Source organism: Pipistrellus kuhlii, unplaced genomic scaffold (genome assembly GCF_014108245.1).
Source record: "Pipistrellus kuhlii isolate mPipKuh1 unplaced genomic scaffold, mPipKuh1.p scaffold_m20_p_1, whole genome shotgun sequence".
Taxonomy (NCBI): Eukaryota; Metazoa; Chordata; class Mammalia; order Chiroptera; family Vespertilionidae; genus Pipistrellus; species Pipistrellus kuhlii.
Genome location: NW_023425404.1, coordinates 26,393,108 through 26,657,829, shown reverse-complemented (window position 1 = coordinate 26,657,829; position 264,722 = coordinate 26,393,108). Strand labels below are relative to the sequence as shown.

The window sequence follows — 264,722 nt, the reverse complement described above, 5'->3', positions numbered from 1 at the left end:
CTTCCAAGGAGAAACATAACTGTGATGCTTGGAATGCAAAAGAAAAACAACTTTTGACTACCAAAATAAGACTTTTGAGTGCCAAGAAACAGTAGTCTTGAAAAAAAAAACAAAACACAAAAAACAGACATTACTAAGAAAGAACGGTTTTAAAAAATTTAAAGCTCCATTCACTTCAAAATCCAAACCTTGGCAAAATTAAAAGTGCCATTTAGTATAATGCCACATGGTAGAGAAAATGGAGGCTACGACATAAGGAAAGCACCTGCTGAGTGGGAAGAAGGGAGAGTCTTTCCACTCTGGTCTGGTGGAGGGTGGATGGAGACAGAGCTTGAATAAGCGCAGCAGGCAGGAATTCCTAACCTGTTCTGGCTGAAGTCTCAGAAGGTGGGGGTTGGGGGTGCAGACCAGGGTGAGATAGTAGTAAAGCATCCAAATATATGTGGTATTAGAGAACCTGTAGAGAATTGGTTGTCTACTCCACTAAGGAAGAAGGAGGGGCCTTGCATTTGGCTCTGTGCCCCTGAACATGACTCAGGAACAATGGCAGGGCTGGTCTTGTTTGGTAGCCTGAAATAATTGCTGGTTTTCAGTGGCCTGCAGGTGCTACATGGGAGAATCTGCATATTCATACATCCCCTCAGGAAGTAAAATTGGAGATGCTGAACAGTCTGGTGAACAGTAGAGCTAAGATGTCACAATGCAGTAAGGCTTTACAACCAGAGGTAAATGGCTGGAACTTTTGGTCTCAGGTGTGGTCCCAGCTGGAGCTACAAAAGGCCAGATGAAACCTGCTTTACCTTAGTGAGGACTCACAAGTGTTGTGCAGAGCTCAGACCTCTTTTTTCCAACCCTATCATGAGGTCATGTGAATACTCATGAAGCAAGAGGGAGAAGTGAGAGGAGAGACTAAGAATTTTTCTGAAAGAGACCATCTACCTAAAGGGGCAGTTAAACCTGAGGATACTAGGATACCTGTAATTGATAAATTTAAGCTCATTGTCCTCTCCCTTTTTTTCTTCTACTACTCAGTGGGGTGAGGATTCACAAGCAAAACTAAATCAGTTATAGATAGTAAAGAAGAGCCATTCTGTCTGTTCATCTGAGAGTTATACATCTTATAGGCTAATACAGATACTTTGGGCTGCCAAATGATCTCATGGAGGAGAATGGCCCTTCCTCCCTCATTCCCTTTCTTTCCTTCCTTCCTTCCTTCCTTCCTTCCTTCCTTCCTTCCTTCCTTCCTTCCTTCCTCCCTTCCTTCCATAAACACCTGTTGAGCCTCTACAATACATATGTTCAGCACTGTTGGCACACACATCAATTAGGTGTAATTCCTACACTCAGGGAGCTGGGGACCCAGTAGGCTATATAGACTAAGTGAGCATATGCTTTCACAGGGTCATGGGGCTCTATGTAGATCCACACTGGGTGCTATTGGAGAGGGCGTTCCCCAGTGGTTGGGAAGTGTTCAGGAAGCTTCCCGAAAAAGGGAGACTCAGAGTTGAGTCTTAAGGATAAAAAAAAAAAAAAAAAAAAAAAAAAAAATGATTTAGCTTTAAGAACGTTTATTGAAGTGTTATTTATAATTAAAAAAAAAAGTCTGACAATTGGGGGCTAATTAAATCAGTTATATACTTTCAGAAATCACATATGTAGTCATTAAAAATTATGTTGTTGAACCAAGCTTCTCACCCAGCGCTATTCCAGAGAATATCCAATTCATGGTCATTTGCTAAGGGATATGTGAAACCAAAGAACAAATTTACCTTATTTTTTCCCAGCACTAATTTTATTGGTGATTTGGGAGTGTGGAGTGATCACTAAGTTTCATTCTAAGGTCCTTTGTTCTTTTCTTCCTTGGTAACCCTACCCCAAACCCCCATCTGGAATGGTATCAGGGATGTTGCTGCTCAGAATAAAAGACCACATTTCCCCATCTCTGTGGTAGCTAGGTGTGGCTTTAGGACTAAAAGCAAGTTTAATAAAATGTCAGTGGAAGTGTTGTGAGAGGTTTCCAGGGAGGCTTACCTGATGGAGTTGACTGAGCCAGAATGAAGAAAAAGGATATATTTAAAAACTTTTGCTCAGATTAAAAAAAAATAAAAAAATAGCCGAAACCGGTTTGGCTCAATGGATAGAGCATCGGTCTGCGGACTGAAAGGTCCTAGGTTCGATTCCGGTCCATGGCATGTACCTTGGTTCCAGGCACATCCCCAGTAGGGGGTGTGCAAGAGGCAGCTGATCGATGATTCTCTCATCGATGTTTCTAACTATCCCTCTCTCTTCCTCTCTGTAAAAAATCAATAAAATATATTTAAAAAAAAAAAAAATATATATATATATATATACTCACAACACACATATACACATGGTACACATTTAAAATTCTTATTATTAATTAGAAAATTAATTTTAAAAGTTCAAATATCTAATTCTAATTTGAAGGTTGTAAGGGGAAGCAGTTGATTTATTTCTATGAGCATCTTGATATGCAATGCTCATTTCCCTCTACCATTAAATCCAACTCGTAAAGGCTGACAAGGCTCGTATAAACTGTTTGTGAGACTCCTGCTGGCGTTTTGTACCGGACCTACGTTTTCCAGATAAAACAAGAGCAGGTTTTGGGGTTGTTTCACTTGGAAGAACCCAAGATGCCGGCCTTCCCCCTCCCAAACTTGCCTCGGACCTAATATGTAGGGTTTCAGAATTCAGGCTCTGTTACGTCGGTTTCGGAGTGCGCCTTCTCTCTACGGCATCAGAACACCTTACCTGACTGAACCTAGGACGGATTTGGCCCCAACAACACCAATTCTGAATTTGCCGCACAAAAGCGGGGCTGGGACAGACGGGCGGGGCAAACGCTCGCTGGGCACCAATCCCAGGAGCCGGGGCGGTGCGAGTCATGGCCCTTCCCCCCCGCGGAGCCAATAGCTCGGGACCGGAGCGGGAGGGGCGGGGAGATCCCTGCAGGCGACGTCGTGATTGGCACACCGGCTTCCGCAGCCTGCGAGGCAGCCCCTACGTCCAGTCCATCAGATCCCTGGGCGGGTGCGGAAGTAGGAAGTTTGTCCGCTCCGGGGCACCGTAGCGGCTTTAACCGGGGGAGAAGCGGGCTGAGAGGCTGGGCTGGGCGCTGGATCCCAGTTGAGCTTTGGAGACTCCGATGGCTGCGGTGTTTCTAGTGACGCTGTATGAGTACTCGCCGCTCTTCTACATCGCGGTGGTCTTTACCTGCTTCATCGTGACCACCGGCCTGGTATTGGGATGGTAAGTGCCCCAGAGCTAAGGGCAAGGGAAGGAGGGGCGGGCGGCCAGGGAGCCGGGTCGCGGCGAGCTGCTGGGGGCGTGGAAGCAGGGGGGCGGCGGCGCCGGAGCGTCTGGGGCTGTCGAGGAGCCGGTGTCCAGAGCTCCAAATGGCTGCGAGAGGACGGCTAGGTAGACACTGCACCTGCGTTACTGCCCCGCATTACCGCCCGGTCCCCGCCGCTGCGGGCGTACGGGGCTGGTGCGGGATTGAAGTATTTCACCCAGCTTTGTTTCTGGGAAATAAGGCGTCCGGTAGGGGCCTGGTCTTGGGCAGAATACTTGTCCGCCAGGTTCTGTCCCAGATTGGGGCCTACTGTGTGCCCAGGGTCCAGTCCCCAGCGGTGCAGTGCACAGACGCGGCCGGTAAACAAGGTTGATTGTTGTACTTGTGAATTGAGCGCTTGGCCTTGGCGGGACTTGTAACAGAACTCCATTGTATCATGTTTAGAGAAGCCTCGTAGGTAACAGCTCGTTGAAACCCTTTGTATCCATTGATGAGAGAGAGAGATGAGCTAGGGTTTGAAGAATGGGTGTTTTGAAAAATAAGTGGAGTAAAATATGTGTGGTAGAGAATAGAAGGCATTCCAGAGAATACAACACGGGCAGAGGGCCAGAGGAGGCGTGTGTAAAATGAGTGAGGATTAATAAAAAAATAAAATACCTTTTGATCACAATATATGTGCTCACTTTATTTTTTTAAATATATTTTATTGATTTTGTACAGAGAGGAAGGGAGAGAGATAGAAAGTTAGAAACATCGATGAGAGAGAGTCATTGATCAGCTGCCTCTTGCACACCCCCTGTTGGGGATATGCCCGCAACCAAGGTACATGCCCTTGTCCGGAATCGAACCCGGGACCCTTCGGTCCCCAAGCTGACGCTCTTTCCATTGAGCCAAACCGGTCTTGGCTATGTGCTCACTTTAAATAAAGGATGGGAGCCCTTGTCATTTTCTGACCTTATGTGCTATCTTTAGGATCTAAGAAGTTTTAATGCTTTCACACTGCTCCCCACATTGAAGGCAGTAGAGCATAAAAGTCCTCGTCTGTGGTGGGGGAAGATAAAGACCAATTTTACATAATTTGTTATTCTTGGCCCGTCAGATTTTCTTGCTATTGTTCTTCAAGAAAGTCTGTGATTGGAATTAGGAAGCTGTTGCCCAGTTGAGAAAGGCAGTGTTAACACAGGATTTTAAAACAACTACAATGTGTTATTCTCTTAAAGAAATGTAATTTTTCTCCACTAAAGAAAATGGGTGACTAGTGGATAATTGCAGTATATCCTTGCATTTTAATTTTCAATGGCCTAATGAGATACTTTACTTTTTTATTATTATTTTTTTAAAATATATTTTATTGATTTTGTACAGAGAGGAAACGAGAGAGATAGAGTTAGAAGCATCAATGAGAGAGAGTCATCGATCAGCTGCCTCCTGCACACCCCCTACTGGGATATGCCCGCAACCAAGGTACATGCCCTTGACCGGAATCGAACCCGGGACCTTTCAGTCCCCAAGCCAACGCTCTATCCATTGAGCCAAACCGGTTTCAGCAAATGAGATACTTTAGATATCTGTCTTTAATAGTATTGGAAAGAGGAAAATGAGTGAAGATCCTATTGGTAATGATGACAACATCTGTGTGTGAAGGGTAGTTAGGAATTACATGTTTGTAGACTTTGATATTAGATTTAGTTCAAATCCTAGTTCAGCCAAGTTTAAGACTTGGTTTGAAAACTTAATGATACTCTAGATATGATTTTTGCAAAGGGTAGGAGTCAAGATAATTGTAGAAATTTTGGAATTCTGGGTGCAGAACTGCCAAGGCTGGAGACAATGTTTGTGCTAGTCATTTTCATCCCGATTTGGGTCAAACCAGTCACTGATTTTGAGGCTAACCCAACTATTCTCTCCATCTGGGTTAGCTTTGTTCATCTAGATAAATTTCTTACTAGCATTTGTTTGTTAATCTAAGCCAAGGTCACAGGTGCATTAAGTAGAAACAATGAAAACCATCTAGATCTCATGCAACAACTTTCTAATAGTACCCCAGGCAGAAGGTAAACCCGTTAATCCACTATGTTCTTCACGCTTGTCATTTTTTTTAACTTCTCATAATATAGTCTCTAGCGGTCATCTGTCATCTCATGGTTTCTACTTCAGTACAGCTCTCTTGAATTTCTTTCTTTCTTTCTTTTTTAAACATTACTTTTTAAAAAATATATTTTATTCAGTTTTTACAGAGAGGAAAGGAGAGGGATAGAAAGCCAGAAACATCAATGAGAGAAACACCAATCAGCTGCCTCTTGCACACCCCTTACTGGGGATGTGCCCGCAACCAATGTACATGCCTTGACCAGAATCGAACCTGGGACCCTTCAGTTTGCAGGCCGATGCTCTATCCACTGAGCCAAACCGGTTTCGGCTTGAGTTTCTTTCTTATTGCTTCTTTCCACCGTTCTTGTCTAGCTGCACTGTGTGGGAGTGGAAAAGAATAGGAACTTCTGATTATTAGAATGTCAGTAGCAATAGTAAAGAATCATGCAACTAGAAGTATGGTGTTTCTATTTAACTATGTGGTGGTTTCTGTGAACCCTAGTAGCTCACATTTATTAAACTCCTGCTATTTGCCATGTACTGTGCAGAAAAACAAAACAGTTTTAATAGTTTTGAGCAGTTTCAAATAATCAGAGAGCCTAACTGTTATTGCTTTCTGCTTCTTCTTGACTGTGGGTTATTAAGCTTCTAGAGACCCAGTGCACGAAATTCATGCCCTGTAGAGTCCCTCGGCCTAGCTGGTGATCAGGGCCAATCCGGGACTTCCTTCCCTTGGCTGCCGGCTGCAAGCTGCTGGCCGGGGCCTTCCTTTCCCCAGCTGCCAGCTGCTGGGGCCTTCCTTCTTTCCATGCCACCCTCTGGTGGTCAGCACACATCATAGCTAGGGATGAACTCTTGGTCAGTCAAACTCCCAAGGGGACAATTTGCATACAAGTCTTTTATTATATAGGATTGTCTCTGGTTTGATATCTCCATTATTGTACTCCGCTTTGTGAATCTGAGGCAGAACCTCTAAACCTCATTTCTTCTTTGCTAGCTGGATGCCCATGAGGCTTTGCCAATAGGGGTGGGAGAGTGGAAGGCTAGAGGACAAGAGGACTTGCCGCTTCCTGTTTGATTCTTTTTCTTGTTTGTCTCACCACAGCAATAGTGCCTCACTCTGGCACTAACAGTCATTCCCAGTTTTTCCAGTTCATTGTTTTCCACTTTCTTAGAACCAGCCTCATTGCAACCTGTCAAAAGATCTCAATACCCTTTCCTCAGATCTAAGCCCAGCTCTTTGGGGATTTTTCCTCTAAATTTCTAGGCTCTAGTAACTCTTTTTCCTCTATTCCTTATCCTAAGAGTGATTGTTGCTTCCTATTGTTAGTACTTTTTTGATACTCAGTGCCCCTCTTTTGCCTTTTCAGTTCTTTAAAATCTGGTTAACATTTTTTTTATATTAAACTAGAGGCTTGGTGCATGGGTTTGTGCATCAGTGGGGTCCCTCTGCCTGGCCTGCAGGGATTGGGCTAAACCAGCTTTCTGACATCCCCTAAACGATCCCAGATTGTGAGAGGGCAGTTCTCGGGTGACACACCCTGGGATCGGGCTCCCTCCTCTCTGGTTCCAGTGAGTTACCGGAGAACCGCATCTGCCAAGTCACTGCCGCTTGGCAGCTCCTGATTAACTGTCTGCCATCTGGTGGTCATTGCGCATCATAGGTACCAGTCAGCTGGTTGCTTAGGCTTCTATATATATATATATATATTATCTCTGTTAAAATTATTGGTGTGATTTTGGTCTCCTGACTGGACTGATAAAACTGCCGATAAATTATTACTTAGAATGGGATCCTGGGGAGAGGGGAGCCTCAGAGATGGGGTTGGAGATTGGTATGGTCATTTCTTCAGCTCCTTGCCAATTCTGGCATACATTGGCATCACAGTTAATAAAATCACTCACTACTTTTAGGTGATTGTGATACAATGATTTCTGAAGCAAGTGCTTTAGGGCAGTGGTCGCCAACTTGTGGGTTGTAAGGTCCGAAAGGTTAGCGACCGCCGCCTTGGGGTACCAAGTGTCTAACGCACTTGACCATTATGGCAGTAATGATGACTATAAGGACTGAAGGAGGGATGGGATGGTTATTTCTGAGATCACTGGAGCACTTATGGGGGGGGAGGGGAAACACAGACAAACTCAGATCTTTGAACTCTCAGATAAAGTCTTAGAGAATGAGAGAGTTTCTGTGATTCTAAAGCACTTTATCAGGTAGCCCCTGAGCCAAAAATTGAACACAGCTTTAATTGTGCTGGTAATAGCATTGCACAGCCCTGTAGATATCTCACTGAGGACACCGATTAGAAAGAAGTGGAGCCCTGAAACTTGGAATGGGAACATTGAAATAGACTTGAACATCTGGAAACCCCAAGTCACTCTGAGCCTTCCTTGTTGGTGGAAGCAGCTTGCTTTCCTTGTCTGAGAAAACTAGCCTTCCTGTGTTTAAAGAATTTATAATCTCGCCTAGGGCAGTTGCTTTGCATGAAGCACTGAGAAGTATATTACTGAGAGGAGACTTATCTTGGAAATCTCTGGCACCTGCCTTCTCTAGGCTATTTATGATTGTGAGAAATGCTGCCCTCAGGGCAGACTTCCTGACTTAAAAGTCTAGTGGCAACACATAACCACAGAAGTCAAGGTGGACATGTTCCATAATGGGTAAGGGAAGACAAAGCAGAAAATGTGTGGGCCTGCAGGGATCTTTGGCAGTGTGTAATGGACTACAATGTCCCTGGGAATGAAATAGGTGGTGGCTTACTAAATGCTACATGAACTGCATAAAAGGAAAAACTCCGGGTCTGGAGCCACAGATCTGACTTGGGTCACAACAATGGAGAGTATGACCTTTCACCCAGTTTCCAGGTCTAAGCCAATCCTTAGACTCAAGGCTTCTGATTGAGGGGAGGTCAGATACCCTTGGGGAAGGACCCTGTGACCTGTAATGCTGCCACAAAAATAAACTGTATGCCGACCTTTCTCAAAGGCTAATGTCTCTCAGCAAATATGCTCTTCTCTACTCTGCTTTATGATACTGGGACTGGGATTTTGCAAACTGCATTTCTCTTGTGCTAGTTCCATATCTTCTTTCTTCTTCCTCCTCAAGTTCCTCTTCCTCCTCCAGCCTTCTGGTCTCTTTCTTAAAAATTTGCTCCCCTTTCCTGGTCTTCATTTTTGCAACATTGGCCTTCACACTAGCAGTGACAATTGGCCCAAGTTGCAGCAAGGTGTGTTTTTTTTAGCTTATTTTTTTCTCATATCTAGAACCAGTCTATGGCACTCCTTTAGAGATATCAGCACCAGCTGGCCAGAACTGCTACCAAAAAGGTCTAGGTCCTAGCTTTGGGGGGATTCGTTCTCTAAGCTTCTAACTTGTAATAACTCACACTCTTACCTTTATTTCTCCAACCCTAGGACAGTAATACAAAAACATTTGAGATAGTAATTGAGAAATGTAGCAGTGTTAGGACGTAATTCAGATAAGGCTGGAATGAAAAGCCAAAGAGCAAAACTATTAACCTTAAAGGCAAATGTTAATTACTTGTGTTAAAATTAGGACCCTGTTCATCAAAAGATACCATTATGAACTTGAAAAGGTAAGATGTAGAAGGGGTGAAGATAAATTCAACAAAGGGCTCATGTTCATCTTTCAGTGCACACAACACCCAACCAACTGAGCCACTCTGGTGAGGGCTGATGTAGATGTTTATATTCATATAAATATTCTTAAAAAAAAAATATATATATATATATATTATTGATTTTTTACAGAGAGGAAAGAAGAGGGATAGAGAGTTAGAAATATTGAACAGCTGCTTCCTGCAAACCCTTTACTGGGGATGTGCCCGCAACCAAGGTACGTGCCCTTGACCAGAATCAAACCTTGGGGACCCTTCAATCCGAAGGCCGATGCTCTATCCACTGAGCCAAACCTGTTAGGGCCATATAAATATTCTTGAGCTTTGTTTTGGGATGCAGTTAACTTACTTGGAAATAGTTTGATCTGTTTCAAAAAGATTTTCAGCTTTTTTTAAAAAAATGTTTTTTATTGATTTTAGAGAAAGGGAAAAAGAGAGAAACATGGATGTGGGAGAGTAACATCAATTGGCTGCCTCTTGCACGCCCCCTACCAGGAATTGAGCCCACACAGGCATGTATCCTGACCTAGGATGGAACTGGGGACCTCTTTTAACCATTTTGCTATTGCCTACACCCCGATTTATAGACAGTCCCCTCCTTTAATAAAGGACCAGGTCTTAAAATGACCTAACCCAACGCCTGGATTCAAGTTGTGAGCCTGGTTCTGGCCCTTGTCTTGACTGGACAACTTGTATGTGAAGGCTTAGTTTCCACTGCCTACTGTCGGACTCAGAGAGCACCAAACCATGGCATATGCCTTACTCATCACTTTATATTTTTTGCCCTTTTCATATTTATTAAGATACAAAGATGTCTTTGAATCCATCTATGTCTACTTTCCAATATTTTATTATTAAAATTTTCAAACATGCATACAATGAAAGAATTATCCAGTAAACATGCATATGCCCATCACTTCAGTTCCAAATCAACCTTTTGCTATAATGACTTTATTACATGTCTGTTCTGATCCATCCATTCTTCCATCCACCCATCAGTCTATCTAATTTGTTGATCACTTCAGAGTAACTTGAACTCTTCACCCACTTGTACTTTACCTTTGAAGTAATATTTATATACAATGAAATTAAAAAATGAAATAGAGAGGGCCGGAGACCAGGATGCCAGGACACAGGCTTTATTGAAGAGGAGAGTACCACTGCCGGCTGCTTCCAGAGAGAGAGAGGAAGAGCCCGAGGGCCGGGGTACAAGCACCTTTTAAGGGGAGGAAAGAGAGGGGACGGGGCTTAGGGCACTCAGCACAGGCTGATTGGTGGTTTCATGTAAGGCACATGATTAGGAACCTAGGGACTTAGGAGTATGTGGCAGGTGCTGATTGGTAGTTCAGTGCTCAGGAATGTCTGGCTGCAGGTGGAGTTTATGTCCGTCCATCAATTGGAGAAAGGGAGGATTTATTAGAAATGTTTATATCTTAAGTATTATCAAACACATCATCTTTACAACTCAACCCTCTGTCAAGATAATAAAATGTTACCATCACCAGAAAAAATTTTCTTATGCACTTTCCCAGTCAGCCTGTTCTCCTATACCCCAGAAGCAACCATTGTTTTGTTTTTTATTTCTACTCAATTACTTTTACAGACTAGAATTTCACTTTATGGAATCATAGCATGATTTCTTTTGAGCAGTATGTTGTTTTTGAGATTTATGCATATGGTCGTAGCAATAATTTATTCCTTTTCATTGCTGAGTTCTTCTGTTCCTTAGTTTAAACACAATTTGCTCATTTCAGCAGGGTCTTTTTTATTTTTATTTTTATTTTTACCTATCACTAGTAAGTGTTTGGAGAGAAGAGAGTGCATCCACGTCTGAACCTAACTGCGTGCTTAATCTAAAATCTCTTTGTTAAACTAATTTGTATTCATTTTCAGTTATTTTATTTAAATTGAGTAAACTTAGCTGCTTTCTAGTTTTATAAAGAATTGAATTTAGTCCTTTTCATTTTCCTTCTAAGCCTATTCAATATGCATTATCACATTTTTGCATTAACTTTAAAATGAGAAAATATGCTAATAAATGAAGGGCTATATTTGGTGTTTAAAAGTTCTCTGATCCCATAAATAATATCAAATAGTCTGCATATTAAGTATGTATTTGTCACCCTCACCAGTTTGGCTCAGTGGATAGAGCATCACCCTGCAGATTCAATTCTGGTCAAGGGCACATGCCCAGGTTGCAGGCTCGATTCCCAATAGGTCGTGTGCAGGAGGTAGCCAATCAATGATTCTCTTTCATCACTGATGTTTATATATATCTCTCTCCTCCCTTCCTCTTTGAAATAAATAAAAAAATATTTTAAAAATATATGTATTTGTCTATAATATCATTTAAGAATTTAATAATTCTATCATGCTTTTCCTCTCACATTAGGTACAATTTATAATCAGTATACTTCTTCATTATTAACAATAGAATTCTGTTTTCAAGAGTATGTCGGTTCAGCCAGTTTAACAATATATTGCAATTCTAGGGGACTGATGATTTCTGTTATTTCTAGATTAATTCTCAAATATAACATAAATTAATTAACTTATTTCTTTTTCCTGATATGTTAAGAGGATTAACTAATGAAGCATAACATAGTCTACATCCTATATAATAAGAGAGTAATATGCTAATTATCAGTTATGTCATGAGGCCTAATGACCGGATAAAGGATCTGCAGGAGAGTGGGGCAGTGAACTATTATACAAGCAGCAGAGAGCTACAGGAGGGGGCAGGGCAGCAAGCTATGGGGCCCCCCCCCCCGGGGGAATCTACAGGAGGCGTAAGAGACCTACTGGCGCATGGATTTGTGTGCAGGGCTATTAATATAACAAAGTTTCAACATTAGTTAAAATAATGTATTATTTTATTTTCACTTTCAGGTTTGGTTGGGATGTTCCAGTAATCCTGAGAAATTCTGAAGAGACCCAGTTCAAAACAAGAGTTTTCAAAAAGCAAATGAGACAAGTCAAGAATCCTTTTGGCTTAGAAATCGCTAATCCATCTTCAGCTTCGATTTCAAGTTGGTAGCTATTTTACAAAGATTCTTCTCGTTTTCTCTGCCCCTGTTTTAGCCCTTTAAATGTATTGTATTAGTATTTATTAATTGTATTTTTTTCCATATGAACAACTGTAAACCCATTTTTGCCCCACCTTGATATAATATGCTACTGTTTATCTCAACAGTAGAGGATATCCAAATACATGTGTTTATTTACACTAAAATGAAGTATCACAGATGTTAATAAGAGAAGTCTGTTAGGACAGGTGCCATTTTCATTGGTCTTCAGTGCAGTGAGAAAAGTAAGAATGATATAGCGTAAGTTCAGTTAATATAAGGTTGCTTACCTTTTGAAGAACAGTTATCTGTTAGTCTGCAATTACGATATTTTGGTCTAAAATTATTTTGGTAGCTGGTAGTAATAGATGGTAGTTGTTTGTTTCTGTTCTTGAAAAACAAATTGTCTGCGAGCCTATCTAGGAACCAGTGGAGTGAAAGAGAGGGGATGCTGGGCACAGACAAGACAGAAGAGTCAGGGAAGACTCAAATTCTTTGCTTGGGCCCTCCATGGATGGGTCTTTGTACAGAGATGAGACATAAAGGCGGAAGCAGGTTTGGGAAGAAAGGAAATGGATTAGTTTTGTACTACTGGACCTGTAAATGCTTTTGTGACAGTTAAGCAGAGATACAGAGCATGCAGTTCTAGGTACAGTTCTGTAGCTCTACCGGGTCTCTGGGCTGAGACCCTATCACCTTTTAGGCTTGCTCACATTTCTGGTATCTTAAAAACAACTCTTGCCAAAACTGATTTGGTTCAGTGGATAAAGCATTGGCCTGCGGACTGAAAGGTCCCGGGTTCGATTCCCGTCAAGGGCATGTTCCTTGGTTGTGGGCACATTCCCAGTAGCAGGTGTGCAGGAAGCAGCTGAACGATGTTTCTCTGTCATCGATATTTCTAACTCTCTATCCTTCTCCCTTCCTCTCTGTAAAAAATCAATAAAATATATTAAAACAAACAAACAAAAGACAACCCTAAACTTTCTTGGCTCTTCATCTTATTCTAGCTATTGTCCTATTTCTCTTTTTCCCTTCATACCCAGGCTTTTATATATATATGATTCTCTCTCATCATTGATGTTTCTGAGAGAGAATCATTGATCAGCTGCCTCCTGCATAAACCATACGGGGGATCAAGCCCAAAACGTGGACATATGCCCTGACCAGGAATTGAACTGTGAACTCCTGGTTCATAGGTCAATGCTCAACCACTGAACCACACCAGCTAGGTCACAGCCTGGCATCTTAAAAGTGATATTCATTTGCCTTCTCCCCTGCTTCCCTTTTACTCCTTAGAGCAGTGTAATCTGATTTTTACCTGTATCCCTCTATTGATATGGCTTTCCCCAAGATCACTAATTAGCACTGTTGCCCTCTACCCCTTACCCCTGGCAGTCATAAATGTATAAGCTTATTTAGGAAACATGCCTGAATAAAATGTACAGAATAGTGGTAGCTTGGTGATCTCTGACCTTTGAGACCATGCAGTTGGACCTGCTATAATGTCACATCTGGCTCTTGAGCAGGACTGCTGTAAAAAATTCTAGTACAAAGTGGTTCTTCCTGAAACATAGGTCCAAAGCCTGGAGACACTGATAAAGTAAGAATGGATACATCGTGAGCAAACAAACACAGGACACTTGTGAACTAGAAAGTGTTAGGAAATCCATCAGTCTGCCATTATTAAAGTAGAAATAGTCCTAAGTAGCACCTGCCCTGTAAATGTTAGAAGCTGGAAATCTCTAAGCTGTGCCTAACATACTATATGCTAACCAATAGTAGCATTATTGAAGTACACAAAGATTTTAAATCTGTGTACTTACAGTGTGCTTATTGAAGTATTTTAATTTTTAAATACCAATGCATATTACTCATTATCTGTCTTCTATGGGAAAATAAGGAAAATAATTTTGGTGGGAATTCTTTATTCTGCAGAATAAAATTCATTTGCTTAAACAGTGGACCGATGGGTGTCATTTAAGTTGTCTAACCAGGATATTACCTAATAAAAGACAAACACGTAAATTGACAATGCCTCTGCTATGCCACCTGCCAATCAGGAGTGATATGCAAATTAACCCAACAAAGATGGAAGTTAATTTGCATACTCAGCCACTGAGTGACAGGGGGTTGGACACATGTTCTGCCCAACCCCTGGTCTCTCAGGGCCTCTGGCAGGGTGGGAAGGAGGGGCCAGAACAGATAGAGGCAGCTCCGGGGCCTGAGCGGAAAGGGGCTGGGCTGGAGTGGAAAGATGGGGTGGCACCCAGGGAAAGGAGAGCCCATTCTAGCACAAATCTTTGTTCACTGGGCTTCTAGTAATGACATAATATTCTGAGCAATAATTGTGATGTCTTAAAAAGTTATTTCTTTTGGTATGTAAATAGTTTAAAAATCCAGGGCTTTGTTTGTTTTCTTTGTTAAATCACTATACCCAAGGTGCTTGGCACATAGGGGAGGGACAGAGAACATATAGGGAACTGATTTACTTGAAAATGAACCAGAAAATCAGTTTTGTTTTTAAATATATTTTTATTGATTTCAGAGAGAAAGGGAGAGGGAGAGAGAGACATAGAAACATCAATGATGAGAGAGAATCATTAATAGGCTGCCTCCTGCACGCCCCCTACTGGGGATTGAGCCTGCAACCCAGGCACGTTCCCCTTGACCGGAATCTAACCCTTCATCCTGCAGGCCTACACTCTATCCACTGAGCCAAACCAGCTAGGACTGGAGAATCAGTTTTAATCTTAGTCATTTAGTTCTTTTTACCAGAGGTGGGTTTTGGGGATTTGTTGTTGTTGTTCTGTAATGATACTGTATTTGGATTTATGATGTTTCCATGTCCTCACTGTAGAGATTTTAATGAAATTGAAAATAGGTACTCAGGACATACTAGTTGTGTTGTATTAATTCAGTTTAGCAGTTCTGTTCTTTTGAAAACAGTTTTCTGGTGTTTTGACTTATTTACCCTGGGAAGAGCCAATATAAGCAAAAGGCTTAAGCAAAATGACACACAGCATTTTTGGAGGAACTTATGAGCTTCTGTTCCTTACCACCAAACTTTTCATCTCCCAATACTTTGGTTTCATCGTCCTCGTGCAGGGGCTCCTTGAATATTAGTTCTTCTCTCACAGAGACTTTACTGTAAGAAGGTGTGTGGCTTTACTGTCCCCTCGTTTCTCCTTTTATTTTATTTTATTTATTTATTTATTTTTAAAATATATTTTATTGATTTTTCATAGAGAGGAAGAGAGAGAGATAGAGAGGTAGAAACGTCGATGACAGAGAAACACCGACCAGCTGCCTCTTGCACACCCCCTACTGGGGATGTGCCCGCAACCCAGATACATGCCCTTGACCGGAATCGAACCTGGGACCTTCCAGTCCGCAGACCGATGCTCTACCACTGAGCCAAACCGGTTTCGGCTGTTTCTCCTTTTATTAATGTCTCAACTCATTTGACTATAGCCCCACTTTTTTCTTTTTTTTTTCTTTTTTTTTTTTTCAGTTTCTTGCAAGACCATCTTCTACACTGTCTCTTTATTTGGTTGTTACGGTTTGGCAGGTTGAGAGAAATCCTACCTAGGTTGCTTCACTTCATTTGAGTTCTGAATTTTCTGGGTTATGTCTATTCCAATTCTTTTAATCCTATTGATCTAAGATATTATTGTGTGCACACTGAATTTTAGAAGATTAAAAAAATATAAGGATGGGAATTGGATATAAGGATCTTTGCAGGAGAAGTGATAAAAACTAAAGGGAGAATAGTTTTGTCTAAGGGTATTTGAACCCTTAGTGTAAATCAATATATTCTCAGTCTGTGTAAAAGACAAGTTTATGGAAGATTGTGGAGGGCAGAGTTTTATAGAGTCTGTAATTCTTTTTCATTTGCTTGTAATATTAATATCAGAGACATTAAAATCTGATTAATATTGTTATCTGTAGTCTGTGATGTGCCCCATTTTAGTCAAGTAATCAAAGTCTTTAAACAAGTTTTATTTATCTCGGAATCTCTGGAACTCTGATTCTTTTTACAAAGCAGTTAGATTGATATTATGTATGTTCTGTAAAGTGGCATTTGTTTTTTAAGGCTTGTCCTTCCATTGTTCTTTAGTGTAAACAAACACATGTATTTGGATATCCTCTCCTGTGAGATAAACAGTAGCATACAATATACAGAGTGGGGAAAATGGGTTTACAGTTGTTCATTTGGAAAATAATACAATAAATAATAAATAATAATATAAGAATAATCTCTATTTCGTGTACTCACAACTGTAAACCAACTTTTGCCCCACCCTGTAATCTTTTCTATACCTCGCTTCTTTCATTTAATGGTATATTCTGAAGCTCATTCCACAGTAGTACTATACACAGATATTTTGGTATGCTTCAATTTTTTTCAAAGAGCTTCATGGTACTTCATTGGAGAGTGTTCCATATTTTATTAATTTAATCCCCTATTGATGAACATTTAGGTGGAGTATAGCATTTTGACATAACTTGTGCTATAATGAATAGCCTATTTATACATATTTTTACATTTTTGCCAGTAATACTTTTCTGGGTCCTTGCCCCCCCTTACTTTTTTTGTAGGCTTTAAATTTTTTCCCCTTTCCCATCTACTTTCAATTTTTTTCTTGCCTCACTTTGTGTCATTCTAGAGTGACAGAGAAAATTATATATGATTTTTAATAAATACATCTTAAATTTGTATTAATGGAGTGATTTTCTTCAGCTATTTAACAGTTAATTGAAAAATAAAGGTAATTGAATTGAAAACTGATAGAATCATAAAATATGAAATCAAATCTGGTATCAATTATGTATGTAAAGCTTCTGTCAATTAAAATTTTTGCTTAATTGTGATTAGAAATTGTTCTATGTTGTTGCTACTCTACATACTCAGAATCTGACACTTTGTACTCGGTACAATATTTGGCATCCTGTGAATGATCTGGTTGTATTTGTGTAGCTCCTTCCAACACATTCTCTTAATCACCTTTAAAAGTAGGTAATATATTAATCAGAATTCCTATTAGCAAGCAACAGAAACGACTATAATAAAAGGATATTAAGGGCAGAAGAATGGGGGATATCTGTAATACTGTCAACAATAAATAAATAAAATGGGACGGGGAAGGATTTTGAATTACATACAGACTTGCCAGTAGGTTTTGAGAGCCAGAATCAGAGACCGAGGTTGTTCACTCAGGAGCAGTTGTCACCGAAAGTGACCGAGACCAAAGCAGATCTGCCCTGGCACGATCTGAAATGTGTTAGTTCTTGACTTTGTGTAGGAAAAAGTTCACAACATGCGCCCAGATGATTTTGAGAGTGCCTTTCTTAAAGTTGGGAGCAGTGAAACAAAAGATAGGCTTAAGATAGAAGAGCCAAGATCACAACAACAGGAGTGGGTCTACACTGAGCTGCCTAGACTCAGGAAAGGAAGTCACAGAACAAAATTGAATCCTCATGGATTTAGGAAACAAATTATAGTAACAAGTGAGCCATGCTGGGCTTTGGACTCAGGAAAGAAAGTCATAGAGGCAAAAAGAGGGCCCTTAGAGAGTTGACAGGGTTAGCCCAGGACGAATTGCTGCTGCCCATTGCTCACCTGATTGCAAGTCTCCTGGAACCCTTTGGAGCTCGGGAGAGAAAAATACCTGTCTGAAGAAATGGTATGGAGTGCTCAAGCCAGTACGGGGTCTTTTGTCTTAAGGGGTTTTATTTGTTTTCTAAAGGGAATTTTAGGGGAGGTTTCAGGGGAGGATCTCAATAGAATATTCAGCAGCTTTCCAGGTGTGTCCTTTAATATGCTAATGTGTCAAAATGAGCCTGTTGGGGAATTTGGGATCATTCTATGGTCAGTTTCACTGCTTTACTTTTATCTTAGATTTGTCTGACTCTAATTGTTTTTTCTTGTTATTTATTTCCCTTCCTTCATCCATTCTGGAATTTGGGTGATTTAAGCTATTCAGTCTGGTTGGGGAGGAGAGATACAAACCATCTGCTCCTATGTGTCCTTGGTTAGGGAAGATAAGATCTGGTGATTTACTAGCAGGTTTTTAATTGCTCAACCTTGTTTAACTATCTTGTCTCAGTTTCCCTCATTCCACTTGCCAAGGAATTTTCCCAGCTTTTTACTGTCCTGCCTCACAATGAATAAACTTTTCCTTTTGGCTTAGCAAGTACACCTCCGCCACTCATCACTAGATGTTGCAGCTTGCGCTGCCCGCAATGTGAGGCACTGGCTGTGGCTGCCTTTGAACTTAGTGCTACAAGGGAAGGGGGAAATCACATAGGTGGCATATAGTAAATCCATAAGCAAGCAGATAAAACTACAGTTATAATTTGTCCATTTATAATTTATATGCCCCCTTAATCGGCTTTACTCAAATCATAATATCTTTTATTACGCTGAAAGCAAACAAATGAAAGAGGACATCACTGTTAAACTTTCATGTTTTAGAATCTCCACTCTTTCCTCGGGATGTTTTGCATATTACATGGGACATTACCTTTGTGACAAGAATGTATATTAATGTTGTCAGTGTGTATATTGATATTAGTAAAGCTCAATTTCTTTTTAATATTTGTCCTACTCCAGTGATCGTCTTGTGGAGCCGTGGGTGGTGTGTATCCACTGTCAGAGATAGCTCTGCTCTTGTAGTTACAAGGTTGTGCGGATCTACTTTAGGGTTGTAGACACTATTAGGTAGGCTAACAATTAGTGTACTGTATTTCAGTTTGTAAAATCTTTGTGGGAAAAGTCTTGAAGTCACCAAAAAACATTGAATTGATCACTTCCAAGCATAAATGTATAAATAATCAGGTTTACTGGTAGTGCTTCAAAATTGTGTAGACATGGGGTTTTTTATAGCTCCTGTTTTAGAGACCTGTTCCTTCGTTTATAGGCACATGCCCTCTAATGAGTTCCTTGAACTACCAGCAGCCTGGCCAGCATCCAAAAAGGAGCTTTTATTACTCGCTGTGTATAATTGTACTAGGAATTACGTCAGGTAATTTTTTTCTGTCTTATTTGTCTTCTACAGCTGGCATCACTTTGACAACAGATTGCCTTGAAGATAGCCTCCTCACATGCTACTGGGGGTGCAGTGTCCAGAAATTGTACGAGGCTCTGCAGAAGCACGTTTATTGCTTCCGAATAAGCACTCCCCAAACACTGGAAGATGCTTTGTATAGCGAATACCTCCATCGAGAACAGTATTTGTATCCTTTATCTTACATCTATTAGGACATGAGAATTTTAGACATTAGACTTTTTATGGATAAATCGCTAAGTTACGATTCCCTTTGGTATTTTGTTGTATTTTTGCTTATAGTGACAATTTACCTTTACATTTTCAAAAAGTATTAAAAAGGACAGCAAAGAAGAAATATATTGCCAGTTACCAAAAGATACTAACATTGAAGACTTTGGGACAGTGCCCAGATCTCGCTACCCATTGGTAGCACTGTTGACCCTAGCTGATGAGGATGACCGAGAAATTTATGATATTGTAAGTAATTTTAAAGTTTTGGAGCATTACTTTTAAGTGATTTGGATAATGGGTCTTAATTATTTAGTGATGTAGAAAAAAGTATTATTTTAATTTCTGAGAATATACATTTGGACTGGTCACATTTCCCCCCCCCAAAAAAATGAATACATGGGAAATATGTATGACTTTTATACATATAACTTTTTTTAGAATATGACTTTTTCCCCCCTATATGATTATGATTATATAGAGAAAATAAAAGCTATTTTATATTTGAATTAAGTTAATTTCATCATTCTGTCATGTTTGCTGCATAGAAAAGTCTGTTGGGAGACATATTTATTTTTAACATTTTTAGCACTGAGTAAATAAGCATTGTAGTAGTGAAACAAAATGTTCAATTTTAAGACAATATCCACTCTTTTCTTTGCTTGTTTGCAGTCATCTTGTTTTCATCATAGTGTCTGCCGCATCTACATCTTATATATGTTTTGTCCCTATATTTTCAGTAATTATAGTGATAATTACCTTTCTCATTATATACTAATTATTTCTTTAGTCTGGTAGTTTATCCCTATTGGGAAGATAAAAGCATTTTAGGGAGCTAAGAAGACCTGAGCCCTGACAATCCTCTAAGTATGGTAGAAGTTTATACATGAAATAAACTTGGTGAAATAGTATCATGATGAGAATGCCCTTATACACAATTTACTGTTTTCTGAAGTGCATGATATAGATATGTTCTTTAATAAAGAAACGGTAGCATCTTTATGGCATTTTGTAACATACAAAGTGCATTCATTAACTTATTTATTCCTTCTAACAACATTGTGTTAGGCAAATAGCCTTCTTAAAAGGACTGAAACAGAGTTGTTAGAAAAATCCCAATCATTCAGGAAATAAGAGATGGGCTTGACCCTGAGCCTGTGTAGTTCTTTGCCAGGAACCCCTTCTCATTTTCGTTTTTACAGGAATATCTTCTTCTTTTAAAAAAAATATATTTTATTGATTTTAGAGATGAAGGGAGAGGGAGAGAGAGAGAGAGAGAGAAACATCAATGATGAGAGAGAATCATTGATTGGCTGCCTCCTGCACATCCCCTACTGGAGATTGAGCCTGCAACCCAGGCATGTGCCTCTGGCCAGAATTGAGCGGGGGACCCTTCAGTCTGCAGGCTGACACACTCTCCATTGAGCCAAACCAGCTAGGGCAGGAATATCTTCTTGGAACAAGAATACATTGAGCTTTGGAAGGTGTTAGACCTTCCAAAGGTGTTATTGGGAAATCCAAACCTATTCACATGCAGTTAAGCCAATCTAGGTTTTGGGGTTTTAATCTTATCAAATTGAAGTTTCATTGAGCTGAAATCAGCTTGTTTTTTTCCAATTGAAAGACATACCAACAGCAGTGTATTTTCAGAATCTGGCACCATGCCTTAAACACAGTAGGTACTCAATACATTTAATCGGTGTGGAAAAAAGTCATACCAAGCATTGTTAGTGAGCTTCAAAGAACAGAACTCTTTAGTTGCACATGTATAAGGAAGTGTATATGAGAGATCTTCTGGTTTCCCCACCTCCTTTTCAATTGAAGATAAATAAGACCTTTTAGATTGGTGTTTCATACCCCTGCCTTCCCTATCTTTTCTAAGCTCCCCTAGTTCTTTCCTTTTATTGCAAAAAAGGGTCAGTTCTCAATCACCTTCCTCCCAGCTTCCTCTTTGGTACCTTTCCTTCTCACTGGCTTAGTGCTTTCTATCTACGTGAGCTATTGATAGTATTTCTTTCTAACTTTTCTTCCTCCATCTAAATAGAGAAGGACTTGGTGTGTGCATGCTAAAACAATATAACTTCAATGCTGTTTTAGCCACTTCCAGTGTACAATTCAATGGCATCATAAATAGGGAAAGATTTGCTTATCTGATCCTTGACCCAATCGGAATGAAGACTCCAGGGCCCTGCTGTAGCTGTGGGTAGCTTATTCCCACAGGGGAGCTGGGCCCAGGCCCTGAAGCGTTAACAGTTACTTTCTTTGCCTATGTCTCCCTGCCTTCGTCCTTTTCTGTGTCTTTTATGAGCAGGCCCTCCTCTTTTTTTCATGTTAAATCTTTCTCCATCTCCTACCTCTCAGATTGGGCCTAATGGTAGAACTGTTAGTATATTTTATAGTAATGTTCTCTGTTCTTTTTTGTTTGTTTGTTTTCTTGTTACTCCTCACCTGAGGATATTTTTTCTATTGTTTTTCGAGAGAGTAGAAGGGAGTGAAGGAATATGACATAGAGAGAGAGAAAAAGAGGGAGAGCGAGAGAGGGGGAGAGGGAGAGAAACATCGATGTGAGAGAAACAAATCGACTGGTAGCCTCCCTCATTGCCCTGACTGGGGCGGGGAGCAAACCTACAACCCAGGTACGCGCCCTTGACCTGGAATCAAACTCCCTACCCTTTGGTTGCAGACTGACACTCTGAGCAACACCAGCCAGGGCATGTTCTCTGTTCTTAATTTTAAAAGCAAACTGAGCATTTCATAATTCTTTTCATAGATGGTTTTTCAGTATTTTATCTGGGGATCAGAGATTCTAAATCTAAAAAAAAAAAAAAAAGAAAGAAAATTATATTGTCCTATTCCTATTGTAACAGTAAAAATTACATTTAGATAATATAGCTAGCCACCAGTTTGTTATTATAAGTAGATAAAGGGAAGCAGGGATTGTTGTTGCAAGATTTTGGCTTTAAAACTTTTTCATTTTTACATAATTATATCAGTTTGTTTTTTGTATTACTCATATAATATATGCTTATGGCAGGAAATAACCTTAGAAAATCTAGATAAGCCAAAAGAAAAAAAGTATAATCACTTTTATCCTATCATCCAAATATAACTACTGTGAATATTTGTGTCTTTTCAGATCTTTATATATGTAATTTTTTGTTGTTATTAATCTTCATCCGAGGATATTTTTTCCATTGATTTTTAGAGAGAGTGGAAGGGAGAAAGATAGAGAGAAACATTAATGTAAGAGAGACACATCGATTGGTTGCCTCTTGCACATGCCCATCCAGGTCTGGGGATCAAGCCTGCAACCAAGGTACGTGCCCCTGACCTGAATAAAACCCTCGACTTTTCAGTCTGTGGGCCAACGCTCTAACTACTGAGCACCCGACCAGGACCATATATATAGTTAAAAAAAAAAAGGGGGGTCCACTTGTACACACTATTTTGTGACCCCCTTTCATTTAGCATTATATTATTAATATCTTTTTCATATGAAATATAGATCTACAACTACATACACATTTATAACTAGCATTATAGTAGTTTCAGAGTTTTTTAATATTAAATCAAATGACAAAATTGTTAGTAGAAATTTGATTTAGTATTAAAAGCCTTTGAAGTCATTGCCAAATTATTAAATCCTTACAAAACTGTAAAGAATATTGTATGTTAATGATGATAGTAGGATGTTTATTTTAAACTTATTTGGATGTAATTTAAAAAACTTGCAAAAATAAAAAAGTAAAAGAACACCCATATATCCTTTTCCCAAATCTGCTGTTAACATTGCACATTTGCAATATTATTTGCTTTATATGTAGGTATATACATATTTTAAAATCAATCACTTGAGAGTACTTTGTATGCCTGATGATTTTTACTCCTAAGTACTAGAGTGTATATTTTTTAAAAATAGAGATGTTCTCTTATATAATCACAATGTAGTTATTACCTTTATGTCTTATATAGATCTAATATTTTATCTAGTCTATTACATTCCAATTTGTTAGTTGATGTAACAGTATTCTGTTTAAAAAATATATATAATATTTTATTGATTTTTACAGAGAGGAAGGGAGAGGGATAGAAAGTTAGAAACATAGATGAGAAGGAAACATTGATAACCTGCCTCCTGCAAACCCCCTACTGGGGATGTGCCCGTAACCAAGGTGCATGCCCTTGACTGGAATCGAACCTGGGACCTTTCAGTCCTCTGGCCGACGCTCTATCCACTGAACCAAACCAGTCAGGGCTAACAGTATTCTTTACAACACATTTCCCCTCCGGTACAGATTCTAGTCTAGAGTTAGATATTGTATTTGTCATGTATTATTAGCCTCCTTTCATCTGGAATATTTCCATAGCTTGTCTTTGTCTTTTATAACATTAGCATTTTATTTTTATTTTTTTTGAAGAATAGAATCACACACACGTAAAACAGAGTAATTATTACTTTGTTTTTCTGATATTTCACCATGATTACATTGGAGTTACGCATTTTTAGCCAGTATACTGCACAGGTGATAGATAATACAATATATGTGTCCAGGGCATCACCTTCATAGGCATCTGAAGTTCTTTTCTGTCATTGGTGATGTTAATTTTGACCTATCTGTCAAGGTGTTACCTGATTTCTCCACTGTTCCTTTTTTCCCTTCCTTTGCAGATTATAAGTAGTCTGTAGGGAGACATGTTAGGACCGTGCAAATATTCACTCTTTATCAACATTTCCCTCTGGATTGAATATTCATAGAGATTCTTACCAGATTTTTTTTTTAAATATATATTTTATTGATTTTTTACAGAGAGGAAGGGAGAGGGATAGTTAGAAACATCGATGAGAGAGAAACATCAATCAGCTGCCTCCTACACACACACACACACACACACACACACACCTACTGGGGATGTGCCTGCAACCAAGGTACATGCCCTTGACCAGAATCCAACCTGGGACCTTTCAGTCCACAGGCCGATGCTCTATCCACTGAGCCAAACCGGTTCCGGCCAGATTTTATCTTTACCATGCTAATTACAGAATGATTATTTTCAAGCTTGCGCCCTCCGGTCAGCCCTCAGTATTCTGTAAGTGAGAGACCTACCATATATTTTTGTTCATCTATTTCCCAGTGGCCTAATTGCTGAATTTAATTTTGTTTTGTACTCAAACTGTCATCTTCATACTTCCGGCCAAAGATTGAAGGTTTATAGTCAAACATTGTGTTCATAAATTACTTGGGTTCTCTCAAAAGGGAAAAAACTATATTAAGTGGTATACTCAGGTATTGCTGTTTTCCACATATCCTCTTCCCGTTCTCAACCCTCCCCAATCCTGTAGATACCCAAGTCCATTGTTTTCATGTTTATCTTTCCTATGTTTCATATTGTAACAATGATATATGTGTATAGATTTCTTTTCCCTTCTTTCCTACACTGAAGGTAGCAAACTATATATACTATACTAGAGGCCTATACTAGAGCCTAGTGCACAAAAAAATCATGCAATGGGGTGGGGGGTCCTCAGCCCAGATGCACCCTCTTGCAGTCCGGGACCCTTCAGAGGATGTCCATGGGGGAGCGGCCTAAGCTGAAGTTGGACATCCTTAGCCCTGCCGAGGAGGGGGGAGAGGCTTCTGCCACTGCTGCTGCGCTCACAGCCGTCAGTCCGGCTTGTGGCTGAGCAGAGCTCCCCCTGTGGGAACGCACTGACCAGTAAGGGGCAGCTCCTGTGTTGAGCATCTGCCCCCGGTGGTCAGTATACATCATAACAACTGGTAGTTCTGTCGTTAGGGTCAATTTGCTGATTACCCTTTTATTATATAGGATTATTATATAGGATATTTCTTACTTTGTTCACGTCACAGTATCTTCTGGAAATCAGTGTAGATCAATTCATAGAGATCTTCTTCACACTGGTTTAGTTTTTTTTTTACAGCTTCATAGCACTCCATTGTATGTAGGGTGTACAGGTACCATTTATTTAACTTCCTGTGGTTGGATATCCAGGTAGTTTTCAGTATTCTGCACTAACAAGTCATCTTGCACTGAATAAATGTTGTGTGTGTGTGTTTTAATATAGTTGAGGTTGAATGATTCAAGGGTAAATGCATGTTATTTGTTACATTTTGCCAAATTCCCTCTATTGGGGCTGTGCCTTTGGAGCTGAACCATTTTTTTTTTTTTAAAGATGTTGTTGCTACTGATTTTTAAAGAGAGAGGAAGGGAGGAGAAGGAGAGAGAAAGAAAGAGGAAAAAAAATCAGTGTGAGAGCATAATATTGATTAGCTGCCTCCTGCCCACCCCTGACCCAGGTATGTGCCCTCACCAGGAATCGAACTGGCAACCCTTAGGTCACAGATGACAACCAACTGAGCCACACCAGCCAGGTCTGAACCTTTTTTTTTTTTTTTTTTTTTTTTAACATTTCCACCATATATGAGTATGACTATTACTCCATAGAGTGTATTGACAAGCTTTTCAGTTTTTGTTAATCTGATGTATGAGAAATATCTCAGTAAATTTTTGATTTTCATTTATCATGTTGTGAGTAAATTGAACATCTTTTAATATAGCCAAGGACCATGTTTATATCTTTTGTGAATTGTCTATTCATGTCTTTTGCCCATTTTTCTATGGGATATTTGGTAACTTTCTCTTCAGTTTTTAAAGTTGTTTATAAGTTAGGTATATTAGCCCTTAGTCTGTGATACACATTGTGAATATTTTATTCCAGCTTGCTATATGTCTTTTAATTTTGCTTATGGTGTTTTATCATTAGGTGGGTTTTTAATTTTTACATAGTCAAATGTGTCAAATTGATCTGCCTCTAGGTTTGAGTTATATCTAGTTAGAAAGTCTTTCCTTACATTGAAACTAGAAAGAAATGCACGTGGTTTTCTACTAGTATTTGTATAGTTTTATTTTTTACAATTAGATTTCTTATGCTTTTGGAGTTTATTCTTGTGTATGGTATGAGAAAAAAAATCTAATTTTTGTTTTTCTAAGTAGCTATACAGTTGTCCTAATACTTTTTATTAAAAAGACTCGCTTTGCTAGTGATTTGAAATGCCACCTTTATCATATTTGTATATGTAATTGGGTCTGTTTCTGGATAGTTCATTCTGTTTCAGACATCTGTCTATCCATTTGCTAGTACCACACTGTTTTAACTCTATAGGCTTGGTAGTATGTTTTAATATCTGATTGTGCTTAATATCTCCTCCCCCATACCTTTCTTTTCACTCTTTTCCTAGCTGTTCTTATGTGTTATTTTCCCATTATGAATTTTAGAGTCAACTCAGCTATTTTGTTGGGATCACATTAAATTTGCAAACTACTATAGTTTTTGAAACGCTGGTAAAAAATATGTCAATAACTGCTTTTTCTGTAGTGACTGATTTGAATAAATTATTGTAAGTTTTATAATTTATCAACTTATTTTTGTTTGATACATATTTTCACATATCTGTGAAATAATATAGAGGTTAAGTACTGACCGGTTTTCAATTTTTATTTTAGATTTCCATGGTATCAGCAATTCATATTCCTGATAAAACTTATAAACTGTCCTGTAGAATATTATGTCAATATTTACTTCCGACTCAAGGTCAATTTCATGATCTTAAGGTAAGTTGTACTTTGTAGTCTTATCTTTGTCTCTGGTTTGCAGTTTCAAAGAATGACCATTTATCAAGGGATAATATTTTTCAGTTAGTTCCCATCAAAGTTAGCCATTATTTGCTAGCTCATACATTTTGAGCATCTCTTATGACCCCCCGAAGAGTCATTGACATTTGTAATTATCTCTAAACTTGTTTCTCTGATTTTTCAGCAACTTTACATGTCTGCAAATAATAATGCCACTCCTTCGAGCAATTCCTCTCCAGAAGGTGAAAGCACAGACCGAAGCTTGTTGGAAAAGGCTGGACTCTCTGAGAGTGAAGTAGAGCCTCCGGAGGAGAGTAGCAAGGACTGTGTGGTTTGCCAGAATGGGACCGTGAACTGGGTGCTCCTGCCCTGCAGACACACGTGCTTGTGTGACGGCTGTGTGAGGCATTTCCAGCGGTGCCCAATGTGCAGGCAGTTTGTTCAGGAATCGTTTGCACTTCGCAGTCAAAAGGAGCAAGAGAAAGACAAACAGAAAACCCTCTGAGGATGTTGTTACAACTGAAAAGTACAATTACCACTCAAGATGCAGAAATGTGTGTTCTTGGAATCAATCGTAACATGGAATGCGGTGTTGACTGTCAATGACAATTCAATTTTAACTTCATGTTTGTGCGGTACCTGGATGATGAAACTTAATTATTCCTTCCTGTTCCATATGGTAAATGCTGGAATACTATCTGTGTTAAACATAAAAATGCATTCAGCTACTGAGAAGAAAATAAATGCCTGGCCTTTTATCAGCTAGGGGATTTCATGTAATATTAATTAGAACATTTCTAAAAAGCAGTCCATCTAAAATTTGAGGAAGTAAAAGTCTTAAGTTTTCTGAATGTTTTTCCTTGGCCATGATTTAGAGTGCAATTGGGAAAAAATTGAATTCTTCTTAGAGTAATTGTATGTTCCCCAGTTTACAGAGGAATTGACCATGGCTTCTAACTTTAAGTCCTTTCCTAAAATAGCAGTTTTTATAAATATCCATCTGTTTGGTTTCCAATTTTTCTTATAGCCACATAAACACAGTCTTAATTTTTAAACATAGCTTCTTAAATTAGAAATGCAAGATACAATTCTTGACTGTTCTCATTGTGTCATAGATTGAAATGATGCTCATTTATAGGAAGCAGATATATAAAACAAGAATAATAACATTTCTCGGATAATTAAATTTGCTGCCAAATAAGATTAGATTAGCAGGCTGTGGCCTACCGGGGAAGATCTGTGAGAATCACAGTGCCTTACCTTAGTCTCCTCCTGTACAGCAAATCCATCCAAAACGAGGGATTTAGAGCCAGAAAAACCACTAATAGAAACACATGACTTACTTTTTTCTAGTGTGTTTTTATTACAAACTGGGGGCCCAGTGCACCTTGAAAGGAACTATGGGCCACAAGGCTGCTGTGGACACAGGGTTGGGTCTCGGCCCATCCTCCTTGCCCCCACTTGGCCCCTCCCACTGCAGTCCCCAGTCCCCTGTCTGCTGCTGCTGCCACTCCTGCTGCTGCTGCTGCCACTCCTGCTGCTGCCGCCACTCCTGCTGCTGCTGCTCCCCTGTTCGCACCTGCTGATGGCATGGAGCAATTGGGGCTATCCCCAGCAGTGGGTTCGAGCTGCGGCTGCTGCCCCAATCGCCTCTCAGGAGCAGGAAGAGGTGCAGAAACGCTCAGGGACAATCAGGGCTGCCACTCACACTTACTGACAGCGCCAAGTAATCAGGATCGGCCGCTGGGTGCTGGCAGTGGGTGTGAGTGGTGGCTCTGGCTGAAGATTCGAGTGGGGCTGGCGCTAGCAGCGGGTGTGAGCAGGGCCGTTGCCAGCAATGGGTGCAAGAGGTGGCTGCTGGCCCCGATTGCCCCTCAGGAGCAGGGGGAGATGGAGAAGCCCTGAAGGGCGATTTGGGCTGGCAGTCACTGCTCACACCCATTGACGGGCGCCAGCAGCGGGTGCGAGAAGTGGCTCTGGTGCCGGCAGCAGGTGGGAGCAGGGCCGACTCTGGCAGCAGGTGTGAGTGTCAGGCGGGACTGTGGTGCACAGGAGCAAAGAATTTTCAGTAACCACCAGAGGCTCAACCCCATGACAGCAACCAGTGCCCCCCTTGGTCTGGCATTCTCCCCTCCCCCCACCTGCTCCACCATCCCACCTCGACTTATGCTTACTGTGTTCCATGCTCAGCCGCCTGCTATAGCGGCCCACCATATTCCACACATGCCCCCCTGCTGGTCAGCACACATTGTAGCAACCAGATCTGTTGTTCTGCCGTTCTGTTTATTGGCATATTAGGGTTTTATATATATTGATATATAGATAAACCCCACACCCTTCTGAATGGTGACTTTGTTATTCTTTGTTATATTCTTGGAAGAGTTAGGAACCAGATGGGCAAAAAGGCCCATCCCCCACTCTTTCTAAGATGACTAAGAAGACAAAGGTAAATCAGAGTTTCCTGTGTCTTCAGCAGAAATTGCCTTCAACTCACCAAGAAATCAGATCATAGCAAATAAACTGTGACATTCAGGGAGAATTTTAAGCCTTTTTCATCTTGCTTGTATTAAGAATAATGCCTTATCATTGTGTTAACATTTTTACATATCATTTCATTCTAATCAAATATAGCACTCTCAAAGAGACATTACCTAAGCTCTGTTCTATAAACCAAATCAAACTTTTATCTGCATTCAACAGCTGTGTAATAAATACCTTCTTGGGGCCAGATATCTTTGAGGAGTCCGGGCTACACAGAATCAGGAAAGCTCCTGGCCTTAAAGTATTTGTGTCTAAAAAGGAGTATTGGTAGCTTATTAGAAGCACATCCCACCTCAGAAATTCCCAAGGCCTGTTCTAACCCTGCCACTGGAAGCAGGGCGGTCAGAAGCCTCTGTGGTTAGTGGCCAGTATAATTGTTCATCTGAGAAACCCACTTTCTGGTGTAAAATGGGGACTTCAGAGATCACTTCTCCATCCCAGCCATCCTGCTTTCCTTTACAGATCTGTGTGTACCTAAGCTGTCCACCTGTACTCTTACTCCATTTTTCATAACTTTTTATTGTAGTAAAGTATAGCATAAAATTTACCATTTTAACCATTCTGAAGTATATAATTCAGGGGTATTAAGTGCATTCATATTGGTATACAACCATCACCATTATCCATCTTCAGAATTTTTTCATCAACCCAAACTGAAACTCTGGGTCCATCAAATACCGTATTTTTCGGACCATAGACGCTCCGGACCATAAGACGCACCAGTTTTTAGAGAAGGGAAATGAAGAAAAAAAGATTCTGAAACAAATAGTGTCCTAAAATATTTTATGTGCATTAAAACCCAACATCACAGTCATAAACACATGTAATCAACCCTGTAAAGTAAACAGCAGCATTTAGAACCATTTTAGAGCTGGGCAAGCACACAGAGACCACACAGAGCCGGGCAAGTAAGAAAACTTCTTTTTAAAAGTATATGTGTAGGCTATATTTGGACCATAAGACGCAGGGACTTTTTCCCCCCCACTTCTGGGGGGGAAAAAGTGTGTCTTATGGTCCGAAAAATACGGTAATAACTCCCCATAACCCTTTTTCCACTGGTAACCACCAGTATTCTGTATTTATGAACTTGATTGTTCTAGGTACCTCATTTCCATGGATCATATGCCCTTTTCTCTCTGGTTTATTTCACTGAGTAATATTTTCAAGGTTTGTGCTATAATTTGTATCAGGATTTCCTTTCTTTTTAAGGCTGAATATTAACCTATTGTGTAAATATAGTACATTTTGTTTATCTATTCACCCATCATTTTTTATAATTCTATCATATAACTCTTAAAGATGACTTGCCCTTAGCCTCTCTTGTTGCATTTGAAAGAATTATCTTTGCTGCCCTCAGAAATCTGAGGGATTTGGTAGGTAGTGAAGTGAAAACAAGCAAACTGACTCTTAGAGGCTTATGCCAGAATTTTCCAGTAACAATGAATAGTGACATTGTGCAAGAATGTCAACAAAAGCATTGCAGTTGAATGTATTTTGAGATAAAATAGTTGGTTTATATCGATTAGTTGTTACTTTCTGAAAATACAAGTAGGAATGCCAAATAAACAGGTGAATATAGTAATCTGAAGTTCAGGGGAAAGGTCTGGCTGAAGTTAGACATTTGGGGGTCTGCAGTGTGGTATTTAAACCCATAAATCTGCATGAGAACGCCAAGGGAGTGAGCACAGACTGGGGGAAGACCCAACTGTCTGGGAGACTGGGAGGAACCAGCAGATTGAGAAGACTGAGGTAGGAAGAAAACCAGAAGAGTGGTGTTTACAAACTATCCCCAAAAGGAGTGGTATAAAACAACCACTTTTATTATGCTCACCGAATCTGTGCTCAGATATTGGGATCGGATGTAGCGGGGTTGGGCCTACCTGGGATTCAAATGACAGATTGACTTGGGGGCTAAAGTCTTGTTCACTCATGTATTTGGTGTGTGGAGCTGGGCTGAGCTGGGACTGAGCTGGGCTGAGCTAGGACAACATGTGGCCTCTCCATGTGGCTTGATCTGCATCACAGCCTGATGGTCTCATGTTAGTCAATTTCTTACTTGTAAGTGGGAGCTCAGGATCCCAAGAGCAAGTGTTCTAGGAACAGGGCAAAAGCTTCATGGCCTTTTCTCTCTCCTTTTTTCCAGCCTAATGGAGATGCAGTTTACAAGCATACAATTTCCCATTCAAAATGTACCACTCAATAGTTTTAATTACTCAGGATCTTCCAATCACCACTATAGTCAACTTCAGAATGTTTTAATTACTCTTAAAAAGAACTTGTGCACATTAGCAGTTACCCCTGTCCCTCACCATGTTCCCCAACCCCAGGCAACTTCCAATCTACTTTCTGTCTCCATAGATTTGCCTGCTCTGGACATCCCATGGAATGAAATCGTATAGAATCACAAATGGGATCACACAATGTGGCCTTTTGTAACATCACTTAGCACGATATTTTTAAGGTTCATCCATGTTATAGCATGAATTAGTTTTTTTCCCCTTTTTATTGCCCCCAAAGTATTCCATTGTATAAGATATACTAATACTGCATTGTGTCTACTATTGATGGACATTTGGATTTGTCTGCTTTTTAGTTATTAGGAATAAGGCTGCTGTGAACATTGGTTGCAAGAGTTCAGTTTTAGACATTTCAAGTTTGAGATGTGATGTGAAGCCTGCCTTGTTTGTTCTATTTAATTATATAGTTGACCTTCCAGGCATTTAATCCCTTCTGTGTTTTTCATAGCCATGTCTTACAGAAATTCTGCAAACATATACCAAGCACAGGACTGAGTCAGTCAGGTTAGGAGGAGGACTAGCTGCCATACACTTTTTGCACTCTATAAACTGTATTTGTGCCAGCGATTAAGCTATTGTCTCCCAGTTCCAAGCCCACTCCCTATGGGGCTTTGCAAATCAGAGCCATAGGAGGGGGAGATAGGAGATAGAAGAGATCCGCTCCTTCCTGTATCCTGTGGCTTTTCTGTTCCTGGGAACATCACTCCAACCAGGCTTCTTTATCTTGGCAGTAGCGATTGATTCCAGGAGCAAAGATTGAATCCAGAGTGGAACCTGCTTCCTCACCCCCATCCACCTCAGGACACCAGCAACACCCCATCCTCAGAGGTCCAAGTAGTCCAGCTCTGCAGGGCCCCTCCTCCAGACTCCTAAATTTTTATAACTGCAACTTCTTCACTTTGTCTCCCAGCCCTGTGGATGGTAATTGCTTCCTGCATTGCTGCCTCAGAGATATCCTCATGTTCCTCTTTCCACTTTTCAGTAAACAACTCTATATTAATATCTTGGATAAAATAATCATCGCCTTTTCAGTCTCCTGACTCCCCTAAATTGATCCAATTGGATGTTATCTCCTGTAATCCTGGCTCACTTTGCTAAGGTAGACAGAAAACTGAGACCAATTTTGGTTAAATAGCCCATATTGTACAGCTATGAGGTGGTTGAGTTGGGATTTGAATCCAATTTTGCTTTGCTTTGTTTTGCCTGAAGCTTGCGTTCTTCATCACTAGTCACCTTCCTACAGAAAAACACATAGTTTTCAACATTGAACTGTAGGTACAATTTTAAAATTCTTTCATCATTCGTATTGCTTCTCTCCGGCCTGTTATCAGACCCAGCATTTCTCAACACATCCCAAGCAGCAGCATATACTCCAAGACCTGACTGGAGCCTGCCCTATACTGTATTCACCAGAAAAGCCATAGTGAACATTAGCATAAGAAAGGCTCTGAAAGATTTTGCAGCTTCTCGTGAATTTTTTGACTAGGAACATTCCAAGGACTGAGAGTGCAAAATGTGGGATTAATCAATATCTAACCTAATGTATCCTGTGCAACAGTCATCGTGCCTGCTTAGGATACAGATGTCAGTGCCAGCAATTGTGGGCACATACTGATGTGGCTTTAAACAATCTTGGGGCCGAAACCGGTTTGGCTCAGTGGATAGAGTGTCGGCCTGCGAACTGAAAGGTCCCAGGTTTGATTCAGGTCAAGGGCATGTACCTTGGTTGTGGGCACATCCCCAGTAGGGGGTGTGCAAAAGGCAGCTGATCGATGATTCTCTCTCATTGATGTTTCTAGCTCTCTATCCCTCTCCCTTCCGCTCTGTAAAAAATCAATAAAACATATTTTTAAAAAAACAATATTGGGGAAAGCAGTTCTGATCTTTTTTTAATTTATTAAATACTAAAATATGGTCTTACACTTGTAAACCTGTGGACACATTTCAATTGCACTTTCAGTTGAAAAAGATAATTGGTAGTTCTTGAATCATTAACCAAGATCAGAATAAAGATTTGATGATTTTTAGAACAAAGAAGTTTTACTTTTTTTCTCTCATGCCAACCTGGGTCAAATTATCTCTCCAAAGGCTTAAGGTAACCCACAAAAGTCCTGTAATGGAGTAGTTTTGCAATGCATACATTTAGCCTTCATTGAATTTATTTGAAATCTTATCTATGACACTTTATAAGATGTTCTACTGTAAAAAACTATAATTAATACTTAACATATTTGTTTCTTTTTAAGAAGTGTGAACCCATCTGCACTTGTGCTTGAAATTGTGAATCATTAGTTTGAGTTTGGAGTATATTTAAATAACTGTACCAATTAATTGGTTTGGGTTATACTGTTTAGAAATCAGATAAAAATACAGTGTACCCGACAGGGTGTTCTAAAAACTAGAGTTAACCCTTCTTATCTACCTCCATTCTGGCGAAAGCTGTCCCAGAAGTTTTCTTCATGGAATATTCATACTCAAAAAGGAAGGAAATTTCAGCACATGCCACAACATGAACTTTGAAAACATTATGCTAATTGAAAGAACCCAGACAGAAATTGAAAGTATTATATGATTCATGTATGTAAGGTACTGAGAATTCAGGCAAATTCCAGGAGACTGAGAGTAGAATAGGGGGTAGAAGAGACTGAGGGGATGGGGAAATGGGGAGTTATTGTGAATGGACACAGAATTTCAGATCGGGATGATGAAAAAGTTCTGGATATGGTTAGTGTTCATGGTTGCACAAACAATGTGATACTTAATGCTACTGAGGCTCAGACTTAAAAATGGTTAAAGGGTAAATTTCATGTTAATTATGTATATCTTACCCTAATTAAAAAACAAAACATTTTCTTCAGGGATTCAGCACCTTTGTCCAATTGGCATTCCAGTTTGACTGGACAAATAATCCTAACTGCTCATGGCATTTGGGTAGTTATTCTGTGTGCCTAAAACAGGTTCAGAAGTCTTTTTTTTTTTCTTTCTTTCTTTTTTTTTCTTTTTCTGGAAGAATTCTCTGAACTGAGGAACTGAAGAAAATGTGAACACTATCCTGAGTGTGGCCAGAGCTTTGGTGCAGAGTGAGAGCAGAGTCCTCAGGAGTCCTCCGGTTCCACCTGACACTCGCATGGCAGGTTCACCAGGCACCAGCTCCTGGCTCAGCCTCAGCCGCGATTCCATCCGTGAAAAAATGTGCTGGGGGTGGAGGGAATTGGCCCGGTAGTCACCACACTGCCCTGGCGAGCAGACGCCAGCTTGCTATCTGAATGTGTGCCCCTGCCAACACAGATATTTCTGAGCTGCTTCTAATGAGATCTGAACTCAAGTTTAGTCTCCGTAAGCTGCCACTCTGGGGCCTTACCCAGCTTGCCTTTCATGGTTGCTATCTTAACAGACCTGACTCCTGATTTAGCCTTCCCACATTCCATCTGTCATCAGTTCTTCAGTTCCTTCCTCCACATCGCTCTCTTCATCCCCTCGAATCCTGACTCAAGCCCTGGCAATCTTGTCCTAGACCGTATTACAAAGCTTTTGAGAAAGCATGTCTTTGAAGAGTGAGTAAAGCATGTTTCTATGTGAGATGTGCCCAAGATGTAAGTTAGCCAAGTTGGCACACTCTAACCTGTGCATAAAAAGAAGGAAAATTAATTTTTACCAAGTTTCTACTATGTGTCAAGTAAGTGCCTGACAAGCATATGAGAGCCAGCACTGCAATTATTTTTAAATAATATTTTTAATCCAGAGGCTACTGTGCCATTGCTGTGCCTACTCTTCAGGAAGCACAGTAGATCCTAGTGGCAAATATAGAGTTCTCTTGGATTCACATGCCAACTTGGCCCACTTGAAGTCAGTCTTCACATTCCCTCCATCCTGGGCACCTCTGTTCAGCCACTCAAGTCTCATCTTTCAATAGTCAGGTCCTTCTCTACAACTTGACCTAAAAGCCTGCCCTCGCCTGGATGCACACACATGGATCTGCATCTTTCCTGAGGACAGGACAGAACCATCCAGGGGTTCAGCCAGGAAGGGTTCCCCGCCTGCCTGCCATATTGGTGGCTCACCTCAATCATTTCTCCCAGCTTACTGCCTAATCATCTGCTCTTTGGAAGTCAAAATTTACACTCAAACTATTTTACATTAGCTTGTCTGATATTACACATGGATCACCCTAGGAGGCCTTCAGGCCCTTTAAGTTATGCAACTTTCAAAAAATCTATGCTTTTGTTCACTTTTCCCTTGAACCTATTAAATATTTTTTTTTTAAATAAATGAGAACAGCTTTTGTGTTATTTTCTTTAAAAAAATATATTTGTATTGATTTCAGAGAGGAAGGGAGAGAAAGAGAGAAACATCAATGATGAGAGAGAATCCTTGATGGGCTGCCTCCTGCATACCCCACACTGGGGAGCCTGCCATCCTGGCATGGGAATTGAACCATGCCCTCCTGCTTCATAGGTCCACGCTCAACCACTGAGCCACTGCGAACGGACAGAACAGATTGTAAACAGACACTTCAGCTTTCTCACTGTGGTGATGGGTGGGAGATAGGTTATTACCATTTATTGAATGTCAGGTGCTGTAAGGCACGTCATAAGTTATTCCCTCAAGTCTCACACAACCCGTAGGAGTATCTCCAACATATAGATGGTGGAATAGATTATGTAACCTATCCATGGTGGATTAGCTGCTTCGACCACATTTGGAATGCCTTGTCCAATTCCCAGTCATTTCCGCTCAAGAAGGTACTTCAAGAATGGATACCAAGACAAGAGTAGATGTGCAAGCCATTTAATGGGAAAATACCTATGAAGGTTAAATGGGGAGGGAGCAGAACTAGGCAGGGAGAGCCTTCAGACTAGGACCTGAGAGGAGAGAGGAGGGAATTGGGTAGGAAGAACCTAGGACCACAACACAGTTTGGAGCACAGAGGCAGTAGCTAGAGCTGGCACCACCACATTGGAGCAGAATCTTGAAGGAGAGCTGCTTGATATACTTCCACGGCTGCCATGGGCGGAAGCGACAGAGAGACAGACCAGAGGTTTTTTGAAGAAAGCATGTTTTAATCATCAGTGCCAACCAGGGATGTAAAGGCCACTCCAGCACCACCTATACAGCCTCTTAGAGAGAAGGCTGTGTGTGACCTGTGACCTCCAGACTCCTGAATTTAACAGGCTGGAAAAAATAGGAAACCAACTAAATTGCCAAGTTTTAATTTTTATTGTTCCAAATTAGGACATTAATCGCCAAATGCCACTTATATCGCCGTAATTTAATGTAGATACTTTACTATTCCCAAACAGGAAAAACATAGTCTTTGAGTGAAGTTGAATAAATTCAGAACAATGATTTGTTATGATGACATATGTAATACCTTAATCAATAAAGAAATTTTAAAAAATTCAAAAACAATGAAAAAACATTGTTCATGCTAGTCTTGTTTTGCTGCACTTTATTTAAATATATATATATATATATATGTATGTGTGTATATATATATATATATATATATATATATATATATATATATATATATATATTATTGCTGATAGTGTTACACATATCTCCCATTTGCTGCGCTTTAGGTGAAAAACACGCAGTCCATGGATTGGGTCTAAACATTGTACGAGGGTATTCAAGGACAGGATGGGATGTTGGATCTGGGGTCTCCTGAGGTACCTTCCAATCTTGAAATTCATTCATTCGCCTCACAGATAGTTACTGTGCATGCCTGTGTGGGAAGTCCTAGCAAGATACTGAGGCTCTTAAGAGTGAATGACAAAGGTCCAATCCCTGCACTTGCGGAGCTTAAAATCTGGGGAAGGGAGAGAGATAACAAGGAGACAAATGGATGCACAAGCAACACAATTTCTGTTTGTGGCAAGCGCTACCATATAGAAAGGGCCCCTGTAGGTAGCGTGGTCAAAATAGGCATTTCTAAGAAGGTGACATTTGAGCTAAGACCTGGGGGAGGAGTCAGCCTTTTGGAGCACTGGGAAGAAGTAATTTTCCTCAGCTGGGAAGACGTAATTTTCCCGGAATAGTAAGTGTAAAGGCTGCGAGAGGGGAATGAATTTGGCACATTTGAGAAACCGAACGCAGGCCAGGGGGCAGCAGCTTGCTTAACGAGGCAGGGAGGCACCGCGGGCGAGGTCAGGCGAGGCATGTTTCCAGTGTCTGGCTGAGAGGCCACTGTTCCGCTGCAACACCCTTACCTCAGTGGCAGATAATTCTCTTTGTCTGAAGAGGATGTCTGGGTACTTCCTCCAAAACATACGAAGGGACAGACTCTCCTTAGCAAATTCACCAGGACTCTCCTTTCTGCAGACAAAAAAGAAAAGAAAAATGATAAAAGAATTGGTCCATCTTTCAGGGGTTGACACATTTTCAGCAAACTTGTGAGATGTTTGCAGACATCCAGGATGACAGAATGTTAATTGATGGTGAGAACTCTAACCCTCAGGGCACCAGGACCCAGCACACCACGCCGGCACATTTCCCTCTGTGGGTACTCCATGTGGGAAGACAGCTTCTGATCAGATCCTCCGGACTAGGGCGCTCAGCAATGGATGCGAGTGCCACCAAGAGGAGAGAGGTGCTGTCTCTCATCTAGAGAGAGCTTGCCTGGGCATTGCCTGGGCACCCTCCTTCTGTTAGTTATGTGCTATCTAACATTGCCTAATGTCAGCTCATTCTCAGGCTATTTTCAAAATGTCCCCAAATGTCCTTTATAGCTATTTTTTCAAACCTGGATGCAATCAAGGATAACACATTGCATATGGTTGTTACGTGCCTTTTTGCCTCTTTTCATCTAGAAGTCTTTCCATCATTTTTTCCAGGCCAGTTGTCTTGGAGAATCTCCCTCTTTCTCAAGTTGTCTGATTGTTTCCTGATGGGGTTATACTAAATATTCAAACAAATAAACATTTTCATATATATATGTATGTGTGTATATATATATATATTTACATATATATATATATATATACACACACATACACATATATATATTTTAAAAATATGTTTTATTGATTCTTTACAGAGAGGAATAGAGAGAGATAGAGAGTTAGAAACATCGATGAGAGAAAATCATTGATCAGCCACCTCCTGCACACCCCCCATTGGTACATGCCCTTGACTGGAATCAAACCCGGGACCCTTTAGTCTGCAGGCCGACGCTCTATCCACTGAGCCAAACCACTGTCAGCTATATATAATATTTTTATTGATTTCATAGAGAAAGGGAGCGAGAGAGAGAGATAGAAACATCAATGATGAGAGGGTATCACTGATTGGCTGCCTCCTGCACACTCCCCACTGGGGATCAAGCCCGCAACCCAGGCATGTACCCTGACCAGGAATTGAACCCTAACCTCCTGGTTCTAGGTTGATGCTCAACCACTTAGCCACACTGGCCACGCTAAATGTATATATTTATAGAGAGAGACACAGGCTTGTTCGCTCTTTCCCATCCACATAACCCTTTCCCCTCTCAGTCATAGTTAATCACAGCATTTATTGAACACATTATATGCCTGGCATTGTTTTAAGAAATGTAAATGTATTAACTTATTTATTCTTCATAACAACAGTGAGGTATGTTTGTTACCAATGAAACTGAGGCACGGAGTGAGAAGTACTTGTTCTTCTGGGTTCCAAGATTCAGGAGCTGGCTTTCTTATCCATAACAATGGACTCATAGCATAGACCAGTGTTTTTCAACCTTTTTTGGGCAAAGGCACACTTGTTTCATGAAAAAAATCACGAGGCACACCACCATTAGAAAATGTTAAAAAATTTAACTCTGTGCCTATATTGACTATATATAAAGTAATTCTCTTGAATAGGAATCAAATAAACACAAAGAAAGTATTTTATAATTACTTTATTATGAAATATTAAGTAAACAAAATAGTGAAAAATTATAAAATTCTTGTCTTGTCTGCACCTACTGCACACCAGGCAACATCTCGCGGGGAATAGCGGTTGAAAAACGCTGGCATAGACATTATTCCACATCTTAAAAAAAACCCTATTTCTAGGCCACTATGTATATATAAATTTGACTCATCCCTTTTATTGCCAACAACTTATTATAAACATTAGCATACAGAAGTTGGTAGAACTGAATGGTGAATTTCTACTCATCATGTAGATCCGTTAAAATTTTGTTGTACTTATGTTATTATATGTTAATCTATGTATCCACCCACCAGTCTATCATATTCTGATGCATTTTTCCAAGTACAACTTATTTTTAAAAATAGGTGTATAGGGTTTATAGAAAGGAGGCTTAATAATTTATTCATGCATTCCTCTACAGATAAGTATTCTTGTGTTTTGCTATTACAGGCAATGCTGAAATTAACATTCTCATATTTATTCTCAGACTTTAGTAACCTTTACTTTATAGTAATGTTGCTTCTATTTCAGTAGGATAGATTCCTAAAAATGAAACTGCCAGCTTAAAAGATAGGCCCAATTTAGTGGATACTGCTGGATCTCTTTCCATTAGTATATAGCCACCAGAAAAATCTGGGAAGGCCTGTGTTTCTTCTCCTGTTTACTGCGGGAAGAAATATGAACTGAAAAATGTAAACATGGAGTTCTCAGGTTGCTTGATTGAGATAAACATGTATACATGTGTACAGCCTGGCCTCCTGGATGCTATCTGTATTTAAAATTTTGCGCATCTGTTGAAACTTTTCATCCAGTGAGTGCCCATTCTTTCTGGATTTTCTGGCAGAATTTTTGTTTTCTCTGGTTTTTCTTGACATTGTGTGTGGCCTCCCCCTAAACCCATTGCTTATTGTACCTTTTAGTGAAGTGTATGTGTGTGTGTGTGTGTGTGTGTGTGTGTGTGTGTGTGAGAGAGAGAGAGAGAGAGAGAGAGAGAGAGAGAGAGAGAGAGAGAGAGGAAGCATATTTTGCACTCTCCAATAGAGGTTGCAGAGACCATGCCTCTTCTGCTACTTTTGTATCCCCTATTTGCCTAACACAGTGATTTATACTGAATAAATACTTCTTATTGAATGCATTAGTAAATAAAAATGTGTGACAGGGAAGCTGAGAGCAGCAGACAGTGGCCAAATGATGGACTGCTTGTATTTAATGTTGAGTCAGAAACCACAGAAAAGTCTGAGCTGGGGAGTGAGTGGTTAAACTAGAGCTGAGGCAGAGAGACACAGTAGGAGGTGAGAACAAGACCCAGGTAGAGAGCAAAACAGACTAAAAAGCAATTATTGGGAGTCAAAGACCTAAGGTGTTTTTTAAAAAAATATATTTTTACTGATTTTTTTTTTTTTTTACAGAGAGGAGGGGAGAGGGATAGACAGAAACATCGATGAGAGAAAAACATCTATTAGTTGCCTCCTGCACACCCCCTACTCAGGATATGCCCACAACCAAGGTACATGCCCTTGACTGGAATCCAACCTGGGACCCTAAGTCCACAGGCTGATGCTCTATCCATTGAGCCAAACCGGTTAGGACAAAGACCTAAGTTTTTTAGAGCAGTTTCTTTATGATACTTTCTAAATTTAATCAGTGGCCCTGAGCACATGCAGTGTTTTGTTTTGTTTTAACTTTTTTATTTTTGGCAGAAATATTAGAAAATATAAAGAAAAAAGGTAATAATCCTCAATAATTCTACCATACAGGGAAAAGCACCAGGAGTTACCATTTTGGTATAAATCTTTACATACCTTTGCCTGTGCATAAACATAAAATATATTTTTAACATATAATGCTTATATGAAATTTTATTTATAATTTTATTTTATATGGTATTAAATTTCATGAAAATAAATACTAAATTTAACATTGAAATTTTCTTATAAGTTAAATATATTAAATCAAAAGTATATACATATACTAGTTAATGTTAAATAAAAACACCTACCTTCAACATAATAAAATATATAGACAGGGACTCCTTGAGGTGCCCCCTTTTTTTTTTTTTTAATATATTTTATTGATTTTATACAGAGAGGAAGGAAGAGAGATAGTCAGAAACATCGATGAGAGAGAGAGTCATCGATCAGCTGCCTCTTGCACACCCCCTACTGGTGATATGCCCGCAACCAAGGTACATGCCCTTGACCAGAATCGAACCCGGGACCCTTCAGTCCCCAAGCAGACGCTCTATCCATTGAGCCAAACCGGTTTTGGCGAGGTGCCTTTTTGATGCAAGCAACACTTAGACATCTTCTGAGGCAGTGGTTATAAACAAAATACTGATTTATCTGAAATGATTCATCTTTGAAATATTTGAACATTTAAGTTATTTTACCAAAAGTATTATTTACTGAGCAAACACCAATTTCTCTCCTTCCCAGATTCTAGAAAGGAGAAATGCACAAAAATATTAAGAATGTTAATTTGTTTGATAATCTGATCTATTGGTTGGTAGGCCACTGTGGACTCAATACTGTACCCAGTGTGCTACTCACTGTCTAACTCAGTGCCTGGCACAAAATGAGTAATTAGGAATATAGTGAACATAGACTACTAATAATCTCCTTTATCCCTTTTTTCCATTCCTTTTCCAAGTGGTGTGGATATTTAGCACTTGTTAGCTACTTCTTAATTATCCACAAAAATGGGGTACAAGTTCACATAGGAAAAATCCACATTTAATACAAAAACATATATTTAGCTGATAGTATTCCTTTCCTTCCTTCAGAGTCCTGACTTCACTTTCTGTGAGAAACAGAGAAGCAGCGTCACTGGATTTTACCTCCACTCCCTCTCCCATCGGGGACAAAGTCAAGAGGCAAGAGACCTTACCAGCATTAGGAACCCACAAACAAAGAGGACTGGTAACTCATGTCAGCCTCATAACTGTATTTCTCAAAAATAGCTAAAAGCTTGGCTGGTGTGGTTCAGTGGTTGAGCATCAACACATGAGCCAGGATGTCACAGTTCTATTCTTCGTCAGGGCAAGTGTCTGGATTTCCGGCTCCATCCCAGTGGGGGGCAACACAGGAGGCAGCCAATCAATGATTCTCTCTCATCGTTGATGTTTCTATCTCTCTCTTCTTCTCCCTTCCTCTCTGAAATCAATAACATATATATATATATATATATATATATATATATATATATATATATATATAGCTAAACATTTAGCTAAAGATCTTTTCCTGGGTCAAAGGCTTCTGTAAAGATTACATTTTCCCAATAGGTGGCAGTATTTTCTTTCTTCAGCATAAGTAGAATGCTTGAAGATTTGCCTCAAGGTTTGTTGAATTTGATTTTGTTTTACTATTTGTTTAGTAAACTGCAGGTGACAATAAATTAATTAATAAAACTTACGTTTCATTCACTTTCTTTAAAAAATCACTCTCGGAGGTTTCCAAACGCCCCATGTGGGGGAATTTATATGTTGGCTACATTCAATAGCAAGGTGTATGAGGAGGTAGACAGTGTTGTAACCCTCCTCCCCATTTCCTGATAGAAGTGACTTCTAAAAACTGGCTAATTGGTGTAATGTCTTGAAAGCATGTCAAGCTTTTCGGCCTCTATACTGATAAAATAACGTATTGACTCTAGAATTCTTGTTTGGGGTGCAAAAGATTCATTGAACTATAAAGATGTCTTTCCTGGGTGGTTAATAATGACCCTTAAAAAATTATTCTCACACCCTATTTTAGTGGTAACGCCTACATTTTTGCAACTGTACATGACCTCTCAATACCTCAACAGATGGTTAGGTGCTGTCACATGTCTGCCATGAATTAAATGTCAAAACTAGGTTTGAAGAACAAAGGAAGAAAGGATTGCAAGTCCACGGACAGTATGTTGGAGTTGAAAGACGGATGTGTTCATTAGTGGATTAATATCTCAGACACTTTATCTTCAAAAATTACTGTGTTTGAAAGAATAGGGCAAGCTACGTCTGAAGCATGCGTGCCACTGGTTTCTCCGAAGTACCTTCCCATCAACAACGTTGCTATGTCCAAGAGCTCGGTGTTTTCCCTGGAAATCAGGAGATGGTCTGAATTTTCTCATGCACCCCACCTGTGAATATTCAACTAATATGAGGTGGGTATTAGGGTATGTTTAAACAATTCTCTACTTCCCAGAGGAGCCATCGAGTGCTGCTCCGCCCCGACACGCACTCTCCTACCCTCTTCCCCGCCACCAGGGACCTCTGGAGCCCCTGCCTGGCCTGGGCCCCGCACCATCGCCGGGTCCAGGTAAGGCTGCCCGGCCCGGCCGCTCGGACGCACTGGCCTCCGCTCCAGGCCCGCGCCCCAGGCCCAAGGGAAGAGTGAGGCCCGAGGGGCTGCCGACAGGAGCAAAGGTCATTCCAAGCCCGACCCGGCGAGGGCGGGGAATCGGACCGGGCATTCCCCGCGCTCCTCCAACGAGGGGCGCACGGAGCCCAGCGCCCCGGCGCGTCCAGCCCTGCGCACCGCCCCTTGGCCTCCTCCGCCCTTCGCGCCTGGGACCCCCCCCCAACCCGTCCGCGCTCCCAGCGGTCGTGGCCTCCCGTCTCCACCGCCTGCGGACCCAGCCGCTCTGCACCCCCCGCCCGGGGGCCCCAGGTCGGCCGAGGGCTCCGAGGGTAGGCGATCCGCATTCCCCAGGACGAGCAACCGGTGGCAGCACCACCCCTACCCGCGCTCAGCCGACTCCAAGCGCCCCAGTTCCCCTCTCCCCCTTCCCCCGAACTCAGAGCCCGCAGGCAGCCGCAGGGAGGAATGCACCGACCCCCTCCCCTTCCCCAAACTTCTTCCGTCCGCGCCGCGCTTCTGCTTCTTCCAACTCGACCCCTCTGCGCCCTCTGGCTCCTCCCACTGCGCTCCCCTCCCCTTTCCCGGTCCCCACTTAGGAATCCGCTCCCCCCTCTGTCCCCCCCCCCCCCCCCCCCGCCTCTGGCCGGGTCCGGGATCCTCCCCCCACCCGGCTCCCCCCGCCCGCCGCCGCCGCCGCCGGGTTCCTCTCCCCCCGCGCGGCGCTCCCTGCCAAGCCCATGATGTAATGGTGTATGTTAATCAGGAGCATGTGGAGCGCTCCGGCTGGGGCGGCTCAGTCCTCCCAGCGCCGACCCGGGAGACGGCGGTGGCGGCGGCGGCGGCCGGGACTCGCAGCGCCGCTCTCTCCCAGCGCCGCCCGCCCCGACGGCATGGCCCGCAGCCCGGGCTCCGGGCGCCCCCAGCCCCGCTGACCGCCGCCGCGGGCCCGGACCGCGGGGGCCCCAGCCGCCGGCATGAGCCGCGCCGAGGTGAGCGCCCCTGTCCTTCCGTCCCCCCACGCCGGCCGCCGGGTCCCCTTCCCGGGGGCTGCCCTCTCCGCTAGGGAAGTTCTGGGGCCCGGGAGGCGGATGCTGGGCGGGCGAGAGGCGCCTCTTGGAGGGCTGAGCCGCTGGGCTCTCCTCTGTGCCCACCCAGACAGCGAGAGGACGGGGAGCCCCAGAAGCCGAACTTTCTTTGAGGTCCGTGGGGGGAGGAGGGGGAGGAACGGGGGGCGCGAGCCGGGGCGCGGAGCCGCCCTGCCCGCCGGGTGAGGAGCGCGCGGGGTCGGGGCTCGGGGTGCGCTCGGGGCCGGGACGCCGGGGACGCCGGGCTGGGCGCTGGGCCGGACAGACCCACCCGGGAAGGAGGCGGCGGAGGCAGGATGCCGAGAGCTCACACACACGCGCGTACACACACTTACACACGCACACACACACACAGGCACGCACACATCTGATCGCTGTGGGCACCGCAGGCCCTTGGAGACCGCTCTGTGGGCTGGAGCGGCGGCGAGGCGCGGGGGAGCCGGGCTCGGGCTGCGCCTCCGCCCGCCGGGCGCGGAGCTTTGGGTGGGGAGAGTTTATTTTTGTCTCGAGCTGCTGCTGCTGCCTTGGCTGCTCGCGGCCTAAATCCAGAGGGGCGCCTGGCGGTGGAGATGCTGGCTGTTGCTGTAGATGGAGCTGCAGCCGCTCGGCTGCTGCTCTGGGAAGAGGAGGAGGAGGAGGGAGGAGGAGGAGGGAGGAGGAGGAGGAGGAGGAGGAGGAGGAGGAGGAGGAGGAGGAGGAGGAGGAGGAGGAGGAGGGAACTCGGGCTGCTGCTGCCGCTGCCTCCGCCTCTGCTTTGCATGAGCCCCCACCCCCGCGCCCCTCGCAGCCGCATTGCAAGTTTTCTGCGCGAGGAGAATCTGTTGCTGGCGTCGGCGTCCGCGGGCACAGCCCCGAGGCCACCCCGGGTGGGGTGTGCGGGGAGCACCAGCCGTTCGCGGCGGCAGCAACAGGAAGCCGTGGGGTCTCCTCCCGCATCGGGGAAGGAGGTGTCTTGCCTTTCCCAGAACGGGAATAGCTCGTCCCCCGCATCCCGGTGCGGAGGGGGCGGCCGGATTTGGGGGGGGGGGACCCGAACCCCTCGCGGGGCGCCCCCCGTCCCCACCCCCTGATGCACTCGTTTCCCAGGCGCGCTCCCTCGCCGGCCGAGGTCTCACTGCAGCCCTTTCTCTCCTTCCAGTGGTGATCGCCGCTCGGGAATGCGGGTGTAAAGGGTCCGAGCTGCCGCCCAGCGGGAAAGAGACCCCGGGACGGACGCCGGAAACCACCATCCCGAAGCCGTGAGAAGGGGAGGGGAAGAGCGCATTCTTCATTCAGTTGGTGTGCCTTGTGGGGATTTTTTATTTTTTAAAATCGTTATCTTTTTTTAAAAAAAGAAACATTTCCGCGCTCCTGTCTGTCATCATCTCTGGGGAAACCAGCCAGAACCACCACCGGGACGTAACTGAAAGCAGACGAGAGAGGCGGCCGCCGAGGCAGTACCTGCAGCGCCCGAGCGCCCAGCCACCTTGGACCCGGGACGCGCTTCGGGCGGGCGGCCGCGGGGCTGCGGCGCCGCCAAACTTTGGGGCGGGCGGGCCGGGCCGGGGCTGCCAGGGGCTTCGTAGACGGAAGGCCGCCCCCTCACCATGATGTTTCGCGACCAGGTCGGGGTGCTGGCGGGTTGGTTCAAGGGCTGGAACGAGTGCGAGCAGACTGTTGCGCTGCTGTCGCTGCTCAAGCGCGTGAGCCAGACCCAGGCCCGCTTCCTGCAGCTCTGCCTGGAGCACTCGCTGGCCGACTGCGCCGAGCTGCACGTCCTGGAGGGCGAGGCCAACAGCCCGGGTAAGTGCCCCTGTCCCGCCCGTGCCCCCCACCCCACCCCTCTCCCTGCCACCCTAGCCCCAGCCCCGGGCCCAGGCCCCGCCCCCGGCCGCGCCGTCCCCCGGGCCCGCGGCCTCCCCACCTCCCCGCGTCCCCGCCCCTGCCGCCCGCTCACCGCTGCCGGCCGCTTTGGGTTAGCGGCCACGGTCAGCTCAGCCCGTCAGTCCATTCCGGGTGGTAGCTACGGGAGCATGAATGATTGATTTTTCTCTCATGCAGTTTCCTGGGAAATAAGTAAGTCAGGTCACGTAGAGTCTGGATTTTCTGGGCTTTTTTTTTTTTTTTTTTTTTTTTTTTTTTCCCCTTCCTTCTTCTTCTTGGACAACGTGGCTCTTTGGGTTTCAGCAACCCACGATGCAGCCTGGGACTGCCCTTCGGAAGCCAAGCTTTGATTAGGCTGTATGAGCAATACGTGAAAACCTAATGTTATTATTAATCTTCCCTCCTCCCCCTCCCCCCCCTCCCACGGATAGTACGGTTTTAGAGCTCCGTCTTCTGAATGATATGTAGGTGATGCTATGACTGTTAAAATAACACTTGCAGTTCATACACTATTCGGGTCTGGTCCTCTATGCTGATAGTATGCATAGGGATATGCATCTTGTGGATGCCTGGCAGCAGGCATGAATCAGAGTTCTTGCTGCTTTTTTCTTAAGAAACTTTATTGAATAGAACAGAATTGCTTCCGATTACCCTGCTGGTATTTTACAGACGCCTCAACTAGTACAGAAAGTGAATATCCACGGAGGGTCCCGCCGTGTGCTGTTTGCTAGCACGGGTGGTGACAGAATGAAATTATATCCTGGGGTGTGGGGGGGAGGGCGGGGAGGGAGATGGTGGTGACGGTGGTGAGGATGGGGGATGGGAGAAAGGTTTGTTGCTTATAATTTTGGATAGGGGAAATTCTTCAGTTCCTGCTGCAGCAGGAGGGTGAACAGAGCCCCCAGTGTTTATGCAGAGAAAAGAATGCAGGGTCCTCTTCCAGCTGTTCCATGTTAGGGCCGCTCGCCTGCCCGCCTCAGCAGAGGTCTGGGCTGCCATTTGATGACAAGGTCCAGCCCAGGACAGCAGGGCCTGGGCGACACGAACATGAGTGTGTCAGGGCAGCAAGAGGGGGGCTGGCCCCCACCTTACTTCTCCTCCCTGGTGTGGTGCTCATGATGCTGCAAACACCAGGATGGGATGTTTCCATATATAGAATCCCAGGCTGGAAGTGACCACTGGAAACCCTCACAGTCTCTTTCCTGAACGGACAGGACTGCATCCCGAGGATCTCCTGTTGCCAAGGACGAGGGGGGGGGGCACACTGAGAGGGATCCCACAGGCCTCCTGGGATTCGCCCAACAGCCCACCCTGTTCGGCACAGGGTGGTGGTGGCCGTGGGGTCCCTTTGCTCAGCTTATAAACAGCCAGCAGGCCAGCCTCCTTCCTAAGGGTGTGAGAGCATAACTAGGTTAAGTGATGTCCTCTCTCTTTCTCCCCATCCTTACTGTGACAGGGTTGCCCGGTTCTCCTGCTTGAGTTTGCTTTCTCAGGTTGGCAAACAAGGTTACATAAACTCCAGTGTCTTGTGGAATGCACAGGATTGATGGACAGTCATTGATGTTGGATGCTCGACTCTGGTGCTTGTAGGGACTGGTTAAAAGTGATAATGAATCTTTAGGTTACTCAAATGTTAGAGCAACATGTTTGTCCTGAGTAGAGAAGACTTTTCCCAATAGAGCAGCGGTTTAGAAAGGCAGGTATTTAAAACATATGGTATTAAAAAGTAGTTGCTTACTTTAACAATCTTGTCATTGAATAAGCCAAGAAAGTGTTGACCTGTGAATTAGTCTGTCATTTAGTGATTTTTTCCCCCCTCTCAAAAAAAATTTCCCCATGCTTGCTTGTGTAAGATACCTACCTGTTCATGCTGCTATAGACCCACAGCCTCTGGAACTGTTATGTAAGATAGGGACCGTTTTCCAATTTCTGGATTCACCTTTCAACCTGGACAGTTTGCTTCCTTGGAAACCTCTGTACTCCATACATTGTGCGTCCAGGACATACATCATGAGGGGTGTCCTGGGATGGCTTGCTTTATATCTGCAGAGTGGGGACCACAAAGAGCATCGGGATGTGTCATACACACCTGAGTGTGGAGTGCTGTTCTCTGACCGACATTGGAACCTAGCCAAGAACGAGGAAAAGGGCAAAAATGCCCAGTCAGCAACCAGAATAGACGGCATCATGTCCGGGAGAATAGTTCAGACCCTCTCTGGGAACAGAATTACTCTTATTTTAGACAACAATCCTAACATTAAAAAAAAAATTTTTTTTTTTTTTTTGGAATAATCATTGCATAGTATGGTTAGCACTTGTAGGACGAGCTGAGCAGCTGCTGTAACCAGGAGTGAAAAGTGATCACTGACAGCTTGACAACCAGGGAAGAGACAAAAATGTTCAGGGCAAAAGCCCTGAAAGTTTTGGGAATGCTAGAGTAGGACCCTGCGGGCATTCCTCTATAATAACATAGATCAGTAATTGCTGTTTACCATTAATGAGAGTGAACTACCAAAGGGATACATTTTTAAATGCACTCTTTGAGAAGGGAGGGAAATAGGTCATAAACTTTGGGAATATTGACACTCAAGATAATTGACCTCCCAAGCAGTTTCATTCTGAAAAGCTCTTACCCATTCAGAAAAGTAGGCTTGTGTGTAAATGACTCATTCATTGGCTGGCTGAGGTGTCCTATACCAAAATCATCGTGTATTACTTTATTTAGCAACCATCAATTCAACAAGCACGCATATTTCTTCTGGTAATGAGGGATTTTAAAATTCGACGAATGGGGATCAAATTCATATCTGGGGCTTGATCTCAGTATAATTAAGAAAATTAGCAATAGGGAAGTAATAGTGTGAACTTGGCTCTGTTTTCTCCAGGACTGACTTTAAATAGAGTCTTGCACATTAATCCTGGTTTATTTGAAATCTGTGGGATGTATTTTGATATTAACTTTTCATTTTCTTAAATTTATCATTTATTGAGAATCTAGTGCTTCACTGGCTCAGTCTTTGCCTCAGATTCATGGCCATCTGAGATTAAAAAAAAAAAAAAGGTTGAGTCTGTTCTATGGATGTATGAGTGTCACGATCAGCTCTATAAGTAGAGGTTTGTTTTCAGAAGCCTCATACGCTTAGATAAGTGCCCTTCAGCCACCAGCCCAGGTTCCCATTGAGACCTCTAGCCAGTCTCAGTTTGTAGATGACTGCTTCTGGAGCTGATGTTTCCTTCAGTATCTGAAAATGGCAAAGACGGAACCCACAGACTTTACCTGCAGTTTCCCTAAGAAAAAATAGGTTGTGTGGTATTGTTTATTTCTGACTTTTATCATTTAGACTTGAAATATATTTTCCAATGGAAATAGTGTAATACATGGAGATTCAATAGTGAATCCACAGCGAGCTACTAACTCACAAAACAGTGTATGTTTTGTGGAGATATTGCATATGGTTTGCAGTAAGTAAGTGGCAAAAAGATGGTCGCTTTACTTACAAGTAAATACAGGAGAAAGTATTATCTGAAGTGGTGGTGCTTGAAAATTACAAAGAACTTGTGCGCGTATTTATTCTCATTAGACGAGGGTGAAGATGTTGGCTCTATAATTTTTTATGGTTTTTAATTTTCATAGTGTAAGTATGCCATATCCTGAGTTGCATTTTTAAATCACAAATGGAATAAAAGGAAGAATAGAGATTTTCCTAATGATGCTGGGTAAGATCTTGTATGTAGTGCTTCCTTTGACTTATTATTCCACATGCATTTTATAACTATTGGAATGGCTCTGTGCTATGAAGTGGGAATAGGTAACTTACTATATAGTCCAGTGTCTGGTACTCAGCGTGATGGGAGCTCAAGCATAGATATGGGCGGGGCAGTGGTTCTACGCCCACGGTGAACCTATTATAGAAGCCAATTGCTTGGTAGAGTTAAGGAAGACTTCACTGAAGCAGAGAGATGTTTGAGTTGCGTTTTGAAGGGTAAATAGGAGTTGGTTCAATATGTAAAAAGGATTGTAGAGAACAATCGTGAAGGTGTATTATAAGCAGAAAAGATCATACTTATGAAACGCTGCTTTATGAAAAGGCCCAGCTGTGTGCAGGAAATGGTGAGTTTAGGGTACCTAGAAGAGTGGAGACTGAGCTCACAGAGGCAGACGTTAAAACAGAAGCTATGGCTATGCAGGACTTTGTCAGCTAAGGCATTTGGACTTAACCCTGCAGAGTTGATAGAAAACCCAAGAAGATTTTTTTTGGAAAGGAGTTAAAAGATGAAGAGTGTGTGAGAATTCTCCTGGGAAAGAGAATTCCTGTTGTGCATGATCTCCTCAGAGGCAAAAATGGAAGAAGTACGGCAGTTTGGTTCGGCCAGATTCCATTGGCCACCTGGTGGCATCATGAGCTCAGGGTAGCTTTGTTACTGTCAGCGTTGATGTGTGGGGGTGAAGAAGAATGGATTAAGATGGAGAGGAAGAGAAAGAATTGTTCAGGGGCCATTTATTTATATCTGCAGGAGTTAACTTCTGAGCCTCCATTTTACCATCTGTAAAATGGAGCTAATCAAGCCGTGTCATTGTCCAGAAGTTAGTTATTAATCATCAAATGATGATCTATTCTCTTCCCTAGGTTTAACATTGCCTCTGATGAATCTAGAATTTATATGAAAATGTTTGCTTAAATGGTAGGAAATCTTTTTCTTTAAAGGATTATTAAAGAGAGATGGGGTGTGGGCGTGGGGAGGGGGGACTTGGAACCCTGGAAAGGTATGAACCTATTTTGTTCCACCTTCTGCTTGCGGCTTTGTTGTTCTCTATCATGTCAGGTTCTAAAAAAATGTAGCACGGACCCAGTTTTCCCAAATGACCTGTCAACATTTTTCCCCCCTTTAGTTGGTGAAAGTGAAAAGAGGAAACCATTTTGTTGGATGAAATATACTGGGACTTTGTACCTGAAACACTTTTTACTTAGGGCAAGGTAACTTTCTTTGGGCTGGTCGAACACATCCATACTTTTTGTTGTGAATAACTTGGATTTGATGGTTTAGCTTGGGTGTTCAAGGGCTTCAGCAGCTGAGCGTGTTATAAACACATCCCATCAAAGCACGTAAAAGGCAGACAAACTTAACAGCGGATTAGTTTATTTATGTTTAAACAAACAAATGAGGGTAAAACGAGAGTCGGAAGGACTGAGAAACAACCAAAAACTCCCCAGCACATCCTGTAGAAGTGCGATTCTAAAGGGAATTGGCAACCCAAGAGAAGAGCAACTATTTCTCCTTCTTGACCTGGAGAATTCGGGAGGTTTTCATCCAGGAGCAAAGTGCCTGTATCACTCATTTTCTAGGAAAGGTGTGGTGCTCATATAAATCTTTTTTTCTCTTAAAAAATATAATTACTACTTGAAGTTTTTCACCCATTCCTTTCTTTCCATCCCTTGTAATCATTCCAAGGCCTTCCTGAGTTCATCCAATTTTGAAGATTAAGATGCTGAATTAGATGTCTCCTCTGAGCTATTTTTTGCTTCCAAGGAAGCTGCCCGAGGCAGGAATCTCCCAAACAAAGCAGAATTTTCAGAACGGGAGTCAAGTTTTCCTTCTCAGTCAGACTGAAGGGTGTAGCCCAAAAGCCAGCTTGGAGCTCTGAGGAACTAGCCTGGCGCAGAGCATGTCACCCCGTGGGACTCATAAGCTACTTCTAGAGTTCTGCTCCCACTCTGTGTATCGATATTTTAATATACTGCTCCTGGTCTTGGTTGACTAGGGAAAAATCAGTCAAATGATTCAGTGGTTTCTTGTACACAGTAGATAATTCATAGCATTAAATTGTACCTGGCAAAGAGTATGTAGTAAGAAATTGTGGGACCAAGTTCGTATTCACCAAGTACACCAGCAGAGAGCTGGGTGCAGTGTCAAAAGGTGAAACTGTTGCAATGATTCTTCTCAAGGAGCTTGCACTCAAGCTGTGGAGGTAAAACAAACCGCCCCTACTCCTGCCTCATGTGTGTGTGTGTGTGTGTGTGTGTGTGTGTGTGTGTGTGAGAGAGAGAGAGAGAGAGAGAGAGAGAGAGAGAGAGAGAGAGAGAGAGAGAGAGAGAGATTTTGACCATAAGTAGTTGCTAAATGCTATGGTTCTGGTGAGAGAACAATACTGGAGTGAGGGGAAGGGAGAGAACAGGATGGGTTGGGTAGACCAAGAAGTAATGAATGGGAGAAGGAAACTTGAGTGTGTCATTTGAAATGGTGCTTTATGACTTGCAAGTTCCTGCCTTTTTAGTACTTTTAAACTGAGTTTTGCTAAGGAAACCACCCATATAGGGGGATTGGTGCATGGACTGTGTTAGGGGCAGGTTTCCTGGACCTCTGAAGGATGAGGATGAGGATGTAAGAGTGGGGGGAGCATGATGCATATTGTCCATAAAGAATCATTTCTTAAACGGAAGAAGGAAACATTTAAAACACTCCTCTGATTGCCAATATTTAAAAGTAGGAACGCAAAAATTTTTGCTTACCCAATATTTTGAGTCCTCTTAAGTATCCATAAAATTAGGAGACTTAGCAATAGTTCTCTTGATTCCTCACAGTCAAATGCTTTCGTATTAGAACTGGTGTTAACAGGAGCATCTAAAACACAGGGGAAGAGAAGAGGGTTTTAGACCAGCTCTCAACATTTCCTGCGTATGGAATCACTTGGGGATCTTGCTTCACCTAGAACTGGTATGGAGGAGGTGTGGGTGGGAGAGGCCCAGGCCCCTGCATTGGTAATGAACTCCCAGAAGGCGTTGTGCCAACTGTGGAGCACACTTTGAGCAGAAAGATCATAGGCTACTAGGAAGGAAGGTAACTTGGAGGTCATTGGTGCACCACCTTTCCAGTTTTATGATGCCTATCAGGAGATTTTTGTTTGCAAATGAAAACTTAAACATGAAAGCTTATAGGAAGTGGATAGTAGCCGCCCCGCACCCCCACCCCATTTCCACCTCCCAACTCCAGGGAGAGCAGTTTGGAAATCTCTGGCCTACGTCTGCGGTTTCCTCAGGCTCAGAGACATTCAAACCCTCTCTCCCAGCTTCTCAGGGCCTGAATGGAGGCTGGGTTTGAAGAAGGCAGAGCTGGCTCCTGTTGCAGCATTTCCCCAAGCTGTCTGGACGTGTCCCCGCTGGAATTTCCAGGCATTCTAACGGTCAGCATCCCACGGAAAATCAGGCTCCAGGAAAATTTATTTTTATTTCATTTTACTTAATTTTTTTTTTTTGCTGATGCTATGGACTGTACAGTTGAGCTGGAAAGAGCAGGAATGTTCATTCCAGAGGCCGGATGGGAGAGATCTCTTCCTACTTCCCCAGGACACTCCCCTCAGCACAATCATCGGAATTTCTGAAGCGGTGTATCCATCTTCCAGTGGAATGCCAGCGCCTGGGTGTGCGGCTTAGACGCACACAGAGCATTGGCTTTCCCTGGACACGCTGATCCGTGTGAGGGCAGGCACCAATGATGTGACTGAAATGTGTGACTGGCAGGGCAGTGCTGAGCCACTTTGGAGTTTCTGGAGAGCCATGAAGGGGTAGGGGCGCCCCCTGAGGCCTCCAGAGGGAACATTGTCTGGGTCTGAAAACGAGAAAAGGAGGGTGAAGTATGCAGGTTCTGTACCGAGTAGGGACCCAGGAGGTTAACACTGTCCTGGGTAAGATACCAGAAGAGTCTTTAAAACGGGGTTTGCTAGGAGGATTTGGGTGAGGAAGTAGGAAGAAGGCTGGTTTTCTTAAGAATAGGAAGGATGGGTCATGGAGAACTGATGTCATTTCTGTGTTGATGGGGCCATGGGAAGGAAGGGAGACAGCGTGCACAGAGCTTCTGTCTCGTGGGCAGACCCCGGGCATCCAGAGAGGCATCCCCTCATTTCCTGAGGAGTAAAACGGAGACGTGGGGGCTGGAGGAGAGCCTCGTTCCATGGCGTTAGGGTGGTTTTGGTGACTGAAGGGCCCGGCTTTGGCCCCGAGGAAGGTCTTTGGTGCTGTGCTCAGGGATCACGTGTTCGACATCATCATTCATATTGATGTGTGACTTAGCCTGGAGTCTCCAAGAAGTCAGAACCGGAGGCCAGGCCTGACATGCAGGTGGTTTACCATGGGCACTGACCCCAGGGAATGGGAAGGGGGCAGGGAGGAGAGAAACGGGAGGGAGGAGCCTGTGGACTGTGGCGAGGGACAGACGAGGTGGGCATTTATCCACGGGCTCCTTGGTTTGCGAGGCCGAGCCTTTCCACGGTGCCCCGCGCTGTGGGAGGCGGAAAGCTAGAGAGATGTGGGCCAACCGAGGCAGGATGCTGTCAGGTTATACCTCCCGGAAGCCGCGGCCACAGCCAGGGCTGCAGTGTGAGCTGGGCTGAGAAGGTGTAGCTGAGGGCTGATGACAGAGTTATGATCCAAAATAGTATTTTTAAAATGCAAGATGACTATTAAACCACTACAGCATCCCTAGGCCTCACTTAGAGGAGACGTGGTTCAGTAGGAGCAGGCATGAACAGGACGTCTGGCTTTTGGTAGGCTCAGAGCCTAGTAGGAATCATGTCACAATGTGGTTGCCCCCAAAGCCTTTAATCTTACATTAGGTAGATGATACACTATATGATAATATTATATTCAGAACAGGTCTTCTGTTCCAAATAATAACACAATACAGGGTCCGGCCTTTGAGCTGGGTACCCGCTTTGAGGAAGATGGACAAGCCAGGATGTGGCCAGAGGAAAGAGCACGGTGTTCCACTTGAGGACCAGGGGACCATTTCGGCGGGAGAAAAAGATGAATGGAGAACAGGACAACTATCATTGGTCCTTTGGGAGGTTGGCTTGGAGCTGAGGGGTTCCGTTCTGTGTCTGGGTAGAGGGCAGCGTGTGGAAGCTGCAGTACTAGCTGAAAGTAAAGAAGAACTTTCGTGATTAGAGTTGCCAAACAGCGGCATAGGCTGTTTTGAAGGCAGTGGCTTGGCGTTCACCAGAGGCAGACAAGCATCTAGCCCTGTGCAGGGCACAAACTTACTTCTAAACGCGTCTGGCTCCTATTCGCTGAGCACCTGCTCTGTGCCAGGCAGCTCCGTGAATTCTTTGCATACATTGTCCCATTTAGTCACCCCAACCACCCTGTGGTGAGGCGGTCAGGGAGGAAACAAGCCGACTCACCTCACAGCCACTCTGCGTGCCTCTCCACGGGAGGAATTCAGTGTGAGCTCCTTTAGGAAAGAAGCTGTGATCTCTTGGATGACCTCCAAAGTACCTCCTAACCTTCAGATTCTATGACTTCTCTGAAACAGGAATAAAGATAATAAAACAGAACTTTTGGGAGCAGAGAAGAAGAAGAGAGACAGTGTGAGTGAATGAATAAGGGTGGCCTTAAAAGTGTTTTTCAAATTATTTCCAGTGTATTCCTCCTGTACTTCCTGGCCTGTTTGGGCACAGGTTTTGAGAAATACACTTTAAAGTGATTTTATGTAACTTTTTTGAAGTAGGTAGTGAGGTGAGGTGACGTATCACTATGATGAGTAGGGCTAACACGTTTAAGAAAAGATGTATCCCTGTTTTGGTTTGGGCTTAATGGATATAGCGTCAGCCTGCGAACTGAAGGGTCCTGGGTTCAATTCCATTCAAGGGCACAGGTCTAGGTTGTGGGCTGGATCCCCAGTAGGGGGCATGCAGGAGGTATCTGATCATTGATTCTCTCTGAAATAAAACAAACAAAAACAAACAACACACACACATATACATTAAAGAAAGTATGTAAATTGAATCTTGCTTCTTTTGGTCATTCAACAGCAGTGATAAGCCCTGAGCATCAGTCATTTATTAGCAAAGGTAGCTCAAAATTGCAGTCTATATCTCTGAATCCTTTTTTTCCTTTCATGTAGTTCTAAATGTGACCATAGGATATTCTTTGTATGGTAGTGTTATGCCCAGACTTCGTGATCCCCAAGGACCACCAGGGAGCCAAGTCCGATGCAATAAGCAAGAGAGCCTTCACCATGCTAGCATGTGCTCCCCCACTCATGCCGGCTGCATGGCGGAAGAGAGCGAATTTCTCCCGGTCCAGGCGTTTTGAGGGCTAGGGATAACTCCGCCCTACGGGGCGGAGTTGGGAGCTCATCCTCGCCCCGCCCTGCCCTTTCAGTAGTAGCTGCCTTTTCTTTCTTTAGCACCTTATGAGTGCCAATCACTGTACTGATACACACAACCATTATCTCCAGTTATTAAATAGGTGAATGATACAGAGAAGCAGAACTAATGGTTGTGAACATTAAATACAATCCTATATAATAAAAGGCTAATATGCAAATCGACCAAACAGCAGAACAACTGGTCGCTATGGCACACAATGACCTCCAGGGGGCAATCCCTCAATGCAGGGGCAGCCCCGTGGTGGTCACTGCGCTCCCACAGGTGGAGTGCCACTCAGCTAGAAGCCAGGCTCAAGGCTGGCAAGCACAGCAGCGGTGGCAGGAGCCTCTCGCACCTCCTCTGTAGCGCTAAGGATGTCCAACTGACGGCTTAGGCCTGCTCTCTGGGGACCAGGCTTAAGACGTCAGTTGAACATCCCCTGAGGGCTCCTGGACTGTGAGAGGGCGCAGGCCAGGCTGAGGCACCTCTCCCACCCTTGAGTGCATGAATTTTGTGCACGGGGCCTCTAGTAATTAGATAATGTGCTTATTACTACTCAGACTTTTGCACATAGTAAATGCTTCATGACTGTTTTCTAAATTATATAAATACCACACAGTAGATATTATCTCCATTTTACAGATGAGCAGACTTAGGTTGAGAGTGGTTGGAAATGCTGCAGATCGCTTCCAGCTCTTAGATAAATGAAAATGTTGTCATTTAAAGGAAAAGTCTTTAAGGATATTTAATGGCAGTTTTAGTATGTTTCACTCTAACGTTTTATAAATTTCGTCTTGGAAGAACTCTTTGCAGCTTGTCCATTTTAATGTGCATCTTATTTATCAGATTTTAATTCTGTGTAGTTCAATATGGCTTGGTTTCTTTTTTATACTGGCTTCTTCTTTTCCTTTTTTTTTTTTTTTTTTAATTAAGTGAAGGCATTGATTCAAACATTTCCCTTCCTGTGAGGGAGACTCAAGGAACTGAGGCTTCTGCCGCCTCTGCATGACTGGGCAGGACTTGGGGAAGGAAACAGGCTTTCCAACATATAGAGAGGAAAGAATGAAGAATGTGTTACCCTATTGGTCCATGATCATCCCTCATGGTATCCTTGACGTGGACACACTAGCAGTTGATGTCAGGGTCAGGATCTAGAATTAGGCAAAGCCCCCACTTGAGGGCTGGAGATGAAAACAAGCTTCCCCATTGTTTGTAAATGGAGGGGGCGTGATTTATGAAGATTGGTTGTAGCTGGTGTAAGAGAGAACTCTAATTTCATTTTCTAGCAGCATGAAATTAAGGAGGTGGAGGAGACCTTACCTACTCCAGCCCCTCTGTTGAAGATGTGAGAAGACGGGGGTCAGCTAGGGTACCTGCTAGTAGGGAAAGGGCTGGTGTTATTCCCTCAGTTGCTTCCCAACCACCTGTGACATAGATGTGTTAACGCTTTCATGGTTGACTTGGCCAACGCGGTCGCCATATTGAATGCCTATTTGCGCTGGGCGGGAGTGAAGCTCTACTTTCCTGAATGTCAAAGGCAGGATTCACCAGGATGATCTCCTCAAAGGGTTTTCCAGACCACCCCCTCCTTTCTGTGTGATTCTTTCACTCACACTAAAGTGCAGATTTGTTTTTATTGGAAGATGATTACCACTTATATTTTGAAATGGTCGTTTAGTGTAGGGAGGCTTGGCTTTGTTTTGGCAGGTTTTAATCACAGTTCCAGTAACGGGCTCTTGATTTATGCAGAATCTGACTCAGCCACTCTGGAGTTACCCTGAATCCCTGCGGAGAACTAGGAGTCATTCATGATTGCCCCGGGCTGGTGGGAGGGACTGCACTCTCAGGCTGTTGAAGCCATTCCTTCCTGGGTGTTCATATGCCTGGTGTGGTGGGCCCGCTGCAACTCCTCCAGAGGGTGCCCTGACCTCTCAGGCTCGGTGGCGCCCTGCAGGCAGGGTCACAGAGTGAGGCATCGTCATCTTTTGCCTTCCAGACCAGTCTATGTCTTCATCACTTTGGTCCTCCAGAGCTTCCTACAATTCCTGGCTCACAGGTGACCTCAGTATGCTTTCTTTGAAAGAATGGATGAATGAGTACAGAGAAATTTAACTCATCTCCCTAACCCACCTTGGTTGTGAAAAGATCCTCCGTGCAGAAAGATTTCATCGTAGAACAGGACAAGATGATCATCCTAGTGCTGTTCCCAAGAGGTCTGTGATAAAGGCCAGATGTGAGAAACAGATTCTGTTACTTTTCAGTGCCGTGTATGGAAGAGCGGGGTTGGGGTTTTGCCACCCTCACTTAGACGTGTGTCACCTTGTACAAATCATTTAAAAACTCTCGGTTTCCTCATCTGCGAAATAGAGTCACTCCTGCAAGTCCCAGAGCTGTTGCCAGGACAAAGTGGGATCCTCTATGCATAAAGTACTCTGTAAGCTGCATCGTGTTGCGTAAACGCAGGGTGACATGATTCTCGAATGAACAACTGACACAGTGGCGGGGAAAACATCCAGGGATGTGGGTGTGTAAAAGGTCCAGGGAAAGATAACCAGGGCTCTTTCTCAGAGCTTTTGCTCATTCACACAGCTCTCCGGGCCTGGACCGAGGCCTGGATCTGATGAGTCAGCCGGGACTTGCAGCTGTGGATGGTGAGTCCCCATAGGCAGGCCTCGCTGTCATTTGTCAAAGTTCATTATGTGTCCACTTTCGTCCTTTTAATTGATTAGATTGCTGGGTGCACTTTCTTTGAGTATGAAGGACGCCGATGTCCGTGCTAGAGAATTCCTTCGGGGAAAGTGACACAAAATTCTGGGTTGTGACCACGGTACCCCCCTGCGTGCAAATACTCCAGTGGGAGTGTTTACGGAGCCAGTGAAAGCATGCCATAGGGGTTCCCTACAGAAACAGGTGGGCCCGGATTCTTTAAAAAACATGTGATAATTAAGTTTTTAAACTGTTTTTAAAAAAATATATATTTTATTGATTTTGTACAGAGAGGAAGGGAGAGAGATAGAGAGTTAGAAACATCGATCAGCGCCTCTTGCACACCCCCCACTGGGGATATGCCCGCAACCAAGGTATTATACATGCCCTTGACCGGAATCAAACCCGGGACCTTTCAGTTCCCAAGCTGACGCTCTATCCATTGAGCCAAACCGGTCTCGGCTAAGTTTTTAAACTTTTTATTACTATTAAAGAGGTAACTTCATAAACATTGTTATCCAGCTTAAGACCATTCAGTGGGAAACCTTTGAGTATTTTTGCATGCCTCAGCTAAACAAGAAAATAATTATGCTTTGCTTTTTTATTCTTTAATATTATTTCCACCTTTTCCTCTCATTGAACAGGTTGGAAAAGGAGAATGGTTTTTCGTCATTGTTCTTGCTTGCTTGTTTGTTTTTGACAAAACCTCCCTATTTTCACATTTTCTTTTCTGTGGGAGAATGAGCAGATTTTCCAGATTATTGCGGCATTTGCAGATGATCTGAGCACAGTTGAAATATTGAAAGTGTGAGCTGTAAGGTCAAACTTGAACCTTGTGTGTGATTCTGATATTAAGCTGCGGGTGGGTGACATGGAAGTAATTGCGGTGTGTATCTGTTTAGTTTGCAGTATTTTAGAGAGGAATAATTAGGACAGAACCGCTGTGGCTGGTTTTCTTTAAGACTTTCCCCACTTCTCACTGAGAGAGGGAAAAACTCCCAGAGTTAAGACAGGAATGCTTGCCTCGCCAGTTTGCTTCAGTGGTTACTCAGAGCGTTGGGTGGACTGAAGGGTCGCAGGTTAGATTGTGGTCAAAGACATGGCAGGTACCTCAGTTGCAGGCTCAGTCCCAGGCCCAGTCCAGCACGTGCATGAGGCATCCGATTGGTTTGTCTCTCTCACATAGAAGTTTTTCTCTTTCTGTCTCCCTTCCTTTCACTTTCTCAAAAATAGAAAAAGTCAGCCTGGCTGGTGTGGCTCAGTGGTTGAGCATCGACCTATGAACAGGAGGTCACGGTTTGTTTCCCGGTCAGGGCGCATGCCTGGGTTGCAGGCTAGGGACATGCAGGAGGCAGCCAATCAATGATTCTTTCTCATCATGGATGTTTCTATCTCTCTCTCTCTCTTCCTCTCTGAAATAAATGCAAATATGTTAAAAGAAAAATAAAAGAAGGGAAGTCAATGGGTGAGGATTAACAAACAAAAACCTACACCAGGAAGTACTTGGGTATTTTGATGATCACCTCAATGGTTTTAAGATGGTGAGTGGTGTTCACCAGCTGGTGTTCAGGCCTCGGGCAGAAGACGCAGAAGGAGGTGCCTCGCCCACATCCCTCTGCACTCCACCAGCACAGCATTTAGCACACTGGATTGTAATCGCCCTGTTAGTAGAGAAAAGGCAGTTACAGAGGTGACAGCCTAATGGAGCATGGTGTTTCGGACTGGATCTTGGATTGGGAAAAATCATTGCCGGTATTGAGACAGCTGGTGAAATATAAATTGGACTATATCCATTATAGGGGATAATATTATAGCATCTTAAATTTCCTTAATGTTATCATTATACACTGAGTGGCCAGATTATTATGATCTCTGAACACATAATAATCTGGATACTCAGTGTATATTCTATATAATAAAAGGCTAATATGCAAATTGTCCCCTTGACCAGGAGTTCGACCAGCAGGCAGGCCAGCCAATAACCCATGTCCCCTGCCTTTGGCCAGGCTGGCTAAACCCCACCCATGCACAAATACACAAACATACACACACACACACACAGTGAGTGGCCAGATTATTAGGAGTTCAGAGACCATAATAATCTGGCTACTCAGTGTATATTGGTAACATCAGAAAATTTCCTTATTATTAAGAGATGCATTCTGAAGTCTTTTTGGGGTGAAGGGACATGATGTCTGCAACTTATTAAATGTAAGGTGGGAAAGATTAAGAATTGGTAAATCTTGGTGAAATGTATATGAGAGTACATTGTTTAAAATAAAAAAGTTCAAAATGTTTATTTTTTTAACATCAATAGCCTGTATTGGAACGTTAGCTCCAAGAGGGAAGGGCCTTGAGTAGGAAGGTTGCCAAACAAAATACAGGATGCACTGTTAACTGCAAATTGCAGATGCACTATGAGTACTGGAGCATACTCGTATCACTAGTATCAATAAAAGAACTATTTGTGTGTCTCCACAATCAGAGTTAATGGGGGGGGGGGGCGGGGTTCTGTACTTTTATTCTCTGATCTGGCAACCCTGCCCCGAACCACGGACTGTCCCTGTCCCAGCAGAGCGAGTGACACCTAGGAGGTGTCCCGCTGCAATGGGAATGAATGACGTGGCTTTCCAGAGGTTTGTTCTGTAGCTCCTATCAGACAAAACCCATTGTGTCTGAGCTCGGAGCTGGGACTTAACCTGTTCTTGGACTTGATCTCCTCCTTGTCTATCTCCCTTTGGTTATCTTTTCTCTTTGAGCCGATTCCAGCTTTCTTCATTTCTCTGTAGTTGGTGGAGTCAGCTGGGTTACATTTTATACTAAGCTACCTGCATCCTGACAGTTTTAAGATCTCCTTCTAGCACAGTTGGGTAAAGTGGATACTGGAATCTATTTTGACAGCTGTTGAAAATCTCCACTGTTGCAACAGCAGGTTAAAGAGGTTATTTGTAACTCTGGTATTATTCAGTGAACCTTTTGAAAAGATGTGCACGCTGTTCCGTCAAAGAGTATTTTTATAGAATTTAAATGATTATGGTGTTCACTGCGAAATTATCAAATAAAATGCTCTTGGGGATTAAGTGTATACACTTAGGAATATTTCCCCACCAATATAGTAATAATAGTACATTACAATGCTCTCAATTGCCAGTGCCTTGTAAAATGCAGGTGTAGAGTCTAAATTCAGCTAGTCTATGCCAGCAGTCCCACTGGTAACCTTCCCTTCAAAAGTGACCTTGGAGAAATTTCATAAAGAATGAATATTTATACTATTTAACTGCTTAAAGAGGGGTCTGTGCAAGGGACAGGTGGCTTTGGCTGGCCTGCTTTCCCGGAAATGGATGCAAAGAAAGCATTGCATTATTTTATCATTGGAATTATGATTGTGTGCTAGACTGACTTCGTTTTTGGAATTGCATTTCCGTGGTGAGGTTGAGGTTTAAGGAGGAGTCTATTGCATGTACATGAGTTGGAGAGTTTACAGAGAAGACATAGCAGCTGAAGGATGAAACATCTAGGGTCATCTCTATGCAGCACAGGAATTTTTACCAGGGGATCTGTTGTTCTCCTGGGCTTGAGATTTAGGGGCGCAACTGTTCAGATGAACTCTTCAGACTTGAATTTTTCCTTTTATCCCAGGTCCAAAGCATGAAAGAGGACCTTGGCAAATTAACGATCAGTACAGTGCTTAGCACAGCATAGGCATGCAGAGTAAAGTTTGGTCAGTAGAATGAACTTGATAATGATGTTTGGATTATCATCTCACTTTTAATAAGATTTAATTACTTGAAATAGAAGATCTTTTAGTCATCGTCCTTTATCCAATTGCTTGGCAACAAGACTATTGACATGTTTTCTGATTAAAATAAATGTTCCCATCTTAAGTTTACACTCGATAAGATTAAAATATAAAGATTCGGGAGCATTAAATGGCTGAAATGGAATTTGACACAAAAGCTATTTCTGAGAAGTCTATTTTATTAAACATATTTTCTCCTGTGTCTTAAAGGATTTATCAAATTGTGTAAATTAGGTCCTGGCAAATTGGGTAAAAGAGTTTTTTTGAAAGACAGCATTTTTATAAGAAGAAATAGATTTCCATTGTAGAAAAATTGAAAAACAAAGAAAAATCACATAAGTGATTCCTATAATCCTATTTCTCATTTTTTACTGAATATATTTAGAGTTTTCTTTCCTAACACAAATACACAAACATTATTTTACACAAATATACAAAATTAAGACCATATGAACATGTTGTACACTGGTACATATGTATATGTTGTTTTGTGAAAAATACATTTAAACTGCCTTAGTAAACTTAATTTAGTCATTCATATTTTAGTGCATCACCACTAATTATTTTTATAACAGTATTTTTCGAAACATTTTTATTGATTTTAGAGTGAGGAAGGGAGAGGGATAGAGAGATAGAAACATTCATGAGAGAGAAACATCTATTGGCCGTCTCTTGCAAGCCCCTCACTGGGGATGGAGCCCACAACGCAGGCATGTGCCCTGTCCGGGAATTGAACCATGACCTCCTGGCTCTTAGGTCGATGCTTAATCACTGAGCCTCACTGGCTGGGCTACAGCAGTGTGTTTAATGGCTGTGTTACATTTTTATTATGCTATAATTGCTTAAATCAAACCCTTACACTTGGCCATGTAGATTATTTCCAGTTTCTTACAATGCTGCAGTAAACAGCCTTTAAAGCACGGTTATTGCTTTGGGATCTGTGCCTGCAAGTGCAATTTCTGGGTCACACATTTTTAAAGTTTTGTGGAAAATATGTTAACCATATTGTCCCGAAAGGTCGGGCCAACGAATGCTCCTGTGCACATAAATGTTACTTTTTGTACACTCTTCTCTACATTGGATATTAATAACAAACCAAAGAGCCCAGCTGGCATGGCTCAGTGGTTGAGCATCAACCTATAAACCAGGAGGTCATGGTTTGATACCCCGTCAGGGCACATGCTCAGGTTGTGAGCTCGATCCCCCGTGTGGGGCATGCAGGAGGCAGCCGATCAATGATTCTCTCTCGTCATTGATGTTCCTCTCTCTCTCTCCCTCTTCTTTCCTCTCTGAAATCAATAAAAATATATTTCAAAACAAACACAAAAACAAAAGAAATCTTCATTTGACAGGTTCTTATTATTTTCAGGTGCACTTCTTTGATAGTACTCTTTCCTATATTTATGGTCCTGCTGTAGTTTTTATCCTTTCTTTCTGTTTCCTTTTCCATTAGGGGATTTGTTTTCCATTTACTAATTCATGAGCACACATTTTTCATACATATGTATGTGTGTGTGTGTGTCTATTTTTTTTTTAATTTCCATTTTTGTATAATGTGATTTGATGTCTAGAAGTTTTAAATTTTAATTCTATTGGCAGGAAAAGGGTTTTTGAGAGCAAGTGAATTTCTGTCAAAAGCTTACTTTCTCCCTCTATGTGGGACATTTAGTGTTCAGCAGGAAGAAAGAGGTTGCTGCTCAGTTTTATTTAATCATCTCAGAAGAGTTTTAAGTTATTAAAGTTTATACAACATATTAAGAATCAAGACATTTCCATATTTGCATTAGCTGCTTGAATAGTATGTCAAAGAGCTCAAATTGGTACTTTATCCTAGAAAGTTTTCATTTTGGAGCTTGGTCTATTTTACACACTAACTAAAACACATTAGAGGTGAGACAAGAGTTAAAATGGAGAAATGATTCATTATGTGTGAAATTTTTTGAAGACGGAGTAATTTGCATCCTCATCTATGAGGAATGCCCAGAGGTGGGGATGGAAACAATGACTGCTATAGGTCTAGGAAGGCTGATGGTTTTCTGATTCACAGACACCTACTGGGTCAAAAAGCCTCGTCTTTTCACTCCAGTGTGTTGAAATATTTTAGCCATATGTGGTATGGAGACTTTGTTTGGATTTTCCATGTTGATATTTTTCTGGCATTAAATTTATGTTACCAATATAAGTAACAAGATTCAAGTTAAATAGCAAAGCTATCTAAGAAGCCAAGCAATGTTAACATCAGTTAGAGCCAGTGATTCTCAATATGAAGGAGGATGTATATCTTTCCCAGAAGCAATAAGATGGCTCTCATCATTCATTCATTCACAAATTTTTATTTTGTGCTTATCCAGAACTGTGTTTTTTCAAGGGCTTGGGTTGCGGAAGGTGGGAAGACACTGATTAGTCAGCCTATCCCCCTTTTCTCTCTCCCCTTTTCTCTCTCCGGAGTGTCTTGGAGTCCTTCCCTGTCCTCCCTATGCATAGCTGTTGGCTTCGTAGTGACTGTAGAAGAGGGGCAAGGATCTGGCCACTTCATTATGTCTTCTACAGACCTGGTGCCTGAAAATGTACATATTGTAATGTATATTATGCCATTGTAAATGATTTCCCTTTTACTTCTCCTGTATCCCGAAGCTTTCTCACAACTTTGATTTAGAACAATTATATATAGATTAGGTTATATTATCTGTGATTTTCATGACAGGATTCTATAGGAGCATGGAATCTGACGAGGTTGAAAGCCTTCACTCTAACCTAACTTGACAGACATATTTCTCACCAATTTTCCTACATGAACTCTGTTTCAGCCAAAATGTTTGTTCTGTGTCTCACATTTCCTTTTCATCCAGGTGTGCCTTCAGCTCAAGCCGCCCCTGGTCCCTCAAGTCCCTTCCATCTCCAAATCTCCAAATCCCACCTTTGGCCCCCATTTCCCTGGCAGCTCTGTGTGTGAGGTCATCATTCCTCCACTACTGCAGTTCTGTCTCTCCCTTCTCTCCTTCCCTCCCTCACTCCCTCCTTTCCTTTCTTTCTTTTTGAACTACTATAGCACTTGTAAGAACTCCTTCAATTCTTGTTTACAGCCTGGTAGCATTAGGTATCTTTTTTTGGTCAAAGGTATCTATCTCCTCGAATAGCTTGTAAGCTCCTTTCAGATGATTAATTTGATTTAGCTGTGCCCCCAGCAATGTCTAGGAACGTATATATAGCCCACTCTTTCTCCTGGGCTAGATGTTCTTGTCTTCTTCCTTTCTCAAACAGGAATCCTTTCCTGTCTGTCATGTTGCTAATTACGAAAGTAAAACAGTCATTGTTAAGACATTTTTAAGTATGGAAAAGTAAAAGAAGAAAAGACTCATCATCATTGATCTGTCATCCATAGCCACGCATGGCTTATCCTTTTATTTATTTTTAACTTTTTCAAAGTACATTTTTATTGATTTCAAAGATGAAAGGAGAGGGAGAGATAGAAACATCAATGATGAGAGAGAAACATTGACTGGCTGCCTCCCGCATGTCACACACTGGGGATGGAGCCCGCAACCTGGGCATGTGCCCTGACCGGGAATTGAACCGTGACCTTCTGGTTCATAGGTCAACCCTCAACCACTGAGCCACACTGGTGGGGCTATTGCTTATCATTTTAGAGCATTTCCTCCCAGGCTGTTTTCTCTGTGTGTGGTTAACAAAATCAGAATCATGTCCTTATTACCGTATTTTTCGGACCATAAGACGCGCTTTTTTTCCCCCAGAAGTGGGGGGAAAAAGTCCCTGCGTCTTATGGTCCAAATATAGCCTACACATATACTTAAAAAAAAAAGTTTTTTTACTTGCCCGGCTCTGTGTGGTCTCTGTGTGCTTGCCCGGCTCTAAAATGGTTCTAAATGCTGCTGTTTACTTTACAGGGTTGATTACATGTGTTTATGACTGTGATGTTGGGTTTCAATGCACATAGAATATTTTAGGACACTATTTGTTTCAGAATCTTTTTTTCTTCATTTCCCTTCTCTAAAAACTGGTGCGTCTTATGGTCCGGAGCGTCTTATGGTCCGAAAAATACGGTATATAGTTTGTACTTTGTCCTCCACCCCCATTTCACTTAATGTTTTATGATGAGTATTTCCTGTGTTACTAATTTTAGAAAACATATTTATGTAAAACATGTTTTATGGAAAATTTTAGACATACAAAAATTAGAATAATATAATAAACTTCTAGATACCCAACATTTCTTTAGCTTCAGTAATCATCAGTATTCTGCCATTCTGAATATGTGGTTTATAATGGATGCATATTATTCTGTCCTTTGTATATATAACTTGCTTTAACCATTTTTATGTTATTGAAAATTTAGATGATGTCTAGTTTTCTATAATGAAATAAGCTTATGTTTTTATCCTTCTGGTCATAATTACTATTCTTGCTTCCTGGAGAACCCAATTAATTTCTTCATGATTAAGTAATTCTGATTATTACTTTTATATTCTAGGAGTTTTACTGTAGTTCATATCTGTGGCTGGCTTCATTGTCATTTTTGTTTTCTTCATCCATTAGCCAGAATTGGTCTCAAATGAATTACAGTAGCAAGTCATGCTTTTCTGTTCATTTTTTTTTTTTAGAGGAAATAATCAACCCCTGAAAAACTGGCAATACAAGAGGATGATGCTTGCTCTCTAGATAACTAAAGAGGCAATCACAAGAAGGGAAGAGAAAATGGTTTCAGGAGAAACAATATCTGGTAAATTATAATCTTTGCCCAATGGAAACTGTTTCACAAATGCTTAATTTTGATTGAAAATGGCCTCTTCTTAAAGGCTGAAAGAGACCATCTAACGTAAGGGGCACTTGAACCATCCACATGCACATGTTTTTCTCCAGCTGAATAAAGTTTACATTTTAATAAACACATTTGCTATTTAAAAACAAAACCTAACCGAAACCGGTTTGGCTCAGTGGATAGAGCATCAGCCTGCAGACTGAGGGTCCCCGGATTCGATTTTGGTCAGGGGCGTGTACCTTGGTTGCGGACACATCCCCAGTGGGGTGTGTTCAGGAGGCAGCTGATGAATGTTTCTCTCTCATTGATGTTTCTAACTTTCTATCCTTCTCCCTTGCTCTCTGTAAAAAATCAGTAAAATATATTTAAAAAACAAACAAAACAAAACCCACCATCTTTAAGGGAAGAGGTCCTGTTTGCAGCTTCCCTTTGAAAGAGGCATCTCGGGCAATAGAGAGAGATGGTTTGCTTCCACCTGGCCCTGTGAGCCATGAGAGGAGGAACGAGGGGGAGACTCAGATGGGCAGTGGCATCATGTGTTCTCTGTGAAAATGAATGAGGATTACTGTGCCCTCGTACTGCTGGGATTCCTTCTGCAGGATCTGCTGGGATTTCTAGACCCGGCCCTGCACAGGAAGATGACTCATGTGCTACCTACTCTAAGAATATGTCTTTGTTTCTTCTCTTACAAAGTGAAATATGGTTGCCATAGATTTTCAGAGATTTATAATAGAAATGCATAACATAGAAAGCAAAAGTCTCCCATACGCACACCCGTCCCCATCAGGCGACTGCTGTTGCTGGGCTGTGTAGATGTCCATCTTGGTTTTCTGTGCCCACATTAGCATATGTTATCTGCATAACATACAGAACAAAAAGGCTGCCTCTCCACGTGCCAGTGTAATCAGTTGCCACTTACAGTTTCTCCTGGTTAAATGTAAAACGATAAGTACAGGCAATGGGATAGAACTGGCCTGTACGGGGAATGGCAGCAGGAGGAAAAGCTGAAGAAAAGGGGGGAGTGAGAGCCCCAATTTTTATTATTCAGACGTTAGATTTTTGTCACTGAATCAGATTTAATTGGTGGTTGTACTTTTTCCCCTGGGGAACACATTAAAATAGTCATTATGACAAGATGACTAAGTCATGAATGAATTTAAAATATTTAACTAGTCTCAGCCCTCCTCTAACATACCAGCAGCTTGTTGGAGCCTAATTTTTGCTTTGGAATTTAAGTGACAGGAGTATGCATTGCTAATGTTAGGACGTTTTTCTTTTTATTTTGGGGACACTATAAATGCATTTTATAAGGTCTACGATTTCCAGTAATCATGAGTGATTACTTGTATTGCTTACAGTAACAGGTACTTAAATAATGAAGACAATAGGATTTTTCCATGTGAAATCCCACTTTGTTCATTAAAACACCTACTCTAGGGCATGAGCTATATATATTCAGTATCAGAGGCACAAACTTGTAAAATTGCTGCTGTCACTCTCTGGTGTTTGGCATATGCTTTCCCATCCATCTGGAATACCTCCTTCTCTTCCCACATCTCGCATCCTCTGTAGACTGACTTAGCAGATCCCTCATTGATGTGCTTCTGGCATTTGAACTATCTTCACTAAGGAGTCATCTCATTGTCTTACAAGTACACAATAGCATTGATGTTGAGTTGCTTGAGGTCAGGGTCCTCATAGTGTCATAGCCACAGAGTAAAAATGGGTACCTGGTTGGTGCTAAATATCTAGAGAGGTATAGATATGTAGATATACATTTGTTGAATAAGTGATTACATGAACTAGTCCTTTAGTAATGATGATTAATTAAAATCTTTACATTTCTAAGTATAACACAAGGAGTCAGGAACAGCCTTAAAAGGCGTACAGGGGTAGTGTAATGTCCATCTTAATGTTGACTGTTAGTGTCTGATAATTGGATATTTAGGTATTTGGATTAAGCAGGACATCTAAAAGTGTTTAATGGAGTTAAAAGGGAGGGAAAGTTTTAATATAACATCTTAATGGCCCATCTCATTCAAAATTATTAAAAATTTGTTAACTGTCTTATGAGGGCATTTCAGGAAAATATAAGATAAAGGTCTTTGCCTCATGGAGCACACATGTTTTCTAAATTGTATTTTTATTGGGAGGATACTGGTATTTTGCCTTACATGTTAACCTTTCCAGTGTAGGACTGCTAAGCTAAGGATTTTAGTTCTTCAGAACTGTGATTTAGAAATTAGAGTTCATGTAAGGTTCGAGAAATAGTATCTTTTCAACCTAGAAAAAATTAGGGTCATGGTAGCCTCACCTAGCAGATCTCTTTCCTAATGGATTTAGGCTCCCAGGTCTAGAAGGGAGGGATCATGATCTTGCCTATTTAGTATCAGGATTAGATCATGGTATGTGATGTGGGAAGATGTATCAGTTCGGTCCTGGCAAGAGAGAGGGGTAATGGGGGAAGGGAAAGGACTGCCTATAGCTGAGGTCAGGGGTCAGAGAAATCAACAAGACTTGGCAGAGTTAACAACAGAAAGTCATTGCCGCTCCTTAGCCCTAAGGGGACAAGGAAAGGGAAAGTCTTTTGGAACCTTGTAAGGGGGTTAGCTGCAGGAAAGGGCCACCTGATGGGAGCTGAGGCCTTTAGGGGAAGAGTGCAGTCACCTGGCAGGGCAGGAGCCAAGGGGCTAAACACCCCAACCTTCCTCTCCTCCTTCTCCTTCGTTTCCTGTAGGTCATCCCATTGAATGACTCCAATGAACCCCAGAGAGCAGGATACCAAGAGATATAGTCAGAGGAGGCTGGCCTTCTGGGGCCCAGAGCAGGGTGAGGAAGGGAGAGAGTGGATCTGAATGGGAAATACCTAGCCAGAAAGAACACTCTTCAAGTTATGAAAAGGTGCCTTCCTGTTCATAGTGTCCTGTGTCCATTGAGGGGTTAAGTGGTTACCTCATTCGTTAGGATCGACTTGTAAACCAGATATCCTGAAAGGGAGCCCATGCAGAAGTGTTTTGTTCGGCCCACACAGTATTTTTGTAAACAAACCAACTAAACAACAACAAGAACAGAAATACTCCTGTATTGTCTTTGGGGAGATTCATTTTAAAAATCTGAGTTTCATACTTATTTTAACAAATGGAAATTGACAGCACTGAACATGTATTACTGTGTTAGAACAATCTACTAAACTCAGTAGGGGTTGCCTCATTTGAACAGATAGGAACTCTTCATTTTGCCTCAATCCCCACCACTCCCTGTTAACCCCATACTGCTTCTGCCAATCCCTTTAGATATTCGAGTTTGTGGCCTTAACAAAGCACTTTAGAGGAGGAAGGACAGATGAGTCACACTTAATCTAGAAAGAGAATGAGTTCTTTCTTGGAAGGTGTACTTCTCTACAAAGGGAATAGAGTTTAATCTGGGCCCTGGGGCCACAGTCTGAGTGTTGCTTAGACTAGCTAGGAGAAAGCTTTGCATAGATAAATGAAGTTCAGTTTGAATCTTGAGGTCAGTCTCTATGCTTACCTTTAAACTTTTTGTTCTTGTCCACAGAACAAAGGTTGTTGAATGGAATATGTTTCCAGCTTGTTCCTTTTTCAGTGCAAGGGAAGACTAGGGAGAGAGGAAGGCTGAAGTGGGTCAGAGAGGACTTTGAGCAAGAAGAGAGTTGAGGATGTGCAAATGGGGAGAGCAGCCTTTTCACTCTTTGGTCCCCTTTCTCTAATGAGAGAGAGGACATCCTCTAACTTGTTGCCTTGTCCCTTCACAAGAGCTGGGTCTCAGAATTCTCCTGTCCTTAAGTCTAGAGGTTATCCAACTATGTTATTTTTTAAGAATTGTATAACTAGCCGAAACCGGTTTGGCTCAGTGGTAGAGCGTCGGTCTGCGGACTGAGGGGTCCCAGGTTCGATTCCGGTCAGGGGCATGTATGTTGGTTGCGGGCACATCCCCGGTGGGGGGTGTGCAAGAGGCAGCTGATCGGTGTTCCTCTCTCATCGACGTTTCTAGCTCTCTATCTCTCTCCCTTCCTCTCGGTAAAAAATCAATAAAAATATATTAAAAAAAAGAATTGTATAACTATACATAATATAAAATTTATAACTATACATAATATAAATTGTATAACTATACATAATATAAAATTTACCATTTTCTCCATTTTTCAATGTATAGTTCAGTGACATTAAGTGCATTCACAGTGTTGTGCAGTCATCATCACCTTCCATCCATCTCCAGAATTCTTCATCTTCCCAAACAGAAACTGGATGTGATGAACACATCCTTCCTTCCCATTCTCCTCCACCCAAGCCCTGGGCAATCAGCATTCTACCGCATGTCTCTGTGTACTTGACCACTCTAGGCACATCATATAACTGGAATCATGCAATATGTGTTCTTTTGTGTCTGGCTTATTTCACTTGGCACAGTGTCTTCAAGGTGTATCCATGTCGTAGCAGATACCTGGATTGCCTCCTTTTTAAGACTGAACAATATCCCTTTGTTTGTAGTAGATCCCAGTTTGCTCATTCTTCATTCATTTATCAGAATTGGGGTTGTTTCCACCTTTTGGCAATTGTGAGTCATGCTGCTGTGAACATAGGTACACAAATACTCGTTCAAGTCTCTGCTGTCAGTTACTTTTAAATAGTACATAATTAGTCCCACACAGACTGTAGAAAACTTGGAAGACAGGTTAAAACAAGCAAGCAAGCAAAACAAACAAACAAACAAGCAAGCCATGGATGACCCTAGCATCAAGGACGATGGTAGTGACAATAGCATGTATGTGGCCCTCAGTATGTGTCAGTCACTCTGCTAAATAAGTGCTTTACGTGTTTATTCGTAATAATTGCCTCAATCCCCACCACTCCCTGTTAACCCCACACTGCTGCTGCCAATCCCTTTAGATATTCGAGTTTGTGGCCTTAACAAAGCACGTTAGAGGAGGCGGGCACTCTCCTCATTACAGGTGAGAAAAGGGAAGCATATACAGGTTAAAATGCTTAAGATTATACAGCTGGAGAGTTCCGCAGTCAGGGTTTGAACCCAGGCAGTCTAGTTTCAGAGTCCTTGCCTAGCATGACTGTTATCTTGTCCTGTTCACCAAGGCTAATACCAGTATTAGCCATAGCCTTCTAACGCTTGTTCCTCTGCAAATACAGATATAACTATATGTATATATACAGTGAGGCAATACTACATACATCGTATTAGATAATTTGCTTCCTTTATTCAGTAATAGAAGCAAGTATCAACTGTAGTGGTCAATTTTATGATGATATAAATGTTAATATTGTGATGATAGAAAAAAATTTAGTTTTGCCCAATTTTTCGCTATTATAAAATACTGTGCTATATTTCTTTTATACACATTTCTGAAAACACTCATCTGAATCTTTTCTTTAGGAAAATAAATCAATTTGCTGAGTCAAAATTTATTTTTCCTCTCATTCTCTTTATTAAAAACTGCTTTGTTTTTCTGATTTTTAAAAGACATACTGGCTTATAGCAAACCAAAGACAAAGTAGAGCAGAAAGTAGATGACCTGTAATTTATTAATATAAACAGCACTGTCAGGAACATCCTGTTACTTACATTTTTGGGCAGTAGTCCTGATTCCTTTAACATAAACTACTAGAAGAGGAATTGCTGGGGTCATGCACATTTACATCTTTGATAGACATTCCCGAATAGTATGCCTGCTTTTAAAACCTTTAATTCCTGTTATCAATTTGCTCTGCATATCTGGAGTAATAGCCATTGTTTGAAGGAGTGAGGACTGAAATCAGGACATTTTTTAACTTAACATAAAGACAACCAGTTAGATGTTTATGACAGAAAGAGACTACATTTTTATCTGCCAGTGCCATCCATTGAATATCATCTAAGTACCTTAACTTTGTTTTATCTTATATAATAAAAGGCTAATATGCACATCAACAGAACTATGGAATGACCAGTTGCTATGATGCACATTGACCACCAGGGGGCAGGCACTCAATGCAGGAGCTGCCCCCTGGTGGTCAGTTGCTCCCACAGGGGGAGCATTGCTTAGCCAGAAGCTGGGCTCACAGCTGGCGAGCTCAGCGGTGGTGGTGGGAGAATCCCTCACCCCTGCAGCAGCTCTAACTAAGGATATCTGACTGCTGTCAGTTGGACATGCCCTGAGGGCTCCCGGACTGTGAGAGGATTCAGGCCAGGCTGAGGGGATTGCCCCTGCCCCAGTGCAGGAATTTCATGCACTGGGCTTCTAGTTAAACTATAAGTAAGATAGGTAGAGCCCACAAGTTTTGCATGAAAAAAAATTTTCTATGAGAAAATTAAAAACAAACAAACTGGACTTCTTGGATTGTGTCAAGACAAATGGGCTCTAATTTCTATGAAAGAAAGATTTAAGTGTTAGAAGCGCTGAATTCTAATTCTGTCCCCAGTGTTTCTTTGTCTATATGATCTTGGACAGGTTGCTTGTCTCGTTTTAATAATCTCATCTATTCAGTGGGGGGAGGGGAGGATAGCATTCACAGAAATTTTGTAAAAAAAAAAAAAGGACTCGGTATTATAGTAAGAATTAAATGAGATAACCTCACACCTATGAGAATGGCTATTATATAAAACACAGGAAGAAATAATAAGTATTGGAGAGGATGTAGGGAAAAGAACTCTTGTGCACTGTTGGTGGGATTATAAATTGGTACAACCACGATGGAAAAACAGTATGGAGGTACCTTATAAAATTAAGAATAGACCCACCATATGATCCAGCAATTCTTTCCATGGGTCTTTATTCAAAGAATACAAAAACACTAATTCAAAAAGATACATGTATCCCTGTGTTCATTGCAGCATTGTGTACAGTAATTGAGATATAGAAACAACCTAAGTGTCCATCAGTGGATAAATGGATTGAAAAGAATGTGAAGACACAGTGGAATACTACTTAGCAATAAAAAGGATGAAATACTGCCATTGTGACAACATGGTTGAATCTTAAGGGTATTATACCAAGTGAAAAAAAGTCTGATGGAAAAGGACAAAAAAAAACCATATGATTCCATTCATATGGGGATATGTAAAACAAAAATCAACAAACAGACTTATGGATACAAACAGTGGAATGGTGATTACCACAGGGAATGGGAGATGGGAAAAGGGTGAATTGGGTAAAGGGGTCAAATACATGGTAATGGAAAGAAATTCAACTTCAGGTGGTGAGTACCCAATACAGATGTTGAATACCTGAAATTTATATGTTATTAACCAATGTTATCTCAATTAATGAATAAAAAGAAATTAAATGTGATAGCATAGGTGAACATATAGAGTGCTTATTAAAGACAAAGCAATATACAAATGTGTTGTCATTAGAGACAGTAGTAATCCTTTTCCTACAATTTTCAGGCATAGCTCCCTCTGATCACTCCCCAGATTCCAGATCAGTTATCAGGTGGGCATCTCCTTAAAACTCTGGGCCTCTTTTTTTTTTTTTTTTAGCAAAGGTGGAGATGTATTGAAGAATAAGTACAAACTCCCCCGTAGGGAGGGGAAAGAGTCCCACAGAACTGGCTCCCAGGTAGGGAGGGGGAACACCAGTTCTCCATTGACACTCAGGAGGATGTATGGACTTGTAGTCTTGGGTCTTGGCGAGAAGAGCCATATTTCTGCAGACTCCCAGAGTATTCATCCGACTTTTAATTCTGCTCCAAACCTCGGACCACATTATTCCTAATGCCAGATGGGGGTGACTAATAACCCTTCGGCAGATCAAATTTCAGTGTTAAAATCCAGGAAGCAGAGCTCTGTCCTGGCCGTTTCTTCTTTTAAAATTATAGCTAGAGTCGAAACCGGTTTGGCTCAGTGGTGGATCGTTGGTCTGCGGACTGAAAGGTCCCAGGTTCGATTCCGGTCAAGGGCATGTACATTGGTTGCGGGCACATCCCTGGTGGGGGGTGTGCAGGAGGCAGCTGGTCGATGTTTCTCTCTCATTGACGTTTCTAGCTCTCTATCTCTTTCCCTTCCTCCTCTCTGTAAAATATCAATAAAATATATTTTAAAAAAATTATAGCTAGAAATCTCTCTTCTGTTTTTAGGAAAGTTAAATGCCTGCTGTCCGCCAGGGCATAGGAAGCCAGGTCCGTCATTTGTGCACATCACTGTCATAAACCCGGGCAGTCTGGTGAGGCAGCTCCTCAGGAAACGATATTTCAGCATTAAATGTCCCACACCTGAAAACAGGATCTTGGGAAGGCATTTCCCAGGGTTATATGGTTACTGGTTTTGTTTTTCTTTTATGTTTTGTTCCTAAAAGACCTTTATTAATGTTTATCCAGTACTTCCATTGACCCAGCTGCTTCCATTGACCCAATCAGGCGAACTGTCAACAGGATATAGTTTCTCTCAGAATTTGTTATTCTGCTGAAACCATGAAGCAGTGTTTTTGTGATAGAGTCAACCACCAGATAACCTCTGCCCTTAACTTTCTAGACTAAAATGGTTTGTCTCTGTTGTCCAGAACTTTTTGGGTTGGTATCTCTCGAGTAACAGTTTAGCATGTAAAGCTTATTGAAAGCTGTGACTGGTCCAGCCGGCGTGCTCAGTGGTTGAGCATCGACCAGGAGGTCACAGTCTGATTTCTAATCAGGGCATGTGCCTGGGTTGTAGGCTGGATCCCCAGTGAGGGGTATGCAGGAGGCAGCCAATCAATGATTCTTTCTCATCATTGTTTCTATCTCTCCTCCTTCCTTCCTCTCTGAAATCAATAAAAAATATTAAAAACTTTTTCTTTAAAAGAGCTTGCTACTTAACAGCATGGATGGACCTGGAGAACATTATGCTAAGTGAAATAAGCCAGTCGAAGGAAGATAAATATCACATGATTTCACTCATTTTGTGGAATACCGTAATGAACAAAAATAGATCCAGAGACACAGAAGCATGGAACAGACTGTCAACCTCAGAGGGAAGGCAGGAGAGGGTAGTGGTGGTGGTGGAGTTGGGGGGAGGGGGACAGTAAGAGATCAACCAAAGGACTTGTATACATGCATATGAGCAAAACCAATGGACATAGTCAGTAGGGGGATGAAGGCATGTGTTGGGGGGTGGGAGTGGCTGGGGAGAGATCAATTGGAGGAGGAGGGGAAGGGAGACATATGTAATACTTTAAACAATAAGGAATTTAAATTTATTTTTTTAAAAAGCTTGCTACTGAAAAATTATAGGGGTTTTGCCCTAAGGAGTCATCATAGAGCCCCTTTCGTGGTAGGAGTTCAAGGCAGGGTCCTTTGTTTTGCTAACAGAACATCAGCCAACAGTATCCACAGGCAGTGCTGCAGATGCCCACCAGCAACCTTAATTCTTCCTCGAGGAAGATAGTTTGCAGGGCAGGTGAGTCACAAGTTCCTCCAGGTTCTCTAAAAGCCATCTTTTTAACACAGCAGCGCCAGGGAACGGCTTGCTCAGAATACATTCACTCAGCTATGCACAGATCGCCTTTTCCGAGCTGCGTTTCAGCATCTGGGCTTTGCCCGCTCCCAACAGTTGAAGGAAGAAATGGCCACCTGGCTTCCACTGAGATCTCCATTTCTTATTTTCTCGGCTTATTTTGTGGAGGGACGGTGCCATAAATTCCTCTTGGAGCTCAGCAGTAGAAAATGGATGGTCTCTTCTGACAAATCCTTCTGCTACCGCATTTATGAGATTGAGAATTTGTAACCTATCATGTTTCCTTTTTAGCTTTGGTTTCCTAAGCTCAGAGCCAAAATTAGTGCTTCGTTACAATAACTTTCATCTCTATTTCCTGGTCGTTATCTCCCCCTTTCTTCCCTGTGGATTAGCTCTCCTCTTTATGTCAAGGATCCTGCACACGTGTTTATTTTAAGCATTTTTAAATCCCTTATGGAAGTAGGTAGGGTTCAGGTTATAAATAAAATGGCGTAGCTTGTATTATTGTCACAGTCACATTATTGATTTGTCTTTGGTGTTAGTCTCCTGCTTCCCTCTGAACTTCTCCTTTGCCCTTTTGGATTCATTCATATTTGGCTGGGAATGAAAAGCAGGAATATGAGCAAAAGAGGAATATGATCCTAACAGAAACCTAGCAACATTTTTGTAGTTTAAAGTATAAAGTTATAGAGCCTTCTGTACAAATATTTTCATTTTCTTATAAATCAAAAAGATTAAGATACTGCGTGTCTTAAACACAGTATACTTGGTTGAGGTTAAACATTGGAATGTCTGTGTTAGAATTTATAAAGTACATTTTAGTTGACTCTCGTGTCTGGGTGAGGCATTGCTGTTAGAGGCAGAAAGTAGAAAACACGCTCATTTCTCAGACACTCCTGTGTCAGTGTCCATAAGAACTGTTAAGGATACTGGGGCTGTAAAGTCTGGCTAAAGTGACTCCAAGACTTTAGGATAAGGTGATGATTCTGTGTCATTGGAGTAGAAAGAAAACTCTGAGGGCATTTGGAAATAATGGTGGAGAGACCATCAAGGAAAACGATATGGAAACAAAGAGAGACAACAGGATGCTGGGAAGCAGGTGGTACCAGAGACAGCAGGATGCTGGGAAGCAGGTGGTACCAGAGACTTCATCTCTTCTTCTCTCACTGAGTCTCTGCTGGACCAGGATAGGGCTAGTGGATAAAGTGGAAAATTACTGTTCAAAGGGGAAGCATATCTATTTGCTGCTGCTTTATTTTAGACCTAGAATAATGCATTTGCTTACTGCTAGGAGACTGACCCACACCCCTTTAAAAAATGAATGAAGCCATTGACTTTCCTTCCCATTATGCCATCTTAAAAAAACTTTTTTTTTTAAACATTTCTTATTTATAGTTGGCATTCAATATGGTATTAGCTTCAGGTGTACAGCATAGTGGTTAGACATTTATATAACTTACAGAGTGATTCACTCTGTAAGTCTAGTCCTACCTGGCACTGTTAGTTGTAGTTATTGGAATATTATTGACTATATTCCCTATGCTGTACTTTACGTCCCTGCGACTATTTTGTAACTGTCAATTTGTACTTCTTAATCTCTTCACCTTTTTCACCCAGCCTCCCAAGCCCTTCCATCTGGCAACCATCAGTTTGTTCTCTGTACCTATGAGTCTGTTTCTGTTTTGCCTGTTTATTTTGTGTGTGTGTGGCTTTTTTTTTTAGATTCCACATATAAGTGAAATCATATGATCTTTGTCTTTATCTGCCTGACTTATTTCACTTAGCATAATACCCTCCAGCTTCATCCACGTTGTTGAAAATGGTAAGATTCCATTCTTTTTTTTTTTTATGACTGGGTTATATTCCATTGTATATATGTACCACATCTATTTTATCCACTCTTCTATCAATGAACACACGTTTAATATCTTGGTTAATGTAAATAATGCAGTGAATATAGGAATGGGCATATATTTTCAAAAAGTTTTTGCACAGTGAAGAAAACCAACAAAATGAAAAGACAATCTACTGAATGGGAGAAAATATTCACCACTGATACATCTGAATGGGGTTAATATCCAGACTTTATAAAGAAGTCATACAACTTAGCACCAAAAAAACACAAGTAATCCAATAATAATAATAAAAAAAAGGGGGGCAGAGGACCTAAATAGACATTTCTCCAAAGAGGAATTACAGATGGCCAATAGACATGAAAAGATGTTCAATGTCGCTAATCAGAGAGATGCAAATTAAAACCACAATGAGATGATACGTCACACCTGTCAGAGTAGCTATCTTCAATAAGTCGACAAGTGTTAGGGAGGAGGCGGAGAAAGGGAGCCCTTGTGAACTGTTGGTAAGGCTGCAAATGGTGCAGCCACTGTGGAAAACAGTATGAGGCTCCTCAAAAAATTAAAAATAGAACTATCAGATGACCCACCAAGCCCACTTCTGGGCGTTTACCCGAACAAGTGCCATTGCTATTTTAAATGCCATTGTTGTATTTGTATCTTACTTTTCATTAGCCCAGAGTTAATTAAACCTGAAAATACTGCGGAATATGTACAGTTCAGGCGATTGTATGAATATGAGTTTGTAACTCTGAGATAAATGAGCTCTCTGGTGATTTAACAATAGTGGTATACTAGTGCTCGAAGTAGAAACTGATCAGCGCTAGCCTTTACAAAGCTTCGCGGTGCCCAACTCTGTCTGCATCTAGTGTGCATAGCTCTGGCTCCCATCATGCCCATTAGCCGGTGAAATTGATTTGTTTTTAATGGTTGTACAGGCATTTGGCTTGTAGCCAACTGCAAGGTTGCGTAAGGGAGCCCTGTTTTCCGCACTGCTCTGTGAGTAAGCAGTGAGACCATTCAAGGACCGGTGTGCCTGGACCAGTCATTCCGGGGACACTTACAGTTCTTTTACAACTTGTTCCATTCCACATCCTAGAAGGCATTCTACTTTAATTATTTTATTTTACAAAGTTCCTTGTTCTATTGATACTTATAAAAACTTCATTTTTATTTTCTATTTTGACCTTAAGATTCACAGAAAGATTGAGGGGAAGGTACAAAGATTTCCCATATATTTCTACTCCCTCCCCCTCCTCCCCCACACTATTATTTTACTTGAATATTTCATTCCTGAGCTGGCCCTTGGTAAGCATAGTTGTTTAAAGTATGTTTAGCTGTTTGCTCGTTTGCTCTTTGCTTGGCGTTCTAGTTTTGGGTATTGCAGGTGCTGATTTCTTCCTGCTTAGTAACTGATCCAGCAAGAATGGTGGATTTCCACAATGCTTTTTATTTATTTAATTTTTAACAAGTGTAATATATTTTTATTTGTATCGATATCAGTGAGGAAGAGAGAGGGAACGAGAGATAGAAGCACCAATGGTGAGAATCATTGGTTGGCTGCCTCCTACAGGTCCTTCCTTAGGGATTGAGCCAGCACCCCGGGGAATGTGCCCTGACCAGGAATGGAATTGTGACCTTCTGGTTCATAGGTCGATGCTCAACCACTGAGCCACACTGTCCAGGTATATTGGATTTATTAATTAGAGTTGGCATACAATAGTATATTAGTTTCAGGTGTACAACATGGCAATTTGGTATTTATATAATTACAAGGTGATCACCACACTGAGTCTAATAACCATCTGTTATGCCAAGCTATTGCCTCATTATTGACTTTATTCCCTGTGCTATACACTACACCTCCATGGCTTTCTATTTTATAAGTAGAAGTTATACCTCTTATTTCCCTTCTCCTTTTTGCCCATCCACCCACTCCTTCCTTTCTGACAGTCATCAGTTTGTTCTCTGTTTCTGAATCTGTTTTTGTTTGGTTTGGTTTGGTTTGATTATTATTATTATTATTATTATTATTATTTTTATATGCCATGTGTAAGTGAACTCACAGGGTATTGTTTATCTTTCTCTGACTTATTTCATTTAGCATAATATTCTCTAGGTCTTTGTCACAAATGGCAAGGCTTCTTTCTTTTTTATTGATGAGTAATATTCCATTGTGGGTGTGTGCTTATGTATATGCCATATCTTTTTAACCCACACATCTGTTGATGGACACCAAGGTTGTTTCCATAACTTGGCTAGCCTATCTAATAAAGAGGGACAATGCTAATTGACTTACACACCCTCACAAAGATGGCGGCACCCATAGCCAATAAGGAAGGAATATGCTAATTGACCGCCACACCCTCAAAAATGGTGGCATCCATAGCCACAAGATGGCGGTGCCCAGTACCTTCAGCCCCCAGTTGCCCAGAGCAGGCCTGAGGTGCAAGCAAGCCTCAGATGGAGGCTGCCCAGCTGCCCAGGGCTGCCCAAGGCTCAGATAACCAGGGCTGACTGAGGCCTGTGCTGCTGGCAGTGGCAGCAGCAGAGGTGTGATGGGGCATCACCTTCCCCTAATTGCCGGGTGGCTTCCCACCCCTGAGGGCTCCCAGGCTGTGAGAAGGGCCAGGCTGGGCTGAGGGACACCTCTCCGGTGCATGAATTTTCATGTACTGGGCCTCTAGTTGTAAATAATGCTGCAATGAACATAGGGGCATATATATCTTTTCAAATTGGTGTTTTTGATTTCTTCAGCTAACTCATGCCTTTTAAACAGAATTTTTCTCTTTAAGATACATTGTATATTTCTCTCTGAATTTATTGAAGACACACGATTAAATCTGTATCTTTATTGAAGCAATTCAGGTGTGGAAACGAGACTCTCAAATCAAGAAGGAAAGGAAGCACCCGGGGTGACGTCAAATGCAGAGAGACGTAGGGCCACTCTTATGGCATTCAAAGTGAGCTTCCAGTGTAAGAAAACTCCCTGTTCTGAATAAGAAGTAAGTGGCCTCTGTGCAAGATGGAATTTTATTTCAGGGGCTTCATTGGAAACCCATTAGATTAGATGGTCTTCAGTCTTTTGTAGTCTGAAGTTTTATGAACTCTCATAAATGTTGTTTATAAACCCTAAATGAAGGGGAAAAGGGCTACCTGGTTTAAGCTTAGTTTCTAGCTAATATGCACCTTTAAAGGCTGAGTTCCCATTGCACTTCTGATCTTATTTTTAAGCAATGAAATCTATTGCACATACAAAAGAGTATATCCCGTTTTATGCACCGTTAAAGATTAAGATGATGTTGAACACTCCTCTTCCTGCCACCCAGCCTAAGATCAAGAACATTCCAAGTGGCTTGAAAGCTGTCTATTAGTGTGCATCTCTGGGCTGCTTTAAAGTATTAGATTGGTGCACCAGTGTTCTATTTGTAAGACCTAATATCAGTGAGTATCAAGTGAGAGTGGCTCAGCCATTTTTATCTCCAAACCCTTTAGATTTCCAATCTCTCTGATATTGGGCTGAAGAACAGTTAAATTTTCCACGGAGAAAACTCATCCTTAACAAGCTAATTATCCTGCTTAAAAATAATAGCATTGTGCATGACTTCAGTTTTCCTGTTCACATGACGATGACAGCACTGGGAGCCTCCCTGAGCACAGGATGAGTGTATGTCAGTGTGAGCTTCCGCTGTGGAGAAGGCCAGGTGTCTGCACATTTAGAATTTACCTAGGCCCCAGAGGCCGTGGAAGACCAGGGAGCATAGCCATGGGAAACTGTCTTTAAGTCATCAACATTAAATCCAGACAAGGCGGCATTATTCCCTCGGTGCCTGAGAGAGGCATTTCTGATGTGGAGTTTTTTTTTTTTGGTTGCCATCTTCAATTCCCAAGAGCCAAGATTGGAGGCATACATTTAAAAAATCAGTGCTTTGGTGAAAATCGGAGTTTTGGAGACGTAAGAGTGAAGGACATAGAGTAGCCACCAAATTGCATCCTTTAAAAATGGGCGGGAACCTCACAGTGATGCAGAAACCTGGCATGACAATTCTCAGGAGGCCCCGTGGAATGCCCGTCCTGCTGAGAGGTTGGGCTCTCGGCCAGAAATGGCCCGATCTGACACCGCGGGCTTACCCTGTGTCAGGCACTGTGTTCAGCATTTTGTCCACATGTATCACCACACAGTAACTCCACCAAGTGGGTAGTGCCATAGGAACCTGAGGCCCACAGACGCTGGCACCTGCCAGCACTGCATTACTTCAGTCAGCGTTTCTGCAGAGAGTCCTGTAGGGAGAGCGTGGCGCAGTGGTTAAGAGGATGAGCTGTGGGGCGGACCACTTGGGTTCACGTTACACTCAGCTATAATACTTAATGAGCTCTATGATCTTGGGCAAGTTGACTTGACCTCTGTGTGCCTGTTTCCTCATCCGTGAAACAGGGATAATAGTCTTGCCCTGCATTTAGGAAGGTGCTTGGGATTAAGAAGTAATGACTGTAAAATACTTGGTCCCGTGCCTGGCACATAGTAAATGCTTAGGGAAGTCTAGCTGATTGGCAGAGAAAGGAGAGCCAGGGTTAAGCATTTCTCTAAGTCTGGGACTACTTACACATTTTAATATTTTAGAAATAATTCACTTTTTATACAAGCAATGATTTTTGTTAGAAAGCAGTTGCAAAGTGAATAAGAATAATACAGGTAAAAACTGTTATCCCATTCTCCAAAAAGAATTTTTATTAATTTATGTTCTATTTTCTTCTGTGCTATTTTTAATATCATTGTAATCATAATAATCTATACTAATAAGAGGGTAACATGCTAATTAGATCTGGTTGACTGGAAGATGTACGGTTCTCCTTCTGGACAAAGCCACAGTGGTGGGGGCCCGGGTAGAGGCGGTTGGGGCGATCAGGAAGGCAGGCAGGTCAGCAGTTAGGAGCCAGGAGTCCCGGATTGCGAGAGAAAAGTCCAACTACCGGCTTTTGAACAGCCCTTGAGGGGGCCCGAATTGAAGAGGGTGCAGGCCGAGCTGAGGGACCCCTTCGATGCATGAATTTTGTGCACCAGGGCTTTTAGTACAAACAACTTTCCATCCTTTTACACTTAAAATGATAATATAATGATTATCTGAGTCTTATTATTGTACTGTCTTAATAAATATCATCTTAATGGCTCTAATAATTTCTGTATCACTCCATTGCTTGATATTTGACTATTAAAATTAATGTTTTCATAAATATCTTCGAGAAGTAACTGTATTTTCTTAAAATAGATTGGGGCATTGAGCACACACATATATGTATATATAACTTAAAAAAAACCTATTTTACAGAATCATCACTTTCCTCAGTGACTAACTTTTAAAGGAATCCATGTCTACAACAATTCTGTTAAGCAGGTAAAAGCAAATCATTCCTCTGGTGGAGAAAGACTAGAGAATAACTTAGAATAAGACGGAATTGAGCTCATTTCAATAGGTATTTATTAGGTGCCTATGTTTACCTTAGGGCTGTTCTAAGTACTAGGAGGGTGAGGAAATTGTAAACAGAAGCTTAAGGACCAGCCCCACCTTTTTAGGAAATACGAAGCGTGTCCTTTCTGCTGCAAGGAAAAGAGCCAGACCTCCCTGTGCTGGTGCGTGTGCGTGCATGTGCATGTGTGTTTATGAATGCTTTTGTTGTTTTCATGCCACGGGCTCACCGCATGGGGTTTCCAATAGTGAGAGCTCAAGATTGGAGAGCACCCTGCCATCCTGGTTGGCCGTCACAGATTCATTCGTATGTCATTCATGTTTACAAGCTGTTTGCAAAATGTTGCTTGGTGCTGCTTAATCTGTGGCATGTGCCTGCTGCTAATTCATCCCTTCGTGGGAGGCAGAGCTGAGCCAGGGGAGGGCGTGTGCTCTGCACAGTCAGGCCGGGCGCGAGGCTGCTTCTCTGAGCGGGCACAGTCACCTCAAGAGATGAAGGGCACAGGCCCTGTTTGGTCTCCATGTTCCAGAAATCACTAATCTGTTAGCATTCACTCAGCACATTTTTTTTTTTTTGGGGGGGGGGGGGGGGTTCCTGCGAAATGTCTTGTCCGAATGTCTGTGTCCAAGGTTTAGTTTCTAAAGTCTAGGGAGATTTAGTCACTCAGAGAGACCTTCATTCAGGAAGCTGCATGGATCTTGGCACCGTGTTGTTTTTTGTTGTTGTTTTTGGCACTGTGGTTTTGATGCTCACCGCCTGCCTCATTTAGTCTTTGCGTTTGGTGGCTGCAGGGAGTCTGTGGCTTGGCTATTTTCTTCCCTGTGGAAATGCTGTGGCTGGTGTACGGGTGGTCAGGCCACCTTCACTTATTTGCCAACACTGTCTTTGGTGCCATCCAAGACAACAGAGGACCCGAGTCTATGTCAGAAGGAAATTCTTCTCAGGGCTGTGCAATTCTTCCTGCCTGGGGAGGAGGCAGAGGTGGTTGCGAGGACTGGGTGTCCCTGCCCAGATGTGATTCCACAAGGAATGTTGGGCAGCCTCTGCCAGTTGGAAAAGGCATGCAATGCGACTTTCCCCTATAGACTCCGGAAGGAATGCGGCCCTGCCAACACCTTGATTGCATGTTGGACTGATCTCCAGGGCTATACAATCATACATGTGTGTTGTCCAAACACTAAGTTCATGGTAATTTGTTACAGCAGTCTACAGGAAACTAATATAGTCCCAATAGGGTCACCAAAAGCAAGCTCTGTCTGCTCCTTGGAGAACCTCCAAGAGCTGATAGTCAGTGATATAATAGTTTGACTTCGACACAATCTTACAATCCATCGGATCCTGTGCTCTCTGGGATGCCAATGCTTTTGAGGGGGGCTAATTCTTCACCTGGAGAGGGGGGTGCATTGAGAAGGACACGGGTTTGAAAGAAGTACTGTAGCTGTAATTGACTAGCAAATTATTACAAAAGGTTCCTTTTGCCATACTGTACTTTTAGTACATGCCACGTGATGATTTTAAGTGAAAATTGTCAAAGAAAGCGAAGTTAGTTAAGTCCTTCCTGAGTCAGAGTGACAGCAGACATTAATAGAATCACTCAGAATATCTTGTCGGAGCGTTTAAACTTGCTTGCAGGACCTAAGGCATTATTTAGTCTTTGAAATAAAAGTAAAATCGCCATCTCTTTGTGGTTTTCTTTTCCCAGGAAGGAATTTATTTGCTCTCTTGAAAATAGGGGCCCCGGAGGACCTTTGCAAGGTTCTCCCTTTGCTGGGACTGCTGATGTTAAGTTGTAGTATCTCCAATGGTGACTCCACGGGGGTGTGTGTGTGTGTGTGTGTGTGTGTGTGTGTGTGTTTGTGTCTAACTTTCAACTCATTAGTGAATTCCTCTTGTCTTTCTACAACTGGTTTCTGTTTTTAACTGTAAGCATGACCCGTGCCTTCCAGAACTAGATTGCTTTCATTTCGTTCTGAATATGAAGTAAGAAATTCAAAAGGAAACCAGAGCCCTTGGTAGCATTTTCTCTTCCAAACAAGCTGGGAGCACGAGATGGAAATGGGGCTGAATCCACATCTTCATAGGGAATGACAACAATGTATTTCAAAGAAATATAAACTGAACTTCACAATGTAAAGAAGGAACAAAGTCATCTATAGAAAAGCAAGGCCTGGCCCCAGAGCACACAGAGTACCATTATAGTCGGCCCAGAAAAGCATTTTCTTTACCGGAGAACTTACCAGCCAGCCCGGCCTGGCACTGCGGCTGGCTGACACCAGTCCTTACTATTCTCTCTCCTCGGAGTCTGAAAAGTATTTCTTATTGAGCACATTTTCCTGATTTTGGGTTCTGTGCTTCTACAGCTGGATAGTGCTCACAGCTAAATGTTTTCTGTGATAAGGTTAATTTCCGAAGCTTTCGGTTTTATTTTGAGCCAAGTTGTAGGGAACGCTCAGTCACTGTTGATAACGCCTTACAACTATAAAAGTCCATTCTGATTTTTTTTTTTTTTAAAAAGTCAATTCAATTCTTCTGTGAAATAACAGATAGTCAGTGATTCAGTAGTTTGACTCTAACACAATCTTACAATAGCTCAGCTCGAGTGCATTTTTTAGGGATGAGTGTGGAAAAAATAAGCTATGAAAGGCACTTATGGCAAGATGGGGAAAAAGACAGTCTCATGCTCCCCTCCTCTCTCGTTCCCCCTTCCATCTCCATTTCTCTTTTTCTCATCCTCTTAACAGCAGATGCGCCCCAAACTGTAGAATTAAAATAAGAATCTGCCCTGACCGGATTGACTCAGTGGATAGAGCGTTGGCCTGCCTAGTGAGGGGTCCCAGGTTCGATTCCAATCAAAGGCATGTACCTTGGTTGTGGGCACATCCTCAGTGGGGAGTGTGCAGGAGGCAGCTGATCAATAAAAAAATATTTTAAAAAATAAGAATCTGTTTGGGTCCCTGATAGGTTTAATTAAAATTTTATTTATTTATTTTTATTTTTTATTGATTTCAGAGAGGAAGGGAAGGAGAGAGAGATAGAAACAGTAATGAGTAGAGAGAATCATTCATTGGCTGTCTCCTGCACGCCCCCTACTGGTGATCGAGCCTGCAGCCTGGGCATGTGCCCTTCACCGGAATCCCTGCAAGACCCTTCAGTCCTCAGGCCGATGCTCTATCCACTGAGCAAAACCAGCCAGGGCGGTTTCATTTTTTCTAATGTCTCACCTAATAATAAAATAAAAGTCAGCATGGTGATAGCTAGAATTTATAGCGCATTTCATTTGTGCAGTTAGAATAATATAAAAAAGAATCTTATAATTGTGATTACTCAAAGCTATATATAATAATGTCATAGGAAAGCAGTGTACTTTAGTTTATAAAAGGAAGCCTTTGAATCTAGGTGATGGGCATATGGGTCTTAAAGAAAAAGAAACTAAAAAATTCGAAGAGGAATTATGAATGAGCTAATAGTCACAGCTCACTTCCTTTTTTATCCATAAAGCCCCATTTATTAATAGTAACAGCATCAACAACAATGAGCACACATTCCTTCTTTACCCTACCAGCGGCTCTCCATGCTGGGTGGTGCGCAGAATACCAGTTGCCTAGCAGACTGGCAAAAATTCCCTGGGGAGCTCCCGCCCCAGGAAACCACTTGGCCAACCTTTCCATGGAAGTTATCTCTTTAGAGGAGGCATTTGAAGATCCTTTCTTATGCCAACCTTTTAAAAATATATATATATATTTTATTTTTTTACAGAGAGTGATAGAGAGTTAGAAACATTGATGAGAGAGAAACATCAATCAGCTGTCTCCTGCACACCCCCTAGTGGGGATGTGCCTGAAACCAAGGTACATGCCCTTGACCGGAATTGAACCTGGAACCTTTCAGTCCGCAGGCCAACACCCTATCTACTGAACCAAACCAGTTTCAGCTATGCTAACCTTTTCCCTCTGGTTTTGACCTGTGGGTTCCTTTGTGGTCAAGAAGAGACAGGTTGATGGGAAATAAGCCAGCAATAACTGTTGTCATAGGTGACATAGACAGATCTGTTCCATCTGTGGATAGGAGCCCTGGAGCAGCACCCGCCCTGGTTGACCCTAAAGTGTAGACCTCTCTGCTGAGGTGAGCTGGGTGGGTGGTAGCAGGCACCTTGGCCACTGGAGCAGCGTTTTGATTGGCTTCCAAATTACATTTCTGAGTAACACAGGATTTAAATTAAATCATTACCTTAAAAGTTGGTTCTTTATGTTTGGAAAATTTACCTGGAAAAAAACTCTTTTATGGGCTTCACTTTCACATAGCTAGCCAGTGCTAATGTTTCCACTTCCTTGAGCCTATCACTTATTGTCCATAATTTTCATGATTGGATGCCACTGTTGTATTCACTTCAATATGGTGGACGACTCTGCATGTCTCCAAGTCTTCTTTGAGCCACCAGAAGCTCTTTCCTGCTCAGTAGAGTTTGGGCTGCTATTAATTTTTTTACCTCTTACTTAAAATTGGTATCTTTCTCTGAATGTGAATGTCTTTATTTCCGCTAATGCTTATTCAGTAGTCAACTCTAATTGCTGTTTCTTCAGTCTAGGGGCATCTTCATTAGTTTAATTACTGTGGGAGCCTGTTTCCTCAACGTGCTAATAGCCTGAAAATGACTTATTTCCATGTTCTCGGTCGTGCTATGCTACAAAACAGACAAAAAAGAAAAATTTGTACAAGAAAAATAAAATGCACCCATTTTCTCTAGCTGCCTCATCTACCTGGATGTCAGGGGCTCAAACTGGCATAGAGGGTGGAGTGTGTGTGTGTGGGGGTGTCTCTGAGGCAGGCAGGAACGGAAAGAGCAACAATCCTCATAAAGAGTGAAAGCCAAGGGAGGCAAATATACTTGCCAACTTTAACAACAAGAGCAGGAATGCATATGGGAGCAGAAGGCCTGGGTCAGGTGCTGGGTGGAGATCCAAGGAGATGGGAGCAGATTGGGATGGGGTGAAGCAGGCAGCAGGCATTGCCAGGACCCAGACTGGGTGATCCTGATTGCCTCTGCTGGTGGGTAGGTGTGATGTGTGTGCATGCTCGGCTGGTTTAAAGAGCGAGGGCTGGTTGTTACCAGTCACGATGCAATAAAAAATGTCTTTACAATGTACCCTGGGGTTTGCACATATTGCTGAAAAAGTCACCCGGTCTGAAATATTTGGCTCGTTATGGTGCAGCTACTATTGCAAGGGTCCAGCTGGGGCCATTTCTCTGTGCTCCTGCCTCACAGTGCCTGGCTTCCGGCTCCCACGTCCAGATGAAGATGGACCATGGAGGGAACGGTGTGTTTGCAATTGATCGTTCTTCCACTCCTTTGTGAGGTTACTTTGCCTTGTGTCTTAATTTCACATAGTATCTCCCTTTTGCCACCAATTGTACATCAGAGGATGATTTGTATCTTTCAAGCAGAGGTTGGCAAAGAGTGATCTGGGCAACCCAAAGGTTCCAAGAAGCTTTCAGAGGATATGCAAGGTGAAATGTATGGTCACAGTAACGCTAAGAGGTTGTTTGCCTTTTCTGTTCACATTAGTAGCCCTGCGCACGAATCCATGCACCAGTAACTGTCTGTGGGGCCTGGCCACTCGGTGCCCACTGCCCAGAGACTCTCTGCAGCCCAGAGGCCCATCCATGCCCCGGCCTGGCCAGAGGCCCATCTGCAGCTGGGTGTAGAGTGCTTGCCTTATCGCTAGGATGACGATGCAACTGTTCCACCTACCCTCCACCCCACTGGCCACTCCGTGCCCACTGCCCAGAGGCCCTCTGTGGCAGGGGTGGATCGCTTGCCCCATCACCCCGGCAATGAAGCAAGCATTCCGCTAGGCTGCTCACCCTGCCCGCTCTCAGCAGCCGCCCCCCTGGGACTGGGGGACTCCAGTGGGGCTGAGACGACTGGGCGCCGCCATCTTGTGGCTGTGGGTGCTGCCATCTTTGTGACAGAGTGATGGTTAATTTGCATATCACCCTTTTATTAGATAGGATTATCTCACCAATTTACAGAGTACTAGTTTGTCAACAAGGATTCAGATTCCATGTTGCAAGTAACCTTTAAAGAAACAAGTAGTTGTCGAGTTTTTGTGTATATGGAAGAATATAGCAATTTTCTGCAAAGGCTATTAAAATACTCCTTTCTTTTCCAATTTCATTTCTGTGAGGTTAGGTTTTCTTCATATACTTTAACTGAAAGAGCATATCACATAGACTGAGGTCTGAGAATTTGGCTGGCCTCCATGAAGACAGACACGAAAGAGATTTGTGAAAATATAAAACCTGTGGCTCTTCTCACTAAAGTTTTTATTTTTTTTTATTTTCTGGAAAAGTTACTTTTCATAAAAATATATTATTTCTGTTAACATAGAATTGGTTAGTTATTTAAAACTAAGTTAATGAATAAATACTTTCAAAGTTTCTTTAATTTGTAATACGGTTAATCTGGATAAATATGCTCTGTATAAAAGTTCTTTAGGGTTCTCAGTAATTTTTAAGAGTGGACTGGACCTTCAGACTAAGGAGTTGAGAGCCACAGCTTTAAAGTAAGCATTCATCTGGATAATGCAGAAATTCAGGTGTTTAATGACATGAATGTATACCATATTGTCAGGTACCGGTGACAACAGGGACTTCTAGAGAGCCCTTGGTCAGGGTCTGTCCTGTCTCCAGTGTCATTTCTCCTCTTTCCTCCCCTAACATACCAGTCAAAAGCCCATAAACGCAAAACCTAATGAAAACCTCATATAAATGTATGGGAAACATTTAGTTACTATTTATTCTCTTTTCATAAAATACTTTAAGTTGCCAATAATACTTTAATAAAAGCAAGCAGTTTTGCCCTTTTTGCCTAAGGGACATGGAGCTTTACAGCAATTTTCATTGATTTTCCGTTATTTATTCGATAACACAAAACCGGAAGAACAGAAGAGGACTGGAGAAGCCACAGTATTTCTCCCAATTCAAAGAGAGAGAGAGAGCCTGTGAAATGGAAAGTGACTCTGTGATTGTCTAATAAAAGCTCTAGAGTCAGAGGTGAGGTCAGGGCTGGGACCTTGTTCTCCTGAGTTCAGCTTTGTCATCTAAAATTGTACCATTGTTACTGCCACCTTTTTTTTTTTTGGTACTCTGCCCAGTGTGTGTTCGATACAAATTAACTACCTAAAAGTGTGTTAGATGCCACATCTGGTGCAGAGGGAGGTAGATCAGAAGTCCAATGTCCTGGCTTCTCGAGCTGCATTGCCACCTTGGACAAATCATCACACTTCCCAATTGCTTCTGGGTCATCTGTCAAATGAAGACTTACCCACCTAGAAAGGAGCGAGGCACCTATATTTGTAGTTTATAATGTAATTTATTTGCACTCTATCTGTGTACTGTGTTTAATGCTCAGAGCAAAAACATCTGAAGTAACTAGGGCAGGTGTCCTGCTTCTCTTTTGCAGTTGAGGAAATATACTACCTGAGATTATGTGATTAGTGAGTGATGATAATTCTATTCCTAACAATACACAATCTCTGCCAAGGTTGTTCGGGCCTGAATACTGTAAGTACCATGTCTTAGGAACATTGTGAGCTAAATGGATATCTGTGGGTTGACAGATACTCCTAATCACCTCTGATAATATTGTTTCTTGAAAAAGGTGTTCCAAGGTCCATACAACTCATTTATATAAGTGAGCTTTTAGAACACCAAGCATTCTACAGCTGGGTATTGTCTGTACTCTATTTTAATGTTTATCATTTTTTATTTTGTGACTTATTTGAAATCATTATTTATATTGCTCATAAGTGAGACTATTTTATCCTAAGGTAGTTTTAAAAGTACGATATTTTAAAAAGCTTTACTTCATTATTTTATTACTTAGAAGCAGCCTCCTCTGCCCCATAAAAGGCAGATTTAATTATATAAGAGAGGGCAAAATTTCTCTTATCAGAAATTTCGTATGTAAAGGTAGAATTTTGTTGTAATCCATCTCTGTATTTATTTATTTATTTATTTATTTATTTATTTATTTATTTATTATTTTTTAATCCTCACCCAAGGATATTTTTCACTGATTTTTATAGAGAGTGGAAGGGAGAGGGAGAGACAGAGAGAAACATCTATGTGAAGGAGACACATCGATTGGTTGCCTCCTGATGTACCCCAACCAGGGTCAGGGAACCTGCACCCAGGTACGTGCCCTTGACTGGAATCGAACCCAGGACTCTTCAATTCGAAGGCTGATGCTCTATCCACTGAGCCTAACCAGTTAAGGCTGAAGTTTACTTGTAGTTATAAGTGGCTATGTAATTTGTGGTATATATATACAACCACACACAAGTTCTAGAGAAGATAACTACAGTCAAATAGCTGCCTCTGTTTAAATGTATCCTAAATAGAGAATGAAAATATAAACCTTTCCATAGGAAATATTATAAACTGCCTTGATCCCTCTGCTCATGCACATTTCATATATGTCTTTATTATTCTCTTGAAAACTCTTCAGTTACTCCATGCTTTCTTATATTCTGGGAAAATATTTTTCATAACTCTCTTTTGAATTATGGGACAGTGCCTGGGTTTTGTTTTTGATTCTTTAGAGCTTCATAAAGCTTCATCAACAGGCACATCCACACAAAAAGAGCACATACCAGTGTATCATTTTTATTTGCTTTTCTTATTACATTAGAAGCTTTTACTGCTCATTGTTGCTTTGTGTCATTGTGTGACGTTGCGTGCGTCTTAGTGGTTGTGTCAATACTCTTTAAAAAGCATGAGATCTGAGCCTGGGAAGGCTCCCTCTGGGGTGAGGCCCCAAGCTCCTGGCAAGGTGATACCCTCAGTCATCCAAAACAAATCACTCTGTCTTTAGATAACCAGATATAGTCAACATAATCTCTCTTATTAGCTCGTTCCAGATTTTAAAATATGCAACTTGACTGTTGTTAATTCCTTTGGTTAAGCTTTTACAGAATTAAACTTACCATCAATGTATCGGGTCTAGTAATAATTAATGTCGTTTTTAAACATTCGTTTAAAATCTTGCTTGGCGTTGACTTGTATTGACATAACCTTCAAACACGTGGTATCTACAGAACGTGTGAAGTGCAATTAACAAGTTTTGCTTGAAAAAGTTTGTGTTTGGTTTGGTTTTTGTTGCAAAACTAGGGCTAAGAAGATGGCGGATGAAGAGCATATTCGGCACTGCATGCTTTATGAGTTCCAATTACCGTATTTTTCGGACCATAAGACGCTCCAGACCATAAGACACACCAGTTTTTAGAGAAGGGAAATGAAGAAAAAAAGATTCTGAAACAAATAGTGTCCTAAAATATTTTATGTGCATTAAAACCCAACATCACAGTCCATAAACACATGTAATCAACCCTATAAAGTAAACAGCAGCATTTAGAACCATTTTAGAGCCGGGCAAGCACACAGAGACCACACAGAGCCGGGCAAGTAAAAAAACTTTTTTTTAAAAGTATATGTGTAGGCTATATTTGGACCATAAGACGTAGGGACTTTTTCCTCCCCACTTCTGGGGGGGAAAAAGTGCGTCTTATGGTCCGAAAAATACGGTAGGAAGAAAAGCAAGTGAGGCTGCAAAAAACATCTGTAGTGCTCTTGGTCAAGATGCAGTTAGGGCCAGAAAATGCCAGCGTTGGTTTGAGAAATTTTGCGAGGGAAATTTTTCGTTAGATGACAAGAGTGGTCGAGGCCGTGTGTCCAATTTTGATCAAGAAGCTCTTCAAGCTCTTTTGGTGCAAAATCCTCAAATTACCCAACAAGAGCTTGCGACAACTTTAAATTGTTCACAAAAAACAATTTCCAATCAATTGCGTGCACTTGGCAAAGTCCAAAAGTTTGGAAAATGGGTTCCTCATGAGTTGACCGACAACAACCGTAATCAAAGAGTCACAATTTGCAGTTCGCTCCTCTCTCGTCAAAACCGTTTGCCGTTTTTAGAGCAAATTGTTACCGGAGATGAAGAATGGGTGCTGTATATTATTTTGAAAAGGCGGCCTCAATGGTTGGACAAAAATGAGGCTCCGCAGCCCACGCCAAAACCTGACTTGCATGCGAAAAAAGTGATGTTGTGTGTTTGGTGGAATTTTAAAGGAATTCTTCATTATGAACTGTTACCATCTAACCAAACCATTACAAGTGCAGTGTATAGTGCCCAATTGGAAAGGTTAGCCCAAGCTTTAAGAGAAAAAGAACCCGCGCTGATTAATTGGAAGGGCGTAATTCTTCACCACGATAACGCACGACCGCATACTGCAAGAATCACTGCTGAAAAACTGCGCCAGTTGGAATGGGAAGTTCTCCCTCAACCCGCATATTCTCCTGATATTGCCCCTTCCAATTACCATTTGTTTCGTTCTTTGCAAAACTTTCTTCTTGGAAAAAAATTTAATAATGAAGAATGCCTCAAAAATGCATTGACCGAATTTTTTGCATCAAAATCACAAGAATTTTACAACAGAGGGATTACAATGCTTCCTGAGCATTGGCACAAGTAGTAGAAAACAACGGCAACTATATTGTTGATTTAAATTTTGTTGTATTGTTTAAATAAATTCGATTTAAAAAAAGTATTAGAAAACGACATTAATTATTACTAGACCTAATAGTACTGCTAAATTGATGTAATTATTTTGTTTTGACAAATTCAGAGCCTTTCAATGCCTATCTTGAACCCAACCTTGCCATTGTTTGTTTTCTGAAGTAACAATACATATTCCAAGAATTATGAATTTTTAAAAAATGTAGAATTTTATTTTATAAGGTAACAACAGAGAAATGATGTTCTTTAATTGCAAAAAATAAAAAATAAAAATAGTTTTGAATGTGAGCGAATGAAAGCTGAAGCCAGAACTAGTATTTGTTTTCAGCCAATTCACCTTTGCATAAAAATTTTCCTTGCTTTATTTAGGTGTCAAACAATTTATTAAAAACCCTGAAGAATAGCATATATACATTTACAAACCAAAGGATTTTTAAAAGATATTGATATTAAATACTTGACAAATGTGGAGATGTTTAGATATGTTACTCTTCTTTGCAATTCTATGAGAATAAGGGAGGGGAGATGAAAGGGTCATTCATTTTTTTGAGATAATATGTTCCCTAGTATGTATAGAGTAGTGGTTGGCAAACTAATTAGTCCACAGAGCCAAATATCAACAGTACAACGATTAAAATTTCTTTTGAGAGCCAAATTTTTTAAACTTAAACTGCTAATGCCACTTCTTCAAAATAGACTCGCCCAGGCCATGGTATTTTGTGGAAGAGCCACACTCAAAGGGCCAAAGAGCCGCATTTGGCTCACGAGCCGCAGTTTGCTGACCACGGGTATAGGGTATTTCTTTCTCAAGTGTACATGAAAAGATTGTGGCCCCCGCCCCAACACAATGGACTCTTTCAACAAAAAATAATTGCACTGTTGTACATAAGCAACCGATAAGGTGTAGTATGAGAACATGCAAACATGAATTTGCATGTCAGTCATTTCCTTGAAAGCACTAAACCATAATCTTCACGCAAGTGGTTTGCTAAAATTATGTGAGGGAGAACCTGACAATTCAGAGGAAAGTGGTATGGGAAGATATTTTAGGTTTGGCTGGTTCCCTGGTGGCTTCACATTTTGCCTTCTTTAAAGCTGAGAAAATGAACAAGCGTCTGGTATTCCGTGTACTGTAACTGCAGGCAGTCATTCTAATGAGTCATTAGATTCCATGATTAACTTTAAGAAGTCATCCAACCTTTTTTTCTGTCGGAGCTCTGACTACCACGGCTCCCGCATTATCTACAGAATTAATGGTCAGGCCCTACTGATGATAGCATTCAACGAGCAGGATCACCACTCAGCCAGTGTACTGAGGACAGCTCTTTTCTGCGGCTCATAACGATCCCTGCCTAGCTCATACATTTCTTGAAAATTGGGTACCTTGTTTTAATCACCAGGTACACTATGTTTTTCACAAGTTTATTAATGACCACACTGTGTGGGAAAGACCCAAAGCCTTTCTGACATCACGATGGATGATGATACCTTCAAGGCCTGGCCCTGAGTTTTGGGAGATTAGTACGATAGGATTTGTTCTGTAAGGAGCCATTCCGTTCCTTACCTTGTTTTTTCTTCAAGGGGTATGCAATTGATTGTGCCCAAACGTTATCAGTCTTTTGCTGACAGACATTATAAGAATAAGAAATTAAAATGTTTCAAGTTGGATCAGGTAGTTTCCAGTGTAACTCAAATTAAAACTGGCCTAGAGCTGTGTATGGTATTGCTGATACAGTAATTATTTCCAGTGGTCTGCTGATGCCAGCTTATACCAGCTCCAATAGGGCACAGCTCTTTCGAGCTACACTTTCAATGATGTCACCTAGGTAGCCTGAAATCAGCCATGTTGGATGTATTTACACCAAGGAAATTGGCACATGCTATTAACCTTCCCCTCCACACATCATCTGCTCACTGAATTGTTAATACATGTACCAACACATTGCTGCTTCAAAATTAAGAAATACAAAACTTACAGCTTGATATCTTATTTTTAATTAAAAAATTTTCAATTACAGTTAACATTAAATATTATATAGTTTCAGCAAATTGTATTTTTATAACTTACACGGTGATCCCCTCATAAGTCTAGTACACACCTGGCACCATACATAGGTACTGCAATATTGTTGACTGTATTTCCATACTGTACTTACAGTCTTATGACTCTCTTATAAATGCTGCATTTTTTGAAGTCTTTTTGTTGTTGTTAATCCTCACCCAAAGATATTTTCCCATTGATTTTTAGGGAGAGACGGGAGAGAGAAACATCGATGTGAGAGAGACACATTGATTGGTTGCCTCCTACACAGTGCTGGATGGCGCCTGCAACCGCAGTACGTGCCATTGACCAGAATCAAACCTGGGACCCTTCAGTCATCCTCTGAGCCAAACAGGCTAAAGCTGAAGTCTTCTTCTTCTTCTCCTCCTCCTCCTCCTCCTCCTCCTCCTCCTCCTCCTCCTCCTCCTTCTCCTTCTCCTCCTCCTTCTCCTCCTCCTTCTCCTCCTCCTCTTCCTCCTCCTCCTCCTCCTTCTCCTCCTTCTCCTCCTCCTCCTTCTCCTTCTCCTCCTCCTTCTCCTCCTCCTTCTCCTCCTCCTCCTCCTCCTCCTCCTCTTTCTCCTCCTCCTCTTTTTCCTCCTCCTCCTCTTCCTCCTCCTCCTCCTCCTCCTCCTCCTCTTCTTCTTCTTCTTCAAAAAGAACTTGATTGACTTTAGAGAGAGGAAGTGGGGGAGAGAGAGAGACATGGATCGGTTGCCTCCTGAATGCCTCCCCACACTGGGGATCAGACCCACACCCCGGTATGTGCCCTGACAGAATGGAACTTTCCATTATTTGGTATATGGAAGGGCAATCCAACCAACTGAGCCATACCCGCCAGGGTTGTAACTGCTGCATTTTTTTTTTAGACCGGAAACAAAATCTACCAAGGTTCCATCGCAAAAGAAATATCAAATAAGGCTTTTGCCATAGAAATCACAGAGTTAGCCAAACTATCTCCACTCAAGCACTTACCAAGCTTACCTCTCTTCACACCTGAAAATGAGTCAGAGAATTTAAGCTTAGGTTAGAATAGATAAATATGTCTTCCAATATGTCTTTAAAAGTCTCTTTGATGTAATAAAGCCTTCTTGGGGCAGGTCTTTTTCCAGTTTGGAGAGAGCCAGCTACAGTTACTAAAGTATATTTCCTCAGGGAGGCTAGTCTTGCCTGGTATTCAGGACGTTGGCCAATCACTGATAAGATGCCTTTCTTTCCTTCCTCCACCCTTCTGTTTGTTTTGTTTTTAAGTTAACACTTGTCCTTTGGAAAATTACTAGAAGATATATTGGGCAGGAAAGGAAAATGTGTTACTTCACTATTTATGGTGTTGGATCTCTATAAAGCAAGGTACTTTTCCTCAAGGCTAACTATACCATCGGGCTAGAATCCTATAAAAAGGTCATGTCTTAGAAAAAAATATGTAGTTTTTATATAGAAAGATAAGAAAGACTCCCCCTCTATGGATCAATATATCTCTTTAAATACGTTTGGAAAGTAGATTTGTAGAATCATTTACATGAATAAGCGATCAAATAAGTGCCTAACAAGATTTAAAATAGAATGAATTATAGATGGAAAAAATTGCTAAGAATGATAATCCACTTATTGGTGTAATTAATAGGTAATTATTTCTAGTCAAAATGTTAATTAGCCAAGATCAGTTTCTGGTATTCAGATAAAGTTGTAATCAAGATTTTTGAAAATGATAACTTTCTTCTCACAATATCCTGAACTGCATTAAAAATGATTTTCTCTCTTAGGGGGCAGGAGGGGGAATCTTGAGCCCTTACTTTCTCATTTCTATTTTTCTTTTCTGGCTGTGATTCTCCATCTTAGCACTTGGTGTATTACATAGCAGGTGTTCTTCCCCTACCTATATAAGATGCACCTTAGCACTCACTGCATTTTACACAACAGGTGTGCTTCCCCAACGTAACATATACTTGGAGAAATGACGAGTACAGGTTTAATATAGAACATGGTAAGAAAAGGGGGGAGGGAAGATCATGTTTGTGACTAGGGATAACCTTTTTGTTCTAGCTGGAAGACAAAAACAAAGCAAGCAAGTCAGTTAATTTTTACAAATATTGCTCTCCTTTGGACTTGGGAGATGTTTTGATTTCTTTTCATTCATCTGCAGAAAGTTTCTATCACTTGAATGATCTTAATTTTAGCCTCACTAATCACCTCCAGCATCTCCCTAATTCAGCCTCAGCTGTGATGTGAGGTGATACTTAGCTGTTGAGAGAGGAGTGTGAGCACCCCTTTGCACCGGGCAGTCAACTAATACTGCTGGCTTCCCTTTGGTGGGCACTACACATGTGCCAGGCAGTGTGGAGAGCCTTGCTATATCATCTCATGAGGTTGGCATCATCATAATCCTTATGTTTCAGGTGTCAAAATGAAAGGTTTGGAAGGTTGATTGACTTGCCCTCAGTCTCCCAGTTAGCAGCTGCAGAGCCTGAATTCATTTGCAAAGGGGTCCTAACCCATTCCAGAGCATTCTTCTGAGGATTATAAAATAATTAGCAAATGGAAACTGACTAGAATAGTGACTAAAACAGAAAAGGTACTGAGTAAGGGTTAGCTCCCACCACATCGTCATCAAAACTAATCCGATCCCCAAATCAGTGCAAACAGCCTGTCTACAATGCCAGGTGAATAGAAGACACGTTCCCTCCTCTTCAAGAGACTATGGTCTGCCCCAATGAGGCAATGGACGATAAGTGGTGCAGATGTACGTGGCACTGACCCTACCTTCCCAGTTCAAAACAGTTTCTCTTAGGCGGAGTGATTTTGGTTGTTTTTAGGTCTGGACTCTTTTTCTTGAAACGAATTCAACCAGTTAGGAAAGATGTCTTGAGGCATATGTATGAGTATGTGCCAAAGCTATGGTGTTTGCTGAGCAAACTTAGGTGTAATTTTAAAACGGAACCTAGGAAAAAAATCTTTGTTCCACTTCTTTTTCCTTATGTGCCACTGAAGTTTCCTATCAGGTCAGGTGACAAAAGAAGAAAGAAAGCTGACATCTGAGAGCTCATTGGAAGGCCTGACCTCTTGCCTAAGGTTTGGTGCATTTCAACTCCCAGGTTTCCTGTTTGAAAGTTTAAAATAGCGGCTCTTGAACTCAAGCGGCACAGTCACAGAATAGCCTGCCCTCACCACAGCCAGCCCAAGAAGGCCATGGTGAATGAAGCAAACCCGTGCGGTCAAAAACCTGTCCAGTCAGTGTTTATTTTCAGAATGCCTTTCTGAAGTACATAGCATTCTTAGGCTCTACCCCAGATTCTTTCTAGTCTCCTTTCCCCAAAGAAAACACATCTATTTCCTAAAACTCACAGACATCCAGGCTGCCTAATGCATTGTCTAAAAGAAGAAAAGGGCAATCTCCTGATTTTGAAAGTGCCCAACAAGTACAGCTAGACGCACTTCTGATAGGCCAGTTGAGCAGAGGAGAACAGTTTTTTGGGAAGAAGCAATTAATCTTTAAAAAATGATTTTTATTCACTTGTGTGTTTTTTTGTGTGTGTGTGTGTGTGTGTTACTCATAACATATGAAATTCAGGAATAGAATAATGATTATTTCTAAGAATTTTTCTCTGGAGGAAGGAAAATATTTCATTGATTTAAAAAAATATAAAAATGTGCCACCTATGCACAATCTTTTTATTTTTTTAATTAAAAAACTAATTTTCTGGAATGGGAATAGTTTTGTGATAGTAACATGATATGTATGACTTGTTAATGGGGAAGAAAAGCATTTTTCTTTATTTTTTTAAAATATATTTTTATTGATTTCAGAGAGGAAGGGAGAGGGATAGAAAGAGACAGAAACATCAATGATGAGAATCATTGATGAGATGCCTCCTGCACGCCCCCCCCCCCCCCCCAACTGGGGAGAGAGCCCACAACCCAGGCATGTGCCCTTGACTGAAATCGAATCTGGGACCCTTCAGTCCGCAGGCCAACGCTCTATCCACTGAGCCAAATTGGCTAGGGCTTTCTTTATTGTTTTTGTTTTAACTAGAAATTAATTGTTTAGGGTTTAGTTTGTTACATCAACTTTGATGTTTACTGAGAAAGCAAGTTATAATGTCTCTCTTCCATCTTGCATTCTCGTTATCTAGTTCTCAGAGGAAAACTTTTTCAAAGAACCAGGCACCCAGTGGAGACTCTGTTCAGGGCCTTTCAAGGGAGGTGGGATGTGGGATCCTGATGGGCTCACATGTGCACTTGTGATATTTTCTTCACACGTAAAGCTGTTAAAGGCACTGTCTTCATAAACACCAACACTTACAGTCTGCCACAGGGTGGGTAGTTCTGTCTTGGCACTGAAGAGCAGGGAAGTAGCCCGGCCTCTGCAGACAACATTTGAGAGCAAAGAGCAGTGATCCAGGCTGAAGGAAGGCTCTTGGGCCTGGAAAACATTGAGCGGGTCTCAGCCGTGGCTGCCCATGGGATCAGACTGGAGCTAGAAGTATTATTGTACGTTTCTGATCTCAGTCCTCGAGTCTCGAATTTCATTGGTCTGCCACGTCGTCTTCAAATGAGCTCTCAGGTATTAGCATTCTTGCTCCTCAAAGTGTGTTCTGTGGGTCAGCGGCACCTGCTTCACCTGGGAGCTTGTTACTAATCATAATCTCAGGCCATCCCAACACCACTGAGCCAGAGTGCTGATCCCAACAAGTGCTCCAAGTGTGGGTACAGCCACGTGGAACTTACAGTGAGGGGCTCAGCTGCCACCGGGCAGTGCTTCTCTCCCTGCAGGCAGACGTAGGCGCAAGGGGAGTCATAACCAGACACAGTCCCCGATGGGTATGGGGTCAGAACAAGGGGAGCTGGGCAAATGGAAAGGGTTATATTCTAGTTTGGGGTGCGGGCAGAAACCTCTTCACTGCTCTTCTTCCACTTGCACTTCTCCTCCAGTTCTTCCCCAGGGACTTCTCTCGCTCTAGTCCCCCAGGCGGACCAACCTCTTTTCTTTTGAAGTCCTGATGGCCGTTGCTCTTTAGTCACAGTCTGTGTCGCGCTGCTCTGCGCATCTGTTCCAGGTATTGCTCCTGTGTTTTCTCTCTCAGGAAACCTCTGACTTCCCCTGTTCCCAGATTCTTGGCAGAACTTCCCTGTAGTCCTTATATAGTTTGCAAATTTTTTTTAGTATTGTAAAGACCACTTCCACTTTTTAATTTTGGAGCATGGGTAGGGGCCCAATCCGTTGACATAACTGCTAACTAGGATAATAACTGCTAACTAGGACGACAGCTCTGTTAAGAAATAGTCTGATCATTGGTGAAAAGGAGGATATGTGTAAATGATGATTCCTAAGTATTAATCCTTGACCACTAGCAAAATGATGGATAATTCCGTTGGAGAAATAGAGAAACCAAGGTGGTGCTCTATTTGGGGGGAAAGGAGGGAGGTTGGAGATGGATTTAGACTTGCTGAATTTAAGGTGAGGTGTGGGTATCAATGTAGAAATGCAATGAGCACAGTTGGGGGTAACAGCACGAGAAGTCCTTGTTATTGCAGCTAAACCTCCTTTAGCATCTCTTGACTTGGAATGTTCTTGTTTTTTTCCACTATCCCTGAAACGTTGGAAGGGATTGTCCATGGCTGCCCAGGGGGCCTTCTTCTCTAGCTTCACAACCAGGAAGAAAAAGAGAAGGCTATTTCATAATCACCAGGTTTTCTTAAGAACTTGGTGTGAGGAGACCATCCACTGGGTGGTACTGAGAGGAACTGGTTTGATTTCATCCACTCCTCTTTCATTCCGTGGTGTCCTCCCCAAGGACATGCTGGCTTACACGCCGGAGTGCGATGTGCGAAGGGAAAGGACATCAGACATTGCTGAATGTACTGTACTTCTCTTCTGGAACCACTTCCATGGACTCATTACACAGACTCTCACTGGGCTGGGGAGCCAAGCATTACCGATCTCGGAGCTTTTGGATACCACCTGCCTTGACATCGATTTCAGTGCTAGCGGGATGTTTCAGAAACAATCAATTTAACCGAGTGCAAATGATGTGATCGCCAAGGTTTGGTGTAAAAAGCCTATAGTTGAGACCTAGAAAATAAATGCCCCCTTCCTCAGAGTCACTGGAATTTTTCAGTCGACTGAGAACTGACAGAATTCCCCAAGAATAGTTTTATTCATATGACAGTACAGTTATTAATAAGATCAACCGATGGGCATCACAAGAACTTTCTAATATAAAGAGCAACCTGTGAAAAGAGATTGGAAAATGGTCATAAATGACTAAAACATTAAGGACACAGATGGGCAGTAATTTTTTTAAAAAAAGTATCAGAAAAATAAATATAACCTTCCCGGGTGCCTTCCAATGTAAGGATTTTGATGACCAATGGAAGTTCTTGTGTCAGGTGTCTGAAGTTGACAGCAGAAGGCAGCCTGCTTCTTCTTTAAGATGAATTATGACATGGTTTTGGTTTCCCATGCTTTCTCTAAGCATTGCACTACTACAGCAAAAAGCCCAATCATTTCTCTTTTGCTCTTAGCATTTTTTTTTTCTTTTTTTGGTGGCTGGCTTCCCTTGTTCCTCCTTCCTACCTCCTCCCGTCCCCCCTCTCCCCCCCCAACAAAGGCTTAAAAGGCTTTCAGGAAATTGGGCAACCCAAAGAAACTGCCAGTGATAGTGTTTTGTTAATTCTATAAATATCTCGGTAAACTTGACTCCACTGAGACATAATTTCAGCAATTGGAGTAATGGGCTTTCCTGCTGTTGCATACATACAGACTGCCGGTGCCCCCCCACTGGCTCAGCAGCTACTCCCACGATCTGTTCGCCACACTGTCATTAGTCTCCCTGCCCTAGGTGTGAGGTTGGAGGGGATGCGAGGTAAATTTCTGAAATTGGCTGCCCCAAAGTTCAGCAGCGAAACTAGCAAGAAAATGTTCCCTTCCAGACCTGGCAACGCCTGTTTTGATTTGTTTGTGAACCCAGACGGGGCTTGTTTATTGACAAACTGTTCTTCTGATCAGCAGGTGATGTTTACCCAAGGAGATGTTAAATCCCTTCACACCTCTTCAAAAATCTGTTCTCATCATTGCAAGTCTTCTTGGAGAAAGGGTTCCATAGTTAAGTGGTTGCAAGAAGTACCTAAGGAATAAAATTATGAATTCTGTACACAATAATTAAATTTTTTTATTTATTGACTGATTTTAGAGAGAGAGAGAGAGGAAGGGAGAGAGACACATTGACTTGTCTCTCTTCATCGTTTATGCACAACATTATGCACATATGTTGATTCTTACATGTGCCCTAACTAGGGATTGAACTCGCAACCTTGGAGTATCGGGGACCAAGTTCTAACCAACTGAGCAACCTGGCTAAGGCTCACAATTGAAAAACAAATTCTCTAAATCACCCAGTTCAGCTTTGTTTATTGGGCATGTTCAGCTCATGATTAATGATCTCCTTTGCCTTACTTTTTCTATTTTCTTCCCTCTTCAATGTTCCATACAATGCACCTTTAAATGATCCCACTAAAATTTGATGTATCTTTGACTTCATGCTAAGCAAAGTCTGTGTTTCATGCCTGACCAAAATTTGATAGTGACAGTGTGTTCTATTGGATAGCAGCTCTACTGCTAGGTGTGTGTGTGTGTGTGTGTGTGTGACTTATATCTTTTAAATCTTAGACTCCTGGAGGTCAGGAAAGGTAGTTAGCAGCTGATAGAGGATCACTAGTGCACTCAATGTTAGATGTCAGAGTTGATCTTCCCATCAGAATTTCACTTCCCAAGGATACCGTATTTCTTTCATGCTAATGTATATTTTAACAGCTTGTAATTGTCGATTGAGAGGGTAATTAGCTCTAATTTAGTGCTAATGCTCTGAACATAGAGTAAGAAGCTAATTGACATGGCATGCTACCAACTTAAATTTTATGAACTAAAACCTTTTATCTCTTGGGCAACAGTGAGTGATTGCAGTGTGGCGGTGCCATTCAGGGAGAAGAGCTGCTTTGCCCAGGGCTGTTCCGTACCTTGTGGGTGCATCGCAGATTGTTGGCGATGGCCGCTTTCCTTGATTTTCCAAGTTGGAGAGCTTTTCCTTATACCTGCTTTTGGGAAGTTGGACTAAAAACCTATATGCATATTTGGTTAGCACATTTTTTATTTCAGTTGCATTTCCTCCCTACTGGATATAAGGAACTCCTATGGAGGCCGAAGCATATACAGAGTAGGAGAACATCCATTCCCTACATCCAACAAATCTAGATTTTAGTGGAATTAGCAACACATTCACAGAGCAGTGCTTAACAGTCTATAAAAGGCTTTCATGCATGTGATTTCATATATGTACACAGTCATGGAGGGCAGGGCAGGTATGGTGATGCCCATTTTGTAGTGGAAACAAACACAGTCAAAGGAGTTTCAACAAGTTGTCTGCGATCATGCGGCAGGTGAAGTGATGGAGCTAAGCCAAGGACTCGAACTTCTGACTCTTGTGCTGGAGTTATTTTTCCCTTGTCACATCCCACATCTCCGACCTGTTTACCTAGATTCAGTTTATATTCTTACTGTGTAATTCTGAGCAATTGCTATTTCCTTAAAAATACAGAAAAATTACACAATCGTAACCCAATGAACTCATCACCTTTTTACCGCCCAACCCTACTCTGTCCTCACTCAAGCTCAGGAAAACTGCCTTGGAAAAAGAGGTTGAAATGCCAGCAAGTAAAGAGGATCAGGCAGAGGGTACTTCTTTGTTTTTCCTTAAAAAAAAAAAAAAAAAAAAAAAAAAAATTCAATTCTTGCCCTAAGATGTCAGTTCTCAGTGTCAGTAGTTTTTCGAAGATAAAGCCAGTTGGTGACACTTGATGCCTCCTGGATGGTCCTATCCTGGGGTAGCAAACCTATCAGAATTTTCTTTGGTTCCCTTGAGATTATTTAATGCCTGCACACCAGGTGCACAATCTTAATCCGTGGTTTGTGTGCCTGTGTTGCTTTGACTGTGATTTGCCTTTTAGATAATTTACTGTCCCTTAGAATGCCCTCCAGAACGTGGACAGGAAGACAAAGACGTGGAGACTGCTGTGCTGTGTGTGAGCAGCTCCATGGCGGTGTGGGCGGCAGCCACTGGCCAAGATGAGGTCTCTGGGTGAGCAAGGCCCCTCTTTCATCTTCTCTCCCCTCCTCCGCCTCCTCTAAGCCCCTGGGAGATGAGAGGGCCCACATTCTGTTTGTGTCCCTCTGTTAGTTTATTTGTAAACTGCAGGTCAAAAAAGTAATATTATGTATAAAAATCCAGACTGGACAATTGCTTGTTTCATGCAGGGAGAGAGAGCGAGCGCTTTAAAGGAAATCAGCTGACTTCCTGACTTGCTGAATGAAGTGTGAGTTTTAGTTTCTATTCTGTTAGGAAATGACATGTGAATAGAATACTTGTATAAGCAGGCCTTTATTTTTGCCAGTGGCTGGAAACTTGTAAAAAAAAAAAAAGAGAGAGAGAGAGAAGAGGGGGTTCTGTTTATTGTAGCGTCGCAAGATTCGTTTCTGTGAAACAAGGCAGAAATGGGTGTTTCTAAATCCTCTGGTGGTCTCTGTCCTGACATTCCATTTCTTCTGTCCTCCGGCCCAGAGTTGTTAGGTTGCCATAGCAGCATGACTCCTCCACCACAACCCTGAAAGATTAACTGGATACAGATATAGCAGCAAGGGAGGCCAAGACTGAAATCCAAATTTAGGGCGCGGATCACAGAAAGCGGGAGGTCTGGGCGGAGGACTGCTCTGCGTCCCTCTCGGGGCTGCATGTGAAGCAATGGGCGTTCTGCCCTGATGGTTCTGGTGGCCCCACGGCCCCACTCTGAGACTCCGGCAGCCTGAAGAGGTTGATGCCACACTGCAGATGGGACTGCCCCCAGGAGGTGGGAGGATCACTGCACTGATGAAGACTATTTAGTGCAGCAGGGTAACCCTTACTGGATGAAATTGCTGGTATTCTGAGAGTCAAGCATGAGGCTGTTGGGCAAGGACTGTAGAGAAAGGCATGGAGTAGGCGCTGCAAAAATAAAGGCTCTTTGTCCCCAAGAATGCTCTTTCTAGGGGAGCCTTTGGGATCCTGCAAAGAGTGATGTCAGAACACAATTGCTCATGTTAATTGAGCACGTAGTACAGTCTAAGCACTTTGTAACTCATAATAACAATGCAATTCTCCTCCTTTGAGCTAGGTGCGGTTATTTTAAAGATAAGGAAACTGAGGCAAGGAATTAGCTGACTGGGATTTGAACCTTTGCAGTGTGGCTCTTAAGTCCAGTCTCCTAATTCTCACAGATTGCCTCTAAAGCTTATTTATTTTCTTCTCTTAAGGGTGCATAAGTGGGGTGTTCAAGGAACCTTAATTGTAATTAAAAAATACAAATATCACTCTAGGTTGAATTGTGTCCCCTCAAACATGTTGAAGTCCTAACTACTAGAGGCTATTCGGTGTGATTTTATTTGCAAATAGGATCTTTGTAGATGGAACCAAGTTATGATGGGGTCATTAAGGTGGGCCCTAATCTTATAAAAGGAAGAAAATGCCAAGTGAAGAGAGACACACAAGGAGGAAACACCTGATGACAGAGGCAGAGGCTGGAGTAATGCAGCTGTGAGCCGAGCCAGGATTGCTGGCCACCACCGGGAGAGAGGAGTCTACTCAGAGCCTCAGGGGTGTGTGGCCCTGCCGTCCACTTGATTTCAGACCTCTATTCTCCAGAACTGGGAGAGAATAAATTCCTATTTTTTAAGCCACTTAGTCATTGGTGGCTTAAAGACTTTTAGACTTCCTCTTGATCTGTCCTCAAGCAATTGTCTGCAGGTGTGGCAAGAGTTCTGTTTTGTTTTTTTGTTTTTTCCCCCCAATAGGGTGGGGTAATTGTTTCTGCCTGCAGGCCAGTTGTTACTCTCAGTCTCCATAAGAGTTAAGTTTTCCAATAGGGTGGGTCAACTGTCTTCCCTCCAGGCAGAGCTGCCTCTATAGCAGCGTTTTTTCAACTGCTGTTCCGTGGCACACTAGTGTGCCGCGAGATGTTGCCTGGTGTGCCGTAGGTGCAGACAAGACAAGAATTTTATAATTTTTCACTATTTTGCTTACTTAATATTTCATAATAAAGTAATTATAAAATACTTTCTTTGTGTTTATTTGATTCCTATTCAAGAGAATTACTTTATATATAGTCAATATAGGCACAGAGTTAAATTTTTTAACATTTTCTAATGGTGGTGTGCCTCGTGATTTTTTTCATGAAACAAGTGTGCCTTTGCCCAAAAAAGGTTGAAAAACACTGCTCTATAGCACCTGTCCACATGAGAAAGATAATCTCTGCAGTGTGAGGGAATGGCTCAACACCAGAAACCCAGGTGTCTGCCTACTGAGCTCTCACCCCAGAGCCTTTGATCCTGGCTTCTGCTCACCCAAGTCCAGTCCACTCTGCTGTTCCTCTGCCGGAGCACAAATGGGTGGCTCCACAGGGAATTTTATGCCTTGGCCCTTTAAGAGGGTGTTTGAATTTCCAGCCAACTTTCCCTCCCACCCCCCACAGAAAGCACCCTGATGCTTTTCACAGCCAGATGTTTTGTGAGTGCACTCCTCAGTTTTGGTGCTCTCTGTGGAGGGCCCAGCTTGGGGATTAGACCCCAGAGTTCTCAGTGGCAACCCCTCCAGGACTTCGGTTGTAGTCTGTGGATGCCGGGCCAGCTCTTGCACCTCCTCCCTTCCTAACCAGTCTCTATGGGGTCTTCACTTTGGTCCTCAGTTATCAGGGTTCTCTCTAGCGAACCTTCCATTGATTGTTCAGTAAGTTTTTCTGTATTTTAGTTGGTAATTCCAGTTTGGACCTGGGAGCATGTCTGTGCAGCATCCACTTACTCCGCTGCCATTTTTGTTACAGCGCCTTTAAAAGCAAATACAAATATGTTCTTCTTGCCGAAATTGGTTTGGCTCAGTGGATAGAGCGTAGGCCTGTGGACTGAAGGATCCTGGATTTGATTCCGATCAAGGGCATGTACCTTGGTTGTGGGCACATCCCCAGTGAGGGGTGTGCAGGAGGCAGCTGATCAATGTTTCTAACTTTCTATCCCTCTCCCTTCCTTTCTGTAAAAAAAATCAATAAAATATATATTTTAAAGAATGTTCTTCTTGTACCAGGTTCACTCAATACAGAGGCACAAAGCATGATATGTGAATGTGCCTATTCTGCTTTATCTCCCCTTCCCATCGTATTGGTAACTGCTAGTGACAATTTGACTCTTTTCTACGCATCTATATTTACATCACTTTTTACATGATGAGCCTATACTATTTGCATTTTGTTGCAACTTAAAAAAAATGTACTCATGTATCTTGGAGATCTCTAAGCCTTTAACTTTGTTTTTAAATAGTGAAATACAGCCCTAACTGGTTTGGTTCGGTGGATAGAGCATTGGCCTGCGAACTGAAAGGTCCCGGGTTCGATTCTGGTGAAGGGCATGTACCTTGATTGCCGGCACATCTCCAGTAGGAGGTATGCAGGAAGCAGCTGATCGATGTTTCTAACTCTCTATCCCTTTCTCTTCCCCTCTGTTAAAAAAAAATCAATAAGATATATATATATATATTAAAATACATGTAGCATGAAATTAACCATCTTAACCATTTTTAAGTTTACAGTTCAGTGGTATTAAGTACATTCATATTGTGGTGCAACCATAACCACTATCTATCTGCAGAACTCTTTTTATCTTATAAAACTGAAATTTTATATTTATTAAACAAAAATCCCCTAACTCCCCATCCTCCCCTCCATCCTCTGGATAACTACCATTTTTATTTTTGTCACTATCTACTACTCTAACTTCACATACGTGGAGTCATACAGCATTGGTCATTTTGTGTTTGACTTAGTTCACTTAACATGTCCTCAAGGTTTGTCTGTGTTGTAGCATGTATCAGAATTTCCTTCCTTTTAAAGGCCAAATAATATTCCATTGCATGTATATAGTACATTTTGTTTATTCATCTGTTGAATACTTGAGTTGCTTCCAACTTTTGGCTATTGTAAATAATGCTGCTATAAACATGGGTGTACAAATATCTCCTCAAGTTTCTGCTTTCAGTTCTTTTGGATAGATACCCAGAAGTGGAATTGTTAGATCATATGGTAATTCTATTTTTAATTTTTTGGGAACTTGCCATACTGTTTTCATAGCAGCTGCATCATTTTACATTTCCCACCAGCCACCTACAAGGATTTCAATATCTCCACATCCTTGCCATCTTAATGGATATGAGATGATATCTCATAGTGGTTTTGATTTGTGTTTTCCTAGTGATTAGTGATGATTATGAATATATTTTCATGTGCTTATTAGCCATTTGGAGAAATGTCTGTTCAAATCCTTTGCCCATTTTTGTAATTGAGTTGTTTGTTCTTTTGTTGTTGAATTGTAGTTGTTCTTTATATATTCTCATGAATGGGGTGTTTGGGGGGAAACATTTGCATTCCCTTCTCAGGCTTCTAGTGATGGTGATACTAAGCAAAGTTATTTCACTCTGCAAGTTTTCAAACATAGGAAGCAATATGTATTACTTGAGTTTATCCAGAAACAGAACACACACACACACACACACACACACACACCATATTATAATATCTTTATTGCAAAGAATTGGTTCACATGATTATGGAGGTTGACAAGTCCCAAGACCTGCAGGTGAATAGACAGCTTGAGATCCAAGAAAGCCCTTATGATATACACTGAGTGGCCAGATTATTATGATCTTCTCTGAATGCATAATAATCTGGCCACTTAGTGTATATCCTATATAATGAAAGGCTAATATGAAAATTGTCCCCTTAACCAGGAGTTCGACCAGCAGGCAGGCTGGGCAACCACCCATGTCCCATCCCCCTGGCCAGGCTGGCTGGACCCCACCCATGCACGAATTTATGCACCAGGCCTCATATATATATGTGTGTGTGTGTGTGTGTGTGTGTGTGTGTGTGTGTGTGTGTATTTATGCGTTCAGAGATCATAATAATCTGGCCACTCAGTGTAGTTCCAAGGCCAAAGGCCTGAGAACCAGAAGAGCTTATGTTTTAGCTTGAGCCCAGAAGCAGAAAAAAGCTGATGACCTGGCTCCAAAGCAGTCAAGCAGGAGGAATGCTCCCTAGGTTAGGGATGGGTCAGCCTTTTGATTGAGTCAGTTCTTCAACTGATTGGAAGAGCCCCCCTCAAACCCCCCCAATCAAGGAGAGCAATCTGCTTTCGTCAGTCTACTGACTTAAATGTTAATCACATCCGGGAACACCCTCACAGATCATTCAGAATAACATTTGACCAAATATCTGGGTACCATATGGTCCAGTCAAATTGACACATAAAATTCAACATATCACAGCATTAATAAACGATCCTCTTCTCCTTTGTCTTGTTAATTAGTTTGACAATGAGGAAGAGCCTCGGGATCATAATTTTCCTGTAGGGTTTGTGGTTTGGGTCTGTTAGTGAGCTTGTTCCTTCACATATGAAGCCATAACCAGACAGGCCATCTCTGAAGGGTTCCTAGAGGCTGGCTGTTTGTAGGACAGATGTTCTCCTCAGCATTGCGCAGCTTCTAACACTCTTAGAGGGAGTTTTCCCTTTACTGAGTCAACAGATTTTATGACCTAAAATTGCTTAATAATGACTGAAGCTTTGTAGTTGTATGACTTTTCTAAATTATTCCTGATTTTTAAGGTTTGAGCTGTTTTCTTTTTCTTTTATAACCTCATCACTTGCTCATTATCAGCATTTTCTCACCCTATAGTAGCACCAGTGAAATCCCATGAGAACTAGGGCTTATCTTTATGAGTGTTGCTTATTTAGGACCTCTCTGATGAGTGTTAATAGTATAGTGGATTCTTTGAAGACAGACGTTAATATTTCATACTAAGAGACTTACTTGTTGATCTAGGCAGGGTGGGGAACCTTTTTTTCTGCCATGGTCTATTGGATATTTATAACATCATTCCTGGGCCATAAAAAATTATCAACTTGAAAATTAGCCTGCCATATGTAGTCAGAGATTGAATTAACTCACCCCTAATGCTATGGAAGGGCCAGACCAAATGATCTTGAAGGTCTTATATAGCTTGTGAGCTGGACATTCCCTACCCAAAACTTCTGTGCAATCCAGGCCAGTGTGGCTCAGTTGGCTGGACATTGTCTTGGGCACCAAAAGGTTGCTGGTTCAATTCCCGATTAGGGTACATGCCCGGGGTTGTGGCCTCGATCCCCAGTAAGGGGCAAGCAAGAGGTAGCTGATTGATTTTTTCTTATCGCATTGATCTCTCTCTCTCTCTCTCCCTCTCTCAAAATAAAAAAGAAATATTTCACACACACACACAACACTTCTGTGCATTTTTGGTAAAGGAGGATCTTACTATTTGACTCTAATTACTTAAGCCCGAGTCTCTTGGGCACCAATTGTAATTCACTTGTTCATTCATTTATTTAGAGTATATATATATATATATATATATATATATATTATATGAGATAGTATGCTAAACGTTGGGGCTCTGGCACGGAACTGTACACACATAGTTCCTGCCTTCATGGAGCTTACATTCTAATGAGGTCTAGTGAGCTTTTATACCTAGTACAATACACATGCACTGTTCCCCCTGCTGCACTGCAAAAAAGAACCACATAATCTTAGATTATAAGATAATCTTGCATTAATAAATAAACCATTTAATAGTAGATACATTAAAAATATATAATAGGTGATACTATAAAGAGTGACTTACGTGTACTATATTTTTTATTTGGAAACATATCAACCTAACAAACAGTCTGTTTTTAATTATTTAGTTCTTTGAATGGGCAATGTGCATATGTTTGTGCATATCCAAAAAAAAAAGGCAAGAAAGAGAATGCAGTGAAATATAATCCACCTAGTTCCTCTCTCCAGAGTAGCTGTTATTTCTTACATATTTTTTCCATGGCTTCTTATTAGTCTTTGTATAGATACATGCAAACAGATATAATTGCATTCTTTAAAAAGTCTTGTTCCTTTAGATGGCTGCATAGTATTTCACCACAGGAATGTGTGTGGGGAAGCATTATAGTATAGAGATGAAGAATCCCTACTTTACCACTTACTAGCTATGCATCTTGGATTAGTTAACTAAACTCTCTACACCTTAGATTTCTCCCTAAATATAGGGCTTATATAGGTGTACCTCATTTTATTGTGCTTTGCTTAATTGTCCATTGTAGATATTTTTCATCAACATCAAGACAGGAAACTCTACCAGTAAAAAGATGATGATTTACTAAAGGCTCTGATGATGGTCAACATTTTTAAGCATCAGAGTATTTTAAAATTAAGCTATGTATATGCTTTTTAAGGTTATTGAACACTTAACAAACTGTAGTATAATGTAAATGTACCTTTTATATGCACTGGGAAACCAAAACATTCACATGACCCACTTTACTGCGATATTTGCTTTATTGTGGTGGTCTGGAGCAAAATCTATAGTCTCTCTGAGGTATGCCTGTAACAGTATATAGCTCTTAAGATTGTAGTTAGGTACCAATGCGTTTTATCTATTTCTTTGTATGATAATTTATTTAAGGAGTTCCTCCTGGTGATATTTAGGTTGTTGTCAGCATTTTGACATCAGAAGCAACATAGCAATAATAATCCTGTAATATGTATCATTTCACATTTGTGCAAGTTTATATTTGGAATGAATTCTTAGAAGTAGAATTGCTGGGTCAAATGGCTACATATGTTGATGGGTGTTGCCAGCTGGCGGTCCGAAGAAGTTGTACTAATCTACAGTCCTAGCTAGAGTGTGTAAGGTTGGGTATGTGGGGTCGAGACAGTGGCTACTTCAGATTGGGTAGTCTAGGAAGGTCACTCTGTGGACTTGAAATTGAAATTTAACCACAGATGATGAGACAGAGCCACCCAGAAAGATCTGGGGTCACAACAGCTGGGGCTAAGCTACAAGGCGGAATTGTCCCTGGTATGTTCCAGGCCCTGAGAGCAAACCAGGCGAGTGAGAAGGAGGGTGCCTGGCTCTGAGTTGGACAGAAAGGCAGACCTATAGACTGTACTTAGGAGTGTGTTCTAAGCAATGGAAATGATTAGAGGGTTCTAAAGGCTGGTTTTATAAGATCACTTTGGTGGTAGGGTAGAGAGTTGAGAATCAGGGGCAAGTATAATAAAAGGAAGAAGAGAGATTAGTTAGGAGCTATTGCACTGACCCTTGGCGGGGTATGTGTGTGGGGGAATACTTGGGTGCCTGGAGTAGAAATCGAGGAGGTGTAACCTGATGGCTGGGTGGGAGGAGGAGGGAAGACATGGGGAGAGAGGACTCAAGGATAATGGATATATTGAATAAGCAGTTGGACATACAAGTTTTGAATTCAAGAGAGTGATCAAAGGTATTATACATTTGGGAGTTTGCTTTAAATATCATCTATAGAGCATGAGATCATGGAGAGAGTGAGGGCAGATAGAGAGGAGACAGGGACTAAGAACTGAGAGCCATTTCAGCAGCCAGAGTTCATGAGAAGTATAGGAACTAGCAAACGCAGATGAGTAGGAGCCACCAACGAGGTTGGCTGGAAGCCAGGAGAGTGTGGAGCCTTTGAAGCCAAGTGAAGAGGACTCGGGAGTCAAGGAGAAGAAAATGATGAAGGGTGTCCAAAGCTGTTGAAAGGCCAAGTAAGAGTCTTCCCTCTTTCTTTCTTTCAAATATTTTATTGATTTTGTACAGAGAAGAAGGGAGAGAGTTAGAAATATCGATGAGAGAGAGTCATCAATCAGCTGCCTCTTGCACACCCCCTACTGGGGATATGCCCGCAACCAAGGTACATGCCCTTGACTGGAAATCGAACCTGGGACCTTTCAGTCCCCACGCCGACACTCTAGCCATTGAGCCAAACTGGTTTCGGCGAGTCTTCCTCCTTTCACATGGAGAAGAGAGGTAGCACTCCGCCCTGGGTGTCCGCACAGAGGAGCAGTGGAAAAGAGGTCTAGTGGACGCAGAGCTGCCAGCAGCATCCTCAGAGGAAAAGCATCTTCCTCCATCAGTTCTGGCTTCTCCAGAAGGAGAGAAAGGAGGAGGGGCATAAGGTAGTTTTGAATGTGACACAGTGATGCACTTCTTCACTCTTTTGGACGCTGGTTATGTTTAATTGGTTCAGGTGACCTGTTAGGATCCCCAGCAAATGAAATGTCTTTCCCTTTTATTTGACATATTAGGTGCCTGGTGCACGAAATTTGTGTAGGGGGTGTGTGTAGATTTCTCAGTCCGATCTGCACCCTCTCCAATCCAGGAGTTTGTGTCTGTCTTTGCAATCATATGAGTGAATTGTCTGAGATCCCAACCCAAGTTTGGTTTGGTGCTCACAGAATAATAGAGGTCTTTTTTTTTCCCTTTGCTCCATTGGTGGAGATTTCCTAGAAGTTGCAGGATATCTTCCTTTTAATTTTTCCTTGACACTCTGGCTTTACTTATGTCTCTCACCTCTGCTTTCCCTCCATCCCCACCCACATCAGTAACTTGCTCCAGGCTCACTCTGCTCTAGTGTCTAGGACCGTGGTTGGCAAACTGTGGCTTGCAAGCCACATGCAGTTCTTTGGCCCCTTGAGTGTGGATCTTCCACAAAATACCACAGCCTGGGTGAGTCTATTTTGAAGAAATGGTGTTAGAAGTTTAAGTTTTAAAAATTTGGCTTTCAAAAGAAATGTTAATCGTTGTACTGTTGATATTTGGCTCTGTTGACTAATGAGTTTGCTGACCACTGGTCTAGGAGATCCCACAACGCATCTGCCACCAGAACTATGATTCCTGGTGCTCCTTGAGCTCTTGGTTTCCACCTCTGGTCCAGGGGCTGCAGAAACCAAAAGGACTTGGAACTCCAGCCACCCCCAGGCCAGGCTGACAGGATTGGACAGTCCAGTGGCGTCCCCAGGACCCCTGCTGCTTGGCGCTGGCATGCACACGCACTGGCCACAGGCTCGGAGCAGGTGGGGTCCCGGGGATGCCCACCATGTCGCCCTGGCAACATGGCAGACGGGTGGGCAGCCCACCCTGCCCCCAGCCGCTTGGCACCTGCACATGCACACTGCCCACAGGTCTGCCATCGTTGTCGGGTTAATTTGCATACTTACTCCTGTTGGCTGTGGGCATCACGGAGGGACAGTCAATTTATATATTTGTCTATATTAGTATAGCTCACTCAGGATCTCCTGAATTCTTGAAAATTTTTTATTACGAATTCCTCATACACCTACAGATAGTGCCCAGACTCCATAACCTCTCTGGTAACACATGACTCATGACTTTTATGTTTAAGGAAAGTCTCAGGCATCAAAACTGGTCAGTTACAATAGTTCACCAAGACCCAACCTTGGTAGCTTTTTGCCAAATGGTCACCATGTGTACATCTTTCCTTCCGGGAAGTGATATAAACCCCCAAGGCTATTTTTGCTACGAGGAGATTATGGCATAACATATGGAATTTTTATGCCTAGGAGCAGAAGAAAAGCCCTGTCTTTGCTTGAGCAAGCCACTTAGTGAATGTCTCAGGCTTAGGGCAACTGTGAACGGTTGTGATTCATGGGGATTGTACCAGGAGCTGCAGCTGGTCCCAGGAGCCTACTAACCTGATGTTTCCCAGGACGTTGTGTGTGGAATTTGCTCCATTTGTCAAGCTGAGCTGGTACTGATAATCCTCTACAAATCTCTGTGCACATTAATATTTTACCTTGAACCAAAGGAAATAGAATTCTAAAATATTGGCATTTTGAGGGTGAATATTTAGTGATGGGTATGATAAACTTTTAGTATTTTAGATGTTCTCTGTCTTGACCAGAATAAACATGAAAGAGAAAGGGGAGTTATAAGAAGTTACCAGCGAATTGTTAAATTCCCTGACGTAAAAGCCTATTCATCTTTAAGCCCCTGTTAAAAGCAGATTCATCTCTAAGGAAAACCACTGAGCAACAAGAGAGGTTCCTCTAGGAGGTTAAGCCAGTCAGTTATTGTATTGTTTCAGGACAGATTATACTCTGAGTTCCAACAGGATCCTGAAATTCATTTCTGTTATCATGGAAAGTATTTACAATAATTTCTAGCCAGGCTAGACATTGAAAAGTTAGTGTTATTATCTGGACCTTGTGTCCCTCTGGTGTTCCAGGAGAATGGGCATATGGCAGGTCTAATTTAAATGCTGTTGTTGAAAAAACATCCTTCCCTAAATTAAGCAGGGTTGACTTTGCCTTTTGGCATTCATTATTATTATTTTTTTTAATCAGACTAAGTTTAGGCTTATTAACCTTAGGGCACAAAATCCCATTTGTCTTCCTGGATGCTTGAGCTTGGTTGGCGAGCTAGAGGGGGGGGGGGGGCATGGCTTAGCAGGTCTGTGGATCACGCCACTTGGTACTGACTGACCTCAGTGAATTAATCTTTCCAAGGCTCTGTCTCTTCATTGCTGTTTTCGGGGAAATAAGTTGCATCACGGAGTTACTGTGACAATCGCATAAACTATTGTATGTAAGGTTCTGAGCACAAGGATGCGTGGGGGCGCAGAATAAATCTCAGCTCTTGTTTCTGTTGTTCTTGCTGCTGTGGTCTCCTCCGGCTGGCAGTCTTAAAGACGGAAGAAAGAAACATGGTGGCCGCGCCTTGGTGAGCTATCACTGGTGTGCTGCACCCCTGTCTGAAACATCTTGCCCTCACCTCACCGTGCCTTCTGTTTCAGCTGAGGCACCAGGGTTGGGGTGAGAGAGTGGAGGAGGGACACCCCTCACAGCCACCACCGGTTAGGCCACAGGAAGCAGGGCTGCCGAGGGGGGCCTGTTAGGAGGGATCCGTGGTCCCCTCTCCTTCAGGCCTCTTGTCTTGCTCAGTCTCTTGGCACTTCTGTGCAGACCTGCTTCCACTCCCATCCAAGGGTATATGAGGTGGTTCCTCCTTTGTGTTGGGGTTTCACACGGCCACTCACATCCCACTGCTCCCATTTGCCCTGGGTGCCACTTGATTAGATGTTTTGATTGTCAAGTGGGTGGTGAATAACACACACACACACACACACACACACACACATGCACACACACCCTTCCATGCTGCCAGTTACCAAGTCTAACACACATGGCTCACAGATGAGGGTATCAAGAGGTCTAACGTTCTGCTAATGACAAACTACTGTCTTTCAAAATGCCAAATCCTTGCGATTCTGTTTATTTTCAATAGGACCTGTTTGGCCAAAAAAGTCAAGAATTGGCTAATTAAAGTAAAATAATTGTGTTCATTAAAAACAAACAAACAAACAACTTAGGGATTTTGTTTTACATGTGCCTTCAAATTACCATATGCAAACCTGTCACCCTAAGCAAGGCAAGGAAGAGAGAGTGACTGTTGTTGGCTTTTCCCCGATTAAACAAAACAAACATAATATAACCATGGCCTTTCCCTATTCTTTGGACATGCATTCTCTTCCCCTCTCCCTTTTTCTCCCTTCCTCTCTCTCTACCTCTCTTGGCCCCTCTGTGTGTCTTTCTCTCTTTCTTACAACAGTACCTGGCAGGTTTTGTGCCGTGAGATTTCTGTGTTTTCCTTTGCTTTTGCACATTTGTTTTATGATCATAAAGACCTGTAGCTAATCTCTGAAATCTTCTAGCAAGAGGTTTCCCACTGGCACAGAATCAATTACTTATTGATTTAGAAGAAGAAAAATACAGAACGGCAAAGACATTGTCAGGCTTTCCGCCTCTCATTTTGGCTGATCGTCTCTAAAACAAACCTCTGTAGGGACTCACTGCTGAGGAAGCCTGTCCTAGGGGAACAGTGTACATTTTCGAATTTATTCTCTCCCGGGTGGTCATTGGATGGTGAAGACGCGGGCAGTTTTTGCTTGCAGATGCCCTGGTTTCCTTTAGCAGTCTGGTGGTGACAGCTTGCTTTAGCTGCTTCCTCCTGTCGTTGCTCACAGGGATGGTGCTGAATGCTCCGAGGTGGCACGGCCTTCGGGGATGGCAGCGGCTCCCTAGCACGCCCTCACCCCTGCCCTCAATTGTCACAGCGGCAGGTCGTGCCTCTGAGAAGGGGAGAACATCGCTGATGAGTGCGCCTGGCGCCTTGGGCAGGCTGTGAGGAAAAGGCCACAGTGTGATCTCTGTTGATTTCCCAACAATGACATCCTCCTGGCTCCCTGCTGGCCTTCCCCTTCCACACAGACCTGGCTTTTGTCTTCCGTGATAGAGATTGTCCTTTTGCTCTTTCCCGCCAGGACTCTTGCAGGTTTCTTCTCAGGGTCTATGACTTCATTCCACCCCTGCTCTCGGCGTCACCCTTTCAGTCCTGCTGCAGAAAAGGTTGGCTTTTACTTCCTGGTGCTTTGATCCTCTCAATCAACAGTCTATTGAAAAGAAAGGTACGCGTCTAATGATGAATTAAACTCTCTGGGCCTTACTCTGTTTTCTGATCTGTGAAATGAGGGTAAGAGTGTTCCTTACCCAGAGGGTTATTGTCAGGTTGAAGAAGAAAAGCATGCCACGTGCTCAGAATAGTGCCAGGGGTATGGCCATCACTCAGTGCAGGCGGCATCACCGTCTCCTGCATCACTGACGCCCTAGGAACGCGCTGGGTGTACCAGCAGGAACCACTTGTACTCTTGATACCATGATTGCATGTTAGGTCCTGCAGATCACATTCTAAACTCATTTCATGTGGTTCCAGTTGCCTTTTCTATCCTCCATTCTGCATCTTCAAGGAATAGTCTTCTTGTCCCTTCTTTTCTGCTTGTTTCACTACACTCCTTCACTTACTAGTCTGCATGAGCATCGGCAAAGCGGTATTATAAATGGCATTGCATTTAGTCCCTGTGACAGCACTGTGCTCTCTGTTTTACAGAGGATATCATTTCAGATCAGAGAAGTATGTACTTGTTTGGCTTATGATAACCAGCCAACAGGAGGCAGACCCAAGACTCACACTTGAGTCTTCTGACTCCAAGTCCAGTGTAGTTTCCCTGTGGCACCATTTTTTGTGTGTGTGGAGGAGCAGTGACTTTTAATTTTCTATCTGGAGTTTATCAAGAAGTCAGTACATTTTAACGTGGATGGTAGCTAAGTCTCTCGCTACGAGGCATCCATCTCATCTTCTCCCAGCACCAGGGCTTGATCTTCTTTTCCAGCGTTCACTGAGGGAAGAGGACTAAGGACAAGATCATGGACACGGCTTTGTTGAGGCTGGAAGAGTGATCTCAGAGGAGTACAACACAAGGGCACTCTGTTCAACGAGGAGGGCACAAGTATCCCTGGGCAAGTAGAGGCAGAGGCATTGGATGTCTGTAGAAGAATCCTGTTTGAATCCATCTGGCCCTGTCTTTAGTCTCAGCCCAGGCAAATCTTTGCTCTACTACTTGGGTCTATCCATCCATCCATCCATTCATCCATTCATCCATCCATCCATCCATCCATCCACCCATCCATCCATCCATCTGACACTCAGTAGCAGCTGTAGTGGATGAAATACCCTGTGCTGTGGATAATCCAGCTCCCTGGTTCCTAGGAGGTAGGGGAGGAGGGAAAGAAATGGGGAACAGTTAGAAAGTCATATGAAGAGAAAAAGCATTCTTTTTTTTTTTTTAAGCTAAAGGAGAAATTCTTTTTAAAAAAAATATTTTTATTGCTTTCAGAGATGAAGGAAGAGGGAGATATAGAAACATCAATGATGAGAGAGAATCATTGATTGGCTGCCTCCTTAATGCCCCCCATTGGGGATTGAGCCCGCCACCCAGGCATGTGCCCCTGACTGGAATTGAACCCAGGACCCTTCAGTCCATAAGCTGACCCTCTATCCAAACCAGCTGGGGCCAAGAAAAGCATTCTTAATCAAAGGGAAGCAAGTCTACTTTAGCCAAACCTATCACTCTTGCATTTTTTAACATGATGTCATAAGCCTGTGAGCATTAGTGAACATTAGGGGATGCATTACGCAGTGTCACTGGCCCACAGAGCCCCTGGATGATGGAGAACCCCGCAGTGAGCCCCACATGTGGTTGGAAAGCCCTGGACTATGAAGGAAAATAGCTCCCTTTCTCCCACGGTCTCAAGGAGATTAACTGGTTGAACTGCATCTTTAGTTCCTGTAACATCTGGACGGGAAAGCAAGCATTTAGTAAGAATAAAGCATTGAATCAGCAAAGAACTTGGTAAAAATTATTAAGACAACAGGCAAGGGAGGTAGGATCCTGCTCCAAGAACTCCATCCCTTAAAGAAGATGTGGTAGATATAAACGTGTTTCAGCCCTAAGTCGGGAAATCCTGCCATTTGCTACAATATGGATGGAACTGGAGGTCATTATGCTAAGTGAAATAAGTCAGACAGAGAGAAACTAATACTGAGTGATCTCACTTATATGTGGAACCTAAAAAAAACACACAAACCCACAAAAAACAACAACTGAACACATAGCTACACAGGACAGATTGGCGGTGGCCAGATTGAGGGTTGGGAGGAATGGGTGAAATAGGTGAAGGTGATCAAAAGGTATAAACTTCATTGTAAGATAAATAAGTTTTTATTATAGATTTAGTGTAATGTACAGCACAGTGACTTAATTAATAATATTGTATATTAAAAAGATGTTAAGAGGATAGATCTTAAAAGTTCTCTAAACAAGAAAACAAATTCTAAGTATTTGGTGGTGATGGATGTTGATTAAATTTATCGTGGTGATCACTTCACAGAATATATTTACATCAAATCATTATGTTGCACACCTAAAACTAATTGAATTTATATCCCTTGTTCTACTCATATTTCTTCTGCTCCCTCTCAGCAGATCTGATTTTGAATAAGAAGGACCAGAGGAAAGGGCAAAAAAAGGAATACACCCTTTAGAATTGTTTGCCCTAATTGTGAAACTCACTGAGTAAGCTCATTGTTGGTCTGACTCCACGCAAATGAATGGACTGTGAACCTTCTCAATCCCGTTGTTGGTAACAGCAAGTGCAGGCCTCACACTCTTAATTGTTTGGTTTAAAAATCCAAAGCTGTTCTTTTGACTTTGTCACTAAACCAAGACATTGGCAAATGTCTGCCCTTTTATAGAAATACCAGCCTCCAGCTAGGAAGTCTCCTAGGTCCCAAGATTTACAGGGTGTGCTTTCTTTCTTTCTTTCTTTTTTTTTTAAATAAATCTTTATTGTTCAGATTATTACAAATGTGATCCTCTTCCCCCCCTCAATTGCTCCCCTCCACCAGGTTCCCACCCCTCCCTCTGTCCTTTCCCCATCCCCCATTGTCCTCATCCATAGGTGCACAGTTTTTGTTCAGTCTCTTCCCGCACCCTCACTCCCCTTTTCCCCAAGAATCGTCAGTCCACTCCCCTTCCATACCTCTGATTCTATTATATTCACCAGTTAATATTGTTCATCAGATTTTTTTAATTCCCTTGGTTTTTAGATTCACTTGTTGATAGTTACGTATTTGTTGATCATAATTTTTATCTTTATCTTCTTCCCCTTCCTAAATAACCCCCTTCAGTAATTCATATAATTCTGGTTCGGCAGTGATGAACTCTTTTAGCTTTTTTTTATTTGTGAAGCTCTTTAACTGTCCTTTGATTCTGAGTGATAGCTTTGCTGGGTAGATTATTTTTGGCTGTAGGTTCTTGCTATTCATCACCTTGAATATTTCTTGCCATTCCCGTCTGGCCTGCATGGTTTCTGTTGAGAAATCAGCTGACAATCGTATGGGTGTTCCTTTATAGGTAACTACCTGCTTTTCTCTTGCTGCTTTTAATATTCTCTCTTTGTCTTTTGCTCTTGGAATTTTAATTATGTTGTGTCTTGGTGTGTTCCTCCTTGGATTCCTTTTGTTTGGGGTTCTGCAGGCTTCCTGGACTTGTAAGTCTATTTCTTTCCCCAGGTGGGGGAAGTTTTCTGTCACTATTTCTTTCAATATTCTTTCGGTATCTTGCTCTCTCTCTTCTGGAATCCCCATAATTCTGATGTTGGTTCGCTTGAAATTGTCCCAGAGGTTTCTTACACTATCTTCAACTTTCTGGATTCTCTTATCTTCTCCCTTCTGCAGAGGAGTGTCCTCTGGCTCTTCGTGTTCTAAATCTTTGTCTTGATTCTTGTGATCTTCCAGTCTGTTTTTAGGACTTTGTATAATATTTTTTATTTCAGACAATGTTTTCTTCATTTCTTGTTGATCCCTTATTATTTCTAGTTGCTCCCTTTTCATATCCTCATAGGTCTCATTTATTTTATCGGCCTTTTTTAGGATATTGTTGAATAACCTTATAACTGTAGTTTTGAACTCAATGTCCAATCTTTTCTTTTCCTCCATCTCCTTCCTTTGTCTTCTTCCTCTTGTCTGCATTTTAGTTGTTTCCCTGATTTGATGGAATAGCTTTGTGTTCTAGGTGTTCTGGTAGAGCCCAGTAGCACAGCTTTCCCAGTTACCTGCGGTGGACAGTCTTGGTGTAGCCCTTTGTGGGCTGTGTGTGCAGTCTTGTTGTTAAGCCTTGCTTATTGTTGGTATCACTGGGAAGCTTTGATCTCCAAACCAATTGGCTGTGAGGATCAGCAGAGTCTCAGCTAGAAGGGCTTCTGTACTCTGCCTTGATAGGGCGGGGTCTCGGGGTGGCGCAGACAAGCTTTGGTTCCCTGTCAGTCTCGCCTTAGAAAAGACCTGTTCTCAGAGAGTTTTGGAAGATTGGTTGCAGGCGCTCGCACCTCTTTGGTAAAGGCACAAACAAGCTTTGGTTCCTGCCAGTCCCTCCTTAGAGAAAGCCAGCCTCTGGGAGAGCTTCTGTGCTCAGCCAGAGATTGGGCAGAGTCTCAGGTTGGTGCAGACAAACTGTTTTCCCTTGGGCTCCTCCCCAAGTTCCGCAATAATGGCCTCTGGCTTCACACACCTCTGAGAGATCTCTGCCCACTGCCTGACAGTCTGGCCTCTCCCTGTCTGGGGCCGTCTATCAGAGCAATAGGGTGATTCTGTTTTCCTCTCGAACAAGAAAGCCAGTTGCGCGTTAGCTGTCTGCCCTCTCCGCACACCGGGAGTAAGCCAGTAGCGAACTCAGCCCGGCCCGCCCTCTCCGTGCTCCGGGAGTCCGCCAGCAGCAATCTCTGTCCGGCCCTTCCTCTCCGTGCGCCAGGAGTAAGCCAGTGCCTTTTCGCGCACACAGTTCTCTGTTCCTTCACAGTTCCTGAGGTTCAGCGTGCCTTTTCTCTCCTTCCCAGATGGCAGAGCCTCCTCTCAGCTAGCCATCCGGTGCTTCAGGGCAATGCCTCGCCTGTTTTTCAGTTCTAAATTCAAATTTGTTGTGGTAGGCTGCATTCGGGTGTCTACCCTATGCCGCCATCTTGGTGTCCACCCAGGGTGTGCTTTCAATAGACGGTTGTTATCATTCCCAGTAAGCGTTTGAAAATATCCTCGAAATGCCTCGACAATGGGCTAAGATCACTTACTTTCCATTTAAGCCGGTAGGCAGGGGTTGGTATGCTGCTTGAAGTTTTGTGGTGTTATAAGGCACTCCAGAAATATGTGTTGGGAAGTATCCCAGGTATGTTTAAATTGTCAGTTATTGCTTATTCTGTCGTGCCTTCAAAGAATGTTTTTGTTAAGGAGGTCACGGGGATTTGACTTCTTTCCTCTTTACTGAAGAGAATAGTGGAAAACTACCTTCTCCAGATTTGAAAATACATTAGCACAGGGTGTGTTTTGTGTGTGTGTATCCTACAATCTCTCCCCCCTCCCTTTTTTTTTTTTTGGCTTACAGAAGAGAGGCCTCTCCACCAGTGGAAAGGAGAAAAGAGGGGGCTTATTGGAGGGGCAGGCCTAGGGGAGGGGCCCAGAAAGGTCCCATTAGAACAAGTCCTCATTGCGGGCAGCTGGCTGGGCAAAGAGTCAAAGGTCATTTGGGTGATGGGAAAGTCGAGAACAAATGACTTCAGCTATAATTCAGGGTAAGCTACAAGCAAAGCATATCATTTGTTTAGGAAACTTGGCCATTCCACAGTGTTTTCACATACGTGTATGTAATCAGCATTCTGGCCCTTCCTGCTGGGAAGAATGAGGCGAGGTGTCTGTTTCCTAAGGTTATTAACGTGTGGTAAATGCAGATCTTCTCAAAGATGAACACTTATAATCCAATTTGGGGGAGGACACTATGATTGTCATAGGTTAAAATCAACAACAAGGAATTAGGGAAGATCGGAATTGTATCTAGTTTTTTTTTAAATTTTATTTAAATTTGATTGGTACTAGCTAACTTTTATTAACCACTTACTATGTACCAGTCACTTGGCTATGTACTTGGCGCATATTACTTCTTTTAGCCCTCACAGTTCTAGTAAGTATCGCTTTTCATTGCAGTATTACAGATGAGAAAAAGAAGGTAGAAAGAGGTTACATGCAATTAGTCACACAGTGAGTAAGTGGAGGACTCAGATTCAGGAGGAAAACTGCCGAGTTCTGATGGCAAGCCCTCCCTCCACTCTGCCTTCCTACAGGTAGGTCCTCGGCAAGGACTGGCGTTAAGTGCAGGGTTTCATTAGTTATGACGGAGTTACTTTTTTGCAATGCTGTCGTAACGTCATGATTGTGATTAGGATCTCAGGTTAACACATGAGTGGTGTTGTAGAACGTGTGATGGGTAACATGAGATGATTGTTGTTCAAAAAAATAAAAACAAAACACACACACACAGCATAAACCAAGCAGCCCAGGAGCCGAGGTGAGCCTTGCCTGCAGGTCAGTGAGTCTGGGGACACGGGCAGGTTCTTTAGCCCCTCTGGGCCCTTTAAGACTCAGTGCAAACTGCTGCCTTTCCCCACTCCTCCTTTGCAGTTTGCCCCACTGTCATGTGGGAAAGCTGCTGAAACATGGGGAAAGGCAGCAGAAATTGTATCCACGTTAGTAAGTGACATGCAGTGCAGTGGATACCAAAGGTTCACGGTCCAATAATATGGCTTTATTATTGTTAACTATTTTATCTCTAGTACAGTTAAGAGAATTATACAAAATGTATACAAAAACAAATAGGACTCAAGGCTTTACAGTGAAAAAGTAGGAGTCTCGTTTTCCTGTCTCTCCTCCAGCCCCACTGCCCTCACATAACTACTGTTAGGTGTTCCCTTTTCAGCAATTGGCTGTACATATACAACTATGCAATATATCTTTAGAAAAGACTGCTAGTTTCTTTAAGTTATCTGAATGGCAAAAACAATATGTGACTCTGTACATCTTGTTTCAAAAAATCTTCAAATGAAATCTGTTTTTAAAAAAGCACGAGATGCCCCTGGCCAATGTTGCTTATGTTGGCCCAAGCAATGAAGGATCTTGGGTTTGATCCCCAACCCCAGCCAGGGCATGTGCAGGAGGCAACCCACTGATGTGTCTCTCTCACATCAGTGTTTTCTCTCTCTCTCTCTCTCTCTCTCTCTCTCTCTCTCTCTCTCTCTCTCTCTCTCCCCCCCCCCCCTCCACTTTTAAAAAAGGAATGGAAAAATGATCCTCAGGTGAGGATAAGCAAAAAAACAAAAGAAGCACGAGACTTTAAGTTTATGCATATTTTCTTTATTTCCACTGGAAACTGAACGAGGTGCTCTGCTGGAGAATGTATTTGAATTGTGAAAATATAACTGTCAACATTATGAAAGCATCAAAGCATTAAAACAAGCTTTCATTTTTTGTTTTTAGATCTTAAAAAAAAATGGCAACCAAAGTCATTTAAGGCATTCTTGCTTCTAAGTTCTTTCACATGATGATTCAAGCTTCGAGATCCAGAATACTTCTCCATTTTCCTCCAAATGCGTTTTGACTCTTAAGAAGTGCTATGTTTTTAAAACCTCTGGGGAGGGTTTCCGGTATCTTTCCTTTGATTTGTTTTTCATATATTACATAATTCTGTGATTCTTTTGTTTTCCAAAATGAATTTAAACAAGAAGTGCTAGGGGATTTCCTAGATTAGCTGCAACCCTCCATCCTCTGTATTGATAGGCTGGGTCTCATCGCAGAACAGTGACTCTTCCTACAGAGGCCAACTAAAGGACGCGGTGTGATTTTGATTCCGTTCTATGGGGAAAGACAAAATGTGTGGCTCCAGGTTTAGTTTGCTTCACCTGACACAGCCTCTTGGTCTCTTGGTGCTACAGGAACACACCCCCCCCCCCCCCCCCCAGCTCTGCTTCGCAAATTATTAATGATTCATTACTTTTCCTATCAGGGAGCCAAGTCTTAGTGAGGGAGGTGGAATCCACATCATATTTCCATACAGGTGGGAGCCAGTTAAAGATGTTTTTGATACTACCTATCTAAGAGGAGGCGTCAAGGCTTCTTGGCTGGAGCTGCCCCAAATAGAGGGCCCAGGTGCAGCCCAGATGTACTGCCTGGGCTCTGCACTTACAGACATCTGGAGAGTTTGTTCAGACACACCTGGGTGGGCCCAAAACCTAGAGTTTCTGATGCACTAGGTCCAGGGTGGGGTGCAAGAATTTGCATGTTCCCAGGTAATGCTATGGCTATTGGTCCAGGAGGCACATTTTGATAATCCTTGGCCTAACAACTTCAGAAGCCATAGCAAGACAAGTCTGGATGACTGGTTTGGCAAAATGAATGTACTGGCTTTGGTTATTGAGTACACACAGCTACTTCTGAATTTCAGCCACTGAAGGCCGAGAAAGAGATCTCATGCTGTGCAAGTGTGGATGTGTGTGCCCATCTTAACTTGTTCACTCGGATGGACCTTTAAGACTCAATGCAAACTAATGTCCACGTGTGCTTTGAATTATGTCTTCCTTCCCTCTCTTATTGTTTTGTTCTTCAGATTTTTAAAAAGACTAGTATGATTAGTTATATCCTACCCATTTAACCATTTTCCACATTGCACTTTTAAATGAAATCATCCTTCTTGCATTTAATGGAAAGTTGATCAACTTGCCAAGCAAGGTTCCACTGTTCCTGAAATAAAGTTTCCAAAGAACTGGAAACTCTACGCAGCTTTGATACAAGAAGCAGAATGGAAATGTTCACATTTATGTTATTCTGATACATATTTTCCACGGTTTGATATTTGAGTAACACCCGTCACATATCTGAAGACATTCATTTGACTCTATTAAGACAAGCAGTTGCATTCCGGATTTCTTTTTCACCCTGCTTTTAACCTCCTCAAGTATTATTTGAATTTATTTTGTTTACAACTATTTAAATAATCTATATGGTCATCAGCGGACATTAATGAGTGGCCATTATGTATCCATCATTGCTAACAGCTTTACAGGTCTGATCTCATTTAATTATCACAATGATCCTATGAGGAAGACAGTTATCATTTTCTCTGTCTTACATATGCTTAAACGGAGACTGATGAGGGATTAAATAATGCGCTTAAAGTCCCTGGCTAGAAAGTGGCAGAATAGCAACTCAGATGCAGGGTGATTTCAAAGCCTAATGCTTTCCCACTATGCTGTAACCCTTATTAAAACATACTTATTAAAGAGCTATCTATGCTTGGCGTCATTTAATATTGGCCCCACACCCAAGAGCATTCAGTCTAAAATAGCTTACCTTATTGAGCAAGATAGCAAAGGCCTAACGGCTGAGCAAGCATTGAAAAAGACATAAATCGAATATTAATATGTAAATATCTACTCTGCACAGAAAACAAATTTTATGAAAGGAAAGACATGTTTATGTGTGTGAGGGCCAGAGTATGTAATTTGTTTTTCCCTTAAGCCTAGCATGGATCTCAGGGAAAAATGTCTCAGGAGTTCCCTCACATTGAAATGTGAGGTCTTGGTACAAACTGGGTTGAGAGGGCTTGTTGGGGATGGGATTTATTCTCACAGGAGATCTGGTTGTGGGAGTCAAGTCGTTTTCCGGGGAGGATGGGTCCCGGCACTGCCCAGGAGGATGGGTCCCGGCACTGCCCAGGAGAACTCTGCGATGGTGGATGGTCCACAGCTGTGCGGCTCGGTGGGGTGCCCCCAATCACGTGCCTATTGAGCACTTGAGATGTGGCTCCTGCCTCTGAGGAACTGAATTTTTAGTTTTATTGATTTTTGATGAATTGACATCGAAATAGCCGCATCTGACCAGGGGCTATTGTATGGAACGGTGGAAGGCTGTGGAAGGATTCAGTCGCAGGAGGCAGGAATGGAGGCTGACATGCATGGACCTGAACGTGGGTATAGAAAGAAGTGCTTGTCCGGCCTCTGGAAGGACACTTGCTACAGCAATGTAAGGAAGAGAGGGGACAACTGCAACAGGTGTGGGGTTTCAGACATGCAGTGAGCAGGACAGGCACAAGACTCTGAAGAGAGGGGAGAAGAGGAAAGGGCAAACTGAGACTTCTGCGCTGGGGGACGAGGCCGGAGCAGGCAGCAAACTGGCTGTGGGGTGAAGTATCTTAAGGGTACAGAGGAGGTTGGCAGCTACTTCAAGGCATCCAGCCTGGTGATGGGAAAAGAGCTCCTTTTTGCAGTCTGACTAGTGTTGGCACAGGGACATCTAGCTGGAGATGCTTTGAAGATAGAATGTGTGTCCTGAGGCCGTGCCAGAGGTGCAGATTTAACATTGGCATAGACATAAATAGTCAGTCCATGTACACAGATAATATTCAGAGTTGTTGTGTGTTTAAAAAATAGCAGGAATGTCTGTGGCTAGAGGGGCTGAACAACGCACCGTGTGATAGGAGATGACATTGGAGAGTAGCCTTGCGGGCTGCCAGGCCCCCAGGAGCTGAGCAGTCCCTGGAACACTCTGGGTTATAGGCTAAGTGTCTCGGGAGGCCTTTGGGAAGTCTGAAGAGATTGGAGTTTCATTGTGAACAACCACGCTGAGTGCGGTACAGAGAATAGACGAGAGGGAGGGAGGGAGGGAGGGAGGGAGGGAGGGAGGGGGAGAGAGAGAGAGAGAGAGAGAGAGAGAGAGAGAGAGAGAGAGAGAGAGAGAGAGGAAGCTGGTAGGTTATTTATATTCCAGGTGGGAGGTGATGGCTTGGGCCAGCAATAGCGATAGCAGTGGTGCACCTGGAGACAAGTGGTGGGGTCCCGGAGGCATCTTTTCAAGGAGAGCCCACGGAATTTGATGTTGGCTGAGATATGTGATATGAGAGCGAGAGATAGATAGAGATAGAGATAGAGATAGAGAAATGATAGAGATAGAGATGATAGAGATAGAGGGGGGCGGGGAGAGTTGGGGGTGATTCCAACCTTTTGCCCTAAACTAGGGGTGTCGAACTCAATCAGAGAAGGGGACAAAATCTAAAATCCAGCCTAAATTGCAGGCCGAATGGTTTACTGAACAGTCATAAACTGTCATTGTGATGGAAATGCAGCGGAGTGCAATGATGACAGCGAGGTGCGGGCCACATTGCAAGGCCTGGCGGGACGGATTTGGCCCGCGGGCCTTGTGTTTGACACATGTGCCCTAAATAGTTGAGTGTGCTTTGACACGGGGAACCCTGAAGGAGAACCAGGTGGACAGCCGGAATCAATTCTGTTTGGGCAGATTAAGCTAGAGGTCCCTCCCAGGCATCCTACGGGGCTGTCAAGCGGCAGCTGAACTTGTGATCCTGGCCTTGTCTCCTGCTTCGGTGAGTTGTGGTTTCTTACGGTTTTTAGGGAAAGGTGGTGGCAGAAGAGAAAGAAAAGCTGAGGGAGAAGCGTATTCGAGTGGGACAGAGGTCTGTGGAGGTGGGTCCTGTGTTAGAATGGAGGCATCGGCCCAGGGAGGAGCGTGCCATTCTGGTTATGGTGTTGCTGAGACAGAAAAGGTGGTTTTTGAAAAGACTAACATGATGTGATGGTGATCCCTGTGGAAAGCCGCTGGTGTAGTTCTCAGAGAGAGGAGGGGGTTGGGGGGAGATGTGGAGGGGTAGTGGGGAGCCCTACACAGCCGCTGGGTAGAAGTCAAACTACAGCATGATGTCGTCACGGCTTGTCAGTTGTTGCCCAAGCTTTGTGCATAAAAGTACTTTTAGGCAAGTTCATCAAACATTTATGCCCCAGGGCTGGATAACAGAGTGGGAAGTGTTGACTAAAATTGTTTTTTTAAGCAAGCATGCATCTCAGAATTTAGGAGAATTGTGTGCTGAGAAAAAAATTAATTTTAGAAGGGGGAACCTTTTTTCCTTTTTCTCATTTGCCTATGAGTATCTGTCACACATAATCCTCTTGCTTGCTTCTACAAATGTAGGATTGCCATTTACATGAAAATAATGTGTTTTATATATTTTTTTCTCATTAAAATGGCCAGTCTTGATATAGTCAGTATTTGTTTCTCATCTTTTTAAGCTTCCAGCCATTAGAATGTTTACTGTTTAAAACACACACACACACACACACACACACACACACACACACACAAGATTTTCTATTATAGTTACCTACTTATAATGTACCAATGCGACAATGGAAGAGGTTATTGAGAATTCTTACTTGGGGAATGATTATTCCAGAGAGAAGTCTCTCATCTTTCCACTTACCCTCAGCTGACAAATTGGCAGAAGAGAAGGGAATTGAGAGTGAATTACATCAATCAGACTCAGAACTTCTATCAGAGAGAAGACTTGGAATTGAGGGTCTACCTAATGTTTATACGTAGCCTTTACATCATTTACTGAGTCAGCACTCCATCCTGTTCCTGAACTTGTATAAGTAATTAACCGTTGCTTAAGCAGATAAAATTAGAATTCCTTCCATGAGTCCTGTTTATGGACCAGGATCCCCATGTTATTGGCTCGTGCTTTTTTCCTTCTTGCATTTGCTGGAATAATCCCATGTCGAAAGACCTCGGGGCATTTGTTGGCAGGGACTCAGTCTTGTCCCCCTTTGTCTCCTTATAGCAGCTCCTAGGACTGGGTTACAGTTATGCCTTGTGGGCTGGCAGAGGGGAAGAGGACTTCCTTCCGACAGTCATGCTCACACAGCTGTTTCTCTTTCTCCACAAACACCAGCTTCCCCAGCCCCCAGCTGGTTCCTCCTGCTGAGATGCCAACATATGCCCAAGTCACTGCTAGACCAAGTGCGTCCTGTAACAATGCACAGGACCGCGTTGCCTTTTCCTCCCCCCCCCCCCCCCCCCCCCCGCTTTTCCCAACACGAGCTTTTATCCTCTTTGTCAAGAGCTTATTTTGTCATCTTGCTTCCCTTCTCCTATAAATAATCAGTTTCCCCCACCAGACTCGCAGAACAGAGGCGTGCCCATGTCATGTGCCTGCCCCGAGCATTCTTTCAGTGTTTTCCCTTTGCTTCACCCTTCAGTTCTTTTCCTTTATCTCTATCCCGATCCCCCAACGGAGGTCACGGAAGATCAGCATTTAAAGTGATATTGGCTGAGTGCTTTTCGGCAGAAAACCGAACCCCACGCTTTCTGGATATTCCCAGTTTTCCCCTGGTGGCATTGACCCTTGCCACACTTTTGCTTCTCTGTTTTCATTTCAAGGTTCGGAGGCCCTGGTGATAGGAAGGAACTATAAATAAGAACAACCCCGAGAGTGAGAGGATGAGCTCAGATGATCCTTAACTTTTGGCCTTTCTCTGGGGTTTAGAATTCCCCCAGACCTGTGACAGCGACTTATTTCCCTTGACTCAGAATACCAGGGGTTTGGAGCTCCTGGAATCCCTTCTGGGAAGGACTCGTGGGCACGGTGTCTGATACTGAAATTCCTTTTATTCCTGTGCTCAGGGTAAAGAGGAGTGAAGTGGGTACTAATTTAATGGCATTTTACAAACACGACTGCCACTTGGGGAATTCAGCGTTATGTGAGTGGCAGCATAACGTGGCTAAGTTGTCCACTGCTCTTTCGTTTGACAGGTTCAGTTGTCATTTAACAGATTTTCTTCATGGGAGGTGAGCTTCTGTTTTTTTTTGTGTTTGTTTGTTTGTTTATATTTTATTGATTTTTTACAGACAGGAAGAGAGAGAGATAGTTAGAAATATCGAGAGAGAAACATAGATCAGCTGCCTCCTGCACACCCCCTATTGGGAATGTGCCCGCAACCAAGGTACATGCCCTTGATCGGAATCAAACCCGGGACCTCTCAGTCTGCAGGCCAACGCTCTATCCACTGAGCCAAACCGGTTTTGGCAGAGCTTCTGGTTTTTAAGGATGAATGAATGCCTTGCAACTAGTGGTTGGTATGTTGGAATTTAGGCATATTAAAGAGTTAATTGTTCTTAAGGAAACTTACTGTAAATATGCACTGCCCACAATAAGATCTTGAGAATAAATCTCTTCTGTAGCATTATTATGTATATGTAGTCATGCTGATATCTTATTCTGACATTTCCATGATATAAATATGGATGCAAGCTCCTTTTATATGGAATACTAGGTTGAGTGTGTGTGTGTGTGTGTGTGTGTGTGTGTGTTCTAACGTGCAAAATATATTTACCCTAGCATAGTTCTGCTTAATCTTTATTTGACCCCTGAAGGCATCTCAAGTTTGGAAGGGCCGTTGCTCTTTCCTCATAAATAGACTGCTAAGCCTGGCTTTTCACAGACAGCCAAGGAGAGGCCGCCGTAACCTTGGTGTGCTCACGAGGACCATTGTATTCACCATCCCGAACCTTCTTTCCTTTCGTCTGGCTCATCTCCTTCCTCTTCGCCTCTCTTTTCCCTGGGAGGGCTTCGAGGATAAATAACGCTCAGGGGTCAGAGGTCCTCCCCAAGGTCACGCCACAAGTGGTAAGAAAGAGAGCCAGAAAGTGGCCCTCTGCCCGCTGTCTTCATTCATAGCCTGTGCCGAACCTCTTCCGATCTGTCTCCACCTCGTCTGATGGCCCACACGCTCCCTGTTCCCGTGGCCCCGAGGCAGCCCGGTGGCAGTTGTACCTCCGTGTGCACGTTGCCCGGGCCGTGGAGTAAAAAAATGGTCAAAGAATGAAAGGTTCCGCTCCCAACCTTTCCATCGCTTTGCTTTCTAAATGAACAACAGTGATCTACCAGTGAAAGAATGCAGCTAACCAGTGTCATTTGGGATCTTCTAAAGTCGTACGGAAACTCTGCATTCTTCAGGCCGGCCTGCGGTCCGCCAGCGCATTCCTCTGCAGTGAGGTGGAGGAATGCTGGTGGCCCGGCTGGGATTTGGAGGGCTGGGGTGGGGAGCCGCTGTTTAAAAATACATTTAATTATATTCCTTCTCCGCAGGAATATTGATACCATTTTTAGCCCATTACAAGTACTGTGATTTTCATTTAAATCACGTCCATTATCTTATTGACCCAGTTTTTATTTTGTAATCAAAATGTTCTATTTCTGGAGAGCTCAGACCGGAATACTTTTTTTTTCTTTCTTCCCCTTAAAGGTTACGCACTCTTTGAGGAGTGTTTCTTTCCTGCCGTATCTGCGTGCAGATGGGCTGCCTCCGTGTTCGCTCTTCTAGAAAACGATACCGTATTGTTCTCTTTAAGAGTGCGGCTTTTCTCTGTTTAATTTGGCAGGATGCCATGGAGCCTCACATCTGGGGCTTTTTTTGGTGAATGGATGGTGGGAGGATGAAGAAATTCTACTTCTATTTAAAATATGTTTTAGAGATCTTGATTCTCTTTTTTTTTCCTCTCCCTTCTCTGTTCTTCTGCCTGATCCCTCATCTCAGCTTTCTCTTGTGTCCTCCTCACCCCTGTGCCATACGCTGTGAATCTTACGCTCATTCGTGTGGATACTCTTTACAGTCCCACTTCTTGGAGGCCTTTGCCTTTTCTGTGCTTTTTGCCTCCTGGCTTCTTCCTGTTCTCTTCCTTACTTTCTCTTTCTCGCTCTCAGCAAGATGGCCCCCTTCTTCATTTCTCCACTCAGGCTGGAAGCTCCTGCTGGGAAGGAGCCCCCTGGAGATGTTGGGGTGGGGGGTCTCCATCAGCTCCCCCTTCGTCAAGTTTGAATCAGGGCATGGAACACCCCCCCACCCACCCCCTCTAGGAGCTGGCCACTCTTCCCTCATGGTTTCCTTTCAGTATTGCTTCTCACTGTTCTTGACATAAAGACACTCACCCTTTTCTTCAGACAATGAGCAGAATCAGAGAATGTTAGGATTTAGAGGGATCAGCCGTCTTATTTTGCAGGCAATATTGCCTCAGAACCAAGTCAGCTACCTCAGTTCCTGAGGGTCCTCTTCTCATCACCCTCCATCTTAGCCAGGATGTCAGAGAGATGTGCCTGGTCCCTCTCAGTGCTCATTTCTCTCAGTCGCCATTAGCCTTCTGAAATATTTATTGTTCCGTTCAAATGTACACTGAGTGGCCAGATTATTATGATCTCTGAACGCGTAATAATCTTGCCACTCAGTGTGTGTGTGTCTTTGTGTGTGTGTGTGTGTTCATTTATATTAGAGGCCCAATACATAAATTTGTGCATGGGAGGGGTCTAGACAGCCTAGTCAGTGGGAGAGGACATGGGCAGTTGGCCGGACTGCCTGCTGGTCAGACTCCTAGTTGAGGGGACAATTTGCATATCAGCCATTAATTAGATAAGATATACACTGAGTGGCCAGATTATTATGCGTTCAGAGATCAACATAATCTGGCCACTCAGTGTATAGTAGAGTAACCGAGTATTCAGAGCGTCCCTTTCTTGTCAACAGGAAGCACAAAAGATGTCATGCAGAGGTAAGAGTCTCTCGCTGGGTTGTTGGGGATTTTCTCAGGAATGGTAGTTTGCCCGAGGTCATTTCTGTTGATGTATTCATTCCTAACAACCGGGAGATGACTATGACATATAGTATGCAAGCTTAAACTCCTTCCTGCCTAACTGGAGTCTCTCTGCTAATCAGGAAATCACATTTAAAGCTGTGTGCTGAACTCTGCCCAGCATGTCAGCTTCGCCAGGAAGGAGAGGGAATTCCTACTGGTAGCAGCCGCTGGGGATTGAGGGAGTAACTGGAGGTCAGATAGGAGCTCAGCCAGGAAGACATCAGCAGGGTATATTTCAGCCAATAGGGTTGTCTCTTTGTTTTCTACATTCTTTTTGTGGTTGATGTCAGTGACTCTACCCTTTGGGATTTTATGACTTAACAATTTTTTTTTTTTTTTTTTAATTGAGGAAGCCCAACATAAGTTTTGTCTCAGACTTTCCTTATTTAGCCACAGGCCAACATAAGTTTTGTCCCAGATGCAGTGTTGACCTGTAATACTCCGAAACCACCAGCCATCACTCCGTGGCTGGTGTGCCCGCCCCTCTCTCCCGGGAGAGCTGAGAGGATGCATGGGGAAGATAGGGCTCAAGAGCAGCTCACCAGTGTCTGGTGCATGTGTAGTAACTGTTCAGTAAATAATCTTCATTTTTACTCTCTTGGAAAAGTCAATAGGCTGGAAGACTGTTCCAGGTTGCACTTCAAGGGACACTGTCCTACTTTGGCTTTTTTTTTTTTTTCATTGTAGACTAGGATCTGACCTTCAGCTTTGCAGATCTGAAGCTTGATCTGGAAAGATTTATACTTATAAGCTTGCAGGAGGCTAATCCATACGCAGAAATATAGCTCATGGCCGAAATCGGTTTGGCTCAGTGGTTAGAGCGTCGGCCTGTGGACTGAAAGGTCCCGGGTTTGATTCTGGTCAAGGGCATATACCTTGGTTATGGGCACATCCCCGGTGGGGGGGAGGGGGGGTGCAAGACGCAGCTGATGGATGGTTCTCTCTCATCAATGTTTCTAACTCTCTATCCCTCTCTCTTCCTCTCTGTAAAAAATCAATAAAATATATATTTTTTAAAAAGAAATATTTCTCATTTTTTTTGGTGGTTTTTTATTTATTTATTTTTTTTTTAAAGAATTTTGTGAGTTTATTTGAGCCAAACTGTCGACAATTGCCGGGAAGCAGTATTTCAATGGATTGGGATAATGCTCCTGCAGCTCATGATTTTGCAGAGAAAAGATACACTTTTTCAGAGACTATATCAATGAGTCCGTCTGCCCAAATCCCATGTTCTCTCTGCAGTGGGGGAGAGGTGGGAGGGAGGCAGGGGTGGCAATCACGATGCTCACTTTCCTGGGGGAACACAGAATGGAAGCACTAGGAAATGCTTGGCAGAACCTATTCCAGCAAGCTGAAGGTAGAGCCCATTTATGTCCCTGGCATTGTTTTCTCTCTCTTTCCTTTGGATGTTCCTCCTTATTGACGACAGACAGTAAAGCACAGTGGTTAAGAGCAGAGGCTCCGGAGCCACGTGTCCAGGTGTGAAGGCAGGCTTTACCTTTTATTAGGTGTGACACTGCGTGATTTATTTGTCCTCTGCTTCACTGTTGTCATTTGCAAAATGAAGGGAATAGCGGAATTTGCCACAGAGGTTTGTTTTGATAAGGAAAGAAGTTGATACATGTGAAGTGCTTATGGGAGTTTGGCATATAATAAATGACCAACACATATTTATTATTAACATCATGGAGATATATCTGAAACTAATATAAAATGACATTGGTGACAGACAATTCAGATATATCTGAAACTAATATAAAATGACATTTTATGTGTCAACTGTGATTGACACATAAAATTAAAAACGTTATATAGTTTTGTGATGGACATGGAAAAATGAATAAAAATCAGATGGGAAGAACTGGTTAGACTTTTAAACTTTCTGTAGAATTCCGCTTTTCAATAAACGTTGGTTTCTGATTTTACTCTTCACCGTTGTGCTATTATTTTCTTACTAGTAGCCCTGCCCACGAATCCATGCACCAGTAGCTCGCCAGTAGCTCGCTGCTGCCCTCCTGTAGCTCTCCCTGCCCCCTTCCCTCCCATTCTCACCTCATAGTGTGCTGCCCTGCTCCCTCCTGTAGCTCTCACTTGTAGCCAGTAGCTCACTGCTGCCCTGTAGCTCTCCGCCTGCTGTCCCTACCTCCTGTAGCCCCCTCCCCCATAGCTTGCTGCCCTGCCCCCTCCTGTAGCTCTCCGCTGCCCGCTTGTAGCTCGCTGCCCACCCTCCTGCTGATCCATGATCTGGTACGCTTAAAGGTGTAACGACCATTTGCATATTACATCTTTATTATAATATATAGGCTCATGCCTCTCTATCTAGATTGGTTTTCACAGATTACTTTTTTGGTTGTCTGTTCTGCTGATGTGTGAATAGATACCTGGCTCTGATGCTGAAGTCTGCCTCCCCTGAGTGCATCTTTGGAGGGGCTTCTGTTCTTCCTGTGGTGGATGCTTTCAGGGTCTCTTCGTTGGGTCCACCTCTTCCTGGACTTTCCCCTTTGACCTTGGACTTGACTTATTTGGAAATACCAAGCATGATCCTGCCTATTAAGATGCTGAGATACTTACACAGGTGTCCTTCAAAATAACAATGGAGCTGGGTCTTCGACTAGCTTTTTATGTGCTTTCTCCTATTTTGCCAAGTCTGGAGGGCAAGGTGGCAAATTACCTGATTTCCCCCATTCCTCTATTCCCTAGAGAAGCTTAACAGCTATTTTCCAGAAGAAGCCAGTGCCAAATTGCTGTCCAAGATGCCTTTTCTAGGAATGCATTTCATCTAATCTATAGACATGTCTAACGCCCGTAGTGTGATCATTTTTCATTACTCACTAAATTTACAGTGATAAATTGCAGTTACTATTGGCCATTATACTATTTTACTATAAAACATTCCAGGTACATTGGCTACCAAAGCAAATTAATCCATCCACCGTCTATCTGTAGTGTAATGAGAAACTGAAGCTGATCATCAGCTAATACAGTACTTTGCTCTGGAAGTAACACTATCAATTCATACGTGAAAGACTTTTCCTTGTTGCTCTGTTGCATTCCTGTTCCTTTAAGTGCGGGGTTTTCACTCTCCACGGCAGCTAGACTCAACACGGTGATTGGGCTGTTGGTCTCGCTTGTTCATTGCCATTTGGGAAATCAGAGAGGAGCTAGGTTTTCGGAGGAGAAGAGGAGAGCTTGGGTGGAAGTCCTATTTCCAGCGTTGTACTCAAGTTTTCTGCTGAGCGTGTTGCAACCTGCTGTCCTAGTTGTGTTGTATTCTCTGCTCAGTCTGCTTACCTGTCTGTTGGGAATGCCTCACGCACAGGGTGCCTGGGAAGCTGATGTCATACATGAGGAATCAGGCAAGGAAAGAAATGACACTTGGCATCCAAAATCCATTTTACGTCTGGCTCTCTGGAATAGGGAGAGGAGAGGTTTGGGATCACAGTTCCACTTGTCTGCAGCTCTTTCTCTGTCCCTTACATCCTGGGCCCGTGGAGGAAGTGCTAGCATCTGTTTAGCACACTGGGGTCACCCAGCTACCGTGGCTCATGCACAGCTACTCAAGGGCTGAGGGGATCAATCTCTCCACAGGCCTGTGACGCTTTCGAGATGTGTCGTGGTTGGGGACTCAGTCTTACAGTTCACAGGAGACCTGTCATCTTCTCTGGTGGTGGCCATTCTTTTCAGGACTATTTATTTATTTATTTATTTAAAAAATATATTTCATTGATTTTTTACAGAGAGGAAGGGAGAGAGATAGAGAGCCAGAAACGTTGATGAGAGAGAAACATCGACCAGCCGCCTTCTGCACCCCCCCCACCGGGGATGTGCCTGCAACCAATGTACATGTCCTTGACCGGAATCAAACCTGGGACCTTTCAGTCCGCAGACCGACGCTCTGCCACTGAGCCAAACCGGTTTTGGTTCTTCAGGGCTATTTAAAATAATTTTTGTGTGCTGGGTTTTTTTTTTGTTTTTTTTTTTGCGGGGTGAGGTCTTGACTCTTTTGTAGCCCTCCCTTTATCTTAACCATGAATAATTACTGTTCTCATTCTTCTGCAAACATCTCTTGGAAATGCTCTGCTTGGTGCTCTGGGGAAACAAAGATGGGGATGGACATCCCCGCCCCCTTACCCTCAGGATCCAGTGGTCATGAGGTAGAACATGACACCTAACGACAAACCATCAAGGAGCCGGCTGTTAGAGTGCTGGCCGACTCCGGACTCTGGAAATTTCCTTTGGGAACTACCTGTGCCACATCATTGCCTGGGACTTCACTTTGTTAACAGAACACACTGGGACAGTGTAGGCGGTCAAGGGTCCTCACGGGGCACGCTTGGGGCTGAGAGGAAGGAGAGAGAAGGGAGCCAGGCCCACTCAAGAGGTCCCGTGTCAGTTTCACTCCCCTTGTTCCAGGGTCTTGGCGAATCTGATTTCCCAGAATTCACTGATAGCTAAACTCTTCTTTGCACGGTGCTGTGCTATTCTCAAACCACCTTATTTCCTTTCATCCTCCCGGGAAATAGGAAGTGGACATTATTTTTGTCTAACCCCACCCGCCACCCCCCTATTTTAATGGACAGGAAGGAATCTTCTGAGAAGCTGGTAACTTGTTCCAAGAAGTGATGGGCCAGGGACATGGGCCCTGCAGTTGTCACTTGATCATTCACTTCTCTCTCACCACGTTTCCCCCAGCGTAAGTTTTGCCCTAAGTGCCTTCTGTTTGCAAAGAAGAAGGAAAAGTTCTTTCTAATTCTCTAAGGCCTGGGTACAGGCATTCAGCATTCCCGCCAGGAAGAGCCAGGGGTAAGGGGCTGGGGACACAGGAAGGTGGTCAGATGAGGAGCGACTCTCAGGCACGAGGTCCTCAGGGACTTTACTGCCACCACATGTGGCGGGCCTCACCTCGAGGTTCTTCACACACCTCTGACCAGTGTTCTCATTGCTGTGGTATAGATCGGCGATTTTCAACTGGTACGCACAAGAATTTAAAACATACAATACTTGACTATTTGGTCAGGGGCACTCTTTTCCCTTTGATTGTAAAATAAATAAATAAATAAATAAATAAATAAATAAATAAATAAATAAAAATAACATCAGCCAACACAACAATAGCCGCCCAGTATGAATGAATCAAAATTATAACTTTTCCCACTGTCAGATTGGCAATATATATATATATATATATATATATATATATATATATATATAATATGCTGCAGAATTTTAGTAATTAGTTTATGGATGCCACAAGATGAAAAGGATTGAAAATGGTTGGTACTGTTGCTTAGTAAGTTTGGTAAGGTTCAGTGACCACCTGTTCAGCCCAGAGAGATCAGAGCAGGTTGAAATCACCCCTGTGGTTACTTTGCCCCATGTAGTTGGAGACTTGTCAGGTGTAGAGAGCTATAGGCGCTGAGGTCACCACTTTGCCCTTTTTTATTTTTATTTTTATCGATTAAGGTATCACAAATGTGTGATTATTCCCCCATTGCCCTCCACCCTCCAATCCTGCCCTCACTGTCACCCTCTGTTGCCTGTGTCCATTGGTTAGGCTTATATGCATGCATACAAGTCTCTTGGTTGATCTCTCTCCCTTACCCCCACTCTCCCCTACCTTCCCTTTGAGGTTTGAACATCTGATGATGTTTCTCTGTCTCTGGATCTGTTTTTGTTCATCGGTTTATGTTGTTCATTATCATCCACAAATGACTGAGATCATGTGATATTCATCTTTCTATGACGGACTTATTTCACTTAGCATAATGCTCTCCAGCTCCATCAGCTTTGCCCTCTTTCTTGTCTCATTCATAAGAGGGAGCATGTGGTGATTGAACATATTGGTGGAGACCCCTACTGGATAGGACACTTATTGATGCTCCACATCCTCACTAGGGAGGGACCTCCAGACCGCTCCTGGTTCAGCTCCCTCCGCACAGGGTGTGGAGCCGCTGCTGACCTGGTGGGCCCCACACCCGCGCCATCCCCTGGAGAGGACTTGGACACCAAAGGGGATGCCCTGGGAAGCTCTGCCAGGATTTCCTGCGCTGCCGGGCAGCGAACCAAAGGTCATGGTCTCTGCAAACGCACCGCCTCTGCGGCTCAGGAATGCCGGGACCACAGGAGTCCCAGTTAATTGATCGCACTGGGAAAACGACCTCATTGAAGTCCGATGTAGCAGGAAGAGGGGGAAGTGACGGAAAATGATTTAAAATGGGCTTAACTGAAGAGCTAAGCTGCCTCAATCCTTCACGGAAGTCGGCAGAATGTAAATAATAAATCATAAATAAATAAAACTCAAGAGCTAAATATAAAGGCCTTTTAAATATACCATCCCTCACAGCTGCGAGTGTTGCCAAGTGGAATCAGCCAGTGTGTACGCTTATGGGTGCTCCCTCCTTGACACTAAGACTGGATTCTGCTTCAGATACTTTTTACCCAAAATATTTTAATCCAAATCCTATATATGAGCAATGATACGTAAAATGATGGACTGAGGTCTAAAGTGCTGAAGCAAGGCAACTAAGCAGATTTTTCAATCCCACTGGAATTTTAGGGATTAAAACTTTTAGTCAAACTACAATGTGAACCTCCCTACCTCATGAAGCACCATCAGATAAGTATACATACACACACATATATACCATAGGCATATGTACATACAGTTATATATATATGTGTGTGTGTATGTATATATATACATAGTACACACATATATAACTAAAAGGAAGAATGCATATTATGTATACAAATATATATATATACTTATATACTTTTATAATATACTTATATACTTTTACTAGGGGTCCAGTGCACAAATTCATGCACCTTGAAAGGAACTCTGGCCCGGGAGGCTGAGGTGGACACAGGGGCGGGTCTCAGCCCATCCTCTGTGCCTCCACCCGGCCCCTCCTGCCATGCCCCCCCCCCCAATCCCATGTCTGCTGGCAGCCCCACTCCCCCGCCACTGCTCCCATGCCTGATAGCGCTGACCCTGCTCGCACCTACTGGCAGTGCTGAGTGATTGGGGCCAGTGTCAACTGCGGGTATAGCCGTGGCTGTTGCCCCAATTGCCCCTCAGGAGCAGGGGGAGGTGAAGAAGCCCTGAGGGGCAATTGGGGCCAGCAGCCGCTGCTCACACCCACTGATGGCGCTGAGCAGTCGGGACCCTTGGCACTGGCAGCAGGTGTGAGTGACGGGTGGGACCACGAGCTTGGGAGCAAAGAATTTTCAATAACCACCATAGGCTCACCCCAATGACAGCAGCCAATGCCCCACCTTGGTCTGGTTCCTCTGCTTACCTGCTCTACGATCTACTACAGCTGACACAGCCATGTTCGGCACTCTGCCATCTGCTGCCGATGTCCGCCATGTTCTGTGTGTGCCCCTGGTGGTCGGCGCACATCATAGTGAACAGTTGTTCGGTTTGGTTGTTCCACAATTCGGTCTATTTGCATATTAGCCTTTTATTATATAGGTCTATGTACTATGTATTATCCTATATTATAGGATAATACATAGTACATATTTATATACTTTTATCATCTATACTTATATTCTGCCTTTTTGTTTTTCATTCTGTTTAGCACAGTTACTTTTTTTTTCTATCCTGTTTACAGCAGTGATACAACCTCTAGGAGGTTTATCCAATAGTCCATACGATAAAAATTGAGCAAACAAAATCATCCTTCAAAGCTTTAGAAAGGCACCAGCTTAGAGACCAATTACAGTCCCCTCTCTAGGTCCAACCTGGTCATTTTCCCCCTCCAGTGTTGGAATAAGGTTTCTTTGGTTGAGCCTCAGGTGAGGTGCAGCGACGCTCACTGGATCCACTCAGCACTCACGCTGTGCCCGGCTCCCCCTGCAAGGGTACCAGATGGTATATGGATGGCATACTGCTCTCCAGTGGGCCCTCCCGCTTCTGCAGTCAGTTCATTTGGGAGCCAGTTGTGAGCTGTTCATGCCCAAACCTATTTATGCCTCTTGTACTTTTTCCATTGAAGACATGTAACCGAATATTATGTAAACAGTTGGTATGAATGTGAAAAGGAGAGGTGTTTCTATGAAAACTACACTGTTGTCTTATGTAGTTTGGCAATGATGAATTTGCTTAAAAAGCAAAAATTATGGCTAAATTAAATATAAACAAGATAACTCTGTAAGATTGGGGAAAGTCATAAAAATATAGGCAGATTCCATGTTCCAATGGATTTTCAGCTGTCTTTAGTTTCCCCCCTCTTCTTTAAAGAAACTGAACCTGCCCTGCCGGGATTGCTCAGTGGTTGAGCATTGACCTATGCACCAGGAGGTCGCTGGTTCGATTCCCAGGCAGGGCATGCCCAGGTTGCCTGGTCAATCCCCAGCAGGGGCTGTGCAGGAGGCAGCTGCTCAATGTTGATATTTCTCTCTCATCAGTGTTTCTATGTCTTCCTCTCTTTTCCTGTCTCTCTAAAAATCAATAAAAATTTTTTAAAAAAATATCTAAAGTAACTGAACCTGAAAAATCATAGGTTTCTGATTTATATAAGAAAGACAATTAGGAATCCCAGACAATGGGACCATCTTTAAAGACAAGGTGTGGCTCCTACACAAAGTTTGTGAATAAGTGTACATGCATATATTTAACTATATCAAATATCAACTAATATGTACATATATACCAGAGGTCCAGTGCACTACATTTGTGCACAGGGGGCAGGTGGTCCTTCAGCCCAGCTTGCGCCCTCTCACAGTCTGGGACCCCTTGGAGGATGTCCACCGAGGGGTCCTTAGCGCTGCCGTGGAGGCAGGAGAGGCTGCCGCCACTGTTGCTGTGCTCGCCAGCTGTGAGCTCTGCTTGTGGCTGAGAAACGCTCCCCCTGCATTGAGCGTCTACCCCCTGGTGGTCATTGCGCATCATAACCACTAGTCATTCTGCAGTTTGGTTGATTTGCACATTAGCTTTTTATTATATAGAATATACTTAATGAGAGTATTATTTTTATGATTTCATGCTTTAACCACTTTTTTTCTTAGATTAACTCACTGTCAGTCCAATTGTCTTAGATTAGAGAAGTTTGTTTGTTTGTTTTTGTAGGGACGGCATGTTGCGTAAAATAAACATGTCTGTTGAGCACGTCCTGATGCTTATACTATGTAAGTTACAAGAGAACTGAGCCAGGCTGAGGAGTGAGCAGACACACATCTCCCTTATCCTGCCCATCAAGGAAGGACACCTGCTAGTTGAGAGAACTTGTGGGCAGAACCAAGTGCGCCAGCTTGTCTCTCCCACCGCTCTCTTCCTCTTCCTCTTCCCCTTCCCTTCTTCCCTTCTTCCTCTCCCCCACCTCTCTTGTTCTGTCTCCCCTTCCTCCTTCCCGCTCCCTAAGCAATGTAGTTTAGTTCAAAGAATTCTGAAATCAATAAGGGAGAAACCATTTGGAATTGAACAACAGTATATTTCAAATTACTTGTTCCAAGAAAGATAGGATCTTTGGCTTTAAAAGGTTTGAAATATATTTATGCAAACCCAAGAGAGAGAGATAATTCCCTTAAATAATGAGCTTTGATTTATTAAAATGTGACTTACATTAGGTAATATAGGAACATACCTATTTCTCATGACGTGAGAGCAGGATATAGTGAAAGGAAACTTACTACTTGAAGTGGCTTAAAATCCAGTGTGTGTCAGGCCATCTTTCTGTTCTCTTTGGTCTAAAAACACTTTGGGAAGGCCTTCCCTTCTCTCCCTGCTGTGTCTAGACACTGGTATGTGTTCACAGACACATTTGAGAACCCTCAGGAAGACTAGTATTTTACTACACAGTGAGGTGGCGGTTGTCTTTAGTAATGAAAGCCATAGGAATGTGCTTTAATTTGTGATAATGTGGAGTGTTTGAAATCATAAAACAGGATCTGACTATTGAGTTCCAATTCACCCAGAGAATGCAGACCCCAAAGATAAGAAGGCCAGAACACGAACTTCATGGGAAAGCATGAATCCACCACCTCCAACAAATAAGAAACAGTTCTTTGTTTCAGTAACAGTTCTTAGGGGTTTTATTTTGATAGATTGTGAGGTATTTTATTCTAGAGCATAAAACCAGATGCTTCTCTCAGGTTAATAAGGAATAACTGATGGCTGCCAGATTAACTAGAAAAAAAATGTTTCTCTCTGCAGTTCTGGACAGTAACACGATTTAGTGGCATTTCACCTGAGTGGACATGTAAGATGGATGGATTTGTCTATTGCCTCTCAGGGCATAGTTCCAAATTTGGAGTTGGTGGCAGAAAAGATGGATGACCACGGAGATCTCCTGGTGAAATTGGTTAGATTTCCTCATTCCTCATTAATTCCTGGTTGACCATCATCCATCTCCATCTCTCTGACCCTACCCTGATGAACTATGATTTCTGAGGATTTTCTGGGTCTAGAATAACCAAAATGTTCTGACTGACCTCTGAATAGATTGAAAGAGCTACTCGGGTGACATCCCAGACTTAGGGGAGAAAGAAGGCGTCTCAACCATAAATCTTTCCGTTACGTTGAGTAACAATGGATTTTGTTTCTTAGCAATAAGGAGACACAACCCGGCAGGGGTGTGAAGTCTAAAGCTCAAGGGGTGAGTTTAAGAGACAAATTGCTTCCACTGTTGTTCAGGTAAAACCTAGCAAAAGAGAGGCTTTGGTTTTTAGATTAAGTCTGATGGTGGAACTTGAAACCTCCCGTGACTAAGTAAGACTTACATTTGGAGCATAAGAAGAAGCAGAGGATTGTGGGAAATGCAGAGGCATCTTTCGGGCCACTGAGGTGAAGAGGAGACCCCTAACATCAATGGAAGGAGGAACAGCAATGCTTTGTGCATTTCTTTAAAAACAATACCCGTGTGCTTGCTGATCGCTGGTCTGCCAGTCTCATCTACTTCCATGTAGAGTAGGCATATTGCCTTAATATTTCTTGCCCATGGTCTCAGACACACCTGTGCCACATGTTGGAGAAATGGAGCATTCCAGTGAAGATGAAAACTGGTACATCACAGGTGAGAACGTGCCCAGGAGGTGCCCATTGGTTTAAAGAAAAGCTAAATGAGTGTGACATTTTGGATAGCCCTTTCCTGCACTTGACAATTTTTTACTAAGACAACCAAGAGATACATCAAGATTTAAGCCAAATTCTCAGCGTTCATGCAAAGCCTAACCTCTTTTAAATAAATGGGATTAAAATAGGTGTAGAAGCACCAAGTTTCTTTCCAATTTCACGCTCTTGTATTTTGTAGTGCAGTTTTAGATCCATTTGTGAAAACAGTCCCGAGAGACAGCTGGGAGAGGAACAGGTTTGCTCGGGGTTCAGCTGTTTCCAGCTCGCCAAGTGACCTCAGCCCAGTTTCCTCACCTTAAAAATGGAAACGATCATGCTGACTGTCTTTTTTGTGGGGTGCAGTGGTGTCTGTGACCAGCACCATTGGCATCTTTGGGCTGGGAGGCTGAGGAAATAATTGCTCCTCTCCTTCCCGGGAACGTGTGTGTAGGGATGGCACTGGCTTTACTTTCTCCCTGGTCTATATATACCTTTGTTGAAGCCAGCCACTGCACTGTCCGGCTACCCCAGGTCACTGTGATTGAGTAGCTGAGGAGGGGCAGGCCATTCCTCCATGTTCAGGAAGTTTCATAGATGGATGATGGTCAACCAGGAATTAATGAGGATTGAGGAAATCTAACCAGTTTCACCGGGAAATCTTTGTGATCATCCATCTCTTCTGCCACCTGCTCCAAATTTGGACCCATGCCCTGAGAGGCAGTTCTCCCGGACTCCCTCTCTTTATCATCTTCCAAACAGTCCTAGCGGCCAGTGCCTCGAGGGAAGTCTCCACGGCCCCCTCTCTTACTGCCACCTGCTATTTGTTTCACCAATAACGGACCCCAGGTGAATAGTAATTCTTCCTTCACAGCTTTGCTCACATCCATGACTTTATTTTCCAGATAATGCCTACTGAATCCTACCCTGTGTCAGGCACTGCTCACCCTTTGCTGAAAGCACTGAGGGTAAGAGAAGTTGAGAGCTCCCCGACTGACCACAGCTGTTCCAGCGAGGGCCCGCCTCCCCTCCCCCCTCCCGCTCTGTGTCTTCATGCCTTCCTTGTGCAGTTGTCTCCCAACTGTTCTCCCCCGACCCGTCCCTCCTGCAGGCCGCCACCAGATGTCCCTCTCTATGCCGCCATCTGATGCTCTTTTCTCTTCAAAAACATTTTTTAATTGAGGAATAACTGATGTAACATTATATTCATTTCAGGTGCACAATGTAACGATTCCATATTGAATATTGCTTTTTGTACCTGTGCTTCTTTGGAAAGCAAGGACTATATCCTGTCTGTATATATTTTTAAAATATATATTATATATATATTTATTATATATTTATTATATATATATATATAATATATATATATATATATATATATATATATATATATATATTTTTTTTTTATACAGAGAGGAAGGGAGAGAGAGGGAGAGAGAATTTGAAACATCGATGAGAGAGAAACATTGATCAGCTGCCTCTTGCACACCCCCTACTTGGGATGTGCCTGCAACCAAGGTACATGCCCTTGACTGGAATCGAACTGGGACCTCTCAGTCTGCAGGCAGACGCTCTATCCATTGAGCCAAATCGGTTTCGGCATGTCTGTATATTTTTAATTGCTTTTTTGTTCTCACCCAAAGATATGTTTATTGATTTGAGAGAGAGAGGTTTAGACACACACACACACACACACACACACATACACACACACACACACACAGATTGGTTATCACCTGTATATGACCTGATCAGGAATCGAACCCACAACCTTTTTGTGTAGGGGATGACACTCCAACCAGCTAAGCCACCCAGCCAGGGTTATCCTGTCTATATTTGAGGTTCACATAGCATCTGCTGTAGAGTTTTGGGTCTAGCAGGTATTCAGTATATATTTGCTGAAAGAAAGCAAAGAACAAAAAAGATAGAAAGGAATCAGTAATATTAATAATCACTTAACACCCTTGCTAGCTTGCTTCCTCTGACATCCCTGTGCGATAGGCACTATTATTTTTCAGTCCCATTTTACAGGCGAGGAAGCTGAGGCAAGAGCAGTTAAGTAACTTGCCCAGGGTCACAGAGCCGGCAAGCGCCAGGCAGGACCCAAACCCAGAGCGTCTGGCTCCTGAGTCTGCTCTTCCTCTCTCCCCTTGTGCTGCAGGGTCAGGAAGGATTGACATATAGGGAAAGACACAGAAAGAGGACGAACCTCACATCAGTGCCCAAGTTGAGGGAGCAGAGAAAATTGGCTTAGGCTGCCATGCTCGGTCTTCCTTTCATTTAAACTGAGAAGAAGGTACCACTGGTCAGCCAGAGCCGTGGCCAGGTGGCCGAGTGTGGCCACTGCCTGGACTGCTGTTAGAAACAGGACTTGTGAACTTCCCTGCATACCGTGCCCACGTTTCCTTTCTTCATTCCGTTCATCACCGGAGCCAGCTATGAAATCCCCATGCCCCCCACTCGGAGTCGCTCAGGGAAGGGAGGGTTGCCACTTTCTCCCGGAAACTCCCTCCCGAGCACGTGCTGCCCACGGATTGCTCCCTCACAGGAGGGAGTCACAGACGTGGCCTCCCCGTGGCCAGCATGCAGAAGCAGATGTGTCAGGTGTGGCTGAAACAAGCTGATAAGGAATCTTTAATGGCATTTCTCTTCAGAAGCAAAACTCTACTTAGCCCATTGTTCACGTGATTGGTTTTTAACCAAGGGGGCCCCGGTAGCCACTGGCATTTCTGCTTATGTCAGCACCACGTTTCTCTCCCACACAGGGACGTCTATCCTGAGCGTATTGTGAGGCCGAGAGCGTGTAAGAGGAAGTGGTCTCTCCTCTAAGAGCAGGGAAAGACGGCTGTGCCAGCATGAGTTGCAGGGAATGCTTTGCACCAAAAATCCGCGAATACTAAATAGAATCCGACTCCAGACTCGGTGAATCAGAGCTGAATCATATGTGAGCGTGTGCTGCATTCTGAGGGATTCCCTCTGCCCCCAGCCCCTGTGGGGGGAGAAGCACCGCTTATCCTGTGCGAGGAAAAGCCGTGGAGGACATCCAGACCCCGGGCATGTCTTTGCGGTGATGTCATGGATGCATTGAGTCTTTATTGTGGCTCAACTAGCACAACTTAGCAGACTAATGAAAAGTGATTTATTCTTCCTGATACACAGAACATTTAGTTCTGTCTCTGCTGCTTTGAGTCCAAGCAGATCTGCCTGGCCCCAGCCCTGCCCCCCGCCTCAACCCACGTGCACTACCCTCATGTAGAGCTCATGGTACAGTTTTAAGGACTGTCTGAGCAGCGTGAACGTGGGTTACTCTTCATCTGGTTTCTTGGAAGAACTGTGCATGAGGGTAGCTTTTCACCTGAAAGACTAAACCACAGAGAGAGTGTCCAGGAAGCAGAGAATGAATGGCCCAGGTGACTTGCTTGTCTTAATAGCTCCGCGGGACTGTAGGCCCTGCTGTGCAGGGGCCGGAGCCCAGCCGTACCCCGAGCAAAGCCCCGCTGGGATCTCATCTCCGTGCCACGTTTTACCAGCTCGTGACTTTGGCCAAATGGACTCGCCTTCTGAATCTCAGTTCCCATCTGTGAAATAGGATGATAAGGCCACCATAAGGGCTGCAAACACGGTATAAAGTGCCTGACACTGGTGTGCAGTGTGTGAGTGGTTTTTGTTTTGCTGCTGTCGCTGTCATCACCGCTACCGCTTTGAGACGCTCTTGGGTACGGGAAGAACCAAGGGGAACTTGACTGCTGTCGGCCTCCCATGCCCATTGGGCAGAGCTTTAGTCTCTAAAGCTCCCTGCCTTTCTCACTGTAGCGGCTGAAATTGCTCCTAAAACAGGAGAAGTAAGCATGCACACTGCAGCCGCACGGGGATGAAAACAAAGGGTGAAGTCCCCTCACTTCAGCAGCGGGTTCCCTCTTCCTTTTTTGTTTGCTTCCTTCCGCCTGTAAATATTGCCAGGCACCCAGGGTTCAGGGGTGAGCCACAGGGGCCAAAGCTGAATCAGACATGGGTTCTGTCCTCAAGGACTTACCACCTACCAGGAAAGAGGAAATGCCTGCAAACATCTTGAAAGGTAGGTAGGAAATGGTAGGACCCTAGAGAGATACCACTGAAGGGCCATGCACTTGAGGAGGGATTTTAGCTGGAATGCAGCACACAGGTCTTAGGGAGCAGGCAGCCTTGCATCGTCAAGAACAAGATTTTGGGGTCGGAGCACCAGGTGTGAGCCGGGACCTTGCTATCTACATGCCGAGGCTGAGCAGGCTAGGCCCCATCTCTGTGTTTCCGCTTTCTTGTCTTTTAAACGGGGATCATGCCCAGCTGGTGTGGCTCAGTGGTTGAATGTAGACCTATGAACCAGGAGGTCATGCATGGCTCGATTCCTGGTCAGGGCGCATGTCCGGTTGCAGACCTGATCCACAGTAGGGGTTGTGCAGGAGGCAGCCGATCAATAATTCTCTCGCATCATTGATGTTTCTATTTCTCTGTCCCTCTCCCTTCCTCTATGAAATCACTAAAAAAAATTTTAAAAAATAAACACATAAAACGGGGATAATAATGGGATGTTACCTCTCAGGATTGCTGTCAAGATTAAGTGAGGTATGTAATGGCTTTGAGCAGCGCCTGGCACGCAGTGAGTGCCTTGTTGGTGTGAGTTAAATGAATTTGCCGAAGTGCAGGCATGGGCTTACCCGTTGAACAGGTGGGCAATGTCCTCTCCACAAATGGTAGAGATGGAGGGTCGATAAGTCAAGGTGGAGGTGCAGGGCTGGGGCAGGTGAGAGGGAGGGAAAGGCAGCGAGGGACAGGAGTGTGGTGTCAGGCCAGGAAGCTCAGACTTCCCTGAAAAGGCGAATGGAACTCAGTCTTGCAGAATTCCGCAGCCCGTGTGTGAAGCCGGAACCTGAACCTATCTCAGACAGGTCTCTACATCTTGGTCCCAGTGATCATGGCCGTGAACCCGACGCCAGCAGGCACGGGATCGAAGCTTGGATTATCAGGGCTCAACACGTAGCCTGCGGGGCGACGCCTCTGGGGAGACTTGCATCGTGGCCCTCGCAGGGAGCTGAACTGGGGGAGCCATGCTTGGGGACGGGGGGAGGAAGCATCACACCATCACCCCCTCCCTCTGCTTCCTTTGCAGGTTACAGACGTTTCTCCTTAGGGCATAGCCAGCTGTTGGGTATGGATTTATGTCCCCTGGGCCTGGTGGTGCCTGCAGTCACTGTCACTCTCTGTGCCCGGGAGGCGGGGGGAGGATGATAAAGCCCATCGCCGGAGCCTGTGCTTTCAGTCCCGGGCAGAGGCGCTGGGTCGGGATGGGGACCCTGGCTCGCCGCCCTCGTCTGCACACGTCTGGCCGGACTCGGCGGGCCCTAAGGACGGGCTGCCCACGGCGCCGAGGGCCTAGAGAGGATGTCATCTGGGGTTTGTTTCTAGATGAGGACCTGGAGGGTTGGAATGCCAGAGGTTTAGGGTCGGGCCTGGTTAGTATTTGGATGGGAGGTAGAATGCCTGAGGTTTGACATGCTTGTAACTTTGGCTGTGTGAAAGGCTACCTTCAATTTAAACAAGATCATCCAAGTTATCTCTGGGAGCATGATACTGTTTTTTAAGTGTTATGGGGATGTGGGGGCAGTTCTTAAGATCTCATGTCAGTCATTGCAAATTCTTTTTGGAACAGGTAGTATAGAACTCATCTGGATCTGAACCCAATCTAGACGGATTACCATAAAATGTAATGTGGGAACAGAGAAAGGATAAAGTGCAGCTATGGAGTCATTTGTTGCTCTGGAGCTCTCTCTCTCTGCACCTTCCCTTTGGAGGGTCTGGGAGGGAAATAGCACTTTATTGGCAGCTGGAAGAGCCACCTTCTGGCCCGGCCGCATCTGCCAGCAGTCGATGGTGCCCGAAGGATCTCCATTCAGGTGCCTGGGCTCTTTCTCACAGGTCACCTTGCCTTCTCTGAAGGTAGACAGCACCTTTGTGAAGAATGGGAAGTTTTCGCCCTAGCCAGTTTGGCTCAATGTGTAGAGCGTTGGCCTGCAAATCAAAGGGTCCTGGGTTCGATTCCAATCAAGGGCATGCACCTTGGTTGTAGGCTCCTCCCCCCTGGCCTGGGCTCAGGTTGGTGTGTGTGGAGGAGGCAACCAATCAATGTGTTTCTCTAACATGGATGTTTCTCTCGGTCTTTCCCCCTCTCCTCCACTCTCCTTAAAAATCAATGGGAAAATATCCCCGGGTGAGGATGAACAACAACAAAAACAATGGCCAGTTTTTGCTGATTTCAGCTTGAAAGGCACTTCCCCCCACTCCTCCAGGGGCTTTGCACCAGGGCATCCTATGCCGGACTTGGAATCCATCCTGACTCATCACATCCTCACCGAGGAGGGAAGCTGTCCCCATTCAGCCCCACCAGCTTCCATGGGAGCAGCACATGTTTGTCCGGAGGCAGGATTTGGCTCCTTCAAACGTAGGCCTAAAGGGCCTGCTTAATATATTATGTAAGAGAGAGTGAGGTCATCTAAACAGTCATGCCTCCTACCTTGAACCCAAAGTCGTCCTTATTTGGTGCTTCCAAAGTTAGAAAACAATGCCGGCAGCAGACGCTCTCCCGGGACCCGTGAAGCAGTAATGGCTCCCTTGTTCCCATGGGGGGTTCTGTGACGGTGGTGTCAGCGGAGCAGGCTGCTGCTGCTGTGGCCCTTGGAGTGGGGACTGGCGTCTTTCACCCTCTCAGCCTGCTTAGAAGGATCAGTTTGGAGCCCACTGATGGCGTCCCCGCCCTGCTATCAGGATGCCCGGGCATCCTTGGGGGGAAGCCTACACCGGGCCCTGGGGTGGGAGTGGGGATAGGGGGTGGGGAGCGGGGAGAGGGGAAAGTGATGGGGGAGGGGAGGGAGAGTGGGGAGGAGGGAAGAAGGAGGGGTGTGAGAGGGAGGGCAGCCCCAGCACTGTGCAGGGCCCTTTGGCAGTGGAGTCCCAGAAGAAATAGCATAACACTCCTCTCGGATCATCATTTTGGCCGAGCAAAAGGTAGATCGAATTTCACCCTTAAATAACTGTCTTCTGTGTGTAAACAGTCACAGCCATGAGTCTAAAACTTCAGACCTCAGCTTTGGATGGGTTTTTTTCCCGGACCTTAGCTCTGGGGGCTACTCCTCTCCGCTTTTGGAAGCCTCTGGTGAGTCCATCAGAGCCGGCAGCCCCTGCTCTCCAAGTCTTAAAAAGCCACGCGTGGGGCACAGGCAGTGAAGGGAGAAGGGAGTGAAGAAAATCCATTGACTTCTCCTCTTGGGACCTAAATCCATGTTAGTCTCCCACTGGCATCGAACAAGAAGTGCCAGCTCAGCCAGGGTTGCCCAGGGGGTTGCAGTTCGATTCCTGGTCAAGGGCACATGCCCTAGTTGTGGGCTCGATCCACAGTGTGGGGTGTGCAGGAGGCAGCCTACCAGCGATTCTCTCTCCTCATTGATGTTTCTATGTCTATCCTTCTCCCTTCTTCTCTGACATCAATAAAAATACATATTTTTTTTAAAAAATGCCAAAATATTGAAGCATGGCATGCTCATGCTCATGCTTCTCGATGGGAAGAGGAGGTTGTGTGAAGGAGGCCTGGGTCCCTGCAGAGTAGTCGAGAATTCCGTCCAAAGGCTCGTCTCCCTTAAGAAGTAAACATATTCCGTGGCAGCAACGCTGTTGCCAAGTATATTTACTCCAGTTTTAGGGACAGAAGGGCAGGCGTGTGGCTGCTCCTTGACGTTGCTTTTTGGATATAAATTTCTGCGTGAGCTTCCCCCCAAAAGAGAAGAAAACAGCAGCTTGATTCTTCGGCATGCCCGCGAATCGGAGAAGCCACAGAGAAGGCAATGGGTAATTGGTTCTGTTTTCCAAAGACCCATCCTGACTCTGAACGGACCCGGGCTTGTGTTCAGACACCGATGGAGGCTGCCTTTCTGCAGATGCCTCTAAATGTCAAACACATGAAGAGAAAATCCACTGACACCGTGGTCACTGTGGCAATGTGGCCATGCCCCGGATGACACTCACCTCGGTGAGATGTGAGAGATTAGGAAAGGCAGCAGAGAATCCCCTACCATGGAGAGCAGCTCATTTTATAGTGGGCGAAGCCACAGAGTCTTTCTGAAATGTTGGCTTGAGGGCTAAAACGCTGAACTTATTCTTTAGCCACGGTTAGGTCTGATTAAGCAACAGCGTAAGGACATGAGAATCTTACGTTTCGGCAAGCAGTGACGTTTGTTGCTAAGTGTACGTTTTAGGAGCTCTGTGAGTTTAACGAAGCGGTTGCTTCTGGTGGCAATCCATTGGACTTGTCGTATCACATTAAGTTTTATCAGATTGTGTCTGATAGGGACGTTCACCAGCCTGGTTCCCAACATAGTGTGTGCTCCCTGCCTTTATGCAAGTGAGACTGGAGCCGCCCGGTAATATAAATGAGGTCACCTTCATTGGCCTAGTTGACGCGCTCTGCCACTACAGGGACGTCAGGGCCCCAGCGAGCGAGCGAGTGAGCGAGTAGCCTGCTAGGAGGGAGATCTCATGGCAGAAATTCCTCACTTGCAAGGTTTAAAAAAACTCAGCTCTTCAGTCTGTGTTTTGCACGAGCGCAAACCTTACCCTGAATATAGAGAGCTAAAAAAGAACCTTTCCATGGTATGGCTCCCTTAAATGAGCTCATTTAATCTATTCATCTGTGTGAGCTGACTCGTGCCTCGATAGTGGAGGCCAAATCCAAAAAAAGAAAAAAGCAAGGCTGTGGCTCAATCCGAGGGAAGATGTGGAACAACTGAGTAGCATCCTGGGCTGGGGAGCCACTGACTCCGCCGCAGGCCCAGAAAGCAGAGTTGCTGGCGCCTCCTCGTCGGGCTCGTTAATTAGCATCATACTTTGGCTTCACAAGTGTCTTTGGCACATTCACATTTCTCCATTCATTGCGATTCTTCATCAGCTTCCAATCTTACGGTCTAGGTCTCAAACTTCCGATGAGGTCAGACGCTCCAGAAAGATGTCACTGTTGATGTTTTTTAGTATTTTTCAATATTTCCACCTTGCCAGCGTTCCCCAAAGCATGCTCCAGTAAAAAAATCTTTACCTGCCGAAACCGGTTTGGCTCAGCGGATAGAGCGTTGGCCTGCAGACTGAAAGGTCAAGGGCATGTACCTTGGTTGCGGGCACATCCCCAGTAGGGGATGTGCAGGAGGCAGCTGATCAATGTTTCTCTCACATCGATGTTTCTACTCTCTATCCCTCTCTCTTCCTCTTTGTAAAAAAATCAATGAAATGTATTAAGAAAAAAAATCTTTACCTGATGGCCAGGATGTTTACCTAGGCCAGTGGTCGGCAAACTTACTAGTCAACAAGAGCCAAATATCAACAGTACAATGATTGAAATTTCTTTCATGGGCCACGAAGTTTCAATCGCACTGTACGTTCATGCCTGCATGTGGTATTTTGTGGAAGAGCCACACTCAATGGCCTAAAGAGCCGCATGTGGCTCGTGAGCCACAGTTTGCCGACCGCTGTTCTAGGCCTTCATCTCTTAACACAGGAGGAAATTCTTGAGAAAGAAGGTGGCTTAGGAGGTTTGGACTCCAATTTCCATAACATGAATGGCAAGGGGCCATGACAGGATTCACAGCCCAGTGTCTCTGCCCAGTGTCTTCAGCCTGTGAAGCCAGAGGCCCATCGGTGCAGAGTTGGTTGTGCTGCTGAAATTCCGCTGGTGCTCTGCCTGGATTCTGGCCGTGCATTTGTGTACCTCATTTTGTTAGCTTCTGGTGGCTTCCCCTTTCTCCGAGAAAGCCAGCTGGTGGAGGACACCTGAAGCAAAGTCAGGACAAGGAAAAGTGTTCGGAAGTGGTGCAGAGGCTGAAGGGCCTGTGGAATTACCCCTGAAAAGCCAGCGTTGACCCCAGCGGTTTTACAACTCCACGTAGTGTTTGGGTAACATTTGGTCACGGTGCTAGAATCCTCATAACTGGACGGTTTTATGCTTTTTGCTGTCTTTGGAGAAATGAATTTTATGAATGTTTCTATTTAAAGAGAACAGAACAATCACAGGAGAAACCCCAGTCCCGGTTACCCTGCCTCCTCCACACACATAGTATTCTAATGTGGTTTATTCCTGAAACTGACTCATTCAGCTTTTCTCCTGGAAGTTGTCAGTATGGGCGCCTAGTTAATGGAGAAAACCAGCGCGGTGCCCAGGCACAATGCCATGACTCATTCCTGGCATTTCAGGGGCTTTGTGATGGAAATCATCGTTCCAAGCGACAGTTCTCACCAAGTGGATCTGTGAATGTTAATGAAACCAAGTGCAGTCTCCACAGCTCCCGCGTAACTCTCGCCATAGATCCCGTGTCTGCTTATGAAGTCATAACCCACGCATGCCTGAATACCACAATACTGTTCTAATTAGTCTTTTAAAGCACAGTGAGATATTTGGCTTTGGTGAAAGGAGAAAATTCTCACATATGTTGGAACTGTTTGATTAAAAGGCATTTTTGACTACTGAATTTGTCTCCTGGGTTTATGCTAGTATCTACTGGCTTTTTAAATAGTTTCTGATGAGATGCAGCCAATTCATTCATTCATTCATTCATTCTCTCTATCTCCCTACCTGCTTACCTACCTACCTACCTACCTGTCTGTAATTCTGAGCATGTGCATACAATGTGTGTGTATATACTAGATAATCCCAACCTGTTATTTTACCTTCTGCTTGACCCAACTTTGTCCCCAAACTTCTTTCAAGTGTCATTCCCCTTTCTTTGTACTATGTAAGATTTAAAAGTAGTAAAACAACCAGGGAATAGATAGAAGGAAGAAGTGGGGGAAACAAAGATGTATTTCAAACGCTTATTTTTCATTGACTTGGGTCTGAATTTTGTGACTGACAGACGGGTAGGATTTTGCCCCAACTCAGATGAGCCAGTTTCCTGTCGTTCTTAGAGATTGGGATGAAAGGTCAAGTATTGGAAGTTGGTTTTTGGTGATCCTTATTCTATAGAACATCGAACCAGGGATATTTTGGAACTGCTCATTGGAAAGTAGACAATTTAGAAGATTATTTTTAGCAAAAGAAGAGAATGAGCAATATATCCTATCACTCAGCCACTTTATTCTGATCCAGTCTTCTCTAACAATAGCTCCCTGCTATGCGCTCTTGAAACACAAGTGCTAATATCATGAGAAATGAGTTACATGGAAAACAGTCTAATTTGTTCTAAAAATACCAATCTTCACCAAGAATGTTTAAACTTTCTTCCCTTTCCAGATGATGCAAGATTCCAGGCAAAGACTGGGTTTCAGAAGACACCCTGAGGCCTGAGTAGGGTTTGAGCTATGGGAGTAGAGATCTTTAGACAAGGGCTTTCACAGTGCGTCTGTGGGTGCACAAACCATTGCTTTCCATAACCTTCTTTGGGGATGAAAAGGCATTGTCTTTATTTTTTCCTCACGAAGAGACTGCAGCACAGGAGATGACATTCCCAGACTTAGAGCCTAGTGTTTCTGAGGTCCCATCTGTCGTGGGGAGACAACTCTGACCCACACCACTGTTGCGTGGCTGTATTCTGCATGGTAACTGTTCCCCGTGCTTGTCCTTCCCCGTTCGCCTCTCAGAATGCGTGGACGGAAATACCTCTGTTTGAGAGCCTTCAAGATTTGACTCGACGATTTTGCCTGGGACAGAGAGCACAGGAGGAGATAGTGATCTGGAGGATATGGAAGCAAAGTGATGGTGGGACAGGTGTGTGTGTGTGTGTGTGTGTGTGTGTGCATCTCCAAAGATGGAGTCTGTGTTCCCAGTCCCACTGAGGCCACACTCCTTTATCTTCTGCCATCATTCCTTCCCCTCTGTGTCTGCTAGGAAATCTCGCAAGCATGTCTGAGGTCACCATGTATTTCTTTACACAGAAATCCTTTTTTAGGCTTCATGTAGTTGTAGAATAAGAACTATGCTGGTGAAATTCAAGTATTGGTCTTAATACAACTGCCAGATTTTTTGTTTGAAAAAAATTTCTTTGCCCTGACAAGCATTGCTCAGTAGTTAGAGTGTCAGTCCATGTTCTGAAGGGTCTCAGGGTTTGATTCCCAGTCAAGGGTATGTGCCTGGGTTGCAGGTTCTGTCTCTGGCCTCTGTCAGGACATGTGTGGGAGGTAACCAATCAATATGTGTCTCTCACATCTCTCTCTCTCTCTCTCTCTCTCTCTCTCTCTCTCTCTCTCTCTCTCCCCCCCCCCCCCCCGCCTTCTTCCTCCCTTCCACTCTCTCTAAACATCAATGGAAAAAAATATCCTCGGGTGAGGATTAACAGCATAACTTTTCTCTATAAAGTACTTCTCAGGAAATAAAAATAAGGCAATGCATGGTGAATTGGGTGTTAAATAATAGCCGCTCATTTTTTGAACGAGTCCTGTTGAGGGGTGTAATTTTCAGGTCTCAGAGAGGCTAGGATTGCGAATGTCTCTGGACTGGGAGCAGAGATGATGTATAGGATTATAATGTGAGTATTGAGGCTCTTTTTATGTACGATTCCTTTTTGATATGGTTATTTGAAAAGAAGGTTAACTAAACTTAAGTTACCCAAACTTAGCCACATTTGTTAAATCTTCATCTCTGGGAAACTGAAAGATGACTGAGTTAAAACAAGATCCAGAAACCTCCGCTTCAGCACATTCTCCAGTTTATAATGTTAAGTCTTACAGAAAACTTAATCCAAAAAACCAGCATCCCTGAGACCTAATGAAGCAGTTTATATTCTTTAAAAAAAAAAAAAAAAAAAAAAAAAAAAAACTTTTTAGAAGCTTGTTGCCATGAAGACTAAAACAAACCTCCTGCTTTTAATCTTGTCCGTTGACATTGCCAGTAAGAGTGTTGTTGTTGTTAGATAATCATAATGGTATGTTCTGGAGGCCCTTCTCCCCTCACCCGACACACCCAGTTCCCTCACGCCCGGCCAGCGGAGCCAGAGAAAGAAGAAGAAAGCAGTGTCTTATTTGCTTTCAGAGTCTGATTCTCTGTTGCTTTAGAGACATGCTGGGATTTGCTCCTCAACTATTATTCAATTCCCAATGTCCACCCAGGTTTAGATTCTCTCGTAGGAAGAGCCATGTAAATGAGTGGACCGGTCTGGCTGTGCTGTGCAGAACTTTCCTGCAGGAGCCTAAGCTCAGCCTGAGCGGGAGGAGGACCTCGGACCCTGGGCCGGTCTGTGAGCGGGAGTCAGGGGTGCCCCAGGACCCCGCATGCCCCTCACCTACACCAGCCCAGTCAATGCTTGTTTCGGAATTAGATGTGGTAATGTTTAGAAAGATTTTTGAAAACGTTTTTTAAAAATTGATTTCAGAGTGAAAGGGAGAGAGAGAAAGAGACAGAAAGGTCAATGGTGAGAGAATCATTGATCGGTTGCCTCCTACACGCCCCACACTGAGGATGGAGCCCACAACCTGAGAAAGTGCCCCGACCTGAAATCAAACAGTGACCTTATGGTTCATAGTGACCTCCTGGTTCAACCACTGAGCCACGCCGGTTGGACTGCAAACTTTTTATAAAAGTACCTCACAGATGTGTAAAATATGAGTTAGAAACTAAACCAGAGCTTCGTAGGTAAATGTAATTATGTGTGTGTCTGTCACTGTGTATGGGGGACACAGGTAATTCTGGGAAAGCTTTTAGTCACTTCTGGATAGAGTCCCCAAAATATGCAGGAGACCGGTTCAGCAGTTTCACAAAGTTTAAACAAAGTGAGAATTGGAAATCTCCCAAGACAGGCAGGGAAGGTAACTGGGTCAGACCCCTGCTCTGGATGGTCGTGAGATTAGTGACTGATGCTACGTCCCAGGTCAAGAAGAAACGCAGAGCGAGTGGCGACAGCTGTCCTGACATTCATGCCCTGTGTGGTTACAGGCTGGCCTCCCGCGGGCGGTAGGGACGAAGAGATGAACGTACCTGAGGTGGGTCCATTGAAAGACTGTGTGAGTGAGGAGTCCCTGGGCAAAGAGGGACCCTGCCCTGATCCCCCAATATAGCTTATAATGTCCGGGGTCGTGGGGAGTCTGCCGCATGCATGACAGACTCGAGGTATGAGTTTGTAGGAGAAATGTCTGTAAGTTGTACTTATTTCTCAGGACTCAGAAAGCAGTAGAAGTCATCGGGGCTTGCTCAGGGCTATATATCCTCCGTTTCATTCCATTTGCTCTCCGCTGTGGCCTCTCCACCTCCCAGGCCCGGACAGGTGGAGTCACAGGCAAGTACAGGAAGGTGGTTTCCCAGGGGCAATGCCAGTGGTGGCCAAGTGACTAAGACACGATATCTAGGTCCCTACCTCTCAGCCCTGCCCCTCCCAGCACACATCCCACTGAAGACTCATTGTGTGCATCTTTCTGACATTTCCCAATTCCTGATATTAATGCTCACTGATCATTGGTTATGTTTGAAGCCAGGGGTGGGGGACCTTTTTCCTGCCAAGGGCCATTTGGATATGTATAACATCATTTGCAGGCCATAAAGTATTATCAACTTAAAAAGTAGCCTCCTATATTTGGTCAAACATTTAATTAACTCCCCCCTAATGCCTTGGCAGGGCCAGAGCACATGATTTCAAGGGCCTTCTTTGACCCTCGGGCCGGACATTCCCCACCCATTTTAAGCAATTACTCTTATTTCAAAAAATATTTAAGGTAAGAGTTTCTCAGCACATAATTGGCTTCCCAAGGTGTTTTGCTCTAGGTTTATACTCTGTGGCTGAACTCTTCAAAGGATAAATAGAAAAGATAATGCGACAGGGAATAAGCACATGCCAATTAAAGCACAAAAAGGAAACATGCTAAGACCAAACTTCCACTCTACTAACCATGTAGGCCAGCCCTGTTTTTCAGGCATTCAGTGGCTTTTGTTTAAGTAATGCTGCCTTGTAGCTAGGCCTGCTAGAAAGGAAGGAAATGAGTGAAGAAAGAAAAATACTGCGTTCAAGGTTGCTGGATACCTGGATGAGCAACGCTGTGCTCTCGGCAGCCAGCATATCGTTTTCCTCCGTTGTTAGCCGATGCTCAGGGCTGTTCAAGGCGGGCTCTCCCCAGAAACGCTGAGGACCCAGTGAGCACCTGCCCGATTCCCCAGGGACAGAAGTGTGTGCCAGTATTCCGGCCTTTATAGCTTGGCTTCTAGGACCGTGCGAGAGGGCTGTCATCTCTCAGTCACAGAGTCAGCTTCCTCTTGAGACAGCCCTGGGAAGCATGGACTAGATCAGTGGTCGGCAAACTCATTCGTCAACAGAGCCAAATATCAACAGTAGAGCCATTTGAAATTTCTTTTGAGAGCGAAATTTTTTAAACTTAAACTTCTTCTAACACCACTTCTTCAAAATAGACTCGCCCAGGCCGTGGTATTTTGTGGAAGAGCCACACTTAAGGGGCCAAAGAGCCGCATGTGGCTCGAGAGCTACAGTTTGCCGACCATGGGACTAGATCCCCAGTGGCCGTGAGGAGGGACAGAGTGGTGCCAGGGCTCAGGAAAGTCAGGGAAACGCTCCTTTCTGCCCGGGAAGACCCACGTGGGTGTCGGTGACTCTGGAGTCCAGCGCACTCACTTGGTTCTAAGTGAACTTCACCTGAGTCCTCCTCGTTCCTAGAAAGGCCGAGAGGTGCCAGGGGGAGGCTGAGCTGGAGATGGGGGATCCAGAAGGGCCCTTTCTCTACCAGACTCATCAACTGATAGGGTTCTCCCACAGACCGTCACTTCTCAGCTTGATTTATTCCTGCATCAGGGCCTGCGACACACACCCTTCCCCTCCTCCCAGCACAGCTCCGAAAACGCTCCCCGCCTGCACATTTTTAATCAGAAACTTTAGATGACTTCCTGCAGATTGCCTGTTTCACGAAGGAGGAGGAGATGGTTTGAGCTGAAAACAGTCTCTTTGAAAGGACTGTTTAAGCGATGGTTTGAGCTGAAAAGAAATCACCTTTTTCTTTTTCAAGCCGGCTGATTGGAGACTAAATTGTTCCACACGGAGATGGAGGTGGGGGGAGCATGTCTCCAGGTGTATCCAGGTGGGCCAGACTCTTAGTGAGTGGCGGGTGGGTGAGATCTTCTGTATGGACTCCTTGGGGCTCCCAGAAAAGGGGTTTTTCAAATCCCGTCACTTCCAAGTCCAGGTAAAATATTGGCATAAACATTGGAGTTTTCCAAAGTCAACTCTCCATTGGCTCAGATGTTAATAGAAAATCAGGAATCAAGAAAAGTGAGCAGGTGGAGATTTTACAGTCATTCTTGGTTTTAATGTATATGTGCTTACTGTAATTAGAGAAGCACTCCCACCCCCAAAACCCATCCTAGGCAGTAAGCGCTCACCCCTTGGAGGCGAATTGTTTTTTAAGGGTACCCCCCAAAGGGCCACTGCTTGTGCAAATTAACGGACATTCCTAGAAAAGCTCCATGGTGTGCCAGTAAATATTTACTCCGTTCCCGACACTTCAAAGGACACCCCGAAAAGTGCTGGTCCGCTTCCAGCGGTTTACTCTCAGGAAATGGATTACACACTTGTGGAATCAGACCAACACCCAGACTGCTCAGTTTCAACATACTTTAAAATGCAAAACTCTCAAACCTTTTCCAGATGGGCCGAGACTGGGGAGGGAGCGGGTGGGGCCGTGATGGTGGACACGGGCTGGTGGTGGGTGGCCATGAGGGGGCACCCCCCAGTACCTGCAGAGAGAGGCCTCCCATGCCTGCTCTGTTTGCATTTGCCAAACCCCCACGAGAAACCAGGGGAATCTGTGCAAAGGCCAATGTGCTCAGCTGAGATGCTACTCCCTTACGTCCTCCTTCTCCCCCAGTTGCCTCTGCTGGTTTCACTTCTCTGCTGCAGCTGCCTACAGCTGTCTGGGAAATGGATCTGGGCCCGGGGAAGCAGCAGTGGGGGGTGGGAGTAGAGCAGGGCATGTTTTTTGAATCTGGACCTCTTTTGCCCTAGCAGCCAGAACAGGCTCAGTAGGCCAGCTCTGTGCAGCCTCGGATGGGGGCTCAGCGGGGGGCCTCGGAGGGAGACTGTTGGGTGGAGGTGGCTGAGCACAGCCTGCCGTCCAGGTCTGGGCGCCAGGTTTTCAAAGAGGCATTGAGTGGGGCCAGAGGAGGGTGGCGAGGAAGCCGTGGGGGTCTAGAAACCATCCTATCTAAATATTAGTAGAAGGAACTGGAGATTTTTCAGCCTTAAAACGTTAGGGGGGATGGCTGTCTTATGAAAGGGAGGGGTGGATGTTTTGGTAATTTTTAACTAGTAAAATGTACACGGAATTTGCCGTTTTAATCATGTTCAAGTGTACAGTTCATTCACATGAATTGTATTCACCATGTTGCGCTACCACCGCTTGTATCCATTACCAGAACTTTTCATCACCCCAAACAGAAACTCTTTACACATTAAACAACTTACACCATCCACCTTTCCCTCCCCCAGCCCCTGGTAACGTCTGATCTACTTTCTGTCACTGAATTTGCCTCTTATATACAGGTTCCTTATATACGTGTGATCATGCAGTATTTGCCCTTCTGTGTCTGGCTTCCTCTACTCAACATTGTGTTTTCAAGGCTCCTCCATGCCGTGGCATGTCTCAGAATGCCAGTCCTTTTAAAGGCTGGAAGGTATCCCATTGTATGCATTTAGCACATGTTGTTACTCCATTCGTCTGCTGCTGGACATTTGGGTTGCTTTTGGTTACTGTGGATGATGTTGCTGTGCACATGGGTGTGCAAGTATCTGTAGGTTTATTCTCTGTGGTTTCGAAAGAGCTGACCTCAGTTGAGTGGGAAGACGTTTCAGAGAGGCCAGTTGTGGCTTCAGGGATCGTAATTCTCTCTGACGGTGGAAATGGGCTCCCTGTGGCCAGGGAGTAGCTCAGCCCAGTGCCCATCAAGGAGGAATCGTGTGGTGGGATCCCCACCACTATGAGGAAGGGCCAGAGAATCTCTGAGGGCCCTTCCAAAAGCAGAATTCAGTGAGCCCCAGGCAGGTGGGCTGTGCCTCCCACAGGAACCATCTGGAGAAGGAGAAAGTGGTGTCCGATCAACTCTCCCCTGAGAAGGAAAGGGGAAAGTGGTAGATTGATTATTTATGAGTCAGGAGAGATGACTTGTTAAACTCTCTCCGGCCTGGACTGTGATCAGAGGTCGATGATGCCGTTAAACTCAAACAAAGGCTCTGTCCAGTCTTCCCAGAGTTCCTTAGGACACGTTCTTGTGTGCTGGCATCCTGGGATGGAGTGCGGTCCAGGGTCCTCAGCACGATCCCCTGTTGTCTGCCCAGAAAGGAGGGCTGTCCCCTGGAGACTGTCTGAACCCCCATCTCAGGGTAGGTTATGCTGAGTCCAGGTTGGGGGTGAGGGAAAAAGGGGAAGGCTGGATGGGAGTGTGTGCAGGAGTGAACACCAGTTGAGAAGGGAGGGAAGGGAGGGGAGGATGCCCTGGGATCCAACACAATTAGCTTCGTTCTGTTACAGTTGGGGGTTTTCTTATCATTAGCTGGGGAGGCCTCACCAGAGAATTCCAGTATTCCAGAGTGAGTTTAATTGTGGGTGATTTCATTCTGCCCTTTTTATGTGGAAGCCAGGGCCTTGCGTCATGTAACAGCAAATTCAGGGAGATTTTTATTTGCATGTGAATCATAGCTTTTCCAGCTGAATGTCACTTACTTGGAATTTTCGCCTGATTTTGTTTTTGTTTTTGTCTCTTGGTGTTTTTCCATCGGGCTCTTTGGCTAACCAGGAAAAAAAATAAAATAAAAAATAGAGGAAGGGCTCCATCTGACTGGAGCAGGGTTTGAGTTGGCAACTCCAAAAGGAGAGTATTATGAATGTGAAAGAAAAAAAAAGAAAGAAAAAGAAAACGGATGCTTTATTTTGCTTTGAGGGAGGGACTGAGGCCAAGTCAAATTGAGAGCTCTAATTTGGGAATGGTGTTATTACAGGTCATTGGGAGTTGGTTACGCTCTAAATTGGGAGGCCAGTCACATGGGGAAGCAGCAAAAGCGGATCACATGGGGGGACGGTCTGGGCACTTTTACAATGAAGTTTTATCTTATTTACTACACGGTAGATATGCGCATCGGTCATGTTGGGAAACCAAGTCACCTTGTTGGCTGGTGAGCGCTCCCGGCCTTCTCCCGTCGATTGTTTTTATAAATCAGCCAATTCCTGGGCTACGTGTGCTTCCCGGGGCTTTATTTAGGTCCTGGAATCTGTTCCGTGATTAGTGCTAATGGTTATATATCTGCTCTTTCACCTTCACCTTCAAATCTTATTCTGAGGAGCTGCTCTCCCCCCCTCCTCCCTTTTTTTTAAAGGGTCTACCCATTTTAGATCGCAAGGTCAAGGCATTCGGATTACTTTTCAGAATAGAGATATATTACACAGTGAAGTACGTATTAAAAAGTGATGATCATTTACTCGGTAATGTTTCATGTCCTCAGCCCTGTTACTGTCAGCTTGCAAAATGAAAAGTTAAAAAAAAAAAAAAAATGGGTCCTGCCCACCATGGGCATTGGAATGTCTTCTTCTTACCCCACAACTGCAGGCTGGACATGCTTGGTGCCTTGGGGAGGACCAGGAAGGGTTGTGTGTGGCAAGCTGCTGATCTTTCCCTGGAGATCAAAGTCGGCTTATTGATGTTTACAGCCCTGGATTTGAAATAAAAGCAAAACGGGCCAAGAAGACTATCTAGAATTCAGCGTTCAGTACAAACAAGTTGTGCTCATGGCCTAAATGGGGCAGGTTACTAAGCCTGTGACACAGGGATCCTGCTGGTGCCCGAAGCATGTGGATGGGCGATGCTTGTGATCGAGGTTAGGAATAGAAGGCGTGTGGAAACTTTCTATAAAAGGCAGCCGGGTCCCCGGGACTGGGGTGGACAAGGGGTCAGGATGCCCTGGCACTGTTCACGGCCCTTACAAGGTATTGCTGTATGGCCTCAGGTGAGTGTCTCTGGGCCTCCGTTTCCCGAAAGCATCCTCTAGCTTTGGGGAGGGGAGGATAAGGGCTTCCAGGGAGGGATGACATGTGAGATGGTATCAGGTACATGGACGGAGGGTGGTACCACAGGAACTCACTTCAGGGCCCCTTGTCTCCACGCAGGGATGGGCTGCCAGCATCTCTCTCTGACATCACAATGCCCACCTGGACACTCAATAATGACCAGCTGTGCCCAGTGGACACCAGAGCAGGGAAGAAAAGGAGGACAAAGTGGAGAGGGAGGAGATGGCGCAATCCCCTATGTGATAATTCCATCAACTCACATCTTTTTCACCTAAACATCTGGTTCAACTGTAATGTGTTCAGCTCCATACAACCTGCACAGCCTCTGTGACCTCCCCCCAAAACGCAGCGAAATATTATGGTCCTCTAATCGAGAGAATTTTGCGCCTGTTGCTGCGTGTCTCGTGGTTCGTCGTCGGACCCGTGAGTTGATACGTCACCCAGCGGCTCTCCGGAGCAACCGTTTAGAGGTAACGCTCTGGCTCGGTGGTCCGGCTCTTCCTCAAGCAGCACAGCACCCCAAAAGAGGGGTGGTGTGCGAGAGTGTGATTCTGGGGTGAAGATGCTTTACGACAGACACTCTCCCCTTCATTTTATTCCCCAGCTACCTCAGGCTTGGTCAGACTTGATTGCAGGCCAAATCGTGGTTCCCCGATCTAGCCTTAGTAGATGTTATCACTCCTTTGACATTGCTGGCATTGGGAAGCTTGAAAGACCAGCCCTGCCCTAGATAGTATGATATTTTGCTTGCTTATTCTTTCTTTTTAATCCAACAGTTTCCTCTTAAAAATAAGTTCTTGCCACTCTTTGAATTGATTTCTCTTTACCATTCTCCTGGTAGAAAATTATTTTTCCTACCTGCTTTTCACATCAGCCTCAACCTGCTGAGCTTCCCAGAGCTGGAAATTGGAGGCCATGGTTTTCTCTTTGTTCCTTGGATCAGTGGTTCTCACATTTACATCTTGATCCGAATCGCCAGAGGGTTTTTTTGTTTTGTTTTGTTTTGTTTTGTTTTGCTTTTTAAAATATATTTTATTGATTATTTATTTATTTATTTATTTATTAACAGGGAGGAAGGGAGAGGGATAGAGAGTTAGAAACATCGATGAGAGAGAAACGTCGATCAGCTGCCTCCTGCACACTCTCCAGTGGGGATGTGCCCACAACCAAGGTACATGCCCTTGACTGGAATCGAACCTGGGGCCTTTCAGTCCACAGGCCAATGCTCTATCCACTGAGCCAAACTGGTCAGGGCGCACCTGAGGGGTTTTGAACCCAGTTTCTGATTCAGAAAATCTAGGGTGGGGACCCAGAATTTGCTTTTCTAACAGATTCCAAGATGTGTACCTCCTGGGGTTACTTTGAGAACCAACGCTTTAGGCCTTTCTGGCTCCCCGGCTCTTCCCTTCCCCTCCTTAGCATATCATCCTGATCACTAGATGATAGTAACTGTCAGGACCAATCACATAGTATTCACCATGGCCAGGCAATGACCCCCATGCTTCATATAGATCAAATAATCCAAATAGCACAACAGTCCTATGATGCGTCCCACTTTCCAGAGAGGAAACTGAAGGTGCGGAGTGGATAAGTGAATTGCCCGAGGACACAATGCTAACTAAATGGCAGATGGGGTTCAAACCCAGATGATACAGCCAGAATCTGTGCTCTCAATCTCTAGAGGCTGTATTATCTTTCTTTTCCTTCCCCTCGAGCCACTTAAAGCACCTGATACCCCTACAGTTCTTGGAAGTGAGTACCTCAGAAAGGAGCCCAAGACAATTGAGGTACTGGTCACCTGCATTTTGGGGTTCAAATCTCCAGGTGTGAGTGCAGATGATGGGGGCTTTTAGAGGGCCACGGCCTTGGGAGGGTCGAGAAAGGGGCTGATGTAAAGACCCTGGGGAGCACCCACCTGTGAAGAGAGGCCAGGGCTCACTTTCCGTCCGGGTCCCTCCCCGTTCTGCCTTGGACCAGAGCCACGGCTCTGCTGCTCACACTAGCACCCTAACCAGAGGCAGAAGCTGTGTCCTCAGCCATGATGGAAAAGTGCGTGTAACCTTTGTCCATCTGGTCCCTTAAGCCTGCATGATCGGGCAAGTGAGTAGGGGACACGAGTGCAGACACTGTCCCTGCCCTTAAAGTGGGGTCTGATTGGGGAGACAGTGTTGCCCAGGCATGTATGTCATCCAGCTAGATTGTGGTGGAGAGAAGGCAGTGAGAGCCAGACCAGATCAATAGGATCTACGGAGGGAAGAAGATTCTTAGACCATGTCATGGGTGATGGTGTGGGCAGGAGGGGGAGGGTTCGGACGTCTAAGGGTGTAGCTACAGAAGAGAATGTTGAATGATAAGTAATGATCTCTTTTAAGATTTAAACAGCTAAAGGTTAAGATTCCATTTGTATGGTGATCGTCAGTGAAGCTCTTCATGTTTTTCTAGCACCTCATGTGTTGGCTGCTGGCTGGAGGGCTGCTGTAGGCTCTGGGGTTACTTTAGAGAATGCATTTACTCCTTACAGAGCTGCCTGTTAGTTCTATAAATAGAGACCTTCTTAAATTATTTCTCTACCCCTCTGGTTTGATTCGCTCCAAATCCTTTGTATTGCAGACATTTCTGTGGGGTACAAAACTGTTTCCATGGCCATTTCTGACCCTGCACACCCCATCTAAAAGGCTTATGGTAGCCATAGACATTGATAAGGCCTCAATGATAAGTATGTAATTGATGAATAAATATATCCACCTCCAAAGGTGGTGGTGTAAAACCAAGTTAAAGCTAAACAGGTCACTGTTATCACTCCCAGCTCTGGACCAGTGTGGCCTGAGTTCTCTTGCTATTTTTGCGTCTTCCTTTGGTTGGGAATTCTAGCTAGTATGTTTGAGACTCAGGAAGGAGGAGTGAGAGGCATCATAGCTCTGAGCTCTGGTCTCCCCTGCAACATTCCCACAAAGTCTGCTAAAGCTACGGGTCCTCATCTGGTTAGTCCTGATTGTGATCCAGCCACTGACCTCAGGGGCTATTGACTTTCACCGTGGGATGCCTAGACGGAGGGAAATGAGCTCGGCCATTCTCATTTCAGATTATAGAACTTTATTCTTTACCGTCATCCTTTCTAACTTTTCTTCTTCTTACCCCACTTCCTCAGAGGACTTCAGATACTAAAAAAGTAGCTCCCCATGGAGGGACCCGGAGAGTATTATGCTAAGCGAAATAAGCCAGTCAGAGAAAGATTAACTATCACATGATCTCTTTCATAGGTGGAATTTAATTAACAAAATAAATGGATGAACAAAATAGATCCAGAGACATAGAAACATAGAACAGACTGCAGGATCTCAGAGGGAAGGCGGGGGAGGGTGGATGGGTGGGTGGTAATCAACCAAAGACCTTATTATGCATAACCCATGAACACGGACAGTAGAGTGATAAAGGCCTGGGTGTGGGGGGGGGGAGCGGGCTTGAAGGGGTTAATGAGGGGAAAGAGGGGAAGTATGTAATACTTTCAATAAAATAAAATAAAAAGTAGCTCCCCTTCTCAAAAAATCAGAGCAATCATATTCTGATTGCGTCCACAGGCCTACTACCCTGAAAATGAGTTGGGTGCACAAGTAACAGGTGATACATAATAAGCTGCTTTTCTGCTTACCTTTGCATGAGTTCCTGGAATTGGCTGATGGCTCAAGAGAACCAGATGGGAGGTGTACCTCTAACTCCCTCTGCAGGACTGTCCTAACGAGGTCAAGAGAGAAGGACTGGCTATATCCTGGGGCAGATCACCCAACTCTGTCCTTGTGCGGTTGACTAGGCCCTTTTTTCAAATACAGTAACAGTTAATTTGTGACCATGGATTCGAATATCCTGCCTCCATAACACTGTTCGTTCTCTCCTCTGTAGAATAATTTGTACATGTATTTCAGACTTCATACCTAAGTGAGTGACACATTAATTTTACTATGAACTATTCTAACATATGTAACTATGACATATGTAATATGTAACTATGACAATACTTACATAGTTACATATTACACTTATTCACCCTTATTCACACTTATACTGTAGATTCTTTTTCCCCCCCTTATATTTTATTGATTTTTTTTTACAGAGAGGAAGGGAGAGGGATAGAGAGCTAGAAACATTGATGAGAGAGAAACATCGATTAGCTGCCTGCTGCACACCTCCGACTGGGGATGTACCCGCAACCAAGATACATGCCCTTGACCGGAATCAAACCTGGGACCTTTCAGTCCACAGGCTGATGCTCTATCCACTGAGCCAAACCGGATAGGGCTATACTGTAGATTCTTATCCCTCAAGATGGGAAATCTTTTCTATAAGTTGTTGAGCAGCATCCTCGTTATTTTAGAAAGTGTGGGACCTGGTGACTTAATAGTCCCGACTCATATAAAGACATAGACTGGCTCCCTGCTGTCAGAGGTGAACCTTGCTCACGCTGACCCTTTCCCAGCTTGGTGAGGTTTATAAAACTGTTGTGTGAAGTGGCTGTGTTCCCTTTGGCCTGTTAGATTGAGCACAAATCCTTTGTGATTTGACCTGTTTATATTCTTCCCAAGACACTCCTTTGTTGACTCTGTCTGGACATTGCCAAGGACCTTGGTCTTGGAGTTCTTTAACAAATATTATTGCAATTAGGCTACATGGACCATGGTGTGCCCCTTTCAGGCCTCTCCTTTCCAGTGCTTCTCATGGAACAAGGCCCAAATCTAAGTACACAGCAGGCCCTCCAATAACATCATTTTGCTCAACATTCTTTTGTTATAATGTTAATGAGGGGGAAAAATCAATTCCTGGCCGGGGCCACCATCTGTGTGGAATTTGCACATTCTCCCCATGTCTGTGTGGATTATGGATTCCCCCATATCCCAAAGATGTACAGGTGAGGTGAACTGGTGTGAGAGTTGTCCCAACATGAGTGAGGGTGGGTGGGTGTAAGCGGGAGTGACCCTATAGTGGAAGGACATCCTGTCCAGCGTCAGTACCTGCCTTACCCCCTGAGCTCCTGGGATAGGCTCCAGACACCCATGACCCTGAACTTTAACAAGCATTTGGGGGGTGGGGTGGGGGGAGGAAGATTTTGCTTATTTTTATTAATGTTTCTTAAGGGTATGGATAGCTCACATTTATTTCAGTATTTAAGATGACAAGCATTTGGGGTCTTAATTTAGAAGTTAGTGATATATTTGGGAACAGAAATTTGCCATCGGAACTTAGCTCTTGTTTATATCAATTAGCTTATGGTACAGTTGGTTTCATTATATGTCATTTTGATTAAGGTTGCAGTTTCCAAAAACCTATCATGGGTGTTAAACGAGGACTGACTGTAGTGCTTTTCTCCTTTGAGAGGGCGGCAAGAGTATTGCGAATTCATCACTTTGAAATGCTGTTGGAGAGTCATTTTGTGGTCTGTGGGGTTTTGTTGGCGTTGGCCTGGGCATGAGAGCGGCACTGAAGATTAGGAAGTGGGAAAGCGTCCTGCTTTTACAACATTTATAGCCTCTCCTCTGAGGGGTTTTGGTATAAAAAACTAGCCGAATGTGGTTTGCAAGGATTTATCTTGCATTTGTCAAGCATAGGGTATCCTGCTCTTCATCTCTAATTTATCTGACCCTTAGGAGACCCGTTCCTATGAGGTTTTATCTTATATAATAAAAAGCTAATATGCAAATTGTCCAAATGGCAGAATGACCAGTTGCTATGATGCACACTGACCACCAGGGGGCAGACACTCAATGCAGAAACTGCCTCCTAGTGGTCAGTGCACTCCCATAAGGTGAGCACTGCTCATCCAGAAACCAGGCTCATGGCTGGCAAGTGCAGTGGTGGGAGCCTCTCCTGCCTCAGTAGCAAAACTAAGGATGTCTGACTGCTGGCTTAGACCCGCTCCCCAGGAGCAGACCTAAGCAAGCAGTTGGACATCCCCCAAGGGCTTCTGGACTGCAAGAGGGTGCAGGCCAGACTGAGAAACCACCCCCCTAAAGTGCACGAATCTCATGCACCAGGCCTCTAGTTAGAACACAATCACTTATGGCTAGAAACACTAAGGCACTCAACTGTCTTAACACAATCTGTTGGCATTGGCCTTCTTTCTTCAACAGATGTTTGCAAAAGAGGGTATTAAATACATTTAATTCTGCTGTCTCAGCCTCTCAAATCTTTGTCATGTAGATTACTTTAATTGGTGTCAGTTACAATCAGGAAAAGTACCCATTATGCTTTTGTTTTCTAGGCCATGGGGAAATTTTCCATCCTAAACAGAATATTGAGAAGGGGGTGTAGTAAAGATTTTGAAAACTGAGCTAATCATTTTATCTTCCTCCTTTGTATATTCTTTGTATATTCTTTAATATACTGTATATTAAAACAGTAATCAGTTCTCCAGAGTTAAATGAGAAAGGTGACTGAACAGTTTTAAGCGACAGTTGGTACCTTTTATTTACTGGTCACCCAGTCCATTGGTCTTCATCTAAAGGAAATTTCTAGAAAGTGCCTAAGATTTGGAATAAGAAATCCTAAAGCCTAACAAACCACTATTATACAAAATGCCCGACATGATTTTATAGGGCCACTAAAAATGAGATTAATAAGGAAATGTTAATACATGGAAAAATAGAGACAAATTTACTACATTCATAGAGCTTATGGTCTAGTAGAGAAAAACAGAAAATAAATGATCCATAGCAGGTCACATGATCAGTACTATAGAGAAGAATAAAGCAGGGCTGGGGGGATGGAGGAGTGTAGGGTGAGAAGGTGATGTGTGTACAGAGGAGGTCTCACCAAGAAGACAGACTGGGGAGAACTAAAAGAGCAGTCCAGCCAGAGGAAACACGAAAGGCAAAGATTGGGAGATAGGCATGTGTCTAGAATGTTAAATGAACCTCAGGGAAGCCAGGATGGACTGAGATGAATGAGGAACATAGCCGGGATGGAGTCTAGATCATAGAGGGGCTGATAGGCCATTGTATGGCTCTTACTCTGTATAGGATGGGAAACCACTGGAATGTTTGATCAGAGAAATGGCATGGCTTATATTTTAGCATAAAAAGATCATCTGGTTCTTACATTGACAATAGACTGTTGGAGTGGGTGGAAGGCAGAAGTTTGGTGAGAGATAGACAGATTCTGGATCTGTTTTGGAGATTGGGCAGACAGGATTTACTGACAGATTAAATATGGGTGTAACAGAAACGATGGATGCTGGTCAAGGATACTCCAAGATTTCAACCTGAGCTACTAAAGAGATGGAAAAATCATGTGCTGAGCTAGGGAAGAAGAACAAAGGAGCATATCTAGTGAATTAGAGCCTGAGTTCAGTTTTGGACATGTTAATTTTGAGATTATCTGAGCTGAGATATGGAGGATGCAGTCAGGATATATGAGTCTGAAGCTCAGAATGAGACCTGGGCTGCAGGTACAAATGTAGGAGGCAAGGCCAGAGGTCAGAACTGAGGCAAGTGGGTTAGGGCACTGGCCCATTTTATGTGCCTGCTGGAAGTGGGCAGCCTCAGACCTACAAGTGTTGGTCATAGCCAGAAGGTTAGAAGCCTGAAGGTGAATTCCAACCCTAATTTGAGCCTTTAGATGAGACCTCAGGACTAGTTCACTGTTGGCCTAGGGTCCTTCAGGAGCAAAAGAGCCCCCTTGATCACTCAGCCATGCCAGTAATACCCAGGAGAAAGGTGACCAAGATGGAAAATCCTCGTTAAAGAGATGACCAGATCCCTCTGGAGCAGTAAATAGGTCACTGTAGGTGTCTGGAGGATAGTCAGGTGTCTATGAATGACCAGAACCTAACAACCTTCATGTTCTCAGAGAAAGCTCCAATGATTATTTGGGCCATGGAATCCACTACCTAGATCCCTGCCTTTTCTAATGAATTCAAAGGGAGTAGCATTTTGAGTGTTTTGTTTGTTTGTTTGTTTACCAAATTAACTTTTTTTGTGTGTGTAACAAATTATCCAAAACTTAATGGCTTCACATAATAACATTTATCTTAGTTTTCTGAGGGCCAGAAATTTGGGACAGTCTAGTTGGTAGTTCTGCCTCAAGGTCTTTCACAAAGTTATAGTCAAGAGAATGACTAAAAGCTGGAGACTCTCCTTCTGGGTGGCTCACTCACATGGCTGGAGTTGGTATTGGCTCTATTAGCTAGCCTGAGTTCCTCCCCCGTGGGCCTCTTCCGTGGCTCCTGGTGTGGCCAGCTTTCCCCTGAACAAGTGAGCCAAGAGTGTGAGATAGAATCTGCAGGGCCTTTTATGACCTATTTCAGAACACCACCCCCACTCTACTGTGGGGGTGGTGTTCTGAAATCACATGGGCCTGCTCAGAATACCTAGGGGAAGAGAGTACATAGAGTGTGAAAACCAGGGGGCCATCTCAGAAGCTAACAATCACTCTCCTTGAAAAGAGGGGGAAGGTTCCCATCTTAATCCTTTGTACCTGTCTAAGCACCATGTGCAAGTTCAGGAGTTCTGTCACTCCACAGCATCTGGGTCCCCTGTCACCAATGGTCTAATCCATATCTCTTGCAGGGATCCACCACATTATGGGGCTGTTTCTTTAGTCATCTCTAGCTCAAGAAGAGTATCTTGGGAGACAATAGGCAAGTAAAGGTGCCAACTCAAGAATCCCAGTTTGCCATGGGCATTTGCCATGTTCCCCCTGATTTTTTTTTTTTTTTTTTTTTTTTAGGTGTCCTGTCAACTCCAAATACATGGAGTGAGGGGTTACCACTGGCTGTCTGTCCTTGAATTGTGTGGAGTTGCACTGTTTAGAAGCCTTTTTTACATGATATGTCTAGGATTATAATACACATTCTTCCAAGGACCATTTGACCACTTAAGACCCCTGAGTATTCCCTCCTTTAGCACATTTATTTAATATAGATATACTTGATGTGTGTACTTAATTTCCAGACATTTCTCGCACGAGCAAATTGCCTAAACACACTTGTGAGATGCCAAATGTTATTAAACCAAAAACAAGGGTATAATAAAATAGCAATTTAATGATAATTTACTAACAACTGGAGCCCTTAAACACTGACATAGTGTCGTGTAGTGCCATTGTATAGTAATAATACCACACTTAGTATTTAAACACATGCTTTGTCACTCCAAGAATCATTGGGACAGTTTCCTAATCCTAATGGCCTTTAATTATAGCTCTTCTAAGATTTTTTTATTTTATTTTTTTTTAGTATTCCTGTGTCACTGGTTTATAAATTATAAATCATTAACTTTTACTTTCATAAAACAGCCTGCAAGCTCTTACATCTCTGGTCTTTATCCAGAGAAATAATAAAGTATTCAGAGAAAGTAATAGAGGTGAGTTGGCAGCACTAAACCTTGCGGTTCTTGGACTTCAATTTTTCTGGAATGTCTGCTGAACAGAACGATGTTGGGGGGGGGGGATAATAATAGACACTGCCTTGCAGAAGTGATCAATTAATTGAAAATTTTGAGGATTCCTGGATCTTCTCCAGTAAGGAGAATCCATTGAATGTACATCTCAGTAAAAGCTCTTTTCTCTCTGGAAGATGGTGTGGATGCCACAGAGAAGGCCAGTGGGCAGCTGGCAGGACTGAGCCATTATATACCAAGTCCCCACATGTAGGACCTGGCTTCTGTTTGCAGGTGGAGATGCTGCATCTCATCAGTGCCCAGGGGATGCTCTGAGAGACTGATGCTGTACTAACTAGAAAGCAAGGAAGTAAAGCCTGCAATGCTGGCTTATTAATTTTCCAGGAGGAGCCATTATCAGAGGGACCAGATGTACTCAAAGTCCATATAATCAGCACAGCAGGGCCACCACAGGAAGCCAAATCATAATCAGAAACCATTTATTAAGTTGCCCTAAAAAATCATCATCACAGAATCTAGAAATACATCAAGTCTGTGTGATCAGTTCATTCTCTCCCTGAAGGTACCTGGGAAGCTAAATCATGGACCAAAGGTTGTTTGGTGAATAGATAATCAGGATGAGGGAGGCTAAGTGAGGCTAAGTGAAGCTAAGGCAACAAGTTAGCTTCATGAGTCCATCTCGTGGTGGAAATGACTTTGCCCGAAGGACTGAACTACTTAAAGTCAAATGCCTAAACTTCCTTTTTCCTAGAGGGGCACTTGGAGGGTGTATTATCTGACCACATAACAAAGCACCCAAAACATAGCAGCTTAAAACAATGATAGACATGTTATCACACCCAGTCCATGGATTAGGAATACGCATGTGCTGGCTCAGGGTTCCTGGAGTGCAGTACCTGGAGGCTGAACCAGAGCTGGGCATTCTTCTTCCAAGATGGTCCTTTCCCATGGCTGCAGGCTGGTGCTGGAGGGTGGCAGGAGGTCCCAGCTCCTCACCAGCAAGAGCTCCCTCCCTATTAGGCTGCTTGAGTGTCCACGCAGCATGGCAGCTGGCCTCCCCCAAAGTGTGTGACCCAAAAGAGCAAGGCCAAAGCTGCAGTGCCTTTGGTTACCTAACTCATGATGTCACATGCTGTCATGCTACTTTCTAGTTGCTGGAAGTGCTCACTAGATCCCGCCTCCATTCAAAGGGAAGGGAATTAAGTAGACTCTATCTTTTGGAGAAGATTGTCAAGGAAATTGTGCATATGATTTAAAACCACAATAGGTATCACCTACATTCTCTCTGTAACTCCTTTTTTCCTCTATTTCCATAGCTGACCTACTCTTCTGACCCATCTACTCTATAAATATATTTGTATTTTATTTACAAATATACACATACACTGATTGTATATGTAATCATATGTTATATGTGTATAATTATACACTGATTGGCAGATTATTATGATCTCTGAACGCATAATAATCTGGCCACTCGTGTGTGTGTGTGTGTGTGTGTGTGTGTGTGTGTTTATCTGGCCACACACACTGAGTGGCCAGATTATTTATATATATTTTAGAGGCCTGATGCATGAATTTGTGCATGGATGGGGTCTGGCCAGCCTGCCAGGGGGAGGAGACATTGGTGGTTGGCCGACCTGCCTGCTGGTCAAACTCCTGGCCAAGGAGACAATTTGCATATTAGACTTTTATTATATAGGATATACACTGAGTGGCCACATTATTATGTGTTCAGAGATCATAATAATGTGGCCATTCAGTGTATATTTTATGTATCACGTAATTATATAGAATATAAATATTAATGCATTTAGCGTGTCAAGCTCTTCTAACATGATAACTCTTATGCATCTTTATGCTACTTTGCATGCTCCCATTCTGCCATCTCACCAGCAAGGGGGCCTGGGACAAGTTCCTTGACCTCTCGGTGCCTCTGTGTGTCCTCGTCTGTAAGAGAAGGCTGTAGGACCGACCTCCCAAGGTTCTGGTGAGGATTCAGTGAGTAATTACATGACAGCACTTGAAGAGTGCCTGGCGCGAAGACAACATTCAGTCCTGTCAGCTGGCAGCCTGCCCGCTGTGGCAGTGGCAGAAACAGTGTGATCCAATAGGTGTAGCCGGCCCTCGGAAGGCAGCCCTATGTCCATGTTCCCAGCGGCAGGTAAACAAAGTCATAGTTGTCTTCCTGGCCACGTCACAGCCCCTCCCTGTCCCAACGCTGTCCCAGGGACAGAGAAAGAACCCATTCAGGCCTGGATGGGACCGGACAGCGGCCTCTCGTGTCCCTCTTCTCTTTGCGGTGCTTGTTGCTCCTCTGGAACCTGGGTTCATACCTGGCAGAGAGGTTCACGGGCATAACATGTTTAGTTTGTACTCTGAATCCTGTTTACGGTTTGTTTTTGTTCCTGATTTTTTTTTTTTTAGACTGACCTTTTGCGGAAGGGTACAGAATCCAAACAGGGAAGTGACCCAGCAGAAAGCGAGCGAGTTCCTTAAGCCTCGTGCATTTCAATCCAAGGTTGTTCCCAACTTGTACTTTTAAGCACATATTTCCAGGGCGTACACTGGCCACATCTGATCCTTGGGTTCATCTTCCTCTCTGGCCCTTTTACTTCTTGTCAGTGTCTGTCGAGCAACTTGGGCTTAATGCAGAGATTTTGTCTTCATCCCAAGCATATTCATGATTCATAACAAGCCAGGTGTTTGCTGAAAATGTATTGATGAGGAAGTTAGAATTGGTGCTTTTTCCATCTCCCGGAGCGACTTTAAAAGGGAGGCTATACCTAGTGGGATGCATAAAGGTTGTCTTGTGTCAGGTGGCAGTTAGTGAAATATAGTAGGGAGCTGAGAGGGACTTGCTGAGGTCATCTCTACCCTCCCACCCATCTCCCCATCTGAATGTCTCTAGTGCTGTGCAAGCTAGTGCAGTAGCCACAGCCACACATGGCTTCTGTGCCTTCCGGCTGTGGCTAGTCTCCACTGAGTTGTGCTGTTGGTGTAAAATACACCCTAGATTTCAAAGACTTCATACAAAGCAAAGAATAGAAAATGTTTCATCCATAATTTAAGATTAATTACAACTTGGAATAATAATATTTTGACATATTGGGTTAAATAACATTTATCATGAAAAATAATTTCATCTCCTTTTTAAACATTGAATACTAGAAAATTTTAAATTTTTTATGTGAAGTTCCATAGTCTGTATTATATGTCTATCCGCTTCCGTGGACCAGACTGTAGAGCCTTTCTTGGAGACTCCTCTGGGTCTTTTGTCATTCTGGCACTTGGTTCTTCTCCACATCCCCTCTTAATCTCTCCTGCCTCAATTTGAAGACTTCCACTTCCAAATGACTGTTCATCTCCTTAGAGATCCTACTGGAGAGGAGTCAAGCATCTTTTCATATTGTTCAAGTGTAAGCTCAATAACTCCATTTTCTTTAACCTTTTACTTTATCCACCTTTTTCAATTCTGATGAGGTTTTGTGACCTTTGCTAGGTCGTCTTTGGTAAATTATTTTTAAAACTTGGTATCCATCTCTAGCTGGATTGGCTCAGTGGATAGAGTGTTAGGCTGCGGACTGAAGATCCTGGGTTCGATTTCAGTCAAGGGCACATGCCCAGATTGCAGGCTTGATTCCCAGTAGGGGGCGTGCTGGAGGCAGCCAACCAATGATTCTCTCTCATCATTGATGTTTCTCTCCCTCCCTCTTCCTCCCTGAAATCAATAAAAATATATTTAAAAATAAAAACAAAACTTGGTATCCAAAACCTCCCAATATCACTCTACTATGGGTCTGACTAGTATAGAGACAAGTAAAAGGAATTATTTCCACCATCAAATACTTGAATGGTTATTTTGATACATTACCTCATTTAATCCTACAACACAAGGAGAGCAGATGCTGTTGGTAACCACTCTTGACTGATGAGAGAGTTGAGGCTCAGAGACGTTTAGTAATTAATTGACCAAGACTCCACTGCAAATTAAGTGGCAGATCTGGGATTCGTGCCCAGGTTTGCCTGACTCCAAAACCCACACTTTTTCATTGCATACCTTGCCGATACTTTTCTCAGAATACACCCCTGTGGTCCTGAGAAGCCTTCAGAGTATGTGGCTGATGCATTTGCAACTTTTGGTCGATGATGCCTCTGGAGCTTATTCTGTATGTTTCTGCCTTGCTAGAATTGTGAAGCCCTTATGCTCAATTCCAGAAACCCCTTATCGACCCTGCAGGTACTGTGTGAAAATCAGTGGGACTGCCTGTCCTTGTAGGGTCATCGAGTTGAGTTTTTCAAGTATCGAGAATGACTTTTCTAGAAGAGAGCTTTCTCTCCTGAGGCCCCAGGTCATGTGGATAGCCCTCAGTCCCCAGAACAAGCTACTTCTCAAAGGCCAATCAAGGCGAAGTACATTGTTTACCCATTTTTACCTAAAGGCAGCAGGTTTGTTTTGATCAGAAGAGATCCCTTTGAGTGTGTTAGAAACAGATCTTCATATGGATGAACCTTGAAGACATTATGCAAAGTAAAATATTAGGTGTACCTGTTAATAATGGCTGATTTTGTAATCAAAGGAAACAATAATTTGAAGAGAAACATCAAAAATGCTTTATTCAAAGTAATGTCTATTGCTAGCTACACATTTCCCCCATCTTTCAGGTAATTTGTGGATACCGTCCCAATAGAACTTTTATTGTTTTGAGGCAAACCATTCAGAGACCCAATTTTCCACTGCTTCGTACATTTTGAAGTGCTCCTCAGAAAGTGCATGTGCCATCAATCAGAACAAGTGGTAATCTGAAGGAGCAAGATCTAGTGAATACAGTGATGGGTTAATACTTCCCAGGCAAGATCTTTTCATGTGTGTTTAACTGGTTTTGAAGTGTGTGATGGTGCGTTATCATGAAGCAAAATTACTTTTCTATGTGTTCTGGCACATTCTGGTCATTTCATGATCAAAGCATGGTTCAAATTGATTATTTGTTGTCCGTAGTGATCAGTATTAACAGTTTCACCTGGTTTTAGAAGTTCATAATACACCACACCTTCCTGATCTCACCAAACTCAGAGCATTGTCTTCTTCCCGAAGTGATTTGGCCTTGCAGTTGATGTTGATGGTTGACCTGGATCAACCCATGATTTTGTGCATTTTGGATTGTCATGATCAGTCACAATTCGATGCAAAAAAAGACTTCCTTTCGTGCCATTGAAACAACATTTTACTGATGACTTCTCAGCTTTCCATTTGTATTTCATTCAGTTGATGTGGCACCCATTTTCCTTCTTTTAAAATCTTTCCCATTGCTTATAAACAATTGGAAATTGTTTACTGAGCAACGTTTAATCTTTCTGCAAGTTGTTTTTGAGTTTGACATGCATCTTCATCCAATAATGCTTGTAATTGTTGGACTTCAAACTTTTTCGGTTGACCTGGATGTTCTTGTCTTTCACATCAAAATCATCACTTTAAAGTGTTTAAGCCAGTATTCACAAGTATCTTGAGATGAAGCATGTTCACCATAAGCTTCCCAAAGGATGCGATTTTCTTCAAAATAAAGTAATGAATTAGAACTTCCTGCAAATGCTCTTTTTTGGCATGAAATTCGATGTTTTTAAGCATGAAATATCTATAATGTTAACACCTTCAGCAAATTTGACATATGAAGTTTTGGAAGCTTGCCCTTAATACAACAAAACAGCATACATATCAAATGGCATGTATATAAACATATGTGTAACTCCATCTATTGAAAAAATCCGCATTATTAACTGGTACACCTAGTAAACCAGTTATAAAAGGACAAAGACTGTGTGAACCCACTTATATAAGGTCCCCAAAATAGCCAAAGTCACAGAGACAGAAAGAATGGTGGTTGCCAGAGGGATAAGAGTGCAGAGGGGATGGGGAGTGACTGTTTAATGAGTATGGACTTTCAGTTTGGGAAGAGGAAAAGTTCTGGATATAGATGGTGGTGATGGTTACCCTACATTGTAATGGACTTAATACCACTGAACTGAACACTTAAAAATGGTTTAGCCTGGCCAGTGTGGCTCAGTGGTTGAGCATCGACCTATGAACCAGGAGGACATGGTTCGATTCCCAGTCAGGGCATATGCCCAAGCTGTGGGCTCAATCCCCAATGTGTGCAGGAGGCAGCCAATCAATAGTTTCTCTCTCACTGATGTTTCTATCTCTCTGAAATCAATAAAAATGTATTTTTAAAAATGGTTTAAATGATAAATATATTACATATATTTTACCGCAATAGAGACAACCAGACAGACCTTGTATGCATGGAAAAAGCTAGCTTCCTTACGTGATCAGTGGTGGACCCTGAGTTCATTTCTCCTCTGAGACTTGAGCTCGTAGTTGTTTACAGAGTCAGCTTCTTATGAGCAAGGTGCAGGCTTACTTCACGAGGATGAGGGGAGTCCTTTTTTTCCCCTTGACATATATCTCCATCTCAGAAGTCTTACCTACTTTACGCAAATGCCTTTACCGGGTGTAAAACACTTTTCCACAGACATCTGGAGGTGGGGGAGAGGTGGAATGTAGCCTTATCCTCAAGGACTCCAGTATATGGACGCTTGTTTTAAACTTGCTTTTTTTCATACAGATTTTTGTATTCTGGATCTCCTCCTCCCCCATCTATCCGAAGGTGTCTAAGAAAAAGAAAACGACAACAATAACAAAAACCAGGGCTGTAATTCTGGTTTGGTTGTACCAAAGTAGGTGTAGCCTCTTTGGAGGCCTAAATGAAAAATAGATGAAGGACCCAAAACATCTAAGAACGTTTGTTTCATGTTTTACTGAAGGCACTGCCCTCTGACCATCTGAGGTCCGTTATCCACGCTGATGCCTGGGCTGTTCTGAGGAAATGTAGTCAGGGCACCTGGATTGGGACATCACCCACAGGCATTCTTTTCGCCGTGTGGCGTTCTGTGCGATTGTGGCCGTGTTTACTTACGTGCCCTGTCTATTTTCCTTTCCAGGAATCATTAACCAATGGCAACAGGAATCCAAGGATAAAGTGATTTCCCTCCTGTTAACTCACCTGCCTTTGCTGAAGCCAGGAAACCTCGACGCAAAAGTAGAGTATATGAAACTGCTGCCCAAGATCCTGGCGCACTCAATCGAACACAACCAGCACATCGAGGAGAGCAGGCAGCTGCTGTCCTATGCGTTGATTCATCCGGCCACCTCGTTGGAAGACCGCAGCGCTTTAGCCATGTGGCTGAATCACTTGGAGGACCGCACGTCAACCAGCTTCAGTGGCCAGAGCCGAGGCCGCTCCGACTCTGTGGATTATGGGCAGACTCACTACTATCACCAAAGACAGAACTCCGACGACAAGCTCAATGGGTGGCAGAACTCTCGGGATTCTGGGATTTGCATCAACGCCTCCAACTGGCAGGACAAAAGTCTGGGGTGCGAGAACGGCCATGTGCCCCTCTACTCCTCCTCATCCGTCCCCACCACAATCAACACAATCGGAACCAGCACAAGTACAAGTAAGTCTCCTCTAAGCCCGTGAGCGCAGTCTGGTTTGGTGACTTGCTGTGTGCGGCATGCCTGCTGGGAATGTCTGCTCTGAGCACAGGTTACCCCGGGAGAGAAGGGCTGGTTGGAATTGGCTCTGGGAAGGGATCTTCGGACCCCATCTTTGTTTCGCTTTTGATTCTGGAAGGATAAAATGCTGGGCTGGTAAAAACGACTGATGGTCCAAATTTGGGTTACAAAATAGATTTAAAAAAAAATTTTTTTTTTTTTAAATAAGTGGTGAAAGAAGGAAACTTCCTGTTTCCACAAATAGAAATGCTTTCACCCACGTGTCTTTCACCCCGGGGTCTTTGGATTTGCCAAGATGCTGTTACGTGTGATTTTCCAAACCTCATTCTAACCCCTGGTTAACCAGACAGCCTCATGGGCTTTGTGCATTTTCCCTTTTTCTTTCTTTTTTTCTTTTTCTTTTTTAAAATTTCCCCCCTGAATGTTCCCTCCCTTGCATCTCCTGGTGTTCTCCCAGTTGTTGGGGGCACGTGTCCTCCTGGCCAGGGGAGCAGGTTTGCTAACTGAGAATGCTGCGCTGCGCTGTGCCTGGTGTGAATGCTGTGGTCTCTCTTGCTCAGTCTAACCCCTTAGGAGAGGTGGGTCGGGATCTGCTTTGCAGGGGCGGAGGGGTAGCAAAGGACAGCCTCCTACTCTTTTGACCATGAAAGCGAAGTGCCCTGCCCACAGCTGGGATGAGGGCCAGAGTCTTCTCAAAATGCCATTGGTGAGAGAGGGCGGTCATCAGATAGAACTCCTTGATGCTAGTTGGCATGGGGCTGTGAATACAGTCTCAGTGCTGAGATAACTTCCCCAGGGCAACGCTTCTGCGGTTAGGGCTCCGATGCCTGTGACCATGCGGGAACCCCCACCTAAAAGATAGGAGAGTATTAAGAATTGGCAGTGATGGCTTCTTGGCCTCTACCTCTATTTGGATCTTTTGGCTAATAGGCCTTTTAAAATGGCTTTCTCACATACAGAGGGGTGCTGAATTATAACTACATCAATTGAAACAGTACCTTAGTGAGGTAATCAAAGAAATAAGATACTGCATTGATGGTGCTACAACATGAGATTTTAAATTCTTCTTTCTACATTTGCATCGAGATACCAATAACTTGTACATTTGGAGAATTGGGTGATTATTGCATCATTAATTTATTATGTCAGATGTTCTGGTGACAGTCTTTCCCACAGACTGGTAATCCGGGGAATGATTTCACTACCCTCTGGAGATGACAAGAGCGATGCTTGGACTGTTAAGGCAGACAACGCAGGCTGGAGTAACAGGACTTCTTGGCCCAGGTCTCCTGGGTCTGAGACACAACCTAGAAATTGTTAGAAATTGTTACAGAACTCCTTGGTAGTGGGACAGCCACTTGTTCTCTCAAAACTTGGACTTTTGTATTGTAAGGGGTTGAGTTGACATCATTTGTCTTGACCTTAGTCTTGGGCCACCGCATTTCTGCTCCACTGATTTAAACATTCAAGGTTGGGTCTTGACAAGAGTAGTGCCTTTGAGATGGTACCAAATTGAAGTGAATGGATACTTCTATTTTTCACTGTGGCCACCCAGCCTCACGGAGAGGAGGAAGTGCAGAGATGGCTGTCACGACCTCCCGGATCTTTAGGTCCCTGAGTGGCACTTGAGCAAAAAAGGGCTTGAAGGCTTAACAAGATAACTAGATTACCTATCGCAGGAAGAAGAAAGGGGTTGGAGCCCTGTTCCCGAGCAAAGAAGATAAGAGCTCACATCTCTCCTCCATAAAGTTTCCTTCAAACGCGTAGGCCATGTAGACACTTGTATTTTAGTGATATCTCTTTAACAAAACATTAATTTTATTGCTTTTCCCCCCCTCCTCATTGTCCACAGAGGTTAAACTGTGTTAGTCAAAACGGCAAACCTTTGGGTCATTCATTCATTCATGCCTCTATCATATCTACCCTGAGCACTTGGGAGGCAGCTTGACAGAGTAGAAAGAACAAGGACTTTGGTGCAACGCCCTCCCGAGTTCAAATCTCAGACCTACAATTTCTTCACTACAAGCTGGCCAAGTTGCTTAACCTCTCTGAGCGAGGTCCCTAGCTGTAAAGTAGGATATTTACCTTTGAGGGCTGTAATGAGGGTAAATAAGATTATATATGTAGATGCCCAGCCCTGACCAGAGCTGGCAAACAGTAAGTGTCTACGAAGTGAATAAAAGGGTGAGATAGGAAAGACAGCAAGGAGCAGTCCAGCCGGCATGGCTCAGTGGTTGAGCATCGACCTATGAACCAGGAGGACACTGTTTGATTCCTGGCTGGGAACATGCCGGGTTTTGGGCTCTGTCCTCAGTACGGGGTGTGCAGGAGGCAGCCAGTCAATGATTCTCATCAATGATGTTTCTCTCTCTCACTCTTTCCTTCCTCTCTGGGGGAAAAAAAAAAAAGAGTGAGGAGCAAAATGCAAACACTGATACCAGAAACTGTGACCTCATTTGCATCTTCTGATGGTCATCTGATAAAAGCACCCTTCCTGAGCCCCAGCCGGCAAGCGTGGGCCTTGTGGCCATTTCACTGCAGTAGAAAAGGGCTCAGACTTAAGGCTTCGGGGGCCCTTCTGCTGCACTGAAGAGCTGCATTTTTCCCCTTTCAAGTCGGAAAAAATATCTGCACAAAACAACCTGATTATAAGAACTGAAATCAGTTACTGCTTCATATTCTCGAATTACCAGCCACATTAATGATGGTTAATGCAAAGAAACTAACCACTCCATTACACAAGTTTTTTAAATTTTTATTTTTAACCTTGGTTTACTGCACTAATATTTTATTCTTTTGATCATTATGCTCCAGCAAAATGCCTTATCATTTGTGGTCTCCCCTCTCTGTAAATTATGAATTCAACTACCCTATAAACACTTGTTTCATCCACAGATGCTTAGTGCTGTGTGTGAGTCCATGGGATATAAGGAAGTTTAAGGGAAGCATTTCCCCCTTCAGGGAGCCTATAATATAAACGGAGAAAGAAGACATATCAATCAGCCTCACAATTAAAAATTAATGTTCTCATTTCCCCAGACTTTTATCCACAGAAATTTTATATAACAATTCACGAGTTACATAAAAATGTAGTTTACAAAAACTTCTAAGAGCTGCCACAAGGCAGTATAGGGCTGTTTCAGCTGAGGGGGGTGTAGAGGGGAGAATCCATACTCTGAGGACTGTGAGTGTAGGGAGGAGAGAAGTCTTTTGAACTTGGGGGTCAGGAAAGCCTTGCAGAGGAAATGGGAAGTGCACTGGACTGAGATGGACATCTAGAGAGGAGGGGCGGGGAGGGCATCGAGGGTAGGAATATGGGTTGTGGCAGAGCAGTGGAGGTAATAGTGTGCAGGCAGGTTAGAGTGTGAGGAGGAAGCAGAGGTTCACGCAGGAAATGGCAGGGAGTAAAGACAAGAGTAGACCAAGGGAAGGAGCCTGAGAGCCCTAAAGTGACCAGGCATGACAACATGAGCATGGGGATGACATGAGCAATGTTGTAAGGGATACTGGTCTGTGGACAGACCAGATAGCAAGTGATAAGCACAGAGTCAGTGAGTTTCAAAGCCTCGGTAGTGAGGTAATAAAAGGAGCTTTAGCTGTGGAGCAGAGGAATGTTCCTAAGTGGAATGCTTAAGATTTAGTATTGACTTGGACACGCATCACTGATTCACTTATTTGTTTCTTCATTCACTTAGAGAGTGTTCATTGAACATCAGTATATGCCTCCCCTGATCAAGACACTAGGACTATGTTAGTGGACAAGACAAAGCTGTCCTTCCTCATGGACCTTGCAGACTAATGTATTAAATTATAGTGTGCTAGAGATTAAGTGACATGGAAATAAGAAAAAGGATCAGGAGGATCAGACCTACTTGGTGAAGTGGCATAGTGTAAATAGGGTGATCAGGGTAGACCTCATCGAGAAGGTGATGTGCGAGCAACGACTTGAAGGCAAAGTGTTTAGACAAGTGGTGTCTGAGGGAGGAGCAGTCCAGTCAGAGGAGAAGCTAGAGCAAACATCCCAAAACAGGGAGTGCCAACCTGTTTGGGGAAAAGCAAGAAGGCGGGTGGCTGAAAGGGAGTGTGTGAGTGAGATACACAGTGGTCGGGGTTACGGATGTAATGAGAGGGACAGATCCTACAGGGCATGTAGGTCATTGCCAGGATTTTATTTTATTTTTTTTCTCAATAAACCAGGAAGCTGTTGGATGATTTTTTGTGGATACGTGACATGATCTTACTCACATTTTAAAGGGGTCGCTTTGGCTGCTGTATTAAGAATAGATTATACTAGGGTAAGGTAAAAACACAAAGAACAGTTAAGAAGCTATTGTAGTAATCTGATGACTCAGACCAAGATAGCCACAGTAGAGTGGGGCAGGGGAGACAGGATCAGAGTCTAGCTATACTTTGGAAGCACAGCCAACAAGTTTTCCTGACAGAAGAAAAGAGGGGTGTGTGGGAGAGAATTCAAGAATGACTCCAGGGTTTTTGCTTATACAACTAGAAGGATGGCCTTGATATTAGTTGAGATAGGGGAGCCCCTATTTAAAGAATACATTTCAGGATAAGATTAGGAGTTCTAAGTCCTGTATGATGAGCTTACTTGCCTGCTAGACAATCAGAGGTACTTAGTAGGCAGTTGGATTTATGAGTGCATGGTCTGGGAGAGAAGACTGATCCAAGATAGACATTTGGGAGTTACTGGCACATTGGGTGGCATTTAAAGCTATGAAACTAATTGAAATTACCAACATAGTGATGTACATAGAGAAGAAGACAAAGGACCAACCCTGGCACTTCAACAGAAAGGCTGGAAACAGAGGAGGGAGCAGCAAAAAAAAAAACACTAAGGAGAAACCACTGAAGTTGGGGAAACGTCAAAAGTGTGTGTGTCTTCCAAGGCAAATGAAGAAAATGTTTCATGGAGGAAAGAGTGATCAACTGAATAAAATTATACTGATTGGTCAAATAAGACGAAGACCAAGAATTAAGAAGGATGGACAGTAGATGTAAATTGGGAGTGTTACACAGATGACAAGCATTTAAGGGATGAAGACAGTTGTGATTCCAAAAAGTTGAGAGGGAAGAAAGGGAGGAAAACAGCTACAAGCTTGATTCAGAATATATATTGACATTGAGAAGGTGTAGGAACAGTGATGTGGAGAAAAATGATGTTTAAAAGGTATTGAAAATAGATGATGGAGCCACAGAGTTTTTGAAGGAAGGGATTAGGATAAGATTAAGAGTAAGGGGGAAAAGCTAAGCCCTAATATAACAAGGATCAACCTATTTCATCCACTTACATATTAAATCACGTGAGAGCTGTTAGAGCTGGGCTCTTCTTCTATGAGATCAGAGAAGAATGGGGTGGGGAAGCTTGAGAAGTCTATTGAATAGCATCAGAAGAGAGGAAAGAATGTATTTCCCATGCCTTACTATGCTGGAGTCTGATGCCTGAAAGCCAGAATGAGTAGATTGTTCATCATACACCTGTGGGACCAGAAAGGACCAAAGTACTGGCCGTCATAAACTATACACAAGTTTTGGTGAACTTTGTTTCCGCCATCACAAGTTATTCAAACACAAGGTGCCTAGAACCTGCTTCGCATCTCTCATTTGCTTCCTGTCTGGTCTGCTACTGAGAAAGTAAACCATTCCGGTGAAGTTCGAGCTCTCCTGGTTTTCTTAAGGGCCCACAACATTCCCTTTTTGAAGGTCAGTGCGGCCCTCCTGGCCCCAGACTGCCTTTCTAACCATTTTCCACTCTTCACGAGCAGACCAGGACCTGGAAAGAAATTTTCTTCTATTCAAATCATTGCAATACTTGACTTTCTTGTTGGCCTTCTTTACATTTGGATTTGAAAATATGCTGATCTTTGCTAGCCCTGACTGAGGCAAAAACTCAGAAACTTTGGATAGCAAAAAGTATTCCAAAGTGCTCCATTTGAACTGCTCCCTTCTATAACTTAATGGTACAGTTTGGAACCTTAAAATTTCTTTTATTAATCTCAATGGATTTTTCTGATGATAAAAATTGTACATTTAAAAGGTCAGTGCCATAGCTCATAAAAGGTAAATTAATTGCGATAGCATACAACAACATAGTGTTTATTACATTCTGGGTGCTGTTCAAAACCCTTTACATAAATATTGACTCATTTAATGTTTATAGTAATCCTCATAACCCCGTGCTATGAGTATTATTGTTCACCCCATTTGACAGATGAACAAACTGAGGCACAAAGCAGTAAGTAACTTGGCAGATTCACTAAGTGGATGAACTGGGCTTTGAACCCAAGCAGTCAGGCTCCAGAGTCTGGCTCTGAATTCAAGGTTACTGCTCCTACCTCCAAATCCCATCTTCAGAGATTGACTGAGTTAATAGCTAGTAGACCCTTGATTTTCTCTGAGCCTGAGTTTGCCCCACATAGACCAGCCACCCCACTGCATCGGTGTTCTCCACAGCACACAGACCTAAGACCTGCGCAACTGCCGTGACTCCCTGAAAAAGAGGAGCCCCTGTGCTTGCTTCGCACTGACCCGTGCACCTCAATGTCAGGCCTTCTCGTTCTGTGTCTCAGCTTTTGGTTGACTTGTTTGCCTCCCCTTCCTGATTACAAACTTCTTGGGGCCAGGGGTTGTGTCTTTTTAAAAAATATATTTTTATTGATTTCAACGAAGAAGGGAGAAGGGAAGAGAGAGAGAGAGAGAGAGAGAGAGAGAGAGAGAGAGAGAGAGAGAGAGAGAGAGAGAGAGAGAGAAACATCAATGACAAGAATCATTGATCGGCTGCCACTTGCATGCTCCCTACTGGGGATGGAGTCTGCAATCCTGGCATGTGCCCTGACCAGAAATTGAACCTCTGATCCATAGATAGATGCTCAACCACTGAGCCACACCGGCTAGGCAGGGGTTTGTCTTTCTCCTTCGTGCCCAGAGCCTAGAACACAGAAAGTGTGGAGATGGCAAATTCTTGGCATGCGTTCAGCTGCCACTCTCCCGTGGCCGAGAGTCTCTGTTAGATAATATCTGTCTCTTGCAAAGCCCAGATGTGGCCTCCAAATCCTCCTCAATATGCCCCTCAAGGCAGCCACTGTAGTTCAGTAAGAGATGGCGTGTGAGGTCAGCCTGTCTGCCCACCCTGCCATAAATGTTTGCTGAAAGGCAGGGACTTAATAAATCCCGGGCTCACGAGGCAGATGTGCGTGAAGTTAATGGATTTCCTTTAAAAAATGAGAAAAATATCTTTGGGAATTCACGAAATATTGGTTATTTAGCCTTCTGTCTTAATCCTCATAGAGACGTTTATTGTTACTCTTGCTTTTTGTGTGACTTATTTTACCAATTGGGTCTCAATACTAACAGATACGTGCTGTGATCTTGATTGTAGAGGCAGGTATTTGAATGTGTATATGTGATAAAACACCTGTAGAGTAATACATGAATTCAAACAAACAAACAAAAAAAGTTAATGTGTACAAAACTGCCGAGATCTGAGTAAGGTCAAGCATCTTGTTTAATCCTATTGTGTTAGGTCAGTTTCCTGATGTTGATAATACACTATCGTCATGCAAAACGTCACCTTGGAGGAAGCAGGAGGAGGGGTACATGAGACCTCTCTGGGTAGTATTTTGTAATTCATTATAAATCTATAATTATTTTACACTTAAAAGATAAAAAACACACAGACGAAAGGAAAACGGGGGCATCCAGAGCCTGGATGTTTCTCGAGTTTGGTTCTTGTTTGTTGGCCTTTCTGGAGGTGGTTTCTGTCCATTTATGGGAAGGATGGCAGCTCAGCCCCATGGGGCCCTCACCTGAAACAGCACTACTTCAGCAGGCGGGGTGAGGTGTGGGGGCCACGTGGACCTCAGGAGAAACTGGGGAAACCCTCCATGTCCATGGGTCAGCCCTCAGGCTCTTTCAGAGATACCTGTTTGGCTCAAGAAGTCCTTCCCTTTTCCTCCGCCGTCACATTCTCTTTCAAGACCACCAGCCACTGAGACTCATTCCTGTCAGACTGCAAAGAGTCATCAGGACACATTGTCCAGGGAAGGAGAGAGACCGCACAGCTCTAGGCCTGAGAAGGAAAGACGTCTTTTTTTTTTTTTTTTTTTAATATATATTTTATTGATTTTTTTTTTACAGAGAGGAGGGGAGAAGGATAGAGAGCTAGAAACATCGATGAGAGAGAAACGTCAATCAGCTGCCTCCTGCACACTCCCCACTGAGGATGTGCCCACAACCAAGGTACAAGCCCTTGACAGGAATCAAACCTGGGACCCTTGAGTCCGCAGGCCTATGCTCTATCCACTGAGCCAAACTGGATAGGGCAGAAAGACGTCTTTGTGAGTAGCCCCTTGGAAACTGAAAAGGGGACTCATTCTGTCTTGCAGGCTGCAGGCCATCCCCATCCCAATGGAGCCCCTGGCATCATTTGAAGTCCCAATCTCCATGGATTTATTTTTTTGGTCTTTTATCAGCAGACTTTCTCGGTGGAAAATTTCTCCCTCCCCCAAATCTAGCCAACCTGGCATGCAACTGAAAATTCCATTATTGCCTTAACCCCTCATTTGCTCTTCAAAGAGGTAACTCTAGTTGCTTTGCTTCCTTTGAAAAGCATTTATAACAGCTGGCATGAGATATTTTTAGTTCAGCTTCCTTCCCCTTTGGGGAAACTTTTTTTAAGTATGCCACTGGCCTTCCTGACACTACATTGTGAAGATAACTCAGTGGTGTCTTGAAGGACCCAATACTGCCCCTGCCTAATCCTTCTCCCCGTTTCCAGAGTCCCATGGTTTTGCAGGACTCTGCTTTTCCTCACCACGCCCAGTGTTTGTTTCCTGGGATATGGGGAGGAACAGTTAGGAAAACACTGTAGTAAGCAAGAAGTCCACTAGTTGATTGTGAGCTGGAGATCCCAGTGCTTGGGAAAAGGCAAAGGCCTGCTTGGGCTACATGCATTTGGGGTCATGTGGCTGTGCCATCCGAGCCCCATCCAGGAGGATTTTTTTAGACTAATGACAGTGAGGGCTATTAAATACTAGATGAGCTACAGAGGAAAGCAGTAGTATTTTCAGTTCTCCACTGTACTTCAAAAATTGAATAGATTCTGGCTGGAATAAGTGGCTTAAAGTGGACTAGCCTGGAAGAGGAGAGGAACAAGGCGGAGATGGACAGGGAGGCTTCTTTAAGACTCTGAGCCCTGTAGTCTTATGATTTCTGTTATTTCACACGATTTAGTGTCAGAGCCTAACAGTGCCTGTTCCTCTAACAACTCGACAAGGAATATCTAATCACAAGTAATTGCATTTACTTATTTTTCACTTGTCTCACTTAAAAAAAAAATATATATATATATATATATATATATATATATATATATATATATATATAGTTGAATTTTTTACAGAGAGGAAGGGAAAGGGATAGTGAGTTAGAAACATAGATAAGAGAGAAACATCGATCAGCTGCCTCCTGCACACTCCCTACTTGGGGATGTGCCTGCAACCAAGGTGCATGCCCTTGACCGGAATCGAACCTGGGACCCTTAAATCTGCAGGCCAACTCTTTATTCACTGAGCCAGTGGCCGGCACTTGTCTCACTTTTAAAGATTTTTCAGGGACAAACTCAGGTTACGGTGAGGAAAGTTGTATTATGAATGTAACGGTGTGTGTGTGTGTGTGTGTGTGTGTATAAAGTTATTTTTGAGATCTTTAATAGCAAGCAAATTAAACCCTAAATTTCATGGTTTCAGATAAGGGTAAATCTTAGCGGCAGCAATAATTGTCAATTGAGGATATACTTTCTCTTAAACACTGTAAATATCGTTCCTGCCATTTCCTTACCCCTGCCCTAGTCCTCAACATTCTATTAGGTAAAATATAGCATTAGGCAATCTCAGATATAAGTCAAGTAAGAGAAGGGAATGGAGATAGGGAAGAGGTAGGTAGGAGGTTCCAAAATCTTGAGAATGCTAGGAAGGATGTTTGTGGAAAGCTAAAATTCCCAACATACTCTGGGGTACTCGTTCTTCACCAAAATTTGAATCGTTTCCACAGACAAATTCCATGACTGGAATTAGAGAGCAGAGCCATGAGAGCACAGCGCTCGCATTGGAGATTCGTTTCACAGCCGACCTGGCTGAGGGGCATCGTTTCGGAAGAGCCCAACAAAACCCGTATGGCACTAAATGTTTCTATCAGATTACTTTACACTCTTCATTCTCTCATTTGCAGTTAGACACTGCAATACAAAGGGTATTCCAAGGCTAACCGTGGTATTTTAGATATTTTAGTTTGAGGTGTAAATGATGAAGTAGCCTTGGTCAAGAACGAGAACATGACTTTGGAGTCAGATGACTTGGTTTTAAATTCCATCTCCAACAATAACTAGGTGTGTGACAATGGGCACATGACTTGGCCTCTAAATGTCCTTTCCTTATCTATAAAATTAGAATTGATTGCAGTAGAAACCTCTTAATTAACTTGACCAGGGTGGTTAGTTGATGCGGTTATTGCAAGAACTATTTAAAGTAGGATGTTGTTTTAAAAGGAAAAGACCTTATATGATTTTAACTTAAAGGATAAATACATACATTAATGTATGGTCTTTTGAGGAAAGGCATGAACCGTGCTTTGGGCTGGCAGGTCTTGGTCTTTGCTGCTTTAAATCACATCCTTGATGCATTATTGTCTGTGATTTCTTTAAAATGGAGTGGGAATTTGAGGACATTTGCAAAAACAATCAGAGTACAGAATCTTTCTAAATTGTTTTTTTTTCTTTTAAAAATTTAGCTTATAGTTCTCTCACACTGAATTCAATAGTAGATGTTTAAGTAAAACAATGACTATTTCTAAAACATGTAACAAAGTTTTTGTGTAGTTAACTTTTTTTAGAATTCCTGTGTCATCACTGCTATTCTACTTTTTAATTTACCATATTTACCATAATAAGTGCACTGGCATAAACAGGTTTGGGGACAAATTCAACTAACTTTTGGTACACCCACACACAAATCAGCTGGTGGGAGCAGAAACACAAGTAAATTATGGTCCTTAATGAGTCAATGAGCCACGGGCATCAGTAAGTAGTCTAAAGGGACTGGAAATGCTGGGTTGGTCCAGCAGGTTGTTTAGATGAAGATGAGTAAAGAGAGCTAGTTCTGAGGGTTATTGTGAGGATTGATGAGAAATGTGTGTAAAGCACTCGCCAGCAGGGAGATGCTTAACAGGTGATAGCCCTCATTATTATTTCTCACTGGTTGTTAGAGCTGATGCAGTCAGGGATGCCTCTTCCACTGGCCAGGATCTGCAGTAAACTAGGGTGCGATGGGTTCCCTCCTCCAATATGCTAACCTGAAGTCAAGATACTTCACTCAGCTCTGTGGAGAAGTGAAGAGCCAGCCTTCCACAAATACCAGTGTCCCTTTAAGGACTGTTCCAGTGTGCATCTTACTAAATACCTTAAAATGGACCAGAAATTTAAAAATATATATTTATGAGTCAAGAAGAAGGTAAAAATTTGTTAATGTTGCTTCTGTGGGATCCAATGCTAACATGAACGATTTTTTAAAATTAGTACTAAGTGTGAGAATATTTTTTTAATTTATGAAAATGATCCATAAGTAACAGAATAGGATTGACTGCAGATAAATGACACATAGATACAGGCCAGGGAAATGTGCCACCAGTTAGTGAGTGCCAAGGCCAACAGAGCAGTGGGACAGGAAAGTCGCTGCACCGAACTCAGCGTGTGATCTCGCCCTCCCAAGGACTGCTACTTCCTTATGAAGACATATGTTGGCTGGCCCCTAGAGACCCTCTCTGGCCCTGCATTCTATGCTTCCAAGGTAGAAAAATCCCCAATTCCTTGTGCACTGGTGGTGACTATTCTGTGCATAACTCCCTGCTGTTCAGGAATGAGTATTGCCAGTACTCAGAGAAGGTAGATGGCTTGCAAGCAAATGATGTGTTGCTTGAGTCTTTCTTTTCAAGCCTGTGAGATCTGTGAAGAAGGATTTAAAGCTCCGTATGGTCCCAGTTCTTTTCCTAATTTTCGTTGGTGATCTCTCTCTGGCTAGACAGCTGCCTAATTGGTATTTGCTTCTAGAGTTGTTCTCTTGCTTCTCTTGCCCAGCCACTCCATCTGCATGCAGCCCAGAGAGCGGGCTAATTATAGGGTGCTGGAGGAGCAGTTGCTCAGAGAAAAGCTCGTTAAGGGCTCGGCTGGAATAGCTCAACACCGGGGTCACACTCTTGACTGTCTCCTCACTCATGTCTACGCGCTGCGTGTGAGCTGCCTCCCATCCTTTGGCAGTTGCATGAACAAACTTTGTAGAAATGTCAATACAAGAAATAAGCGCTTTTTCTTAAAGGACAGAGCCAGTGAAGAATTTTTTGTTTACTTCTTGGGTCTTCACACTGAAAATAGCCACTGAGCCGAAACCGGTTTGGTTCAATGGATAGAGCATCAGTCTCCGGACTAAAAGGTCCCTGGTTCAATTCCAGGCAAGGGCATGTACATTGGTTGCGAGCACATCCCCGGTAAGGGGTGTGCAGGAGGCAGCTGGTCGATGTTTCTCTCTCATTGACATTCCTATCCTTAATGAAGGCTTTTCATTTTGGCTGCCCCTCTGATGGCTTTGGAGCAAGAGGCTTTATACACACTCAGGGGTCAAACTCTCAACCTGGTGGGATTCAAGCAGTAAAAGGCTGCTGAAATTCCTTGACCCAGGAGATTGCTTTGGCTGGCACTTCCTCATATTGGGTAAATGGTTTACTTCCGGAGAAGTTGACCCTGTGAGACCACCGTGCCACCCTCAGGGGTATGGACTGGGAGAAAGGAAGCATTTGCTAGGGGGGTTCACTTAAGAATCCAAGCTGTGGGGAAGAAGAGGGCAGAGAAACATCTTTCCGCTCTGCCTCTCACTCTTTTCGATCAGTTAGCTTAGACTCTGCCCCTGGGAACCCTCCAGACTGGCAAAGATCTGAATAGAGCTTTGGCTGAGCTGTTGGAATGCTAGAGGAACCTGCTTGGCACCTAGATTTATCTTCAACTTAAAGACCATAAAATCCCAATGCCAAGTCTATCCAGAAATTAGTGAAATTTCTACCTCCAACAAGTCCATGGCAGTCCTGAGGATTCCAGTGGGAGTCCTATCTTGAAACCCATCATAGAATAGAGCTGGGGTCTTTGGTGCTAGAGATATTTGCTTTCCCTCAAGTCCTGTAGTTCAAAGATATGTATGATTTTCCAAAATTGCCCCAATTTGGATCCACCTCCTAAAGTTTCTCTTCCAGGTACTCCTTTTAATTATGTAAATAACTCTTCTCTATCAATCCTCTAATTTCCTTAACGTTTCTCCCCTACTTTCAGTCTTCTTGTTCTACTTTCTAGGTGATTTCTATAAAGTTATCTTCCAAACTTACTATATAATTTTTAAGTTTTTGCTGTGATATTTTCAAATTGCAAGGGTTCTTTATTATTCTTTGAATGATCTTTTTTTGTGTGTGTTGCATTCTGTTCTTGTTTCACGGGTGAAAACTGTTTCTAATATCTCTGAAGACATTACAATAGATTTTTGAAGTCTTTTTCTGCCCCCCGTATTTGGAGTTTGTTTTTGGACCCTGACTCTAAAACAAGAGTTCTTTCATTGAAGAAGAAGGCACTAGAACCTTGTGCGTGTGAATTTATCACAAAGAGATGAGATGGGGAGCTGGCCTGGCTGTTTGTTGGGGACTCGCACACGTCACCAGCTCTGATTCTCTTTTTCATAGAGTGTCCATTTCCCCTAGAGTAGGGGTGTCGAACTCAATCAGAGAAGGGGCCAAAATCTAAAATCCAGCCTAAATCGCGGGCCGAGTGGTTTACTGAACAGTCATAAACTGTCATTGTGATGGAAACGCAGCGGAGTGCAGTGATGACAGCGCGGTGCGGGCCACATTGCAAGGCCTGGCGGGACGGATTTGGCCCGCGGGCCTTGTGTTTGACACATGTGCCCTAGAGGAACCCTTGTCTCCTCCTGAAAGATAGAGGCCTGATTTCCTGGTTCTAGGGGCTGTTAGAGGAAAGATGCTAAGCGGAGACTCACCTGGTTTTTGTTGGGTGGGAAAGAGAACCGAAGGGTCTCTCTGTACCTTCAACATACTTCCTCCGAAGCCTCCTATTTTCTGCACCTTTCTGCACCTCTGCCTTCAGAGGTACCTGCTCTCCGAGTCCTGAACTTTTTGAGAGTGCTGCCGTGTGAACTGCAGAATTTCCCTTGTTATGGGCATACATGCTACCTTTCTTTGGTCGACTGAGTTATCCCATGTCCTTCTGTTTTCCAATTTCAAAATTATGTTGACTTCAGTGGTCTGCTGATACCCACTGTCATCTCTCTCCTGCATCTCTTTCCTTGTGGGTTTATGTCTTTGCTGTCATTTTAGTGAATTTGCTGAAGGAACAGAGTAACAGCTGCATAAATTGAAAGTCTAGTTTAATTTACTTGTTTATTATCTAACTCTCCACTTGAATAAAAATTCCAAGAGATCAAGGATGTGGTTTTGTTCACTGCATCTTCCCGTTGCCCAAAATACTGCTTAGCATATTGTTAGATGTTGAATAAATACTTGTTGAATGAATAAATGAATGAATGACATGTAATGTATATCTCCTTGTACAATGTCTATAGCCTGATAATAACTATCTTAATTATTTTAATTATTGAGGATTAGGTAATGAAACCAAACTTTAAGCTACTGATAGCCATTGATTTTAAGTGGAGAAAAATCTGTCTCTTGAACTTTATGGAATTGCTTCTCAGCGTTTTGGCTAAGATCAAGTGTAAACTTAATGGAAAGTATTTGAAGTATCTTTACCTCCTCTATAACTCCCCCTTCATCATGGAACTTTCCCTGATAGTTACACTTTTTGCACTGTTGTACAGATCTATAGGCTCAACATTTAGATCATGCAGTGCATTGCTCTGGTGTTAAATGAGGGATTATCTGTTTATGTCACAGATCTGTTTTTCTTCCCCTCTCTATCAATGGCATTGCTATGAAGACTAGTGACCACTGACATAATATGAATCGTGACTATCAAAAACACCGACATTCTAGTCTTAACTTCAATATCAATTTTGTTGAGTTAATTTGGGAATCATTGTATCTCTCTAGGTCTCTATTGAGAGATAAAATGTCAAGGGGGTGAATTGGGTGATTCCTAAGTCATATTTTTCAAGTTCCTTCCAGCTTTAAAGTTCTGGAATTCTGAGATAATTAGGCGGTAAATAAACGGGGGGAAACAAATTGCAGTGTTATACATTCCAGTCTTCGGAAAATAATATTTTTGGAGGCAGAGATCAAGAAGGTAGCACCATCATTAACATTCCATCAGGACCAATTCCATTACATTTACACAACAGCATCTATGTATTCAGTGAAACATTGGCGTTGCTCTCTGCCAATTCTTTTGAGGGCTTGACTAAGGAATGAAAAGCTCAACACCCTCCCCACTGAGCACCTGGTGAGTCAGTGTTCGTTCAGGAGGGACCATTCTTAAAGCACAGCTTGTCATTTAGGGGAAAGAGTATGGTTATCTTACATTTTTTAAGGGGGGCGGTGGCTAGGTTGTTTCTCTTAAGTCTGTTGCTCCTCCAGCTTCTAATTTAAAATGAAAATATTCTGATTTGGCTTTTTATGCAGATGCTTGCCTGATTCTACCCTCAGAACTCCCACACAAGACCAAAACCATAAGCTTTGTGAGCCATCTGGGGAAAGCCCAAATGGAAAAGAGATGCAGGTGATTTCAGATTCAGGGGTAGAGAATCTGCATGCTACTTAGAGCCATGGATTTTAAATTATTGCATGGAATAGCCAGCTTGCAAGGAAACAACGTATTTACCACAGAAGCAAGAGAGGAGAGCTTTTTTGACTTTCATATCTTTCCCCTGATACTGTCATCCTGAAATGGGGGGCTGGGATTCAGAGAGGCATCTGGTCCTAGTGCATTACCACCTCCTCAAAAGCACTTACGAGCCTTAGCCAGTTTGGCTCAGTGGGTAGAGCACTGGCCTGCAGACTGAAGGGTCCCAGGTTCAATTCTGGTCAAGGGCATATTCCCAGGGTGTGGGCTTGATCCCCACGGGGGCGCGCTCAGGAAGCAGCCTATCCATGGATCTCTCCCTCTCTCTTCCTCTCTGAAATCAATAAAAATATACTTTAAAAAACACACACTTATGAGTCCTTAAGATATTGTGACAAATTAATTGAAAGTGAAATCACCTAAAATTTTTACTTCCTTCAGCAATTCTTTACCTTCATACGGAGTGTTACTTGGAATATTAACAGTGCCTTACAGCTCCTAGCTGCTGTGTGCTTCTAAATGATGCAAGGTGATGGCTTAATCAATGATGGAAGATACTTCTTGCATCTGTGCAGTTCTGTCTTATATTATACTCCTTTTGGCATCTATAGCCCTAACGACTAGCACAGGGGCCTTGTGCATAGAGATGCTCACTGTTGAATGAGTGAATGAATAAGGAGGTTAGCTTAAACTCTTTCTATAGGAAAGTAACATCTCATATTTCAAAAGTATATTTCATACATCATCTTCATGGGCCTTCATCATTGTTTCTAGGATCCAGCATATGTTCAGCAAATGGCAGGTGCTTTAGCAAAATTGGATGGATGGATGATGCAGGCAGCAACTGATCCCACAGCAACCGTGAGAGGGAGGTAGAAGAGGTGCTGCCATTGTTGTAGCTGTTTTCCAGTACACTGAGGCCTTGAGCCAGCAGACTTGCTTGAGAGTTCAGTGTCAGGGCTGAAAGCCTAAGCCCAGAGTTCCTTCTGCCATGAGAAGCCATGTGCTCTTGGGCTTAAGAACGCAGGCTTGAAAGTTAAAGAACCTTAAACTTTGAACTGATTCTCTCTTGCCCTTTCCTAGCTGTCTGATCTTTGATAAGTCCCCTACTTTCTGCACCTCAGCCTCCTATCTGAGAAATGTGTGTGTTTGTTGGGCGGGGGTGGGGCGAGGGGGGGAGGCAGGGAGAACAATGAGGGACCCTACCTTAGAAGGCATTAGATGAGGATTATATGGAGCAATATATATATACATATTTAGCCGAGCACCTGATACTTACTTACTCAGCATTGGCAAAAGGTAGCTAGGGATGTTGTGCGCAGTTTCATATGGCCTTCTCTTCAGAGGGAAGGCGGTCCTTAAGGATGGGTCTTTTAGGTTGCATCTGGGGAAATGACAGTATATCCCCAGCCCTGGCAGGTCAAGAAGGAAAACAGAATAAGGAGTCTGAAATTCAGTCATACTTTCATGAGAGCCTAAAATGTGCAGGAGAAATGAGAGCATTGGGCTGAGCCAGGCATGGGGAGGAATGATCTAATTTAGTACCTTCCCTTTTCCAGACTCTAGCCTGCGGTGAGCAGCTGGCAGCTCCTTTACCCAGACACCCTGGCTGGCTGTTCTATTGGTGTTACAAGGCAGACTTTTTAAAAATATGGAGAAATAAATAATGTGGGGACAATGTCTTGTCCAAACGAGAATGGCCCTGCAGAAAGATGCTAATAAATAGCATCCCTGAAGAGCTGCTGAGCAAGGGGCTGAGAGATCATCCACTGGGCTGCAATGGCTCTTTTAACATTGTGCCCTCAGCTCTGAGAGTGTGGCACACGATGGGCACTCAGCACATGTCTGATGAATGAGTGAATGAATGAATGAATTCATCTGTTCCAACTCCTTGCTTTGCATGTGCAGAACCCAGTGTCACCCACCCACCTAATAGGTTCTTAGCTTACATTTCGGATTATCACGGAGTCCTTCAGTAAGGACTTTTGTCTGTCAGTGTTGTTTACCAATGTCAGGACAAAGAGATCTCATGAGAAGTTCTGAACACTGAAATTTAATGGAAACAAACGAGATTTGCATACCCGGACCCTTCAGAAAATAGAAATGAAATGTGAGCACTTAAAATGCAGGGGAGGAAAGACCAGATTGTTGAGTCTGAATCCAAGGAAGATTATTCTGATTGGGATGGAGGAAAGTCTGTCCCTACAGATAAGGATTCTGAAAGAGCATGGACGGCACTCTCTTTGGTATGAAAAGGGTGGAAAATTCATCCCTTGTACATCTGTGAAACACTATCATGTAAGCAGAGGTGTTTTTCATACCACATGCAATGCTGAAAATGCTCTATGGACGTCCTTAGATTGGCTAGTACTTTGAGTTGATTTTTCCATTAGCAGTGTTGGTTTATATTGAGTTATTCTTACTCTGACAACTAATGACTAATATCTCTATAGCACTTTAGAGTTTGCAAAACATTTTTATGTACATTAAATAATTTTATATTTTTCCATTATCTACTAATGGGGGAAACATCTCTACTAAACATGGAAACTGAGGCACTGAAAGGTTATATGGCTTCCAACCCAAATCCCAAATTCTTCTCACTTCAGTAGGCTGATTTTGTTGTGGTTGACACAAACATCAAGAGAAGGCGTGTGGAGCCGGCAAGTTGGGCCGGTGCACTTCACCTTGAACGTGCACACAAATTTCCTAGGATCTTAAAATGCAGATCCTGACTCAGTGGATCTGGGGTGAGGCCTGAGAGTCCAGCCTTTCTAATAAGCTCCCAGATGATGCCAGCATTGCTGGTCCGTGGATCTAGAGCACAAGTGTTTGTTGTTTGGGAATCAGGGGTCCTTGCACCAACCAAGTTTCCAGACTAAGAGAAAATGTGCTCAGAACTTTTAGAAGCCGATTCACAGTCAGAGAGGACCTGGGCTGACCCCTGACTCACTCTTCCTGCTCAGCTAGCGTGAATGGCCACAGCAAGAGGTTAGACACTGTTGCCCAAAAGTCCAAACATTTGTCTAGGGAGTCATTAGAGATTTCTGCCCAGGTATTGTTTGGGTTGGAATTCTGGTACCAGAATATAATTTATTTTGCCTGGAGGGCAGGGCAAGAGTGATAAAATCCTGGACTGATGAGTCTGAGCAGAATTCTGCATGTGAACCCAAAGCAAACAAGATATATCACTGAGTGAAGCAATTATTTATATGTTGTATTTTTAAAGGCACTTGAAAGTAAACAAGATGCCTCTAATCTTTGGGAGCATGTTTGTAAGATCAGGCAGAAGCAGCAGCCAACCTGGGGAGGTTTGCAATGTCTAAGGTATGGGACAGAGTTTAGAGTCCACTGAACCACCTGAGATGGTGGTTCTCAGCCCTGGTTAGCCACTAAAACCACTCAGGCTCTCCCTAGCTGGTTTGGCTCAGTGGATAGAGCACTGGCTTGTGGTCTGAAGGGTCTTGGGTTCGATTACAGTCAAGGGCACATGCTGGGTTGTGGGCTTAATCCCCAGTAGGAGGCATGCAGGAGGCAGCCAATCAAGGATTCTCTCTCATCACTGATGTTTCTATCTCTCCTTCCCTCTCCCTTCCACTCTGAAATCAATAAAACTACATTAAAACAAAACAAGACAAAACAAAAAAAAAACCCAGCCGGGCACATCTAAAATTACAGATGCTCAACCTCACTACAGGGATTTCCAATTACTTGGTCTAGGATGGGGCCTGGGCATCAGGGTTTTTTAAAGGCTCCAAAGAAGTTGAGTGTGCAGTCAAGGTTGAGAACCACTAGCCTGAGACAAAAACATGACAAATGTGAGAAAAGCTCACAGGCAGGGAGGTGGAATGAAGAGTCTGTATCAATATATACATACGATCAATTCCATAACTTACAGTACTTATGAAGTCACTGTGAACACTAACTTCACAAATATTGAATCATCGCTCCTAGGGACATACAGGCTGGGTTCCTGCAAGACTCACATTTTTATCCACTGATTAAGACATACCTTTGTTTTGCGTGTGTTTCTGCTTAAAGACATTTTATTTCATATATACAGTTGGATTCATTAACATTGAACTCATGGTCAACACCAGTATTACTCATGGGTGAATGGAGCTAATCTAACGCATCCATTTTCTCTGTAAAGCACATCACAGCCGCCTTGTATTTAGGAGCACTGGCCAGCACCTCAGCACTGTGCTATCTTATTTATCTATTTTTTTATTCTTTTAAACCTCACCTGATGATATGTTTATTGGTTTTAGAGAAAGGAAGGGAGAGAGAGATACATTGACATGAGAGAGAAACATTGATTAGTTGCCTTTCGTATGCATCCCAGCCAGGGACTGAACCATAACTTAGGCATGTGCCCTGACTGGGACTCGAACCTGCAACCTTTCAGTGTATGGGATAATGCTTCAACCAACTGAGTCATACCAGCCAGGGCAGCATTATGCCATGTTATTTCATTTTATTATTTCTTAAATCTTTAGAGTGGAAAGTATTACATATGTCTCCCCCCACCCTTTTCTGCCCATTGAGCTCTTCTAGCCTGCCCCTGCTCCCCAACCCAGGCCTTCATCACCCTGTTGTCTGTGTCCATGGGTTATGAATGTATGCATACAAGTTCTTTAGTTGATCTCTTCCCACCCACCCATCCTCCTCCACCTTCCCTCTGAGACTTGTCAGTCTGTTCCATGCTTCTATGTCGCTGGTTCTATTTTGTTCATCAGTTTATTGTATTCATGAGAGCCCACATATGAGTGAGATCATGTGATACTTACCTTTCCCTGGCTGCTTATTTTGTTTAGTATAATACTCTCCAGGTCCATTCACAGAGCTATGCCATTTTAAACAGCAAATTCACCCAACAAAAAGTTAGACAAATGGGACACTAAAAGGACCTGAGAGAGGACACTTGATTATAGTGTGAGCTGAAACAGGAAGGTGGGCCAATGTCTGTCCCGCCTCAGTGAGGAGTGTGTGCATCAGGGATTCGCCACTCTGAGTGCGTCCAAGAATGACCATGAACATGCTGTGAGTACTGATTTTGAGGGTACAAATACATTTTAGCAAACCAGCTAGGGAGAGCCTGAGTGGTTGTAGTGGCTAGCCAGGGCTGAGAACCACCGTCTCAGGCTATCTCTTTGCTTCAGTGGACTCTAAACTCTGTCCCATACCCTAGACATCGCAAACCTCCCAGGTTGACTGCTGCTTCTGCCTGATCTTACAAACATGCTCCCAAAGATTAGAGGCATCTTGTTTACTTTCAAGTGGCTTTGTGAATAATGAGGATCAAGGGTATATAAGACGTGTCATAGAGGGACACGCACGCTCTACATTTTGTCTGACGGGTGAAGGAGGACCCAGAGTAGACGAGGAGCAAAGGGTGCCGATCTGTGGACCTGCGCTGGCCTTGGGAGCTCAGGCCAGCCCTCCTGATAGTCCAACGGCTGTTCTCTCTGCTGCTGGGATCCGAAGGCTCCTGATAGCCCTGCCACGTCATATCCACTAAGAAATTCATGCTCTTCAAGCCTATTCTTAAACCAGACCAGTCGGGGGCTGAATTATTCCAGGAACCTCATGCTTGCAATGTCTCTGGAAGTCTTTTATTCCAGGGCTGATTTATAATACCCAAGTAGATGAGTTGAGAGCAATTACGTAAACGCTGTTTCTCTGGGGTAGGGAAGCACGGTATGGTTTAAATGAAAAATGCAGTGCCAAGTCAAACATTCAAATCGTTATGTGTAATTACAGACCACAGTAAATCAATTTTACAAACGCAGTACCAAGCTCTTCATGTTCCAACACCCACAGGGTTGGGTTGTGACAGTTTCGAATTCAAGAAGAGGCTGAACTAGAAGCGAAAGCGGGAATTGGGGTGTGTTGATGTCTCAAGAGCTTGTCTTGAATCACATGGTGATTCAATCAAATATAATTAAGAAGCCAGGAGACCCTAAACCATCCTGTTGCTCTTAATTAACAGCAGCAACAACAAAAATCATCTGATTAGCAACGTAAGCTCAAATCGTGGAGGTTTTTGAATGGTCATCAATGTGTATTGTTACAGTTGACACTTAGATGGATGCTTTAATGAAAACAAGAACCAATTCACTAATCAGTCAATTGCCCTACTAGCCACATTGCTGAGAAACTCGTTCTCTTTCTTCTATCAAGGAACTACCGGTAAGTTAAGAATTAGTCGGGAATATGTAATACATTTCCAATTAGTTACAACCCTTCTCCTGACACTAGAAAGAAAAGGGGAAAAAAAAAAAAAAGAATGTTGCTTGATTGAGGCAAAGGTTCAGAGTTTCATGCTCAGAGAAATCGTGGCACCAGTCATGCACTTGGCTGGTGCTAAGTTGAGACCCAAATGTCAGTAGCTTCATGCATCTGCTAATGATGCCACCGACCCCTGCCTACTCAGTGCCATTGCTTTTAAAAGCCACTTTGCCCTCTTAACTGGGAAACTTTAACCTCCAGTAACCATAAAGATGTTGCCTGGAATTTAGCAAGACGGAGTTAGTAGACAAGATGGTAAAATATTCCTTATTTGCCCCTTTCAAGTGATTGACCCACCTCCCCTTTGATAAGTGTTGCTAGCAGTGTCAAGATGTAAAAGGGTGATACCCTGATGATTTGTTCAGGGACTCTGACCGTGAATTGAGACCGCTGCTCTCAGGGGGCCCTGGTTGCTCAGTCATGAAATCCCGGCTATTGGCCGTTCCAATCTCGGATTGCTTTGCTGGTACCCGTGCTCTGTTAGCAGCCTGGACGTTGTTGAACACAGATGGTCATTGTGTTTTGTAAGCCTAAGAAGTACTCCCTGGATAGGCATGTGAGCTGAGGTCCCCAGTTACAATGTGGAGTTATCTTCTTAGAAAGGGGTAGGAGGGAGATTTTGTCATCAAACATCAATCTTTCTGAGTTTCTCCACCGCCTCTCTTCCTTAAACGCAGTGACATTTTTTACAGATACATTGGAAAACAACAAAGGAAATATCCACTTCAATCCACTCCTGGCCACTTGTTTAACTCAATTACTTTCTTGGTGTCATAAAAAAAATAACTCAAAATCCGCAGCTTTATCGAAGCTCATTTCTGGACATGAGTTCACTCTGTGTGAATAGAAATTCCAGGGACAAACCTCAGGGTTAAGTGTGTATACATATAACTATGCACATGAGAAGAAACATAATGCAGGAAAGGAGAAGTTGACCCAATGTACAGGAACTTTAGAAATAACTGGGCTGATCCCACAGTTCCTTGAATTGGCTTACACATCTGCTCCAGTGTGTTGAATTAGTTCCATGGCTGATGTCATTGGTTTTGATAGAATGGAATGAGAAGAGTTTCCTTTTAGGACTGCTTGAGTTGAAGTTAAATTTGTGAGTAAAATTCTGCTATTTTCTACAAAATGTACGTAGACGGGCTTCTGGTCTAACTTATTTCATAAATAATGACAATGTCACGTCAAAGAGCAGTTATCTAAAAAAGGTTTTCCACGGGATGGCACCCCGTTTTGCCATTATAGAAACTGACAAGAGGGGACAAATGAAATGTCCCAAAGATTAATGCAGCTATAAAAGTCTGCCAGAAACATTCTCATTTGCTTCCTAAAAGCCCAAATGTTTAAGTGATAATGTGAAGGCAGACACATACATCTTTGCTCTGCCCAAAGGCTGAGCCGTCCTTAGAGTAATAAGAGCTGACACGGGTGTCAAGGACTCAGGGTACTGGGAAAACCTCTCAGGTACTTCTCCCTGCACCAGAATGCTTTCGCTTCAGTGCCGTGTGGAGATGAGGTTTCGGGGGGCGGGGTGGGGTGGGGGGGATAGAAGAGATTTCGCTGTGTGTATTTGTCAACCCCGTTGTGATGTTCTTTGCGGCTTCTCCTCCTCCAGGGTGTCCATTTGTTTGGCTTTGTTGCACAGGCAAGCATACACTTTGTCTTCCCAGGAGGAGTGTGGCTTCCTCCCGGGCTTGTCGGGAACTCCCCCTCCACCAACAACATGTTGGCTTGGTAGCATGTTCCCTGCTCTTCCCCCCAGAATGAGGTGGAGTCTGAAGCTGTGTGGGGAAATCATCTTCTGGTGTCCAGATGTTGTGTGAGCACTGGTTTTTTCAAACCTTTGGACAAGAAGCAAAGAGCAAGCATGCAGAGTTGAGGCATATAACCTTCCAGATTTGCTTTTAATCCGTTTCCTGAAGCCACGAGGGCAGAGCATGTTAATTTTAACCTTAGTAATTAATCCTCTTTGCCCCCACTTCCTACACAAATCTGTACTTGGCCATAAATGTGACTGGTGTTACTTTGTCTTTTCTGTTTTTGAAAAAGAAAATTTTTTTTGCATGATGTCACTGATCAAATATTCTGGTTTTGTTTGTTTTTGTTTTTGTTTTTTAAAAATGTATTCTTGTACTCCTATTAATCTTTTCTTCCCCAAAGATTCCCACCACAGGGCCCCAGATTACTGGTTGTGGTACCACAAAACCAACTAAAGAAGAAGAATCGGGTCTAATGTCATTTTGCCACTGAGCTTTGCTAAAACGTCAGTTGTTTTTGTTTGTTGTTAAGCAAATGCCTGAAATAGTCATACAAGTGGTGTTAGCAGAACTGTATTCTTTGAACATGGGAAGCCTTTAGGAGCTGTTCTTTCGATGCTCTGAAATCAGTGCTTTCAGAAGAACTTCTTGGGATGGCACCTGAAAGATGCTTGATGAGCAGACCAAACCCAAGGGCGTGGACAGAAACACTCCCCCAAAAACTTTGAAACAGTAGCAGCGACTGTATATGTTGCAGCTGGCAATGTGTTGAACATTTTTTATCTTTAAACTTGAACATTATCAAACCATATCCTGCAGCAAAACTTAAGAATCACATGTTGTGAGCTCATAGACTGGTGTATTCGCCAAAGATTCTACTGATACTTCTGAATGTCTTTTGGGAGGATATCTAGAAAAGATTGTTAAAATACACCATTAGCAACGTACAAGTAGAATACTTATTGTGTTTTTTCTTTATTATTTTAATATTTGTTTATTGATTTCAAGGAGGGAGGGAGAGGGAGAAAGAGATTGAATCATTGATTGGCTGCCTCCTGCACACCCCCTACTGGGGATTGAGCCTGCAACCCAGGCATGTGCCCTGACGGGAAATCGAACCATTACTTCCAGGTTCATAGGTCGATGCTCAACCACTGAACCACATCAGCTGGACCCTGCATTTTTTCTTACTAAGTGGACATGCAGCTTACATCACCAGAGTAGAAAATTGGCCAGGACCTTTTAATTTAAGAAATAAATCCTAAGGTAATATTTTAAAATCATATGCAAGTGCTTAGTCCCCTTATTCTACTTTCTAAAATTCCCAAATTAAAATGAGTTATTTTTGAAAAGTTGAGTTGTGATAGCAATTGGATTGAGTTCTATCACATGAGTATCTAGAATTTGAAAATTTTACAAAGCACAGCTTTTTCTGCAAGGACAACTTTTCAAGTTAGAAATGGGAAGACTAGCTTAAGAAGAAGAAAGATTAAAATTGCAAATTATGTCTATGCGGCTGAGCTCATATGGTCCTGATGAGAGTGTAGAACCAAAGCTTGGGTTGAGAAGGCAGGTTATTTGGTTTGATGAAAGAGGATGACAATAGAAGTATGAGGATATTTAATGTCCTTTTTTCCTAAAGTCAGATTCAGCAGTCTAGATTCTAGACTCCAGGAAAAAATGCAAATGCTGGAAATAGATGGAAAAATGCAGTGTTAGCAATAAGAAATAATGGTCTGAGGAGATAGAATAACTAGGAAAGGCACACAGAGGACTTGAACCCCACGAGGTCCTGAGGGCATCAGTATTGCCTATGGAAGCCTCACTCAGTAGAGAGAACAGAGAGCAGCAGTCATCTCGGTTTGCTTATTGAGTTTATGACTCAATTTTTAACAACAAAAACAATTGGGAGCAGGGCATGGCTCAGTAGTTGAGCATTGGCCTATGAACCAGGAGGTCACAGTTGGATCCTGTGATGAGAGCATGCAGTGTGGGGCATGCAGAAGGCAGCCAATCAGTGATTCTCTCTCATCACTGATGTTTCTGTCTCTTTCTCCCTCTCCCTTTCTGAAATCAACAAAAAAAATATATTTTTAAAAATGGCAAAAAGAGGTATAAATTCAGCAACATTTAAATGTATTTTTTATAAATTCTAATAACTCTTTACATATGTGTGAAAACCATTGATAGCACAGTATTTCATCTGCTAAAACTGGGTGCACATAGGGACTCTCAGGTCTTTGACAACCCATGGGGCCCACAGCTTACAACTTGGGAATTACTGAATTATGTTGTCTTTCAGGGTGCTTCCAACTCTAAGCCACAGTTATGACTCTGCTCAACATAACAATAATTTTTAAAGCATAAGTTGCATTCAATGTGTACATTTAAAGAGAGCAGAAAAATGTATAATGTGTCTTTAAAAGATCTCCATTGAAGTTTATTATGATAGAGTTTGGTATAAGATCAAGCTTCAGAAATCTGGACTGTGTGCTTATGGGGATCACGTCCCTCTTTGACAGTGATGTATAACACTTAACCTGATGGTGGGCCAAGATGAGAGTTGGATCAGTTTCCCAAGCCTTTCTCTTTCTACAACCCCTGTTATTTGTCACCTTAGAAGGCAGGGAAAAAAAAAAAAAAGTAGTTATACCTCATTTTCTTAAAAGAGAACTAAGTATCCTGAAAAGTTTTCCCCTAAATCTTATTTCACTAATTACAATTTGAGACAGAAGTCAAAGATGGTCAAAGGAAATGGGAAATAAATAGATGTCCAGGCTATCAAGAAAATACTTAAAGGAACAGTACCCAGAGCCAGGTGTTGCATTTTCCCCTAAAAAAGCATTGCAAGGAGTCACAGTGAAGATGTTTGGAGATGAAAGAGAAATCATGAGGTTTGATGAGGTCAAAGGAGTTGGCTGGCCCTGATGGTATGGCAGACTTCATTGACAGATTATAAGACCCTCTGTGCTTGCATCACACATTATTTTTGCTGCTTTTTCATATTTACATTAGACCTGTTCAGTGTTTATTATTTACTTTTGAATGTATGAGTGCCCCCAAAATGACAGTATTCTGCTGACATATATACATGTACATGTGTACATGCCTGAACTTTCTTGTAGAGGTTACTAAAAATATAAGCAGTATTGAATCTAAACTGTACATAAGATTAAGTCTAGCTTCAATTTTTCCAGAGCAAAAGAGGCACGATCTTGCCTCCCCTGTAATTTTTAGTCTGATTTTCAGGATGATGAATCCATCCTGAAACACACTGTCCCTTCGCTCTCACCTTTAGGAAGTCACAAATGTAATATGAATTTAGGACCTGAGTTCTACTGGAACCTGCCCATTACTAGTATATGCTGAGATTTTCCCCCCAAGATGTACTTCATTCTGCATCTTTGGAACATGATTTTGGGGCAGCTCACAGGGGAATGAAGCATTAGCTGCTGTCTGCTGCACAGCGGTCAGCAAGCAAAAGCATTCAAAAGGTCTGCCTCTAGCTGGAGTCATCCTGGGGCCACTGATGCAGTGCTGCCAAGCTTCTCAGGTGTCTCTCTGCTACCTCTCCTCCTTTCTCATAGGAAAGGGAGTTTATTTTTGCCTGATTATCAATTCTCCCTCTATTTGTCACCACTTCAGATGAGTGTTTTTGTTTTTTTTCTGGCTAAAAAAAAAATAAATAAATAAAATAAAATGAAGCAATGGGCCAACCGTCGATCCTGTGCCGCTGGCCACCTCTTTAATTCCACAGTCACGTGGCCTATTTTCTTGCACTCTTCCTGCCATAGCATTTGTTATTCCCTTTACCACTTTATGCCAAAGTACTCCCTCACACAAAGCAACATTAAAATTGGCTTTGAGGTCACTGTTGCCTCCACTTGAAGATCTATCTTCACCCCAAAGTGGCACTATTGGCAGGTCGCCTGTTACCTGCTTCCGTCTCCTTCCAAGGGGTTAGACAAGCCTGTTTCACCTCGTTTCTCTTTAAAGAAATCGGGTCTTTGCCCAGCACGACTTTGCTTTGATCGAGGTGTATGTCCAGCCTGGCTCTAATCCCTCTCTGAAGGTCAGAAGTGTAGTGTGAGACAGTTTGCTTGGTTGCTATGGCTGGGTGATCCTGATTTTGCCTGAGACATTTCTGGGTTTGGTGCCAGCTGTGGGAGTCTTTAGGGTTTAGACAGGGAGGAAGGGAGGGGCCTTTAGTAGAAAGTCATTGGGAAAAGGCCCAGGCACTTGAGGTATAATTGATGTTTTATTAGAAGCAGAGGCCAAGTTCATACCATATCCCCTGTGACTTCAGTCAGGCTCAGGAATGTGTGAGGAAATGGGTGTAGATTTCAACGAATAAATCCCTATAAATCCCATTAAGTTAGGTAAACATTTAGTTCCATTCTCGGTAGCTAGTGGATTCCCTGGATATTCACACCTTCCCCAAGGATGCCCATCTGTAGGGAGGTGACCTGGACTTTAAGGAAACTTTCTTTAGATGGGAAGAAGCAAATTGGCTCCATCCAAGAATGAAATTCAGCTACATTTGTGTGGTGCTGTCCTTAGCATCTAAGGATCTTAGCAGTGTTATTACCCATGGCTATGGATTCAGTTACTGCTGTTAACCAGGCCGTTCCATCAGCTACCAGCTGTATAGCTCTCTTTGGCAAGGTCTGTTTCTATGGTTTCAGGCTCACTCCCATCCTGGCTGGGAAGAGGAGCACCATGTCCACTTGGGGCATGCTTGGCTGGCACCATTCAGAGCACCCACCAGATATTCTGAAATGACTGCAAAGGTAGCAGAAAGCAAAGCGTCTACGCTGAAACATCCCAGCACTTGGGTAGCCCTGACCAAGTCTCCCCAATTTTATATAAATACTTAGACAGGCATGAAATGGATTTTCTGGATGTCTGGCTTTTCTTCCTATTGGCTTCTCTTCATTTTTGCTGCTGCTTCCTTTTTATTTATTTATTTTTCTTTTCTTGAGGTTTTGTGTGTTTTGTTTTGTTTTTCTCCTCCTTTTTCTCTTGCTAATTCTGATCCAACCAGGTAGCAATGCATTTTCCAGGGAGCCTTTTAAATAGTGTCTTCCATAGTCCATTTAGTGGAAATGCAAGCTGTTTCAGCCCGTCAGGGTAAAAAAAAAAAATTTTCCTAATATTCCCTTTGCATATTTTTAAGTTAGATGATAATTCCTTGCCTTTGATAGACTCTACTCAAATTAGAATTTTTTTCAGATTAAAAATACTAATCTCAGCCCCCTCCCCCCTTTGTGTTGTTGTTGTTGCTGAAGAAGTTTCTAGCCCTTTTGCCTATCCACCCTTTCACACGCAAGGCTGCCCTTCTGGCCACACAAAGCCAGTTGGAAACCTGGACAACAGCGGTGTGAGCCCGGGGCGCTCAGGGCCTGGTTCACGTCAGCTGACCACGAGAGCCAACCCACAAAACTACTGTCCCACACACACTTTTTGAAAACCTTTTTGGCTCTGGTGTTTCTCTTTTTACGTGGGGCCCAGGCAATGCGTGGGCCAGGTCTTTCTGTGGGTACTGGCCCACCACAAGCACAATCTAACAAAAAGCAGGACTTCCTACACGGGCATGTCGGGTCTGCTTACCCCCGCCCCCCCAAAAAAAATAAACAAACAAACAAAAAAAAAACACAGAAAGATCGACGGCTGGTCTGGCCTCAGGAGAGCAAGGACCTCGCTGGAGAGGCTGGAGTCTTGATGGGCCTTCATGGTTCCCCCGAAAAGTGTTTTAAAACGCGTGCGGCTCAGTTCCATGTCAGCCCTTCAGAGTCCAAACAAGCCGGACCTGTCAGGAGGCGGCCCTGGGCGGGCGTTATGAATAGGCTCCTGTTGTAAAGCCGTGGCTTCACACGCCCAGAAAAGCCAGCCGAGGGGAACACCGGCTCCCTCTGCATTGATTTTGGTCAGATCCCTCCCTCCAATGACCTCAATTTCATTTGGCTAGTTATGTGAGACGTGTTGCTTTTTTCTGGTTTTCTGGAAAAGAAATTAAACACGGGGGGCCCCCCGCAGATGTGGCCCGCGGTGCGGAAGGGCTGGACATGCCGGTGGAAACCGTGCCCGGCTTCCCCAGAGCGCCCCGCTGGCTTCTGAATGAAGGCCTTGTTACCTGGAAGTGTTTTCAATATAAAGTTTGGCATCGCCCTGTGGAGCCGCGGGAAAGAATCGGCCCTTTCACACAGGGCTGTCCGCTCCCTGAGGTCCGCGTTAGCATCGGGGCCCCCGCTAAGCCTGCGCCCCTTTGCAAGGGAATAGTCCCCTGAGTCCTGGTGAAGGACCAGTCCACCTTCTTCTAGTTCAGCCCAACAGAGGTCCCTGCTGGCCGGGAAGTCCACCCTAACGACACGGGTAAGGCCAGCTTTGTGTGTTTAAAAAATCGCCCAGCACGTGTTTTTGCCACTCTTGGCAGATGGCCGCTTTGCCAAGCTGTCAAGTCTGCCCTAATGAATGGCTCGACTCCTATGAATCCTGATTTCTAGAGTCCAGCCCCTAAAGGCTAAGGTCAACAGATGTGGGCGCTGTAGGTGCAGCCTTCCTAGAGAGACCCAACCCCCCAAGAGGTCCAGGCGGGACCCTGATATCCACCCCCAGGGGAAGGGCCCGGCCAAGCCGGCAGCCTCTGTGACCGCTGACGGAGTTGTGAGACAGCTAGCGGCTTCTCTCAGGGGTGTTGTGGGTTCTTCTGCGGCCCAGACTCAACGGGGGGCAATAACCTATTTCATTTCATTTTTATTTTCCAGTTCTCTCAGGCCAGGCACACCACAGCCCTTTGAAACGATCTGTGTCCCTTACCCCACCCACGAGTGTGCCAAACCAGCCTCTAGGACATGGATGGATGTCTCATGAGGACTTGCGAGCTAGAGGACCCCAGTGCCTCCCATCCGATCATGCCCCCCTGTCTCCACAAAGCAGTGTAGCCTCTTCAGGAAGTGGTGGGAGTGAACACTTAGAAGATCAGACCACTGCACGTAACACATTCCAAGAAGAAGGTAGTGGTATGAAAGGTGAGTGACGGAATGAGAAACAACCGCGATAGGGCCCCCCCCCCCCCTTTATCCGGAGTCAGAGGGTAAGAGGAGAGGGAGTCGGCCAGAGAGAAGGAGCCCACGCCCTCCCCAGCCCCGTGTGTTGGGCTCCTCTAAGGTAGAGCTTCTGTCCTGGGTTGACCACGGAGGAAAGGGCTCGGATCCACCTTCCAGGGCTTCTTGCCAAAACCCGGGAAGCAAGACCAGAGCGAGAGAGTTCAGCGCCCTTTTTAATGAATTCAACTTCTCAAGGCAGTGGCTTGCAGACAAGCAAATGAGTCACAGCCGACGCTGGTAGGATCTACTGCTTGCACGCCCGTTGCTCAGCCTGCCCTGTCTGTAAAGATGCTGAGCCGCTCCAGCCTTCTACCTTCTTGGCCGAGTGTTGCCATAGCCAGGGAGCCTTCAACCATTTAGCAAAACAAACCATAGGGTCTTTTTTTTCCCCCCCCAACCTCTCTCAATGCAGAGCTGTAGCCGTGCTTCCTCTCTCTCTCTCCTTTTCCTTTGATATCCAAAGGAGCCTTTCAACCCTCTTCTCTGCTTCTGTTGAAGGGATAGCGAAATATCATTGGGAATTGGACAGTGTTTTTTAAGCCCGATAACAGGTTTGCATACAGATGATACAGACCTTTTGTGCAGCATAAACAAATGTTCCTACATTGCCCGCTAAACCTACCCTCCTCTGAAAAGACTCATCAAGAGATAAAGACCTCCAAATTACCCATGATAGGTTCAAAGAGGATTCGTGTGTTCTGTATTTCTAAACACCAGCTATTCAAGGATGTGGGAGTCCTCGGGGAAAGGTGCTCATCAGAGACACACTAATAACAATTGAGGAGGGAGACGCAGTCACTAGTCGTGTGTCTGGGCCTCGGAGGCCGGGGGCGGGGGAGGCGCTGAGAACGCTGCCTCTGCTGGCATTCATAGTCCTGAGGTTTTGCTGTTTCTGATCTTTCCCTTGAAAAGGGTCCGTGTTGACACAAGAGGCTCTGTGCAGAAGCCTGGCACAGAAAGATACCCACAACTACCCAGAAAGGTGCCAGCTGTGAGGGAGCACCAGACCAAAAATGGGATGAAAGGGAAGCGCTGCTCATCCCATCCCCGGCGGGCCCTGGGCTGAGTGTGCAGAGCATGCGGGCGTGTCCTGATGTTTTCCTGTACGGATACCAATGGGTCTTTAAACGTGTTTACAGGCTCCCTGAAAAAGTGTTTACGATGTCTCCTTTGGGCATGAAGGGGATAGGTGTCCTCTCTCTCACACACCGTTCTCAGGGAAATGTGCCATCATTTCAGAGATGTACAATAGTAAAATCCATTTCTGAACTCATGCTACATGGTTTTGTGCTCACGCAGCTGAGCCCCCGGGGACCGGTCACAGGTGAGGCCGGGCCAGGCTTTGGGTTAGCCAGCAGGGCAGCGCTCTCTGGGGCAGCGAAGTGCCTGAGGGACCAAGGCGGGCAGAGGCAGCCGCTGCTCTGGACCAGACTTTTCCAGGCGAAGTGGCATGAGGGTATGTTTCCAAGCAGTCGCACATGTGGTCCTAGCTGGTGATTGTGGGAAGAAAAGGCCTTGCCTTTGTCTTGAAGGGCAAGGAAGGTCCGGGGGAAGGCCGTCCAGCAGGCTGCAGACCTCTCCCCGAGAGGAATGCTGATCCCTCCGTTCTGTACGGGGGGGTTGTTTGCTTTTCTTCCCTTCTTCCCTTTACTCCCCCTTCTTTTTCTTTCTTTTTTCTTCTTCTGGAAGCCTTCGCACACCTTAGTCATTCTCTCAGAGTAGGCAAAGGTGTGCTTGCTCATGGCCTGCTGGCATGTTGAGCTGAGAAATTAGTAGAGCGAGCATGTTTTTGAAGAGATATAAATGAAAGAAAAATTGCATCAATGTCCTATCCCTGTTCTAGAATAAAAGCCAAAATATTCCAGAGTTCCAGGCCTATCCCATAGCCTGTGTATGCTTCTTCAGTGCCTTTCTTTAGAATTGATGAGAATTGTCTCCTTGGATCTTCTTCCGTCAAAAAAAGATCTGACATCCAAGATTTTCTTTATTGGGCTGAGGGCTACTGGGGACTGGGGCACTCTCTTCCTGTGTGCCCACCACCTGCTGACCCATTAGGCTGCTCTCCTCCCAAAGAGTCGGATTGGGGTTTACAGTATAAGGCCCTTAGCAAACCAAAGGGCAACACATATTCGAAGGATGGAACGTGAGTGATAAGGAAGGATTCTATTTGAGGGAAAAGTATATCCATGCCCGAAAACAGCAGCATTCCCCAGTTGGGGGCCAGTGTTTGTGAAACCCGAGGGCCCCTCCCCCAGCCCTGCCTGGACAGGTCCTCAGGGGGTGGCCACCGCTGGGATGGCCTCCTGGGACAGCGCCGGAGAAGCGGCCTGAACAGGCCTGACCCAGGAGGGTGTCATTGGAGTCCCAGGTCCAAGAGCAGATGCTGGTTTAAATTTCCAAATGTAATTCCTCTTTTCTGAGAAATGAAATAGTAAGAAATCTGATGAAGTGCTTTTAAAAAGAGCCAGCAATTCCTCGCGGATTCACAGCTCTTTTTTCTTGTGACCAGGCCCTTTGGCGGGAGGGTCAGCCCTTTCCCGCTGCTCGCTGGTCCACCTCGGGACGCCATCAGCTAATTGCTGTTTTTCTAAATTTTAAACGCCCCATTTACGGGAACAACAAGGAAGCTATAGTAGAATTTGGAGGAGTTCCAAATCTCCAGGGGATGCATGTCAGCCCTCACCCCGCACCTTGGGGAAAGAATAAAAAGTCACCATAATTGAGTTTAATTTAGTGTGAATTCATCGTTCTTGCCAACAGCTTGTGCGTACCTTGCTGAAACACTGCATTCATCCGTTTCTCCCTTTTCATCTAGACAGAGCAGCCAGATTTGGCTATGAATTGTCCCTGAGAAATGTGCCTCTCAGGTCAAAAGTGTGAAATAAAGCTCACGGCCCAGCATTCTTACTCTTTTCATTTTTTCATAAACATGGATCTCACCCTTTTTTCGTCACCACGTCAGCTCTCCCTGCCAGGGATTCTCACTAAATTCTCTCCCAAGTAGACCAGCTCCTGCTCTCAGAGGATTAGCATCATCTGCCGGCTTGGATTTGTTTTTCCTTTTATAGTAAATAGCCATCCTGAGGGTTTAAGTCAGCTCCAAAGCACGATTGGCTGGCCCTTGGGGCAGGGATCTCAGAGGAATGCCTCAGGCCGCGGGAAGAATGGGATCATCTACTCATCTGGAGATTAATGGCCAGAAGTGAGATCCTGAATGGGAATAAGAAAGCTTCCCCCTTTGGCATTCACTGCGGAGGCTGCTGCTTTTACTTGTTTGGACTAAATATGCTGGTTGTGGTTTCTAAATTCAGTTGCCCTTGTTCTTTACAAAAAAAAAAGAAGTCACAGTGGCTTCTCCCAGGGGAACAAGTCTTGACTCTGAGTCGGTACTCAATAATATCCCCCTTTTCCTCAGCATCACGTGAGTGGAACCTTCTCTCTCACCTCTTCTCTCTCATTGCAAAGCCCATGGGTGGCCAAGAGGGGAAAAGAAGACATTTCTATATTTTCCTAGAAAGAAGAGAAAATGTGGAAGAGAAGTCTATTTGTGGTAGAATAAGCATATTCACCCTCATATTAGCAGCGTGTCCTCAGAAATGTAGAGACTCAACAACTGAAGACTTACCCAAAGACCACAGGGCTGTTGATGGGTGATGTGTCCATGTGACATGGGATCAGAGAGAAGGAAAGAAAGATGGATTAATAGGTTTGTTTTGTCCTCATTCAAGTCAGTTGGCTTTTTTGAGTACCCCCTGAAGGAGGCTTTGGACTAGCTTTTGGGGAGACAGAGGCAGAAGAGATTATTCCTACCTCAAGCGATTCACTACCACCCGAGAAACAAACATTCATGATGTGGGTGCACAGCTGTGAAAACTTCTTGTCTTGGAGACTTGCTCTGGATCAGGGTTGGTACCAAGAAGTCAAGGACAGTTCCTAGAGGAGGAGAGGCCTGGAGCTGAGTCCCCAAGTATGATTAGAGGTCAGCCAAGTATAGGAGGTGAGGGAAAGGCAGAGAGAACAGCAAATGGGAGAGCCTGAGACAACTTGGTCAAATAGGTTTGATAGCTTAAGTGTTAAGGACACATGGGAAAGGGGTCTGTAGAGGGAAGAGCCAGATGCTAGGCTTCCTACAGGATTTTGTGTCCTGAAGTTGGTAGAAGCTGTTGAAGGAATTTCAGCAGCAGAATGATCTGCTTACATTTGCATACTAGAAATAGGACCCTCGCAGCAGCGTGGAAGATAAATGAGAGGCAGAAGGAGACAGGGGATTCTGGATTTGGAAACCAACTGAAAGCTGGAAGGAATTTCAGTAATTGAGGAGGAACAGGAATATGGACCAAGGCAATTGGCATTGAGAATGTGAAGGAGTAAGTTCACAGGATCTTGATGAAATGAATGTACACTAATGGAATGTCGACTGACGGAGTGAGAGGAATCTAGGATGATGCCCACATTTCTGCCTGGGGCATCTGCATAGCCCATGGTATCACCTATAGCAAAGGGTATATAGGAGAAGAAAGAGTTTGGGGGGGACAGTGGGGGACAGGATGAGTGAGGGAACCTGTATAACATTCCAGTGGAGGCGAGCCAGCCAGGACCACAGTGGACCATGCCCTTCGCTGGCCCTCCCTTTTAAAGAGCCTGGCTTCTCTCCTCACCTGCACAGTTTAAACATTATGCTTATCTGCCTTGAACTTCATTGGGGGACTTCATTCCAGATTTCTGGCTAGTGAAGCCCATAGCTTTGGGCCTCAGGGTGAGACTTTCTCGTTGCAGTTGTCAGGGTGAGAGGGATAGAGATTGGAGGTCTGTTTTTTCTGATATGAGCTTCAGCCTCACCATTACAAATTAACTGGGTACACCTATGATGTGAGGTATTATATTAAGACAAAAATATAGAGGTAACTGAAACTGTCATGTGTTTTGGATTCAGACATGATAAAGGTCAGTAAGGAGGCTTGGCTCCAGTAACCTTGATAGAAATAGCAATTAAGAATGGAGTAGACCAGTGACTGTGGAAATATGCTCAGTTTGCCTTTTCTAAGAAGTTTTTTTTTTAGATGAAAATTATGTAAACATATTTTTCTCGATAGCGAAGGAAATATATTGCCTATTCTGAAATAGCTGCTTCATGGTTTTGAGTTTTTTTCCTTTTGAACCTCTGCCTGCCTGAGAATGAAATTAGAAAAATTATTGAGAATTATTAAGAAAAAGGAAACCGTCAGGAGCCTTTGTGAGAAGGCTGGGAACACAGCACATCTGAGGGTCATAAAGGGGAGTGCCGGAGAGGGAGCACTATAGCTCCACACGTTTGGCTGGGACGCTTTTCAGCATGGCTGTCATGGAAACGAGTCACTATTTTCTGAATGTTGACTTTCTAGGCACTTGAATTCATGTAACTTAGAAGCCAGGATTTAGTAAATTTGCTTTACTTTCTCTATTCTCAAATGCCAAAATATGACCTGCACAGATAGGTCTTATGCTACCTCTTTCACACAGGCTGAGAGCCCTGATGCCTTTGAAAAGCAAATCCAAGACTCTCCCACATTCTAAGGTCCTGAGACTTACAGGCAGCATTCCTGACCAAGTATGTGTCGTTCTGTAAGGACTATGCAGGCACCCAGAGGGCAGCTTTTGACATGGAACCCAACTGCTATTTAATGATGCAAAGTTGGCTCTGTGTAGAACCTATGAACATCATAGCTCATGAAAGCTGCCAGGAGAAGTTTGGTCCCTCCCGTTGTATCGAACCCTTGTAAGTGAGTCTTTTACCCCAAAGTAGACCATCTCTGTGCCTTGCAAGTCCTACGCAGGCTCCCCATGAGCGTGGAGCCCCTCCCAGAGGCCACTGTGGACACGTTCCAGGGTCAAGGAGCACGCTTACAGCTCCACAGGGACCAGAAATCGAGGCGCCTTCTTTCCTTTGCTCGGAAGCAGGGACAGAATTGGGCTCCTTGTTCTGCTGTGGCCAAAAGTACAGTCTTCAGTAATCTTGATGGTGTTGCCAGACTTCTCTTCATTTTAGAAAGGCATGTTCTCAACGCTGAAGAGTTAGGCCCTTGTTACCCCTCAGTTGGCGGCTTTTTTCTTCTCTCCCTCAAAGACCAAGGATGCTGTCATATCTTGGAAGAGAGTTGTCTGAGATTAGCCTGGCTCCCTAATGGGAATTTCTCTTCCATCTTCAGGTACCAGGCCCACCCCAGGTGAGGCCTCATCTCGAAGACAAGGCTATTCATGTTCCTCTCTTCCAGGGATGCCTGGGTTCCCATAGTGGGCCTTTCAGCAATATCGATGCCATCCTTCTCTCTTGTGAGGCCTCCTTGTTGGTGAGGCAACATGGCCTGTTGACCTGACTGGTATTTGCAGCCATTCCCACAGCAGGCATTTGAGAAAAGCAGCCTGAGTTCTAATGAGAACCCAGCTTCTGGCTGAGCTGTTGTACACACCACAGGGCCTCTCTGTGGCTGAGTCATCCAAACTCTAAAAGGGAACAGAAGTCAGCGTAATTGGAAACTTCGTCCCGTTGGTAAAGATCAGCAGGTAAATACAGAGCATATAAAAGATGGGTGTAGCATTATTATCAAAAATGAGAAGACAGACTGCAGAAAGATCTAGAAGGAGCTTCACAAAAGATGAACACTGTGGTACAGGGGCCCAGTGTCTGCACATGGATGGTGGTGCTTTCTCCCAGAAACCTCCTGCCCTTTGGGCTTATCTTCTGTTTTCTTCATGGGCTTCTCTTCCCACGCCTTCCCCTAAAAGTCTGGCACTGCCAGGACTCCCCACCACCACCCTCCTATTTTCACTTGATGCTCTTTCCCTAAGTGACCTCACCCATTTTCACAGCTAACATAACCGTCATGTGCTACTGATGAGGAAAATGGTTGTCTGACTCCAACTTTCTTCAGAGCAGTTGACATCTCCACCTGCTGAGCCAAAGGCAATGGCACTCAACTGATCTAAAGTGGAGTTCACCATCTCCCTCTTCTCACCCTAAGCCTGCTGCTCCCCTGAATTTTCTGTCTTCTCTGACTATCTCTCCAAACCTGAATCAAAGGAACCATTCTGATCAGGCTCCTTTCTCTCTCTGACTCCCTACTCTTTCCTTATCTTCAAGGATTATCAATTCACTCCCTTTCCTTCTCTGTCACTGCCCTCCCCAGCTATCTCCAAGGGCTTGGACTCATCTCCTGGACTCCATTCTCACAATCCTCCAGTCCAGCCTCTCCATTGACAATCGTCATCTTTCTAACATACTCATCTGACTAAGCCTCTGCTGCTCGATTCAGCAGCTTCTCATCACACATAAGATGAAGTCTACCCTCTCTGTTTCAGCATTGCAGATCTCAGTCATCTGACCCCTGGCTATTTGCCCTGCCTTGTGTCTAGCCGTTCTCTATCATTCACCCAAATATGTGCTCGACCCCAAAGGCTCTCTTAGACATGCTCTTTGTTTATACGCTGTTCTGATTTCCCGTGATGGCTTCCTCAATATGGTCTGCCCAGTGATTACAGTTTTACTGCTACTGTGTAGCTATCCCAAGCCCAGTTCCACGCCCCCTAGAATGTTGAGTAGATTTAGCATTTGTTCTGCAGCTATTATAATTTTTTCTTTCTAGATTAAAAGTTCCTTGATGGCAAGGACATGTTTTCTTCACAGAGTTTGGCCTCCATAGAAGGCATTCAATAATTGTGGAGTGAGCAAATATTAGGATGCCCACACCTGGCATGGAAGTCATCCCAGCACATAACAAAGCATATTTCTCTCACACACTGTATAAGGGAGTGACTTCCTAGTCTGGGACTAGGCTAGAGTGTCCATCAGAAGCAGCCTAGATGAAGCTTAAATGGCAGTGTGCCAGCCAGAAATGGGAGGCCAGGAGGCATGTACTCCTTCAATTACACATCAGCCCCTGTTTCTCCCCACTTCTCTGTGTCTACCAATCATAGTTCCAGCTTTGCAGAATGAAAAAGGAAGGTCTGAGGTTATGCTAGGTGATTCTCAGCTTTGCATGTAACCATGTGGCATCTGGACCATGAACAAGTACCTGAGCTTTTAGTTAGAATTCATTTCTGACCAATGTCTTACAGAACCTAGCATCTAAGTATTGGAATGAATTCCTGGCTTGGGAGGAATCAAACAGGGAGGGCACTCTGTTCTCTGGTTTGTTTTCCTTTTAATGGTGTTTTGTTTTCATCCTTGGCAAAGGAAGGTGCCTTGCCGCCAACCAGCGAATGAAGGTTAGTAGGCTATGTTCTTGAGAACTGGGATTTCCTTTTTGTTCATCAGTTCACTTTGCAGGAAAGGAGAGCTGTTTTAGCGCCCAGCACTGAGCAAGGCACTGAGGTGCTTGCTGCACAAGCAGAGTCACATGTACCTGCTCCAGAGACTAGAGCCAAGAAGAGCTTACACTTCCCACAAACATATCCAGAAATAAGGCTTCAGGAAGGCCTACGTCTCCATGCTCTGAAGTTGTGTAGGAACGTCTTCTAGAAAAGGAGCTCCCAGTGACCTGGATTTTGACAATAGGAGTGAGGCAGGCTCTTTCTTTCCTCTAACCAAGGGGACTCTGCTGTCAAATACTTTTATGGAAAGAGACTAGCTCTGATTAAACTGAGATTTGCCCAAGAATTGTACCTCAATCTCTCTGACTCAAAACACTACATTGTCACCTTGGCTTATAAAGCACCCAGTTTTCAACATGATTTAGTAGCTCTGCATTTTGTTTGTTTGATCATGAGTGGATTTTGCATGATTAAGCTATAGGGAACCTAGTGAAAATTTGGCCCATGAAGTTGCTCCATATTCTTTTGTGGTGAATTATGCTCAAATGTGGCATAGGGTTACCCAGACTCCTTTGAGTCATAATCATTTAGTTTTCTAAGCAGCGACTTGGGGCTTTTCAATGATCTAAGGAGCAATCATGAACCCTGGTAACAAAGCAGTAGCATGTCATTGGCCTAAAAGCTGGTGCTGTGATTATTTGCTGCTCACTCTGCAGAACTATGAGCATCGTTTTAACTGCAACAAAAACACGGTGAAAATAAAATCTGATAAAATAGCTCCAGGATGTCGCAGGAGGAAAAGCACCTTCTGAGCTGGCATGTCCTGGACTCTTGATCCAGTTTCAGTTTGAGTTGAGGAGGATGTAAGGGGTTGGTACTATGTGCCTGAGGAAGACCTGTCTTTTTGTGGTTAATGATGATCCCAGAGAGAATCCACTTGTCACAGTAAAATGAAGGGCTCCAAGCACAGAATCAAGTAATTTCTTGCCTGAGATGACTGAATCTGTTCTTAAAATGCCATTGGATACCCAATTCTATTTCTCCAGAAATTCTCCATCCTTGACCTTCCTGCTACTGCAAAACAAAGGATTACCTCACCAGACTACCCTCCCCGCCTATATCTTTGAGTTTCAGGAAGTCATCCCATACTCTCATTTCCTAAGCTTAGGAGGCAGGGCCTGATTTCAGAGTAGGCCAGGCCTCTTTAATCAACCCCAGTTACCTGCTTTAAACATTGAAAAATTGGAAAGTTTCCACTTATTTTGGAGTGTTTGTGCTCTCTGTCAGTGCCTCAGAACAAAGCACTTAGCAATAGACAGTGTCTTGCGATCAGCATGGTTAGAAATGGATAGTATGTTGTAGAAGGCATGAATAACTTTCACCAGTGCTTCAGCATTTCAGAGTACTTTGCAGTCACTGTTTACTCAGCCCTCCCACTGATAGGCTGTTTGGTCCTCGTTTTACATGAAGTTGATACAATGTAGGAAAAGCTGGGGCTCAGGAGACCTGGTCCTCTTCCCATTTCACCACACTTGGTGATCTAGAATTAATGACTTCATCTTGCCATCGGTCTGAGTCAGGGGTTGGAGAAGATTATTCTAGAGACTTCTAAATTTGTTCTGGTTGTAGCAAGGTGATAATTCTCCTGTGGACTTTCAATGGTTACTATTAATTTTCCTAATTCTAGAATTCCAAAGTTGGGGCTTAATTTGGATGTGTTTAGGAATTTCCATTATCCTATGATCTAACCTGATGTATAAGTGCTTGACATTCAAGGAAAATGTCAGAGGCATCCAGATGCATCCCATGGCTTGGAAAAATGGGCAGTGTGCGTGTACATACACACACACACACACACTAGTTTGGAGTTCAGTATGCCCTTTTCCCACGGGAGTATAGGAAGGAAGGAGAGTGATCAGGCTAAGAATGAAAACAGCTCCATCGCTGGTGGTGATGGGGTGTCTTGGCTTCCTGGTTTCCCTCTCATTGGAGAAGTGGAAGAAATAGCATGTGGAGATCTGCACTGAACCTCAAGAGGAATTTATCTTGAGGACGAAGCCTCATCAAACGTAGCTTTAACATTTTAAGTCATTTCTTTCCAAATCAGTAATGAAGTAGTCTGGCTAAAGCAGTGGCCAGTTTTGGGGTCATTTCCTTTTTGGAAATCTTACAGAAGCTATGGATGTTTCTCTGCCAGAAAACGACCCATATTTTCATAGATTGGGATGTAATTTTAGGGAATTCTTATATGCCCTGAAGCCCATGGACCCCAAGTTAGCAATCCCCTCCTCTCAAGTGGAATAAGTGAGTCAGTGGGGCTAGACTGAGAAGATCAGGGCTAGACCCAGACTTCTAAGCCCATAATTTCTGCCAAAATTAAACAAAGTTGTTGTTTTTTTTTTTCTTTTTTCCCTCTGACCATCACCCTCTTTTTCTTTCTCTATCCCCACACCTTTTGTCATCTCTTCCCATGCCCTCTCAATGTCTCTCCCCACCTCCTGCGCATCTTGCACCACAGATGTTCCAGCTTGGTTAAAGAGCCTCCGCCTTCACAAGTATGCTGCGCTGTTCTCCCAGATGACCTACGAGGAGATGATGGCCCTCACCGAGTGCCAGCTGGAGGCTCAGGTATGTGCTCCAGGGACTGTCCCCTGAGAAGGTGCCCTGGGTGGAACTTGAGGTTCAAGGCCAAGACAGAGCTTATTTGGACCCATACCTACACCTTCCCAGTCGGAATTGTCAGGTTCTGGCCAGGGTTGCATGGTGAGTAAGGCTAGGGTCTTGCCTTTAGGGTCCAGTAGGAAATGGAAGACAAGCGGATAACCACAGGGAAAATAAGGGCAAGGTAGAGCATCGGGAAAAAGGTATAACCTAGGTTCGCTCACTAAGTTTTAGGATGCTAGGGAGGAATCGGCAGCGCCTCTTAGAAGTGGAACAATTGACCAAGGTCTCAAAAGAGCCTGTGTCTGCTTATGTTTTCCTTTCCTCCTTCCCTCTGTCCAACCAGGGTGCGCTTGGGGAATAATAGAACGTTTGATTGTCTGTTGTCCAGTCTAGTTACAAATCAACTAAATTCAAATAATTACTGAGCAGAAGCACCAGGTTACACCTCAACACTTGCACAAAAATCATGTTCTGACTGGTCTTAGCTGAGACTGGTGTAAGCTGCACAATATTTCTCCCCTCTAACCACCTTCAATAACGCAGGACAGTTATTGAGATGGGATTCCCTCAGGTCTCAGATTTCATTTCCCTTCTGTGTACCACAAAGGACAAAGTTCCTCCTCCCTTCTAAGGCATCTTCCCCCAAGTGCCGTGGCCAAAGGCCAGGCCCGTCAACAGAACTCCCGAAACTAAGCATGTTTCCTACCACGCTGTGCTGGAGTAAATAGATCTGACTAATGTCTTTGTTTCCCTTGTTTAAAATGCCATTTGCATGTTTTAAATTGACCTCGGTTTCCTTTGAGTAGTGATTTAAAAGAATTAATGGTCTGCACAGGCTAATAGTACCTCCCCCGCAGGAAGAGGAGATTGTGCCATTTGGGGCATAGCTGGTCTGAACACATACCTCCCAGCAGATCCCTGGACTCCCGGTGCACATCAGTTCCCTCAGTTAACCTCTGCTGGCCTGGCTGAATACCAGTATTGAGATGCAAGACAAAACCCAAAGTCACTGCACATTCTCCGAGAATGAAAGGCACTCGTTTCAACTTCCTAAGGCTTCTCTCACTGCTTTTTCATCTCGGTTGCTCCTTGAGATCCCAGGAATTGATGAGAACTGCCTCTCAGGGCATTTTTTTGTCTTTGGGTCATAGTTGAGAAAAAAAATCTAAGTCATCAAAGTTGTTCGACTTCAGGGGGGAAAAAAAACCAAGAAATAATTGATGCAGAGGGCAATGCCAGAGGCCAGCACAAACTTTTCAGAGTGATTTCATTCACTCTAACCCAGAGTCAAGGCCAAACAGAAATATGTCCCCGGTGCTTCATCTTGAGAATGAGTGCAGTTGTCAGTTGACAAGTTAATTTTGCTAAGTAAAGGAGATGTCACTGGGGTTGCCATCTTTCCCTTTTGTAAGAGGAGTGCTATGAAGAGTTTAAGAAGTTTGTATTAGAGACCTGAGTTCAGAAAGAACCTTCTATTTAGAAATTTGCAGTATATATGGTTAACAAGTGTTAAACTAAACCCTTTAGCTCATCATTGCTGCACAATTGAGAAGGTAAGACCCACCACCCTGTGAATCCTAATCATTAACCTGAAGTGAGGACTGAATTGAAGGTTTAAGTTTCCTGACAAAAATTGCCTGTGTGTTGTGAAACCAGCTGGGACCTGTATTGGATTTCACATCTTCTTGAGACGAGAAACATAGGAAAGATTTGAGGAAGCCATGAGTTAACTCTATGGGGTTGGAACTCCAGGGAACCTGGGAGGTAGCCTGGAAAAGAGAAGTGTGTGACTTAAAAATTATCTATAAAGATGCGCTGGCTGGTTTGGCTCAGTGGGTAGAGCATCGGCTTGTGGACTGAAGGGTCCTGGGTTCAATTCTGGTCAAGGGCGTGTACCTCAGTTGCAGGCTCCAACCCTGGCCTTGGTCGGGGCACACATGGGAAACAAACAATTGTGTGTCTCTCTCATGATGATGTTTCTCTCTCCCTCCCTTCCACTTTTTAAAATTCAATGGAAAAAAATACCTTCAGGTGAGAATTAACAAAAAACAAACAGCCCTAGCTGGTTTGGCTCAGTGGGTAGAGCATCAGCCTGCGGGTTTGATTCCAGTCAAGAGCACATGCCCAGGTTGTGGGCTGGATCCCCAAAAGGGGCATTCAGGAAGTAACTGATTAATGATTCTCATCATTGATGTTTCAGCCTCTCTCTCCCTCTCTGAAATCAATACAAATATATTTTAAAACAACAAAGAAGACTATGAAGGAATTTCATGCAGGGAGGAGTAATTGACTATTACCTCTGAATGGTTACAGCTTTCTCTCGCTCTCCTGAAGGTTACAGCAAAAGACACAAGCTCAGGTGGAGCCAGATGGAGTTAGACTATTAAGCAGGAAGAGCTTTCTAGCAATAGGTGCTAACGGGAGAGACAAGTAGATCTGTTGGTCTGCAAACCTGTAGGAACAAAGCAAACAGTAAAGTACTAAATAGCTCCTAGTCTCTAAGCTAATTCTTAAAAATGGTGTGTGTGTTTTTTTTAAATATAACTTTAATTCAATTACAGAATGTTACCAAAGGTGCAAGGCACAAAATTGTCATCAGTATTCAGAAGCTCAAAGAAAGACAAAACCTCCTGAAGTCTTTGGAAAGGGTAAGTTATTCTCGGCCGAGAGAACGTTCCCACCTTCATCACCGGGAAATGGACCGGGGACAAGTGTCACTGGCAGACCTGACAGAGTATGTCACGTTGTTTCCTTATCAAAGTTGGGGAAATGACATGATTCTGAAGCAAAGCCTCCTGGTTATTCATGCTTCCTGACTACCGAGATGTACTTCTTCCCGGGGTCCAGGCAGCCTGTGACTGGCCATCCCAGGCTCAGAGGAAGTGCTGTCAAATGAATTCTTTGTGTCCATTCCCCTCTGTCTTTTGTGCATGTGGCGAGATTAGAGAAGGGTTCCACAATCAGAGGCTGAAATCCTGACAAAACAGTGCAGAGAGTATGCAGTTCTGCCTCATGGCTGCTCTTCTCCCCTCTCTTCCCCCCCCCCCCCCCCCCCCCCCGCCCCGAACCTGGATTTGAGGAAAGCTGTCCCACATAGGCCAACACCAACAGGTGTGCCCCAGGTTCCACTAGAGGGGATCAAAGTCACTTGGCAGACGGCAGCAGCGCTAGCTCTCCAGAGAATAATTTCACACTTTCACTGAACAACAGAATAGGTCCTCATGACTCGGATAGGAACCATCTCAAAAATGCCAAATGCTGAAAAAGTTTATTCCAGTGTTAAAAGCAGTTATCAGCTGCTGCTGTCCCTCTGTGTTTGCTGTCTAAACACATTCTCATCCTATCTTTGTACCCAGACATCACTCTGGAAATGATGTCATTTTTAGGACTTGGTGACTTTATGATTTCATCTGAGGGCCGGAGGAGAGCAGGCCTGGTTCCACACACAGGGAGCCATCTGCTCTGCCCCAGAGCCGCCAGTCCATGCACTGCCGGTGGGAAGTGGTGGAGTGGAGGTGGGAAGTTCAGTAGTTATCTGCTGCCTGCAGAGCTCCAGTGGTGACCTCCTTAGCTATCTCCCAGGCGCCTTTGGAAAAGAGCAAAGTAGAGGTAGGTAGGGCTAACGCTAGTTTTGTGAGCACATACACATTTTAATGCAGTGGTGGACAAATTCATTGGTCAACAGAGCCAAACATCAACAGTACAACGATTGAAATTTATTTTGAGAGCCGTAAACTGACTTCTGTGCATGGGCCACAAAGTTCAATCGCACTGTATGTGCGCACCCGCACATGGTATTTTGTGGAAGAGCCACACTCAAGGGGCCAAAGAGCCGCATGTGGCTCATGAGCTGCAGCTTGCTGACCACTCTTTTAATGCAATGGAAGGTGCGTTTTCTTAACTTATTCACAGAATGTGTGTATACTTTTACAAGCCATATATAGTTATAGTTAGCCCACACAATAGGAGGTAAGGTATATTTAGAGAATATGCACATATGCTTTCTAAGGAGGGTTGCTTTTAAAGCCTCTGGATGGATACGCAGAGACTACTCACATGCACATCCAGGCCCGTTCACAATTAGTTCATTACCATTGACAAGTGACCTGTGCAACTGACCTTGAGGTTATTGCTGTTTTCAAACTTTTATGCTAACTGCTTCACTAAGCAGCTTGTCCAGGGTGAGAATGTTGCCATTTTTAATACCCTTCTCTTTTGGGAAGCATTGAAAAGGCCGGTGTTGGCCTTCTCTGTTAGGAAGCACAGAGAACATTTTGCGTAGGGATTACATTGCTCAGTGTGATGGTGAAGAGTGATTTGCCCCCCGTATTTTTGGAGCATTCTTCAGGAACTCATTCCTGCCCCATCCCTGAGGAAGCACACACACAGACAGAGGTGGAATGGCTGTGAGCTGTGCTCCCTGGGGTCCGGGGCCGAATCAGTGTGTGGAAGCCCTGATGTGCCCCTGACGTCCCATCTAACTGTTGATATGTCAGTGATGTTTTCTGCGTCCCAGACTTCACACCTACAATAATATTGACTCTGTGATCTCTCCACTGGAATGGGAATGTTGAAAAGATGACAGGTGTGATGCAGAGTCTGAGGGCAGCTACTGGGCAGGATGAGAGCAATGCAGTTTCTCTGGTTTGACTTATTTGAAGAGGAAAGCCTGTGGGTCAGACCATCACACTGAGCTTGCTTCAGAACATCCACGTGCAGCTATTTGCTTAACTGCCCCTTCAGGAGCTCGTGGCCTGGGGGTGGAGTGAACCCCAACTCAGCATCCACCAAGAACAGCCCCCAGCTCTGTTCTCTCTACCCTGGGACTTGGGTCTCTCCTGCTCTTCAAGGGCCATATCGTCCATAACTTATCGCCACTTGGGCCATCAGGGACACCCTGAAACCAGCCATTCCTCAGGCCTCCCAGGCATCCTAGGTTGATTATGCTGTTGGAAATGCCGTCTCCATGGCCTGGCCTCCCACAGCATTCTTACCTCACAGAGAACCTGGGGATTTCTAAGGAGATCGTGGGACCCCGCCCGTGGCTAGTTCACAATCTGTAGTCACTGCAGATGAGCTCTGTGTCCAGAGCCGTTCCGAGCAGTTACTGAACACTTACTTACTCAGCATCTGCCTTGGGCTAGATTTACCCCGGCCACTGGAGGCGAATCCTGAGTAGCACGCAGCTCCTGGCCTTGGGGCCTCGATGCACAGCCAGAGCTCTCACACTCTGGTGTGCTCGGGGCGCATCACCCCTGAGGCAGGTGGGGACGTCTTCCTGGACTGAACACACCACTCTGCAGGGTGAGGAGAGGAGCCTGAGAGGGGCCGGTGCTGGCTGCGAGAGACAGTAGGAGCCCTACAGCCAGTCTCAATGGGCCCTTGAGCCACGGAGGGTGAAGGGTCAGAAAGGCCATTTAGCAGGAGTCCCAGCATTGGTAGGGGGGGCTGTGCCATTTGGGACAAAAGATATGGGAGGGTTCCCAGCGTGGGGAAATGGAGCTCAGTTTGATGGATCGAGGCTGGGGTACCTGTGGAATAGCAAGGCAGAAAGGCAGGTCTGTGACCAGAAGAACAGTCTAGAGTCCACAAGGGTTTGAAAGACTCCGTTGTGGGTCATCTGTATGTAAATAGTAGTTGGTACCCCCAGAAGTGTGTTTTGTGTTAAGAGCTGAGGACAGGCCCTGAGGAGCCACAGGAGGTTTGGAGGAACCAGACACTGGCTGAGCCTGCCCCGAGGGTCAGAGAGAGAGTCTGAAGGAGGGCGTCTAACCGGGCACCATGCACGTTTCAAATACGATGAGGCTTGAACTCTCCCCCTGTAATTGGTTATCAGGAAGTCACCAATAGCCAAAATGAGAAGGGTTTCAAGGAGCTGGGGAGAGACCAAAGGGAAACCCATGAACTGGGGAGTGTAAGTGGGTAATGAGGCTCTGGGGTAAGGACATGTAGACTTCTCAAGATATTTGGTGGAAAAGGGAAGAAATTGGAATGGTCATTGAGGCAGATTTTTTTCAACATTTATCTTTAATAATGAAATGTGTATTCACCATCCTTTTCAGCTGACTGCCAAACTGTGAAGCTCAATCAGATATACTCTGAGGCTGGGACCCTGGCATGGAGAAAGGAGATACATACACACACATACACACACACCCCTACCTATGCCTTTCCATGTTCCCACAGCTCCCGTGTCCTGGAAATACACTTACACCGCATGGGTCCCAGCAACTGTAAGCTTCTTAGGTCAAGGATTCTGCCATATTTGTTTCAAGATTCCCCTATACCTAACGGTGCCTGACTCCAGGTAGGGCTCAGCTGATGTTTGGTGAATGAAAAGGAGAGATGAGGGATTTAAGCATATACAGGAGTCCTGTATATTGTATGGAAGTCAGGTTATTCTCACAGAAAGACAAGGATGGAGCCACGGACACTGGCTGCTGAAGCTCTCTCCCGTATGATTTGCATCTCATTGCTGTTAAATGCCCTGGGAAAGGTTCGTCCATCCTTCCAAAGACTTAAAAGAGCGAGGCCAGGAAGCTGGGACGGTCTGAAAGTAGCTTCCTTCCAGCTGGTCCAGCTTCCAGCTGGTGGCCGCGAAATGGTGGGCCAGCCTTCCTATTACCTGTTCTCACGTGAGCTCCTCAGCTCGGCACATTAGTGAGCACACAGCTTCGTTGTTGCCTTTTTGTGTATACTATAGGATTCCATTTATGGTATGAGGATCAATAGAGAATTGCGTTGAATCCCTGGTTTTGTCAACATGGAGAATTAATTCCAACAGCTGAGGGCACTGATTGAGTCCCATTTGGGCGGTTTCATACTTTCCTGCTCCCCTCGGGCACTCCGTATTGAGTTCTGGAACCATTTTGAGGAGTCAGCATGATGGTCTTCATGCCACATCACGGAAGCTGGCGGTGAAGCGTTACCTTTGAGTCAGTGGCTTGAAGTCTGGGGGCGAGAAACCAAACCAAACTCTGCATGATTCCTGTAAATTCTATTTCCTGAAAGTGTCCAACATTATTCATCATGTTTATAGTTTCCTTTTTGGTGTGGTTGTTTTCCAATAGAATAAGGTAAGATCTGAACTTGGGGCAAGTGTATGTTTCCTGTTTGAAGGAGTTCAGCTCTTAGCATAACCCATATCTGCTTCCCCGTCACTGAATCACTCCAGAGACCTTCTTGCCACATGATGAGAGCAGATGAAGGTCTGGTGGCAGTTGACGATGTCACAGGCCTGCATTTGCTCGCCTCGGTGGTAGATGCCACGTGGGATGGCACGACAAGACGCATGTGATGCCCTTCTGTTTCCATGGGAAGCCTCACTACTTTCTTGTCCTTTCCCTTCCCCACCTCTGTCAGGAGCTGGACACGAAGGTGAGAACCCAGGAGCTGGCTGGGTGGTTGACAGGAACAGGAGGACCCAGAGGCACATAGTTGGGTCAGAACAGGCAGCAATGCTCTCCTGGCATGGGTCAGCTCGCTTCCTCCATGTGCCTTGCCCGGAACCAGTTTACCACATCCAAAGTCAGGGAACCAGTCATGTGACAGTATCAGATTTTGGGAAAAGGCTGGTCCAGTCTGGGCAGCAGGAAAACTGGGAATGATCAGGAGCACCCCAACTCACACATCAGGCTTGCCAGCGCAGGCTGTGGCTGGTCTCACCATGGCCGTATCCACTAGGTGTTGAAAGAAAAATGGACTCGGTCCCCTAAAGAAGGTCGGACAGGGCCCTGGCCAGGATTGAGACGATTCTGGTGGCTACTTAGCATTTCCCTTCCCTCAGGAACCCCGGGTGCCAACTAGGCGAAGGCACAATTCAGGCTCTGCTCCCAGCTCCCTGAACAAAGCAGGTTCCCGCCAATGACAGAGCAGGGCTCTTGGTGTTTTGCTGCCCAGAATTAAAACACGTCTGTCCAAGGCTGCTGTCCTCAGGTTTCCTCTGACTCATGGATTGATTAGAAAGTCTGGGTGCAGAAATGATCACAATCCATATCCTTGTGTTCCTTGACATCGTCAAGCAATTTTTCTCAGTAAGAGAGGATCCCAGGAATGGATTGGTACTCGTGCTTTTAAAGTTGTGTCCTTGCTATTCTGGGCTCTCTGAAGATTAAATCTTCATGAGTAATCAGGGCACTGCTTGTCAGTGTCCTTCCGGGATCCCAGGGCGAAGTTTGCTGTGCAAGCGCTGGGCAGCACTGGGGCAGGGGCTGGGCCACCCACTATGCCAGGGAAGCCCTGCCCCGACCTCCAGCCACAAGTGTGTGAGCCTGTTCTGCACCTCTGGGAGCACTTGGCACGTGGATAAATGTCTGTCAGAATCAACTTCCGTTCCTTTTCCTAATAAACAATCCCCAGTATACCCAACTGCATGTGCAGAAGGATCTAATTTATCAAGTCATATATACATTACATATTATATGTAATTATATACACTATATTATACATGTATCTTACATGTCTTTCTCTCTGAAATGATTCTTCTAAAACATGGCATGCCCCTGCGACAAACCTTCCCTCATTTCCCATTCATTTAGAAGAAATTCTTGCATCCCTGCCCCAGCCTGCAGGCCTCTACACTCAGCTCCCTGTGGCTCCTCGGATCTCATTTTCCACCCTCCCCCCCTCACCCACTGTACTTCACGTGACACAAAAATAGACCTGCAGCTTTACAAGTATTAATATCATTACAACCACCTGATGAGGCAGGTATTATTCTTATCTTCACTTTACACACAGGGGAACAGGCACAGAAGGGTTAAGTCATTTGCCCAAGGTCACACAGCTGTGTCAGAATTTGAAGCCCCACATCCATCCTAGAATCTGTGCTTTAAACCACTACCTTGTGTTTCCTGTATTGTGGGCTGAATGAAGGTTCCTTCACTTAAACCCACTGATACACAGGACAGGAAGCCACCATATGACCCAGCTTTGTTATACAGCTTCTGAAGTATGTGAGTGTAAGCTATCAAAATGCATTTTATAGGAAGACCCCGAAGAAGCAAGAAAAAGAAATGGACCAAAATCATTTTAGTGACCATCTCTAGATAGTAGGTTTTTAGGTGATGTACAATTTCCTCACTGTATATGTCTGTATATGCCAAGTTTTCTACTTGGGCTAATCTATACTAACAAAAGGGTAATGTGCTAATTAGACCGGGAGACCAGACATCCTTCTACCTGACTTCCTTCTGGACAAAGCCATCGGGGGCTGAGGCAAAGGTGGTTAGGGGCGATCAGGCCAGCAGGGGAGGGCAGTTGAAGGCCATGAAGCCAGCCAGGGAGGGCATTTGGGGGCCATGAGGCCAGCAGGGGAGCTGTTAGGTAGCAATCAAGCCGATAGGCAAGTGGTTAGGAGCCAGTGGTCCCGGATTGCAGGAGGGATGCCCTATTGGAGAGGGTTCAGGCTGGATGAGAGACCCCCTATTGCCACCATGCACGAATTTCATGTACTGGGCCTCTAGTATTAGATAAAATTTAAATGGTTGCTTTTCCAATGAATGTATGATGAAGGGCCAGCAGCCATGCGTCCTGTCTGAGAAGAGCTCTGGGCAGGGCAGGGGGAGCATCGGAGGAGGCGGGACACCCTGTCCCTGACCCTAATGGAAGTCTTCTCCCTCTGACCATCTAGGACATCATCGAGGGGGGCAGCCTTCGCATCCCACTCCAGGAGCTGCACCAGATGATCCTGACTCCAATCAAGGCCTACAGCTCCCCGAGCGCCACCCCCGAGGCTCGCCGCCGGGAGCCCCAGGCCCCACACCCGGCTTCACTCATGGGCCCCGAGAGCCAGAGCTCCGACTGCAAAGAGAGTGCCACGGCCCCCGGCGCCACAGCCTCCACCTCAGCTGGCGCCAGCGGCGGGCTCCAGCCACACCATCTGAGCAGCTGTGACGGGGAGCTGGCCGTCGCCCCCCTGCCGGAGGGGGATCTCCCCGGGCAGTTCACGCGTGTCATGGGGAAAGGTAGAGCCTGAATTTCCCCCCGTTTTCCTTCTCTTCTCTCAGCACCACTAACCAGAATTCCCAGTCCCCGAGGGCCTCCCCTGGGTGCTGGAGAAGCTGCCTGCCAGCGTCGATGTCATGAGCCCATTGTACAGATGAGGAAAGTGTGGCTCTGGGAGGCTAAGGAATTTGGATCTGAACTCAGAGCTCTGTGACCCCCAAAGCTCTCTTCCTTAACCTTGTATCCGTCCTCACCTACTCTCCAGCCCAGGCAGCTGGGCCCACCTGGCAGAGCGTCACTGGGCTCTGGACCCCCAGGCTGAAGCAGCAGTTTTCAACCTTTTCATCCAAAGGCACACGTTAGTTACTAAAGTTCTGCAGCACACCAAAAGATATATTTTCTGCCGATATGATGAAAAATGGGAATAATTTTTATCTCTTCATACCGGGCAGCTATTGTTGTGTTGGCTGTTGTCATTTTTTTCCTTCGGCAATCTTAAGGGAAAGGAGGCCAGTGCCCCTGACTAAATAGTCAGGTACTGCATGTTTTACAAATTCTTACGGCACACCAGTGTGCCTCGGCATACATGTTAAAAATCACTGGGCTAAAATCATCCCTTACCATAGATCATGCCGTGTGTGTGTGTGTGTGTGTGTGTGTGTGTCACAACCCACAGGTTGAGAACCACTGGTGTACAGCCTAAGACCATTGGAAAACACAGATATTTTCATTATGATTCATTAACAGTAGTAAAATTACAGTTATGAAGTAGCAACGAAAATAATGTTATGGTTGGGGGTCACCACAACATGAGGAACTGTACTAAAGGGTCACGGCATTAGGAAGGTTGAGGACCACTGATCTAGTGGGTGCTTAGAGCAGATGACCAGAGCCCATGGGTGAAGGGCGATGTGGTGTGGGGGTGGCTACCTGAGTGTGAGGTGCCACACCCACTGCCCCTGTGGCGAGAAGTATTCGGGGCTCTGCCCTCGGGAGGCCTGAACTCCTCGCCCAACTTGTTTATCATGTTTATTAGTAAATGTTTTTATTTTTTTAATATTTTTTTATTGATTGCTTACAGAGAGGAAGGGGAGAGATAGAGAGTTAGAAACATCGATGAGAGAGAAACATTGATCAGCTGCCTCCTGCACACCTCCTACTGGGGATGTGCTGTAACCAAGGTACGTGCTCTTGACCGGAATAGAACCAGGGACCTTTCAGTCCGCAGGCTGACACTCTATCCACTGAGCCAAACTGCTTTTGGCTAGTAAATGCTTTTAAATAAGTTATAAAATAATTGCAAGGTCAACATAAAAAATCAGAGTTACACAAAATGGGAGACAGTGAAAACTCGCCCTCCCACCCCAGGCCCCAGAGGCAACCACTACAAACAGATTAGGAATATCCCCTGGATAACTTTATACAAGCACACACGTGTCCTTTTTACGCACAAATGGGTCTTATTTACATGCTTCTCTGCAGCTTTTTTTTACATTATATAGTTTTAACAGTTCTATCAACACAGTAGCACCAACTCTTTTTTTAATATTTCTATCATACACTAGCACCTACTCATTCTTGCACACTATCCTACAGTATGTATGAACCATAATTTATCTAATGGCCCCAATGAATGGACATCAAAGTGGTTTCCAAGTTTTTGCTGTTACAAACAACGCTATAGTCTTGTGCAGGATTAAGAAGAGGAAAGAAGTCAGAATGCGCAGGTTTCAAGTGTGATTTACTGAGTGCCAGGTATTTCCACTTCTAATTGATGTCTTTTGTCAACAATTTGAAGGGAGCAGAATGGGCTCTACTATTGTGGCCACGAAACCCAGCTGCGTGTGTACTCTGCCCACAGACTCACTCTGCTCTGTCAGCCGCTGCACTTAACCTGAGTGTGTAGGTGAACCTGTGTGTGTGTCTAAGTGCGTGGGTCGCTTTGAGAAATAACCCTCCAGTGACTGAGCAGCAGGCTTCCTGCTCGTGTGTGCCACCCACGCACCTCACATCCTAAAGGATGTGCCAGCTTGATGCCTCCAAACGAGGTGCGCGGTTCATTCATAAAAATCACGGCGCCTGCTCTCTCCTAACACCGATGGCCTTTGCTGCCTTTGAACACCCTCTCCAAAGGAACCTCTTTCAAAGACAGAGCCCGGGACACTGCTGCGTCCTTCCTCCCCCAGCATGTCTGTGTCGGGCCCGGTTGCGGAAGGCTTAATACAGAAAGGTATGCCTGGAATTCATCGACGGGGCTTCTCGGGGCGAGGGCTCCCGTGGTGCCCGGGCCTTTGACTTCAGTGGAATGAGGAGCCTCCCGGCCTTTTTGGTGAGCCTTACGTACAGCCACAGGCACACAGGCCTCTCCGAACGCTGGTCCTGAAAGGAAATCAGAAACAGATCTCAGGGTTAGGAGATGGGTGTGCATTTTTCTAATTCATCTTTTTTTTCTCTCTCTCTCTTTCTTTTAATTCACAGTGTGCACACAGCTCTTGGTCTCCAGACCCGATGAGGAGAATATAAGTTCCTATTTACAGCTCATAGACAAGTGTCTAATTCATGAGGTGAGTCGTGATAGATTTCACAGAGCTTTTTTTTTCTCACTGCTTTTTTTCTCAATGGTTCCTGCGGCGAGATCGTTTGAATCAGCAACACCTTGTTTCCGTGGGGTAGATGCTGAATGGCTCGGGCAGAACTGGCCTGGTGGTCTCAAGCCTGAACAAAGCTGTGTATAGCTTAGTTGTCCCACGGCTCGTCCGGATTGAGCTCTGATGTGAGGGTGCATGCCTGCGAGAAACTTCTGACTCCGGGAGAATCTCGGAGTGACCACGCCTTGGGAGGTGTGCACACACACAGTCCTGCCTCCTAGCCCCCGATGTTCTCGGGTCTTGCAACGCTTTGCCTTGAAATGTTTTGCCCTGGGGCTCAAGGAGATTTGAGGGAGGGATGAGAAAGAGGGTGCCGCTTGCAGTGAGGGTAGTGGGTGAGACAAAGGGGAAGCAGGTTGTCACGTACATGATGATAAAGGCCCTGAGAGGCAGTCTCAGTGTGCCCCAGGGCCCGGATGAGTGGCAGGCACCTGGCCGAGCCGGAAGCAGGGGTTCCGCAGAGAGGCTGCCCCCACCCTCAGCTCAGCTCATCCAAAAGGCAGGCAGAGTCTCACTGCTCGGTGAGGAAGGAGGCAGGAGAGTGCTCCAGGCAGACAGGGCAGCTTTTTGGGGGTTCTGTGTCTCGTTCGGGAAGACCACTGGGAGGAATTCGAGAAGGGAGCCAATTTAAACTAATGAGGAAGCAAAGCAGATCCCTGCTTCCTCTCCCATTCACGCTGAGCAGTGGAGGACAGGTTACCTCCACCCGTTGGCCGTATGACCGTCCTCCGGCCACCTCTGCTTCTTAGTGGGTCCACACTAGCCCCGAAGCTGAGGCCTGAGGCTTATCCCTGGCCTGCCTCTGGCACAAGCTCCCTGCGCATTGCGGCTCTTCTTTTTGCTTCTTTCCACTTTTTCTCCCGCTGCCCAGCGATTCAGTGCAAAGATGACACTGTGGGCTCCTCTGCCGGGTGGAGGCCCAGGCAAGGGGCCTCTCGGTACCAGGAGTCTTGGCAGATAGGAGCTCCGGCCGAGTCCGCTTGCCTGAATTCAGGTCTTATGCTTTGGAAGGGAAAATGTTGTTCAAGCCTCTTTATTATTTCAGTTGAGAAAGAGGAAACGGTCTGTATGATTTTCCACAGCCCCGGGTTGTGTGTGAGAGAAGGCACCCTCCGTGCGGCCCGGCAGGAGGTCGGTCAGCCTGAGCCCGGGACAGGCCTGCCTTCCTCAGCCCCCACGGCTGTCCCACCCCCTGCAAGGGGAGGTGTGGTCACTTCCAAGGCACCTTCCCTCCTGAGATGAAGGACCGGCTCCCTGGAGAAGGAAAAGGGAAGACAGGAAAGGTCTGGATTCTGTATCTGGGACCGGCCACTTCCTCATGGATTGTAAACCCCGGCAATCTCCTGCTTGCCGGTTCTAGGAATCCGAGCGCGTGTCCCCTTAATGAGGCTTTTCATCCAGCCACACAAGCTGCAGGACACATCCTCCTCCAGACAGACGGATTGGTCTGGGCCTGACAGGGACAGAAGACGGAGCAGTGGCTGGCTGGCTGGCTGTGTCTGGGCAGCCTGCAGTGTGGAATCTTCCTTCCAGGGTGGAGGGGGCTGAGGTGTGGTGCCAGGCATCCCAGCCGATGGCGGAGCACAGGAACCAGCCTCCAGCATTTAGCCACGGCCCAGCGCTCCTGCTCCCAGCGGCCCCGCCAGGACTGAGAACCGGCCTGCCCACTCACTCCCACTGCCTGCGGCCTGGCACTAGCTGAGCCTGACACCCAGGTCAGAGTGAGAGAGCTGACCTCTGCTGAGGCTCTTTGCCCCCAAAGGTGGCCAATGTCATGTGTGAACTGGAGTCCCTGGACACACTTTATTTTATTTAAAAAATATTTAATTGATTTTTTTATAGAGAGGAAGAGAGAGGGATAGAGAGTTAGAAACATCGATGAGAGAGAATCATCCATCAGCTGCGTCTTGCACACCCCCTACTGGGGATGTGCCTGCAACCAAGGTACATGCCCTTGACCGGAACTGAACCTGGGACCCTTCAGTCCACAGACCGACGCCCTATCCACTGAGCCAAACCTATTTCGGTCGGACACACTTTGAATGCCCATCTCTCTAGTGAACCATTATCTCCTTTGTCACTTGAAGTTCAGGCTTGTCCTCCAGGCTAGCTCCAGACCAGCTCAGGCCTCTAGTTTTGAGACCTCAAAGTCATGCATTGGGACTGAAGGTGGCTGTTGAACACCAACCGAGACAAACGCTCACATGCCACAACCCGAGGCTGGTCCACGCCACTGAAAATAGCCGGTGAGAGTATCTGTGAGCCGCGTGGGTTGAATCATTACTAAGAGCCAGGCACGTCCTTAAATGTTCTGAGTGCTTTTCCTGTGTTATCCCACTTAGTCCTTCCAGCGTCCATTAGAGGGAGACACTATCACCCTCAGCTTTTAGAAGGAACAGAGTCTCAGGTGGAGGAACTCGCATAAGGGCGTGTGGGCCTTCAGGCCCTCCCGTCTGCATCCAGAGCTTTCCTCTGACCCACTGGCTGGGCCCTCCTCCTCCTCAGCTCGTCTTCACCAGGGTGCCTGCATCTTGGGTCCTCACTTAACATCTGGCTGAATGAGCCAGTCAAAAGCAGAACCTGTCCATCCCTTTCTGAGTCCAGCGGATGCGTTTGCCTTGTCACAGTTCTCAGAGGTCCTTATGTGTGGATGGACACTCACTGAGCATCACCAAAAATGAGAGGAGAACCAGGTGCTCATCTCTCAGCCATGAGACCATCCTGCCCCTCACCTGAGAGGAGGGTCCGCATCTCTCTCTGATGGGGCACCGGGTCCCTTGGTTGGTAACGCTTAATGGTGTCTGGCTAAGGTCAACCAGGGGGAAGCGGTTTGCAAGTCAATAACTTTCCTGCAATATGACTGATATCTTTTTGCTTTTGCTCACATCGCTCTCTTGTGTTTAGGTCCTTAAAGATTAAATGTCATCAGAGGAAAATTAAGCTGTCTTTCTATTCCCCCCCCTTGTTTCAGGAATCTGTTTCCTTCATTGGGAAATAATCATGTAGTCTGTTATTCTAAGTAATAGCTTATTGCTTCTTAAATTTCATGCCTTACTGGCAAAACTACCGAGGCGTATGATCTCCATCACTGCTAATGCTGATCTGTCAGACCCAATGGATTTCCATGGCCTGTGGACCATGGTTCTAGATACTTGACAGGATTCCTGTATTGTGTGTGGGGTCCTCGTCATCTCGAACACTCCACGTCCAGGTGCTGCCTGCAGCAGAATTACCAGGGCACCGACTCCCCTCCAGATCTACTGTCGGGCTCTAGGTGTGGGGAAGAGGCCAGGAATCTGCATTTTAACCATCTCTTTGGGGAAATCTAATAGACCATGAATTTGAGAGTCTGTGCCCTGGAGACAAACAACCTCTGAAAGTCTTTTCCTGGGCCATGGCGCACACAAAGGGACACATGATGTAGATGACAGCATATAACAGGGCAGTAGGCACAACATCCCCCAACACCAGCTTTACTAGAAAAGACTTGAGAAGCCATCACACCTACCCATCTTCCTAAACTTTAGACCATTTCGGTTGGGACATGTGCAATGAGTTTTGAGTAGGGCACCAGATTCTTTAACTGAAGGTTTCTCAGCCCAGCCCTAAATGCAGACTAAACCCCATGTTCTGAAGCCCAGCTGACCACTCAGAATGTCCACACACCATCAAGCGGATTGATTTTTGGAGTGGTTGAGCATTTCCATTGATTATGAAAATGCCGGGGAGGCTGCAGCAGCTAGAGTATTCGGCAATCAATTCTGCAATTTATTCTTGGTTAATAAATAGAGTCCAGAGTGGAGTCAGAGGCAAGAGAAGGTGGGTTTGGGCCTATCAGAAATGCAACCAAAAACAAGGGTTATCAAAACTTTACCCGGCTGGCTTGGCTCAATGGTTTAGCATCAACCTATGAACCAGGAGGTCACAGTTTGACTCCTGGTCAGGGCATATGCTCCGGTTTGGGGCTCCATCCCCAGTGTAGGGCATGCTGGAGGCAGTTAGTTGATCAATGGCTCTCTTCCCATCATTGATGTTTCTGACTCTCTCTCCCTCTCCCTTCCTCTCTGAAATCAATAAATTATATATTAAAAAAAAACACACAATTTAATGCATGTACCTTACCAGACACCTCCAATGCCAAATAATTTGAATTTTCAGTTATGAAACTAACTGCTGTTTGAACCAGCTTGAAAACAGGTGAAAAAAAAAGGCAATCGCAGAGACGCCAATGTTTTCCCCTATTAATTGCATGTTTCTCCTCCTAATGCTAGGCTGCGTCACCCATTAAAAAATCCTGTTTGTTTTTGCAGGCATTTACAGAGACGCAGAAAAAAAGATTGTTGTCATGGAAACAGCAGGTGCAAAAGCTCTTTCGGTCTTTCCCTCGGAAAACCCTTCTAGACATATCAGGATATCGACAGCAAAGAAAGTACGTTGGGATTTCATGGTTTGTACTGCATGGTGACCCCCCAGGTGCCTCGTTGCCTGCCTGGGCTCCTGGGTCAGGACAAGGCGGGGCATTCATTGGTCATCAGGGTGCCCTGTGGCGAGTCCCAAATCGCGTTCCTTCAGCAGGTGGGGCTGGGAAAGGCTGTCAGAGAAAGCATTCCCAGAGGAAGAGTTGGATGTGATCTTTGGTAACTCAATTAACATTGTCAAAGTGACAGCGTCTGTCCGGGTGCGGAGAGTGGATATAATTTAATGAACGCCGGCAGCACACTTGGTGGTTTATCCCCAAAAGGGGGCTCTGAAAGGACAAAACCGGGCTGTTCTCTCAGCACCTTAAGGGGTAGTGTAATTTTTTTTCTCTCTCCTAGCTGCAGACAAGCTAATTATAGTTGGTGGCAGGGTGAAGAGCCCAGTGCTGGTCTATTTTGGTCTGAGTTGCAATCTAAGAGTGGAGCAGTACCATTCTCGATTTCTCACAGTGCTTCAGCTCCTTGGATGCAGTTAAAAATAAGCCTTTTTGTACTCAAGACCCCATTCCCTTGAATTGGCTTTAAATTGAGGAGCCCAGTGGCATAGGAAAGGTGAATTACAGTGCCAATGAATTAAGGAGAAGCGTGGATGAGGCCTTGTACAATGACAGGGAGTTTTGGGGAGACAAGAGAATGATGAGGCGAACATCCTAAAAATACACATTCCATTTATTTTGCATTTTTAAACATGAGCACGTGATGTTTTCACTTGCACCTGAGAAGTTCTGGATTCATTTCTCAGTGCATTTACTTGCATAAGTCTACCTTACAACATCACTGTTTGATATTATTTAAGGTTGAAATTTGTGAAGTCTTTCTTAACGATTAATGTAAAAAATATGAATTGTCCACCCTATACACAACATGGATGCTTATTAAACAAACATTTAACACTTACTATGTGCCAGTTATCCAAGCACGTGGAGAACATTAATACACTGAATCCTGCAACAACCACGTAAGGTCGAGGAGCTGCCGTCAGCCTCGTTTTATGGAGGAGTCGGTAGGCGATGGCAGCCAGGTCAATGCTCTTAACCACTGTGGGTGCCAGGCGGCTCTCGTGGTCTTTGTGCAGAAAAGGTGGGCAGGCCAAGCAATGCTCTTCATTTCCCACTCCCTGGCCCCATGCCCTCTGGGGTGCCTCCTGGCGGGTTGGGCTGGATCAGCTCTGCATCCTGGTGAAAGGCCTGGCCTGCACTTCAGCCCCCTCCCCTGGGGCTGCCCCTTTCCCAGTCTCTCTCTCTCTCTCTCTCTCTCTCTCTCTCTCTCTCTCTCTCCTCTCTCTCTCTCCTCTCTCTCTCTCTCTCTCTCTCTCTCTCTCTCTCTCTCTCTCTCTCTCTCTCTCTCTCGCTTTGTACGAGCAGCAACACTTCTCCCGAGTATGAAGAGGAGGTGCCAGCTCCTCTTGCCACACCAGCCCCATGGGAGCCAAATTCCAAGTGGAAGGAAGGATTTAGAAGTTGACCACGAAGATAGAGCTTTTAAGGCCTTTGCTACTCACCTTGGAGTTTCATCCCCTGCCTCTGTCTGCTCTGCCTTGTCCTTGGTTAACCTTGACCTCTCTAGAGCGTTACTACCTAAAGCTTGTTTTGGGCTACCTAACCTAAGGTTTGCCAGATTGGAGTCCCAGGGGGCTCTTTTGTGGATTAGATAAGAATGAATTTAATCATCAATTGTAGATGTTCAGTTGGAGGTTGCTAAAGCTCTAGAAAATAATTTGTTCTCCTATGTATTACCTCTGGGATCTTCTTATGCTATTAATTTGCTTTGAAGACCCGTTTCTCCAATAATACAAAGGTGTCTGCAGCCCACCCCCTGCTTGAATTATCCTAAATCCCAAACTAATTGGTTCTTCTTTAGTCTTTTCACGCACTTCAAGATAATGAAATCGCTTGGTTAGACTTAGGAAGGCAAAGAAAGAGAGACGCAAACGGGCAGAGGAAGAGAATGAAAAATGAAAATTTACTTTTGTCGCTTTATTCTCGCCCCAGAAGGAATGATTATCTCATTAAGCCTAGTGATCTTAAGTAACCTAGGCGTTCGCTCTGGTTGCCAGCAGTGGCTTTGTCATAGCCTGTTAAGGACGCCACCGTAATAGAGCCCACCGTCATGAGAAAGATGGCCCAGCCAAACTCTCCTCAAACCCGCCCATTCTATCCCCAAAATACTCTGGGCTTTCCCACCGCAGCCAGCCAGCGAGTCCTCCCTTCTGGAGGCCTGGAGCCCTCATTCCTCCGGGGCCCTTACCAGAACCCTCTGCCCACATTAGATTGCTCAAGACACACTCTGCCTTCCCGGAGGCACAAATCCTTTCAGCACCATTCACTGACTACTACTGTATTTTGCATATGAAGTAACTTTTAAAAAATCCAACCGAAAGGGAAAACGAGGGGGGGAAAAAAGCCATTCGCACTAAATAAGGAAAAGTCTTAGCAGAATACTGAATCATCTACCAGGTGGCCAAAATTCTGACTCCAAAAACCAAAGGCCTAGTTTTCATAGTTAAAACACACACACACACACACACACACACACACACACAACCACCGCTCGCTTCCCCACCCGTCAGTCGCTCAGATGGTCCTTCCTCCAAAGGAGGTCTCTGCCATCCCATGAAAGACTCCTACCCACCCTGGCTTGAGTTTCCTCTTCCAAACCACACGTCATAAACCTTAGTAGCAGAAGAAAGAGGGGAAGAAGAGGGAGGAAGGACGGGATCCACAGAGAGACCTAGAATCAGGAGTGCCCCTTCTGACCACACGCAGAGGAGCCACAAACGCCTGGGAGCGGAAAGACAGAGAGCCCAGAAATCAGTTCGGCCAGCTCACCGTGGAATTCTCCTCCCCGCCCTCCCTCTCTCCCTGGGAAAACAGGAATGCTGGGGAAAGAGAAACATTTTCTGAGATCGGCCGGCCGTGCTGATGGCTGAGAGGCCCCTCCCCCTAGGCACACACAACTCTCTCTCAAAGGAAATGACTGTTCTGCAGGGCCCCCCACCCCCACCTCAGCATCCTCAACTGGTTACATACGTCAGCCCTGTCTCCGGGAGTCTCCTCACAGGCCTGGCACAAACCCCCCCCCTGCTCTGCTCGGTGGGGAAGGCGAGTCTGTTCCATCTTGTGGCCATTGGAGGTAAAGCATTTCGACCTAAACATCAGGGAATGACTAAAGCTGACTCTTCTTGGAAAGAATGTGCTGGTTCCTGAAACCCCGCTGGCGGCCGCATGCCCTCCCAGAACCTGAGGCGGGTTGGAGAGAGAGAGGACAAGTGCTTTGGAGATGAGGTCACAGCGGTGCAGGGAGCCCAGCCTCCGAGGGCGCCGCCTGCCTGTGTCTCCGGCGGCCTTCCTGGTGGGCCTGGGGGAGACCCGCGGCCTCCGGTCTTTGCGCAGGGAGGGCCCGTGCCGTGGGCAGCAGTGGGTGTGCTGGGGCCAAACATCGCCGTCTGCGTTCCCAGATCCCTCCTCCATACCCTCCTCCGCACCCTGGAGTCAGCGCCCCCCGCCGTGGGTCAGTCCTGCCCTTTGGAGAGGCGTCCGGCTGGCAGAAGCTTGTCCCTCCTTGCATTCATTCAACATGCCTTTACTGTGTCAGGAGCGGATCCGGGCACGGAGCACATAGGCTTGACGAGGACAGACTTCGACCTTTTTTTCAGGGAGCTGACGTCCTATGGGGCTCTCGGGCCACTGTCCCCGAGCCTTCCACAGAGCCAGACAGACACCAGGGAAGACTGTGGTTTGATGGAAGGAACACCAAGCCTGGCTGTGCAGCCTTCTTGCTGTGTGGTCTCTCATATATTTTATTGATTTTTTTACAGAGAGGAAGGGAGAGAGATAGAGAGTTAGACCCATTGATCAGCTGCCTTCTGCACACCCCCATCTGGGGATGTGCCCGCAATCAAGGTACAGGCCCTTGACTGGAATCGAACCTGGGACTCCTGAGTCCGCAGGCTGATGCTCTATTCACTGAGCCAAACCAGTCAGGGCGCTGTGTGGCCTCTTGACAGGCTGGTGAGTGCTCCGGGCCCTGTGGCCAGCTTGGAAGAGGGCCCAGGAGCGCCCTGGTTAAACCTCTGGGCTGCCAGCACTGCCCCCTGCTGGCTGAGTGACCTTTGAGAAACTACGAAGCTCTGTTGCTTCTCCAGCTGTGAATAAAAGCGGGTAGAGCGCCCACTTCATCGGGTTGTCATGAGGATGGAAGAATCGCTGTAATCGCGCCCTGACGGTGCCTGGCATCTTTGCTCCCAGCTGCCAGCTGTCCTTTCCATCAGCCCCTTCCTGGTTCAGTCCCCCAGGGACCCCATAGCCTTATGACTGTCAACACGTGAGCAGACCCCGTCTCCCAGGAGGCATCCCACAGGCAGCCTGGGGGTGAGATGGCTGAAGGGGACTCACACCCCCTGGTTCTTCTCTGTTCGCTCCCACAGTCGCGGCTTTGGGCAGTCCAACTCCCTCCCGACGGCCGGCTCTGTGGGCGGCATGGGCCGGCGGAACCCGCGCCAGTACCAGATCCCTTCTTGGAACGTCCCTTCCGCCCGCCTGGGCCTCTTGGGCACCAGTGGGTTCGTCAGCTCCACCCAGCGCAACACCACCGCCAACCCCACCATCATGAAACAAGGAAGACAGGTTTGTTCTGCACCAGAGGGGGGGGGGGGGCAGGCTCAGCGCCGGAGGCTTCGGGATGTTTCCCCAGATGACTCCGAGGTGAGGGGAGAGATAGGGGCCCTGTCCTCTACATTTGCGCTGTTCCTCCGGGAGACAGACCAGGGCCAAGGCTGCGCCTGGCCTCATTGCAGGGGGTGGGGGTGGGGGGGTGAGGGGGGTTGATAAGGGGGCTTAGGAGGCCCCTGGGACCACTTCAACCTTGGGGCCCTAGCAAGGGTGCCTTTAGGAAGAAATGTAACACCTGTTTATTGTTCGCCCAGACCCTTGACTTGCCCCAGCAGACCTCACCACTCCCCAAACTGGGTTCCAGAGAAACCTCAGCCTCTAAGGACCTTGCTCAGCCTTTTTGTTCATGGCAAATAGCTCCTTCGTCGTGGTCCAACTGTGGGGAGAATCCACAGTCAGAGGAAGGGTTAAAACTCCCTCAGCCAGACAGAGCTGGCTGCCCGGTGATCCTCGGTGTGTGGCCTAGAGCTGACCCCTGTCCTGAGGCCCCACGCCTCTCTGCCCCTCGCCCCACACCCTGCCCAGGGCTGGTCAGTTCAAGAGGAAGTTGCCACCCAGTAACAAACACACGCCCCATGGTGCCAGCTCATTGCCCACCAGGGCTTTTCCTTCCCCACCCCCCCACTCTGTAGTAACTTGTAAGAATCTCAAAAAAATCAAATAGATGAGTTAGCACCTGAAATGGTGCTCTTCATTGCAAATATATATATATAAGCCCCTTCCCCTCCCCCCCATTTCCAAGAAAAATGACAAGAAAGCAAAAGCAACAAAATGGATAATAGGGAGAGGGGAGAGGGAGAGAGGTGTCCAGATTGAACTGTCGTTTAGAGCGGGACCTGGGGCTCAGGAGGGGGGCAGGTCGCTAAAAGGAACGGAAGCTGAAACCCCTCACTGTATAGAAGCAGATGGGCACGCTGGCCTGCATACCTCTTGCCAGAAGTCAGCAGAGGATTCGTCTCCTGAGCTCTGCAGGGCAGGGGGGGGAGGGGGGAGGGAGAACCCTGCTCCCCAGACCGCCAGCCCCCCACCCTAGGGTGCCCGGACTCACCCTTTTGTGTTTCTCCCTAGAACCTCTGGTTTGCCAACCCCGGAGGCAGCAACAGCATGCCCAGCCGCACCCACAGCTCCGTGCAGAGGACCCGCTCGCTGCCCGTGCACACCTCTCCCCAGAACATGCTCATGTTCCAGCAGCCAGGTAGGGCCTGGCGCCTGCTCGCCCGCTCCGCCCTCCCCTGACACACCGGCCGGCGAGGCCAGGACGCCAGAATAGACCCCTGGTGAACCCAGCTGCAAAGTGCTTAGCCTCGACTGTCACCACGCATTCTTGTGAGCTTGTAGAAGCCTTTCCTTTTTTAAACTGTGCCTTGCCGGCATGAATGGCGGCGGGTTGGCCGGAAGCCAGCGCGAGGAGCCCCGCAGTCATTGCAATCTGACGGGGATATTTTTGATACTAGTCATATTTCTAGGTTGATTAAGGCAGAGATACCACTGGAGGGCTTGGAGGGGGGTGGGAAGGGTTCCCTGTGTCATGGGGGCAGGCGGTGGAGAGAGTAAGACGGATAAATAGAAGGCTTGGCAGCGCTGATGCTAAGGGGACCCCCCACCTCAGACCCCTCGGTTTGGGAGTGCCTTGCAAACATGACCGCTAGGACCGGCCATCTTTCCTGCACTTGATCAAAGAGCATCTTAGGGCAACTCAACTTCCATTTCACCGTTCACCTTACCTCCGAAACAAGCAGCCAGCCCTATGTACAACCAGCAAATACTTGCACCCTTTCTCCATGCAGACAGGGGCCTTAGACTCCACAGAGAATGCAAAGCCACACAAGCAGACGCTGCACCTGCCTAGATGCTCCCCAGGCTGGCGCACCAAACGTGCACCTGCAGGAGACGCCCAGCCTGGGCGGTAGATGCGCTTGCTCTGGTCCTACAGGAGGTTAGAAGGGGAAAGGTCGCTGTGGCCTTGGGTGGACAAGAAAGCCTCTTGGAACTGGGGCTGAGCTTCAGGGCACAGAGGAGGAGGAGGGGGAGGAGGAGGCGGCATCGCAGGCAGAAGGGGAGCAAACTTCAGTGGTACTGAGGGCCATGGTGCGTCCCAGAAGCCATTGCTGGGCTGATGTAGTGGAGGGTTGACCAAGGGGACTGGAAAGATGGTGCTGGTGGTGGGGATTCCAAATCCAAGGCCTAGGAGTTCGGAGCTCAGCCAATCTCAGTGGGGAATCTATGGGAGGTTGTGAGCAGGGAGTCAGGCAAGAGTGTGCTGGGGTGTGAAGGGGAGGCAGGCTGTGGAGGGCAGGGAAGGAGGAGGAGAATGAAGAGGAGAGGAGGGGAGGAGGAAGAGGAGGGGAGGAGGGGGAGGAGGAGGAGAATGAAGAGGAGGGGAGGAGGGGGAGGAGGAGGAGAATGAAGAGGAGAGGAGAGGAGGAGGAAGAAGAGGATGAAGAGGAGGGGGAGGAGGGGGAAGAAGAAGAGGGGAAGGAGGAGAAGGGGTAAGAAAAAAGGGGAAGGGGAGGAGAAAGAGTAAGGGGAGGAAGAAGAGGAGGAGAAAGAGGTGTAGGAGGGGAAGGGGGAGGAGAGTAAGGGAGGGGGAGGGGGGTGTTGAGCTGCCATGGGGTGAGGTGTGCCAGGAAAGGAAGGGGCATCCACAAGGTCCAGATGCCTGTTTACAGTTGCTTCTTAGCCTCTAGAATGCTCCGTACCTATGCACTTTCGTTTTAAAGCTCCTTTCCTCCGTGTTGATACTTGTAGCTATGTTTCTTCCCAGGCAGAAATACTGGGTGAAGTTCAGGGGTTGTGAACGTTATCCCTGGGTCGTTCAGCCCCAGCCTCTGCTGCCCTGCAGCATTGTGTATAACCCGCTCCCAGCAACAGAGAATCGGGACGGGATGTGTAGGCATCCTGGGCACCAGGAGGTCTGTGACCTTAAACACCCACTGCCAGGCCCAGACGAGGCCTCGCCCTCCAGAGACAGGGCCTCAGAGGGGGGCCAGGCGCTGGGTCTCCTGTTCACTAGGCAGGCGTCTCGGGTGGTGGTGGGGCAGGGTGGACTAGAATCAGGATTCTCTCGGGGCGGCAGGAGTCAGGGAGGCAGAAAGCGGCCTTCGTGTTTGCAGGGCAGCTGTAATGGTGAACCGAAAGGGAACAGAGACATGTGACCAACCCACATTGAATACTCAGCCGCCTCCCAGGGCAGCACAGCAGTTTCTTTCCGGCGGCCAAGGCTTCAAAGCATCCGTCTCAAACCCTCAGGGTGAATCCCGAAGACCCCAATGCATTCTAAAGGGGCTCTTATTTATTCTGTTAACTTAAAATGGTTCACCAGAATCATGGAAGACTAAACATCTCCCGAGGATCTAGTAAAGGCTGCGGGCTGGAACCAGCACCAGGCTGAGCATCCGCCAACCAGTTGCCTCGCTCAGATTTGCAAGAAGGCTCCCCGTGGCAGCCCAGGCGGGGTGGTGGTCACCTCGCTCCCACACATGTGCGCAGCTTCTGGACGCTGCCTGGGACAAGCCAGGAGAGCATTGGGTCATGGCTGCCTCTCGCTGGCCTCGGGATGAGTAGGAAACACGAAGCGAGGGGACAAGGTCTCCTGGACTCACCCGGAGGGACTTGAGCTCAGAACAAGCCTGGCGCCCGGTGAGAGCGCTCAGGATCCTCCCAGAGGCCGGGCGTCTGCCCACCTGCAAGACTGGAAGCAGCCTGATTCCTGTTGACCGGGCTCAGCCACCCTTGGGATCCAGCCCTAGAGCGACGCTGGGAAGCCGAGGCTCCTGACACCGGTGGGCCTGAGAGAGAAAGGGCAGAGGGCGGCGGCAGCGGGCCTCAAAGGACAGGCCTCAAAGGGGTCGGTGGGCAGCCGCCCCGGGGATCCTGTTCCTCCCTTGCACAGAGCCATGTGCCAACGACCCCTGGAGCTGGCCCGCCAACTGTGCGATGGATGAGGCGTGCCTCCCGTGGCAGCATGTCCTGGGGACAGGCCTGTTCACAGCAGCCGCCCCTCTGCACCAGCTCACGCTTGCACGTCTCCCACCATCAGACTCCGCACGCCTCGAGCCCTCACCATTTCTGTCCCGCTTCGTGCGTGTGAGCTTCCCAGCTCCTTTCGGAGAGCTGCCTTCGAGAGAGTGCGGGAAGGGAGAGGGCATCAGAGCACGGAGTCCATGGCGGGGAGGCAGGGGCGGCCAGGCAGAGGCCGAGGCCAGAACAGGGACCCCCTCACATAATACACATCGGCCCTCTGCCCTCTAGTAAGCAGGCAGACAGCCCTGCTCGGGGAGGTTGGTGAGTGAGTGAGTCCTATCACAGCCGAGATCCCAGCAGGGCCCGCGCCCCCTGCGTTTTAAGAGTCACATTGGAAGAGACCAGCTGACGGCAAGATGGCACCATGTTACTGTCGTGCACCGTATCCTGCTCACCCATGTTTGGTGGAACTGTGGGCACCAGAGGGTTCCCACTGCACTCCCTCTGCAGGCTCAGGGCTGAAGCCACCAGAGAAAAGCCTCCGCCTCCGTCACTGACTCAGGGGGGCGACTCCTGCATTACTCACGTCCCCCCCTCGCCCACCAAGACCGCTCAGTGATACGCCAGCTGCCTGCCTCGCCGACTCCGCCTCCTGCCCACACTGGCCTCTGTGCCTCCTTACCATCCTCCCCTTTTCCTTCTGGGCTCCGGCTTTGGCTCCCTTTCTTCCTTACCTGCCCTGCCCCACCCCATCACAGCGACCCAGGTCCCAGGTCCCAGCCTCTGTCCCTCACCAGCCTGCCTCTCCTGAGTTCTCTCCAGCCGTGGGCCCTGCTTCTCACTTCACCCGACTTCCAAAGCCTCTCGGCGGAGGAGCCCCCGATGCCATCGGCAAAGTGGGATCCTGAAGCTTTCCGTTCTAACATGCCTCTTCCTATCAAGCCCGGGAGCACCGGGCCTCAGCGGGACTGCCCTGCTGCTGCCCCGGAAAAGCCACCTGGGCCACCCCGGGCGTGAAGGATGAGCAGCCCCACTGCCTTCTAGAATCTTCTTGACCCTGGGGCCTGCACCTGAGGTCCTGTACTTGTGGCATTTCTGAACAACACAAGTAAAAAGTCCTGAGTCAGCTGGACCCCGGGCGTCGGAGCTGGGAGCCTCGCTGAATCCTGGAACAATCCACCCGAGGGCGAGGGAAGAATTTCTGGTGCACAGAGGGGGCATCTGAGCTGGAGAGACAGCAGGGGACTCCGGCACAGAGTCCTTCCTTGTCGCCTCCTGGAGGACTAGAAACCGCCTGGGCCCGGGCCATTACAGCAGGGGCCCAGGATAACTGCGGTGAGTCCGTAGGGACAGCAGGAGCCGTGGCAAGAGGCGGCCGGTGGCCACTGTGGAGCAGGAGCTGCCGAGTGCGCCTCCACGGCTCTGAGAGAGCTCCACCCACCCACCCACACGTGGCTGAGGGCTCCCCGCCCGAGCCCGAGGCTGGTGCCCAGCCCTCGTGTACGTACAGAGAGATGCCACGGATCTGTGTTTGTCACATACCCAATTAAGAAGTCACACTATTGGGAAACTCAGGAATCTGAGCATATGTGTCTCTCCCGGGACTTGGGATTTTTCAGAGCCTTTCTGAAAACGGAGGGGGCCGGAGGGAGGAGCTGGGGGAGGAAGAGCGAGCACGCCCCCTCTCCGCCTAAAAGAGCAGCGCGAAGGTTCGGAGACTCTGGAGCGTGGAGCCCGGCGCTTCTCAGCCCCCTCTTTGGAACACGCAATCCCGGGCTTGGAAAATGTCACTTTGCTGCGTGTTGGCAAGAAATCCTGCAGCTGAGACACTTCTCTCCAAATGTCGAGCATCTTTATTTATCCAAATCTCTCCACAGTGTTTGTTGAAAGGGAAGTGCTAGAGAGTAAACTAAATTTTACAATGAGCATATGGATGGCTAGAATTGCTGAGGGTTTTTTTTTCCATATTTGCTAACTGGCTATATATAAAATGGTGATTCTCTTTTATAAATTTCACACCACCCTGAAGGCTGCTAATTTTTGCATGCATATGATTTTCACATGAATGGATGAAAATACTAACATACTCTCCCCCCTGGATTGTCTAATTGCCCTGGCCCCACTTTGAGAGCAGCCAGCGAAGGGGGATGGGGGGGGGGGAGACCCTTGCATCCTCCCTTTCAGTGGCCCTGGAAGCCCCATTGGCCTCACGATCTGACACAGAAGTCCCACTGGTGCTGGGACCTGTGTCAGGAAGAACCCTCTCTGCTCCCCAGTGCTCTCCGCATTGGCCCGCTCTGTCAGGTTTCTCTCTGCGAAGTTTAAGTATCGGAAACAGCATCTGCCTCTGAGCGAGCTGGTCATGGGGAACCCAGACTGCAAAGGATACGTAAATGTACAGCCAACCAAGGAAAACAAATACTTTGGGTTAGCCCTTGGTTTCAACTTCCTATCCCACCAAACCACCAACGCATTTGTAATCCCCGGCCCAGCCCCTGAGCGCCCCCTGGTGGAGATGTGGAGGAGCAAGGACATGGCCTTACGTTTGGGACACCGGCAAGGATCCTTGACAGGGAGAAGAGCAAAGGCCCCAAGAAGAGAACAGCTTCCCAGGGTCACGTGGAGGCAGAGCAGAGACTTCCCAGGCACAGAACACACACACACACACACACACACACACACACACACACACACTGGCTGATTTTTTTCCTGCTTCCCTGCTCTAGGACTTCAGGTCTTAGCTGTCAGAGTTGCTGTGTCTTGCCCCGTTTCTGATCCCTCCACAGTAGGCATGTCCAAGGTGTGCAGGAAGTCATTCCGGGAGATTCAAAGAACTATGAATGCACCATCGCAGTCTGCAAGGCACTTCCAAGCTGGTCAAGGACATTCAGGAGCTCCGCAGGATAAGGGCCAGGGAGAGGCTGGCCACGGGGGCCCCAGGAGGAGAGAGGAGGAAGGCCCCATGGTCTGGAGCCTGGGAAGACAGGGAGGGTCCGCAGAGCAGACAGCTCAGCCCAAGGCTGTGTTGGCAGGGAGAGCTGGGCTCTGGGACCAGATCCATGTGGGTTCCTGGCCCAGCTCCGTGTCAGCAGCTAACCGTGACGGGTCACTCAGCCTCGCTGAGGCCCACCTGGGAACCTGGTGCCCGGCGTGGGCTCAGGTGCAGAAGAGGTGCTTTCCATGCGGTGGTTCCCATCCCTGCTGCTCAGGAGGAAGCAGACATGCGCCGGGCCTGGTGTAGGCACGGGGAGCAGAGCCACGTCTTGTTCCAATGACTCGAACTTTCAACTGGGGGAAGCAGCAGTTACATGCGTGGGTCAGGTGCTGTGACATCTGTGCAGTGAAGGAAAGCTGAAGATAGGGATGGGGCCGGAAGTCCTGTTCACACACAGTGAACAGAAGGTCCTTTCTGAGGCGACAGTAGAGCAGGAGACCACAGGGCGGGGAGAGGGAGAGCCGTGGAGACATCCAGGCCCAACAATCTGGGCAGAGGGGACGGCAGTGCAATGGCCCTGGGGCAGAGGAGGGCCTGGGGGGAGACTGGAGGAGGGGAGTGTGGACCAGGGCAGGAGCTAACAAGGAGCCAGACAGTGTGGGGCCTGCCGGGCACAGCAGGGGTTGGGTTGCCTTTGACGGGAAGGCGCTAGCTGGTTCTGAGCAGAGGACTGACAGACTGTGACTCGGAGCGGCTATTCTTAGTCACCGGTTTGCTTGCAGCCGCCCACATTCACAGTGGACTCTGTGGGTGTGACGTGCCCTCCGTGCTGGCCCTGACAGTGCCCCCAGGCCCTCCCAGGGAGGCCCCGCAGACCCTCCCCCTGGCAGGTGGAGCCAGGGCCGCTGTGCATGCCTTCTCCTTGCTCTTAGAACCCCCGTCACCCACATAACCCTCTGCCCCCTGCAGAATTCCAGCTTCCCGTGACTGAACCTGACATCAACAACAGGCTGGAGTCCTTGTGCCTCAGTATGACCGAGCACGCCCTGGGAGGTGAGTGTCCCCCTGGTGTTTCTCATGCTCCGGGGAGCCTCTGCCCATGTGCTGTCTGCCCTTTGGGGGGATGGGAAGAGCACAAGAAGAGGGAGGCAGGGGACCGGAGAGAGGGGCCTCAGGGGCTACTGGACTGTCAGCAAGCCACCCCACACCCAGTGCCCACGTGCCCGCTCGACCTCGTTTCTGGGGAAGGGAGTCAGGAGGACCTGGAGCTGAGCCCGGCTCCCTTCCCCGGAGGCTCACCCCCCGAGTGCGCACGGGAGTCCCACCACAGGTGTCAGCCCAGCCCGACGCCGGGAGCACGTGGCCTCAAGTGGGAAGATGCCCACAACACGGCCTTCTTTCCTGCTCCAGCCTGGTCCAAGCACATCCCAACTTGCTCTAAAACAGGACTTCTGAGACAGAAATCCCTGCTTGTTTTCATATCCAAATGGCTTCCACAGTGCCTGGCGCCCCAGCAGGCCGAGGGGTCCTTGGCAGGGTGATGGGGCCCGTCTTGTTGGATGTGCCCGTGGGGTGCAGGGGGGTGGCTGCGAAGAGGTCCCAGAAGCAGCAGGTCCTCCCATGGTGTGTTTGAAACCCTGCGTTGTCACAGCAGCCCGGGAGGACTCCGTGCCCTCCTGGTACTAACCGGTGCCTGTGTCCGGCTGGGACGCGCCGCCAGCCCTGGGACGTTTGGCAGGAGGAGGAGAGCCGTCCGCTCCTCCCTGCCAGCGTCCGGGACGGGTGGCTCTGAGTCACGGAGACCCGGGGAGGCCTCCTGTGACCCTTCCCGATGGCCTCAGTCTGGACGCACTCACCCACCCCAGAGACGGGCCAGTGGCACACCCAGGGCCCAACATGCGTGTGTCTGGCAGTGGAGTCGGGTGGGCGGAATGGGGGAAAGCTCCATCGGCTATTCCAGAGAGCGTTGTCCTTCTGCCCAGGGAGTTTTAAAGTTTAGTCTCCGCACACCCAGCCTTACCCTGAAACCGAATGAGGCAGCTTAGAACGCTCTGCCGGAGCAGCGTGGGAGGGGGTGTGTGAGGCTGTCCACAGCCGGCGACAGTGCCCGCTCTGTGCCAGGGGACCCAGTGCCTGTCAGGGCCCAGCTCCTCCTGCGACCGCCCGGGTGCCGGGAGCTCCGTGTGCACGCACTGCTCTCCCTCGGCCATTCGGATCCTGGAAGCTGCACAGCATCCTCAGTCCATCCTGGTTCCTCCAGGCTGAGGCCCCTCTTCTCCAGCTCGCCGAGGACACGGGGTCGGCCCACACCAGTAGCCTCTGATGAGTAAAGAGAAACAACCCCAAGTTCGATGAACAAAATGTAGTATAACCATACGGTTCGGCCTTAAAGAGAATGAAGTGCTGACACAGGCTGTGACCCGGGGGGAGTGGGAGGGGACAGACGTATGCTAAGTGAAAGGAGCCACACAGAACAGGATTCCCCTTGTGAAGTGATGGCGTGACCAGTGTCCAGAGCAGGCACATGTCTATGGGGACAGGAAGGACAGACTGTGGTGGTCAGGGGCTGCAGAGAGGGGAGTGGGCGCAGAGTTCTTCTTGGGGACGACAAGAAGATGCTGCAGTTAGATGGTGGTGATGTCGCACCGCTTGTGAATATACTAAACACTGCTGAACTGTGCCCTTGAACAGGATGAAATTTGTGGTATGCGAATCCTATCTCCATTTTTCTCAGAAAGGGAACCCCCATAGACCTCAACTCATCAGCCCACCCTCCGCCCACTGCGCGGCCCCAGAAACCCTCCCCTACCTGCCAGTGGCTGGGATGGTGGGAGAGAGGAGCTCTCCCTGTCTCTGAGTCAGCAAGGAGACTGGCCTTTCCCCCAGGGCTGGATAGTTCTCGATAATTGGCGAATTGGAAGCTCTTTCCAAACTGGTAGGGACCAACACCATCATCATTAGTAACCAGAATGCCAAATGCTCTTTCTTAAAGGGAGGCTTTTATTCAGAAGGCTTCGTTTTTCAGCCCTTTCTTCTGTGGGTTTTTTACAGAAAACCTCTCTGAACGGATGTGTGTTTGCTAATGTTGTCACCTGATCACTCTCCTAAGGTTTTTCGTTGCTGTGTTCTCCTCTGCAGTCCCCTGGCGGGAGGCCTCATACGCGATTCCTCTAACCCCCCTCCCCCAAGCAGAGAGTGCAGATTAGTTCCAGGGGCCCCGCTGGGCACAGTGGCCGCACGCCCTCTTGCTAAGGCCCTGCCCGCTCTGCCGGCCCAGCCCTTCCAGGTGCCAGGGAAGGGGGCCTTGCTGGGGACAGAACGGCGATGAATTCAGTCCTTTTACAGGAAGACAAACAACAACCAGGGAGAGGAAAGCAGACCAGGAGCTTCCTCTGCTCGCGCCTCGGGAGAGGCGAGGTGCTCAGGTTGCTGGGGCACCGTGTCCCAGGACGGCCATTCTGTGCACTGGTCCAGAGTCCGGGCCTTGGGAGCCCATCCTTCTGTGCTGGTTATCTTTCTGACTGTGGAGGGGTTCTGTGGGCAACCGATACAAAATTGAGGTTTTTCCCAGCTGAATGGAGGCTGCAGGGACGTGTACCGTAGAGAGGAATGCGCAGTTCCCTTCGATGTGCCGGGGTTCGCGCATCCCACGACCCCTGCCCCTCCTCTTACCGTTTCTCCTTGCTCCGTCCTGAGTCTCACAGCCCCACAACCAGCTGGCAGGGAGATGTGCATAAGCTAGGAAATGGCTCCACTTTCTCAACTGTCCTGTCCTGTCTCTTATTCGAAATATTCGGTCCTTAACTATAAACGCTGTGATGGTTGCATGTCACTAGCACCCCCTGGCGTTGTGCGAGGCACAGTGCGCACAGCGGTAGACGGTGAGTCTGGACTTGTCTGTGGGTCCTTCCCCTGCAGATGGAAAGCGTCTCCTTTGGGTAGATGAGGTCTATGGTTGTGATTCCTGAAAATGTGACTGGGGGTGGGGAGAGTGGGGAGGGGAGGGTAAGTTGGAATTTCCAGTTTCCAGCTCCCTATTCCCACAGCCTTGAAGGGTGGGCAAAAATGAGGGGGCCAGGGGGCCCTGGCAAGGGGGTGCCCTGTGGATGAGGGAGTGACCTCTGCACTCCCACCCCACGCACACACCCATGTGCTCACACGCCCCTCCCATTCTCCCATCATCAGTTCCCACTGCAGAGCCACCAAGGGAGGTGCGAGTAGATACCCACGGCGGGGAGAGGGTATGGGGGTAAGTGCACATCCGAGGGCCTCTGGGATTGGTGATTTGATGCCACAGAGGACCGTAGGGGGCATCTGCTTCCCTCGTTTAAAAACACTCCACATTTTGTATAGAACTTTACACACACACACACACACACACACACACACGTCCAAGTAAAAGAGGAAATCTGCATAAGATGGGTAAATTGTGTCAATCTCTTGGTGGTGATTATATACTAAAGCTTTGCAAAATAATATCATTGGGGAAACCTGGTACTTTTCTTACAACTGTATGTGAACGGACAGTGATCACAATCAAAATCTCAATTAAGAAATCTTTCTCCTCCACGTCCCTGCTGGTGAGACGCCACGTAGGTCCTCCAACCATCCCTGAGTCCTGCCCAGGGAATCTAGGTGCTCCCTCTGGGAGGCCAGGTTCAGGATATCTAGGCTGAGACTGGGACAAGTCTGCTGCCGTTTGGATATGAGCAAAGCCAGCCAGGCTCCCTGCACCCTCCCCCCCCACCCCCGTGGCCTTCAGGTCGTGGTTGCTGAGCACAGCCATTGCCACCCCTATGATGGCTGGCCCTTGCCCCTTTCTCTGCTCGCTGATAAGCCCTTGGGACTTTAGGTCTCGGCTGCCCACTCAGTATGGTTACAGGCAAAATAGCTACTGGCTCAGTGGTAGAGCGTCAGTCTGCAGACTGAAGGGTCCAAGGTTCGATTCCAGTCAAGGGCATGTACATTGATTGCACGCACATCACCCGTAGGGGGTGTGCAAGAGGCAGCTGGTCAATGTTTTCTCTCTCATCGATGTTTCTAGCTTTCTATCCCTCTCCCTTCCTCTCTGTAAAAAATCAATAAAATATATATATATTTTTTTAAATAGCTACTTCCCGAATGGCGGGTGGGTGGATGTGGAATGACTGAGTGACCGAATGAATGAATGAATGCAGCCCTTCCCTGTCCTCAGAGACTGGGAGGCCCGGCCTGCATGGCGTGGGAGCAGGGGGCTGATGGGAACTGCCCCGCTCACGGTGCCCGCTGTGTGCTCTCTCTCCAGACGGGGTGGACCGGACCTCCACAATCTAAAGCTGAAGATGAGGGAGACCGCGCTGGCCGTGAAATCGACTGCTGCGGGTCCAGTGTCAGCCATCGTCGGGCTGCACGGAATCCTCCAGGATGCTTTGCAGCCTTACCCTGGTCCCTCTCCCACTTTGATTTTGTGAGAGCGTAGGTCATCCTTGTAAACATATCAGTAGACCTGGGATTGGTTATTGTCATTTGTTTGTGTCCTGGGGTGGCTTGGTGGGGGGGAGGGGAGGGGGGTGAATCTAGGGAAACATGGGACTGGGGGGTGGGGGGAGGTGGAGGGAATGCAAGTGGCTTCCTGGATGCAAAGGGAGGGGGGAGAGAGAACAGAATGGCCTTGAAAGAGAGAAGAGAGACCCAGGAGGGCGGCTGGAGCCCAGCCCTGAGAGCCGCCCTGGGGGCTCTGGGAGGAAGTCACAGCTGCGTGTGAACAAAGCAAGATGGGACTGGCTCTCCTGCCCGCCCCCCTATTGGACTTTCCTGAAGCCCCTGCTTGGGATCGAGCCCCCAGAGAGGGCCACATGGCAACGGGGGCAAGAAGGGGGAGATTCCCTCCAGCAGAATTTCAGAGAAACTTTGATTTGTGTATTGTTTACATAACAGTTCTAAAGGGTACACGGCGTGGAAGGCGCTTGGGCGGGCTTCTCTTCATACTATGGTTTCTGTAAAGGATCTGCTCTATGGATTCATTTCCCCTCTATTTTTATACTATCAGCAGGGCGGTCTTTTCCGATGGCTGGCGGGCTCTGCTCGGTGGGTGGGGGAGCGTGCAGGTGGGGTTGGAGGATGAGATGTGCTGACAGGGCCCAGCACCTGCTGGGGCGTGAGAAGGCTCAGGGAGGAGGCATTTGCTGGCTGCCCAGGGGTTCCGAAAGGTCCCAGCGGCCCTTTCTCTGCTGGACTTGCTCCTCACCCGAGACCTCTCCCCTCCCGACGGGCTCTCGCCCCATTCCTGGCTGCACACACAGGTGGGACGAGTGCCCGTGGGGAGAAAAGGCAAGGATGGACATTGGTTTCCTTGAAAGAGGCCTTACTACCCAGACAATGAGCTCAAAACGCTGCCTGCGGTGGGTCCTCCCAGGACCCTGTACCTGGGGCTGCACCCTCAGTGGGTTCTCTGCTGAGAGGGAGGAGGAGGCACGGCCAGCAACCGCGTAGAAATGGTAGAAATGGTGGGTCGGCAAGTAGCAGAGGGCTAGGAGGCAGGTGTATGGCGCAGCCGCCCCACCGTCCTGGTGAGCAGTGGGGGGCGTGGGAAAGGGAACTGCATGATGGAGCCGGCGCTTCCGTCCGCAGGTGGTTCATGAGGGATTAGCTGTGTTGGGGGCTGATTTCCCCTCCAACCTGACGTGGGGGAGAAAGCCACTCTACCTGGTGAGGAGTGATGAGAGATGAACAAACCACGCTGCCACGGAGTAATTACTCCACGTCTTAGGGGCAAGGAAGACTCCGTTTCGGAGTCCGATGCAGGGAGGGTGTGAGAGGGGATGGACTAGGACTGTGCTGGGCCCTGGGACGCTGGGCCGTGGGAGTGATGGGGCGAACGCTCAGCCGGAGGCGAGACCGGGGAGAGGGCATGAGGTCGGTTTAGTCAGTGGGTGAATCTGGTGCCTTTCTTTCTTTTTTTTTTTAAGTGAAGTTGGTCAGAATTGAAAAGATGAGACCATGAAGAAAATTGCTACACTTGCTCATGGTTATTGAAAAGAGTTAATGAAATACATACCGATTTAAAAGGCCTTAATGAAATCCAAACAACTTTCTTTCACCCTCAAGATTAAAAAATGTGAACCCCACTCGGCCTTGAGTGGCCTTGGAGGTTGGGATAAGGTTTTTCAAGTCCCTTTTAGGTCTAAAAGGGTGAGGGTATGTTAACTGTAGAGAGCCTTTAGCAAGCCAGCGAAAGCTTGAACCTATGAAATCATGCAGAGAGAGAGAGAGAGAGAGAGAGAGAGAGCGAGAGCGCACGCGAGCGAGCACACTGTCCTTGGATGGCACACTCTAAAGACAAAAATCCATGTGCAGAAAGAGGTGGCATTTTTTAGTTGATTTTTTTTTTGAACCAAGTGCCATTAACATTCATCCTCCACATCCCTTTTCTAAATAAGCCTAGTGTTACTTGAGGAATGTGTTGGGATGGACGATCACAGGGAAGGCAGGAAAAATAGGCTAAACAAGTCGAAGGCCAAAGGTAGGACGAGAGGGTTTGCGGAAGTGGTGTTCGGATGCTAAGAACATTCGAGAGGAGGAAAGCGGTGAGACCGCACATCTCGTGGAGAAATCAGAAAGCACCCGAGTCTGTGCAAAACACATCCGTAGAGACAGCGGTGGTTCAGAAACCAGATTGTGAATACAATCACATTAGCATGACTCCTTTAAAAGGAAGACCTTAAGAGTATTTGCAAATCTGAATTTCTATTTATTCCTTCACTGAATATAGAAACAGTGGTTATCTGATTATTAGAGATATTATTTTGGATATGTTACTTATTAACTTGCTATGGCTGGTAACCATGATAAAGTCTGTTATTAATAACAACATATTCTTTTTTTTTTTTAAAGAAAAAAGAAAAAGAAAAGCTTATTTTTATTGACTGTGTGTATAGATTTACCTACTTAGTTGTGTTTTGCTCCTGGTGGTTTCATTTTTTTTTTTTTTAAGTTGAGTGTTCTGATCAGTTTTAGCCTTGCCCCACCTCGTTCTGAGTCCTGTGTTGGCTGCAGGTGTACAGCTCAATGTAAAAACCCTAAAGCAAAAGAATTTTATTTATCAAAGAATCAAACAGTTGCATGCGTGAGGCTGGGAAGCCGTATATTTAGTACTAACGCGGCAGTGCCTTTTTTTGTATCTACCCATCGACCCCCAAATGCGACTGTTTTATATTAAAAGGAAACATTAATGATCTCCACGTAAAGTCTCTTTCCCATGTTTCCCCCCAACTTGTTCTGATTTATGCAGTGTGTGTGTGTGTGTGTGTGTGTGTGTGTGTGTGTGTTTGGCATCTCTACCCTGTCCCAGGGACAGTGGCATTCTACAGTGTTGTTCCCCTGTCTGATGTTTTACTGGTGCTTCTCATTCATTAGTGGTTTCTTAACGGAAACAGTAGGAAGACACACATGATACTGTGTACAAGGAACGAAACATTGCTGCTGATAACATTTGTGCTTTTTGAGTTTCACTTGCTTAACCGAGGGCCAGCAAGCCAGACCTGGCTGGGTCTGCCTGGAGGAGACAGCTGCCTGCCCCGCACTCTCGCGCCCTGGGTATCGATGGTCCCTGTGGGGTTCTCGGGATGGGAGTGAGAGCCGGGCCCCTGTCTCCCGTTCCTCTGAACGTCTGAAGAGACACTGAGGGAAACGCTGTTTTCTTTTGAGGTGTCGTTGGTTGCCTTTGACGGGACGGGCGGCTTTTCCGGGTCTTCTGTTCTCCTGCACCTCTTGTTGCTAGTGCCCGGGCGGGGTTTGTAGACGGGCACGCCCGGCTAGCGTGGGGGTCTCATGAGAGCCTGGGGTCTCACGCAGAGCCGGCATGCGGCTGGAAGGGCAGCGAGGGGAGGGAAGCGGCCGGGGCTCGCTGGCCCCCTGTGGAGATGCCCGCGGCAGGCCCTCCGCCCGGGTGCCAAGGAGCAGCTGGCCCAGGCTCGGGTGTGCCCACTACAAGAAGGACCTGCAGAGGGGCATTTGCACATGGGGCTGTGATAACACTAGTGTGGTTTTTTTTTTTTTTTTACACGTCATCTGAGATGTTTGCAAAGTGAGTTTTATTATTTTTGTGGGTTTTTTTGTAATTCCTTTATCTTTACTTAAAGGTGAATGTGTATTCCTCTGGGAGGAATAGGAAGAAAACAGGAATGTTAATAGTGTCCAACAGAAGACTTCCTCCCTTATTAATATATAACCCTCATGTATTTATGCCTATTGTAAGCTGACTTTTCAAAAAGCTTTCTTCTGTTGCATGCCCCATGCAGGCATCTCTGTTGTACATGCATGCCTCTCGTCCTGTTTTCCTGTATAAAGTTAGTGAACAAAGAACTATTTTTGCCTAGTTCATTGTTGCCAAGCAATGCATATTTTTAAAATTTTGTCATATATGGAAATAGCATGTTTGTTACATGTAAAAGCTTTACTGATAACACAGATATACTAATGTTTGGAGATGCTGTTCTTTGCAA

General features: G+C 44.9%; 2 protein-coding genes across 9 annotated transcripts; both read left to right on the top strand.

The window, feature by feature from the left end:
* Positions 1-3,051: 3,051 nt before the first annotated feature.
* On the top strand, positions 3,052-28,126 carry CGRRF1 (cell growth regulator with ring finger domain 1). 2 transcript variants are annotated; one of them, XM_036436223.2, is made up of 6 exons: positions 3,052-3,270; positions 11,932-12,071; positions 19,166-19,343; positions 19,486-19,633; positions 26,906-27,013; positions 27,219-27,889. In XM_036436223.2, the coding sequence occupies exons 1-6, from the start codon at positions 3,167-3,169 to the stop codon at positions 27,537-27,539; spliced, it is 999 nt and encodes a 332-aa protein (XP_036292116.1). In that variant the 5' UTR covers positions 3,052-3,166; the 3' UTR covers positions 27,540-27,889. The 2 variants fall into 2 exon arrangements, with proteins under 2 accessions (XP_036292116.1, XP_036292125.1); XM_036436232.2 differs by lacking the exon at positions 26,906-27,013 and having other exon boundaries at positions 3,061-3,270; positions 27,219-28,126.
* A 16,693-nt stretch (positions 28,127-44,819) lies between these two features.
* On the top strand, positions 44,820-260,729 carry SAMD4A (sterile alpha motif domain containing 4A). Of its 7 annotated transcripts, XM_036436185.2 has the most exons (14): positions 44,820-45,100; positions 46,335-46,434; positions 46,531-46,978; positions 184,062-184,580; positions 215,310-215,573; positions 226,456-226,565; positions 229,163-229,249; positions 236,233-236,566; positions 239,025-239,110; positions 243,505-243,623; positions 248,099-248,375; positions 249,411-249,537; positions 256,210-256,293; positions 260,525-260,729. In XM_036436185.2, exons 3-14 carry the CDS (start codon positions 46,783-46,785, stop codon positions 260,551-260,553), a joined length of 2,232 nt encoding a protein of 743 aa, XP_036292078.1. In that variant the 5' UTR covers positions 44,820-45,100; positions 46,335-46,434; positions 46,531-46,782; the 3' UTR covers positions 260,554-260,729. The 7 variants fall into 7 exon arrangements, with proteins under 7 accessions (XP_036292078.1, XP_036292060.1, XP_036292094.1 ...); XM_036436167.2 differs by having other exon boundaries at positions 46,335-46,978; XM_036436193.2 differs by having other exon boundaries at positions 44,829-45,100; positions 46,335-46,978; positions 248,099-248,297.
* Positions 260,730-264,722: the final 3,993 nt, after the last annotated feature.

What these genes read in the sequence shown, in the direction of transcription:
- CGRRF1 (XM_036436223.2), top strand. Translation starts at nt 3,167, where the DNA reads ATGGCTGCGGTGTTTCTAGTGACGCTGTATGAGTACTCGCCGCTCTTC. An exon ending in ATCTTCAGCTTCGATTTCAA is followed by an intron (nt 12,072 to 19,165) that starts GTTGGTAGCTAT and finishes TGTCTTCTACAG; the next exon opens with CTGGCATCACTTTGACAACA. An exon ending in CTCCATCGAGAACAGTATTT is followed by an intron (nt 19,344 to 19,485) that starts GTATCCTTTATC and finishes ATTTTCAAAAAG; the next exon opens with TATTAAAAAGGACAGCAAAG.
- SAMD4A (XM_036436185.2), top strand. Translation starts at nt 46,783, where the DNA reads ATGATGTTTCGCGACCAGGTCGGGGTGCTGGCGGGTTGGTTCAAGGGC. An exon ending in CGGAACCAGCACAAGTACAA is followed by an intron (nt 184,581 to 215,309) that starts GTAAGTCTCCTC and finishes TTTATTTTCCAG; the next exon opens with TTCTCTCAGGCCAGGCACAC. An exon ending in TTTCCCCAGATGACTCCGAG is followed by an intron (nt 248,376 to 249,410) that starts GTGAGGGGAGAG and finishes GTTTCTCCCTAG; the next exon opens with AACCTCTGGTTTGCCAACCC.